Source organism: Hemiscyllium ocellatum, chromosome 16 (assembly GCF_020745735.1).
Source record: "Hemiscyllium ocellatum isolate sHemOce1 chromosome 16, sHemOce1.pat.X.cur, whole genome shotgun sequence".
Classification (NCBI taxonomy): domain Eukaryota; kingdom Metazoa; phylum Chordata; class Chondrichthyes; order Orectolobiformes; family Hemiscylliidae; genus Hemiscyllium; species Hemiscyllium ocellatum.
This window is the reverse complement of record NC_083416.1, coordinates 32,677,607-32,965,964: the sequence shown is the minus strand read 5'-3', so window position 1 is coordinate 32,965,964 and position 288,358 is coordinate 32,677,607. Positions and strand designations below refer to the sequence as shown.

The window sequence follows — 288,358 nt, the reverse complement described above, 5'->3', positions numbered from 1 at the left end:
CTTGATGGTGGAGGGAGAGAATGCATATGTCTGTGATGCCAGTCCTTGCGTTGTCCTGGATGGTGTCAAGCTTCTTGAATGTTGTTGGAGCTGCACCCATTCTGGCAAATGGGGAGTATTCCATCACATCCCTGACTTGTGTCGTTTAAATAATAGACAGGCTTTGGGGAATCAGGAAGTGAGTTACTTGTCACAGTATTCCTAGTCTCTATCCTGCTCTTGTAGCCAATGTGCTTCTGTGGTGAGTTCAGCTGAGTTTCTAGTCAATGGTAACCCTCAGGATTTTGACTGTGGGGTTTCAGTGATGGTAACACCATTGAATGTCATGGGGGAGTGGTTAGTTTGTCTCTACAGTTCACATTACAGAAGAGGACATTTGGGAAGTCTTAAAATAAATGAAGATGAAAAAATCTTCAGGAACTGATCTAATGTATCCAAGAACATTGTGGAAAGTAATGGAAGAAATTGTGAGACCCCAAGCAGAAATATTTGCATAAGTTTATAACTACGGGTGAGCTGCCTGATGTCTGCAGGTGGATAATGTTGTGCTTTTGTTAAAGAAGGGTTGTAAGGAGAAACTGGGGAACTATAGACCTGTGAGTCTGACTTCAGTTGTGGGTAAATTGTTGGAGGTGATTACAAAAGGCAGGGAGATTTAGAGAGGCAAAATGGTTAGGGATAGTCAACATGGTTTCGTGCTAGGAAAACCATGTCTCACAAACTTAAGAGTCATAGAATCATTGAGATGTACAGCACGGAAACAGACCCTTCGGTCCAACACATCCATGCCAATTAGATATCCCAACCCGAACTAGCCCCAGCTGCCAACACCTGACCCATATCCCTCCAAACTCTTCCTATTCATAAACCCATCTAGGTGTCTTTTAAATGTTGTAATTGTATCAGCCTCCATTACTTCCTCTGACAGCTCACTCCATACATGCACCACCCTCTGTGTGAAAATGTTGCTCCTTAGGTTTCTTTTATATGTTTCCCCTCTCACCCTAAACCTATCCCCACTAGTTCTGGACTCCCCCACCCCAGGGAAAAGACTTTGCCTACTTACCCTATCCATACCCCTCATGATTATATAAACCTCATTAAGGTTACCCTTCAGCTTCAGACACCCCAGGGAAAACAGCCGCAGCCTATTCAGCCTCTCCCAATACCTCAAATCCTCCAACCCTGGCAACAGCCTTGCAAATCTTTTCTGAACTCTTTCAAGTTTCACAACATCTTTCCGATAGGAAGGAGACCAGAATTGTATGCGACATTCCAACACTAGCCTAACCAATGTCCTGTACAGCCGTAACATGACCTCCCAACTCCTGTACTCAATACTCTGATCAATAGATGAAAGCATACCAAACGTCTTCTTCACTATCCTATCTACCTGCGACTCCACTTTCAAAGAGCTATGAATCCGCATTCCAAGGTCTCTTTGTTCAGCAATAATCCCTAGGACCTTACTATTAAGTGTATAAGTCCTGCTAAGATTTGCTTTCCCAAAATGCAGCAACTTGATTGAGTTTTTTGAGGAAGTTACCAAAAAGATTGATGATCGCACTGCAGTTGCTGTTGTTTATTTGGACTTTAGTGAGGCTTTTGACAAGGTAATGCATGGTAGACCAATTTATAAAGAGGGATCACATGGGATTCAGAGTTAGCTTTCCAATCGGATATGTAATTAGCTTAATGACAAGAGACAGAGAGTAATAGTGGAGGATTGTTTTTTGGACTGGAGGCCTGTAACCAGTGGTGTTCTGTAGGGATTAGTTCTGGGTCCTCTTTTGTTTGTCATTATATAAATGATTTGGATGGGAATATAGAAGGCATGAGTACTAAGTTTGTGGGTGACATCAAAATTGATGACATTGTAGACAGTGAAGAAGATTTTGTAAGAATAGAGAGGGATCTTGATGAAATGGGTCAATGGGCTGAAAAATGGCGGTTACAGTTCAATCTGGATAAATGTGAGGTATTGCATTTCAGTACAACAAACAAGGGGAGGGCTTATGCGATTATTGGTAGGGCCTTGGGTGGTATTGTAGAATAGAGGGACTTAGGGGTTCAGGTATATAATTCTTTGAAGTTTGAATCACATCTAGACAGGATGGTTAAAAAGGCACGCTTGCCTTTATTGTTTAGTCCTTTGAGTGTAGGAGTTGGGAAGTCATGTTGGGAGGTTGTACAGGAAATTGGTGAAGACTCTTCTAGATAATTTATGTCCACTTCTGGTCACCCAATTATAGGAAGGATATTATCAACCTGAAGAGGGTTCAGAAGAGATTTACCAGGGTGTTGTTGGGAATGGAAGGTTTGACTTATAAAGAAAGGCTGGTTAGGCTAGGACATTTTTCACTGGAGGGGAGGAGATTGAGAGGTGACCTGATAGAAGTTTATAAAATAATGATAGAGTTAATGGTAGTTGTCTTTTCCCTCAGATGGGGGGATTTCAACACTAGGGGACACATTTCAAGATGAGAGGAGAAACATTTAAAAAAGTCATGAGAAGCAATTTTTTTTACACAGAGTGTGGGTTGTTTGTGGAATGAATTTGCTAAGTGGTGCATGCAGATTCAATTACACATTTAAAAGACATTTGGATAGATACCTGAATAGGAAAGGTTTGGAGGAATATGGGCCAGGAGCAGGCAGGTGGGTCTAGTTTAGTTGATGATTATGTTCAGCTTGGACTGAAGGGTCTGTTTCGGAGTGTATTGGAGATGGTCATTGTCCTGCCTTTGTGGAAACTTGAATGAGGTACAAAGCAGGCTGTGGATGAGGTGAAAGCTAATGTGATAGTTGCAGGGAATTCAAAAATTAAAAGAACAGATGGCATCCTTTGCAAACTGGATTGCAATTGTAGGTCATATGTTGCCTGTGGTGTCAGTGTGAGGGACCTCTCAAACTGGCTCGAGATGGTATTTTACATTGGAGGAGTATTCAGTCAATGTGGACAATGAAGGGACTAAACCACAAGGATGATTAGGTCAGAAGTTCTGTAGAGAACTAGGAACCAGGAACTAAATTAATTACTTAAATATCAAGGGTTATCATCTCTGGATTAATACTTGAGGCATTTGCAAATTGGGTAGAGGTTAGTACATTGAGGAGGTGAACAAGTGGCTGGAGAAGTAGTGTGGGAAACAAGTTTTCCATTTCACAGAATAGTAATAACATTATTCGAACAGGAAAGATCTAAACAGTGAGATGGGATCCAGCTGTACCAGGCTGTTACCAGGGTTCTGTGGAAAGGATAATTAGGTTGCTCAGAAGGACTTTAAAAAATTCTGGAGGAGGATGTGGGTGGAAAACTTAGCATCAATAATCGTTCTAAAACAAAGGCGAATTCTGTTTAGGCATACGTAATATTAAAGATGTAAAGAGATTAAAATTTGAGTTTGATCATAAACAGCTGAAAAACTGATTAGAATGGATTGCCTAAATTAGCATTCTTTGTGCAAATAAGGAGTGCAAGTGAAACATTGATTGAATTGCTTTTACAAATTCAACATGAAAGCATGAAATGACAGCTGTCACTGAGACATGGCTGCAAGAAAGTGTGACTGGGAAGCGAATCTACCACATTAAATATCTACAGTGACAGGAAAGATTAGGAAAATTGTTGCTAAGGAAGTATCAGTTAATAAGAATTAAATCACTTCAATGAGAAAGGATATAACAAGAGCTGTAACCAGGCAATAGAGAATTTATGGGTAGAATTAAGAAATAGAGGAACAATTAAGGTCGAAGATTACAAAGAGGTCCTGATCAATTGGATCAATGGGCTGAAGAGTATCAGGTGGAATTTAATTTGGGTAAATGTGAGGTTTTGCCTTTTGATAAGGACAAACAAGGACAGGGCTTACACAAATAATGGGAGGGCCCTGGTAATTTTGTAGATTAGAGAGACCCAGAGGTCAGGTACATAATTCTTTGAAATTTGCATTACAGGTACACCGAGTGATTAAGAAGTTGCTCAGCACATTTGCCTTCATTGCTCATACCTTTGAGTAGAGGAGTTAAGACATCATTTTAAGGCTATTAAGGACTATGGTGAGGTCTCTTCTGGAGAACTGTGTGCAATTCTAGTTGCCTATTATAGGAAGTCGAGAGCGTGATGCTGAAGAAGCACAGCAGGTCAGGCAACATCCAAGGAGCAGGAGAATCAATGTTTTGGGCATAAGCCCTTCATCAGGAAGCTGCCTGACCTGCTGTGCCCTTCCAATACCATGCTCTTGACTCTGATCCCCAGCATCTGCAGTTCTCACTTTCTGCCTGTTATAGGAGGGTATTCTTAAACTAGAGATGATTCAGAAATGATTTGCCAAGATATTGATGAGAATGGAGGGATTGAGATATAAAAATAGACTGGAAAGTCACATTTTTCATTGGAGCATGGAAGTTTGATGGGTGATCACATTGAGGTTTATAAAATCATGAGAGGCATAGATAAGGTGAGTGACAAGGGTTTTTTTCCATGGAGTGGGGAAGTTCAAAATTAGGGGTCATATGTTTAAGATGGGTGGAGAAAGATGTAAAAAGGACATGAGGATCAGCATTTCTACACAGAGAGTAGTTTGTGTGTGGAATTACCTGCCAGAGAAAGTGGTGGATACAGGTTCAGTTACAACATTTAAAAGACGTTTGGATAAATTAATGAATAGGAAAGATTTGGAGGGGTATGGGCCAAGCGCAGGCAGGTTGGACTCGTTTAGTTTGGGAACATGGTCAGTGTGAACTGGTTGAACCTAAGGGTCTATTTCTATGCTGTATGACTGTATGGCTCTATGACTTCTATGACTGAGATGACTCTATAAGAAAAACAATATGGATTCATGGACTCCTTTTATGTTTGTTTCAAAGAAGTGAAGGAGGAGTGGACAGGGAAACATTTAGGGATATATTATGTATATGAAATTCAGAGGAAGTTTGATAAAACCACACATAAGACATCATTAACAAATTTGAAGTTAATGCCTTTAATACTGTATTATGTACCTGATTAGTAAACTGGCTAAGCAGGTGAAAAGCGGCAAGTGAAAATGGACAGCTACTCTAATTAGCAGATTGTGACTATGTGCTGAATCTGTAATTATTCATTTAATACCTTACTACTAATACTACAAATACTACAAATCCAAACTTTCAAATAACATATATGTGATATTATTGTGAGCCTTTGGGGCATGTGGTACTGACCCCACCTCTAGGCTACTAGACATAGGTTCAAGTCCCAACCAGCTTCAGAGGTGTGTAATAACATCTCATAATGGGTTGATTCAAAAATATCTATGTGATATTGTAAGCAGTGGAGATGGAAGTGTAAAATTACAATGAGACACCGTTAGATTAAGTGAATGGGCAAAATTGGCTGAGAGGTGAACTTATAGAGATTTATAAAATCATGAAGGGCATGGGTAGGGTAAATAGACAATGTCTTTTCCCTGGGGCGGGGGAGTCCAGAACTTGAAGACATAGGTTTAGGGTGAGAAAGGAAAAATGTAAAAGGGACCAAAGGGGCAAATTTTTCGCACAGAGGGTGATGCTTGCATGGGATGAGCTGCCAAAGGAAGTGGTGGGGGCTGGCACAATTACAACATTTAAAATGTGTCTGGATGGGTGTATGAATAGAAAGGGTTTAGAGGGATATGGGCCAAATGCTGGCAAATGGGACTAGATTAGATTAGGTTATCTGGTCAGTATGGACAAGTTGGACAAAAGGGTCTGTTTCCATGCTGTACACCTCAATGACTCTATAACTGTAAAGTAGTTTGTGGTATCATAAGCTTCTGACTGTGATAATATAAATTCAAGTCTTTTTAAGATCACAATCAAGGCGTCCTGCATCCTATTTAGAGTGATAAGCATATTGACATCCAGTTATGTTCAAGACCTTCATTGACTCATTCTGTTGCCATGGCTAATGTTTCATAAAGTTGTTCACCCCATGGAAGAAAATATCATGTAATGCTTTAAGATATCATTCCCAATGTATGTGGGCTGGGCTCTGACATTCTCCCTATTACATGTGCAAGTCTTAGCAAAGGGAAAAAATGAGTTATGACCTAGGTAAAAACGCTGCAACTGATTATGATGAAGGTTATTGTGTTTCATTCATGGCTAACATCAAATCCACATGACAGGGTGCACAGGTCACTGATGTTCACTTCTGTCTCCAGGGAGTTGAGAGGCCAGAGAAGTTGATAAGCCACTAATCTGTATTTCCATCATTGCAGATGCAAATTGAAAAATCTGTTGCGGATTGTTTCTGATTTTCTCAATTTCCCTACTGCTTTGCCCTCCTTGCTCCTGCAGCAGGAGAAAAAGCTGCGTTATTTTTTGAGTGACGACAGTGGTTTGTGTCCAACTGATAGATTCAGTGCTTTTAATGAATGGAGTGACATCAAACAAGGATGCAGGTGAGCGATGGTGTATGTAGATAGATCAGGATGAAGAGAAGTGCCCAGAAAGGAGGATGGGGAAGTGCATTTGAAAGATATGTTTAAAGAGGGGAGTGACAAGGAGCAGACTTGACAAAGTAGGGTAAGCTGGGGAAAGTAAGAACGACCTACCCTGATCTGTTTAGGGTAAAACACAAGATGCAGGGAATCCAGGATGTTAACACAATGCAACTGTCATTGATTTTCTGGTCCACCTCCAGTCATAGCTTCATTGTGGCATCAGCTACTTTCTTTCTTCTATTCTGAAGAAGAGTGAAATAGGATCTCATTCGCTAACTCAGTTCCTCTCTCCACAGATGCTTCCAGACCTACTGACATTTCTAGCTTTCTCTGAGTTGGTTTCGAATTTCTAGTATCCTCAGTATTTTGCCTTCTTTCTTCTGTTGCTGGGGAACAGTATCTCTCCCTGCCTGCTAATCCACAGGCAGCAGTACATTAAACAATACATCATTAAATCAAGACGAAGCATTGAATTCAAACACTTCCCCTCTTTGTACAAGTTCTTAATTCGTCCAAGTTCCATCATTGGTTTGATCTTTAAATATTCCACCTGAAACTGCATCAGTGTGGATTTTCACTGCAACTGAAGCAGCTCATTCAACAGTATTAAGAGACTATATTAAAATACAGGAGAGCACTGGAAGTTCTTTCAAGGCTTCCACTTATTAGAGTCCATAGCTAAAATCAAACAAGCCTCAGAATTAATATTGGAGCTTATATATGAAATACTGAAAATGTTAAAATGCATGGCAAGTCAGGAAGCATTTAAAACAAAAGAATGTGCTAATGTTTTGAGGAGATGCTTCAGTAAAAATATAATTATATGGTAATCTGCTGTTTAGCCTTAGATGTGATTCAACTTGATCAATATTGACTTATATGATTTCATCCTAGATTATTTCGGTTAGGCAACATGTGAGATTTATAACCTCCCAAACAGCTTTTGGATAAACATCTAATTGCACATAATTTGATACAATCAATGGACTAAGTAATTTCCAATTTTTTTATTCTGCACTTTTAAAGAGGTCAGTTTCAAAGTAATTGTAGATGAAACAATGTATGGTCTTTTTAATTTGACAATTTTGTTTGAACAAATAAAACAAATACAAGAACATTTTAGGATATTATAACACCAATTAATCATACAAATTGATGATATATGAACACCACAAGACCACATGCTCACAGTATAGAATTAGGAAGTCACATAGTAAACTGCAGCATTGTAAGATTCCCAATATCTGTTGCATGTTATAAATAATTATTGGGTTGCAATGTTCCACTACAGAAAATTACTTTTTCAAGATTCATCTAAAGACCAAGTGCGGAAAATTGGTTTGTTAGTAGTGCTTCTAGTGATTTGCAGACCACTCTCAAGCCAAACTGTGCTGTTTATCCACTACTATTGACGTTTCTTCAATTATATCAATGGTGAAAGTTACATATGCCACACAAGTAGTACCCTATGATACCGTCAAAGCAACAAGTTCAGATGGTGTTACTTGAAGCAGTACTACATGCACAAATTCTTCCGCCATCTATTTTGGAAGTGCAATTATTTGGATGTAGTACCATTTACGCTTTAAGGAAGCACTTTGATAGCCTGTCCCAATACTCCCAAACCTTTTGACCAATGTATCATAAATTGGCCCTCCACTGTGCACCACATAATGACCACCCAGCTTACAACAATTAACACAAGGCAAAATGTGTGTACATTTGTTGAGATTGTAATTATTATAAATCTTTTCAGATCAAGTAGAAGATGCAAGAATTCATAAGTGTCCAAAAATTGTTTACTTACTACTATTAGGAAGAAAGCAGGACTACTGAGAGCTTTTGAGAACACTTTCCTCATCCCTGTGGAGATTCATGACTTTCTCTCCATTGAAAATAATTGTCCTCCGTTCTTTCATGCTCACAGGACAATCATTTTTGTTTTCAAGATTTGGGTGCACCATACCTGCCCTCCATAAACTTCACCAACTTTGCTCCACTTACCCAGTGGCTTCTTATTCAGCTACCAATTCTCTCCTCCATCCCATTTCTGGTCAGACTCTCCATGTCTCCTGAAATATCCATCTTCCCAACATTTTTCTTCCATTTTCATCTCTAGATCTTCTCCTTTCATCTGTCTCCCTTTCATCCTTCTCTCTTTACTCCTTCCTCTCTATGGTCAATGGTAGTTTGTCACTTCCCATCACCCACCTCGCTCCTTATATGTAGCTACATTTTTTGTTAAATAGATAGAAAATAGAATCGAAAACGCATGATTGCTAAGACCAAAATTCAATGTTTCATACTGTGTGAAATAATGCAAGGTGGTGGAAATTCAATCAACTTGCATGGTCTGATACACATGACCCCTAAAGTGATTGGCATGATGAGTAATTATTGCTCTGTGGCATCTCACTCCCTACTGTGTCCTCAGTCTTCTTCGACAATGCAAGGCAATACACATAAGAACTATTCTATTCATTTTCCAGCTGCTCTCCAAATAGTAGCCAAGCCTAGGTGTGAAAGACAATGCATAGCATGATCCTTTACACTACAGAGAAGATGGCCAAACCAAAGCTGAACCATCAGCAATAAACTTTAATGACAAGACACAATATTTAGATTTGAAGTCATGTTGAGCATTTTTCAAAATCCAGTTTTATAGGTCACTGTTAACCCAAGAATGTGCTCATACTTTAAAGTTACCAACAACAAAAGGAGTAAATAAAGATTAAATGCAAAACAGCACAGACTGAAAAATAGAAACAGCTTGGTAATGTAAAAACTGAGTGATCGATAATTAATTAAAATGGATTTGTTTGAAGAAAAGGTCATATTAAAATAACTACTAATTCTCTTCCAATTGTCATCAGAGTAAATGAAATAAAACAAAGAACTGCAAATGCTGTAAATCCAAAACAAAAATTGTCGGAGAAACTCAGCAGGTCCAGCAGCATCTGTGAAGAGAGAAAACACATTTAACATTTTGAATCCAGTGACCCTTCTTCAGAACTTCCTTCAGTTCTGAAGAAAGGTTACTGGACTTGTAGCATTGAGTCTGTTTTCTTCCAATACATGCTGCCAGATATGCTGAGTTTCACCAGCAATTTCTGTTTTTTTTTCAGATCTCCAGCACCTTTGTTTTATTTGAGTTTGTGTTTGTTATGTAGAAACCAGATGAGTGAGATACTTGCTAATTATATCTATTCTTGTTCATTGCATTGATACTGAATTAAATAGATCAATTTGAATTGAATAGAACTATTGATCACAACATTTTTTAAAAAATCAGCAGAGAGTTATTACAGTGGGATAGGAAGATGTCCTTTTATAGCTAAGATAATAGAAACACATTACACAACTGACATCAAGAACCGCATTGTGTATGAACCCTTATAAAAGCTGTATATTCTATTTAAACCCCAAAAGCACTGAAAATAAAAGAAGACAGAAGATGCATGTAGACATGAAGAGTTCTAGTGAACCAAAAAGAAAGATCTTTTTTAAGATCACGCCTATATAACCAAAAGTTTGGTCACCTGAGAGGTAACTGGATGGTCCCTTTGCAGTTGTTTTGCTTAAAATTCTCAATAAAAGTGCTGGATTGTTTGTGAGATAATGTCAATCAGAATTTTCAGTCATCAAAATGAAAGAAGAAGGACATTGGTAAAGCCACTTTTGGAATATTGGGTGTAATTCTGGTCATCCTCCTATAGGAAGGATGTTGTGAACCTTGAAAGAGTTCAGAAAAGATTTACAAAGATATTGCCAGGGTTGGAGAGTTTGAGCTACAGGAGAGGCTGAATAGGATGGGGCTGTTTTCCCTGGAGTATCATGGCTGAGGGGTGACCTTATAGAGGTTTTTAAAATCATGAGGGGCATGGATAGGATAAATAGATAAGGTTTTTTCTCTGGGTGGGGGAGTCCAGAACTAGAGGGTATAGGTTTAGGGTGAAAGGGGAAAAATTTAATTTGGACCTAAGGAGCACCTTTTTCACACAGAGGGTGGTGTGTGTATGGAATGAGATGCCAGAGGAGGTGGTGAAGGCTCATACAATTACAACTTTTAAAAGGCATCTGAATGGGCACACAAATAGGAAGAGTTTAGAGGGATAAGGACCAAGTGCTGGCAAATGGGACCAGATTAATTTGGGATATCTAGTCAGCATGGATGAGTTGCACTGAAGGATCTGTTTCGTGCTGTCCATCTCTATGACTCTATGACTGAATAAACTTACCTACAATATCATTTGACTTTGACAATAGTCATTACATTTCAAAGTCTGAACAGCATCTGAAATGCAAACAAGTCCAAAATGGCAGAATTCAAATTAATCATAATGAGTCACACATGCTACGTTCTAAAATTAACCATAACTGAACTGTTAAAAAAAAGGTGTTCAATTCAATGAAAGTAACTCATGGAACACAAGTCATCTGCAGTACCTTTATGTAAATCACGATAGTGACTCAAAGTAAAAATTAATTTAAAATAGTATCTGTGACATTTGAACAGTGAAACATGAATTTGGTGACAACTTACAAAAATTAATAATTTACAATATTGCTGTATGATGAACTCAGTTAAATTTGTAGGTACTGTACCTATTGTCAGGAAATAATATTGTGGGCAGAATCTTACAGGGGTCTGAGCAATGTGGTCAATGAGGAGATGTGCAGCAGAATCAGACAAGATGTCCAGTGAGACCAATCTTAACACTGGGAGCATCTTGCTCCATCTTTTAGGCTTATGTTAAGCGGCATAGTGAGATTCTTGCTGGGCAGTAGCAAGTTGTACATTAAGAAAGTTTATTGGCTGATAAATGCCTTGTTAACAGTCCAACTCACCTCATTAATAATCAGCTTTGCATGTTATCAAATATGCCAAACAAGCTAGACTTTGACAAAACTTAACATGGAAATACAAACGGGCTAACTGGTGAATTCCACTCACCACTTGCTCTGAAGAACCTGCATGTGGTGTAGGAGCAAACAGCATTTCAACTCCATGGATACCAGCCTCATGCAGACATTGACATCCAGTATTTGCTAGCCCCCATATCTATCATGGCATTTCACTGCTACACTCATGAGATCCTTCGGTAGCAATGAGGGTGGATAGAAATGGGCTGGCAGGATGTAAAAGCGGACATGGTAATTTGGTGGGAGGGGTGGGTTACCTGCAAACCAGGTGGAGACTGCTCCTGACAGTGTCCAGCATAACCTGTGATTCCTGTCATTAGTTGCCATTCTCTACATGTGTGATGCAATTGAAAACTATTTGGACAATTCCCACTTTGGGAGAAAGTGAGGACTGCAGATGCTGGAGATCAGAGCTGAAAATGTGTTTCTGGACAATTCCCACTTTGGACAATCAAATGTCACTTTGATGAGTGAGCACATGGGATCCACATCTACTAGACATTATGACATTGAAGAAACAAATATGTGAAGCATGCATTTGCAAGCTTCAGGTACATTTCATTTGCAAAGATTTCTTCACGCATTTGCGATGTATGCAAAGTGAAACTGCTTCTGTATCAAAAGCCGATTGCATCATGCCATTTCCACCAGTCAAATTAACACTGTCATCTTGCTGATAAGAATTATAACTTAAAATGAGGTGCATGTGAAGAAAAGCACACCACCATTCAGAGAACCTCAAAGGGTGTTATGGGGCGAGGGGAACACAACCTCCACTCCCGGCACCTTCCCCTGCAACCGCAGGAAATGTAAACCTTGCGCCCACACCTCCTCCCTCACTTCCCTCCAAGGCCCCAAGGGATCCTTCCATATCTGCCACAAGTTCACCTGTACCTCCACACACATCATCTATTGCATCCGCTGCACCCAATGTGGCCTCCTCTATATTGGGGAGACGGGCCGCTTACTTGCAGAACGCTTCAGAGAACACCTCTGGGACGCCCGGACCAACCAACCCAACCACCCCGTGGCTCAACACTTTAACTCTCCCTCCCATTCCACCGAGGACATGCAGGTCCTTGGACTCCTCCACTGGCAGAACATAACAACACGACGGCTGGAGAAGGAGCGCCTCATCTTCCGCCTGGGAACCCTCCAACCACAAGGAATGAACTCTGATTTCTCCAGTTTCCTCATTTCCCCTCCCCCCACCTTGTCTCAGTCGGTTCCCTCAACTCAGCACCGCCCTCCTAACCTGCAATCTTCTTCCTGACCTCTCCACCCCCACCCCACTCCGGCCTATCACCCTCACCTTGACCTCCTTCCACCTATCACATCTCCATCGCCCCTCCCCCAAGTCCCTCCTCCCTACCTTTTATCTTAGCCTGCCTGGCACAGTCTCCTCATTCCTGATGAAGGGCTTATGCCCAAAACGTCGAATTTCCTGTTCCTTGGATGCTGCCTAACCTGCTGTGCTTTAACCAGCAACACATTTTCAGCTATTGCTGCATATTATATCATGCAAGTATGGCAATCAACTAAACCCACCTCGTTAATTACCTACCATGCCCCATGGCATCTCGAATATCCAATTTCCACCTCAACTTCCTGCCCATTGTTCCTACATCGACTCACAACTCAGTGGATCTCTTGTGTCTGGGCCATGTTTAAAAGACCATTGAGCACCCGGACAGTCAGTCAAAACTCCAATGCACAGATTTTGACATTTACCCTGGTCATGGTAGACAGGGGCAAGCTGGCACTCTACCTTATGGGCACTGTGATAGATTCATAGAGATGTACAGCACATAAACAGACCCTTCAAGTCCAACTCGTCCATGGTAACCAGATATCCTAAATTAATTGAGTCCCATTTGCCAGCACTTGGCCCAAACTGCTCCAAATCCTTCCTATTCATGTACCCATCCAGATGCTTTTTAATGCTATAATTGTGCCAGTCTCCACCACCTCCTTTGGCATCTCATTCCATACAAGCACCACCCTTTGCATGAAAACATTGCCCCTTATATCTCTTTTAAATCTTTCACCTCTCAACCTAAACCTCTAGTTTTGGACTCCTCCACTTCAGACTTTTCCACCCCAGGGAAAAGACCTTGTCGATTTACCTTATCCATGTTCCTAATGAAGAGCTCACATTCGAAATGTCGACTTTCCTGCTCCTCAGATGCCACCTGACCAGCTGTGCTTTTCCAGCACCACACCTTTTTACTCTGATCTCCAGCACCGACAGTCCTCACCTTCTCCTATCCATGTCCCTCATGATTTTATAAACCTCTACAAGGTCACCCTCAGCCTCCGATGCTCCAGGGAAAAGAGCCCCGGTTTATTTCAGTCTCTCCCGATAGCTCAAACCCTCTAACCCTGTCAACATCCTTGGCAATCTTTTCTGATCCCTTTCACATTTCACAACATCTTTCCTATAGGAGGAAGATTGTTTTAGGTGTTGGAGGCGATTTCTTCAAATTCCAGGAGCAGTAATTACTGTTTAATAAGCTGTTACATTGTTTTGGAACTTTGAGGGAAAAAAAGATCAAAACAACGGCACTTTAAAAAGGAGGAAGAGAACAAAGGCATAGATAACATGGGAGTGTGTGTGAGAAAGAGAGAGAGAAATAAACCTACACTGCTGTCTGATAAGCAGTGAATCTGCACAGCTATTACCTTTGCTGTTTGAGTTCAAGTATTAGGTCCTGCAGGTCCCAGATCATGCCAACCTGGGCACAAATTTGCCACCAAGGTTAAAACAGTCTCAGCCATTTGGAGAAATGACCAATATTGTAGAAAGTAGTTCAATGACCTTCCCAACTCTGTCAGGGTAAGTTCCGCAATCTTTTCTCTGATACCTCACATTCACTATCTGCTACTATATCCACCTCCCATCAAGGATCATGTTGTACACTCTCACTATTGCCTGCAACATCTTCCCCACTCATAGCTACCTGATGAAAGATTAGTGGTCCAAATGCTTGAACTTTCAAATATACTTGTTGGACTATAATCCGGTGTTGTATGATTTTTAACTTTGTCCACCCTAGTCCAACATCGGCACCTCCACATCACTGTCACCTATGCCAAACCCTGAAACCACTGAGCGTATATGTATGCCTAACATGCTGCTTATTCACACTCTCAGGACACCTCCCCAATTGCACCAACAGTACTATCAGTGCCACTCACTTCATCTCCAGTGATAGTACCCCCTCTCTCATTTTCTGAGGGAAAAAGCCCAAATTAATGCAGAAGACTCAAGACAGGATGTATGGTGTCTGTCATTCAGTTCCTAAACCCTTCTGCAAAGCATTTTTTGACTCTGATCACTCTGAGTAGGGATTGGGCTGGTATCTGAGACAGCCGTTGACTTATTATGCTGGGAACCCATGAGCAAAGCTAATCCTTTGTCTTGACTGAGGATTGCACAAATGAATCTGGTATCTTTGGTTGAGGGGAGGAGTGCAAAAAGGCAAGGCATGGCTTTGCAAAGTAAGGATGATGTGAACAGCCAAATAAGCTTAGAGGAAGTAAGCACTATTCTTTCAAGTGAAAGCCTGGAGATGCAATCTGGGGCATTCCATGAGCTGGGCATGATCCCTGAGAACAGTGTCCTTGCAGCAACATTACAATGATTGTTACCGGGCTAGCAATGTTAGAATGTTGAAGTGCTAAAATACCCTTAAAGTGGTTCAGAGATGTGCCACGGGGGTTCTTAGGCACAGGTACATGTTGTCTGACAATGATCACTGGCAAAGACACCATTGCCAATGAACATGAGCTGAGATATTGGTGCTTGGTACCAAACATGGAGCAAAGCAAGCCGTGAGCTGATTTCACCAGGTGGTTGCTATTGTTTCCTTGGGAGGTTGTTAAGTTGAGGAGAAAAGTATGGCACTGGAAAAGCACATCAGGTCACAATCTCCAAGAAATTTTTAAAGATATTTTTATTGAAAAAGGGATTTTTAAGATTAGATTAGATTACTTACAGTGTGGAAACAGGCATTTCGGCCCAACAAGTCCACACTGACCCGCCGAAGCGTAACCCACCCATACCCCTACATTTACCCCCTACCTAACACTACGGACAATTTAGCATGGCAAATTCACCTGACCCGCACATCTTTGGAATGTGGGAGGAAACCGGAGCACCCGGAGGAAACCCACGCAGATACGGGGAGAACGTGCAAACTTCACACAGTCAGTTGCCTGAGGCGGGAATTGAACCCAGGTCTCTGGCGCTGTGAGGCAACAGTGCTAACCACCTTGCCACTGTGCCGCCCACCAACAATTACATTAAACCAAAAACAATATAAATCTGGATAATTGGAATAGGGAATGATATGATGTGCTGGATGCTGAGTTGTGGGAGTAATGGAAACAGCTGAATTGGTCCCTATAAGGCAAACAGGATCGAATTGATACCTGGTTCCAGTGGATGCTGGCTGAGTGAATCATGGACTGTCAAGGTGAAGCTGTGAACATTGGTGCATATTGCAAGTATGAACTGTAGCCTGTATTGATTTCCTTTCCATTCCTTTTTGTTGGCTGACACTTAAAACTCATGCTTGGACTTGTCTGAATGGTTACCTGTAAGTGATGTTTTCCTACGACACAACGTCAAAATTTAGGTGATGAATGCGTATTAAGAAAAGTATACTGGGGACTCAAGGGAGGTTTTCAGATGGAATGTAGCTAAGGACAGGTAAAAAGTCTTATGTGGGTTTTAACCAGTGACTCGGATGTGGGAGTGACGTTTTATGTGTGAAGGAGTGTCAGCCATCCTGATTATGTGGTGGGACAGTACAGCTTTGTGGTTTCTGTGCTAGTATGTTGATAAGGAACAACACCAGATTGCCAACATTTGTCCAGGTGCACACCAGCTTCACAAAGATGACATGGATGCAAGGGATGCCGGAGTTTTGTTGGATATCCGTCAGTGGTGACTTGTTCTGGGAATGGCATGTGGTAAGATGGGGGTAGAATTGGTCATTTGGGTTATCATGAGGTGAGTCAGGTTAATTAAGTAAGCTTGGCAAACCACAGTGAAATAAACTCGTTAAAAATCTCATGCAACTTTCATTTAGCCAAAAAAAAATGATTGAGCATTTGAGTGCACACGGTTATAACTACCCAGAAATAGTTATTGCTCAGAGTACAGTGGATTCAGTGCATGGAAATTTATGCAAACACAACAATGTAACGTGGACAGTTTTATTTGCTGTCTGTGAACAAATATCAAAGAAGTTGTTGAAAATAGTACAAAAGTAAACCCAAATAATAAAAAAAATCCCCAACCCACCCTCCTGTACAAATGTATAAACATATATAGAGAAGTATAACATTTAAAAAAAAACCCAGACTAGCTATTTAACCAAATAAATAAATACCTAACAACAAACAAATAAATAGTAATAACCCAGCCCAGCCAAACAAAACACTCATACATTCACAGCTCCTCCTCCCTGGATATTGGACTCATGAAACACAAATGTTACGGCTATATAAAAGCCCTTGTTAGTGTGACAGATAAATTGTGTCCAGGTATTTCAAAAAGGGTTGCTATTTCTTGTAAAAATTCTCAGTTTTGGGGTGTAACATATTTGTGATAAAATCCAAGGGAATATGCTCCATAACAATCTTCCGCCAACCCAACAGGCCTGGGGGGTTTTCTGATATCCAACCGAGCAAGATATTCTTCCTTGCACAGAACGTAAGAATATTGAAAAGTTTTTTCTTATGCGAGTCTGCAGGAAATATAATGGGTAAGCCCAAAAGTAGAGAAATAGGGTCCTTCTCCACCCCTACACCTAAAATCCTCTCCAATGCACCACCACAGCGCTCCAATCTGTTTGAAGTCTGTCACAAGACCAAAGACAATGGGTAAGAGTACCCGTACAGACCTTGCACTTAGGACATGCTGAAGATACCCTGGTTTAAATTTTGACAAACGGTCTGGGGCTAAATGGACCCTATGGAGAATCTTCAACTGTAAAGCATGGGTCCTATTGCAAATTGCTGTCTTCCTTGCATTCTCCCAAATATCCTCCCATGCCTCTGAAGAAACTTCAACACCCAGCTCTCTTTCCCACATCTTGCAGAGTAGATCAGACTCATCTGAGGTGGCACCCCCCAATTGGTGATATAAAGTACTGACAGAGAGTGTACTTTTAACCCTTAGTACTCCTCTTTCTATGTCAGATTTGTAGGGATCAGTCAAAAGTGTGGTCTTTTTTTGAATAAAATCCCTAACTTGAAAAAACAAAAGAGGTCTATATTAGGTAACTCGTACTTCCGTACTAACTGATCGAAGGACATCATTATATCTCCCTTAAATAAATCACCCATGCAGAGTGCAGTGGAGGCTGGGACGCTAAATGTGTTCAAAGCAGAGATTGATAGATTCTTGTTGTCTTGAGGAATTAAGGGCTATGGGAGAATGCGGGTAAGTGGAGTTGAAATGCCCATCAGCCATGATTGAATGGCGGAGTGGACTCGATGGGCCAAATAGCCTTACTTCCACTCCTATGTCTTATGGTCTTATGGTCTTATGGTCTTATATACCCCTAGCTGCCTAACATTTAAATCCTGAATCTATCATACTCAGTTGAAAATCTGCATACCCACTAAAGTTGTAAACAAAAATGTTTTGCCAATATTACCTTCCCTCTGCCGAATTGCCCTCCATGCTTTCACAGTATTGATGACTATTGGGTTATGGCAATATTCCTTAACTGTCCTCACCTTGTCCAAAAACAGCCAACTGGTAAGGGGGCACCTTGCCTGGGAGACTTCGATATCTAGCCATATTGAAAGAGGGTCCCCACAAACCCAATCACTTACGTAGGTCAAAAGCAAGCTTAATTGGTAAGTTTTAATGTCCGGAAGGTCTACTCTCCCCAATCTGTGAGACAACTGCAGTTTGGCAAATTTAATGAGGGGCTGTTAATGGTGCCTGATAAAGGAGCTGAACCAACCATTCAGTCTTCTGAGTGTTTGTTTATTGAAAATCAGGGGAGCATCCGTATAGGGTATAGCAAATTAGGGAGAATATTCATCTTAATAAGCGCTATCCGACCCAACCATGAGACTGGAAGATCTTGTTTAATTTTTTCAAATACTTGAGTAATGAATATGCCCAAATACACAAAAACCCCCCGTGACCACCTAAATGGGAATCTATAGTCACTCTCAAGAGCCAACTCTTTCGTAAGACCACCCATAGGCATAGCCTCTGATTTAGCAAAATTAATCATATCCCCTGAAAAAGCATCAAACGCGTGAATGCATTGTATCAGGCAAGGCACTGAAACTGCTGGATTTGTCAAGAAAGTTAGAACATCGTCTGCATACAGTGAGATCTTATGTAATTTTGATCCCACTTCTGGAGCTGATATATTGAGATCCCCACGAATGGTCTCTGCCAACGGTTCAATCACCAACGTAAAAAGTAATGGTGAAAGGGGACAGCCCTGCCAGCTGCCCCTAGAAATATTAAAATACTTGATCATACCCCGTTGGTAATGACCGCCACGAGAAGTACACTGTAGAGAACCTTTACCCATCTTATGAAAACTTCGCCCAGACCAAACTGTTCTAGAGTACAGAAAAGGTACGGCCACTCAACTCGGTCAAATGCCTTCTCTGCATCTAAAGAAATCACCAATCCCTGTATTGTCTGCTTTTGGCATGCTTGAATTATGTTAAGCAGCCTCTTAACGTTGTTGGAGGATCTGTGACCCTTTATGAAGCCCGTCTGATCCTCTTTAATAATACAGGGTAACACAGTCTACACCCTTAACGCAAGAGCCTTAGAGAGGATCCTAAAGTCCACATTTTCGAGCGAGATGGGCCTGTATGAAGCACAGTCTTCCGGATCCTTCCCTTTTTTAAGGATAAGTTAAATATTGGACTCTCTCAGAGATGGTGGGAGATAATCATGATTGTATGAATCATTAAACATATTCAGAATCGGGCCTGACAGTATACTTATAAATTCTTTATAGAATTCACTGGGAAGTCCATCAGGAGCGGGCGCCTTTCCACTCTGAAGCTGCCTCACAGCTTCCTGCACTTCTTGCTCTGATAATGGGGCATTGAGAAAGGACTGTTGTTCCGCAGTCACACCCAGGAGCTTCAGATCTCTAAAAAAGGATTCCATTTTGGCCTGCCCCTCCTCACAATTCTCAGACTGATATAATTTAGAGTAGAATCTCTGGAACGCCACATTAATCTTTTTAGAATTGCATGTTAGGTTCCCAGACCCTTCCCTAATTGCTGTATTGGTTTGTGGGGCACTTCTCTTTCTGGCAAGGTATGCTAAGTATTTGCTTGGCTTGTCACCATGCTCGTATAACCTTTGCTTTGTAAAAGCCAGCTCCTTCTTTGCCGTATGTGTGAGTACGGAATTTAGTGCAGACCGCAGTGCCATAATCCTCTGTAGTTTATCCAACAAGCGTCTGTCAAAATAGGCCTTCATGGCTATCTTCAACCGTGTTTCAAGGAGACGTTGCTGCTCACCCTTCTGCTGCTTCCTGCTGGTGGAATATGAAATAACTAAACCTCTGGCATAAGCTTTGGCAGTTTCCCAGAGAACAGATGAGCTATCAACCGAGCCAATGCTGATGTCTAGGTTTGCCCAAAATTCCCTAGAGAAATACTCCACAAACTTACTGTCCATGAGAATAAAGGGGTCCATTCACCAGTACCTTGAATCCACTGTAACATTCTTAAACTTAACCATGAGGTACACTGGAGCATGATCAGAGATGGCAATATTACCAATTGTACAGGATGCCACCAGACCCAGGATTACCGCAGGGGTCAGAAAAAAATCAATCCTCGTGTGGCATCAATGAAGATTGGAGAAAAACGTGAAATCCCTACCTGTTGGGTGGAGACACCTCCAGATGTCCACCAACTCTAATTCCCCACACAAACCCAATAACTGTTTAGTTTGTGCAGAGGGTTTCAAGGGACCTTTAGGCAACCTGTCTACTGAGGGGTCCATGAGGCAGTTAAAATCTCCCCCTATAATGATGTGCCGAGACTTGAGACTTATCAGTTTAGAAAAAGCATCTACCAAGAATTTAAGAGGATGAGCCGGGGGACAATAATTATTTAAAATGCCATATTCTTCACCATTTATAAGAATTACAAACCTCCTGTATGTGTCTTTAACACATTCCAACAATTTAAATGAGAGAGATTTTTCCTAACCAATATAGCCACTCCCCTACTTCTGGTATCAAATGATGAAAAATAAACTTGGTCAAAGCCATTCATCTTAACCACTGCCAGACATAGCTTGAACCAAGTTATTATCAATAGAGGAAAAAAAGGGGGAAAATCAAAGCTCCAACCGGATTTCCTCCATTTCTTTTACAGAATGATAAACATATACCCAAGCAACAATATTTATACATACTACAATTGTTTAAATTAGGTTGGTTTGTCCACAAAGTCTCTTGCCTTCTCCAACATGTCAAAGAGATGCATAGACCCATCTAAGGTGACCCAAAGCACTGCCGGATATCTCAGGGGTTGACCCAGACCCGACCTCCGTGCTGCAACCCGGTGAGCTCTCTCTATCTTCAATCCTCTCATGCCAGTCTCCAAGTCAAGGAATTTCGGAAACCAATCTTCAACAAATGCCACAGGCCGCTCACCTTCCTTACCCTCAGGCAGACCGATGATCCGAATGTTTTTTCTCCTGCCCCTGTTTTCAAGATCATCCACTTGGTCACGCAAATTACAAACCTGCATCTTCAGGGCTTGGAGCTCTTCCTTGAATGAACAGGCACCAGCTTCCACCGCTGTGACCCTGTGCTCCACCTCATCCGTCCTCTTCTCCAGGTCTCCCAGCTGCTGCTCATGCTTCTGCAGCATGAGAGAGTCTTGAGCCAGCTTCTCTTCAATCTGTTTCCCCAACATCTCACAAGATTTCGAGAGCTGGTTCACCAGGTCCTGGAGAGTAATCGGCTCCGAGGCTGCTGCAGGCTGAGCTGCAGGCCCGGCCTCAGATGCTCCTCCTCCATTTTTAGGCATTTCTGAACAGCTGAAAATACAGGTAAGTCAGTATTTAAATGCTTCTTGGGGCTCCGCAATCTTTCCAACACCCCAAGAAATCCTGATGACCTGGGTTGGGCGGGTTAAAGGACTGTCCTGTTGCAAGGCGAAGCTCTGCAGTGTGATCTTCTCAGATCGCCGAAAATTATTATTTTAATAGATACATTTTTACCTTGACTGTGTAATAAAGTGATTGAGTTGATAGAGTTGTATTCTTTTTTTTAAATGAATACTATAGATTTATTCACAATACTGAAATGAATAACCTTTTAAATTAACCCAATTTTATTTCATTATTTAAGCAAATTATACATTGAATTTTTGCAGCAGCTCAAAAACTATAATTACCTGCTTCATAGCACTAAAGTAGATTGTTATGAACGACCGGTGTAGAATTGAGTTTTTTTCGATAATAAATACTTTTTAGTTGAATAAACAAGCAAGGAACAAAATTATATTTTGTTTGAGTATGGCTAGTTTTAAACACTTTCTGTAGGGAAAAAGACATGGAGTCTTGATAAGAGTAAAACCCTTATGACTTTATTGTTGCCTTATGGCTCAGGATAATGTAAACTCAGGTAAACATGTGAGAATGCTTTGAGGTGTAAGAGATTTTAATCAAAGGTATTAAAATGGTTTAGTTCATACAACGCATATAGCAGGTCTATAGCTGTAGATATGGCTTTGGAACTAGGTCTGCAGTTATTTTTGTCACTGTTTTAATTTCTTCAAATGGATCAGTTGGGAGATTTGGGATTCTGGATTAGTGGTGCTAGAAGAGCACAGCAGTTCAGGCAGCACCCGAGAAGCAGTAAAATCGACGTTTCGGGCAAAAGCCCTTCATCAGGAATAAAGGCAGAGAGACTGAAGCCTGGAGAGATAAGTTAGAGGAGGGTGGAGGTGGAGAGAAAATAGCATAGAAGACAATAGGTGAGTGGGGGAGGGGATGAAGGTGGTAGGTCAGAGAGGAGGGTGGAGTGGATAGGTGGAAAAGAAGATAGGCAGGTAGGACAAGTCATGGGGACAGTGCTGAGCTGGAAGTTGGAACTGCGGTGAGGTGGGGGAAGGGGAAATGAGGAAAGTGGTGAAATCCACATTGATGCCCTGGGGTTGAAGTGTTCCGAGGCGGAAGATGAGGCGTTCTTCCTCCAGGCGTCTGGTGGTGAGGCAGCGGCGGTGAATGAGGCCCAGGACCTCCATGTCCTCGGCAGAGTGGGAGGGGGAGTTGAAATGTTGGGCAACAGGGGGGTGTGGTTGTTTGATGCGGATGTCCCAGAGATATTTGCTAAAGCGCTCTGTTAGGAAGCATCCAGTCTCCGCAATGTAGAAGAGACCGCATCATAGAACATAGAACATAGAAAAATACAGCGCAGTACAGGCCCTTCGGCCCTCGATGTTGCGCCGACCAAAGCCTACCTAACCTACACTAGCCCAATAACCTCCATATACTTATTCAATGCCCGCTTGAATGACCATAAAGAGGGAGAGTCCACCACTGTTACTGGCAGGGCATTCCATGAACTCACAACTCTTTGAGTAAAGAATCTACCCCTAACATCTGTCCTATACCAACCTCCCCTTAATTTAAAGCTGTGTCCCCTAGTAACACCTGACTCCATACGTGGAAAAAGGTTCTCACTGTCAACCCTATCTAAACCCCTAATCATCTTGTACACCTCTATCAAATCTCCCCTAAACCTTCTTTTCTCCAATGAGAACAGCCCCAATTGCCTCAGCCTTTCCTTATACGATCTTCCTACCATGCCAGGCAACATCCTGGTAAACCTCCTCTGCACCCGTTCCAGTGCCTCCACATCCTTCCTATAGTATGGCGACCAAAACTGCACACAATACTCCAGATGAGGCCGCACCAGAGTCTTATACAACTGCAACATGACCTCAGGACTCCAGAACTCAATTCCTCTACCAATAAAGCCCAGTACGCCATATGCCTTTGTCACAGCACTATTTACCTGGGTGGCAACTTTCAGAGATCTGTGTACATGGACACCAAGATCCCTCTGCTCATCCACACTACCAAGTAGCCTACCGTTAGCCCAGTAATCCATCTTCTTGTTACTCCTACCAAAGTGAATGACTTCACACTTACCTACATTGAACTCCATTTGCCACCTTTCTGCCCAGCTCTGCAACTTATTTATATCCCGCTGTAACCTGCCACATCCTTCTTCGCTGTCCACCACTCCACCGAGCAACGGATACAATAAATGATATTGGTGGATGTGCAGGTAAAACTTAGATGGATGTGGAAGGCTTCTTTAGGGCCTTGGATGGAGGTGAGGGAGGAGGTGTGGGCGCAGGTTTTGCAATTCCTGCGGAGCCAGGATGGGAGGGGGGTTGTGGGGGGGTGGGGTGGACTTGACCATGTAGTCACAGAGGGAACGGTCTTTTTGGAAGGTGGAAAGGGGTGGGGAGGGACATATGTCCCTGATGGTGGGGTCTTTTTGGAGGTGGCGGAAATGTTGGCAGATGATTCGGTTTATGCGAAGGTTTGTAGGGTGGAAGGTGAGCACCAGGGGCGTTCTGTCCTTGTTACGATTGAAGGGGTGGGGTCTGAGGGAGGAGGTGCGGGATGTGGACGAGATGCGTTGGAGGGCATCTTTAACCACGTGGGAAGGGAAATTGCGGTCTCTAAAGAAGGAGGCCATCTGGTGTGTTCTGTGGTGGAACTAGTCCTCCTGGGAGCAGATATGGCGGAAGTGGAGGAATTGGGAATACGGGATGGCATTTTTGCAAGAGATAGGGTGGGAAGAGGTGTAATCCAGGTAGCTGTGGGAGTCGGTGGGTTTGTAAAAAATGTCAGTGTCAAGTCGACCGTCATTAATGGAGATGGAGAGGTCCAGGAAGGGGAGGGAGGTGTCAGAGATGGTCCAGGTAAATTTAAGGCCAGGGTGGAATGTGTTGGTGAAGTTGATGAATTGCTCAACCTCCTCGCCGGAGCATGAGTTGGCGCCAATGCAGTCACCAATGTAGCGGAGGAAGAGGTGGGGAGTGGTGCCGGTGTAATTACCGAAGATCGACTGTTCTATGTAGCCAACAAAGAGACAGGCATAGCTGAGGCCCATACGTGTGCCCATGGCTACCCCTTTGGTCTGGAGGAAGTGGGAGGATTTGAAGGAGAAATTGTTAAGGGTGAGGACCAGTTCGGCCAAACGAATGAGAGTGTTGATGGAAGGGTACTGTTTGGGACATCGGGAGAGGAAAAACGGAGGGCTTGGATGCCCTGGTCATGGCGGATGGAGGTCTAGAGGGATTGGATATCCATGGTGAAGATGAGGTATTGGGGGCCGGGGAAACGGAAGCCTTGGAGGAGGTGGAGCATGTGGGTGGTGTCTCGAACGTATGTGGGGAGTTCCTGGACTAGGGGGGATAAGACAGTGTCGAGGTAGGTAGAAATGAGTTCAGTGGGGCAGGAGCATGCTGAGACAATGGGTTGGCCAGGTTGGTCAGGCTTGTGGATCTTGGGACGGAGATAGAACCGGGCAGTGAAGGGTTCCCGGACTATGAGGTTGGAAGCTGTGGGTGGGAGATCTCCTGAGGTGATGAGGTTCTGTATGGTCTGGGAGATGATGGTTTGGTGATGGGGGGGTGGGGTCATGGTCGTGGGGGCAGTAGGAAGAGGTGTCCTTGAGTTGGCGTTTGGCTTCAGCGGTGTAGAGGTCAGTGCGCCAGACTACCACTGATCGTTAATCACTTAGAGATGACATTACATTCTCTACACAGATATATACAGAGGAACCTCAATTATCTGAAGGACACAGGCAGGGAGTAGTTTGTTCAGTTAATCAAATTCAGGATAATTGAATGCTGGATAACATAGTTTCGCGGAGCTGCGGGACCTTGTGATCTTGCCAGATAATCCAATATGCGGAGTATCTAATGCCAGATAATCACCAGTGCCACACTACCTTGGTGAAAAATCTACGTACATGGTAAACTAAGGACAAACTGTGCTAAAGTGTTTGGCATGTTAAGGAATGAATGGGGAGACAGTATTCTGATGTCACTATCCAGAAGGAAAAATTGGGAATAATTGCAAATGAGACATACTGGTCAGGCATATTTTGCATACTTTAAAATGGGGCTCAAATATCAACAGTTCACTCAAATCCAAATATTACTGGGTTTTTCACCATTTCTTCCCATTTGTGTAAAATCACCATGCAGTTAAAGAAACCAGTTCGAAATTAGACACAAATTGTTTAGCCAATCCAAGATTGACCATGAACTGTTCAGGCACAGTTTTTGCATTAATAAGCCAATTTAACTTTCGATGCCTCTGATCATGTATAGGGATTATGGCTAGTAAGGATTAATACATCCTGGGTGTTAGTGCTTTGCTGCATCAAAAGGAAGATCAAAGACAGACAAAAAAGACTGCAAGGAGCAAAACAGAACAGGAAATCCCTGCCCAGTGAACCAATGTCATGAACTGGCATCTGAAACTTGATAGGCTGAAAACTACTGCCTTCATTAAAGTGATTTCATTTGCATTTGTAATGAACTTAATTACTTCTGTAAAACTCATGAAAACATATTTGTATGTGGAATGTGTGTTCTAACTAACCAGGATTAGCCATGATGTGGAGATGCCGGTGTTGGACTGGGGTGGACAAAGTTAAAAACCACACAACGCCAGATTATAGTCCAACAGGTTTATTTGCTGCTCCTTCATCAGGTAGTTGTGGAGTAGGATCATAAAACACAGCATTTATAGCAGAAAGATCACAGTGTCATGCAACTGAAATGATATACTGAATAAATCTAGATTGCTGTTAAAGCATAGCTGGTGAGGCAACATCTGAGGAGCAGGGGAAACGATATTTCTGGCATAAGCCCTTCATCAGGAATGAGGCTTGTGGGCCAAAGGTGGGGAATGAGAGATAAAGGGGAGGGGGTGGGGCTGGGGGGAATGTAGCTGGGAATGTGATAGGTAGATGAAGGTGGGGGCGAAGGTGATAAGTTAAAGAGGAGGATGGAACGGATAAGTGGGAAGGAAGATGGACATTTGGACATTCAAGAGGGTGATGCCATATTGGAAGGTTGGGACTGGGATAAGGCGGGGGGAGGGGAAATGGGGAAACTGGTGAAATCCACATTGGTCTCATGTGGTTGGAGGGTCCCAAGGTGGAAGTTGAGGTGTTCTTCCTCCAGGAGTCGGGAGGTTAAGGTTTGGCGATGGAGGAGACCCAGGACCTGCATGAACTTGGTGGAGTGGGAGGGGAGTTGAAGTGTTTAACCACAGGGCGGTCAGTTTGGCCAGTGCAGGTGTCCCAGAGATCTTCTCTGAAATGATCTGCAAGTTGGCGTCCTGTCTCCCCAAAGTAGAATACACCACATCAGATGCAAAAGATGCAGTAGATAACGTGTGTGGAAGTAGGTAAATTTCTGTCAGATGTGGAAGGATCCTTTGGGGCTTGGACAGAGGTGAGGGGGGAGGTGTGGGTGCAGAGTTTGCACCTCTTGCGATGCCAGGGGAAGGTGTCGAGAGGGGAGGGTGAATTGGTGAGGGGGCGGGGACCTGATAAGGGAGTTGTGGAGGGAATCGTCTCTTTGAAACGCAGATAGGGGTGGGAAATATATCTCTCGGGGTGGGGTCTGTTTGTAGGTGGCAGAAATGGCGGAGGTTGATGCGATGTATCTGGAGGTTGGTGGAGTGGTAGGTGAGGAGCAGGGATGTTCTGTCCTTGTTGCGATTGGAAGGGTTGGGTTCAAGAGCAGAGGTGTGGGAAGTGGAGGGGATGCACTTGGGGCATCGTAGACCACGTGAGAGTGGAAATTTCAGTTTTAAAGAAGGATGCCATCTTGGATGTTCTTGGTGAAATTGGTCCTCCTGGGAGCAGATGCGATGGAGGTGGAGGAATTGGGCATGAGGGATAGCATTTTTACAAGAGGCAGGATGGGAGGAGGTATAGTCCAGGTAGCTGTGGGAGTCAGTGGGTTTGTAGTGGAGGTCCGTGTTAACAGCACATCATCCTCTGCTGTTTCCACCACCTACAAACAGATCCCACCACCAGAGATATTGTTCCCTCCCCACCCCTAGCTGCAATTCCAAGAGACCATTCCCTTCATGACTACCTTGTCAGGTCCACACCCCCCACCAAACCACTCTCCCCACCTGGAACTTCCCTTGCTATTGCAAGAAGTGCAAAACCTGCAGCCCTCACCTCCATCCAAGGCTCCAAAGAATTGTTCCACATTTGACAGAAATTTACTTGTACTTCCACACACATCATCTCCTGCATCTGTTGCACCCAATGTGGTTTCCTGTACATTAGGGAGACAGGACACCAACTTGCAGATCATTTCAGAGAACATCTCTGGGACACCTGCAATGACCAACTCCACTGCTCTTGGCTGAACACTTTAACTCCCCCTCCCACTCCGCCAAGGATATGCAGGTCCTGGGCCTCCTCCATCACCAAATCCTAACCACTCGACGCCTGGAGGAAAAACATCTCATCTTCCACCCTGGGACCTCCAAACACATGGAATCAATGCTGTTTCCCCATTTCCGATCCCCCACCTTATCCCAATCCCAACCTTCCAACTCAGCACCGCCCTCTTGAACTGTCCTACCTGTCCATCTTCCTTCCCACCCTTCTGCTCCACCCTCCTCTCCAACCGTCTCCCCCACCTTCATCTACCTATCACATTCCCAGCTACCATCCCCCAGCCCCACCCATCTCCCATTTATCTCTCACCCCGCCTTGGCCCACAAGCCTCATTCCTGATGAAGGGCTAATGCCTGAAATGTCGATCCTTCTGCTCTTCGGATGCTGCCTGACTGGCTGTACTTTTCCAGCACCACACTCTCAAGTCTGATCTCCAGCATCTGCAATCCTCACTTTCTCCTAAATTGCTGTTCAGTCTTTCTTCTTTTAGAATAAGTTGCAGGTTTTGATTCATTAATGTGTAAATACCAAAATTTCTTTCAAGTCACATTCTCGAGATAACTTAAGGTTTTATAAAAAAAAGGGTGACATCTCAGCTCAGACAATGCATTAAAGGTGTGAGGGTAGAGTCTGTCTGTATCCCAATCTTGAACCAGACTGGTTCCATTTCCAAAGTAGGAATTTATAAAATGTTACGTGGATTGACCGCCTCCTGCGTGTGTGCTTTTAGAACAGAATAGAATGTATCTGCAATAACAATTCTGCAAATGCAAATTCACTTCATACGTGTGTGTACGTGCCTGTGAGGGAGAGAGAGTGCGTGGTGTGAGTATGTATATGTGAGCGTGAGTGCATGTGAGAGTCTGTGTTTGCATGTGTGTGTGCTTGGTAGAGTGTGTGTGTGTGTGTGTGTGTGTGATGGGCCTGTGAAAGGGTGTGTGAATGGGTGTGAGTGTGGAGGGTGTATGTGTGTGTGACTGAGAGAGTGTCTGTGTATGACAGAGGGTCTGCATGAGTGTGTGAGTATGTAAGAGTATGTATGTGTGTGTGTGTGTGTGTGTGTGTGTGTGTGTGTGTGTGTGTGTGTGTGTATAGTCTAGTGGGGTCACTTGTAGTGTGACATGAACCCAAGGTCCAAGGTACATGTGGGGACATGTCCCACCATGGACGCAGCAGGTACTCATGTGACTTGGCCAACATTGTCTATATCATAAACTGCAGGCAAGGATGCCCTGAGGCAAGGTACATTGATACAGGGATGTATTCTTCCAGTTGGGGAACACTTCAGCAGTCAGAGACATTCAGCCTCAGATCTTCAGGTGACCACCTTTCAAGGCGGACTTCGGGATACACCACAATGCAGAGTGGCCGAGTAGAGGCTGATAGTCATGTTCGGTAGCCATGAGGATTGCCTCAACCGGGACCTTGGATTCATGTCACACTACAGGTGACCTAACTACACTCTACACTCTCTCTCCCACACACACAATAGCGCACATATACACACATACTTACATACTCATACACTCATGCAGACCCTCTCTCATAACACACACACACACACACACACACACACACACACACACACACACACACACACACACACACACACACACACACACACCCTGCACTCACACCCACGCAGACACCCTCTTACAGGCTTACAGTCTGTCACACTCACACACATACTCTACCAAGCATACACACATGCAAACACAGACTCTCACACGCACTCATGCTCTCTCACACTCACACACACACACACTCACTCACACACACACTCTCTCTCTCATATGCATGCACACACACATATAAGTCTGTGAGGTGAATTTGCATTTGCAGAACTGTAATTGCTGATATATTATATTTTTCTCAAAAAGCACACAATCTGCAGGCAGTAAATGCAGGCAATCAATCCATGTAGCATTTTATAAATTCCTACTCTGGAAATAGAACCAGCCTGACTCAACGTTGGATACAGACAGACTCTAACCTCACACCTTTAATGCATTGTCTGAACTGAGATGTCACTTTTTTTTAATAAAACCTTAAGTTATCTTGAGAATATGACTTGAACGAAGTTCTGGGATTTACATATTAATGAACCAAAACGTGTAACCTATTTTAAAAGATGAAAAATTTAACAGCAATCTAGGTCTGTTCAATATATCATTTCAGTTGCATGACACTGTGATCTTTTGCTATAACTTTGTGTCTTATTATCCTACTCCACCGCTACCTGATGAAGGAGCTGCACTCTGAAAGCTAACAGTTCCAAATAAACCTGTTGGAGTATAACCTGGCGTTGTATGATTTTTAACTTTAACCAGGATTAGTAAACTTTAGATTGGCACTTTCAAACTCAGTCTATGGTTGTATTTGATGTACGCCTTACAAACAAATTAAAGGCCACCACTAAATCATAAACTAGTGCACAGGTACAAACATTGTTCAATAAGGCTAACACTATGTTGGTCTTTATCTCAAAGGGGCTGCAATACAAAGGGAATGAGATATGCTTCCACTGTATAGTCCCCATTTTAATATTGCCAATAGTTCTTGACAGGAGAAAGTGAGGACTGCAGATGCTGGAATCAGAGCTGAAAATGTGTTGCTGGAAAAGTGCAGCAGGTCAGGCAGTATCCAAAGAGCAAGAGAATCGATGTTTCGGGCATGAGCCCTTCTTAGGATTCCTGAAGAAGGGCTCATGCCCAAAATGTCGATTCTCCTGCTCTTTGGATGCTGCCTGACCTGCTGCGCTTTTCCAGCAACACATTTTCAGAATAGTTCTTCACAGCACACTTTGAAAGGATATTGCAGTTGGAGACATTGTCCATGATTCTCTTACTAATTAGTCCTGAAACTACATAATGACCCAGCCTTAACAGCCCTTTGTGGTAAAGAATTCCATAGATTTATTACTCTCAGAAGAAATTCCTCCTCATCTCTGTTTTAAATACGTGACCCCTTATTCTCAAATTATTCCCTGTGGTCGTAGACTCCCCCACAAATGGAAATAACTTAGCTGCATCTACCCTGTCAAATTACCCAAGAATACAACATGTTTTAATAAGGCCACTTCTTATGCTTCTAAATTCCAATAAGCACAGGCCAAATCTACTCAACCTCTCCTCAGTAAACGTATCAGTCAAGTGAACCTTCTCTGGACTGCCTCCAATACAAATAATCTTTCATTAAATAAGGGGCCCAAAACTGTTCACAGTATTCCAGCTGTGGTCTGTGCCTTGTACAGTTTTAGCAAAACCTCCTGACTTTTACATTCCATTTCCTATGAATAAAGGTCAACATTCTATTTACCTTCCCTATTACCCACTGAAATTGGATATTCGTTTTTGTGATTCATGCACAAGGACTCTGAAATCCCTCTGTTCTACAGCTTTCTGCAGTCTTTCTCCATTCAAATAATATTCAACGCCTCCATTTTTCCAGCCAAAGTGCATAATCTCAAATTTTTCCACATTGCATTCCATCTTCCAAGTTTATGCCCACTCACTTAACCTCTCTATACCCCTCTACAGATTCCTTGTGCCATTCTTACCAATTGCCTTTCTACATATTTTTGTGTCATCTGCAAACTTGGTCATAGAACATTCACTTAGCTGATCCAAGTTGTTAATACATTGCAAATAATTCATAAAATTGTGTTTAATTTTCTTCAGACCAGAGGTTTGAGGGATAGGTAACTGAGGTGTTCAAAATATTAAAAATATTCAATATGGAAGCAATATTGAAGTAACATTCTCAGGTGGGGAAATTCAGAAATAACAGAGGGGCAGAGATTATGGGGAACTAGGAAGAAGTGGGATGAGAGAAGGAGGATGTGTATGCTAATTGCCTTATCATCAGTCCCTGTAGCACTGTCTGTGTCTGCAGGCTCAGTGATGCCTGCAATGGTTAACAGATTGCAGGAGGTGGATCACAGGGAATTAGCAACGAATAAGGCTAGTGGTGTAGTTGGCAAAATATATAAATATAAACACACTCACTTTGATAACTTTTGTTTGATAGTTGAACTTCATACACTGCACCCTGATTTTAGAGGTATATTCCTGCTATTAATTTTTATCTTTACTTCCTCCCATAGATTCCTGATATTACCCTTGAGGGCCTGTTGTCCCTTGAGAATGAGGCTATCCCATTTCTGTCCAGCTTGCATGAAGACCTCTGGCGTTTTATCAGAAAGCTTTACTATTCACCATGCTGAGGCTGAGCCATTCTGCAAAATATATTTTAGAAGAAATTGATATCCTAACACTACTTCCAGCAACTACAAAGTGCCTCCCCTTTGAAAGATGCAGCCTTCCTTTAAGTAGCATTAGCCAGTCGCCATATTGAACTGGTCCTCAAATCTACAATAAAATCTGAACTTTCCTTTATATTCACACATAGAAAGTTTAAGGTCCAAAAACATTTACCTCAAAACATTTTTAGGTGGACGTGGCTCTGGTGTCATTTGGAAATACAGCTGCTGCTCCAGAAGAGAGAATTTTTAATCTTAAACTTCAGTGAAATGTGGCCAGCTGGGTGGGATATTACTGGGAAGCAGGAGGGAACTGTGTGTGTGTGTCAGAGGCTTTGGATGATGTAAGTAGAGGGATCTTCTATAGGGTGCCACTATGAAAGGGATTTTACATCGAGAAGAGGGGTCTGAGTCTATGATGGTATAGAACTAATCTTTGTTCCTGGTCTCACAAAGTAACATTTTAAAAAGTTCTTAAGACTTCTTATACATTCATCCAACCCTAAAGCATTTCCCCAACACTTGGCCTGGTGGGAAATATACTACCGCCTCACATGTAAACTGCTGTCTTAAAATTTCAATTGTACCCCCATGATTTGGGTTATGGGTCTTTGCCAACGCAGTTGTATGGATTAAATTGCAAGCGATCATTTCCGAGAAGTTACAGGGCCAGAAAGCAACCTGTTGATTGAAACACACAACCTGTCCAGTGTTCGTTTGGAAGGTAGGGTGAGGCATGCTCCTAAGAAGGAAAGTTAAAGGAAAAGGACAACTCTGTATTAGTTCTTCTTTCACTTCCTCTTTCCTCTTGGCTTACTTGTCTATTTGTGGTTCATGGTACTCAATGCTAAATGGAGGATGTTTAAAATGAGAATAAATCGCTGGAGATCTGTGTAAAGTGAATGGTTAATTATATCTTAATCAATTATAGGAGAAAATAGGTCCAACTAGGTGTGGGGCGGGACGCAATGAGTCCAGGTAGTGTGAGGAGTTGGGAAATCAGATTAGGTTGAGTCTAATCCAATGGTGTGGGATTTGGGGGAGGTAAGATCATGACCCGGGGCTTTGTCAAGTTGGGGCCTGTGTGTTGGGACAGCGATCTGGGGAAGTATAGATGAGGATGCACAAAGCTAGTATGGCATCTGTTGTATAGTTATGCAGGAGTTAGACTATGTATTTAATAGTCTAATATTTCTTAAGTAGCTATTATACTTAATTTCATCAGAAGCCTCCAAAGTCTGTGATTTAAATGGACACTTTCAGAAGGTTAAAGGCATAGTGGAATTTTACAGTGAAACATTCAATTTTCCAGACAACTCCTTCTGAGTCTGCTACAATGAAGATTGAACAGGATCTCCAAGCAATTCTTATCTATGCTGGAATAACAACTGTCTGGCCCACAGAATATCTGGGCCATTATTATTACATGACAGCATTGCCTATTAGATGAGTCATTGAAAATGAAAGGTTAGCCTTTGAAAATCAAAAAGTTGTCCTTGAGAAAGTCTCAACAGGAACCCTTGAAAAATATTTTGAAGCTGAAACACATAAAATGGGAGGCAATTTATTGATTATAGGAAGGAATATTAAGAAATTGGAGCAAAACAGTATGAATGATCAGTATACACTCCAAGTGGCAGAATAGGACTGATAGTGTATCTCAAAGATCTGCATTGAAGATTCAATTATTCATGTTATTTATAAGTTACATAGATTGAGGAAGTGGACTGCCATATGCTGATGACACAATGTTAGGTGGCTGGTAAATAGAGTAGGTGGAAGCAGAAATTTGCGAAGAGGCGTACATTGATTAAGAAAATGGGATAGCTTGGTAGATGGATTTCAATGCACACCCAAGTAACATAGATTAAGATTCTGCTTCTTCTTAGCCACTCAGACTGTGGAATACTTGCTTCTAGCCTGAGTTAATATGTTCTACAGTACTGATAAGTCCAATGTGTGATCTGAGGACGTTATCATTTGTGGGTCAAGTGAATATTGAAGGTTTGATGCATGAGTTGTTTTATGTTTTGTGTACAATGTCCAACACCTTAACTTTGCTTCTACAGATTCTTGATGAAGACTCTCGAAAAGTTCAGTACCTTCCTGAATAAACTTTATTCCATTCAGGTTTATCATAGGCCATTAACTTTTATGATCCATTGACCAGCTGTATATAGATAACATTTGCATTCATGTTCATTCAGAAACTGAGGTACAGGTAATTGTTTTTGCATGTCTTTTTTTTAAAAACTAAATGTACAGAAAACAAAAGTCCTCTTTTCACCAACTCCCACAGCATAATATCTCCAAGTGTCCATTAAGATCAATGGGTGAGACCTTAGAAAACACAACTTATTGTCCAAATCTTGGGTATTTTGTCTCAACAAAGGCAGGTATGGATATTAAACTTCACAGTTGCTTCTAAAATGCCACCTGGGCTTTCAGGTGAGTGGGAAAAAGAGTATTTGAGTACCAGAACCTCAAACTTGAGATTAAGGATCTGGTTTACTAGGCCGCAGCGATTGCTGTGCTCCAATATGCTTCAGCGATTTGAAAAACTTATAGCAGACCACTCAGAGCACTGGAGAAGATTTATCAATGTACCTTTGTCAGATCTTCCAAATCCCATCGCAAAGGAAGGCAGTCCCCAACATCAGTATCTTCTCTCAAGCCGACATACCTATTATCAAGACAATGATTCCTCAAAACTAGGTATTGGTGGGACATTGATTTGTATATCTGACTCCAGAAACCCAAAGCAACTATTCTACTCAGAACCTAGTTACGACTGAAGATTCCCAGTGATCTCCTCAATGCTTTCCTGAAAAAAAATGAAGAAAAACAGATAAACTATGAAAAGCTAGGAAATATTGAAGAGTTAAGATACTTGAGGATCCAAATGCACAAATCACTAAAAATTAGCAGATGGGTACAATTTTGTTTTCCTCACTCATGAGATGTAAGTGACACTGGCCAGGCTAGCATTTGATAAACATTTATAATTGCCCTTGTTGAAGGTGGTGGTGAGCTAAATAAAATGCCTTTTTTTATTTCAATCAGCTACAATACAAAGGAGCAGAACTTATAGTTATATATGTCTCTAGTTCTATCCCATTGTGAGAACGCTGCTTAGTTCTGTGGCCTGTATCTCAGGAAGTACACATTGGTTCTAGAGATGGTGCAGCATGGATTCACCAGAATACAACTGGAGTCAAAAGGATTAAATTATAAGGCAAATTGATAAACTCAATTTGTATTTCCTTGAGAATAGAAGATTAATATTGGAAATAAACTATTCCTTTAGGTGGGGAAATCAGAACAAGTAATATTAACCATAAAATTAGAAATGGGCTATTTAGGTATAATGTTTTGTCAGCAAGAACATCTTCACATAAAGGGAAGTGAAATCATTCGTTCTTGTCCTTAGTTCATTGTCAAGGATAGAAAACCTTTGAACTCATGTTGATTTTTTTTATTTATTCATTCATGGTTATAGGTGGTTATAAAACCAAGTGATAAATGGAGTTATCACCTATGAATTAATTGAATAATGAAACAGGCTCAAAGAGCTGATTGGTACATTCCTGCTACTGTATTCCTAAACTGCATTGGTTGTGCTGGTATGATGATTATTTAGGCCAAAACAGAAGTACAATATGACACTTTTGTTAACATGTTTAACAGTCCCAATTTAAGGTTACTAATATAATTAGTCATCAGCACTTTTTTTTCTGAAACAATGAATTCACAGTTGCTAGATTAATTATCTTCATAAGACCGGCTGAAATATCAACTGTGATCAACACTGCCACCAAGCTGTAGCTATAGTAGAGCTAGTTTATATTGAAAAAATTCAGCAATGGACATAAATCTGGTTAAGGCAAGGAAATTGCATAACTCCCCTTAAAGAGAAAGAAACAATCCTTTAGAAAGCAATGGAAACAATGTATAAAAATGGAGCATTCTGAATATTATTTAAACATTTTGAATTGCTGTACAATCTCAGGTTTTGCAAATAATATTTAAGATAAATATGCTTGTCAGCCTATCACAGTATCACACAATATTAACACTCACCGACTAAATCCTCTGAATGAAGCATATCAAATTGCTGGTTACCAGATGTTGGTTTATTGTTTGTCTTTCTGGAATCACTTATGAGAACTGGGGAAAACAATGAAATTTCAGAGATAGTGCCATTCAGCATCAGTCGGTCTTAGAATTTAGTGTGACTTGGTACAGCTCCAAACCTCAGTTATTTTCTTTGATCCCTAAATCTTTTAAGAGCCAAAATTCTCTGGTTGATAAATGCTTTCCAGCTGATAAAGATCTTTCACTACCTTAACAAGATTTACTGATGCACAAATCATTCCAAAGCCAGTATGCAAGTATTTGTGTTTACAGTAAGTTTAATGCAGAGAGGAATTGTCTGTAGGAAAATAAATATGCACATTAATGATGTTGTCAGTAGTGTTTATTTTAAGAATAAGCTAAGGTAAATTGTATTTGGTTTGAACCCAGCACAGTTACCTGCTATGTTTCTAAAGAAAATGCAGTTAACCTTCCAGATGGCAAAAGGCTTGAACACTTTCGAAGTTACCAGGAAGTAGACTGGTTTAACAACTGGTTCTTCCCTTATTCTCCTCCACTGTGTGTTTGGAGACATTATGCAAAAAGAATTACAGTGATTTGAATTTTGAAATTAAACTGCATGTTGAAGTTACAAAACAGAGCAGAAGAATCCCTACTCCCATTTACTTTAAAACCTTTGCTCTGAAAAGTCACAGAATTTGTGTTCAAAGGGCACAATGAAAGGGAGTGTTTGTTCCCTGGTTGACTTCACTTAATATTAAAGAAAGTCACACTATTAACTAAGGTACAGCTGCATTACAGACAGCAGTTGCTGTATACAAACTAAGAAAGGTTTGATATTGGGAGAGGTAATGAAGAGGGGAGACAAAATTGGGCTTGGTGGCACCTGGTTTTGACTGCGAAGTGAGTCCTTAGAGTTCTCAACTGAGTTCCATCCTGCACATACACATTCCTAACATGAAATGCAGGTGGAGGGTAATTTAGATAAACATGAGGTGTCACATTTTGGTAAGACAAACCAGAGGAGGAATTAGAGTGGTGCTGGAAAAGCACAGCAGTTCAGGCAGCATCCGAGGAGCAGGAAAATCGACATTTTGGGCAAAAGCTCTTCATCAGGCAGCTATTCCTGATGAAGGGCTTTTGCCCAAAATGTCAATTTTCCTGCTCCTCAGATGCTGCCTGAACTGCTGTGCTTTTCCAGCACCACTCTAATCTAGAATCTGGTTTCCAGCATCTGCAGTCCTTGTTTTTACCTAGGGCAGGAATTATATAGTTAACAGTAGGACCCTGGGGAATGTTGTGGAACAGAGACACCTAGATTCAGGTACGTAGTTCCGTGGAAGTGGCATTGCAAGTCGATAGGGTGTTGAAAAAGGCAGTTGGCATGCTTGCCTTCATTAGAGCATTGGTTTACAAGAGATGTACAGGGATGTTACTGGGGCTAGAACGTTGGAACTATGGGGAGAAGCTGGATAAGCTGGAATATCTTTCCTTGAAGCATAGGAAATTAGGGGGTGACTTTATAGAGGTTTATAAATTCATGAGAGGCGTAGATAAACTTAATAGCAAAGGAGGCCAAGTCTCTGAATACTTTCAAGAAAGAGTTGGATAGTGGAATCAAGGGTTATGGGGATAAGGCAGGAACATGATACTGATTGAGGATGATCAGCCATGATCGTAATGAATGGTGGTGCTGGCTCAAAGGGCAAAATGGCCTACTCCTGCACCTATTGTCTATTGTCTTTTCCCAAGGGTAGGTGAGTTCAAAACTAGAGGGCATAGGTTTAAGGTGAGAGGGGAAAGATTTCAAAGGGATCTAAGGGACAACTTTTTCACACAGAAGGTGATATGTATGTGGTATGAATGACAGATGAACTGGTAGGTGCAGGAACAGTTATAACATTTGAAAGACATTTGGACAGGTACACGATGAAGGGCTCTGGCCCGAAACGTCGAATTTCCTATTCCTTGGATGCTGCCTAACCTGCTGTGCTTTAACCAGCAACACATTTTCAGCTGTGATCTCCAGCATCTGCAGACCTCATTTTTTACACGAATAGGAAAGGTTTAGAGCGATATGGGGAAATGCAGGCAAATGGGACTGGTGTAGTTTGGGAAATTTGGTCGGCATGGACAAGTTGGACCTGTTTCCAGTCTGGTCTGTATAGTCTGTTTCCATGCTGCATGACTCTATGACTCGGTATTGTTGAATGGTTTAGCATATTGTCATGGACCAGGCCAGACCCCCCTCAAACTATTTCAAGAAAGTAGCCCCGACCCTAACTTTGCTAGCTATTCTAAGCAGGTGCAAAGTGGATATTCCAGGAGTGATGAAGCTGGTCAAACCACTTAGTTTTAAACAAATTGAATTGATTTACAAGATTACTGAATGAAACACAAACAACAGGGAACAAAATATAGAATAACTTAACCCATCCAAAAACCCAACAGATTACCCTAACTTAATGGTAATGTTCCAAATATTTGCAACAATCCTCTAAACACCCCTTGGCACAAAAGATAAAATCAATGACAGGTCTTACGTGGGGAGAGAGAGAGAGAGAAAAGGCAGAGAACTTCAGCATGGAACACCTTCTTGCATGTAGCTGTTTCTTGGACCAGCAGCCTCAAACTGACTAACTGCTTTTAGTGAACAGCCAGACTGCTAAACAAAATCCCAAACCAAACCAGAGAAAAGGTGAGCTAGGACAACTGGCCACTCCCTTTTTATTGTACAAGTGATTTTTTTTCTCTCTAATTTCAATGCCTTTTGCTTGAGGTAGTATCTGTTATGTACAATCAAACTGGCTCTAGAACCCGTCCAACCTACATTTTTTGGAATCACTGCTTTTACAACTTCACTGAAAAAGAAACCAAGGACAGCATAACCCCGTTAAAGGAGTACCATCCTCAGAATGAGCACACTGCACACCTCTTGTAAGCAGGGTGAGCAAATAGATGATGTTATCAATTAGAATGCAGTAGAGTTCACCACTTCAGCTTAAGCCCTCTCTTAGCCTCACACAGCTGAGCATAGCATTAAGGTACATGACAAAAAGTTCCATCTGCTGACAAAATCACTCATGACTCTAGTTCACAGCCTACACACCTGTCTGCAGCACGCATACAAAGAGAGCTATGCTATAACAAGCAAACTGATCAAGCACACCATTGATATTCTGAAGCAATGATTTATCTGCCTGAATCACTGCAGAGAAACATATATCATGGGTGGCATGGTAGGTCAGTGGTTAGATCTGCTGCCTCACAGCACCAGGGTCCTGGGTTCGATTCCCGCCTGTCTGTATGGAGTTTGCACATTCCCCCTGTGTCAGCGTGGGTTTCCTCCAGGTGCTCCAGTTTCCTCCCACAATCCAAAGATGCGCAGATTAGGTGAATTGGCCATGCTAAATTGCCCACAATGTTAGGTGCATTAGTCAGGGGTAAATAGAGGATAGGGGAATGGGTTTGGGTGGGGCGGTGTGGACTTGTTGGGCCGAAGGGCCTGTTTCCACACTGTAGAGAATCTAATCTAATCTAATCAACATGTATGGTCAAAAGCTGCAAAGTCTTACCATCATGAAGAAACAGCCCCCTGTAAGATCTATAGAAGAGAATAAGGAGAAATAAATGTGCCAGGTGATAAGAGTAGTGGAAGTTAACAGAGGCAGTAAGAGTGTAAAGAATGACACACAAAGCAAACCTCTCACATTTTGATTAGTTAACACTGGAACTGTTAGATACAGAGTTAGAGGAACGATGATGAGAAGATCGTGCAAGACTACTTAGAAAGTATAAGGTACCTGAAGGGATACCACTAGGTGCACTATGTGTGTAATATAATCAGTATTGATAAAACCAATCCTTATCACTGAGTCCTGAAAAATGAGTTCAAGTGGGATCAGAGATTCAATACATGTGACAAAATCACTCAAATGAACATAGCCAAAGCAGTTTAAACTAATTAAGCAGGGGGATGGGAACCAGAATTGTAGTTCCAGTGTACAGGAGGTTGAAGGTAGTGAGGCCAGGGATAGATTTACAAGGTCATGAGAAGACACTGCCAATCAGGATGTTGGTTTCAAATGTGTGTAGTTCAATACCAGGAGCATCCAGAATAAGGTGGGTGAACTTACAGCATGGGTTGGTACCTTGGATTTCGATGTTGTGGCCATTTCAGAGACATGGCCAGAGGAGGGACAGGAATGGGTGTTGCAGATTCTGGGATTTAGATGTTTTAGTAAGAACAGAGAAGATGGTAAACAGGCAGGGGTGTGGCATTGTTAATCAAGTGTAGTATTATAGGAGCTGAGATAATGTTTGAGGATTCATCCACTGAGGTAGTTTGGGCTGAGGTTAGAAATTAAAAGGAGAGGTCGCCCTGTTGGGAGTTTTTTATAGGCCTCCAAATTGTTTCAAAAATATAGAGGAAAGGATAGCAAAGATGATTCTCGATAGGAGGGAGAGTAACAGGGTAGTTGTTTGGAGGACGTTAACTTCCCCAATATTGACTGGGAATACTATAGTTCAAATAGTTTAGATGGGTCCGTTTTTGTTCATTGTATGCAAGAGGGTTTTCTGACACTGCATGTAGACAGGCCAACAAGGGACGTGGCCATATTGGATTTGGTACTGGGGAATGAACCCGGCCAGGTGTTAGATTTGCAGGTAGATGAATACTTTGTGGCGATAGTGACCATAATTTAGTTATGTTTACAATAGTAATGGGCCAGGATAGATATATACCACAGGAAAAGCGGTATAACTGGGGGAAAGGCAATTATGATGTGATTAGGCAAGATTTAGGATGCATAGGATGGGGAAGGAAACTGCAGGGGATGGACACACTTGAAATATGGAGCTTATTCAGGAACAGCTACTGCTGGTCCTTGATAAGTATATACCTATCTGGCAGGGAGGTAGTTGTTGAGAGAGGGAGCTATGGTTTACTAAAGAAGTTGAAGCTCTTGTCAAGAGGAAAAAGAAGGCTTATGTGAGGATGAAGTGTGAAGGCTCAGTTAGGGGACTTGAGAGTAATAAGTTAGCCAGAAAAGACCTAAAGAGAGGGCTAAGAAGAGCCAGGAGAGAACATGAGAAGTTGTTGGCAGGTAGGATCAAGGAAAACCCTAAGGCCTTCTATAGGTACATCAGGAATAAAAGAATGACTAGGGTAAGATTAGGGCCAATCAAAGATAGTAGTGGAAAATTGTGTGTGGAATCTGAGGACATAGGGGAAGCACTTAATGAATACTTTTTGTCAGTATTCACATTGGAAAAGGGCAATGTTAGTAAGAATACAGAGATACAGGTTACAAGATTAGATGGGATTGAGGTTGACAAAGAGGAATTTTCAGCAATTTTGGAAGCTCTGAAAATAGATAAGACCCCTGGGCCGGATAGAATTTATCCTCAGATTCTCTGGGAAGCAATGGAGGAGATTGCAGAGCCTTTGGCTCTGATCTTTATGTCATCATTGTCAACAGGAGTAGTGCCATAAGACTTGAGGATAGCAAATGTTATTCCCTTGTTTAAGAAGGGGAGTCAGGACAACCCTGGTAATTATAGGCCAGTGAGCCTTACTTCGGTTGTGGGTAAGGTGTTGGTAAGGGTTATAAGAGATAGGATTTATAATAATCCGGAAAAGAATAATTTGATTAGGGATAGTCAACATGGTTTGGTGAAGGGTAGGTCATGTCCCACTAACCTTAGTGAGTTCTTCGAGAAGGTGACAAAACAGGTGATGAAGGCAAAGTGGTTGATGTAGTGTATATGGACTTCAGTAAGGCGTTTGATAATTTTCCACATGGTAGCCTATTGCACAAAATACAGAATTTCATGATTTAGTGGCTTAGATCAGAAATTGGCTAAGTGAAAGAAGACAGAGGGTAGTGGTTGATGAGAAAAGTTCATTCTGGAGCTATCACCCAGGTTGATAGTATTGTTAAGAAGGCATATGGTTTGTTGGTGTTTATTGGTAGGGGGATTGAGTTTTAGAGCCACAAGTTCATGCTTCAGCTGTACAAGACACTGGTAAGGCCACACTTGGAGTATTACATGCAGTTCTGGTCACCGTATTATAGGAAGGATGTGGAAGCTTTGGAAAGGGTTCAGAGGAGACTTACTAGGATGTTGCCTGGTATGGAAAGAAGGTCATACAAGGGAAGGCTGAGGAAACTGAGGCTGTTTCCATTGGAGAGAAGAAGGCTGAGAGGTGACTTCATCGAGACGTATAAGATAATTAAAGAGTCAGATACGCTGGACATTTTTTCCTTGGATGGTGAAGGCTAACACGGGGGGTACATAGCTTTAAATTGAGGGATAATAGATTTAGAACAGATGTCAGAGGTAGTTTCTTCACTCAGTAGGGGTGTGGAACAGCCTGCCTGCAACAGTAATAGACTCGTTGAAGTTAAAGGCATTTAAATGGACATTGGACATACATATGTATAATAATGGAACGGTGTAGGTTGGATGGGCAGCAGATTACTTTCACAGGTTGGTATAACATTGAGGGCTGAAGGGTCTGTACTGCACTGTAACGTTCTACGTTCTATGTTCAGCTGAACATCACTGCTTATATTAGTCCTGATAATGAATTGGTCAACTACATTTATGTAGACTATAGAAAGGTGAATACAGTCGTGAAGACAGATTCATACCCAATCCCCTGGGATAGGATTGGCAATGCTTTGTTCCTTTTTAAGATTCAGCTTTTGTGGGATCACTGGAAGATGCCTTTAACATCACCGACTAAAGAAATATGGCTTTTGTTACAACAAATGGTTTATATGCATGTCAAGTGATGCCATTTGAGTTAAAGAATACCCCAGCTACATTCTAGAAGCTCATAATTGTGTAGTTTATTTAGATAATGTTGTGGAATGTAGGCAAACATGGAAAACCCTACTGATTTTGAACAGGTTTGCTATACTTATTAAAAGCAATTTACCTGACACTCATTTTAAGTTCAATTTACATTGCCATTTTGTTCAATCAGTGAGGGAGGTTGTTTGTAGACATACTGCCAACAAGAGGTATGTACAACATGTGGTTTAGTCAGCATCAAGTAGCTGATTGGTTTTTGGAGTTGTGACCATCTGTGGATGATAAACACCATCAGCCTGGCAGCAACAATGCAGTTGGTTCTTATGTTGCTGAACAGCTGATGGGTGTGAATGATATTGCCAGGAGACCTTGGACATCTGAGAGGGGAAGTAGTGCGCCTTTGTATAATAAAAAATACTTGAAGCCTGAAGAAAGCCAGTTATCTTCTCCTATTAATTGCTGTCAGGGATTGGTTTAACCAGTAAGTGAGCAACTTTATAATTTGAGAAACCAGTCACTCCGTGCCTCCTACAAAGAAGTAAGAGAAATTAAAGGACAGCAAGTCCTGGCCAGCAAAAATATCATCTCAGCAAACCCTGCAGAAAGGATGCCTGAAGTCCCAGGGTTAGATTCACTTGAAGAATGATTCTCATCACTTGATTTAGCAACAACTGTCCTTCCTGACCTGACGCTTCATCTCTCTCCCTCTCTCAGGAGAAGCTATTGCAAAACCTGGGACAGCAAGAATTAACTGGAGGTGACAAGGTGAGTCCATACGTTCTCATCCTCACAGAGGAGATAGGTTCGAACTTTATGGCAAGGCTGATTTCATTAATGGTGATGGTATCCTCAAATCTAATTGTTCATGTCATGTCCCTCAGTCTTTCCACACAGGTTTTTGTTTTTGGTTAGATTTAATTAAGGCTGACTCATGCTACCATTGTACAGCACATGCAGCATTGACTGTGGAAGGAAGAAAATTATAGGAATATATCCCAAACACCTCAGGTGACATGCAGGCCATTTGCTCAATGTCCATTCACATATCAATCTTCACTAATTTCAATTCTGTTCAAAATCCCTGTACAGCATGAATATGCTAAGCAGCGCAGCAAACACTAAAGAATTAAGGAATTACATTTATCACAGAGCTTGGAGCAGTAGCAGTAACAAATAAAATCTAAATGTAAAAACCAAAATGGTTTATTTTCATATTTCAATTACTTTATTTATTTTGGCCTATGCTGACTGCCAGAATATGTTATCAATGAGTTTGAAACATTGGTTTTAAAGTGAAGAAAAATTATATGGAATTGACATGACTTTTGGTTTTGAAAGCCACTTATGTTGGCTGCTGGAAAACAAGTTTCAGTACCTGTAGCAAGGACATGAGTTCAGTGATCTCATTCATTAACACAGGAAGCAAACAACTATTGCTGAATCCTGACTCTTCATGTGCATAAGGGATAAAGATTTTAGGACACAATATATAAGCTATTTTGAAACACGATGTGGTTAAGTTTTAGCAGGTTTGAAAGATTAAATGTGATCTTGGACCATTAATTCCCAAATGCCTTTTAACACTTGTGTTTGTTCATCTCATGTCTGCTGTTGTTATTGACTCAATGAGAAATATTGGTTATTATTACTGTATCACTGGATGACTGGATTGGTAGAAGAAAAACGAGATGCATTACTTTGTTCCTGTGAATGGAGATCCAATGTTGCGATCTTCAAACTCATGGCCTTAATATGTTTGTGAATTTAGTTCATCGACCATGACATCATTTGTATTATCGCAAAGACCATTATAGTACTTTGTAAACATAACTGGTTAGAATGTCTTTTTGTTCTCTATTGCCCCTTTTTCTGCTGTCCTTTTTCACTCTTTCGCTCTCAAACCACTCTATTGTATTCCCCTTTAGTTTTATTTTAGTCAGTCAGCTAACTTACCCCATATTCTTTCTGTGTTTCAAAGTTCATTAATTTAAGTGACAACAAACATAAATCCATACAATGTCCATGAGGTCTCAATTGCAATGCTAATATCAGTCCGCCAATGCCACTCAGTGTTTCTATAAATGTTGGCACAATTATAGCGTGATCTGGAATGAATAAGAACATACTGATCATGTTGCTGTTTCATCGCTGTGAGATGTACCATTACAGCAAACTCTGGACTTTATTTAGATCCTGATTTATATCAAGATAAACATAATACTTTTGTCTGTCATCAAAACCTAAACTTCCTATAAACAAAGTCTTAACTGTGACAAGATGTGATCTCTTCTTTTGCTAAGAATTATTCATTATCTTGGAAAGTAAATGAATTATGTGATGCAGAACAATACATTGAAATTGGTTTGAAACCTACTCTGCTCAATGTTAATAAATACATTCAAAGTATGCCAGCACAAATTTCCCAATTTGTGAAATTTCTCTACAGAGTAAATCAAACCTCATCTTTCTTTCTCTACAAATGACAGAAGTAGCCATAAACGTAGCCATATTTGAACAATATAGTCGATATTTGCAGATCCTCCCTGGTGTGTTTTAAGGTGGAGGTGATCAGAAAATAAAGTGTGTGGTAGCTCACCATCTTTCCACCTCATTCCTCAATGTTGCAGGTAGAACATTATGCCTTTTGAGGCCCTTAAGACCCAATTAACTGCCACTAAAGGGCTTTGTCCCACTCCAATTTTCAGTTGTGCTAATTGGAGACACTCCACCACCCAACATCATAAACATCCCAAACTGCTCCACTGCTTTTCTACGCTGACTCCCCAGAGACCTCTACATGCAGTAGCTGCAGTCTCCCAGTAGAGGCCACCCAAAATCTGCAGCATTATCTCAAACACAGGGAGGTACCTACACTTCCTCTTTGGGAATGCTGGTGGCCAGAATTCTTTTCTGGAACTGCTAGGACTCCAGAGCTGCCAGAAAATCTGTCTGGCCAAGTTTTCTCCAGGCAGCAGTCCCACTTTGACAGTATTAAGTACTGAAACTTGTTTTCCAGCAGCCAACGTAAGTGGCTTTCAAAAGCTTGGTATTGGTGTAGAGCAGTCAGATTTCCATTTGGTGATAAGCTGACTGACATTTAGTTTGGGAGAGTCAGGGAGGACATGTAATCTGAGCTGGTAAAATACATCCCTGTGGCGCAATGTACTTTCCATGTTTTTATATGTTTTTTGGTCAACATCAAACACTTGGAAATCAGGTTTGCATAAGTCCATACGTTATGCATGAAAACTGGTATAACCAGCAAAGTAACATCTATGATAAAATGATGGCATATTTAATGAAATGTAAAATAGAATATATATTTATAAATGTTTTGTAGCAGCATTAAGGTGCAACGACTGACAACATACTTTATTCACAATTTTAAATTTATACAGAATGTCATAGCAAGTAAGGAATTGCAATTACATCTTGAGTCAATCTTCTTAAACCCCATTGTCACTGCCAATAAAGTATACGCATGTCTAAAGGGAAATAGGATTGTGAGATTTATATTTTGATTGGAGATTACTTTAAAAATATCTTTCGCCTCTCAGTGGAGTCAAATCCATTCTTATAATTCATGCGAGATTCAAATATTTATGCCAAGGAAGCAGATGATAAAGTAATCCTATTCCCATCTAAATATAGAAACAATTTGTTTCATAATATACAGCAACCTAAAATTAATTCGATGGCATTTGATGAATCATATAGCTACTTATGTTCAAGGTCAACAACAACAAACATACATCTGCAAGAACACATTCCAAAATAATTGTAAAATCCTTTTGTGCCTTTCATATATGATACAGAATAGCAGCTCAGTTTTCAGAATTGAATTCTGACAGAAGTTATTCCCTTCACCACTGAAAAGTGAACATTTGCATTGAAGAGTACCAGGGTCTAAATTCCACTTGATTACGTCAATTTTTCAAGGCTTATGACAGTAATGAAATTAGCGCTGTGATGATCTGTGCGGGATTTGCATAGGGTCACTGCTTAACTTGCCTCGAGTTTTTTTTTAAACAGCTGCTAAAGAAGCACTGTGTCAATTTAAATATTGCAATTTGTGGGGTATATCTAAATGCGCACACGCTTATTAAAATTTAAGTGTAGCTTTCTTGCTAAGTTTTAACCTTGACTATGAAAACAGTCAGGAAACATGCTTGATGAATGGGAATGGATTTTTAAACAGCTTGATTGGATGCAGGCAGACAAGCATTTTAGCATCACTACCTCTGTGCTCTTTCCCCAGCACCATACCAACCCTGAGGGCAGCTCAGGGCCATGGTGGCTGCCCATCACTTCCTGGCAGACAGCCATTTCAGGCTAATCATGGAACCGATGCAGTCCTGTTCCCAGGTCAACTCAGATTTTCAGTCAACAATGTGGGCAGGCCATTTGGTGCTGAACTGTTCTCAGCTCAAATTGAAAGGATCAAGGATGGTGTGAGATGGAGGCACAATGAATCATCGAGGGGAACTCTCAAACCACAGGATGGAATTTTGTGCTGTCCCATAAGGGTAGATTTGGTGGCAGAGAGACATTTCATCAGGCAGGAGGGTGACAACTGGAGATCCTATTGCCTTTCCATCTCTACCCAAATTAAATTTTTACAAGGAGGTCCACATCTTCCCAACCAATCAAGCATTGCAGCAGACCTGAGACAGAAATGTTGGCATGGGAACATGGTGATGCGTTGAGGTGGTGGGAACTGAAAACTTGGAGTTATTTTTATAGATAAAGCAGAAGTGTTAGACCAAGCGATCACTCAGTCTTTGTTTCATCTCCCCGGTGTAGAGGAGACTACATAGTGAGCAATGAATACAATAGTCCAGATTGAATCAGGTGTGGAAGGTGTGTCTTCTATGAGTCAGCCAATCCTTTATCCAGGCTGATATACTACCGCCCAACACAGTAGCCTCATGTGTGGTACCTTGTCACTATGAGCTGAAAAATGTGTTGCTGGAAAAGCGCAGCAGGTCAGGCAGCATCCAAGGAGCAGGAGAATCGACGTTTTGGGCTTAAGCCCTTCCTCAGTTATGTTCACTATGTTTGACAGTGTCATAAATTGAAAGTATTCATTCTTGTTGACAATACAGCATGATTTACAGTTACAAAATGCTGTTAGGATTTGAACGCAGGTCAATGACCAGAGGACACAGATATAAATTAAGTGGCAAAATAACAAGGGGCAGATGATAATCTTTCTTCTAACACAACAAGTTTTTATCTGAAACACATTGCCCAAAGGGCAGTGGAAGCAGATCCGAAAGTAAATTTCAGAGAAGAACCTGAAAACATACTTCAAGCAGCTGAGGAGAGCAGGTTCTCTTGTAGCACTCTGGTAGTGTCCCTACCCCTGAACCAGGAGCTCAAGTCCCACCTGCTTCAGAGCTGTGTAATAACATTTCTGAACAGATTGATTGGAAAGAATAGGATACAGAAAACAGGTAAATTTTATAAAGTATAAAACTAAAAGGTCTGTGTACCACTGACTTTAAAAACTAATCTGAGTGGCGAGTAAATCTTGTGGTACAGTGGTGGTGTCCCAACCAGTCCCTACCGTGGACCAGGATGCCCAGGTTCAAGTTCCATTGCTCCAGAAGTGTCCACTAACATCTCTGAACAGGTTGATTAGAAAAATAGGTTAAATTTTTTTTAAAAACTGAGAGCGTGGGTCCAGAACACATTGTATGGTGTTGAGACAGTCTTATTTATTTACAACAATATACACGTCCATGACAGTAATTTTCAGTTTGATCTTGATCAATACTGAAGAGCATTTTGGTGGCTGTTGTCAGTGCTTTTAGCCAATGAACTTGGAGAATGGATTATAGGAAATGCTGCACTGCGTTGAAGGATTGCCCTCACAACATTGCCGGAATGTAGATATTCCAACAGTTCTACAGAAGGAAAAACAGAAGAGAATTGGGATTCCCAGCTTTTAAGAAAATGACTAAGAAATTATCTTATTCTACCATCAGACATGTTCCTCATGAAAGTCCAGTTTGAACTGCTAGATCTGTCCTGAACTTCATTCCATTTAGGTGTATCGCTGATCTCCTCACTGTGAAGCCAGGGCTTTAATTTCACTGCGTGGTTGTCATCGCTGCTGTTGCTGTCATGGACAGACTGGGTGATTGGCAAGGATAAGATCAAATAATTTATTCTCTCCTATTGGTCCACTTAACATCTGCTGCAGATCATATACGATAACTATGTCCTTCAGGTCTCAGCTAGCTCAAAGATAAATGTTGTTACCTTTGGCTGTGGGCAGTACAGTGGCTCAGTGATTAGCACAGCTGCCTCACAGTGCCAAGGACCCGAGTTCGATTCCAGTCCTGGGCAACTGTCTGTGAGGAGTTTGCAGATTCTCCCCCTGTATGTGTGGGTTTCCTCCGGGTGCTCTGGTTTCCCCCTACAGTCCATATATGTGCAGGTTAGGTGAATTAACCATGCTAAATTTCCATCAGTGTACAGGGATGTGCTGACGAGGTGGAGTAGCCATGGGAAATGCAGGGTTACTGGGTTAGGATGGGGTGGGGTGGGGTTGGGTCTGGATGGGGTGCTCTTCAGGGGTCAGTGAGGACTTGATGGGCTAAAAGGCCTGCTTCCACACTGTCAAGGTTCTATGAATATTGAAAGCTCTGACCTAGAACACATATATGCACCTACTGCCCTTAATGCTTCCTCAAAATGCATTGAGGGCAATGGAGGAGCATTGTTTCACCAGCCAAGGAGGGGCAAAAGATGATAATTAAAAGGAGACTTACTGGGCCATGTTTGATTTGGTGTTATGAGACGTCTCAGGTCTGGGGATACTGGTGACAGCCCAGGACCACAGCTTTTCCTCTGGAAAGGACTGTTGTATGAAAGTGTTAATATTTAATTGAGTGCAGTAAGCATCACCCACCATGATGAGTCTTAGTCAGAATTAAGAAAGAGCTTGTAGGAGTCAAACCTGAGGCTGGTGTATTCCTTGTAGTCTCTGTAGTAATGCAGATTTAATTCATGTAACTTGTAAATAGTTGCAGAAATGCAGTAAACTTAATATTGCTTACTCAAAAAGTCTCTCTAGTTCGACCAGAAAGGTATTTATCCTGATGCATGCTTGACGCCTTCCAGTTTGAAGGACCGTACAGATGTAAGAAAACTGCAAGTTCACCCTCCTGGGTGGGACAGTCCACAACCAGTGGGCACGGTCTAAAGATACACAGTAGGCCATTTAGGACTGAGATAAGGAGAAATATCCTCACCCAGACAGCAGTGAGCCTGTGGAATTCTCTGCTACAGAAAGTGGTTGAAGCCAAAACATTGAATTTCTTTGAGAAGGAGTTATATATACCTTTTAGAGCTAAAGAGAAAAAAAGGTGTGCGGAACAGGTTATGGAGTTGGATGATCAGCTATATCATATTGAATGGCAGATCAGGCACTGCTCCTGTTTTCTCCCATCATGGGACCTTCCCAGGGAGGCTGATGGAGAAGTCTGGCAGAGTGGCTAAAAGATAGAATTCTGTAATTATGACTCTCAAAGGACATTGCTTGACTAGACTGTATGACATGTCTCACAATCTAGGCACAAGTCCCCAGAAGTAACAGAGGATTTTGAAGGCTCAATTACTTGTTAAATCAGTTCAAAGGGCAGCTAACAGACAGCCACATTGTTATGTGTCAAAAGCCACATTAGTGTCAGACAGAGCAAGTACAGTACATTCTCCTCCCTAAAGGACATGAGTGAACCAGTTAGTTTTACTGCAATTACATCATTACATTATTACCATTATTGGAACTAGCTTTTCATTTCAGATTTGTTTAATAAACAGGTTTTAATTCTCCCAGCTGCTCAGGTAGAATTTTAAATTCCATCTGTGAGTCATTATTAGCCCAGTAACAAAGCCAAGGATCCAGCATTCCTACAGATTAAGCTGTTACATATTAAGGATTGCACTGACAGAAATAGCGGTATTTTGATATGTTACAATGAGCAGCTTTGAAATGGATTCCGACATACTGACAATTGGCTAATGCTATCCATTAGAGGCAGTGACCTTTATCATCTTAGATACCTCACTTAGATGTCCAGTCTTTCTTTTAAAGTTTAGCAAGTGTAGATCTAAACTGCTCAATCTTTATTCGTAAGACATGCCTTTCATCTCTGGAATTAATCTACTCAACCCTCCCTGAATTGCCTCCAATGCAATTACATTGGACACGGTACTCCAGATGGGGCCTCACCAATGCATTGTATATTTGCAACAACATTCCCCGAATTCTATATTAAATTTCTTTCGCAATAAATGTCAAAATTCCATTTACCTTCCTTGTTACCTTCTGTATATGTATACTTTGAGCAACTCATGCATGAGGATACCCAAATCCCTCTGCATCAAGGTATTTTTCTCCATCTTGATAATGAGTGGCCTTTTTATGCATCTGACCAAAGCTATTAACAGAGCTCTGTGAAGAAATGAACTTTGTATGTTGTTTGCTTTTTAAAAAAGGCATAAGAAGTAAATCTATCCAATTCATTATTGTAACATGTATCCAATTTTAATTCTTATCTTTCAAGGTATACATTTACGACAACATTTCTGATCCAACCACGCGATTCTCATTTGCACAATACTATCTTTTTGTCATATGATTACAGAGATTGCATCTGACACTGCAATGGAATTATAAGGAAAGTGAAGCACTCATGTTTCTCTCTCTAGATCTACTACAAAGTGAAATGTTTTATTTATCCTTCAGTTAACAGCTGAGATAGTGTAGTGATGTAGATTAAGATTCAGAACTAGAACTTGAGCATTGAGTCTCTGCCTTAAAGTAGGTCGAACCACAGTGCCATGTTGTCCTGCATAGGTTGAACATGGAAGCAGATCTCAAAACCACCCCAGGCTGAATGGGCATCAAAACCAATCTGATCCACTCCAGCCATCCAGCAAACTGAGTCAAAGGATAAATTCCACCACACTATAGCCAAGACAAATGGAACCATTGCTTTTTGCACCAAGTCTGTTTTCATTTCAGACTCAGTGTTTTAGATTTTCTAATTTCTTTGTAATGTAAACTCAGCATAAATCTATACCAAATGCTTATCTGGTTATTTGTATGCTGACAGATTTATTTATAATATCCCACATACCACTGTTATACATAGACTAAACCAGACTGGAGCCAAATACATTCCACAGTCACAAGACCACTTATTATGTTTATTGGTTAATTCTATGACTTGTTAGCTGTTATACAGCGGTGTATAGTGGTATGCTCCAGATATATACAGACACTTCCTATAAGCTATTGGCTAAACACAGCCACTAGCAATCTGTTTCTCGACCTTGTAGCTGAAATAGGAAACATTACAATAATAAAGGAAGATGTGTTGCTCAAGTAAATATATTCAAGTAATTAAATAAAATCTGCAATAGAAAAGTAATATCAACAATATTGACCATGAACCAACTGTATTGTAGTAAGACACAAAAACAGAAATTGCTGGAGAAGCTCAGCAGGTCTGGCAGTATCTGTGGGTAGAAATCAGAGTGACTGTTTGGGTCAGGTGACCCTTCCTCAGAACATTAAGAGCCTTTTCTGGACCTTTGTGAAGCAGATCTCTGTGCTTATCAGTCCTAGCCTACTTGGGACTCCAGATCACCAGAAATGTGACTGATTGTAATCAGTCTTCTTAACTGGCTCAGTAAGCTACCCATTTACAGTTAAGACAATGGTTCATCATTGTCAATAGCAATAATTTGCATTATAAGCAATGTCCACTTGTTACTAATAAATAAAAATTATTAAAACAGAGAGCTAGCAAGAATTTGTTTGGTATATGCAATTGGCAAAATGTATCCACCATTGTTTATTTTCCATTGTATTTTCATTCTACAATCAAACTCTGAGAAAGGCTGAGTTATATTTATCTGAAAGAATCAAAGCTGATTTCAAAATGGAAGCTATAGCTGAAACGTTCAAAGGAAGTTTAGCACCAAGTGGAGAAGGAACCAAATGAGCCAGTGGCAATGTGAGTTTATGAAAAGAGATCCAAAAATATTTTATAAACATGTTAAGTAGTAATAGAGTAGTCAATGAAAGGCTGGAGTCAATTAAGGATCAAAAAGGAAATCTTGAGCTACTAAATGAGTGCTTATTTCACTTAAGAGGAGGGTGCTGATACAGAATGAAATAGGGAAATTGGATAGGATGAAAATAGATGAAGAATATGTAAGTTTGACAATAATAGCACATGGAGCAGATGGGTGCACCCTTGCTCGCAGAGAGAAACAAGAGTGGAAATGGTGAAAGCTCTGGCCACATTTTCCATTCACCCTCTCACATACAAGAGTTCAACCAGACGACTAGCAAATTGCAAATATAACACTTCTGTTCAAAAAATGAGATATAGATAACCCCAGAAATGTTTCAGAGACACTTATCATGGATAAAATGAATAGACACTTTAGCAAATATGGATTAATAGATGAAAGCTGACCTTGTTGACAAACGGTATGAATTTTCAAAATTGAAGTCAATGGTTTTTAAAGGGCAGTGATGATTATGCTATGAAATTTGCTTAGATGCTGGAGTAGAAAGTAAGAGAACATGGACATTTTAAATTGAGAAATGTCAAGGTCTCTCAGTTCTGCTTTGGAAGCTCATGTATAGATTAATGATTGGTTTTGGGTATAATTTTAAAGTTTTCAGATTGTATGAGACTTATGCATGTAATAAGTGTAAGTCAAGCAGATTTCATAAAGGCAGATACAGACTGCTGAGCTGGGAAGACAAATAACAGATGCATTTTAACATATGGAAGTGATTCATTTTTGAAGGGAATAATTACAAGAGGTTATATAAGCCAAATGAGACAAGTCTTTGAAGGTGGTAGGACAAGTTGAGAAGATTGTTTAAAACAGAAGATTCTTGTTTTTATGAATAGAGGCAAAGTAAAAGCATCACACTAACTTTATAAAACACTGTTTAACCTCCAAAGTGATGTCGTCAAAAATGGGGACTATACATTAGAAAATTGTCATAACCTTAGGCAGAATGTAGAGTAGCTTTATGAGAATAGTACTCATCGTGAAAGACTTTTGTTAAAAAGGGAGACAAGAGAAGCTGGCAATTGTTCCACTTATAACAGAGAGGTTAAGGGACATTTGAGAGGTATATTTCTGATGTTACAAAGTGTTCTGATATAACAAATAAGCATAAACATTTCCAATGGAAACAAAATGCAACAGATATTTATTTGGAATGCATATTTTGAAAAAGTGTTTGAAGCAAATTCAAAACAATTTTCAAAAGGGTATGAAATAAATCTGAAACAGAATAATGTATGAAGCTTTTGGGAAAGAGAAATGAAATGGGATGTATTGAACCAATATTTTAGAAGGGGTGAATGGGATCTTTCTGTGCTGTCTCATTCCATGATTGTACAAATGTTTACTTCATATTAAAATGATACACAGAAGTTCTAAAAATCTCTTGTTCAAAATTAGCAACAAGAAAACGGAAAGAAAATGAAGGACTGAATGCTAAAGCTTGAATTGTCATTCACAGGTTGAGGGTGCAGATTTGGGACATCTCCCAGCTCCACAAACCCTAGCATGGAGAAAGTGCCCCAGAAGTTGGAATTTTCATGCTGGGGAGTGTGTGGATTTCAGAGGCCACCTGGGTGAAAGGTCCACCTCATTGCTTCACCATTGTATTCAATCTTTTTGAAAAATCACACTCCCTAACCTTAGCCATGCAACTTCATGTACTCCATCCAGATCCACAGTTCATCATTCTCTCCAGATTATTCTATGCCCTCTAACCAACACCCTTCGCCGTGATATCATCTTTGACAATAGTGTATGCCCTCCATCTACACCCATGGCCTTCTGTAACACCATGCCAATTTAGTGTTAATTCTATGAAACCAAAGCCCCACTGACCACCATTTTCCTAACACTTACCATGTTAACTCACCCAGGCTCCATGAGCCAGTTTTAGGATCTAGGAAATAAATCTTCATTTAACTTTATGTGTCTATTACAGACTTCTTTTAAAAATAAGACCCTATCATTTGTAATAACTCATTCATTGCATTTACATGTCCCCTCAAATATTTAATCATTTATAGGAAGAAACATTTCAATCAGATATACAATAAATTTTTTTAAAAATGGAAATTCAATAGTCCCACTTCAAAGTGTTTTCAGCCATTTGGGCCTGTGAAACTGAGGAATGGCAGGCATTGTGATATGGAAGGTTGTGAAATCAGTCCTATAGTATTAATCCAGATGTGGTAACCATGAGGCTTATGTTAAGTGACAGTGTGAAATGACAAGCAATTTATTTAGCACTCTGAACATTTTTTATTTCCAATATCCTAATGAACAAGAGTTTTAAATGCTTTGACAATTTCCTTTGACATTTTTGATTATTGCCTTTGACAGTTCCTTTGACAGTTCCTATGAGCTGCTCAATTAATGAGTAAATGGACAATCATTTTTACACTTAATCCTAATGAGTATTGAACCTCTCTCATGGGTACTTTATTTCTTCCAGACACTGCTGAATTTGTTGTGATTCTGTTCACGGAGCTGGGAATTTGTGTTGCAGACGTTTCGTCCCCTGTCTAGGTGACATCCTCAGTGCTTGGGAACCTCCCGTGAAGCGCCTCCGTGATCTTTCCTCCGGCATTTGTATTGGTTTGAATCTGCCGCTTCCGGTTGTCAGTTCCAGCTGTCCGTTGCAGTGATCTGTTGCATAGATTCAATCAATAGGCACATCAACCTGGACCCAGTATACCGACCACTGCAACGGACAGCTGAACTGACAACCGGAAGCGGCAGATTCAAACCACTACAAATGCCGGAGGAACCATCACAGAAGCACTTTGCAGGAGGCTCCCAAGTACTGAGGATGTCACCTAGACAGGGGACGAAACGTCTGCAACACAAATTCCCAGCTCGGCGAACAGAACCACAACAACGAGCACCCAAGCTACAAATCTTCTCCCAAACTTTGAACTGCTGAATTTCTCTATGCCTGGGCCATTTCCAAATGAGTACCTACCTCTCTAAATGGTACCTCACCTCTCCAAAGGACTCTGTAAGGTTCAAACGTTTCCCCTACCAACATGTGCACATCCTTTTTCATTCATTTTGTCTTCTGAGTTTAGACATGAATGAGGGAAATTACTAATTTAAATGAGCAGTCTACAAATACAAGTGCATGAATCTTATCCCGTCCATATTCCCATTCTTGTGAAATTGTTAGATATCATGTTCAGACATGGCATATTTGATTTCTGGCTTCGTTCATGATTTTTGCAACAGTGGATAGGTTCTCTGTCATTGCAAAACCCACGCCTAATATAATGAAAAAAAAATTTCTGGGATTTTACTGGCAGAACTTTTCCTTGAATGCATCATATTGACAATGTGCAACACACCTATCTCACAGTATGATGAACATTCCTCTGCCTACAAATCCACAAATTTTACATGGGATTGTCAAAGGAGGCTGTGTGTTATTTTTGGCTAGTTTTATGGGCGGTTTCTCTCCGTGAGGCTTAGTGTGTTTTTTTACCCTATTATCCAAAATGTGCCTCATTAACTATGCATCGCAATCCTATGCAGCCCCCATTCAATGTGTTCTCCCAGTCACTAGAGGTGGAAATACTCTCCTTTGCCGGGACTGTTGGCACCAGCTCCATATTTAGAAGGCACACGTGTACCTGATCACGTGTTGGTAGTCCAAAGTTGCCCTGCATGGCTGTATTTGCCTCAGACATGACAGATAAAAAGAAATTAGCACCCCACTTTGCAGACAAGGACCTGGAGATCTTGGTGGACAGAGTGGTGTGAAGGAGGTGTGATGGTTCCTCACAAGACTGTAGAAGAGGCTGAACATCAGACCCTGGGATCCTGATCAAAAACTGATATCAGGAACAGCTCAGCATCCACAGTCCAGAGGAGCACACATCAATGCAGGAAGAAGGTCAGAGCATCATTATCTTCTCTCTCTGTTGCCTCACATCTACTCTATCTCCACTGCTGCATCACCTCCCACCAAGTCTCATGGTTTACCACACTCGCTATTGCATGCATCATCGTCCCTCACTGAATATCACCCACCCCAATTCCTTCACCCTACCAATTCTGAATGACTTTCACACTTACTCACTCACTCAGTACAGCTCACCACCTGTACAAACGCTAAAAGCTATTCATTCAAACCCTCCCTTTTCTTGCATTATATGAGAGCCAGAACAGGAGGAGGAGCATCCCACATTCAGCCCTTGTGAGGACATGGTCCTGGCACTGGTCAGCAAGAATAAGACTGCTCATTGTTGATCCATGTCCCGGCAATCAAGTAAGAATCATTGTCTGTTGCTGTCTTGCTCACCCATGACTTGATATGCCTGGAACTGGAGTTTAAAGTGGGAGATGGAGAGATGGGTTGACTGGGAATGTAGAGAAATGGAATAGTCAATGGGATTGATGGGGAGGGCTACCAAGAAAGGAATCTATAAATTTGGGGCTTCACCTAGAGGCTGGGCCTAGTCTTGCTTTGTGATGTGCAAATGCTGTTTTCCTTCATCATGATGCAAATAAAAAATCTGCAATGGAGCTGAAATAAATTGCCATCACACCTGGAGTGGTGAGCTAGGCAACAAACAAAACCAGAAACATCTGGATGCACATGTGAAAAGAGAACAAACATAATGCGTTGCCTGCTGTAGTGGTGGAAGCAGAGTCATTGGGGACATTTAAGCAACTGCTAGACATGCACATGGATAGCAGCGAGTTGAAGGGAGCATAGGTTAAGTTACTATATTTTACCTTTGGATTAAACCTCGGCACAACATCGTGGGCCAAAGGGCCTGTTCAGTGTTGTACTTTTCTATGTTCCATAATGTTTGAGTCCAGTGACCCTTTTTCAGAAAGGTTGGGTGCGATAGATGTTTCTTTCTGTAAGGGAGGGGGGCTACACTGTCGATTAGTGTGAGGCCTATCAAAGAGTAAGAGGATTACACAGATATCTTTACAGCTGAAAGACACTTGCAAATGTCTATGAATATTAAGCATTCTATTGTGCGGAGTACAAAGTATGAGCCTAAGCAATCTTGTCCACATCATACAGCATCAGGAATTAATTACTATTAAGCACAGGATATGTATAGTGGCCAGAAAAGATTCACTGTAGCAATTATCTTCCAAGTTTCAATACCCTGCACATGTTACTGAAGCTGCTCACGTCACACTTTGGACCAATGAAATCTCGTGCTGTGCTGAGGATGACTCTCTGTTTCCATGCTGTACATCTCTATGACTTGACTCTACACCTTCAATCTTGTAGTTGCAGCTGGATAGGAAAATTATCAAAAAGCTGATGATGAAAACTGGACATTTACTGTCACACTTCACTGGGATGCTGCACTGGAAATTAAGCCCTGCTATTTATAAAATTGTCACAAAAGTTAAAAACAAGCCAAAAAGTATGTAAAACTCCCCAATTTACCTGTCTTTGTAGACATAGGTTGACAGAAAACAAAGATCAAGTTTTGATATAATTAACAAGATTTACAGTTAAATAGATTTTAGCTGCAGGTAAATATTTACCCACTTCACATTTGTTAGCCCCTCTGTATCCAATAACGCTGCCTCCAATCCCTACAAATGAGACGCTAGCTCCCCTCCTCCAGCAGTGGCCACGGGATAAGTCCCGTGATTTTTGGTAGATGAACCCACAGGATTGGTTGTGGCCCACTTGCTTGACCAATTTTAATGGACAACTCTGAGGGATGACTGTCTGCTATTTTTTAAAATGTTTAAAATGTTTATGCTACATGCATGCTGCTGTTTAGCCACCAGGGGACAGTGAGCACTTACAGTAACATGTTAACAAATTCAGTGAATATTGCACATTCAGGCACAGATATACACATAACAGATGCATTCACGCCACAATTTTAAGATAGATGCTGAACTCATTATTTTAAATGTTATCCACAGCATTTTAAAATAATAACATTACAAATACAAACCCACATGGCTGTCATTGTTTCTGTTAGCAACAAAAAAAATCTGCAGATGTTGGAATCCAAAGAGGATGAGAGGGGGCTGGACACAGCATGGACCACTCGCATGGGTCCCAACTATGCCTGCCTGTTTGTCGGCTAAGTCAAACAATCCCTCTTCAGCACATATACAGGTACTGTTCCCCAACTTTTCTGCCGTTACATTGATGACTGCATCAGTGCTGCATCCTGCACCCACACTGAACTGAACTCAACACTGAGTTCTCCAATTTCAAATAGCCTCCCTTCCCATCTACCAACTTCCCTTCCAGCCCCTACTCCTCTCCTCCTTTCCACTTACCAATCCCTCCTTCCAGCCACCAACCAGATTCATTCCCCCCATTGACCAACCAGGCCGTACCCTCTATCTGTGTTCACTTTTCACTGCCTCACCAATCCACCCCAGTCCCCACCCAAAACCCTCACTCACCCCACCCTTTATCTGTAGCCCCCCCTTACACCCACCCTGAGAAGAAGTGTTATACCTGAAACATTGACTTCTCCACCACCTGATGCTGCCTGGCTTGCTGTGTTCTTCCAGCCTTCTATTTGTCAGCATTACTTCTGTTAGCAGCACTTTTGTCTCCATCTTTGTAAATTTGGCCTTACACAAGAGTTTAAGCACATAAAATAAACTGATACTTTGGGATGCGCAGCACATTTTGAGGTTTTGTTCTTTCAGATGAGTCATTAAACTGAAAATGTGTGCGATTAATCCAACATTCCAATTAAATTTTAAAATCTGGTTTGAAAAACAGAGAATTCTTCTGTTTTTTTTCTCTACTTGTCACTGAGATTAGGGTGTCACTGACTAGATCAACATTTATTGCCCATCCTAGTGGGCAATTAAGAGTCAACCACTGAGGGCAGATGATGGCCGAACAGTATTTTCACTAGACTATTAATCAAGTGACCCTGGTAGTTCTGTGGGGATCCAGATTAAAACCCTGCCGTGGCAGATGTGAATTTTTTTATCCAATAAATGTCTGGATTTAAGAGTCTAATGATGACTATGAAACCATTATCAATTGCCCGGGAACCACCCATCTGATTCACTAATGTCCTTCAAGAAAGAAAACTACTGGTATGATCTACATGTGACTTCTGACCACATAGCAACGTGGTTGATATTTAACTGCCCTCTGGGCAATTAAGGATGGGTAATAAATGTGGGCCTGGCCAGCAATGCCACATCCTGTGAAGGAATAAAAACAAACATTGTTAAGCATCAAGAACAGGTAACTTACTGTTTCCATCCCTAAAGGATAGCAGTGAACCAAATGGGTTTTTCCTGACAATGGATTTGTGGTCATCATTAGATTCTTATTGAATTCAAATTCCACCATCTGTCACAATAGGATTGAAACCTGAGTCCCCCGAACATTACCTGACTCCATGGAATGAGAGTCCAGTGACAATACCACTAGGCCATCACATCCCCTGTAAGAAATCTGTCAGTCAAATCCAATCAAGTATTTTGCTCCTGTGTGTATGAACTTGATAACAGTAAAGTTTGGCTGCTATCTTTGCCTACATATGAATTAGTGTACTTCAAGCTAATTAACCACATAATTTTATACCTTTTGGTCAATAAATAAATAAATCTTCTTAGTTTGTGCCACTCTCGCCCCTAAGTCACAAGGGTCTGAAGTAAAATCTAATTCTAATACTGGAGCATAAAACTCAAGGCTCTACCTCCAGTGCTGTATCAGAAATCAAAATAAGGCCCCATTGGGCTATTTGGGTGAATGTAAAATATCCCAATGCACTATTTCAAAAGGGGATCATGGAAGTTAACTTAGGTGTCCAAACCAATAGTTATTTCTCAGTCATAACATCATAAAAGAATAGATTATCTGGTTATCTTCACATTATGTTTGCGAGAATTTGCTAAGCACACATTGACTGCCAGGTTGTTTACTTTACAATATTGAATATACTTAAGAGGTACTTTTTGGCTATAAAATACTTTGACACTCCCAGGAATCATGAAAAGCACAATATGAATTCAAGTTTTCTTTCTTTTGTTTAAAGCATACAATTTAATTTGATAATGCATTGCAATTTTAATAGAAGATAAAACAAAATTTAATCCATAGAAGTTAAATTATCATTCGATCTGATTCAAACAAGTATGGTTCATGTTATTTAGTTCCAATTTCCTTGATTTAGATTGTAGATATGCACTCCAATGATCTGATTAATTCTCAAATTCAATATACATTTTTCCAATTTAATTCATTAACTCATTTGGAAAACCTTCTGATTTTGCATGTTTTGGTTTCTATGGTCTGAATCTATTCGACATATTCTTGTGTCAGAACCCATGAAACTCAGAAATTAAGAAAACACAACCAAGACAGGATAATTATTTGCTGAGGGCTCAGGGCAGAAATCCATAACAAGAAAATTGAAGGAGCAAATCACAGGTGAAACAATGAAAGATAATACACTTTGCTGTAGGAATAAAACAGATCTACATTATTTTTCAAGTATATGTAGTAGAGCTGTTTCTATTCTTATTAATGCCTTGCCTTGATGCTGTTATTAGTTTCAGCCAGATCTCCCAACATATGGATACTAAATATTATTTTTTATTAATTTCAGGATGTGGCTGCCATTAACAACGTGAACAGTCATTAACCATTCTTTATTCACTTATTGTTGGCAGATTTTCCAATACAAGAATATTGCACTCCTCTTTTATATTCATTTGGAAGATATGGATATTACTGGCAAAGCCTGCAATTAATGCTCATCCTATTTGCCCTTGGGAAGGTGCTGACATACTTGACAGTTGGATGATTTACTAGACCATTTCAGAGGACATTCAGGAATCACCCACAATGTTGTAGCCCAAGAGTCACATGTAGCAGAGAACAGATAAAGAACAGTCACATTTCTTCCCTAAGGAATAGTATGAACCAGATAGACTTTTACAAAAATCTATTAATTACATGGTCAATTTTGCTAAAATTAATCTTGTATCCCAGATTTAATTAAACATATTTAACTTTTGTAACTGCTGTGGTCAGATCTGAAGTCATATTCCAGATGATTTGTTCAGTCTTCTGAATTACATGTTCAGTAATATAACCAACATGCTCCTGTTCCCATTTAAACCAATGATGCACACAATTGCCATTCTGGTGTTTCTTTTGCACATTTGAAGGGCCATCCTTGCCTGACAATAATGTGCTTCTAATTTTCTACTACTACCACTGATTTGAAAATTGGGCTACTAAAAGGGTCTGCATATGTTTTGGACATTCTACTGCTGAAGGTCAAGTGCCTTTTTAATTGATCAGGGACACAATGCGATCAATTCCTGGATTTCCATTCTCACCAACTATAGTCTCATGTGTTACATATTTTCATTGACCACTCATAATTTTGTTCATGAAAACTAACATATAAAGCCAAAAAAATTTTTCTCAAGAATAAAATTAAGCCAAGGTTTCTTATCCCCTATTCCTGCCCTGCCCTGCCCCTACCACTTCCCCTCATTCCCAGCAACCTTGTAAATTTGCTGCTATTGACCATAGGGAAAAGTGCTGAACAGTCCTTCAGACTTTTAAGTTACATTGAGAATTTTCTCACCTACTTATTCAGTTGGAAAGAAAATAAACAGTTGCAGAGAGGGGTTATGAAAGATTCAGAGATTTAAGCTATTTATTTACTCAGTAACAACCTTAACTATCATCTCTATTCCTGAGCAAAATGAGATTAAGAATAAAGCAAAGCAAGAAGACATGTGAGCTGCAGTGAGCTTCAAAACTAATGACTAAAGTGGAAAAGAATGTCAATCCCTGATTTTGTGTCATTAATCATACTGCAAATAGCGATTACAAAATATTTATAATCTGGTGAATAGCTTTTGTTTATGACGTATCTGTTAAACTCTAATATGGCTATTCTAAGAGACATCACAAATCTTGTCCCATCTAGAATTCAAAAACAAAAAGATTATTAATGTTGGCCTGTAACTTTTCTAAAAACAAATTACTTTGAGAAGGTTCCTGTTGCTGATTTTCTTGAAAGTCAAGTTGTAACCCTTGTCTTCAAGTTTTAAAAGAATGTGAATTCTCAATTTCATCCACCAGAGCCAATCTTGGTCGACAGAAGGCAAGTCTCAGCTTGGAATCTCACATAGGTAAAAACAATGACTGCAGATGCTGGAAACCAGCTTCTGGATTAGTGGTGCTGGAAGAGCACAGCAGTTCAGGCAGCAGCCGAGGAGCAGTAAAATCGACGTTTCGGGCAAAAGCCCTTCATCAGGAATACAGGCAGAGAGCCTGAAGGGTGGAGAGATAAGTGAGAGGAGGGTGGGGGTGGGGAGAAAGTAGCATAGAGTACAATAAGTAAGTGGGGGAGGGGATGAAGGTGATAGGTCGTGGGGGGAAGGTGGAGTGGATAGGTGGAAAAGAAGATAGGCAGTAAGACAAGTCATGGGGACAGTGCTGAGCTGGAAGTTGGGGACTGCGGTGAGGTGGGGGAAGGGGAAATGAGGAAACTGTTGAAGTCCACATTGATGCCCTGGGTTGAAGTGTTCTGAGGCGGAAGATGAGGCGTTCTTTCTCCTGGTACCTGGTGGTGAGGGAGCGGTGGTGAAGGAGGCCCAGTACCTCTATGTCCTCAGCAGACTGGGAGGGAGAGTTGAAATATTGGGCCACAGAGCGGTGTGGTTGATTGATGCAGGTGTCTCGGAGATGTTCCCTAGAGCGCTCTGCTAGGAGGCGTCCAGTCTCCCCAATGTAGAGGAGACTGCATCAGGAGTAACAGATACAATAAATGATATTGCTGGATGTGCAGGTGAAACTTTGATGGATGCGGAAGGCTCCTTTAGGGCCTTGGATGGAGGTGAGGGAGGAGGTGTGGGTGCAGGTTTTGCAATTCCTGTGGTGGCAGGAGTAGGTGACAGGATAGAAGGGTGGATTAAAGGGGTGTGTGGACCTGATCAGGTAGTCACAGAGGGAACGGTCTTTGCAGAAGGTGGAAAGGGGTGGGGAGGGAAATCTATCCCTGGTGGTGGGGTCTGTTTGGAGGTGGCGGAAATGTCGGCGAATGATTTGGTTTATGCGAAGTGAATACCAGGGGCGTTCTGTCCTTGTTACGGTTGGAGGGGTGGGGTCTGAGGGTGGAGGTGCAGGATGTGGACGAGATGCGTTGGAGGGCATCTTTAACCACATGGGAAGGGAAATTGCGGTGTCTAAAGAAGGAGGCCATCTGGTGTGTTCTGTAGTGGAACTGGTCCTCCTGGGAGCAGATACGGCGGAGGCGGAGGACTTGGGAATATGAGATGGCATTTTTGCAGGTGGTGGTTTGGGAAGAGGTGTAATCCAGGTAGCTGTGGGAGTCGGTGGGTTTGTAAAAAATGTCGGTATCAAGTCGATCGTCATTAATGGAAATGGAGAGGTCCAGGAAGGGGAGGGAGGTGTCAGAGATGGTCCAGGTAAATTTAAGGTCAGGGCAGAATGTGTTGGTGAAGTTGATGAATTGCTCAACCTCCTTGCGAGAGCACAAGGTGGCGCCAATTCAGTCATCAATATAGCGGAGGAAGAGGTGGGGAGTGGTGCCGGTGTAATTACGGAAGATCAACTGTTCTACGTAGCCAACAAAGGGACAGGCATAGCTGGGGTGCCCATGGCTACCCCTTTGGTCTGGAGGAAATGGGAGGATTTGAAGGAGAAATTGTTTAGGGTGAGGACCAGTTCGGCCAAACGAATGAGGGTGTCAGTGGAAGGGTACTGTTGGGGACATCGGGAGAGGAAGAAACGGAGGGTTTAGAGGCCCTGGTCATGGCGGATGGAGGTGTAGAGGGATTGGATATCCATGGTGAAGATGCGGCATTGGGGGCCGGGGAAACGGAAGTCTTGGAGGAGGTGGAGGGCTTGGGTGGTGTCTCGAACGTATGTGGGGAGTTCCTGGACTAGGGGGGAATAGGACAGTGTCGAGGTAGGGAGAAATGAGTTCAGCAGGGCAGGAGCATGCTGAGACAATGGGTCGGCCAGGTTGGTCAGGCTTGTGGATCTTGGGAAGGAGGTAGAACTGGGCAATGCGGGGTTCCCGGACTATGAGGTTGGAAGCTGTTGGTGGGAGATCTCCTGAGGTGATGAGGTTCTGTGTGGTCTGGGAGATGATGGTTTGGAGATGGGGGGTGGGGTCATGGTCGAGGGGGCGGTAGGAAGAGGTGTCTTCGAGTTGGCATTTGGCTTCAGCAGTGTAGAGATCAGTGCGTCAGACTACCACTGCACCCCCTTTACCTGCTGGCTTGATGGTGAGGTTGGGATTGGAGCAGAGGGATTGGAGGGCTGCGCGTTGCGAGGGTGAGAGGTTGGAGTGGAGGAAGGGGAGTAGACAGGTTGAGGCGGTTAATGTCCCGGCGGCAGTTGGAAATTAAGAGGTCGAGGGTGGGTAATAGGCCAGCGCGGGGTGTTCAGGTGGATACAGTGTGTTGGAGGTGGGTGAAGGGGTCCTCAGAAAGTGGGCAGGAGTCCTGATTGTGAAAGTAAGCTCGAAGGCGGAGGCGGCAGAAGAAGTGTTCGACGTCACGGCGTGTATTAAATTAATTGATGCGTGGATGGAGGGGGATGAAGATGAGTCCTTTTCTGAGGACTGATCGTTCGTCCTCAGTGAGGGGAAGGTGTGGAGGGATGGTGAAAATTCAGCAGGGCTGGGAGCTGGGATCTGGTGGGAGTGTGGAGCTGGGAGTGGGGGCGGAGCCGGTAACTGGAGTGGATGTGATGGTGGGGAAATGGGGGTGGAGTCATGAGCAGGGGTAGTGTTCCCCTCAGGGTTCTGGGGGACGGGAACATCTCCGGGACACCCGCATCAATCAACCACACCACCCTGTGGCCCAACATTTTAACTCTCCCACTCTGCCAAGGACATGGAGGTCCTGGGCCTCCTTCACCGCCACTCCCTCACCACCAGACGCCTGGAGGAAGAACGCCTCATCTTCCGCCTTGAAACACTTCAACCCCAGAGCATCAATGTGGACTTCAACAGTTTCCTCATTTCCCCTTCCCCCACCTCACCGCAGTTCCCAACTTCCAGCTCAGCACTGTCCCCATGACTTGTCCTACATGCCTACCTTCTTTTCCACCTATCCACTCCACCCTCCCACCTCCCAACCTATCACCTTCATCCCCTCCCCCACTCATCTACTGTACTCTATGCTACTTTCTCCCCACCCCCACCCTCCTCTCACTTATCTCTCCACCTTTCAGACTCTCTGCATGTATTCCTGATGAAGGGCTTTTGCCCGAAATGTTGATTTTACTGCTTCTCGGATGCTGCTTGAACTGCTGTGCTTTTCCAGCACTACTAATCCAGAATTGGGACCTGACATGTCCAGTATTACCACCAGCTGGATTCATAACAAAAGTAAAAGAAATTTTTTTGTATATAGATGGGATATTTTAATTTTCAACAATTAATAGCTAAAGGAACACAACTCCATAACTGGAACAGTTAGTTTTCTGTGCCAGGAGGTTGATTGGCAATAACTAACACTTGTGTCGCCAAAAGGATGCTTCCACTTGAAATGTCATGACCTAATTCACTCTGCTGGCATGTTTACTTCATATAAAACTATGCAAATACAACAACTTCATGCTGTTCAACACAGTTCAGTGCTGAGACAGATAGCAATGTTTTCACAAAGCTAAAAACCAAATTAAGCAACTTTCAGATCTGGAATTTGACCATCCATCTGTTCTTTGCTTGAACTTACTGTATCATTTATAAATAAATAATAAAGTATGATAAACATTAGCATCATTTTCACAATAAAATGTGATTTGATTTATTTCCCAGGGATTGGATAACCTTTGCAATTTGTATTCTCCAGGCTAACCTTTGCATATCCAAGACAAACTCATTAGCATTAAAGAAGCAATTCAGTAGGTTGAAAGCAGTAATTCTGGTTGAAATCTATTCTATTGCCAAGACATTGGAATTTCCTCCTTAAATTCCTCACCTCCTTCAAGATACTCTTTAAGATGTATTGTCAAATTGAGCTTTGTAGTTTTCTTTGAAGTGCTTGAAATACTTTACTGCATTAAAGATACAATTTAAATGCAAGAACTTACTGTGCTTGTTACCCAAGTTTTTGATCAGCTGTCTAAACAGCTCCTTATATGACTAAATAAAATTTTGTTCTAGAAACAGTTGTGACAGCATATTGGAGTGTTTGCTATATTTTGGATATTGTGCAAATGCAAATACAAGTCACCTAGTCTCAAATAGAATACATTGCATAGTATAGGAATCAAAGCTGTTTTGCTAATCTATGTGGCTTAGTATCCTCCTGTCATTGAATTTACCAGTTAGCCATTGGTAAACTTTCCTCCAAGTTCTACTTAAAAAAATTGAAGACTCTGCATCACATTTGACACAACACTAAATGTCAGTAATCTGATGATTAGTTTTCAGGTAGTTTCTGACATCATGTTGCTCATATTTAAAACAATGGCAATAGTTTGCCAAATACCAGAAAGAGGTGTTTCTTTAAACTGATTGCTAAAAGGTGTCTTTGGGAATCTTGCTGGAAACCTTTCCTGACAGTGAATCAGCTAAATTAAAATATTTTGTAATTAATAGTTCAAGATCCTACAGTATATCACACATATTTCAGCAGATGCTCATTCAAACACTTGAAAACCCAAAATCAATACTTAATAACCTATACACATGAAATGGAAGTATTGTTGGTAACGTAAATTTTGAAATACAAGTTAGCTTTCCCAGAAAGAAAATTGCAAAACTATTGTCTCTATGCATACAAAAAAGCACCTGAGGTTGAGTGTTCAATGAGCTGTTGTTGAGTAAATGTTAACAGTAACAAGCAATGAGTCTTCAAAGGTTACGTGACCAGACCCAAGGCAGAGGGTAGAGTACAGTGACACATCACTATATCTGCCCTGGTATTGTAATCATAAGAATTAGGTCATGAGGAAACTTGCACAAACATGCCTTTACACACCAATGTTTAAGACAGATATTAGAAATTAGACCATCGTTAACAATAGTATATTCCTTCAACTCCAAAGCAATGTATCATCTCTAATCTTGCTAATCAAACCATGTCCAAAAAGAAAATAAGCAGAAGAATTTCACAGGCAAAAGAAATCTCAAAAAGTGTAAATAAGTGCATCTATTAATGAACATCTTTTGTGAAACTTTGTTGACAATACTATGCTACTGTAGGGAATGGAAAACTGAGGGACTCCACTTGGTGGCAGGGAATTTACCAGAGGTACAGGTTCTTTAGTGAATTACTTTTTCCCATGCCTTTGTTATCTCAACTTCATTTTACTTCAAAAACTCCAAGGTATCCAAACAAAACCGTTGCACGACAGAACTTTCTCAATTGCATTGATTACAAAGTCAGAACATTTGGCCATTTTGCCATACCTTTTGGCTGTGTATTATCACAATTTTTTGTTTAAAAATTCACATGGGATAAATGTTGCAACATGTTGAATGACTTTCATGGGAAATTGAACTGTAAATATGGGAGTGCTTTCAGGTTGGGCAGTGACGCAGACTGTAAGGAAATCTTCACAGGGATTCAAGCACCTGATCCTATCATGTTAAATCCTAACCATATTGCAAGACATTTTCCCTCCCAAAACGGTTGGGATTAATGTCAAGGCCTGCAAGTGGGAGTGCAAATTGCGTCACAAGATTTTAAGAATCCAGAAACCCAAATTCTAAAGTGGGGCCCCCAGCTAAAGGTATAACGCCATCAGGCAGGAACAACGTGACCTGAAACAGGAAAGTGAGGTGAGTCTTAACCCCTTCCACACACCATGTTTGCTGGGTGAACACGGTTAAAAGTGAGGATATTGGACTGGAAAGGTGTTTTTTCGCTGCCTTAAATCTGTTGTTTATTGCATGTTACACTTTGTGACAGTGTAAATGTAAATTTTACACTAGCAGGACGTAAGGATGTGTTTTCAAAGAAAATGCTAAACATCTGGCACTATAATTAAGTTATTAATAAAGAAGGAGGAGGTTGACGGGATAGGGATGATTAAGAAAACCACATGACAAAAAATTTACAATAAATAATGACTCATGTTCTGACACATACATTGAACAGAAATCAGAGAACATGTCAAACAAGATTATTTTACCAGGCAAAACTAATTGCATGACGAGCCAGAAAATGAAACTACCACTCAGCAAAGGTGTCTGGTTACATCAAGAACAAAATATCTGTGACAGGTGACTCACATGAGACCTGGTTTATGACGACAGTAAATGAAATCGATAACAATGACAATAATACATATGCCTTTGCAAAAGTGTGACACCTGATGAAACAAAGCATCAAGATGCTTGAATAAAAGTAAAATCAATGGGAATCAGAGAAAGACGTTCTGGTGGCTGTAGTCCTAGATGGTTGCGGTTATTTCAAATTGATCATCTCAATTCCAGGATGTCTCTTCAAGAGTTCCTCAGGGTAGTGTCCGAGACCCCATCATCTCCAACTGGCTTCATCAATGACTTTTCCTCCATCATAAAGTCAGAAGTGAAGATGTTTGCTGATGATTGCATCAAGTTCAAACCATTCATGAATCTTCAGATACTGAAGCAGCTTGTGTCCATTTGGAGCAAAAACATAGACAATAGTCAGGCTTACATTGATCATTAACAAGTAACATTCACGCCACATGAATGAGAGGAGGAGAACAGCTTGCCTTGCCACACTGCCCAACTTACCCCAACCCAACCTTCTGCTGCAACCCCATCCCTCACCCATACCTGATGCCGGACAGAAAGTCCGTGGTGAGCCAACACAAGAGAAAGAAGCCCACCCCATAGTCATGCCATAATGCGGAAAGGCTACACTACCTCACCGTGGGACGTCCACCCTTCACCAGAGTGGATGGCTCGTTCACAGGAACCGCAGCCAATTCCTTCAGCCAGCATTCCTGGCAATGCCACAAGCTCAGGAGTGGACACTGCCAATCATACAGATAGGACTTTGAAGATGACAGAATGAGTCCTGGCCTGTAGGGAGTCCAGACATTGGGTCAGGAGGGTTTGGAAAGTTTAGGGAGTTGGGGTGGTTGAGAAGGATTCCCTGATGAATAAAGACCCCCAAGGATGGTACCCCTCCTTTCTTCCTGCTACTTTATAAATGTCTTTATAAACAGATTTTGAGCAATAAACAGGCAACATGTTATCTTGTTAAATTCAGCTTTTAACAAGTTCATTGAGTCTGAACCATTTATTTCTATTTGGCTCCTGCTCACCCTCTATTATGGATGAGCTTACGGGAATGGTGGGGCTTGGTGCAGAAGTGTGATGGTACAATGCTGACAATGTGATGACATATTTGTTTAGCTATTAAAAATTAAATTCATAAAGACAGTGGTTACTCAATTGCAAAATGTTTCTCCTTTCCACCCCCATCAAGATATATTGAACAGCTGTGACATAATTATATTCCACTGTGCAGGCTTTGTGAGCTACTTTGAACTACTGGAGTCATAGTTTCCCATTTATTTATCATCATTACCAAATGTTCCTCACTGTGTTTAAACATGTACAGCTTCCAAGCCAGGAATGTGGGTCATTGACATCACTTGGCAGAAAGTGCAGTACAGAAAATAACTTGCTGGTTAGGCAAGAATATTTTAAGATATTTGATTAATTTGAAGCAATAATTCACGGTTTCCAGCACATTCTGAAAACTTGCCACATGGAGAGCAGTACCAAGGAATTTTGGGAATTCACGTAGAGTCATACAATATCCGTTCTTTAGATCTCTATACACTACATTAACCTTCAAAATCATCCGACCTCTTATCTCGCAACCAGCTGTGGTCACATTGTGGCCTGTCTTAACTCATTTAAAACACTAAATTTCATTGTCATTAGAATAGAGGAGATTAAAAGGTGAACTTAAAACACAAGAAATAGGAGCTGAAATAGACCATACATCAGTCAAATATCCTGCCAGTCAAATCTAATTGACCTTCTACGTGAACTCAATTTTCATACCCTATTGTCATATCCATTGAGCTTCTTAATGTCCATAAATCTATTAATATCAGTCTTGAATATACTCAATGACTAGGCATCCACAGGTCTCATGCGTGGACAATTTTAAAGATTTACATCACTCTGAGAGATAAAATTTGTTTTAATGGCTGTTACTTCGTGCTAACAATAAGAATCCTTAGTTTTAGATTGGCCAGCAGAGAAAACAATTGATAAGTATGAGCATTCTCAAGGTTTCACCTATTGTTTGATAAACTGTTGAGAATACAAAAGGATGGAAGAGGGAAAACAGAATTTTTACTTCCAGCTCAAGAGCACAGAGCTGGGACAAATACCAGCTTTACAAACGTTACCCAGGAAAGTAAAGAGCCAAGAAGTTTGGGTGTGCATTCTGGAGAAGAGCACTTGCAGTCTGGGGTGGGGTTTGGAAAAATCGAAATGGAAATTGTGCCCACAGCCTGTGGATGCAGTTTGGAGGCAGTCACATAGACAGGCTGAAATAGCAACAATGATTGTTATCAAATAAGGAGGTGGGCTGGGCAAAGGATCAGCTTCAGTATTCCAGCAGTATGCCGCAACTTTGATAAAAAACTATAACAATAAAAGTCATCCAGTTCTCACAGTCACTCATGCTACATCATGTCTCCCGCTCACGTCCATGGTCCTTCATACCCTACAAGCCAAGCTAAGACCTTTTACCCATACCATGGTCCTATATAGCCCTTATGCCAAAATCTTTTCCTCTGCCTCATCTACAGACTTTTGTAGCCCCATGCCAACACATGCCCCCACATACCACACTTTTCCCTTACATCAATCATGCCAACTCACTCAATATGCACCACTAGTAGATCACATAACCCATGTTAATATTGAATAATGTGTCTTTGATGAATTCATTATTTTTTAAAAAAACCTAATTGATAAAAACTTATTCGCCATATTAACTTCTTTTAATTCCTTATAAAAGTGATGATTTATATTCAGTAATACCAGCTTGAAGACTTTATAACCACTTTGAGCAATCAATCAAACTGTCAAGTGATAGGAGCTCCAGAGTGGCAATGGCACATTATGAAATCAGTCATGTAGCACATATTCTACATTGTGAAGGCGCGTTTTGGCTAATGTCAACAGACAGGGTGAACTAGCAAACAACAATCGTTTTTAAATGATGCACCATCTTTTTTTCATCTATAAAGGGTCATATCAAATGTTATGACAAATTGATTGTTCCCTTTGATAGCTTCAATTAACTTTTTAACTCACATTAATGTCTATTTTTAACAATCCCAAAGGGCATTTGACCCCTCTCAAATGACACCTGACTTCACCAAAATAATATCTGATCTCTAAAAATGTGACTCAAGGCACAATACAAGTTTTGTTCTTAAATGTCACACTATAGGAAACAATTTTCATCTTAGAAATGCCTTCATATGTTTTTAATACAAATAAATATTTATATGCATACATATACAAATTATGTACTGAATGTACACAAGTCAGAATTTTATCACTTCAATTCTTTGTGACTGGAGATTACCTTTATAAGTGTGATACCAAGTAATGTGCAATTGCTCCAGAAATACCAACAGAGGGCTATACTGTATAAATCAATCTGTAAAGCTTTGAAAATCGACTTATACATAGCATACAAAATTGGACCTCATGCCATCTTGATAGAAAACTCATCAGCTTCAGTCAGCTCCATGCCAATATTAAACTGACTACCATAAGCATACACAATCTACAAGATGCAGATGACATATCTGGTTGATGCCCACTCTACATCAGATTTGTAAGGCAGTCTCCATCTCTTCAGTTCTTTATATAGAAGATTTGACTTCAACTTGAACAACAAAACTCGTATCAGTTCAGGTCTAATCAGTTAAATATTCCACTTGGCATATATTTTTTACAAGAGAATCTGAAATATATTGACCATTTCCTGAATCTTGGCAGCCACCTCCAATGAGGAGGAGATTCAATACAGATCATCTGCACCAGTCGAGTCATAAAATCCATACAGTGTGGAAGCAGGCCCTTTGGCCCAACAAGTCCACACTGACCCTCCAAAGAGTAACCTACCAGACCCATTCTCATACATTTAACCCCAGACTAATGCACCCAACCTACACATCCCTGAACACTGTGGACTATTTTGCACAGCCAATTCACCTAACCTGCACATCTCTGGATTGTGGGAGGAAATCTGAGCACCTGGAGGAAACCCAAATAGACATGGGGAAAATGTGCAAACTCCACACAGTCACCCGAGGCTGGAATCGAACCTGGGTCCCTGGAGCCGTGATGCAGCAGTGCTAACCACTGAGCAACCGTGTCACCATCCTCTACAAAACAGCAGAAAAGTGTTTGATAACAAAGATCTCTGCTGAAGTTATTTGTGTATAAAGGTATTCTTGTCACCCCATTCCTATACAGTATTGAGACCTGGAGTGTCTATCAATGACATACCGCAGTGGAGAAAGCTCTGTTACTTGCACCACGTTCATAAGAAGATTGTCATACAAACACTACTATCCTTCTTGTAGTCAGGTCTAAAAGTATTCATGCTAAACTCTGGAAAAATCAACTATGATGGATGGAATATTTGTCCCCAGATGGCTGAAAAGCATCTCCTGAGCCAGGTCCATCTCAAATAGCCAACTTTCCCAGGAGAGGGCAAAGAAAATGTTTCAAAGTTACCCTGAAGTTCTCCTTGAATCAAAGTGACATTGATATTAATGACTGGGAGGAGGTTGCTCGTTTAAAATGGTGACACCTTATCCACCAAACTGTATTATGCTTTAAGTTCAAATATATAAATGCTGAAGCAGAGCAATAACAAAAAAGGGATGAAAAGGAAGCAAATCCTGCACTTGTAATCTCATTTCCTCATGGACAGCAATCCCTCTAATTTGCTTTCCAGGAACATGGTCCTCTGAGATCGATGCATGGCATCAACTCCCAGAACCAGAGTCAATGTCACTGATGATCATGAGCAAAATCTTGGACCACACAACTTGGAATGAACATTGCTCATGGGACATTCTCATGTGCCCAAGGACCAGCCAATGATAAACAACCAATTTGGTTATATGAAGACTCACCAGAAACATACAACTCTGAGTCCAAAGATGTGCTGATTTGGTGGATTAGCTAAGCAAAATTGCCCAGGTATATGTAGAGTAGGTGGATTAGCTATGGGAAACATAGGGTTACAGTGATAGGGTGGGTTTGGATAGATTTCAGAGGGTTGGCATGGATATGATGGGCCCAATAGCCTGCTTCCACACTGCAGAGATTCCTTGATTCTAATCTACGATTCTGACCAGCCATTCTCAAAGTGCAAGATGGCTGATGCTGGTGGTGCAAGAGGGAACCATTTCTGATCATCTGTCACCATGCAGGATCTAATTCTTATGGGCATATTATAAACTCCCATGCTTGTATTTTGCAACATGGCCCATATTGCTTGTTTGATCCTATGTTCTGACCTACAAGACAAGGGTAACCTTAAAAATCTTTCAGTGAGCTAAAAAAGTTAGGTCAGCCCCAAGCACAAATGTAGTTACAGGAACACATGTATTTTGCATCAGTGCTTACTATGGTGAAGGATATTGAAGATAGACAATCTGGGGAAATAAATATTGGAAAATGTCCACATTACAGAGGAGGTAGTGCTGGACATCTGAAAAAGCTTAAAGGTGGATAAGTCCCCAGGACCTGATCAGGTGTAACCGAGAACTCTGTGGGAAGCTAGGGAAGTGATTGTCGGGCCCTTGTTGAGATATTTGAGTCAATGACCACGGGTGAGCTGCCAGAAGACTGAACATTGGCTAACATGGTGCCACTGTTTAAGAAAGGTGGTAAGAAAAAGCCAGGGAACTATAGACTGGTGAGCCCGATGTCAGCAGTGGGCAAGTTGTTAGAGAGAATCCTGAGGGATGGGAGTTACATGTATTTACAGTATTGATTAGGGATATTCTTCATGAATTTGTGCGTGGGAAATCATGTCTCACAAATTTGACTGAGGTTTTGAAAAACAGGAATCATGAGGGCAGATTCATTAAGGCATTCAATGAGGTTCCCCATGGTAGGTGGATTAGCAAGGTTAGATCTCATGGAATATAGGGATAACTAGCTATTTGGATACAGAAGGTGGTGGTGGAGGGTTGCTTTTCAGACTGGAGGCCTGTGGCTAGTTGTGTGCCATAAGGATCATTGCTGGGTCCACTGCTTTTCATCGTTTTTTAAAATGGTTTGGATGTGAAATTAGGAGGTATACTTAGTAAATTTGCAAATAACACCAAAATTGGAGATGTAGCGGAGAGCAAAATAGTTTACCTCAGAGTATAACGGGATCTTGATCAGATGGGCAGATGGGCTAAAGAGTGACTGATAGAGTGCAAGTTAGATAAATGTGATAAAAGTGCTGCATTCTGGAAAGGCAAATGAAGGCAGGACTTATACACTTAATGGTAAAATCCTGGGGAGTGTTGCTGAACAAAGAGACCTTGGAGTGCAGGTTGATAGTTCCTTGAAAATGGAGTCGCAGGTAGATAGGATAGTGAAGAAGGTGTTTGGTATGCTTTCCTTTATTGGTCAGCGCATTGAGTATAGGAGTGGGAGGTCATTTTCAGCTGTACAGGCCACTATTCAAAAACTGCATGCAATTCTTTTCTCCCTGATCTAGGAAGGATGTTGTGAATCTTGAAAGGGTTCAGAAAAGAATTACAAGGATGTTACCAGGGTTGGAGTGTTTGAGCTATAGGGAGAGGCTGAATAGACTGGGGTTGTTTTCCCTGGAGTGTCGGTGGTTGAGGGGTGACCTTATAAAGATTTATAAAATCATGAGGGACCTGAATAGGAAAAATAGACAATGTCTTTTCCCTGTGGTGGGGGAGACCAAAACTACAGGCTATAGATTTAAGGTGGAAGGGGATCTAAGGGGCAATGTTTTCACACAGAGGGTGGTATGTGTATGGAATGAGCTGCCAGAAGATGTGGTGGAGACTGGTACAATTACAACATTTAAAAGGCACCTGGATGGGTATGTGAATTGGAAGAATTGAGAGGGATTTGGATCAAATGTTGGCAAATGGAACTAGATTTATTTCGGATATCTGCATGGTATGAACAAGCTGGACCAAAGGGTCTGTTTCCGTGCTGTATATCTGTATGACTTATATACTGATTATAGACCTAAAACTGTATATTGGCATTGAAAAGATGAGGTCGTGTTTTACATTGGATGCTATATGTTATGGTCTATGGCAGTCCCTACTTAGCATTCCCTGAACAATCCAAGATATCAAATGAATCAATTATTTGGTGTTCAATTATCTTTAAACATAAAAGCTAATGTACTCTAATGTTCACAGCTCAATGACTAATAGTTCATTTTTAGAAATTTCACACTAATGCAAAAAGTTTCAAATTTTATATTACTGAGGCATTAAGATATGAGTTGAGAGTTTGGTGCTGGAAAAGCACAGCAGGTCAGGCAGCATTCAAGGAGCAGCTGGATCAATGTTTCGGGCATAAGCCCTTAGCAGGAATGAGGCTTGTGGGCCACGGAGCAGAGAGATAAATGAGAGGGGTGGGGGTGGGGTAGCTGAGAATGCTAGATGAAGGTGAGGGAGAAGGTGATAGGTCGGAGAGGAGGGTGGAGCAGATAGACAGGAAAGGTGATGGACAGGTCATGAGGGCGGTGCTGAGTTAGATGCTTTGAACTGAGATAATGTGCGGGGGTGGGGGGTGGAATGAGGAAACTGGTGAAATTCACATTGATCCTATGTGGTTGCAGGGTCCCAAAGTGGAATATGAGACATTCTTCCTTCAGTCATAGGGTGGTAAGTGTTTGGCAATGTAGGAGGCCCAGGACCTGCATGTTGATGGTGGAGTGAGGGGAGGAGTTGGGTTGGTTGGTGTGGGTGCCCCAGAGATGTTCTCTGAAATGATCCACAACTAGGTGTCCTGTCTCCCCAATGTCGAGGAGACCACAGCAGGTGCAATGGATACCATAGGTGAGACATTGGTGGTGGTACAGGTAAATTTCTATCAGATGTGATGGAATCCTTTGGGGCATTGGACGGAGGTGAAAGGAGTGGTGTGGGTGCAGTTTTTGCACTTCCTGCGGTGCCCGGAGTGGGGTGTGGGCTGGTTGTGGGTGTGGACCTGACGAAGAAGGCACAGAGGGAATTGTCTCTCTGGAATGCTGATAGTGGGGAGAAGGGAAAAGTATATCTGGTGGTGGGCTCCATTTGTAGGTGGCAGAAGTGGTGGAGAATGATGCGATATCTGCAGAGGTTGGTGGGGTGGAATGTGAAGAACAGGGGGTTCTGTTCTGCTTGTGTTGGGAGGGGTGGGGTTCAAAGGCAGTGGTGCGGGAGGTGAAGGAGATGTACTGGTGGGAAGGGAAGTTGCGGTCTTCGAAGAAGGTGGCCATCTGGTTTTTTTCTAAGGTGGAACTGGTCATCCTGGGAACATACATTGGAGGTGGAGGAATTGAAAATATGGATGACATGTTTACAGGAGGTAGGGTGGAAGGAGGTGTAGTCCAGGTAGGATGGGAATCAGTGGGCTTGTAGTAGATGTCTGTGGTTAGTCAGTCGCCAGGGATAGAGATGGAGAGATCCAGAAAGGGGAGGGAGGTATCCGAGATGGCCCAGGTGAATTTGAGGTCGAGGTGAAAGGTGTTAGTGAAGTTGATAAACTGTTCAACCTCCTTGTGGGAGCATGCGAGAGCATCAATACAGTCATTGATGTAGCGAAAGAATAGGTATGATGATGTTTGAAATAAATTATCATTCACTCTAAAACTCTTTCAACATTTTGAATTCATTTTAAATCAAAAAAGACAGATCTGCATTTATATAGTAACTTTCAAGGTTTTTACAGCCAATGAAGCATGTCTGAAGTGAAGTGTAGTTAGTTATTATTATATTGTGGAAAACATGGCAGCCAATTCACAAACAGTCAACTCCCACAAATGAGCAATGTATTAATGACCTGATAATTTGTCTTGTGATATTGATTTAAGAATAAGTATTGGCCACAACATGAGAAAGGATAACTTTGCTTTGAAATAGCAGTACGGGATCTTTTACGTTCCTTGAGGTGGCAGCTGGGTTTTGGTCTAATGTCTCATCTGAAAGACAGCACCACTCACAGTGCTATGGACTCTCAGCACTACGACTGAATTTTACACAAGATTTTTTGTTTTGGTCCAAGAGAGGATCTTGAACCCACAGCCTTGCTATATAGCTGCAGTGAGCATACGTGCCTCAGTCTCACTGTTGATAGTTTTCTCTATTCTGCACAAGAACAGGGCATGACGTAAATTGCATTTTTGGTAAGAGGCCAACTTTTAAAGGTTTCTCACAGGAAGTGGCCAGAGAAATCAAGCAAGCATAAAGAGAATAATTAAGCCAACTGGAAAAGGCACTTAACTTCTATTTGCATATCCTTGAATCTGATTTAATGATGCATTCAGAATTTAACATGAGGCTAAGGTCATCCCAGACAATCCATTACCCAACTGATAAAAGTAGGCAGTTATCAGGTGAGGTCAGTCATTTTTCAGCTTCATTAATATCATGATTTAATCATAATCACTCTGTCATTGCTGGCCAAATCTTCAGTTGCTTAACCTCCAAGCAATTCTTGACACCTCCTTCACTGTGATTTTGACAGCATGTTTTTCCATGATAAAAATAGATACAAATTCCATACAGAGTACTCATATGCCTGGCCCCACTTTGATCCAAAATTTGTCCCATTCCTCTTTTTATAACCAATTCATATTTCCATTGAGTCATACAACACAGAAACAAACCCTTCAGTCCAAACAGTCCGTGTCAAACATAATCCCAAACTAAACTAGTCTCATCTACTTGTTCCTGGTCGTTATCCCTCCAAACCTTTCCAATTCATGTATTAATCCAAATGTCTTTTAAACATTGTAATTGTACCCACAACCACCATTTTCTCAGGAGGTTCATTCCACATGCAAACCACTCTCTGTGTAAAAAAAAAATTGCCTCTTATGTCTTTTTTAAATCTCTCTCCTCTTACCTTAAAAATGTGCCCCCTAGTCTTGAAATTCCCCATCCTAGGGAAAGACAACTACCATTAACTCTATCTATACTTATCATTATTTTATAAACTTTCAGATCACCTTTCCATCTCCTACACTCCAGTGACAAAAGTCCCAGTCTTTCATTACTCAAACCTTCGATACCCGGCAACATCCTGGTAAATCTCTTCTGAACCCTCTCCAGCTTGATAATATGCTTTCTATAATTGGGCAACCAGACCAGTATTCCAGAAAGGTCCTCATCATACTCCCAAAGACTTTTGGATTTTCTCTTACGTTATCCGCTACTCTCTTCTTTCCATCTTGTATTTTTTTTCTGATTCTCATCTGAACCTTCTAAGTTGAGCCAAATTTCCTATTGCATTATCCTCCAAACATCGTTTATACACATCCCTTTTCTGCTTCATCTTATTCTTTATCTCTCTCATCATCCAGGAAGCTCTGGATTTGCTTCCCCTGATTTGCCAGGCAGAAAACAGGGGCTAAAAGAACCAACTTTGCTTAGTATTGTGCTGTGTCGTAGAAAAGAGGCATTTAGTCTAGTTGATCACATCAAAGGCTGCATAGAAGATAACAAAGGAAAATTCAACATGATCAAAGTAGTATAGCAAAAGCAATAAAGTAGAAGAGAAAATAAGTTTGTAAATACCTTTAGATAATCCATTCCAATCACATTGAATAATTGTGTTGCATTGCATAATTGCACAAATGAAGTTTAAAATTGTTTTTCTGAAACATATCCACTTCCTTTCATTGACAAACAAGCTTACTTACTCTCAGAACAATCACAATTAATCTTTCTTGTCCCAGTTTTCAAACATATCTGAGAATAGAAAGAAAGCATGGAATCCCAATAATTGATGTAATTAATATACATTCAATCTCACAGTTTAAGTGAGAAAAATTACATTAGTAAGAGAACACATAGCTATTTCTAAAGAAGGGTCTTTGTTCAATAAACTTCATTGACAGAAAATATTTTCACTTAATTCATGCAAGAAGATAATAATGGAAAATGGCAGAATGCCAAAGATTTTTCTTTCTATTTTTCTTTCTACTGAATCCGATTTATGTACTTTTATATGTTGTCTTTACAAAAGTGACCTCATTTTAAAACATGACAAAAACAGGATGTACAATCATCCTTTCAGAGAACATTAAATGTACAGATGATTTAGTAAGATTAAAGAAGGTCAAAGCATTTCCTTTATTATATATCGACTTAGTAAGATAACATGTTATCTGTGCATAGGATCACCCCGGAAGTCATGATAATATTTTGTGGAATCATCGCTGAAAGTAAAGCAAGCAAACACTGTCACTGTGTTAAGGGGTTGGTGTAGTGTGTATGTAAAAAATGAAGTTTTAAAAGTTAAGCCTTTGACCAAAATTTCTGTATATCCTAACATTTCTTTCAATGACTTGCTAACAATTTTTTTTGGATTATATCTTTGTTATGTTAAAGATGCTTTACAAATATAAGTTTTTGTTTCCCTGAATATTAATCATAGAAGAAACATTTGTTTTTGCTGATAGTCTAGATTCACTCTCACAAACCACAGTGAAAGGATGGCTCATATTGAAAATGGTTGAATAGTTATTGATTGTACCTCGATAAAACATAATGGCCCTGAAGTTTCAGAACCAGCAGGGGACCAGTAAATCTTGTCTACTTATGGCCTTTGTAATGCGCAACGCTGCAGTCAAAATCAAGTGACCTGCAATCTACTATTCCGCTAGTGTGTCTGAGCACTAAAGCACTGCACCACCTGATGGTCAAATATATTTAATTTTGAAAACAAAATGATGTCTTGTCTTTCAACCGTAACAATAATGCCTGGCAGGCACTGAACAAAAACTTGAAGTTTTATCATTATTCCACTATAATTGGTCCAAACTTGTGGTATTTTTTGAATTCCTTTCTCATATAATAATAGCTAGAAGCTGCAGATTGCATACAGTCACATTAAATACAGCAGCTATTCACATGTCACACACAGAGCATACATTACTCGAAAATAGGTTAACCATGATGAACAATTTTTAAAGTTGAGTAAATATAAAAGATTCTCAGAAGTCTCTTTCCTTTTGGTTTCCACTTTCCTACTGGTATCGAATAGCAACACCAATAAAAGTGCCGCAGAGAAAAAGCAAAAATATGCGCCATGAAAAAATGTATATATAATCCTTTATGGAAAAAATATTAATTGAAACGTGGGATGAAGTCTTTTATTTCCAGATAATAATGATACACAAAGTGGTTTCAACAATGCCTCCAGCAAAACCAAATGTTTCTCCTTCCTTCAGAAGAACAGCTCTATTTTAGCATGTAGTGCTTCAAAAAAAAATTGAATTTTGAACTTGCATAATATTTGTGCTTCTAATTTCCTATTGTATTTAAATTGCTGGCAGCATTGGCAAGAACCACAGTTACTGTCCTCTGTTCTTGCCCTGAGAAAGTTGTCATGAACCTGTTTCATAAACCACTGAAGGTTTTATTGATATAATTCAGTAGTTTACTAAAACTATATAAAGGTAATTATTTTATAACGGGATTTATTGAATTGATGTTTGTGCATTACTTATTTAGTGAAAGCTGGAACATAATGTTAGTACACTTTGAACAAATAATGCTTTTTAAAAATAGAGGACCCTTCAAACTATATATAGGGTGATAAATCAGAACCTTGTTGAAATTGAAAAACAATGTTTAACGCAAACTTTCAATTTATATTTGAAACTAACCTAGTCTGATGTCCGGGTCCAAAGATGTGCAGGTTTTGTGAATTGACCAGGCTAAATTGCCCATAGTGTTCAGGGATGTGTAGGCTAGGTGGATTAGCCATAGGAAATGCAGGGTTACGGGGATAGGGTAGGGGGGTGGGCCTGGGTGTAATGCTCTTCAAAGGGTCGGTGTGGACTTTATGGGCTGAATGGCCTGCTTCCACACTGTAGGGATTCTATGATCCTATAATGGGATGAAAATCTCTTACCATTGACAAATTAGGAAATTCTGCAAAATGAATTGAACTATATGTACTGTGAATAAACATCATTTCTCTCATGTTCACTGAGGTTCCTGCTGAGATTGCCCATACTAATGATGGAAAGTTAGTTCAAAAGAAAGAAATGACTATAATTTGATTTAACAAGGTCTTGTGGCAGGGACTGAGCTACATTTCTGCTGAAATATAACGGAGCAGTATATTGCATCTGAGCCATAGAATGCAGCATTTCTTACTTATACAGAGATTTCTGTCAGGTAGGCAATAACAGACCTGAAGCTTTGTCTACTTTTTTGCCCAGATCTATGTCATCTGGGTGCAAACAAATTACATGACTTAAAAGACTGTAGAATGTGGGCAGAAGTGAGGTATATGCATAACTGTTATACATCCAAGTAGCCTTAATCAAATTCACAGTGCTTCAAACCTAAGATCTGCCATAAAACTGGTAAAAATTGATAGAACTCCTCCATTTCCCTGATTCCCTCCTGCCCTGTGCCACCAACAATCACAACCTCAACTTCTACTTCTTCAGTAGGACCTACCAACTTTAAAATCATTCCTCCATGAAATTCATTGCATGTAATTGAAAGGAAACATAGAAGAGATTAAAGCCTTCAGAAAAAAATGGGAGTAAGATAAATATCCAGTTAAAAGAAAGATGTGATAAAAGAAAAATGTCTCTCTTGTTTATCACACAACTATGCAATGAGTTGTTAATTCGGTAATGCTAGTTGAGAACATTCTGTTTTCAAAATGATATGAAACTCATGCATTTTAAGGAGTAATGCGTCATAATTTCCCCCAACCTCCATCTCAAGTATTTCCTTCTAAAGTTAAATGTGAATCAGTATGTTAAAATTCCTGCACTCTATAGTGAAAAAAAAACAAAACTGCATATGATCCTAATCAACTTGAAGCTGTACCTGTGCCATTTCAAAATTGCTTCAAGAAGCTGGAATCAGTCAACAGTTCCCAAGGAGCTCAGCAAGAGCATTCAAGTCCATACATGTTGTGCTGGTACATTATGTATCAGCACAACTGCTGAGGAAATGTAACCTCATGCAATAAGCATGGTTGGAATGCTGACTCCCAGTGCCTCCAATTTCTCGAGTGTAATAGCAACATAATCCAAAGTCTTCAGGGCACTGTTTTTGTTATCCCTAAACACCCAAATATATTTTCAACAAAACCAACCAATGCATGCACGCTTACACGTTCCACATTCCTAAAATGATGATACATTGAATTATGGAACTTGTTCAAGCCATAAATGTTTACATGATGACTAACCGTGAAATGTTTGCATGCCATTTTTAACATTTCATATGTAGTTAACTTCTCGTGCGAATTTAAACCGAGCAAAGATTTTTCTCAAATCCATTATTGCTTTACAACTTTGGATTCAATTCTAAATTTCTTACTTTGCAGCATTATTCAATTTATAATTACTGTTTTCAGAGAACTAGAATTGCCAAAAAGGATTATAAATATTTTTGAATGAAAAGGTTAAGAGGCAACAGCAAACTGGAAGAAGTGTTCACAAATGGACAAGATTCATGTGTTTAATAAATTTCCTTTATTGAGAAAATGCACTAAAAAGCAACGCAGAGATTGGCTAGAACTAGATAAAGAGATGTACAAGTTTATTATTTGTATTTTGAGAAATAAGATTGAGTAGTTTTAACAGATTGTTCACATTCACTCCATAGACATACTCTGGTGGGACAGTCATTTGGGCGCATGACTTGGTTTTTAAAACTGATCTTATGAACTAATGAATGATATGGGTCACTCAGGTCTCAGTTCTTGTTATCCTTAAGGAGTCAGCTTGTCTTCATTCACCATAGTCGGCTCCAATTTAACAAACCTACCATTTGGGGACTGATACAGAGATTATATAAAAAAACAAGAAAAAACATTTGTAAATAAAATGTGAAAAATAAATGGTTTGATGTGTTTGAGTCACAGCATTTTGAATGTGTAGAATTTTAGGATTTGGAAGCAAATGCACCATCTTTGAAACAAAGCACACCCTTATTTGGAGAAAGAGAAGTACTTTCATACAGACATTATCTTTGTACACAAAAGAGAAGTATAAAAAGAGGGATTCTCACACGAGTTGTGCAATGAGGAGAAAACGAAATATCCAATTTACTCAACATATGAGGAAATACCTAATGGTCACTTGGCCTGACAACTCCAAACTAACTTCATTAACTAAATTGGTTACATATTATTTCCACTTAAGTAAGTTGCTGCTTTAAGAATACTGTGCTCACTGCATTGCAGGAGCTTCATATTAGGAATTCAAGGCCATGGAATTGCACATTTTAACAAATGCTAATAGAGAGTTTGGTACAGAGTAAAGCTTGCAATGTAATAAGTACATAAGTAGAAACCATCTCTTAAAATAGCAATATGTAAGGTTGTTCAATTTTCTATGCTACAAGGCATTTTCTGATTCTGCAGAAGATCACCAATTTGGGAAAGTGCTTGCGAAACAAATACTTTAGAAATTGGACTGAATTTGAACTCATTTCATGTTCAGAGCTTAGAGCAAACACAGGACTTCTATCTGTTTGAATGGACTTGAATCCAGGATCCAGGTATAAAAGGTGGCAGTCTGCCTCACTCCTGTCTATATTCTTCATATTCCACATTTCCTCACCACCGAGCTACGACAAAAAAAGCAATCTGTATCAAGATGAAAAGAACATTTGTATATCACACATCATCAAATTGTTTAGGAAAAGGCTTGTCAGACATCATCGAGAATTCGTAAGAATCTATTCTAATTCACTATTATTCCTTTGTGTAATAAAGTGTTCTTTTGTACACTGTTGTTCCATTGTGAGATTTATCTTTCATTAGGACAACTGTAACATTTGCTTGAATACATAGTAATAAAGCAAAGTCGACTGTTGCATCACATATGAGAACATGAACTTCTCTAATCTACATATTAAGAAACACTGACATCAGGGTACAGCACATGTGACAGTTGCAGAACAATTCTAAATGGATTGGCCAATACTTAAAGCAAGCTTTTATCTATGCAAAGGTTCCAGACTCTGCTGCCAATCATCACTGACTGCCAAAAAATGATGGTGCTATAGAATTAATATATTTTGTTGCAACAATGAACATTTTTAAAGCACAGATTTCTGATGCAATTCAGTTCCCATTGAAGATCTAAGGATGCTTACCAATGGAATGCTTTCATTCAATTTACTCCTTACTCATATCCTGTGCTTATCTGAAAAACATTGCAAGAAAGGTTTTGCGTAAATGGTGTTTTCATTCATAGAGAATTTTCTATTTTACCAAGTGTAATGCTGATACAGCAGCAAACATGTCATGTCATTGATAAACAAACTGTATGGATATCTCAATTTCTCCTGATAGTAAATGATTTTAGACAGTGGCAACAAATCAGTTAAAATGTCAGTGATTACAGCGCATAATTGTCATATAGCTTTGCATACAAATTGCATATTCATGTAAAAGAAAGCTTACTTTTATGATTCAGAATGAATACACAGCATATATGATATTCCCAAGCTAAATAAAAGAGGGGGCACAAATCACAAAGAAAAATCCTGAAAAGGTGAGGATTAGACTAGGAAGGTAATTACAGAACTAATCCTTTCAGGGAGATTTGACAATATGCTCCCTGGAAGAGGACTCATATTTAATTATTAAAAAATGATTGTTTCACTTGTTTAGTTCAAAACTTGAATTTCTTCAAATGATTTTTCTTTTAAATTAATATTTTAGAAAAAAGAGTAACATTCTCACAATTCACTGTTTCCATACCAACGACAGTGTTTTGTGTAACTATTGGATCTTATTTACTCCTGATTCTGCCTGAAAAAGAATTTAATAGTTCAATTTTAGATAAATAGAAACAAACAATAGCTTCTTTATGCCACCCAGACTGAAGTAAATTAGCGTTGTGAGACCATGAGGAGTAACAAGCTGCATTAAGCATTTTAAATAAGGTGGATTTATGTAGCAAGGTTTAGATACTAATATTGATTAATCCAAATTAAGCCATGCAATTTCTTTAAGATTATTTTGTGCATTTTCTGAGCTGAATGAATTTTGTTAATGAATTTTTCACCAAGGTTGCAAACCTATCTACAACTGTGAAATTCCATATCAAAAAAATTCCCAAAAATGGTGCGTTAGATAATCCACAGATCATCGTATAATTAAAATCAAAGGAGACAACTTTAAGATAACTAGTTTTATCAATCACCTGATGAAGGAGCAGCATTCTGAAAGCTAGTGCCTCCAAGTAAACCTGTTGGACTATAACCTGGTGTCATGTGATTTTTAACTTGGTTTTATCAATGATCTTTTTTCCAAGTTTGTTAATTATTGTAAATGACAATGAGAATCATCTTTGGATGGCGGGCTGGTGAGAAATGAGGAGGGTCCAGACATTTCAGCTGCATTAAAAGCATCTAATATAATGAACAGAAAATACACAGTTTAAATTTATAAGACACCCCTAAAATAGGAAGATGTCCAATAGTGCTTCACAGAAACAGAGTCAGAGAAAAACTGACACAAAACCAAAGAATGTTAGGAAGAGTGACTAAGAGCTTGGTCAAAGAGGTACGTCGGAAGGTGATTCTTAAATGATGACAAAGAAGTAGAGAGGCTTGTAGAGATCATTTGGATTAGCCAAGTGAATTTAAATATTGCAATCCAAGGAGCAGGAAATGCTCACATTTCAATAGCCTGGTGGCAAATTCTAATCAAAATTTTAAAATATACTAATGCTTTCTTCCAATGAATCACATGGAGAAAAATATTTTAATGTCAAATCCGTAACTGAAAGGAGCCAGATACAATTTACATGTTAAAGAGTACTTTGCAAGTATATACAAAATAAATAAGAGGTGCCTTGGGGATTTATGCTATTCACTATTCATAGCAACGTTGCAAATGCATGTGTAAAGAATGAAGCTCAGATGTGGCTAGGGATATCACACAACACACATTTTCCTTAATAATTATCATTGACTGTGGAAAGAGATATGGAAGTTAATGTTTGGAGCTTATTCTATTGAAGATTGCATGGATTTTATTTAAACTCTTCTAGTCTTTTTTCCCCTTACTGTCTTAAAGGCACAGTTCATCACTCGACCAGTTCAAACAATTGTCCACTAACCCAGCCAAGTGACTGTTTTTGGGTGAGTAAGTGTGATTTAACCATGTGGGGAACTAAAGCAGATACATTCTTGCTAACATGAATCAAGTTTCAACAACTGACATCATGAATGGAAACTGTTGTGGGTAGAATTCCTCAATCGTGATTGTGCTGAGTTGGATTTTATGGTACCTGATAATAAGAACTTTCTGTGCAATCTTTTTGCTTTGAACCAACAACTCTGAAGCATTAAAGATGAAAGAATCATTCATGAGAAAATATCTTGCATAGCCTTAGAAAGCCTCAGAGAGTTTTAAAGCCACAAAGTAGTTCAGAAGTATCATCACTATTGTAAAATGGGGAAATGAGCAGCTAGTCTGTATGGTGTAATGACCAGATAATCAGCTTTTAATTATATCGATCGAGGAATAAATATTGGCCAAGACACTCGAATAACTCTTCTGTGATTAGTTTCACGGGATCTTTAATGCCTGAGATGGCAAACAGGACTTTGTTTTAACATTTCATGTGAAATGCGCCACTTCCATGGTTGGCCTGGCAGGCTGTTTAAAGTCTCTGGAGTGAGACAAGAACCTGTGACCTTCTGACTCAGAGGCAACTGAGCCTCTACTGAGCTAAGGCTGTGAGATTATGAGGTAACTCAAGAAACACAAGCAGCCAGACATTTCCCATTATGGCATTCAAAATCCTGGAGCAATTCAGCACAAGATGTTTCCTGTTAGCAGTACTTTCTTGGCAAACTAGACCAAAAAATGCTGCTTATGAAAATCATGTGATGTAATCAATTGGGAATGAATACCTTCACTCAGTTTCCCATTCCTGCTTTACAAGATCTTATGGAATGCAGGGGTGGGGTGCAAGACAAAGAAAAAAAAGACAAAGATCAAAATCCCTTGGAAAAGAACCTTCGAAGTTTTATGCTGATGATTTAAATATAGCAATACAGACTTTCTGAGTGAGGCGAAAGAAAATAGAGCAAGCTTAAAAAGTGTGATGTTAAAGTGGCCCCAATATTAATTCAAAACAGTTTCCAAGCTGAGGTAGAGTGGTTGGTGAGACTATGTACACAGAACTGAAAAATAAAGTTACTGGACTGGATTTTCTGAGTTCAAATGCAGTGAATCACCAAGTCTTGCTTCCTGGTCTGTCATTACCAAACTATACAAGCACACCCACATGATAATCCAAAGTCCACATATGAAGCACCTGTATAAAAATGGAATTTTTAACATTTCCCTTGAATTCTTGCTGACTGAAGCTAGGAACAGAAGCAACATATTTTTATCCCAACAAAGAAACCTGCTATTGCCAAGAAGGTGAGGTTGAATGAAGCTAAGAGTTGAAAAGTGTGGTGCTGGAAAAGCAGAGCAGGTCAGGGAGTCTGCTGTGCTTTTCCAGTGCCACTATTTGACTCTGACCTCCAATGTCTGCAGTCCTCACTTTCTCCTTGAATGTAGCTAAGGTGAGCAGCACAAAAAGCTGTTTTTGAATGCAATGCTGGACATGGTTTAATGACCCAACCAGGTTAGCAAAAAAAAATCAACGATTTTGTTGATTCACCTCTACGTTGGTGCAATTTCCAACCCTTCTTCTGTCTTGCCAAACGTAATCTATTAAATGATTCCTCACACCCATTTAAGTTTCAACACAACCCATTCTTCTGTTTCAGTGCACTTCCACTCCTCTGCATGTGTCCATCCATCACTGCCACTCAGCACCATTTTTATATCCGCTTGATACGTCACCTTTCACAGAATGCACTGTACCCACTGAGTGAGTACATCCTCCACAGTCTTGGTTTATTTCTATTCCTTGCAGAAATGTGTCCAAGGTGCAAGAAAAATAGAGGGACAGAAATGAAGGTGGGATGCTACAATATAGTCCAGCTCCCACATGCAAAGAAGAGTTATACCTGTAACCTCGCTTTGTTTTACATGCTGCAATGCCAACCACAACCAGCTTGTGGCTCAGGCAGTTTGCTGGCAGCACTCTCTTCCCTTGACTTAGCCTAAGGATTTCCTGAGTTTATAGTGGTAGAACAAAACTATTTGAGTGCCTTAATAAGAAATTCCTGTGTTGAACAAAACATAGTTTATTGCATGACAGCAGTCAGGTACAATTCACATCATTTGGTTGGATATGGCATGAAGCCTTTTTTGTTTGTCCAAGTGTCAGCTGAGTTTTTTTGAAGGGATGTTTGCTGTGAGGCCTAGCAGGATTTCTCACCCTCCCTAACAATCTCACTTCACTACCGACTCCACCCCAAAGGTGTCCCTTGCACCTCATTCTAGGCCCATTTTGCCATGCACTGTCCCCAGAACAAGTTGCCATTTGGCAGGTGTCCACCAAAAAACCAGTACCCCTTGTGCCCTCACTGGCAATCTGAGGGTACAGCAACAACAAAGTCATTCTGCTTGTTGCACAGAGTTAACATAACTAAAACTCCTTACAACTCCATTCTCTCACCCTAGTCATTGTTTAACCACCAGGCCACTCAGTTTACCATTCTTTAGCTATATCCCACTTGAAAACCCTCTCTAATTCACTGCTAGTCTGTTCCCAGTGCCCAATGTAGTCCAGATCTTGTCATCATCCAGTAAGTCACATACAGGCAAGCAATTGGACAATTCCAAATGTAGATTTGATTTCCACCCAGCAAAAGGGAACACAAACAAAATGAATAGAGGCTGCAATTCACCCCACAATGTAAAACAAATGTTATCGTATACAGCTGTTCTACAATCAATGACAGTGTGGTGCCCCCAGTTCCCATGTTTGGAAGGGGTCAGTCCTGCCCTGGTTTTTAACACCTAACACAATCAATCTCTGTCACACTCAAGAAAAGCTTTCTCCTTCCTCGTGCCCTCGCTTCCTCTCTGGAAGACTGCTCCATTCTCTCACTTCCTCAGCATTCAGCACTTTGTCCCATTGTGTGGAACATAACACGACAGGATGAGGTGGCACGCTCCGTCTGGAGTCCCCACAATCCCCAACTCCCTCCTCCCTCAGACTGGTCCAAACAGTGAAAGTGCATCTTCAAGAGCACTATACTCTGCTCCACCCTGGCTCTGATCAACTTGGTGGAGGTGCAGAGACAAGTGAGTTGCCTAGGCATTGCATCAAAATGATATTGCCTTCTGTGTTCCAATAACCCCTTTCCCAGACCAACATCAATCACTTAAATTTTCAATGTATTCAATAATCATTGTATCTATCGTCATAGTTACATACAAATGATTAAGCAATTTCCCCTCCTCCCTCAGCACATATTGACGTTTCACAAGTGATCAAATGATTTTGACCAGCATTCACTTCCTTTTAAGTCAAGGCCGCTAACTTCTGCATCACTGAAATGACAATGTTTGATTTACAAGCACCAATGGTGTGATGTAAATCACCTCTGATCAGCATTTAAATGCTGAACACACTCACTCTGCACGTATTGCAGATGGGCAAAGAAATGATCGCAAATGAACTGTAGTTGGAGATTTCAAGCACATGCTTCATTTACGTGCCCTTTCAAAGTCCAATTACACACCAGATGTGCATTTTTACATATTAGCACAGACCCTACCCACCTTGAGCATTGTCCCCACCAATTTCCAGTTGCATTTTACATTTACAGAATGACAAGAGCTGGCAGGATTGCCCCACTCAAAGTCAAAATGAGACATCTCTCTCAGTTATGGGTATTTCCCTTAAGCTTTAAACAAAACCCAAGTTCTGGAATACATGAGGGCCTGTTGTGGGTAAATCACCAGAAGGTACATTTAGTTCAGCTACTTACTAATAGGTCTCTCAGATAATCCAATTAATGTTGAAATCTGGCTAGGATTTCAATTAACAGTGATCTATCTCTGGAAGTTTCCAGTGTTCAGTCCTTCTGCAGTTTTGTTCTTTCGAGTTCTGTTGAGTTGTTCTCGTGTTGGATTCTTATACAGTTTTCTCTCTTTCAAGTCTGTGATATCCTATAGATTCTTTCATCCCCAACATTAATTATATTTTCGAAGACCACAAGTGTGCAGCTTGCTTTCTGATCAGAAATAGTTTCTTTGTTCTTTGTTACATTCGGGGTTAGCTGGCTGTTTAAAACACAGCTTTTTCCTGCAATTAACGCCTTTACATCAGAACATTACTTCAGAAGGCAGGTTTAATTCCTCATTTATCATTAAGCTGGAGATTATCAAATAAGTGTTATCTTCTCTCTCCTAGGAAACAGCTTGTTTATGTTGTTTCTGGAGCTTCTTCTTTCCAGGGATGGTTAATTCACATGTTGCTGCAATTCCTTTTATAACCATTTATCATTGCTCATTTCATCTCAAGAAAAACCTTGTTCCAGAGACAGAGTTATTGCTGCTTCTTTCAATCCATGAACAGTTATTATAGTTATAAAGTTTCCACTGTCACACCACATCATTTACCATACTGGTCACAAAACGATTAAAACAAACAACAGTCCATTAGTACTACTCAAAATCCATTCACTTTAAAGCGATGTTTCAAAGCTGTTTCTAAAAGAAATCACCATGGCTACAGAAATACTTGCATTTAATTAATTTCGGACATATAGAAAACCCACCAGTTACTAATTCAAAAACACAGAGATACAAACTCACAATAAACAACATTAAAAATTATACATATCATTACACCAGTTACATCACACATTGAACAGGCAACAATATCCATAATTGGCAACTTGCTGCTGAGAAACTCACGTTGGGACCTAGCAGACACATAAAACATGCTCCCTATATCAACAGAAGCATTACTGTATGCCTCATCTATTCATGCCTCAAATTTCACTATAACCCATGTCACTCTGGCCCTTTAAGGTTCTGCCCACCATCACCAAAATGATTGGGATATCAGCAGATGGATATGGGATGTTGGACAGCTGCAGTACAAAGCTATTATGATATATCAGGGAATGTGCTATACACATCGACCATCACTGATTGTAGTTGCATCTTCTTAAACACCTCCATGCCTGTGCATCTTCTGATCCCACCTCAACCTATCACCACAGCTTTGGATGGTGAATGATTTTGTCTTTCAATTGTTATGGACTAGGCCAGACCACTCAAAACATTTTTAAACAGGCGGCCCTAGACCTTACATTGCAATCGGTAAGTTTACAGTGAAAATTACCCTGCGTAAGATAGCTAGGTTGACCACTAGATTTTGAAACAGACAAAGTTTTATTCACAAAATTACACAATGAAACACAAAGACCAGAATAAAGAACCCCTACAGAACTTAGCCTATCCAACTAGACTTAATTATGCTGTTCTGAATACACAAAAGTCCCAAGAAACAAACTTGCTTTAAAACCCTGTATAAATGGAACACATGCTTACAGGTTGAAGTTGAAGGGCAGAAAAGAGAGAGAGTGTCCACACTGAACTAAAACAGCCCTGCTCAGCTCAGCTAAAGAGCTGACCACTCCCCTCTCCTTTTACAGGTCACTTCTAAAGCATGACCACTTTGGCCTGAAGTCTCATCTGTTTACATATAGACAAAAGGCCTCTCAAAATCCTTTTCATCTTTGGACCAAACCAGACTGATCGGCAAGGGCACATGGTAGGTGGGGGAGCGCGGACAGTGGGTGGGGCGGATGGGGGTTGGTGTTGGACAGGGTTAGGGGTAGGTGGGGGGGTGGGGCTCGTGCGGGGTGTGCTGCTGCCTAGTCTCCTGGGGAATGGACTTAGCAAGGGCTCACTGTGTCAATCACATTGAACTAATGGGGGGCGGTGGTGGAGGCTTCAGCAATGCCGCAGGTCTATTACACACAAGTGTGTGCCTGCTCAGAAGAACTCTGAGACAGAGAGAGGGAGCAAAGCAGGCAGAGGGAGGAAAAAGGAAACTTCAGAAAACTCCGAGCCCCAGAGGAGAGGTATTGAATCAATTAACTCAATAATCAATTATCCAAACGAAATAGTGCCCGCCCATCTTGTTGGGATAATTGAGATTCCTCTGTATAACCTTACTGAGAAGCCCCTTCCAAGGATGCCCATCTTGAAGAAGTTCTCCTTCCTCTATAATGATCTCAGTGAATCTCTCTCACTGCACCCTCAAGTCATCTCGTCTGCCCTGAAGACCTCTCCATCTTCCACCCCTCCTATCCGCTCCACCTTCCACTCCGACCTATCACCATCACCCCCATCTTCATCCACCTACCATTTTCCCAGCTACCTCCCCCCTGCCTCTAACCGCAACCCCACCCCACCCCCCCCCCCCCACCTCCCATTTATCCCTCAGTCCCTTTCGGCCCATTCCTGATGAAGAGCTTATGCTTGAAACGTCGACTCTCCTGTTCCTTGGATGCTGCCTGACCAGTTGTACTTTTCCAGGGCTGCACGCTTTGACTCTGATCCCCATCATTTGCAGTCCTCACTCTCTCCTGATCTGAATTAAGACTCAGTTCTTACAGCTTTCTTCTTCATTCTGCTATTAATTAGCTGAGGAGACTGAGTCAATAATCATGCCCCACTGTTCCACAACTGTTATAACTGATATCATCACAAATGTTTACCATCATGAGGCCATCAAAAGTGACCAATTTATTTGTCTGACTGCTTTTCAGAACAAAAGCAATTCGTACAACAGGCAACAGCAACAAAAAAATATTTTTTTTATTGTAACACACTCAACTTTAATTGATAAAATCAATGAAAAGAAAGGATTTTTAATCTATTACTAAGCAACTTAAAATACACCCCTTCAAAACCCCCAGAAACACACACTCAATGATGATTAAAGTGGACACAAGGCAAATGGTTCAAAAAAAAATTGTATGGATGGAAAACTAATATAGAGGTGGTAAACGAAACCACGGCAATCACAAGCCTAGGTATCAAGTGTGGGTTAAATTGTCTCCCTCAGACGTTTGTAATTTTTAGCACTAACGACGTGCTATTGTCTGTGGGATGATGGTCGTTCTTTGATTCAATGGTTGATCAGGTGAAGTGGGGTCTTTCTTGTTTTAGAATTCTTTCCTTTAAGCTTTCTTTATTTTTCTGCCTTTTTTTCAACACAGAGATGTAGACCGAGAGAGAGAAGAAAGACGGATGCTTTCAGCTTGAAGCTTCTGGAAGATTTTCTCTTCTTGCTCTGAATGCTTGTCAGCACACTGCAGCACAACCAATCAGAGGGCAGTTGTCAGGCAGAATTGGTGCCATTCAATCTGAAATTGTTCCTCCCCACTTCTTCAAATATTAATACGATATTGCACACTGCAACAAGATGAGTATTTGATTTTCAAATTGCAAAACTCTATAAATATTAGTAATCCAGTTTCCATTTCATTTATAGTTTCAAGAAAAGAAAATATATGGTTTTGAATACTACCCTGTGGGAAACTTTTAATGGCTTGATCTTGGCATCATAAACATTTCTGAGAAGGTTTGTAAGTTTGTGAGCGGACACCAACAAGCTAAAATGTTTTTGAGAAAACATTGTGTCACAAAGCTAGTCCCTTTTTTCCTAAAAGCTGTTCCTTGGCTCAAGGAGACTCTGTCCTTGATTTTTTTACAGAGGGACAATAAATCGGACTTAATTGATATCATCCAATTTGGTCTCTATAAGAGCCCCATGAACCAACAACACTGCCTCCTTTTAACAGGTAAGTATCCCAAGTCTTGCAAAATGCAAATTGGCGACCTTGATTTAAAACAATGCTTGAATTGATTAAAAGTCTCCTTATTATCATATAATAACATTCAATGTTATTCTCAGTGCTAAGGGCTGCACAGTGGCTCAGTGGTTAGCACTGCTGCCTCACAGTGCCAGGGACCCAGGTTCGATTCCAGCCTGGGGCAACTGTCTGTGTGGAGTCTGCACATTCTTCTCATACCTGTGTGAGTTTCCTCCCACAGTCCAAAGTCATGGAGGTTAGTTGGATTGTCTGTGCTAAGTTGCCCCATAGTGTGCAGGTTAGCTGGGTTAACAATCACAAATGTGGAGTTACAGGGATAGAATGGTATGCTCTTCACAAGGTCAGTGCATACTCAACGGGATGAATGGCCTCTATCTGCACTTTAGAGATTCTATGAAATTGCCCACTCTAAATGATTGTGCTACTCCTGTGAACATGTTACATTTACACAGCCAAAGGTGCCACAGTTCAACCCGTGGGTGGAGCCAGGTTGCAGTCAAATTCTAACTTTATCTCAACCTTTATTTTCAACCTAAACTAAACCCAACCAATCTCAGAGGTTAGCCCTCACTCATCATACTTGACAAATAGAATTTATTTGCTATTTAAAAAACAGACTGCCACACTCATTTCTATCAATTTTGTCACTTGATAGGGCTCTCAAATTAACATAAATGAAGCTTTGATTATCATGAATTTATATGAACATGACAAAGCAAACGCTTTAAAATATTCTCTGCTCAGCTCAGCCAGGGTGGGCAATGGAGTCTTTCAAATCCCAATAACCAATGAATCTATTTGTTAAAACAGCCACGTGGCAACATATGAAAAGTCATAACAAGAAAGGAAATGCAGAAGACATTCAAGACCTGGCTAAGTGAGGTTTTAACAGAAGACTACTTGAATCCCCAGGGAATGATGAACAAAGCTAATACATAGTGAAAAAACGGACCAATTTAAATCTTGTTCAAATGTTTTCAGCAATAAAATATTTTAAATCTTCACTGTTCTACCATAACCCAAAACTGATGTATATTCATTGTCATAAAGAATGAAGATGAATTGAATTGAAATGAATTTATTGTCACCTGTACCAAGGCACGGTGAAAAGCTTTGTCTTGCGAGCAATACAGGCAGATCACAGAGTTAAGTAGCATAGATAGTAAATAATACTTAAACAGCGGCAAAAACAAAAACACAGGTACAGCCGAATGTTAAGAGGTTGTGAATCCATTCAGCATTCTAACAACAGTAGGGTAGAAACTGATTCGAAACCAGCTGGTGCGTGTGCTCAAGCTTCTGTAACCTCACCCCGATGGTAGAAAAACATTGCCAGGGTGGAATGGATCTTCGATAATGCGGGCGGCCTTTCCTTGACAGCGGGCCTGGTAGATGAATTCTATAGTTGGAGGTTGGTCTTTGTGATTGTTTGGGCTAAGTTCACCACTCTCTGTAACCGCCTCTGATCTTGAATGGTACAGCTGCCATACCAGGTAGTGATACATCCAGACAGAATGCTCTCGATGGCACAACTATAAAAGTTGGCAAGGGTATTTGCCATTATGCCAAATTTTCTCAGCTTTCTGAGGAAGAAGAGACGTTGTTGGGGCTTTGTAACTAGTGTGTCCACATGAAGAGTCCAAGAAAGCTTGTTGTTGTTGACCACTCCCAGTAGCTTGACACTCTCCACTCGTTCCACTTCCATCCTGTTAATGTCTAGGGGGGCATGAGTAACATCCAACCGAAAGTCAATAATGAGTTCCTTGCTTTTGCCGGCATGGAGAGCTAAGTTGTTCTCAGTGCACCATTTTCCCCGGTCTTCCATCTCCTGGCTGTAGTCTGGTTCATCGCCACCTGAGATTCAGCCAACTATGATTGTGTCATCAGCAAACTTGTAAATGGCATTAGTCTTGTATGTGGCGACAGTCATGGGTATACAGTGAGTACAGTAGGGGCAGAGTAAGCACCCTTGGGAGCTCCAGTATTGAGTGTTAGTGAGGAATGAAATATTGTCCCCAATCTTCACTGATTGTGGTCTGTGGCTCAGGAAACTGAGGACCCAATTGCAGAGAGTGAGACTTAGTCCGAGATCACTAAGCTTAGTCATCACTTTCAAGGGGATAATAGTGTTGAAGGTTGAACTGTAGTCAATGAGTAGGATTCTTACATAACTGTTCTTGGTGTTAAGGTGTTTTCAGGAGCAGTGAAGAGCAAGTGATATGGCATCTCAGGTGGTCTGACAGGCAAATTGGAGTGGGTCAAGAGTAATGGGGAGGCTGGAGTTGATTAATGCCATGACCAGCCTTTCAAAGCACTTTATGACCACTGAAGTTAGGGCTACTGGGCGGTAGTCATTGAGACATGCTGTCTGAGCCTCCTTAGGCACAGGGATGATGTTGGCTCTCTTGAAACAGGCAGGGACAGTGGCCAGCTGCAGGGAGAGGTTGAAGATGTCTGAGAAGACCTCTGCCAATTGATCTGCACATGCTCTCGTACTCCGTCTGGTCCCATCACTTCCCTTGGATTCACTCGAAGGAAACTGATCTGACCTCTGATGCAGTGACTGTTGAGATAGACTCATCAGGACTTGTCAGAATATATGTTACTTCTCTGCTGAAATTCTGCTCAAAGTGAGCATAGAAGGCATTGAGACAATCTGGGAGGGATAGGTCATCATCTGCTATCTCACACTGTCTCTTTAGAACCTGTGATGTCATTCAGTCCTTGCCATAGTTGCCGGGTGTCTGTCTGGGTCTCTAGTTTGGACCAGTATTGATCGTTGGCTGTCTTAATGGCTCTGCAAAAGTCATACTTGGATTCCTTATATTTGAGTGGGTCTCCTGATCTGAAGGCCTTATGCCTAGTTTTTAGCAGGTTCTGTATGTCCTGATTCATCCAGGGTTTCCTGTTAGGGAACCCAGATTGACTTCCTCAGTATGCAGCCCTCCACACACTCGCTGATAAAGTCTGTGACGATGGTGGAGAACTCGTCCAAGGTACCTGCGGATTGTTTGAACATGGTCCAATCAGTTGACTCCAGACAGCACTGGAGTTGATCCTCTGCCCTCTCTGACCAGCACTGGACCTGTATCCACGAAGGGGTCTCCTGCTTGAGCTTTTGTCTGTAAGCCAGAAGAAACACGGCATTGTGGTCAGAGTTCCCGAAATGAGGACAGGGAATGGAGCTGTGGACATCTTTTACAGGGGTGTAGCAGTGGTCTAAAATGTTCAAGCTCCTAGTGGGGCAGGTAATGTTCTGGTGGTACTTGGGTAACACCATCCTTAGATTGACTTGATTGAAGTAGACAATTACTATAAACAGGACCATGGGGTGTTCTGACTCCAGGGTGTTAGTGGTGGAGTACAGCACATCCAGAGCTTCCTCAACCTTTGCTTGTGGCGGTACGTACACAGCAGTTAGTATAGCAGTGATAAATTCCTGTGGTAGATAGAAAGGGGGCATTTGATGGTGAGGAATTCAAGGTTTGGGGAGCAATGGCTGCCCAGGGCTGCAACGTCCATGCACCACAGGTTGCTGGTTAAAAAGCAAACTCCTCCATCCTTTGTCATACCCGAGGACGCTGTACGGTCCACATGATGGATAGAAAGACCGTCAGCCTGAAATGCGCAGTTGGGAATGGATGGGTTGAGTCAGGTTTCTGCGAAGCAGGGTGCGCAGCCATCCTGCAGTTCACACTTGAAGCTGAGCTGTGATCTGAGTTCATCCACCTTGTTCTTCAGAGATGAGAAAGTTACATTATACTGTGTCTCATTTTGCCAATAAATGGAATGTCAATCTTTGGTGTTTTAAAGTCTGTTGTGCCTTGCATTATTTTTTAATGCAAGAAACATTGATTGAAAGCTACTAATAAAACATTTGCTTGCATATTTTTATTCTTGCTATATTGTGAATGATGGCCAAGAGGTAATTTAATCCCACGCTTTCATTACTGTTGTTCTGACAATGCCCATTAAGGGAGAGAGAGAGAAAAGAGGCATGAATCTGCTTCTTTGAGTCCAGCAACTTCAAAATCTCCGGACTGTTTTCAATGAATAGCCAGACAGCCAAAACCAAACCAAACCAGAGAAAAGCGGAGCTGGGAACTGGCCACTCCCCTCTCATTGTACAAGTTTTTTTTAACTTAAAAGCTTTTTGTATGAGGCAGTATCTGTTAACTATAATCAAACTGGCCCTAAAGCCCATGAAACATAGGTTTTTTGGGGTCTTTGTCTTTTATGACCTCTCTGGAAAAAAACAAAAACAACATAGCCTTATTAAAGGAGCAGCATCGTCACACAGAGCCAATGTCTTTATAGTTCCAGAAATTGTCCTCTCCTACCAATTCTTGCACATAGTTATGTTCAATAAAACCTTTTAACATTCCAGAATGTAGAGCTGATCTTACTAGATGGTGGCAATGGTGACAGGTTCAGAGGTCAAGCAGGAAATAGCACAAAGCTTCTGATTTGAGGTCCAGCAGCAGTTCAGTGTAAGGGAAGAGAACAAGGTCAGCAACTTAACCCACAGGACAGGGGGAAAGTCTAGAGAGTAGCCCAAATGCAGTACGGTGCAGCTGTGAAGGTCATTTAGAGCAACCAGGTCACCAGATCAGTTTGTCCGCTAGCACAAGGGAAGACCAATTCTTGGCTCAGGTGAGCAATGTCTTCTGCACTAACCCACCTATAAAAGGAATTATTGATGATACAACAATGCAGACAAGCTGAACACAAACCTGAATCACCAAGGGTGGTGCAGAACCAACAATGCCCCATGGCAGGAACAGAAGAAAAAGCACCAACACCCAGTTTGGAAGTTTTCCGAGATGGCACATAGTTTCCCAAAGATGGGAAGAAGCGCATGGCCCACAACACATAAAGCCATGGCGGCAGCCACAGCAGTATGTCTTCATTTGGCCCATGTTAAGAAAATACAAAGTAACATTTTTGAAATGCAAACCCCATACAGCCATTTCTTCCCCTCAGGAAACTTACAGACAAGGAGAGTCAGTGTTGGAGATGGATTTCTGACTATGGACACTTCCAATTGTATAGAGGCTGGAGTCACTGTTCTATTAGACAGCAATAAATGGCTGAAGAACTAATCTTGCCACTTTCATCTGTCCAAGGAGGAACTAGCTTAATGTCAAAGATCAGCTTCAAGCAACAATAAAACACAAAGGCAAAGAAACTTTTGAAGTACCACATTATCTACAATAAACTAGGCTCACTATTCAGCAGAAGGATCTACATAGTACTTCACCTCATCCTTAAAGCAAACACATTTAACAGTCAGAAACAAGTGAATGAGTTAAAACAACAATTGCCAAAACTCTTTGAAGATCTGAAAAAAACCAAACATTCCATATCACATCACACTGAAAGCAGATGCCAAATCTATATGTTTGTACACACACAAAAAGGTAGCATGTCCACTTAGAATCAAGGTAAAAGAGGTGACTGAGCTCAAGTTCTGAAAAGGACTTGTTTCAAGAGGGCAGACCACCAGCTACCTGATTCTCTGCAATTGTGCTAGCGTTCAGACTACATGGAGCCATTAGAACAAGGTAGCACAACAAAAGATACATCTACTGGCATCTATAGGCAGAGTTTAGCCAAACTTATAAACAGCACAATCTTCAACAAGCTAAGTATGAATAATAGCTTCTGACAACTTCCCCTATATGAGCACTCCAAATCACTACCCACATTCCTCATACACATTATTGTGTTAACAGCCATGGGGCGGCATGGAGGTTCAGTAGTTAGCATAGCTGCCTCACTGCGCTGGGGACCCAGTATCGTTTCCACCCTGCAGCAACTCTGGAGTTTGCACATTCTCCCCATGTCTGCTTGGGTTTGCGCCGGGTGCTCCGGTTTCCAAAGATGTGCTGGTCGGGTGGATTGGCCATGGGAAATGCATGGTTACACCAATAGGATGGGGGTGTGGGTCTGAGCAGGATGCTCTTCAGAGGGTTGCTGTGGACTCGATGGGCTGAATTGCCTATTCTACAATGTAGGGATTCTATGATTCCAAACTGTCAAGCCTACTCTTTGGCATACCCAACAACTTCTAGCAGATGATGTCCAACATACTAGGAAGTAGGTAAGGTGTCATATGCCACATACAACACTTTCTCATCCTTGGATTAGCTAAAGCCCAATATTATGGCAGATTAAGGATCTCTTGAGCGTGTTATAGGGGATTGACACAAAATAACAAATGTGAATCGTCAAAGTCAACAAGTAAATGTTTGGGCCATGTTGTTCAAGTAACAAGAAGAGAAAGACAGAAGTTATATTTAGACAGTCAGGAATACTACAGAACGACTAAAGGTTTAAGGAAATGGTGAACCAGGTGGAAAACCTTTTACTCAACTTAATCCAATTTTCAAACAATTTTCATGAATATACATATTCGGAGCAGTAATAGGCCATTGGCTCGTATAGTCTGCATTTGACTCAATAAGTTCTGGCTGGTCTATTTCTGACCTCAAATTCACATAATCTTAATCAAGAGAGTCATACAGTCATAGAGATGTACAGCATGGAAACAGACCCTTTGGTCCAACTTGTCCATGCCAACCAATTTAGTCCCACCTGCCAGCACTCGGCCCATATCCCTCCAAACCTTCCTATTCATATATCCATCCAGATACCTTTTAAATGTTGCAATTGTACTAGCCTCCACCACTTCTTCTGGCAGCCTATTCCACACACACCACCCTCTGCATGAAAAAGTTGTCCCTTAGGTCTCTTTTATATCTTTCCCCTCTCACCCTAAACTTATATCCTCTAGTTCTGGACTCCTCCACCTCAGGGAAAATACCTTGTCTCTTTACCATATCCATACCCCTCATGATTTTTTAAACCTCTATAAGGTCACCCCTCGGTCTCCAATGCTCCAGGGAGAACAGCCACAGCCTATTCAACCTTTCCCTGTGGCTCAAATCCTCAACATCCTTATAAATCTTTTCAGAACCCTTTCAAGTTTCACAACATCCTTCCGATAGGAAGGAGGCCAGAACTGCACGCAATATTCCAGAAGTGGCCTAACTAATGTCCGGTACAGCTGCAACATGACCTCCCAACTCCTGTACTCAATACTCTGACCAATAAAGGAAAGCACACCAAATGCCTTCTTCACTATTGCACTGCAGCAATTCACCAAGTCTCTATTGATAGCACCTACCTAACCTCCAACCAAGAAGGCAGATACATAGTTAGACCAGCACCTGCACACCCCTTCAAGTTACATACCTTCCTGACTTGGAACTGTATTGTTGGTTCATCACCATTGCTGGTTGAAAATTATGGAACTCCCTTCCTAACTTTACTGTTGAAGGTGCTACACTCCAAGGACTGCAGTGGTTTAAGAAGCTGGCTCATCACCACCTTCTCAAGAGCAATTCAAGATAGTGAGTAAATGCTGGCCTAGCCATTAATGCCCATAACCTGTGAATGAATAAATTTTAAAAAGTCATCATTTGTGTTGACTTTGTGCACATTACATATTCTATGACATTGTGTACATCCAATATTGTTCGACATTATGTACATAAGCTATTGTGTGGCTTTCAGTACATCAGATATTGTGTGTGATGTTCTACACTTCAGACATTGTGTGGCATCGTATTGAATTAATCTACAATCACTATTCATACCTGGCAAGTCAATTAAAATGAGTTTGGCAAACAAGTACATTTATTCATAAAATTATTTATATTCCAATTGTGCCAAGAACATAATGTTCAACTCCAGAATAAATTATGGTCACGAAATGGATTTGCCTCACAGTTATATTAACTCCTTCATATTCTAAGATACCTTTTGGATAGCTTAAATTAGTAACTTATCTGTATGTATTTCTAAATTTTTCAACTGCTTAAAGTACCTTTGAAGCGTGGAAATGTGAAGTCTGATTTTAATTGCCCTTTCAAAGCCACTAGGAGCTGCTCAAACTGAGCTCTCGCCACAAGAGTCATTTGCAAGGATATGAAATGAAAACAAGATTTCATCCAACAATCTGTGGTCACAAAAGGAGGGTTCAAAAGTCTTATTCTCAACAAGGCAACTCCTTTTTCACTACCTGTATTTATTCTGGAAATCAATATTTTATAATTTTGCGTCAAACAGAGAAATGAAATAGTCCCAGGTCTATCCTATCAGATTATTTGCTTTTAAATTAATGCCATTACAAATCATATATTAGTTACGCTTTCCTCTCACTACTTGTAACTTCATTTATTGTAAAATATATGGCCCAAAAGTTACTCTGAAATACAAAGTTGCAGCTACTTTTCCTGGATGATGATTGGCTTCATCTAGCAAAGCACATGGAAATATTTACTAGCATTTCAGCCAAAAATGGTAATGGGACATAACTATCTCCGTTAAAGGATCTGACCCTGGGTAATTGAGATTGGAAGCTCAACACTTAAGCTTAGACACTAAAGTCATTTTCTACTTGAGATTATTAAGCACTTTTGTTAGTTTAAGTATACTTCAGTGCAATAATCAGAAGAATACAACAGAGAAACAACCACAATGAATCAACCACTTAGTGAGACAGACTGGGAGATCTCAAGTGATTTAGAAGCAGAAAAGCATTGTAAGGTTTGATGGCTTCTCTAGTTCATTAATTACCTCGGTCAGTTTTCTTCGTCAACAAGAACTGAACTGACTAAACTTCAAAACTTAATGCTGCACGATTAACTAAATTAAACATATTATCACTAACTTAGTGTACAGATATAAATATAGGAGACCAAATGAAAAAAAACTAATATTATTATCTTGTCTTTATTGAGATTTAATGAAGATTAACAAAACAACGATTGAATGTAGGGGTTGGGGGTGGGTGAAGGAAGGGACACAGTCGGTGGAGATGGAGGAAAATACAGATTAAAATATCAATTTCTCAAGTTATACTGCGGCAGTTACATTCCAGGCTACCTTATAAATATATTATTAATCACCAAGTCTAGGCTATAGAGTTTTGGTTGAAGTAAGTACTCACCAGAAGAAAGTGACAAAACGTACAACAGATGTTGTTTTTCTGATCCTGGTGGATTAGAAATGTTTACTGAGCTGCAACAATGTTTAAATAACATTGCAAATGTATTTAAAGCATGCACTGTGTCAAATACTTTAAAAGCACTGGCTTTAATGCTGAAGTCATGAAACGAGGAAATCTATTTTCCGGTAATTTTTTGTTCCTAATCAGCTTTTTACAAACCAAGTAAATTCATCCTTGTGGAGCAATTCAAGATGAAGCAGACTCCTTCCTCCAATGAATAGAGTAAGCTTCATTATACAATCTCGTGGAAATGTTAGCACTGCTTTAAAACTCTATTTTAATAGGCTCTCAAGGAATACTGATGTGATTTAAAAACTTCTATGAAGATAAACAAACCACAGAAGTGGAAAGATTTTGTACATTTGACTTCATTGAAAATATTTCTTTCATATCCCTTCTTTCCTCTCTTCCTTCACAATTCTTTTTTAGAATGTGGGCATTGCTGAGTAGGTGAGCATATATTACCCACACCTAACTGTCTTGGTGAAGGTAGTCATGACTATCTTCTTGAATTGCTGCTGTCCTTGGAGTAAACAAATACTAACAATGCTGTTACAAAGGGAGTTCCAGGATTTTGACTCAGTGACATTGAAGACATAATGGTGCGTGGCTCTCGGGGAAACTTGCAGACAATTTAAATCTATGAGTTTGTTGCCTTCAAAATGGTAGGAGTTGCAAGTTCTGAAGATGCTGTTGAAAGACCTTTGGCATGTCACTGCAGCATATCTTGTAGACATTGTTGGAAAGGTGAATAAATGTGGAAGCTGGTAAAGCTGATGTTAATGAAGTGGGATATCTTGTCCTGGGCGGTGTCAACGTCCTTGAGTGTTGCCCATTAAGGCAAGTGGAGAGTATTCCATCACACTCCAGAACTGTGCTTTGTATATTGTGGATAGGCTCTGGAGAGTCAGATGTTGAGTATTCATCACAGAATTCCTAGCCTCTGCCCTATTCTTGTAGCCACTTGTGGCTTGTGTTTTCCAATTCTGAACAATGCTAACCCTCAAGATGCAGATAGTACAGGATTCAAGGACAGTAATATCATTGATTGTCAAGGGGCAATGTTGGGATTTTCTTATTAGAAATGGTCATTCTTGTCTTTTCTGTGGCACCAGTGCTATTTGCCACTTTTCAGCTGAAATCTGTATGCTTTCCACGTTTTACTGCATTTGGGCATGAGCTTCCTCAGAATCTGAGGAGTTGCAAATGGTGCTGATTGTTGTAAAATTATCAGTAAACATCCCTGCTTGTAACAATATGGTGGAGGGAAATATTACTGATGAAGCAACTGAGGATGGTTGGGCCAAAGACCCTACCCTAAGAATTTCCTGAGGCTAAGATCATTGATCTCCAACAACCACAACCATCTTCTTTGGTGGTAGATATGACTCCAACCAAGTTTTCCCTTTGATTTCCATTTCCATCTAGTTTTGCGAGAGCTCCTTGATGTCACATTTGATCAAGGGTTGTTTTGATGTGACGGGCAGTCACTCCCACCTCACCTCTGGAGATCAACTCTTTTGCCTTGCCTGGACCAAGTGTTGAGGGGCTGATGAAGGGCTCTTGCCCAAAATGTCAATTCTTTTGCTCTTGGATGCTGCCTGACCTGCTGTGCTTTTCTAGCACCACACTCTCGACTCTGATCTCCAGCATCTGCAGTCCTCACTTGCTCCCAGGTGTTGAGGGGTGGTGGTGTCCCCCAAACTAATTGTTCGGGAAAAGGTAATTGCTGAGTAAGTGCTGCCTGAACACCTCTAATGATCCCTTCCAATACTTAGCACATGATCAAGTGTAGACTAATAGGCTGATAATTGGCCATTATGGATTTATCCTACTTCTTGTGCACAGGACATACCAGGCATTATTCCATATCGTCAGGACATATCAGTGTTGGAAATGCACTGGAATAATTTGGCTAGGCGACCAGCAAATGCAAGAGCATAGTTTCTCTGCACTATTGCAGGCATTTTGACTGGGCCTATAGTCATTGCAGTATCCAGCATCTTCAGTCTGATCTTGTTATCATGTTAGCATCAATCCAGTTAATTGAAGGCTTGCACCTGTGATGCAGTGGACCTCAGGAGGATGTGGATGATCCTCTTCTGGCTGAAGAATGTTGCAAATGATTCAGCCTCATCGTCTGCACTGATGTGCTCGGCTCCATTATCATCGAGGATGGAAATATTTGTGCAGACTCCAATTGTTCACAAATGGATTTGGCAGAATTCCAGGGCTCAGGTATGACTCATTGGTAATGGGATTGGTTTAAAATCCAACTTGCTTTAATTTACATTTATTGAGTTTTTAAAATTCTCTTTCAAAAAAATTCTCTGGCAAATGATAGCACTTGTTATCTGACTCTAATTGCCCTTTAACTGTGTAGCTTGGTCAGCCATTTCAGAGGGCAATTGAGCACCAACCCCACTGCTGTGGTTCTCAAGTTAGATATAGGCCAGATGATGTAAGGATGGCAGATTTCCATCCCTAATAGACATTAATGAACCAAGTTCAAGTTTTACAATTGATGATAGCTGTCATTGTCAGTATATCAGAGACTAGTTCATGTTCCAAAATTATTAATTGAACTTACATTCCACCAGCTGCCATATTGGAATTTAAACCCACAATCCCAGAGAATTAGCCTAACATCTAGAGTTACTAATCTAGTGACTTTACCACGAAGCCACCATCTTCCCCTAAAGGTAGAGCAAGCAGTTGAAATCCTGTGCTGTAACTTCACCAGGCTCATTTGAGGCACTCATGGTGCTGTCCCTGGGAAACTCTGCTACACTTTTCATTCAATGTGGGTTAGTGACCTGGCTTGGTGGTAATGGTAGAGTGGTAGGTAAACCAGGCCATGAGGTTACAGATTCTGAGTGAATAAATTCCTGCTTCTGATGATTACCAACATTGCCTAATGGAGGCCTAGACTTGAGTTGCTCGATCAGTTCAAAATCTGTCTCATTTAGCATTGAGGTATTGCCACACAACACAGAGGGCATCTTCAAATGTGAGGACGTGACATAATTTCCACAAATACTGTACAGTGGTCAATCTTACTGAATTGAAATAGACACATCTATACCAGGTCCATTGGTGAGGATGGTGCAAACAGATTTTTACCTCTTGCTGGTTCCCTCACTTCTTGCCACATACTCAGTCTAGCAGTTACATTCTTTAGGACTCGGCTAGCTCAGTAGTACATCTTGGAGTCACTTTTGATGATGGGCATTGAAGTCCCCCACCCAGAGTACATTCTGTGCTCCTGTCATCCTCGTTGCTTCCTCTATGGTGTTCAAAATGGAACAGCTGAGGGAGGTCCATGTTTGAACTAATGCCATGAGACCTCAAGGGCTTTGCAGTTAAATGTTGAGAAATGCAGGAGTAATTAAAAATAGCTGTGGCACCACCTCTTGAAAAAGTGATGGCTACAGATGCTGGAGATTAGAGTTGAGAGTGTGATCCTAGAAAAGCACAGCAGGTTAGGCAGCATCTAAGGAGCAGGAGAATCAATGTTTCAGGCATAAGCCCTTCAGCAGAAATGAGGCTTGTGGGCCATGGGGGCTGAGAGATAAATGGGGGGGGGGGGAGAGAGCATGGGAAGGAAGGTAGCTGGGAATGTGATATGTAGTTGAAGGTGTGATTGGAAGTGATAGGTCAGAGGGGAGAGTGGAGCGGATAGGTGGGAGGGAAGGAAGATGGACAGGCAAGACTGGTCAAAGGGGTGGTGCCAAGTTGGAGGCTTGGGACTAAGATAAGGTGGGGAAAGGGGAAATGAGGAAACTGGTGAAATCTACATTGAGGTCATGTGGTTGCAGGATCCCAAGGCAAAAAAATGGCATTCTTTCTCCAGGCATCGAGTGGTAAGGGTTTGGCAATGGAGGAGGCCCATGACCTTGCATGTCCTTGGTGGCGTGGGAAGGGGATTGAAAATGTTCAGCATCAGGGCAGTGGAGTTGGTTAGTGCAGGTGGCCCAGAGATGTTCTCTGAAACGATCCACAAGTTGGCGCCTAGTCTCCTCAATGTAGTGGAGACCTCATCAGATGCAACGGATACAGTAGGCACCACCTCTACTGGGTGTGGGTCTTTTCTGCTATTAGGAGATAGTAGTATCTCAGACATTGTAAAGCAGGGTCACTGGATTTTTTTTGCAGAAATGCCTCCAGACTTGCTGACTTTCTCCAGTAATTTGTTATGGTCAGTAAGCTTTAATTCTGCACGTATGACCAAGTCAATCTGTTGCTTTACTACACCTCATCTCCCACCTGGGCAGCCTACAGCCCAGAGGACTCAATGTTGAGTTCTCCAGTTTCAAATAACCTCTTGCTGGTACCCTTCCCTCCCCCTCCATGCCACCAACCGGATTCATTCCTCCCATTGACCAACTAGGTCGTACCCTCTGCCGGTCCTCACCTATCCCCACTTTACCACCCTGCCCCCGCAACACCCTTGATTTGCAGCTCTTGCTACAACCACCACCCAGTCCTGAAGAAGGGTTACACCCAAAACATCGACTTCTCCACCTTCTGATACTGCCTGGCTTGCCGTGTTATTTGAGGCCTCCAGCAGGTCTACTTTGGATTCTAGCATCTGCATTGTTTTTTTTTAATCTCTGACTAGTTTGTGGGAGAACCCTTCCAGTTTTTGGCTCAGGGCCTCAGATGTAGGTAAGGTAGACTTTACACAATTGATAAGGATTTGTCTGCTGTTATCATTTCTGGTATCTAGGTCAGTGACAGATGCTATCATTTAGACTTTGTCAGAGTTTGGTACAACTGCTAGGCCATTTCAGGGGGCTATTAAGAATCAACCACATTGCTATGCATCTGGAGTCACATATAGTGTCATGATGTTGTGTGTTTGAGAGATTATTTTGTCCTGGTTTCTTTTGAGAGAGAGATTGAATGAGAGGTACCCAAGCTGGCAAGACCACTGGAATAGAAAACTTGGAAGTGCTTGAGTCTTGTTTTTAAAAAAGCAGCCAGAATGAATGAGCCCAGCTCTCTCAGATCAGGATTTCTGGATTTTGGGTTTTCAGTAGCATCAGAAACTGTTGGGGTCTCTACAGAGTTGGACACTTCAGGGAATGTGTCTTGGTTGGATATCTCTTTGAATTTTCTCTTGATGTTTTCTCCTTCTGGATTGGAGAACTGCCTGTGAGAATCTGTGTCTGAATTTGCCCTTTTTGCTAAGATGGTATTTGTGGGATGTTACTATATTGGAACATTTTTTAGTAAAATTTACTGTATTTAAGTCATTCTAAATTCCTCTTTCTTTTGTTTATATTTTAACTGTAGTGTTTAAATAAATTGTGTTTTGCCTAAAGTTGAGTACTTTGACCAGTTGCATTGCATCTGGAACACGGCAGTTCACATTTGCCTTTAAAATAGGAACAAGTTATGATGGTAACCTAGACCCTAACATACTTTAAGGGATTCTGGTCTGCTCCATAACAATAGGACAGACCAAGCAAGCATGATAGATTTCCTTTGGTAAGGCAATTAGTGAACCATTAGCTTTTACAACAATTGACAATGGCTTCATTAGCCTCATTCCATGTATAACGTCTACTATTTTGGGTTTTGAACCCATATCCCTCAAGCACTGGCCTGGACTTCTGGATTACCAGTCCAGTATCATTACCACTACACTACCACCTCCACCTAAATAAATACAACACAGTCTTCAGTAAGCTCTGGCATAGTGTCGCCCAAGGAATCTCTCGGCTGCTTTGTCAGATCTGCCTGTCCCTTAAGCATTTTACTGTGCCTGGTGTTGTGTTGGATTGCTGTGAGCAAAGAACAGCCAAGTGGCTGCCTGCTTCATTAAAAGTAATGAAGAGAGAGAGACTCCAGAAAATGAAAGATTGCAAAAGCCTTTATAATATTTCTTGGCTGAAAATGATTATGATAACCAAACAGTGTGAACAACGTTCAACATATTTAAATAGACCAAGTTTTATTTTCCACATTTCAATTACATACTGAATTATTATACATTTGTAAAATTGGATTATGCAATTTTCGTGTGTTGTATTTGTCATTCTTACCACAGGTAAGTCAGGCAATCACATAGGCATAGCACAGCAGAGAGAGCCTAGTCCTTCAGCTAGGGCTTGTCCTTGCAACACATAACCTGCCCATGTAGAAGTGGCTTACCTTTTGGTATCTCTGGCTGAAGAAATTTACAACTAAAAATTCAAAGGTGCAGCTTATCTGAAAGCTTACGGTATATTTGATAGTTGCAGTGAACTAGGAATAAGAAATTTACAGCAATCCTTGCTTAATTGATATTAAATAATTGGCATTGAGATAAACTGGATTTCCTGGTATTGCCAAGGGACTATTACTTCAGATAAAATGCAGAAATAGAATGAATGATACCATTCCAGGAGGAATCCAGCTGTCTGGAGTGTTATCCTGTCAGTTGCTTAACAGAGCATCTAATTCCCATTGATCTAGAGGAGGGTAACGTTTCCTTCTGACAGGTGTACATCTTGAAGGTTCTGGGAGAAGTTAAAATGCATGAAAATGCTATGTTAAGTACACCAAAAATAATCCAAGTTAAGGCCAAAAAGTTAAATACTAACACACAGGAAAGTATCTTTGACATTTCGAAAATCTAAAAGAATAACAGGAAGTAAATTAAAATTAGAGATGTACTACCCAATGTGAACATGTCATATGCTGCAAGGACAAATCTCTCCTAAAAAGAACAGTTCTCGCTCAGTTTCTTTTTGCATATTATTGGTCAGATCAACAGTACTGTATATAAAAGACTAATGAAAATACCAGTAGTATGTTTGGCACTTGTTGTTATAATTCTGATGATATTAAAGAAAATGAAAGGTAAATCATTCCTTCAGGCTTGATGTAATGCAAAACAAGTATCCCTAATCCAGTTCTTTCCAACTTGTTTCCAATTGTGGTGCAACCTCAATGCTCGAAAATTACAATAAGGGGAGGGATGGCGTTAGGAATTGTTTAATCCACAAAATTTTTAAGTTTAAAATGCAATTTTCCCATGATGATTTGCAATACACTAGTCAGGCCTGAGGAATTAACCAGTTAGACTAAAGAACAATTCAGCACAGGAATGGGCCTTTGGCTCCCTCCCCACCAAGCTTGCGCTGCCACATTCACAACTATTGTTCGCAGTTGGTCGGAACTCTGGACCCAAATTTTTCGTTGGTGACTGCAGTGAGCATTGCACCCCACAGGTTTCAAAAGCCTGCCCTAATACATGATACACTGCAAATAGAGATGATTTGGAAAAATGCCAGGAAAACTAATTCTGGTAAAATGGCCTTTGACACTTGAATTCATTCATAGAGGAGGAGGGCCAGATTTTGTGGACACTACTATAAATGCAATAAATTTTGGAAGTTTCTGTAAACAGAAACAAAAATCTGCAGCCAGACACATTTCTGCCTGACAATGCCTTTAATTTGAAGCCTACATTAACCCCTGTACTAATTTCTAAACAGCCTACATTGCAATATCTTGAACTCTTGTGGATATAGCAACATTTTTAAACAGTCAACTAAATAATGCAAATATCAGCAGAATCAAACATAATAAAACTGGTTAAAAACAGTTAGTCTCTTACAAGTTCTTCAAGTTCCACAAAATAAAATGCCAAAGTTGCATCCTATAGAATCAGTGGTTGTTTTGTCAAAGTGATAGCCTTGATCGTCAATACTGTAAGTTTGTGCTGGTGTATTCTTTACACCTTTGCGAAGAACTCAATGCAGCAATCAAAGCTGCAGTCATAAAGTGTAGCTAAATCCACACAACTCTTTGGAGTCCCATACTAAAAGGTTGCAAGTGGATTCTATTGCTAATATTTGCACAGGAACATCAATGCTCATGTCCAAGGTTACCACAGCACTTTGAATCCTAGATTTTAACACCATTTTTTTGGGGAATTTAACATTTTAACCAGCAAACCGAAGAATTCTGTCTGGCCTCGGGAGATTAATATCCTCACCTCACGTCTGACTGCAATGATTTATATTTAACAAAACAAGGAGAAGCAATATACAAAAGTTCTTTTTAAAAAATAGAAGTACATCATCTTCCAAATTACAACCAGTTTGCATACTAATTTGCATAAAGGCAGTACTCAAACATCGCAGGTTTTAAACAAATTAACTGTCATAATGCAAAGAAATGCCTGAAACATTTGGGAAGATTGAGGTTCCCTAATTTTGTGCTTATTCTACTTTTTCCCCCCAATTTCACTATTGATTGAAAGGGAAAATGCCATATTTCAAGTAGTTTTAATTAGATAGGAGATTATATACAATTTTTTCAGCATCACAAGTTCAATGTGGAATTTCTGCAGAATTCAGCCAACATTGGGATGGTGCTTTTTTTTGTTAACTTTCGATCTCCTTCACTGTCACAAATATTGTACATGTCAACTGAAAAGAAAACAGACATGCATTCATCTCAGTTAGAACAATGACAAACACAGCACTTTTCAATCCAAATGGATGGAAAATGATGGTAGAAGTTTTAACAAGGTTGTTGTCGTCATGTGTTGTTTTTAGAAAAGACATTCTGCAAATCATACCATACGTGCTTCACACACATCCATCATTTTATAATTTGACAGGATTACTACTACAGTGCATGGTTTCAGGAAACTGCTAGCTAGTATGGTAATTGCTGCCATGCAGAATAGACATAAGTGGCACCATTGCAGCAATATTAAAAGAATTTATTTTAAAATGTGGATCTACATCATTTCCAGAATGCAACCAGACATTTCATGTAGTAACTTTCATATCATAGACAAATATAATATATTTAAAACAAATAAACTTGCCTCAAGTAAGGAACTATGTGAAACATTTTGGAAGGAGAAATTGTTTTCTCATCCTTTAGAACCGTATTACAATTAAAAGTGAAAAATACAGATTATTTTGGTAAGCCTACTTTTGACAACAAAAAATGACTGCCGTCCCTTTTTCAGAAAGGCTGGAAACCAAACATGCTCAAAGGTAAGTGAGGGGGAATAAAAAACATATTGCTGAGTATTTTGGAGAGAATCAGAAACCACAAAATACTGAACAATTTTTTTTACATGATCCTGCTTTAAATTTTTACTGCACAAATGTTTACTGAATTATATTTGCTTCTTCATAATTCTGGAGCATCAAATATTGTGTTTTAAATGACTTCATTATAAACTTTAAAAATTATTTAGATGATGGAATCATACTGCTTTTCAAGACATTTGGCACTATGCATTGGAGAAAAATATTTAAATATCACTGTTCATCTATTCCACCAGCAAGGTACAATTTTCAACAGTTTTCTCAAGCGATTTGTTTCAATTTTAGTACATTGTAACTGGTTTTCTATCAGCTAAGTATCTATGGAATTAACAATAACTGAAATAGAAGGTTTACATATCATTATTATAGCAGCACCTTGAAAGTTTGAGTGTCACTGTATTTTCACTAATCATGAGGGGAAAAAAAGCATTAATCTCTGTTTGATGATTCACTTCAGATAAATATAGCTTTTTTTAAACCCATCAAGTAATTGCTTAGAGTTATCTAAAATTCCAGCATGGAGGTTATTCGCATCCAAAGAAGTTTGAATACGTTAAAGTACACGTAAATATCTATGGACAAAATGGCATACCAGTACAAATATAGATCCTAATTTTTTAACTCTAAGCTCTGATTATAGCCCTCAAAAAGCAGTCTCAAAATTTATGTGCAAGTATTCTTTAAAACAAAACTACCAACATACCCTTCAAAATATGCATGTGTGTTATGTATACAGACAGGAAGATAAAACAATGCAAATTAAACTTCTGATCCCTTCTGGAAAATACTGCCAGGGGACGTGGTGGAAACATATGATAGCACAGTTTGAGAGACATTTAGCCAGGCACATGAACTGGCAGGGAATAGAGGGATACAGACCATGTGCAGGCAGATGGGATTAGTTTAAAATAGCATCATGGTCAGCACAGACATGTCGGGCCAAAGGAAGACACAGACGAAAGATGATGCATATAACAAAAAAAGTGATATCCAAATCGATGTGTGAAGTGGTACGTTGAACTTGGTAAAAAGAACTAAACAAATCTAACTTTAATCATGTTGCATAAAAATGTAAAACTAAACAAAAAGGTGTCTCTTCATTGTTCACTTGTCTGTAGGCTTTAAGATCAGCAAAGGCAAATTCTATTTTTCTCAACAACTTTCAGCTTTAGATTTGTTTTTTAACAATGTTACCAATTTACGTCAGAAAATAATGTAATCTTATTAAAGACAGGCGTGCAGAAGTTATTTTTGAATGACAAAAATATTTGCAATTTAGATATTCAAACTTCCTGCGCAACAGATTTCACTTCTTAATGACTACAGAATGAAACAGAATTACCCAAAATCTAGCTGTAACTTTGACTCTGGTTGGTAGTCCAGCATAAATAAAAATCTCAATTCATTTTAAATCAATTACTTGCATACTGGACTGGCTCAGTAATTGCATACATTGTTGCTAGTGTATTTTGCCCAGTTGAATCTTCTTCCAGGCTTCAGATGCTGTAAAAATGCAAGAGTCTATGATCCCAGCAACTGTAAATGTTCCTCCAATGATTGCACAGATCTGGGGGTGAAAAATGTTATCGATCAGATAATGCAATTTCAAAATACTAATACTTCTTTGCACAACATTCACAGATATGATATTTTATAAGGACAACTCAAAATTAGCATTTGCCCAAAACTGGATGCCAGAGATTAAATGGATTTGTGCATCTTGAACCAAACAATATTACTGAATCAAGAATGTACTCTAATCCAAAACTGCCATATACATCAAGTTAAAGACAAGTGAATATATTCTTTACAAAATGACCTCAGACATCACCTCTCTCTCAAAAGGTAGACTGCTCAAACACCACAGAAACAAGGCTGAATTTGAGAGTGATGATTAAATAAAGCAAGAGACAATACACCTCATGAAGAGCCAACAAAACACATTTCCACTGATCACTGTAGCTCGTTACTACCCAAGTGGTGGCCCCTGCCAGACTACAAGTAGTCCTACTAGTCTAAGTCAGAACTTTCAGGTATGGTTACAGGGAGAGTAAAGGGAGATCCAGGAGCAGGGATAATAATGCCAAGCAAGGAAGTAGCATCTGAGAAGCATCAGGGTCTGCCTGATGTGGAAAGGAGTTGGTGAACCCCCCAGTTCTCTCCTGTGACTCAAGCAAGGTGATCTGCTGGGCCACTCGTCAATCTTGGGCGGCACGGTGGCACAGTGGTTAGCACTGCTGCCTCACAGCGCCTGAGACCCGGGTTCAATTCCCGACTCAGGCGACTGACTGTGTGGAGTTTGCACGTTCTCCCCGTGTCTGCGTGGGTTTCCTCCGGGTGCTCCGGTTTCCTCCCACTGTCCAAAGATGTGCGGGTCAGGTGAATTGGCCATGCTAAATTGCCCGTAGTGTTAGGTAAGGGGTAAATGTAGTAGTATGGGTGGGTTGCGCTTCGGCGGGTCGGTGTGGACTTGTTGGGCCGAAGGGCCTGTTTCCACACTAAGTCTAATCTAATCTAATCTAATCTGCCACATCCCATAGCTCCCCTTGTCGAAAAATTGCAGAATGACAAGATAGGGTTTCAATCAAGATAAGGGCATGTGAGTCACCTAAGCCTCACCTACATTTCCTAAAGCTCTTAAAATTACAGACAGATCAGGGGAAGTAGGAAAGCAACAGGAAGACCAGTATAAATTTGAGTATTTTGCCAATACCAAATGTCTGCATACCTGCTGGTGGGTTACAATGAATTATAACATATTTTGTTACAAATATCCCAACAAAATGTTATCATCTCAGCTCATGTTGTTACTGGATAAGTCTGATCCCAGATAGAAACCTGGTTCGCTAGACCATATTTTGATGCTTTGGCTTTAACAAAGCGGTTTCTCACTGAAAAAGAAACACTCAATTCTTCAGATTTTGTTTAAACGGTAAAATAGAAGCTTATAAACAAAATAATGATAAAATATAATAAACTAAACTTGTGACACAAATTCAAAGAAAGTACAATCCCATTAAGTCCAAAAATACTGCAAACCAGAGATAACTTCCTCCTGGAGTGATTATATATTAAACATAATCAGCTTTAAGTATCTTTTTCAGAGTGTTATTCCATCACTTCTGGTCTAAGTTTGACACCAACTTTTTAATTTAAGCAATTTAGTTTGGAACCAGTTGGACCTCATTGGTTATTAGATGCTTGATTGAGATTGTTAACCTGGAACAGAGTGTGCTGGCTGACCAATATAATAAACAAGGGATTCAGAATCTCCTCACCTCAGGAACTGACACCGAGCTGGCTGGCTGCAGCCGGTGTCCTGTGTGCATGTAAATAAAGGGTGACTTGGTGATGGGATACTGGCCTCTGTGCAGCTATTTCATCTAGTTTCACATGTCCTTTTCTTCTTAGGAACACCACTATCCAAACATCTTCATCAAAAGGACTTCACAGGACTGCCTGAAAGAAAACTCTAATCTATGGGTGCTGCCCCCACCCCCCAACCAAAAAAAAGAACAAATTCAAGAAATATCTAAGAACCCTTCAGACCTTGTTGGGTCACAAAACAAAGTCCATTAGTACTGTACCAAAAAACATTAATTCTAAAACAAGGCCTTAAAAAATTATTTTAAAACAAATCATTATGGCTACAGAAATACTTAAGTAATAATTAACTTCAGACAGACAAAACCTACATGTTATTTACTCAAACACCCAAATTACAACAGATAAATCTTTATAAATTTCAGTCTACATCACCATATAGAAATAACAAAGAATACCATACTGATGAACATCAATTAATCAAATACACTCCTGACCAGTATTTTTCTTTCCCTGAAAATGGTGTGCTATAGCTTAAGAGTGAAGTCTCACTTAACATTGCTTTCATGACCCCGTCTATTTGTAGATTAGGAAAACAGAAAAGACCAAACTTGATCTCCTACAGCTCTCTGTACTGAAGGACAAACAACATAAGCAATCAAAATTTCTACTGTCTTCTAAAACAAGTGTCAGATAATAGCCATCTGTAAAAAGTGGGAATGTAACCAACTCCTCTAATGCGCAGTGGCATTACTATTGTGGAATCCCCTACCATTGACAATTTAGTGGTCAACACTGATCAAACTCTTAACTGTATCAGGCATTTAAATACAGTGGCAACAAGAACAGGTCAGAGGTGAGAAATTCTTAACTAGCCTCCCGAGCCCTCAAAACCTGCCCACCATCCACAAAACAACTCAGGAGTGTGGCTGAATATTCTCTGCTTGCCTGGAAGTCTGCATCTCCAACAACACTCAAGCAGCTCAACACCATCCTGGACACTTGAATCTGCAGCCCATCCACCATCTTGAACATCCATTCTGTCCACCACTGGCACATACTGGCAGTATATGTGCCACGTACAAGATGCCATGTCTCTTTTGGTCGAGAAGGACAAGGACAGCAGACAACCATTGGAACACCACCAGGAGCAGGTTCTTCTCCGAGCTACATACCATTTTGACTTGGAATTATGTCACTGTCCTTTCACTCTCATGATCAAAAACCTAGAAATCCCTTCCCAAAAGCACTGTGGATGCACTTATACTGCCAATACCACAGTAACTCAAGAAGATTTCCCACCACCTCAAGCGCAACAAATGTTGGTCTTGCCAGAAAAGCTCACATTGCATGAAAGAATAACAAAAAATGCCAAAACTACTGACAGAATGAAGAAAGATATTCTGTCATTCATCTTAAACTAACACAAAGCAGTGATGAAAATTGTAGGCAGCACCCCTATTATCTCAAACTGATATGCATATCAATTTTAATGGCCATTATAATTCCTTTCCAGTGAACTCAATAAAACATTTAACCTTCACCCTTCCACTTTGTCTCAGACCTGAAATGGCTTTTACCAGAAATCGGCTATATATCAATTTTGAAGTATTTTATGAAGGGCTTCTCTCCATGAGCCAAGCAAATTTCCTCATGCTATTCTCTGCAGCTTGCCTCATGTCTGCATAACATCTCTAAGGTGTACCACTTACACTATTCTTTGCTCAGTAATAACTGATCCATTCGTTGCTGTCGAGACCTCTCGGGATTTCTGGTGCCAGCTGCTATTTTTAAAGTTGTGTGTGTTGCTGGGAAAGCACAGCAGGTCAGGCAGCATGAGAGGAGTAGGAAAATCAATCTTTCCGAGCCCTTCCTCAGGAATGAGGCTGGGAGCCTCGGAGGTGAGATACAATCTGTCTCCTGCTATTTTTAAAGCCCAGCTGAGAACCAGGTCAAGTATGACCAGCCAGGAGTCACCCTGCACAGTACACATTGTTGGAGGGGACTGAGAAACAAATGCTTCTGAGGGCACATTGCAAAGACAACTGCACATTTGTAAATGTATTGTTTTTTTTTAAGAACCAACATACAAGTTACTTAACTAGAACCCTCTGGAAGGAAGTGCTACTCTTTCCCCAACACCCAAGATAGCATAACATTTTCCAGTTGCACAATGTGGGTGCATCGCATTAAAATCACTTCTTCTCATCAATAGCAAAAACAAAGCAACAAGCATCCAAACTGAAGTTGCACATGTCTCTAAAAATGACAGAGACTACTTGCCTTCCAAGCAGCAAAACATTTGCAGTCACTGAGTGATCAGTGCACCCAGCTCACATCTATTGGGACTGGGTGTCAGTTAAGTACTGTCCAACTTCATGTGCCTGACAATGTTTCGCCGCATCATGCAAGTGGCGATGCTCCTCCTGCTCAATATCCTGATCGTTCTCCTCAGAAGACACCTGTCATTCCCCCTTTCCTTCGGTCCATCACAAAAAACTTCTAAGTGCACAAACTGAGAATCAAGTGAGAATAGTTTACTCTTCATTTCTCTAGCATTTGTGTGCATTCCGCACAAATCCCATTTTTATTTTACTTTGAATAGAAAATAAATCTCATGGTAGCTATTCATGATTAATATGAAAGCCCATCAACAGAATAGGTTGTAATTTGTGCGCAAATTTAATATTCTTCAGTCAGGTAATAGTTGTACAGTAGAACATAGAACAATACAGCACAGAACAGGCCCTTCGGCCCACGATGTTGTGCCGAACATCTATCCTAGATTAAGCATCCATCCATGTACCTATCCAATTGCCGCTTAAAGGTCGCCAATGATTCTGACTCTACCACTCCCACAGACAGCGCATTCCATGCCCCCACCACTCTCTGGGTAAAGAACCCACCCCTGACATCTCCTGTATACCTTCCACACTTCACCTTAAATTTATGTCCCCTTGTAACACACTGTTGTACCCGGGGAAAAGGTTTCTGACTGTCTACTCTATCTATTCCTCTGATCATCTTATAAACCTCTATCAAGTCACCCCTCATCCTTCGCCGTTCCAACGAGAAAAGGCCGAGAACTCTCAACCTATCCTCGTATGACCTATTCTCCATTCCAGGCAACATCCTGGTAAATCTTCTCTGCACCCTCTCCAAAGCTTCCACATCTTTCCTAAAGTGAGGCGACCAGAACTGCACACAGTACTCCAAATGTGGCCTAACCAAAGTCCTGTACAGCTGCAACATCACTTCACGACTCTTGAATTCAATCCCTCTGCTAATGAACGCTAATACACCATAGGCCTTCTTACAAGCTCTATCCACCTGAGTGGCAACTTTCAAAGATCTATCTACATAGACCCCAAGATCCCTCTGTTCCTCCACCTGACTAAGAACCCTACCATTAACCCTGTATTCCGCATTCTTATTTGTTCTTCCAAAATGAACAACCTCGCACTTGGCAGGGTTGAACTCCATCTGCCACTCCTCAGCCCAGCTCTGCATCATATCTAAGTCCCTTTGCAGCCGACAACAGCCCTCCTCACTGTCCACAACTCCACCAATCTTCGTATCATCTGCAAATTTACTGACCCACCCTTCGACTCCCTCATTCAAGTCATTAATAAAAATTACAAACAGCAGAGGACCCAGAACTGATCCCTGCGGAACTCCACTTGTAACTGGGCTCCAGGCTGAATATTTACCATCTACCACCACTCTCTGACTTCGACCGGTTAGCCAGTTTTCTATCCAACTGGCCAAATTTCCCTCTATCCCATGCCTCCTGAATTTCCGCATAAGCCTACCATGGGTAATCTTATCAAATGCCTTACTAAAATCCATGTACACTACATCCACTGCTCTACCCTCATCCACATGCTGGGTCACCTCCTCAAAGAATTCAATAAGACTTGTAAGGCAAGACCTACCCTTCACAAATCCGTGCTGGCTGTCCCTAATCAAGCTGCGTCTTTCCAGATACTCATAAATCCTATCCCTCAGTACCCTTTCCATTACTTTGCCTACCACAGAAGTAAGACTAACTGACCTGTAATTCCCGGGGTTAGCCCTATTCCCTTTTTTGAACAGGGGCACAACATTCGCTACTCTCCAGTCCCCTGGTACCACCCCCGTTGACAGTGAAGATGAAAAGATCATTGCCAACGGTACTGCAATTTCCTCTCTTGCTTCCCACATAATCCTAGGATATATCCCGTCAGGCCCGGGGGACTTGTCTATCCTCAAATTGTTCAAAATGTCCAACACATCTTCCTTCCTAACAAGTATCTCTTCTAGCTTACCAGTCCGTTTCACACTCTCCTCTCCAACAATACGGTCCCTCTCGTTCGTAAATACTGAAGAAAAGTACTCATTCAAGACCTCTCCTATCTCTTCCGACTCAATACACAATCTCCCACTACTGTCCTTGATCGGACCTACCCTCGTTTTCGTCATTCTCATGTTTCTCACATACGCATAAAATGCCTTGGGGTTATCCTTGATCCTATCCGCCAAGGATTTTTCATGCCCTCTCTTAGCTCTCCTAATCCCTTTCTTCAGGTCCCTTCTGGCTATCCTGTATCCCTCCACTGCTCTGTCTGAACCCTGTTTCCTCAACCTTATGTAAGCCTCCTTCTTCCTCTTTACTAGACATTCAACCTCCCTCGTCAACCAAGGCTCCTTCACACGACCATTTCTTTCCTGCCTGATAGGTACATACATATCAAAGACACATCGTATCTGTTCCATGAAAAAGTTCCACATTTCCACCACATCCTTCCCTGACAGCCTATACTCCCAACTTATGCTCCTCAAATCCTGTCTTACAGCATCGTAATTTCCCTTCCCCCAATTGTAAAATCTACCCTGTAGTACTCCCTTAATATTTTTGACAATAACTGCCAAACTAGGATTTTATTCCACACACACACCATTTTGGGGATGAAAATAAAAAGGTTACAGCTCAGCAAGGTAGTACTAGAATATTAGAGTAGTTATTAAAATGAGCTGCAGAAGACTTTTTTGTACCCACTGAGGCAAATTTAGATTGTTTGAGATTTTTGATTATGCAAATTCCATATTCAGCAGGACTGGAAATTACATGGATTTGGGAAGTTTACAGCAGTGCATTGAGCATCAGTTATACACTCAACCCAAATCTCTTTTCCATTAAGTTTTAATGCAGAATGTAACATGTCACTGAATCTTCGACCACCAGTTTCCTGCCATTCTGAACGTGAAGGGGAGGATTTTTGTTTTAGGATTGAGATCCTGGCACAGAGATCGCGGGCAGGTCCCAACCTGTCACCAGTAGGTCCCATCTTTCACTGCTCACATTACAGACACAGCAAAGGACCTGCCCACTGACGTGAAAATTCAATTAGTATTGGGGAGAGTCCTTAAGTGTCTTTTAATTGCTTCAATTTAACTACCTGCCTGTGAAAATGACCCAGGGTGGGGGTAGCTAACTGGCCAGCTCAGTTATCATCGGATGAATGTTAATTTAGAGCTTGCATTCTCTTAAGTCACGACTGAAACTTTATTTTTATATAGAATAATTAAATCATGTTCTGCATTAGAATGCAAGCCTAAGCGTCCAAGGGATGAACTAATGAAAATGGAAACTGCATTATATATTACAATGTAATCTATTTGCATTGAAGCCTACTCGGTGATTCATGGTTTTTACACTACGACTAATCTCTATTCTATATCTGACAGAAGTTAGGGCAAGATCACATGGTTCAGATGAATATGCATTATTTTAAAATCATATCAAAGGGGGAGTTTTTCAAAGCATATGAACACTTGCAAGTTTAATTTTTAATAATTTATGAAATTAAATTTGACACCTACTGTAATTGGTGAGCATATATTTACTGCGTAGGTGTGAAAGCTCCCGCTTCATCCCAATGCTTACTCCATAAACAATACACCATCTGCTATCCAGTAGATAATCTCCCTAGAAACAACCCTGGACAGCTTTCAGTGCACTACGATGATTCACAGGCTACCATGGCAACAATGATGCAAATCCTCACGATTAGCACCATCAGCTAAATTTGTCCTATAAGAATGATGTCCTTCGACTTACAGTCTCCAAATCAGAAGTTCAGCATTCTATAGGAATCTGAATCATCAATCTATATTGTCGTCTTATTTCATACTTCCACTCTTAAATTTAGACAGAGAGCTGCATCAAATTCAGAATTATAGATGTCCTCCAGCTTCATCAGATATATATCAGAGATCCTGGTCACTTCTTCAAGTATAACCATTCTTAACAAGGGCTTGGATTCTCAGCTTTTGGAATCTCTTCCAATCCATAGATACAGTGCTCAGTTTCAATTTACATCAAAAGGTCATCTCTGTCCCTCTCCTGAAAGTTCCAGCATGATAACTGACTGGAACTCTAAGTGGAGAATCAAAATGACCAGATCAAGCACATGATCCATACATTTTTGAAACTGACCTGCTGAAAGGACAAGAATGTGACGAGGGAACTCAGAAACATTTGAGTTGAGATTACTTTGCTAAGATTTCAAAATGATCTGCAGGTTGGCAATAGACTTACACTGACACAACAGCGACAGCCAGTTACAAAGTACTTGCCAAACAACATTTAAGCTCCAAGTTACTGCAAAGTTACTGCTCCAATGAACAGAGGTCACTTAAAACACGATTTGGAGATGCCGGTGTTGGACTGGGGTGTACAAGGTTAAAAATCACACAACACTAGGTTATAGTCCAACAGGTTTAATTGGAGGAGAAAGTGAGGACTGCAGATGCTGGAGATCAGAGCTGAAAATGTGTTGCTGGAAAAGTGCAGCAGGTCAGGCAGTATCCAAGGAACAGGAGATTCGACGTTTCGGGCATAAGCCCTTCCTGAAGAAGGGCTTATGCTCGAAACGTCGAATCTCCTGTTCCTTGGATACTGCCTGACCTGCTGCGCTTTTCCAGCAACACATTTTCGGGTTTAATTGGAAGCACACTAGCTTTCAGAGTGACGCTCCACAATCAACTGATGAAAAAGCGTCGCTCCAAAAGCTAGCGCGCTTCCAATTAAACCTGTTGGACTATAACCTGTGTTGCGTGATTTTTAACACTTAAAACACGTGCGACATATGCAGGTTGCAAATCCATTTGCTTAGCATCTGCAGTATGATGCTATCCACCACCAACCACTCCAGCACACTTTCTCAGCAATATTAATAACTCCATCTGGTTTCTCAGTGAGTTTACAGTACAACAATGCAATAATAGTGCATTTGGCCACTTAAGTACAGAGAGTCAAAAAAAGGACAAAAGGAATTGCAATTGATAGCTTGAACAATTTCTAAGTCCAAAATAAATAATTTTAATTAACAGGCCTCTTTTGAAGTACTTTCTAATCCTCCGAAAGCAAGTAACAACCATACAAGGCAACTATAAAATTGAAGATTGGATCATTCATTTTCATTTTCTGGAATTGTTCAATTACATCACAATTAGAAGAAAGCTTGAGCAAAACAGAGGTACGTTGCAAAATTACTAAAACTTTTGATCAAACCATAATTCCAGTTTAAAGTGGTTATACATTTGTTGGATGATATGCATAACATACAGATTTGAAGTCAACTCGTAGATACGTCTATACAAAAAACTCAAAGAATGGATCTATTTAACATTGAGCTTAGCAATGAACAAAAATGAAATCACTGGATTAGAACCTATAATAACTAGCAGTGTATTCAGGAATTGAAGATTTCTGAACACACTGTTACAATACTCTATTCCAAATGTATTGGCCTCGATGCCACGCCAGTAGTTCTGCAAAAACTGTAAAATTTGCCACCACTATTCCTCTGAAACTGAGATCATGAACGCACAAAGAGGGATCATGCGGTGCATTGAGCTCCATGTCGAGTAAGTCCGTCAGACCAATTCTCCTGCTCTATTGCCATTGCCTTTTAAGCTGGTTTTCCCCAGATGCCCATCTAATTTCCTTTTGATATGAAATGATCATTTCCATTTCCACTTCATAAGTGAATTCCACTACAATAATACTTCATTAATAAATAATTTATTCCTCATATCCCATCTGCACCTCCTGCCAAAAACTTTAGATCTCTGGACACCCGGTCCTTCCACCACTAGCTAATAGGAATGATTTTCTTTGTTTATCTTATTGAAACAGAACATAATTTTGTACACTTTGAATATTTCTCCCCTCAATCTCCTTAGCTCCAGGAAGAACAACCCCAGCTTCCTTCTCTAACTAAACCTTGTACCACTGTAACTAGAATCTGACATCTCTGAACTCATTCTGAAAAATCTCTTCTGCACGCCATAAGGACTTACCAAGTGGTGACCAGCTCTACACGCACTATTACAGTTGTGATATAATCAGAATTTTACTTCATTGTTGTTGTATCAATATCTTTACTGCTTCCTTTTATGTCCTCTGCCTGAAAACAGGTCTAACCAATAGTGCCTCAGCCCTTAAGGTAGGGTAGGGAGGAAGGATGGAAAAAAAAACCCAATCAGACCAGAAAACAAGGCTATACTGTTGGCACTAATTTTGTTCACACTAGTTAGTCTGGTCTCACCTGAACCAACTGCCCTAGCCACTCAGAAGACAAAAGTTGCTCTGCCAGCTGTAGCTTGGAGCTAGAAACACTGCCAATAGAAGGCTCAATTTCTTTCCATCATGTGGCTGATTTTACTATCTGCCACTGGTGCATTTGAAAGGATTTAAAGTTGATATCCACCTTACTTCACTTGGCTATCAATTTGCAATTTGACCACGGTGCTTCTGTTCAGAGACACAGACACCAACCATAGCAACACAATACCACTACAAGACTTTGGTTTGGAAAGGCCAAAATTCCATATTTGATTACTGACTCTCTAAATACATCTTGTCATCTTCCAAGATCTGTGAACCAAAAGCCCAGATTCCTCTATTATGTCATAACTCTTTTGTATTGAACCATTAATTGTATGAATTAAAGCATCAATCCCTTTCGCTAAAAGGCATCATCTGACTCTTTTCGTTTTGCTAATCAATCTTTATCCTATTGTAGGAGATTAGCATCATCCTATCGTTTGCCCCACCTTACAGCTTAATAATGAGCAAAGATTGAAACATTTTATAGATCTATTATCTTCAAGTCTGAAAAGCAACAATTTAATTTAACACTCTGCTTTCTGCCCTTAAGCTTTTTTGTCCCCCAAACTGGAGTTCACACTGACCTATCTTTAATAGAGTCATAGAAATAAACCCTTCAGTCCAGTTCGTCCATTCCGACCAGATATCCTGAACTAATCTAGTTCCATTTGCCAGCACTTGGCCCATATCCCTCTAAACCCTTCCTTTTCATATATCTGTCCAAATTGTTTTTATATATTCTGATTGCACCAGCCTCCACCAGTTCCTCTGGCAACTCATTCTGTACACGCACCATGCTCTGCATGAAAATGTTGCCCCATAGATCCCTTTTAAATCTTTCCCCTCTCACCGTAAACCTATGCCCTCTAGTTCTGGACTCCTCCCAACCCAGGGAAAAGACTTTATCTATTTATCCTATCCATGCCCCACATGATTTTATAAACCTCTATAAGGTCACACCTCAGCCTCCGATGCTCCAGGGAAAACAGCCCCAGCCTATTCAGCCTCTCCCTGTAGTTCAAATCCTTCAACCCTAGCAACATCCTTGTAAATCTTTTCTGAACGCTTTCAAGTTTCACAATCTCCTTCCAATGGGAGGGAGACCAAAATTGCACACGATATTCCAATAGTGGCCGAACCAATATCCTGTACAGCTACAATATGACCTCCCAATTCCTGTACTCAATGCTCTGACCATACCAAACATCTTCACTGTATTATCTACCTGCGACTCTACTTTCAAGGAACTATGAACCTGCACTCCACAGTCTCTTTGTTCAGCAACACTCCTCAGGACCTTACCATTAAGTGTATAAGTCCTGCTAAGATTTGTTTTTCCAAAAATGCAGCACCTCACATTTATCTAAAGTCCATCTGCCACTCCTCAGCCCATTTGCCCATCTGATCAAGATCCCGTCGTGCCCTGAGATAACTTTTTCACTGTCCACTACACCTCCAATTTTGGTGTCATTTGCAAACTTGCTAACTCTGCATCCTATGTTCACATCCAAATAAGTTATATAAATGACAAAAAGCAGTGGACCCAGCACCAATCCTTGTGGTACACCATTGGTCACAGACCTCCAGTCTGAAAAACAATCCACCACCATCCCTCGGTCTTCTGCCTTCAAGCCAATTATCCAAATGGCTACTTCTCCCTGTCTAACCAGTCTACCATGACAAATCTTGTTGAATGCCTTACTGAAGTCCATGTTGATCACATGAAGGGCTTTTGCCCGAATTTTCCTGCTCCTCGGATGCTGCCTGACCTGCTGTGCTTTTCCAGCACCACTCTAATCTAGACTCCATGTAGATCACGTCCACCGCTCTGACCTCATCAATCCTCTTTGTTACTTTTTCAAATACTTCAATTAAGTTTTTGAAACATGATGACCCATGCACTATCCGTAGTCTTTTCCAAATGCATGTAAATCTTGTCTTTCAGGATTCCCTCCAACAACTTACCCACCACTGATGTCAGACTCATCGGTGTATAGTTCCCTGGTTTTTCCTTACAATTTTTCCTTAGTAATGCCACCATGTTAGCCAACCTCCAGTCTTCCAGTACCTTACTGGTGACAAATGTCTCAGCAGTGGGCCCAGCAATCACATCCCTAGCTTCCCACAGATTTCTAAGGTACATCTGGGGTTAATGTAATGAGCCTCAATTTTACTAAGCAGTCTTTAGTGCATTACTTTGTCAGAAACTCTTTAAAAAGACAACATATTTTGCACTTACATCATCAACCTTCTCCGTTACTTCATCAAAAAGATTATATTACATCCAAACAGTTTGAGTTTACAAACCAGTGCCATTAACTCAGGCATCTCTCCAATTACTGACTGATTTTTCCTAATTGTCATTTCTAAATTACTAATGATGTTAAATTAGCTGGTTAGTCTTTGCTAGGAATTTCCTTACACCTTTTCTTGAAGTAGGGTTTCACATTTGCCACTCTCCGATCCTCTGTAGTAGGGAAGATTGAAAAATTATGGCCAAACTTTTGTATCACCAGCCCACCTTTCACTTAGCAATCTGGAATCTACATCATTCAGATCAAGCAATTTATCCATTTTCTAAGCATAGTTAGATTTTCCAATATTTCCTGCATCTTAATTTTCATTCTGCCATCTCACCTACTATCAACGATTCGTCTGCAGCTTCCACTAGTAAACACTGATCAAAGTGCTTATGAAGTACTCTTGAACTACCCTTCAATTTAAGTTTTGCCTTATGCCTCCAGGACAGATAACGTATTATATGCTTGAAGAGGCTTTTCCTCTCCTTTTGCTATTTGTTCACTACAGGTCATTCTGGTATAACGCATGTTTCGTTAACATGAATTTGATATAATGCGATTGACAAACTGGGGACACTATTTCTCAAGGGCAAACTTTTAAAGTGTGTAAGAGTTATAACACGATTCTGGCCCCATTTGTTTAAGTGCTGCTGCTAACACATGATTTTCTTATAACATAGAATTACCACATTATAGCAGAACCAACTGTATTTACATGCCAGATGATGATTTTGGGGTCCTGTTCAATGTTAACTGATTTTTTTGTCAGTCTTATTTTCCTCTTCACTTCCCCTCTCAACTGACTGTGTGTATTTGGCCTGTTTCTCCTGAGGAATTCACCCAAGATGTATCCCACATTCTTTTATTTTTATTTCATTTGTATCATTTATCTCCATTATCATCCAACAAACACTGGATTTGGTCTTCCTGCTTATTCCGCTTGTTGACATACCTAGCCTGTACCAGAAAGACTTATTCCTTAAAAACCACCCATTGTTCTATTACCATTTTCCCTGTGGAACTTTGGCTCCATTTCATCCTGGTGAGATCCCTTTCATCCCACTGAAGTTAGTCCTTCACTTTATAATTTCCACATTAAACTGTTCCTCGCTCTTCACCTATGGACTGTGGGACCCCAACGTTGAGACCAAATGAGAGCTTAATCTGCAGGCCTGTGTGGATCTCATTAATCCACCAAGCAGCGTAATAATAATACACAGCCTGACAGATAAGGTTTACGGTCACTCTAGCCCTTCAGCAGAGAACAGGCAGACTGCCTCGTGACAGGAAATTAGCAGGAGAGAGCCAAGTCTCACATGATTATTGAGGTGGCATTACCAGCTGAACTTCACCAATATCAGTTCCTGAGCTCAAGTGTTGCCATTATTTGCTTTTCCTGAGGCCTGTTAATCATTCCTCATTTTCCAGCTGTCACACTTACCACATCTTTGCATCCCACCATCTCTGTATTTCTGTTACGACATGGGGTAAATACCCCTGTTTAATTTAAAGCAGCAACACAGAAAAGATTTATGCAGTAATCTGTGAAAATTCGAGAGACCAAGAACTATTTAAAGTAAAAATTAACAATTTTATTATTTAAAGTATAACAGAGAATAATTAACTAACAACTATTTACAATTCCTTCCTCTAACCTATCTTTTACCTTCCCCTCTAAAATACTAGTTTCATAAAACCCCCAATTAAGATTTACAAAACAATACTTCTTATCTAAAAACCAGGCAGTTCTTTCAGTTTTCTCTTTATTCCTGTCTTCTTTTCTTCTTCTTGGAGATTCTGCTTCATAGGTTACTGATCAATAAAGGTACCTTTAAAAGAGCCATTTTTCAGGCAGTTTTTACATGCTTGTAGCCCGGCAGTTCTCTTCTCAACTGTTCAATTTTCCGCAGTCTTATACCTCCAAAGCAACAAATTGTGTCATTGACTTTTAAGATTGTCAATATACTAAATTGAAACTGGATTGGAGTTAGCATATTTTTCGGAGTATACATTAAACTGGCCTAATTCAAACCTGTTTTGTCATTCCCAGGCAACCAGCTAATCAAGTTGTTTGACCAAATGTTACATTATTTTGTTTTCAGAACACTTGGTTCTGTTGGATAGTTGTGCTGCTTTTAGCTCTCTTAAAACGTACAGTACACCCACGTCTTCATAATTTCCCATGGCTAATCCATCTAACCTACATATCTTTGGGCAGTGGGAGGAAACGGAACACCCAGAGGAAACCAATGCAGATACAGAGAGAATTTGTAAACTCCACACAGACAGTCACCCAAGGGTGGAATCAAACCTGAGTCCCTAGCACTCCAAACCCTTCATTTCCTTTTCATTCCCCTTCCCCCATTAGCTGGTCTCATGGTCACAGTATTGATGCATGTTTGAGTGAGAGGCCAGCATTTTTTGTTACTTTGATTGACATCTTTAAGCAGTTATGATAAGTTGTCCTTTCTGTACTCGCCTTTGTCTCAATGTTTATTGGGACATGATTAAGAGGGGTGAAGTGCTGATGTTTCTGTTATTTTATTGGTTATTGAATCTTTAATGATTTGTCTAATTGACACTTTCAAAGAGTTGTGCAAAAAACAAGTTTCTTATTTAAGAATATTTCTGAATGGGTGTCTTTTCTCCCTCAGCAGTTCACCACTTGCGATTGTTATTACACAGGTCATTAGTTATTGACATAGTGCACACCGGATGAATGGGCAAGGATGGGACATGAATTGGCATTGAGCAGACATAGAAGGTGCAAGAGGACATGTGTGTGGCTGAGAGGAGGGTATAAACGTTGGCATGAAGGCCATGGGAAGTGGTTGGATGGGTCATGAGCAGCAAGTTCAGAGGGACAATTATTACAAATGGAACAAAGTCCCAGAGAATAGAAGCTGACCATTTAAACAGCCTGCCTCAGTGCTCATTTGCCCTTCTGGCCATGGTTCGGTTTCCGAGGATCAGCTGGCTAGATGACATTCCACACATATTACCAGAGCAAAAACTGTATGCACCCAGGTAGGTTAAACCACGGCATGACTACAAAGCTATTAAATTCCCAATGCTTGCAACTCATCTCAGTAGCAATATTCTAGTCTCAGGTATCAGAAATAATCGCTGAAAGATATAGTTATAGCTTAGTTAGATGAGAAGTTAGGCAACTTTTTGAATATGGTGTTCAGTTCTGGTCTCCCTCCTATAGGAAAGATGTTGTTAAACTTGGAAGGGTGCAGGAAAGATTTAGAAGAATGTTGCCAGGGTTGGAGGATTTGAGCTAAAGGGAGAGGCTGAACAAGCTGGAGCTATTTTCCCTGGAGAATTGGAGGCTCAGGGGTGACATGATGTGGGTTTAGAAAATCATGACGGGCATAGACAGGGTAAATCAACAAGGTCTTTTCCTCAGGGTGTGGAAGTCCAAAAGCAGACAGCATAGGTTTAAGGTGAGGGGGAAAATATTTAAAAGGGATCGAAGGATCAACTTGTTCACATGTGGTGAGAGTATGGAATGAGCAGCCAGAGGAAGTGGTGGAACCTGGTAAAATTACAACATTTAAAGGGCACCTGTACATGAACATGAAGGCGTTAGAAGATATGGGCCAAATGCTGGCAAATGGGTCTGGATTAATTTTGCTATCTGGCCAGCATGGACAAATTGGACCAAAGGGTGTGTTTCTGTGCTTCAAATTATTCAAGTATCAAAGTGCAAGATGCCAATTTTACAGAGTCTCTTGCTTGATTCTATTATCCACAATTCACTGTACCCAATGAGAAATCTGAAAATTTAGAATGGCTTTCTATGCAGCTTTGAAAACAAACTGGGGTAAAAGGATCCCAAAAACAATGAGTCAGTCAGTCATAAAGCTGGAGAAAAATCCATACTAAGAATCTTAAAATACCCATATTTAAGTCCTTAAATGCTGCACTGGAAAACCACCACTAATAATTAACCCACAGAATAACCATTAGCACACCGGAAAATTTTGAAATATCCATACATAGTTCATTAATTGAAAAGTGCAATTAATCTGATGTTCCCAATCAAGACCAATCAATAACAAAGTCACTGGAAGAAAAACACACACTATCAGAATGTTAACTTTAAAAACTTTGCCATAATTGCTTTTATATTATGTTACATACTTTGATACTGTATGTTGTACTAACAAGCATTCATAGCATCATAATTAACAAATGTTTACTCACTGTTGTAATAAACCTGTATAATGGCTGTTGCCGTTCAATGTATTTGACAGTGATTGGGCTAAGGTCATATCGGAACCAGATGGCAGGTATAATACGGCCCGTGTGACTATATGCCACATATTCCTGTAATGCACAACGACTAAGCATTAGTCAAATTTTGGCAAAGGCTATTGAAATTCAGTTCAATATTGCTGCATGGTAAAGATTCTCATTTTTATTTCAATTATTAGATATACAAAAGGGGCAAGGATTTTTTGAACTTTATATAGCAATTTATCACTCTGTACAAAATTCTCGATGATGTGTCTTATAAAATGAGTTAGAAATACTGTTGTTGTTTTAGTCTATGTAAAGTACAGAACTAGAGTATGGTTCTAGCCCAAGTATCAATTTTGAGGAACTTCATGGAAGGCTTCTCTTTGTGAGCACTGGCAAGTTATCTCACGCAATTATCCACTGCTCATCTCATTATGTTTGCACTGTCCTTGTGCTATTGCGTACTCCCATGGACAGAACTAGTGGCCACATTTGGAGTACTGAATGCATTTCTGGTCGCCCTACTGTCGAAAAGATATTATTATACTAGAAAAAGTGCAGAAAAGATTTACTAGAATACTATTTGGACTGGAAAGTTTGTGTTATGAGGTTTGATAGGCTGGGACTTTTTTTCTTGAAACGCAGGAGACTGAGGGATGACCTTATAGATGTGTACAAAATCATGAGGGGAGGAAAGTGAGGACTGCAGATGCTGGAGATGAGAGTGTAGTGTTGGAAAAGCACATCAGGTCAGGCAGCATCCAAGGAGCAGGAGAATGTTTTGGACTTAAGTCCTTCATCAGAAAATCATGAGAGACATAGATAAGGTAGATAGCAGACAGCTTATCCCCATTGTAGGGGAAACTAGAGGACATAGGTTTAAAGTGAGAGGAGAGAGATACAAAAGGGTCCAAAGGGACATTTTTTTAAGAGATTGGTGAGTGTCTAGAACTGGCTGTCAGAGGTAATGCAGGAAGTGAGTACAATTTTGTTATTTAAGAAACGTTTAGGCAGGTACATGGATGGGATAGGAGGGGTATAGACTAAACCCAGGCAAATGGGACTAGTTTAAATTGTGAAAACTGGGCAGCATGGACAAGTTGGGCTGAAGGGCTTGTTTTCATGCTGTAGACTTCTATGACTCTGCTAGGACCATCCATGATTTCTGCTGCCAGCACCTCATATAAAGCCCAACCGTGCAACAGGTTAATCACTGACCACAGAGTGGGATGGAATCATGATAGAACAGCTTCTGAAGGAACATAGGTGGTACGGTGGCACTTCAATGTAAACAGCAGAAACATTTGTAAATGAATAGCTACTCACATCAGCTGACTGATCAACTGATCAGTTCCAATGAACTGCAGCTACAAAAATTAAACTACACAGGCAACAAATTCTTATCACCATTCCATGTTAGAACCCAGCCTAAACGGAGTGCTCCTCTATCCCTAACACCCAACATGTCATAACATCTTGTCATTGTTGATTGTGAGAGTGTCATATGTTGAAAAACCTTCAAGCTGTTACTTTTCGTATGTTCAATAAAGGAAAAAAAAACAGAAAAAAATCTGCATTTGTTTCTGGGAATAAACAGGCACTGATTGCCTTTCTTATAGCATTGATTTTATAATCAATGAGTGATGACTACACCCAAATATTATCTACTGGAACTGGGTGTCAATTCAGTCCAGTGACATTGTATCACTATCATGCAGAGGGTGATTTTCATCCTGCTCAATGTCTTCATTTTCCTGCTCAGAAGACCACTGCTGCTGCTCTGCCAGCTCTTCAGCATCTGGTTATCCAGAATGCAACACTCAAGGATCAAGCAGCACACTCTCTCTGCAATACACTGAAAGGCTCCACCAAAGTGGTCCAAGCAGCAGCAACTCATCTTTAGGAAGCGTACCACCTGCTCCATCATGGCCTTGGTGGAAGAGTAAACTGCACTGTAACTTCCTCCAGCCTCAATCAGGGGCTTGTGAAATGGAGTCAGCCACCGTAGTCACAGAGGGCAGCTTCTGGTGTAGACTTCTGGGATGTAGTACCAATGATTGGAGATTGCGTATTGATGGAATGGAAATCTTTTCTGTTGATGAAGGCTGCTAAGTTATTTTATGGCACCCTCACCACAGTATGCATAGAGTCCATAGTGCCTGGGAGACAAAGCATTCTGCCTGGGCCAGAGCACTACCCTCATCAACAAGATGTCAATGTCAACTGGCACAAATAGCAGCAGTAACAGCCTCTGATACATCTGTAAACGGACAATTGAAAAATTCCATACAGGGCCTCGAGGATTTTGGAAGCAGCTACTCATATAAATATGTAGTGCAGCTGTCACCTTGGAAGTCACCTGGATAGCCACCCCCTTCAGGTCACAGCTTCCATTCCAGCAGATGGCACAATTCTGAGATAGCTGGCTCTTGAGGTTTCTGCTGGTTCCCAGCTTGCTGGAGAATCTGCTCCTCTATTTCTCTGCAGTTTTGTTGTATCAAAGCAACAGTAACGACAACTCATCCACATCAAGAGTAAGCTGACAGATACAGTCCAAGGCAGAGGAAATTAGTTCCACATCCTTGTGCAGTTTATGAGATCATGGAGTTTCTTTCCGCTTGTAGCCAATAGCCCACTTTTAAAATGACTGTGATTTATATCTGTTTCACAGATGTCGGTGATTAATCTGCAAAACCAATAATGTGGTCAAGACTACTTGTGGCCAGGACTTGCATCTCATACAATTGGACACTACCTGTGTTTCACATGTCACGTATTATGATTACAGGTATCTTTAATCTGTGCTGTGTAAGTGCCTAATTAATGTAATTGCCCTCAAAGGGCTGCACATTGTTCACAAGTTAATGTGCTCAGACGGATTTTAAAAGAATACTTAGTCCACCCTCTCCATGTGTGGCAGCAGCCATTTGCCATTTCCATTGCACACATCCGATTCAGATGACAACAGACGGCAACCTGGTTGTTGCAGACACAGCCTGTTAATCCAGGGGGCCTCAAACTTCACATCCCTTCCTTCCTTACAGTCCCTGTTGACCTCATCAATTCTCGGCTACCACACATCCTCACATCATTGCCTCCCCACTCCCTTCCATCAAATCATGCCCTTCAATTCACCATTTGGCTGACACACATACAGTGTACTTGCAGTATAAGCTGATGGTGTTACACCAAGAGCATGATTTCTACTCGCTTGACAACTATGACAAACTGCCTGGCTTGGTTTTAAGCATTAAAAGGCAAGAAAATGCAAAAGTGCTGTGAGCCTGTAAGTTCTGAATAAGGTATCAAAGAAAGACGAGGCAGAGATGCTGTGAGCATCCAAATCAGAGTGAATGCTAAGACAGAAAGCAGAGTCCTGAGATGCTCGGATACATGAAATTGGTCTCTGTCCTGCACACCAAGTGGCCTGGCATAACATTGCAATGTAAGTCTTAGTGCACTCCAAAGTGACATAATGAAGTGGAGAACTGTATTCCAACTGGTGCCATGGAGATGTGGTGAGGCAGGTGCATATCTGCTGGTTACTTCCATAGATGGGTGAATACAGGCACTCACAGTCCATACAGCATAACCTGAGATACTGCAGACTGCAGTCTAGGGAGGAGGCCTGGAGAAACAAATGGCAAGCTGGAACATTCAGGTACCTGCTTTGATTCTCATATGGGGATTTTTTGTCATTCTCTCCATTCATGGGACGATCAGAAACCGTATATAAACAAGGCAAGATTTGCCAATGATGAGACACAAAAGTCTTTCACTGCTAAACAAGATTCTCTTTTCGCCATTCAAACTTTATATGGAAAAAGCAAATCAGATTTTAATTTCTTGAACTCAAGAAATTATTTTTCTTAACTCACAATATTTTCCCAACTAACTCGCTGTTACTCATGTTGCTCAGTGGCCAGAAAAATTCAGCCATTGTGTCATTGCTTTACGTCTTGCTCACATCGGGATAAGTTGCAAGAAAAGCAATGCAATAGTAAAGCAACATTATTCTGCATTAGTGGAGAGTACTAATTGGTGGGCGAGTAGACTCTAATTGCTCAGTTAGTGTGAATTCGCATGAACAATTTGTAGGCACATGCAGTAACCCTCTTGTGCACACCACAGTGCTATCACATACAAAAATCTGGTTTTGTGGGAGAGTGAAGAGAATTCTCCGATAATGTTACAGAAGCTTAAATGTCAAGCTGAACCTTAGAGAGGATATTAAAGCTAAGATATAATAGGTCTTCAAGATCAGACCTCTCACTCTCAGCTCTATTATTCTGGACATAAGCCTAGTTAATTACTTTCAAATCTCAAGATGTACAAATAAACATCGCTTTGTATGAAAAACAGACTGGTCATGTAAAATGGAAATTTTAATGAGAAAAGAAAGTAGAATATGGGGGATAGAACAATAATAAAGGATGTAACTTGTTTTGACAGCCCTCTTGTGAGCAGTATTTATTCCACATCAATTTTAATTAAAGTTGAATGGGAGCACATACTTCTTTCATAAAATCACAATTATAACTTCTTCACCTTACCTTTTGTGCCACTGTGTACTGATAGGAAAAGCGTTGCTTTTCCTTTAAATCTTCATATACTGTGGGGACGATCTTCAGTACATAGTCATGTGATGCTAGAGCTGTGCAAAATAAATGAAATTCAAACAGTTACATTGCGACATATCAAAGACTTTTTGACTCGAATCCTTGTACAAGAGCTTGGCTAGGACTATGTCTGGAGTATTGGGTGAGGTTTTGTTCTCCTCATCAGAACAAAGATTTTACAGCCACAGAAGGAGTACAACCAGGTTCTCACCCAGTCTTGTTCCCAGGACGGCAAGACTGTCTTATGAAGAGAGATTCGATTCAAACTGGGCCATAATCCCTCAAATTTTGAAGAATGACTGGTGATTGCATTGAAACTTACAAAATACTCAAACTGGGTAAAAGGGAAGTAAGACATTTCTCCAGGTGTGGGGATTCAAAACCAAGAAACATAATTTTTTTTAAAAAAGGGCCATGCCCCTTAGATTGGAGATAGGGAGAAATTAATTTATTCAGAGGGTTCCCAACCTTTGGAATTCTTTACCACACTGGGACGTGGAGGCTCAATCTTTGAGTATGTTTAAGATAGGGATTGATAGATTTCAAATTACCAGTGGTGTTCAGGGTTACGGGAATGGGGGCAATAAGACATTGAAGTGTTCAATCAACCATGATCATGTTAAATAGGTCAGATTCAACAGGCTCAATTGCCTACTTCCATTCCCATTTTCCTATAGTTTAAATCATTATATGTCGATAATATACAGGCTATTCATAGTGCAAAAACAATTAACTAAACCTCTGATTCCAGACGTGAATCAAATTGTGGTCCTTATTTTGGGTTTTGCAACTTATTATTTAAAAAGGTAATTAAGAGTTTGAGTTGTTTGTTCAAGAGACGAGGAATAGCAATCTCCAAGTAAATGATCATCATTTGCACATGACATTCCAACAAATCTTGCAGTTTTGTGAAAATAACAAAATACGATTTAAGTGTACAGGTAATAGTCTATTTTCTTAGTTTACCTTCTTGTGACTGTCACACCCGAACAGTCAATGTCATTTCATCTCAATAGTATGAGTGACTCCCAGATTGATCATTATGTCATTATTGGTGTAACCAATCAGCAGACTTCATCTTCAATTATTTGTGCATAAAACTATTTGGAAAACTGAATCACTACTCTCTTAATTAGGACACAGGTCAACATGCTAATTCATTGGAAATACAATTTTGAACATCTGTACTTAGTAGCCCAGTGGCATGAACTATTCAACAACAGTATACTGACTGTTTGATTTATTTATTGTCACGCGTACAGAATTACAGTGAAAAGCTTTCTTTACAAACAGTACAGGTACATCACAGTAAGCAAGGATGTACAGAAACAAGATTTAGATGGAGGCATACAGGTAACATTGCACAGGCCATACAAGAGGGATCAGCTTCAGCAAGATCAGCATTATTTGAGGCTAGAGAGTCCATTCAATGGCTTAACAACAGCCAGGAAGAAGTGGTTTCTTGAACCCACTAGTGCGTATGTTCAGGCTTCTGTATTTGGAGTCTAACTGAAGAGGCTATAGGAGATCATTACCAGGGTGTGAAGTGTCTTTGATGATATTGGCAGCCTTGCTACGGCATGAAGTAGATGGAGACCATGGATGGAAGGTTAGGTTTCATGATGGCCTCGGCTGCGCACACCACCCTCTGTTGTTTCCTATTATCCTGGGCAGTGCAGTTGCCATACCAGGTCATTATGTACCCGGACAGTGTGCTTTCAATTGTGCATCTGTGGAGGTTGGTGAGATTCCTTATGGATGTGGCAAATTTCCTGAGCCGCCTGAGGAAGAGGAGGCATTGTTGTGCATTCTTGACCATTGCATCCACATGGGAAGTCCAGGACAGGTTGACGGTTATCATCTCTTCAAGGAACTTGACACTCTCCACCCTCTCGACCTCAGTTCCGTTGATGTAGATGGGGATGTTCTCCTCCTTTATTAATAAAGTCAAAGATCAGTTCTTTAGTTTTGCTGACATTGAAGAGAGTTTGTTCCCATTGCACCATGTCACCAAACCCTCAATCTCCCTTCTGTATTTTAAACTCGCCGTTGTTAGATATCTGTCCTTCTACGGTGGTGTCGTCAGCAGACTTGTAGCCGTATATGCAGATCATGACAGCTATGGACAATATGGGCCAGCCAGCCACATTTGGCTGATTTTCATCATCTCAAACTAACCATACCCTGCAACTTGTTAATCAGCCAGTGGGACCATCAACAAAATATTTGAAATACCTGCACAGATGGCTTAATTTCTGGTCCAACTAGACCGTTCCAAGTCTATTAAATCACAATTTGATTTACACAAACTGGCTGTCAGGTGAAATTGGAGAAGTGCATGGTTTGAATGTGCTACCTTCGGGAAACTGAACAACTCATACCAGGAGGGGGAAAAAATGCTAATGTTCTGTTTCTACCTATGGGAACAAGTTCACTGTCAGCTTATAGGAATTAGGAGTACAAATAGGCTTTTCAACCCCTCAGGCCTACTCTGGCAGTTGATAATATCATAGCTGACCCAACTGCGGCCTCAACTATGATTTTTGCACATTCCTACCTACCCCGATAGATTCTTGATGAACAAGATTATATAGCTCTGACCCAGCTTCCACGAATCTCTGAGAAAGAGAGCTCCAAAGCCTCACAGTCCTCTTAGAGAAAAATAATTCTTCCTATCATAGTCTTAAAAGTAAAAAAAGTCATGTTTCTTTTTGCTAACACAGAGAAGTCTGTGGCTCATGCAAGAATCTTCTATGAAAAAGAATGATGAGGGTAGATGTAAGCCTCGGGATCTGTTTAAAGGAAGGGAGAGGTGCAGAGGAAAAAGGAGGAATTGAAAAGGATTAAAATGAGACAAAAATAATCTGAGATATTTGTAGCGATGACTGTATTCAATCGACAGTGTTTACAGGCAGGTGCAACCATCTGAAAGCATTCATAAATATAGACAGCCTTAATTAAATGCAGCCATTTCAGAACGGCCAGGCTGGGATCAAAATAGAAAATGGCTCAGTATATATACATATATCCTCAGCAAGTCCGGTGGCATCTGTGAGAAGAGAAATAACATTAAAGCCTGAGATCAAACTGATTTCTTCCTATTATAGCTATCATATTCCTCCTGTCCAGTTAATTCTGGCCAATATCCAAGACTCTTCCAGTGTACTCCACCACAATAGCAGCCTCCAGGCCATAATCACTGCTTTTTCACCATGATCATCCCACTGGGTCAGCGCAAGAATTCTGCAATTCTTCCTTGAACAGAGATCCACCCAGTCCCCATCCCTCCTCTGGCTAAGCTGGTTTACTAGACTGATACCTGGAGTGAGTGGAGAGATGAATAGACCGTGTTTTTTCCCCCCCACTGGAATTTAGAAGAGTGAAGGGAGACTTGTTTGAATATCCTGAATGGTTTTGACAAGGCAGATGTGGAAAGGATGCTTTCTTTTGTGGATGAGAACTAGGGGCACTGCTTTAAAATGATGGATTGCCCTTTGCTGACAGAGATTAGGAGAAATGTTTTCTCTCAGGTGGATGCATGAGTTTCAAACTCTGCCTCAGAAGATAGTGGAGGCAGAATCATTAAATATTTTTAAGACAGATGTGTATAGATTCTGGTTAGACAGAGATAGATGGCAATGTGGAATTCAAAAACACAAACAGATCAGCCTTGATCTTACTGAATAGTGCAGCAGATTTCAGGGAACTGAATGATTTATCTCCTGCTCCCAATTCCTATGGTCATAGTGGACAACTTCTCCGATGATTCTTCCCACTTTGTCCAAGCAAAAAGTGGCAGCCTTGTGAACACATTTGGATACTAAGTCTGCATGCTGGTTTGAGTGACACATGGAGCATCTTTGGTCCAGACCAACTCAGGCTCTTTCTCCAGTACACTCACAACTGGATCACAATAACATCCTGCTCTCATCCTAAAATGGGAAAATCGCAGCCCTTTGATTTCAATTTCCAGCCTACCATTATATTCACATGGTCCAACTCCGACTTTTCCCTTCCCTTCCTTGATGTCTCTGTCACTATTTCTGGGTGACAGACGATCAACCAATATAAGGTGTATTAGTCAAATAACCTCCACAGCTATGTTGAATGTCCTCCCTCCTACCTCATTTTCGATAAATCACTCCATGCCATTCTCCCGTTTTCTCCATCTGCCTCATCTGCTCTGGTATCATCACTTTCCTGGGCACATGATGGTTCAGTGAACCTGGGGTCAATTCCACTGAATGTCTGTGTGGAGTTTGCACATTCTCCCAGTGTCTGCGTAGGTTTTCTCCGGGTGCTCCAGTTTCCTTCCACAGTGCAAAGATGTTCAGGCTAGGCGGATTGGCCATGCTAAGTTGCCCCACTGTGACCATGATTATGCAGTTGAGTGGATTAGCCATGGTAAATATATGGTAATGGGGATAGAATGGGGCAGCTGGGTCTGGATTCAATGTTCTTCAGAGGGCCGATGTGAAGACTCAATGGGCCAAAAGGCTTCTTTTCACAATCTACCAGATTTTAATGATTCAAAACAGTTCATCTCATGTTTTTTTACCTCAATTGAGAATTTTCCCCATCCCACAACTTAAGTCCTTCACCCTCAAACACAATGGTTAACAGAGCCTGTCAGTGTATACATCCATTGCATTTATCGCACTTCTCCTCAAACCACATCTCTTCTCTCTCTGAAATATGTCAGGGATCCCTTTATCCACACCTTCTATCTGCCAAACTTCACATTCAATGGATCTTTCCCCATCACTTCTACTACTTTTAACATGATTGCACTGAAAAAAAGCACATCTACCCCTTTCCACCTATTCAGTATTCTAAACAGATAGTTTGCTCACCACACCCCAAGCCATTCCTTAATAACACCAACATCCCTTTCCATATTTCGAGATGCAATCCCTCTGATTTCTTTCCTCTACCAGGCACCAACATGCATTCCAAATGAAAGAGCAATTTACTTGCACTTCTGTCAATGTAGTATCCTTCATTTGCTGTTTACAATGTGGCCTCCTCTGGAAAGGAGAGATCAACTCCAGATGAGGGAAATCGCTGTACAGAACACATCCACTCAATCTACAGTGTCAACTCAGTGTTCTAGTCATCACTCATTTTGTCTGCTACATTCATTCTTTAACCTCTCTGGCATCAGCCTTCAACACAGTTCCAATGAAGCTCAACACAAGGATGAGGAACAATACCACATCTATCACTTAGGCACTTTACAGACTTCCAGACTTAACACTCTCCTCAATAATTTCAATTCAAAACTTCTGCTGCCATTTTCTAAGACAACAGCTAGTAATGATTCTATCCTTCCCAAGTACATCTCCTCTTAGAAAGAAAGTTTGCCAAATGTGACCTGAGACATCAGTTCTTATTCTTGTTAAATACAGAACCAGCAACTATTTTAAATACAAATGATAACACAGCTAACCAGACTGCTTAAAATATTGTTCATCCTGTTATCACTTGTCAGTAATGGCTGGATTTTATATTTGATGGAATCAAAAATGTACAGGTATTTGCAGATTTTGTTTCAATATTCTCTCCTCTCGTGAGCAGTTGGCTACTTTCAGTTGCCTTTCCAGAATAAAATTAGATGCTGTACAGAAACAGCAAACCTAATGACTGGCCTGGAACAGAGGAATAGTTTCTCGACAATTTTTAATCCTGATTTCCAGCCTCTTTTAATGAATGACAGGCACGTAGCACTACTTATAGAAGCAAGGGACTTCAACTGAACTTTCCATACAATTCAAAACTCACATTTCAATTATATTTCAAATCATCTTGTAAACGAGACCACAACACCATTATTCTTTTACATGTAATTTCCTCATCATAGTTTCCATTCAGTAAAATGTATAAGATAAAAAAGTGATAATCAAACATTTAAACAGAATCTGTAAAAGTCAAATCATGGAGGGTACTTACCATTTGAACTAAGTTTATCTGTTCCAGCTAAGGCATTAAAAGCACCTTGAACATTTCTAACCTAAAGAAATTAAACAAGAGTAACTTTCAAATAATTTAGGCTTGGCTTCAGAAATCATTTCTTCACGATTAATATAACATCATATTTACCTTGAGTAACTGACAGTGCACAGGATATTATTCTCCTTAAATCAAGTCATAATAACAGACTGCAAATATCATGGTACAGAACAATAGAATTCCTAGTGTCAAAGCAGGCCATTCGGCCCATCACGAGCACAACAACGTGCCGAAGAGCAGCTTACTCACCCACCCCATCCCAGAAATGCTGCATTTCCTACAGCTAATCCATCTAACCTGCACATCCCTGAACACTAGGGGCAATTTAGCACAGCCAATCTATCTAATCTACACATCTTTGGACTGTGGGAGGAAATCAGAGCACCTGGAGGAAACCCAAGCAGACAGAGGGAGAATGGGTGACTATCTGTCTAGTGCCTGGTGCTGCAAGGCCGCAGTGCTAACCACTAAGCCACCATGCCACTCATAGGCGTATAGTGAAGGTGAGGAGAGCCATGGGGAGGGATGGTTCATATGGAAGAGTGGTAGGATTTGGTTGAGAGTAGGAGTCTTAAGTGGACAATTATTCCAAGCACAGCAAGAAGTCAGCTCCAATCTGCCGACTTCCAGATGTTACTGAGGTGGGGTGAAGGGCAGAGGGCCAATCCATTCGAGGAGGCCAGTTGGCATTTGAAATTTGGGAAACTGGAAAGCCTCAGATTTCAGGGTTCTCTGTGTCCAACTAGGTTCATTTGTGGGACTGATCAAACTTTCTAGGCTTCAGTATATGGAGCAACTACAGCAAGGTTGAGGGAGTCTAAGAGAGAAACAAATATCTTCTGAACACTCTGAGTATCAGAGAGGGCTGCACTGTCCTCTCCTTCCCTCCCCATCAGACACTTTGCTCCATTCACCATCCCTTGTTGGTTTGGAACTTGAACTTTCCCCATCACTGGACTTGGAGGAAAGAACCTGAACCAGGGTTCAGACTCTGCTCCAGAAATAGAGTCAAGGATCAGGCTTCCCCACTAATTATGTTACAATTAATGGCGCAGCTCCTTCCATTTCTCTCCTTTCTGGTTTAACAACTTTAAATTACGTTCCTTGTAATTTCTTCCAAATTGTAACACCTTGCACATAAATGGATTACATCCACCACAGGGAACAATATCCACCAGCAATGTCTGAAGTATTAAACATGACATAGTGTTTAACCCTATGCAAAGGAGAAATATTGAACAGACAAAATGGCAGTCACAGTAATTTTACTATGTAGTTTGTTCCTGTCCGAGATCATTTTATTTCAGCCAGAATAATTTAAAGCGAAACAAAGGTCTGTGAAGAATTGAGGTACAAAAAAATGTTGAGAAAAATATATCATAGGAAGTTTTAAAAGTTATAAATGAAGGTGGCTGACTTATTCATATTAAGAAGCCTAGCATGTCCAATTTGATAAGTTATAAAAAAGCAAGTTGTTCAGATTGAACGACAGGAATGTGATCATAACAACTGCCTTGAGAAAAGATACACAAATGATTCAAATTTATCATCTATCAGCAAAGTATGAGCGTCGAAATATTACAAAATCAGACATCTGAGTTTCAGACTTTAAAAAAAAATCAAGAGCTACTAAACATCATTTATACTGACAATTAAATATGATGAAAGAGGAACACTCTCGTTGGGCAGGGTTTTAATCAGGCTTTGAGAATTGCATTGATTTGAAGGGAGAAGAATTACTCACCTCTATTATTTCACCAAATGTCAGCTTGTTAATCACATGAGTCATGTCTGGATTATCTGGTTGTGCGGTGGCACTGTGTGTGGATACATGGAAATTGCCTGGAACCTATTAAAGATATATTTATTGGCTTAGCTAAGTACAAATTAACCCTCGACTTCCACCTAATGCCCAAATGAAAATAAATACTTGGACAGAAATACAGAATGCTTAACACAAGGGTGGAGTGGAGAGTAGAAAATGTCATATTTAAATCCAAGTAAAGTTTTTGGCTCAGATTTCATGGTTAGCACCAAAGAAACAGCACTTGCCACTGAAATATCAGACAGCTGCTCATAATAGACAGAACGATAGATTATTTTGATATGTTATAGCTTCAACATTCATTAACCTCTGAAGAATGAAACTCCAACATAAAATTAAATTTTCAAAAATCAGACAGACTCTCCAAAAATACTTGTCAATTAAAGAATTATTTGCTCCTGAATGCACACGAGCCCTAACATCTTAGTTACAGCGACTGAGCAAGTCGCCCAAAACTTATGCCATTGCTCATCTACCCCAGAACATAGCTAAGACTGGGCTTTTAAATTAAGTCAAGACAGTGTTAGATTTTTGATAGACATGAGAATCAAAAGTTGTAGGGTGCAGTCAAGAAGCTGAGTCCACAACCAGATCAGCCATGATCTGAGTGAATGGTGGACTAGGCTCAAAGGACGAATGTTCCTGTTCCTCAGATGCTGCCTGACCGTCTATGGTTTTCCAGCACCACTCTGATCTAAACTCTGGTTTCCAGCATCTGCAGTCTTCACGTTTGCCTCAAAGGACAAATGGCCTACTTCTGCTCCTAAATCCTATGTTACAGTACAAATCAAACAGCAAGAATTCCTACAATGCACTTGATAGAGACCAAGTTATCCCCAACAACAACTTCCATATGTCCATGCATGTATGCAGACATCAGAAAACCATAACACCGTATGATGTAGAAACAGTAGTAGCCATTCAGCCCATTAAATCTGTTCCACACACAATAAGGTCATGGCTGATTTGACAATCCCCATATCCATTTATTTGCCTTTTCCCTGTAAGACTTCATTTTCTTACTGATTAAAGATTTCTATCTCAACCTTTATTATATTTCCATGAGCTAGCCTCAACAGCCCTCAGTGCCAAAGAATTCCACAGATTCACTACCTTCAGAGAAGAAATCCTCTTCTCTGTATAAATATGCAAGTCTTATTCTGAAGGCCTCTGGACTTAGGCTTTCCCAGATGGAGAAACATTGCTGCATCTACCCCGTCAAGTCCCCTTAGAATCCTGTGTTTCAATGAAGTTGCCCCTCATTCTAAACTCCAACCTGTACAAGCACAGAATTACCTGATAATATCAGTGAACACTGTTGGCCCTACTGTCATCATTAACACAAAACCTGGGCTGTTGTACTTCAGACAACTTTTAATCAAACTAAATCATTTTAAATCAAAAAAGAGTATACAGTATGCTTCAACTTTCATTGAAATTTCTCTTTAATATATTAATATTCAAAATAAAATTAAGTAAAAACATAAATCAAAAATGCTGTTAGAAACACAAAATACAGAGTTTCGGGACTGAAGGTGATTTAGCAGTTTGGATCAGAAATTGGCTGGCTGAAAGAACACAGATGGAGCTCATTTACCAATGGTGTGCTGCAAGGATTGGTTTGGGGCTACTGCTGTTTGCCATTTTTATGATGGATCTGGATGTGGGCGTAGAAGGATTGGTTAGTAAATTTGCAGGTGACACTAAGGTAGGCACAGTTGTGGATAATGCAAAAGGATGTTGTGGTTACAGAGGGACATAGATAATATGCAGAGCTGGACTGAGAAATGGCAAATGGAGTTTAATGCAGAAAAGTGTGAGGTAGTTCACTTCGCAAGAAGTAAGTGTAGATGAACAAAGAGATCTTGGTGTCCAGCTGCATAAATCCCTGAAAGTTGCCACCCAGGTTGATATGTCTGTTAAGACAGCATACATATGGTGTTTTGGCATTTATTGGTAGGAGGATTGGACTTTGGAGCCACGAGGTCATGCTTCAGCTGTACAAGACACTGGTAAGGCCGCACCTGGAGTATTGCGTATAGTTTTGATCACCTCATTATAGGAAGGATGTGGAAGCATTGAAAAGGGTTCAGAGGAGACTTACTAGAATGCTGCTTGGTATGGAAGGTCGGTCTTACGAGAAAAGGCTGAGGGAACTGAGGCTGTTTTCATTGGAGAGAAGAAGATTGAGAGGCGACTTAATCAAGATGTATAAGATAAATCAGAGGATTAGATAGGGTGGACAGTGAGAGCCTTTTTCCTCAGAAGGTGAAGGCTAACACAAGGGGACAATGGACTAAGGACTTCAGTAAGACATTCAACAAGGTTTCCCATGAGAGACTGGTTAGCAAGGTTAGATCTCATGGAATACAGGGAGAACTAGCCATTTGGATACAGAACTGGCTAGAAGGTAGAAGACAGATGGTGGAGGTGGAGGGTTGCCTTTCAGACTGGAGGCCTATGACCAGCAGTGTGCCACAAGGATCAGTGCTGGATCCACTGTTTTTCGTCATTTACATAAATGATTTGGATGTAAACATAGGATGTATAGTTAGTAAGTTCGCAGATGACACCAAAATTGAAGGTGTAGTGAACAGCGAAGGTGGTTACCTCAGGGCACAATGGGATCTTGACCAGATGGGCCAATGGGCTGAGGAGTGGCAGATGCAGTTTAATTTAGATAAGTGTGAGGTGCTGCATTTTGGAAAGGCAAATCAGAGCATGACTTATAAACTTAATGGTAAGGTCCTGGGAAGTGTTCCTGAACACAGAGACCTTGGAGTGCAGGTTCATAGCTCCTTGAAAGTGGAGTCTCAGGTAGATACAATAGTGAAGAAGGCATGGGTATGCTTTCCTTTATTGGTCAAAGCATGGAGTATGGGAAGTCATATTGTGGCTGTATAGGACATTGGTTAGGCCACTTTTGGAATAGTGTGCACAGTTCTGGTCTCCCTTCTATTGGAAGAATGTTCTGAAACTTGAAAGGGTTCAGAAAAGATTTAGAAAGATGTTGCCAGGTTTGGAGGGTTTGAGCTATAGGGAGAGGCTGAACAGGCTGGGGCTGTTTTCCGTGTAGCATCAGAGGCTGAGGGGTGACCTTATAGAGGGGTTTACAAAATCATGAAGGACATGGATAGGGAAAATAGGCAAAGCCTTTTCCCTGGGATGGGGGAGTGCAGAATTAGAGGGCATAGGTTTAGGATTAGATGGGAAAAATTTAAAAGGGACCTAAGAGACAACTTTTTCTATGTGGAGGGTGGTGTGTGTTTGGAATGAGCCGCCAGAGGAAGTGGTGGAGGCTGGTACAATTACGACAGGATGGCAACCTTTAAATGGTGAGCCACAAGAATCAGTGCTAAGGCCACAATTATTTACAATATATATTACTGACTTGGATAAGGAAAGTGAATATACTATAGCTAAGCTTGCAGATGGCACAAACATAGGTGGAAAGGCAAGTGGCAGGGATGACAGAGTTTGCAGAGGTTAAGTGAGTGGGCAAAAGACATGGCAGATGGAACACACAGAGGAAACATGAGATTCTGCACTTTGGCAGGAAAAATAAAGGAACTTCATATTAATTGAATCCAGAAAGACTGCCGACAGCTGTAGAACAGAGGGATTTGGGAGTCTTGGTGCATGAAAAGCTAGCATCCACGTTCAGCAGGTAATGGGCAAGGTAAATGGAATGTTGGCCTTTATTTCAAAGGGAATGGAGTATAAAAGTTTGAAGGTTTTTCTAAAACTTTACACAAAACTAATCAGACCACCAGCTGGAATAATGTGAACAGTTTAGGCCCCTTCATTAAGGAGAGATATACTTGCATTGGAGACAGTCCAGAGAAAGTTCACTAGGCTTATACCAGGTATGGAGGAACTGTCTTTTGAGGACAGGTTGTGTGGATTGGGTCTGTTCTCATCGGAAAAGAGAAGAATAAGAGACAACCGTGTTGAAACATTCAAGACTCTTGGAGGACATGAGAGAGAGTAGAGGCAGAAAGGTTATTTCCCCTTGTGGGAGAGTCTAGGACCACAGCACATCATCACAGAATATGAGGTCACACATTTAAGACCCAGTTGAGGAAGAATTTCTCTGAAGGTTGCATATCTATGGAATTCTTTACCACAGCCTGCTGTTGAGAGACTCATACTTCGTAAGTATATTCATGGTAAGTATATTAATATACTCATTAAGTATATTCCATACAGAGAGAGACAATTTTAAAATTAAATAAAAGAATCAGGTTTATAAGAAAAAAAGCAGGAAAGTGGAGTTGAGGGTTATTAGATCGCCACGATGTTCCTGAATAGCAAAGTAGGTTAAATTACCTACTTCTACTCCTACATCTTATGGCCTTGTCTTCCAGTTTCAGATCTGTATTTACCAGCTCATATCACTTATGGAGGCTTATCATCATAAAAATCAGTGATGAGTCAGTAATTGCCACTCCCAAACAGTAAGCTATTTTGGAATCACTCATTGTTACCTGAAGGTTACATCACCTTTACCTTGAACTTCACTGACTTAATCAAGACAAAGAATAGGATTCCTACCATATGACTAAATATACACGACAAAAGTGATGCAAGTCACAAGGGCTGTACAAAAAAAAATATACTTTGTGGTAGAGCTGTACCTGAAACAGCGATTGTAAGTAAGATACGACAAAACAAAAGAATGTTGATTCACTAGTGATGAGTCAAATTTGTAAGTATATTTGTAAGTCTATCTCCGTCTGAAAGATTATACAAAATGTCATTCTGTTGAAAAAAGCTGTACAGTTCATATACATCCTTTACTTTAGTGTAACATCTTACATTGTCTGGCTTAAGAAATTATTATTTGGCCCTGAAGTAAACAAAGCTAGGTGTACATTCTTCCCAACGAAATAATCATTCCACTAAATGGAAGAATGATATAAGGTTGGTCAAAGGGAGTTATTGAAACCATGATTTTATTTGTAAATAACCTTTTAAAAAAAATTATGAAGCCCTTTGGTTCCTTTTATTTTTCCTACCTACAGGACTTAATCAATCTTTTTTTTGGCAATCTCAAATAATTTTATTATTTCCTACAAACTTAGTAAAATCTAATAATTTAGAAAGCCTTTTCGCAGGATCCATAGTTTATTTTTGATTTCATTGCAAATATTTTGCTTCTGGAACAATTTGGGATCATGTATTAAACTGAACAAACCTCCCATCCTTGCTCCCTCTCTTAAATAAAACAAAAACATCTGAGTCATCCACATGAACTTTGCTGATCTTTCTTAAAGATGAAATTTGGTAATACACTCCGGGAGTGAGATCCCATTTGGGAAGCAATCATGAAACTATAATCAAAACATGTTTAGTTCAAATACAATTTAATTCAAAGTTTCCACCCAAACTAATTTGCGTGATAACAACTTGCAATCGTCTGTGAGCCAAGGTAATTAGATTGGATTACTTACAGTGTGGAAACAGGCCCTTTGGCCCAACAAGTCCACACCAACCCTCCGAAGAGCAACCCACCCAGACCCATTCCCCTACATTTACCCCTTCACCTAATACTACGGGCAATTTAGCATGGCCAATTCACCTAATCTGCACATCTTTGGACTGTGGGAGGAAACCCATACAGACACGGGGAGAATGTGCAAACTCCATACAGACAGTTGCCAGAGGTGGGAATTGAACCCGGGTCCCTGGCACTGTGAGGCAGCAGTGCTAACCACTGTGGGATTTGGGAGTCTCCTTTCATCAAAAGTAATGCTTGATGTATTTAGGTGCGCTAACCTGGGCAGTATTATTAATACAGCTGAAACATTGGTTTATCACCAGAAATAATTATTTTTAATGTACACCCTAGCTTCTGCTAGTGAGCAACTAGACTTGTAATGAACAAATACTGCATAAAATAATGCAAGTGAGCCATTAAATTGTTTAGTTTACACAAGCCAGTCTTATTGTAAATTAATTATTTGGGAAACCTTTGAAAAAACACATCGCCTCGTGCTTTGAGCTCAAAAGTCTTTCTAAATCAAATAAAAACAAAAGAACTACAGATGTTGAAAACCAGAAACAAAAACAGAAATTGCTGGAGAGAAATCAGAGTTAACCTTCCGGGTCCAGTGAACCTGACTCAGAACTCTTCCCGAACCAGTTCTCTCAGAGGAATCTCGTAAGGTCAATCTGGGGATCAGGCCAGTTTTTAAAGAGCCTGATCCAGGCAAATTTAATCTTGAACTAGCAGAAAAGCTCATGGGTAACTCAAACATAAGTGGTTTTGTCTTTAATCTAATCAGGCTTTTAATTCCTGAATGTATTCTTCTGGCTTTGCCATTGATTTATAATATGATTGCAAAGCTCGTGGAAAAAGTAAAGAATTAACACACACTCTCCCCCTCCCATCTTCCAGCAAAGCTCCTGAAGCATTTGTAACATTATTTACCTACTATACCAGATACAGAAAATCACCATTTGTCACAAGTTCTTGTTTTTCCTTTGTTGCATCATTCAAGATTACATTGAGAGATGAACTTTACATTTCTTAAACATACATAAAAGCCTTTCAAATGTTATTTTTATATAAAAGATGTCTTGATGTCAAACTTACTTTATTAATGCTGAACTGTCCCTCAAACCTACAGCCTTGGCCATTATTTAGAGGAAGTTTCATGGAGTTATCAATATGGCCAACTTCATGTCTTCCCATTTCATCTTGGATGTCTAATCCAACAACTGAAAAAATAAGGTTTTCATATAAGTAGACATTGCAAGCTGTTCAAAAGACTTTTAAAAAAAACTTTAAAAAGAAAACTCTAAAGCAATTCAAAACAGCTTTGACCAATTTGTCTACTTGAAATTCTGAAATCTGCTTTTGGTTGCTTAGGACCACTCAACTGGTCCTAAAATAACCAGCATTTAATTAGAGAGAGATTTAAAAGAGATGCGCAGGGCAAGTTTTTCACACAAAGGGTGGGGAGTGCCTAGAATGTGCTGCCAGAGCAAGTCGTGGAAGCAAACATAACACCAGCATTCACGCAGCACCTGGACAAATACACAAATAGAAAGGGAGCAGAGTGACACAGATCCTGCAAGTGAAGACAGTTTTGGTATGGAAGGACAAAATGTGTCAGTGCAAGCTTATACGGCCGAAGGGCCTGTTCCTATGCTGTATTGTTCTTTGTTTGTTCTCAAAACCAAGACTGAATTCAGGCCTGTGGTAGGCTGACTATTGTTGACTGATTATTTTGAGAATCAAACTTTGCAATTTGACCCAAAGATCTTACCAATGACTCGCAAAAGTAATTATTTGCACAAAAGAGCCATTTTCCAGCCGTGGGATTACTTTTTTTTTGAGAATGTGAACACTAAAGTTCAAAATATGCCCTAAGGAGACTTAGATGCCTGCAACTCCTAATCCTGTCCTCAGTTCCAGAATATTATGTTATCCGTCTGTTTACAACATTTTGAAGGCTAGTAGATATATTTGATATCTACTGGTCCCCCTGGAACAACTTACATAATCAATTTCTAAAGCTCATCATTGCACCCATACAAATACTACAAATGATATCATGACAAACCAGGAAGAGACAACAATGTTGCACAACTTCCTCTGTATGTGCAAATTAAGATAAAGTTTGGATAACGAGTCAGGCAATGCAGGAACCACATTGCATGTACTTACAAGCTTTGATATCCGCATGGTTAGAAGATAATTTTGTGGCAATATCACATGTCTCCAGCCAGTAAACACTGACGTAGTTCTGACTGTCATGACAAGCACTGATATCATTCGCAACCAGCTTTGCCTGCATGAAAGATTCTAACTAACAGTGAGAAATAAGGCATTTTCCATTGAGGGTTTATGTTAACTCAGTGTCCAGTGGGATTAATAACGTTGTGTCTCTTGCAATTTGGGACCTTTTTGCAGAAATAATACAGAGGATAAATGCTGACTCAAAGGACATACTAACCATTGACCAAAAACTAAATAAGAAAAGCTGAATCAAAGTTGGTCACATCATCCTTTCTTTCTGCCACTGGTTCCTAGCAGCTGCCCTAACAGCACTTCAACCCCAAGATGATGCTTGACGCAGCACGATGTGTGTGTGTGTTTTTATTTTAAACATTTACCAAAACCCAAGCTACCTTTGGAAGCACAAAACTGCACTTGCACAAATGATGCGTAGTACATGGACACAACAGAGAATTGAAGGACACTTCTCACTGCACCAACCTTGGAAAAAGGGTCAGGCAATGTTATAAATCTGGATTTATTTTGTAACAAAACCTGACATGTTCTGTAAAAATGCACGATGAGTGCCAAGAGGAGTTGATCTGGCTTTCACTAGAAACAGGATATTAGGGAGCTAGGTGCAGCCAGGGAAGCTCATGTTTCAAGTTTATTTTAATTACAAAATTGAGTGAGTGAACTGAGAAATGGGTTTATCAGTTGCAGAAACTGAACCAAGACACAACTTTAAAGTAACAACAGAAAGTGGTGGAGAAACTCAGGTCAGGCAGCATTTGTGGAGAGAACAAAAAAAAGGTATTTTGAGTCCATTATAACTCTTGAAACTGAAGAGGGCTGGAAAGTGATGGTTTTATGCTGTCAACAAATGAGGAAGAGGGGAAGTAGAACATGGTGATGGTATCCAAAGCAAAAGGCAAAGGAAGTGCTAATGGTAGTAGAGGGAGTATATACAAGAATAGTTGTAAATGGTCTATGATAATAGCAGAAACTAGGTCAGCTCTGCTCAAACCAAACTCCTGCAACAAGACATGAGATGCGTGATGGATTGGAGAAGGGTGTGTAATCAAAACGGAGGAGAATATTCATGGTCTGACGTCATTAAACTCAATGCAGTGTCCTTGCTTCTTCTCACTCTTTGTCAATATTGTTTAAAAAAAACCAAATTTCCCAGCACCCTTCAGATATGAAGACAGATGTTAAATCCATCTTGAAACATTACCCAGTTTCTCTCTCCACAGATGCTGCCAGATTTGCTGAGTTTCTCTAGCACTTTGTTTTTAAATTCAGATCCCCAGAATGCACAGTACTTTGACTTTATACATGAAATGAGAAACTATTTCGCATTTAAAAGTAGGAGACTGAAATACATTCTATGACAATAAGAGGTAGACTTGGTTGAAACACTCAAATTAAAAAGGGCTATTTCACCAACCATATAAGGAACAGTGATATGGGCTTGAAATCAACTTGGAAGGCAAGAGAAAAATTTGGCCCTTGAGCTTTGCATATTCTGACACAAACAAAAGGGTAATCTGACTTTTACTCACCATCACACGAAAGGTTAGGTAAACTGATATTTAGATTCACTTCAATTTTTCCTCCACTATCTTTGTCAGGGTCAGCCACGTACAATTCATTCACTCTGTAATACAATGGCAACTGCTCATTTTTGAGAACATTTGGTGATGAGAAAATGTTTTAAATGCTCCAGTCAGCGTCACCAAAGATAAAAAGAAATGCAGTATTTTCCTAGCAACGAGGCATACAAGATACGTAGACAAGGTGGTATAGGAGTTACTGAAGACTCGGAGGTGAAATTTAAAACTACAAATTCTCTGAAAGGACTTCAACAAGTGGTCCTAAAATCTAACTATGAAATAGATAAAATAACAAGACAAAATTCCAAGGGGAAAATCTCTCAACAATTAGCAAATTGATATTTATATTCAAGGCATTTGTGAATAACATGCAATACAAAGGATATATAGCTTCCCGGCAAATTGATTCCTCATTTGCATGGATAAACTAAACATTTAAAAAGTATAGCCGCTAAAAATTGTGATCTTAAGTTGGAGGAACAAAATAAGATTTCTAAAGAGCTTTCCTGTTTTCTTAAGAATGTAAAAATCACCAAGGACATTTCTATTAGCCTTTGCTCCATGCTTTGGCATTTCAATGGGAATTGTCAAAATTTCAGTCATCACTCAATGCAGACAGAATTTTTAAAATCTCTTCTCACTCTGAAACCCAGTAGCCGGGCTTGACTTTTTTTTCAAAATTGACACTGAAATGTGGAGTCAGGAGCAAAAGTTGTCCTTGAAATATTAGAGGAAATAACCTACTCCCCCAGCTGCTGCTCCGTTTTCATTCCCAGTTCATACCAGTTAAATAAGGAGTAAGGAGGATAAAGAGCTTGAAAATATTTCATGCATCTAACACTTCAGGGGACAGCGATACAGAATGGGACTTCACGAACACTGCAGCAATACCCCCTGACGTTAAGCAGCACAATAATCAGAGGTAATAGCATTCTGGACCGTCACTGGTCTAGAAATCCAGAGACAGCCAATGTTCCAGACACATGGGTTCAAATCCCACCACGGTTGATAGTGAAACTTAATTCCAGATTTTCTTTTCCGTAATTTCAACATGGAATTAATCTGGCAACCACTGTCATTGTTCTTAGAGAAAGATCTATCCTTACCTGGTCCGGCTTACACATGACTCCAGACAATGTGGTTGACTTTTAGCTGTCCTCTAAAATAGACCACTCCATTTAAGGCAAGGACAAAAAATGCTAGGCCAGTCAGTGAGGCTCACAGCCTATGAACCTTTCTTTTGAAAAGCACAATACTTAGTCACATATTAAGAGGTTTATCAAATGTTCCCAACTGCTAACATGATGGATTGAATTATTTGCTCCCATAGGATGAGAGCTTGGAACTGGACAGGACACTTAATTAGGCAGGTTACTAACACACCACTACCTCCTTACCTTTTCAGAATCACATTGAGCAGGAAGATATATGGTAAACCTCACAGGCAACTGAGGCCCTGAGATGGGCAACTTATGACCACTTTAGAACCTGAGCTCACCGTCAGCATAGAAGCAGCTCCCTGCAAGCCAGTGAGTAGCTTGTCACCTTAGGGCAGAGGGCTGGCTCCTGCAGTCAAGGGAAGCAGTGTTTAATGTCCACTTCCTTCATCTGGCAGGTGTTGTTCATTAGAGGTCACCAATACCTTGCACACCCCCCTTCCTGCATTCCACAACTGGTAAACGCCATCCATACCCACTCCACCTTTACATTTGCTCTGATCTCTCTACAGATCCTAGGATTCCAAGGAGGGCACTGCCATCAGCAGCCACAGCCTCCTCACCAATACTGCTGCCAAGAACAAAAGCTGTTGGTTTCTGACCCGTCGGACTCGTTCACGATTGATGGAACTCTCACCCCAGGGATCTTGATTCCTGACAAAGGTCTGCCAGTGACCGTGTCATTGCTTCATTGGCATGTGGTTCAGCTGGCTTCCCTGGATGAGGTCAGCTAACCATGAGGCTTAATTATGGTAGCATTTTTAAGATGGCGGCCGTATGAAGAACAGTCCTGCATTGACAGATGCAGCTTCTGAAACAATTGAATGCAATCAACCCAGCCATGTCAGTCGAGATCACAAGAGTATCAAGTGGCTTCCCCTGACTCATTATTCCCCAGTTTTCTCAGTCACTACCTCATCCGTGACCACGTGGCTTGGGAGATAAAAGTCACCATGAGGGAGCCATTGTTCCACAGCAAGTGGCCTTTAGGCTCAAATTCCTCTATACGAGGAAGGGGAGAAAATGGGATCTTTTTGCCCTGTGGATTTCTAGAGCAGAGGCAACCGCATGGTTTTAAAGATTGCTGAATGCCTGTCTACCCATAATTCGAGAGACCCCAAAAGTCCACATTGAGCAACACTTGCATTTAGAGTCAGAGATGTGCAGCATGGAAACAGACCCTTCGGTCCAACCCGTCCATGCCGACCAGATATCCCAACCCAATCTAGTCTCACCTGTCATCACCCAGCTACTATCCCTCCAAACCCTTCCTATTCACATACTCATCCAAATGCCTTTTAAATGTTGCAATTGTACAAGCCTCCACCACTTCCTCTGGCAGCTCATTCCATACACACACCACCCTCTGCATGAAACAGTTGCCCATTACGTCTTTTTTATATCTTTCTCCCCCTCACCCTAAACCTATGCCCTCTAGTTCTGGACTCCCCCCATCCCAGGGAAAAGACTTTATTTATTTATCCTATCCATGATTTTACAAACCTCTGTAATGTCACCGCTCAGCCTCCGACGCTCCAGGGAAAACAGCCCTAGCCTGTTCAGCCCCTCCCTGTAGCTCACATCCTCCAACCCTGGCAACACTCTTGTAAGTTTTTTCTGAACCCTCTCAAGTTTCACAACATCTTTCCGATAGGAAGGAGACCAGAATTACACACAATATTCCAAAAGTGGCCTAACCAATGTCCTGTACAGCTGCATCATGACCTCCCAACTCCTGTACTCAATACACTGATCAATAAAGGAAAGCATACCAAACGTCTTCTTCACTATCCTATCTACCTGCAACTCTACTTTCAAGGAGCTATGAACCTGCACTCCAAGGTCTCTTTATTCAGCAACACTCCCTAGGACCTTACCATTAAGTGTATAAGTCCTACTAAGATTTGTTTTCCCAAAATGCAGCACCTCGCATTTATCTGAATTAAACTCCATCTGCCACTTCTCAGCCCATTGGCCCATCTGCTCAATTTGAGGTAACCTTCGTCACTGCCCACTACATCTGCAAACTTACTAACTATACCTCTTAGGCTCGCATCCCATCCAAATTATTTATATAAATGACAAAAAATAGAGGACCCAGCACCGATCCTTGTGGCACTCCACTGGTCACAGGCCTCCACTCTAAAAAACAACCCTCCACCACCATCCTCGGTCTTCTACCTTTGAGCCAGTTCTGTATCCAAATGGCTAGATCTCCCTGTGTTCCATGAGATCGAACCTTGCTAATTAGTCTCCCATGGGGAATCTTGTTGAACGCCTTACTGAAGTCCATATAGATCACATCTACTGCTTTGCCCTCAATCAATACTCTTTGTTACTTCTTCAAAGACCTCAATCAAGTTTGTGAGACATGATTTCCCATGCACAAAGTCATGTTGACTATCGCTAATCAGTCCTTGCCTTTCCAAATACATGTACACCCTGTCCCTCAGGATTCCCTCCAATAACGTGCCCACCACCGACTTCAGGCTATCCTTCAATTCACCACCAAAGCCTGATACAGGAGATTTCTTTTTCAAAGGACATAGCTGCATCATGCATGCATTGATGGTATCTGTGCTGGGGAAGGGTATCTGTGCTGGGGAAGGAGCACAAATGTGGTGACATTATTTTTCCATCTCTCTTCTCTTTATTTTCTGCAAATGTTTGGTGTTGCTCTGTTGTCATATTGGATTGTGGCATTACCAATGTAATTCTCTCTTTTTACTTTTGGATATGTGTCATGATTCTGCTGTAGCAAATTTGCATAAGGACAGTTTTAAAATTATTAGAGCATGACCATAGCTAACACATGGGAAAAGTGTGCGCTGTTTTACAAAGTGAACTTTTTGTAAAATGTGTGACATAGTCTGTTATCTGTTTCCTTTTGCACATCAGGGGTAGAACTTAAAATTGGAGTCAAAAAGTTATTTACATAAAGACCACCTTCCACAAAGAAAGCTGCAAGCCAAGGTCAATTTATCATTTTAAAATGAATTGATTTTTAAAAAATTTAAATATCTGAAGGGATACGGAACAAAGTCATATATAATTTAATCAGGATTCAATTAAACAGCAGAGTGAGCTCAAGGGAAAAAAAAATGGCTTCCTCGTTTTCCAAAACATATCCATCTTTTGCGAAAATACATCTGAAGCAGGGACTTGTTCATGACCTGTTGCTATAGATAGTCTAACAAAAATATGGAAAGAGGGGAAGTATGATTTATTAGCAATAAGCAAACCAATGTGAATGAAACACAATGAGCATTCTGGCACCCCCATTACATCAACAATAACGAGCAATGGTCATGCTAATTAGGCTTTATCCATTAAGCTTTCCCCTTCAAAAGAAGTGTTTTCATCAATACTATCAACAACAGAGGTCAAGGGACAGATTGTCCTACTTACATTTCAGTAGCAATGAAGCCAGTCAGTTCTGACAAGAAAAGGAACAGCATGAACACGCAGCAGCAGATGGAAACTATAAAACAAATAAACGCACTTAAACACAAACTCCAATACTCATTTTGCTCAAAGTGCAAGGCATGTTGTCAACGTAAAGTGTGAGAAAGTCTGCTGAATTATATTGGTAGAAAGTGAGGTCTGTAGATGCTGGAGATCAGAGCTGAAGAATGTGTTGCTGGAAAAGCGCAGCTGGTCAGGCAGCATCCAAGGAGCAGGAGAATCAACGTTTCGGGCATAAGCCCTTCTTCAGGAATGAGGAAGGTGTGCCAAGCAGGCCAATGTAAAAGGTAGGGAGGAAAGACTTGGGGGAGGGGTGTTGGGAATGCAATAGGTGGAAGGAGGTTAAGGTGAGGGTGATAGGCTGGAGTGGGGGTGGGGGCAGAGAGATCAGGAAGAAGATTGTAGGTCAAGAAGGCGGTGCTGAGTCCGAGGGTTGAGACTGAGATAAGGTGGGGGGGATGAAAAATGAGGAAGCTGGAGAAATCTGCATTCATCCCTTATGGTTGGAGGGTTCCTAGGAGGCCCAACCTCTCCACCCCAACCCCCTCTCCAGCCTATCACCCTCACCTTAACCTCCTTCCACCTATCGCATTCCCAACGCCCCTCCCCCAAGTCCCTCCTCCCTACCTTTTATCTTAGCCTGCTTGGCACACCTTCCTCATTCCTGAAGAAGGGCCTATGCCCGAAACATTGATTCTCCTGACCCTTGGATGCTGCCTGACCTGTTGCGCTTTTCCAGCAACACATTCTTCAGCTCTGAATTATATTGGTCCAGACCATAATTCAATTTTATCACCATTTATATAGCGTAGTAAAGAGTCATAGTACTATGGTATATTCACACAACAAAGGCTGATTAACTGATGACTTAGGTGAAGGTAAGCAAGCACCTGTAGATAAAGCCGAAAGCAAAAACATTTTTAAAAATCTTGATCAGAAAATTGAATTGTCGTCAGTGTTTTACAAATGTAATAACAAATAACAAAAGAATTGTGGATCCATAGTGTGCTATGATTAAATCATTTTTATGTTATCATTAAAGATGGAATTAAACAAGCCAATAAACAAGTCACAACTCGATAATTGGGATCACATGACAGTAATAGTGTCTCTAACTCTGATGCCAGAGGTCTAGATTCCAGTCCACCTCCTCCAAATAGTGTGTCTGAACATATCTGTCCGGGTTGATTAAAAATATCTCAGTAAATGGCAGTGTCACAGATTGTTTTGGAGAAGCAACATACCACATCATTCCATGTTTCTGGCATCAAATCAATTACCTGTATTTGTTAGAGTGATTAAACACTATACAAAATAAAAGTCAAGGGAACATGACACTGCACATCATTGTTGAGCTGCTAAAGCTCAGTTAGAATAAAAATACAGCTAACAAATAACGTATTGGGGATGTGGGTTCAAACAGTCAGTTGGCACATTGAAGACTGCTTGCTTCTTCGGCTATCAGGGCTGGTGAGTACTCCTTGTTTCCCTTCTCTGTACAACAACACTTCAAAGTACCTCATTAGCTATAAAGACATTATTTGATGTCCCAAAGTTATCAAAGTGTGATGCAAATATTGTTTCCTTCTCTTCATCAATTTCCTGATGTTTGTTGAGTTCAGAAAAGTCAAAAGATCGCTGAAGTGCAAAGTTCCCACATAATAAAAATTGAATGAGCTGCTGGAATAATTCAAAATTTTATTAATTTTCAAAACTAACATGAATTGCAGTAAGGGCAGCCAGTTTTGAAGCAAGCATTGGACATTTGAATTAAACGTCAAGGAAACCTGACCCAGAGATGCTCCTTACACAAACTTGTTCATGAGCAAATTCAACAGGAGATGATTCTGCCTGTTCCTTTGCAAGTCACGTGACAAAATAAATAAAGTTGGATCAGGACTGTGGCTAAAAGTTAAGAAACAATCTTTTCAAATGTTAGATTGGAGCCAACACCCTTGGCTCACGGAAAATAAAGACTACTGATCTATGAATTCTGGGGGAAAATTAAATAGGTAATAGTAACATCCAGGAAGAAGCACAAATGGTGGTGGCATGATGGTTCATTGGTTAGCACTACTGCCTCACAGCATCAAACACCTGGGTTCAATTCCACCCTCAGACTGTGAAGACTTTGCACATTCTCCCCACGTCTGTGATCCAGGAGCTCTGGTTCGTCCCACAGTCCGATGACATGTAGGTTAGGTGGATTAGCAATGGTAAATGCAGGGCTACAGGAACAGAGTAGAGGGGTCAGTCTAGGTGGGATGGCCTTTGGGGAGTTGGTGTGGACTCGATGGGCCAAATGGCCTGCTTCCACACTAATGATTCTAAGATAAGGGATGTAGAATGGATGGATTGGAAGGCACATATTCCATTAGTAGAAAGGTCAATAACTGGGAGTATATTTAAGTTAAGGAGGTAGAAAACTAAAAAGTTGAGGAGAATAGGTTTTCATCCAGAAGGTGGTACAAATCTGAAACTCTCTGCCTGAAAGAGTGGATGCGTCAGAAATCTTATGACATTCAAGCAATATTTAAATATTGACTTCTCTTAGTGAGTTTTGAGAAGATTTGTAGCTCAAGTTGAGGTTCTGGATGTAAGTTTGCTCAGTGAGCTGGAAGGTTCATTTTTAGACATTTTGTCACCATACTAGGTAACATCATCAGTGAACCTCCGGTGAAGCACTGATGTTATGTCCCGCTTTCGATTTGTGTGTTTAGGTTTCCTTGGATTGGTGATATCTTTTCCCATGTTGGTGATGTAACTTCCTGTTCCTTTCTCAGAGGGTTGTAGATGGTGTCCAAATCAATGAGTTTGTTGATAGGATTCCAGTTGGAATGGCATGCTTCCAGGAATTGTCATGCGTGTCTCTGTTCGGCTTGTCCTAGGATGGATGTGTTGGCCCAATCAAAGTGGTGTTCTTCCTCAACTGTGTGTAAGGATACTAGTGATAATCAGTCATGTCTTTTTGTGGCTGGTTGATGTTCATGTATCCTAGTGGCTAATTTTCTGCCTGTTTGTCCAATGTAGCGTTTGTTACAGTTCTTGCAAGGTATTTTGTAAATGACGTTTGTTTTGCTTGTTGTCTGTATAGGGTGTTTTAAGTTCATTAGCTGATGTTTTAGTGTGTTGGTGGGTTTGTGGGCTACCATGATGCCAAGAGGTCTGAGTAGTCTGGCAGTCATTTCCAGGAAATGACATCACAACAGGAAATGACATCAGCAACCTAAGGAACCCTAACCACATAAATAGAAAGCAGGCCATAACACCGGTGCTTCACCGGCGGTTCAGTGATGATGTTGGCTAGTATGGGGGACGCAAAGCCTAAAAACGAACCTTCTAGCTCAGCAAGCAAACTTACATCCATTCACTTCCTGAATGCAATACTCTCCAAGGCTACGATCAAGAGCTAGAAAGTGGGAATAGTACAATCAGATCTTTTTGACTAGTATAGATGTGATAGGCCAAACAGCCTCCTTATGTGCTGTAAACACCTATGAGTCAATGAGACATTGTCTCTACTATTTTATGTAAATCACCAAAAATAATCCAACAATGACTTAGATATCCTCAGCAATCAAATGGCATATTAAAAAAAATCTTTTGGCAGCGGAAAACAAGACCAGCATAATAATATCATAGAATGAAACAGCAGGTTATTTGGCCAATTGTGTCTGTGTCAAGTCTTTTGAATGAGCTAATCAATTAGAGTTTCAACCCTACAGTTTCCCCACAGCCTGCAATGATTTTTCTCACTTCGTCAAATATTTAATTCCCTTTTGAAATTCATTTCTGAGCACACTTCAACCACGCCTTTCAGGCAGTACTTACCAGATCATATTCACTGAAAAATACTGCTTCTTACATCATCACTGGTATTTTCGACAATTAATTTGAATACATGTCCTCATACTTCAGTTACCAATATTTTAGTTACTGGAAAATACCTTATCCTTCAGTTATTCTATCAAAACCCTTCTTGACTTTGAGCATCTCTATTAAATTTCCCTTCAACTTTCTCTGTTCTAAGAACTGCCCGCTCACAACACCCTCACTCTCCAGTATCTCCACATCAGTGTACATACGTCCCCCTCCAAAGACATTCAAGCATGAACCCAGACACAGAAAAGGCAACAGCAGTCTGGAACTCTTCTGCAGTTTTAAGGGCTAAGCTTTATGCAACTGTCAATGTGGAGTTTGCATGTTCTCCCTGTGTTTGCGTCAGTTTCTGCCGGTTGCTCCAGTTTCCGCCCACAGTCCAAAGATGTGTAGGGTAGGTGGATTGGCCATGCTGAATTGTTCCACAGTATCCAGGAGGTGCAGGCTAGGGGATTAGCCATGATTAGTACAGTGTTACAGGGATAGGATGGGGGGGGGGGGGGGGGAGGTGAGTGGTCTTCGGAGGCCGATGGCCTCTATCTGCACTGCATGGATTTGATGATTCTATGGTATTATTCAGAAACTCAATTACATATATTACTGCCTGCAAATCCCAAAGCATTCTGCAATGTGCTAGCCGGAGTAAAATTTCTTTCAGGAAAATTTCAGAGCTTGTGACACAAATGGTTATGATGGAAACTAAATTCCACTTGATTGTCAAGTGATCCACAGTGACATTGGAGGAAATCACAGAATCTCTGCCACCCCCTTGCAGCTGCTGCTGGTTTGACACAGCCTGGGAACGAATACTTACTGTGGAACTCCCCCTAGTGTGGCTTCCTGAAATTCCCCTTCAGTGACATGAGCCAAAGCGGTGAGCTGTGGGCAGCACTCACTGTTCATGAGATCACTGGGGCGGAATGTTAGAGAATGACAGGAAGAATAGTCTGGGCAGAAAATGTCAGTTCCCACTTCTCTTTTAACCCTCAGCTTTTAGAAGAATAAAAATAAAAGTCAACGAATTGTATGTCAAAGGGCTTCTCAGGAAAGAAAATGTCATATTGGAATCGAAACATTAACTAAGCTTTGCTCTTTACAGATGTTGCCAGATCTGTATTTTGTTTTATTTAAAATGTCTCATTGCTAAGTTCAAGTGGGTGCCAGTGTTGCATAATCTGATGTGACAACCATTCTAAAAGGTATGGAAGGAAATACACTCCATTAATTGCAAGCATTTAAATATTTTAATAGACACTGTGACATAGAAAACAGGCCACACAGCCCACAAATGCACGCTGGTGTTTATCACCACGAGAAGTCCCAATGATATGTGCCCGCCCCATTCCATACTCCCTTGCTCCCCTGCCCTTCAAAAATCTAAGCGAGCATATTATTACGTTAGCATGGCCACATCAATAATTCCAAACTCTCACAACTCAGTAAAGATGTTTCTTCCGTCTGCTGTCCTGAATCTTGAGTTTGTATCTGCCATCTCATTCAAACACTACAAAGTGCATTTCTATCCATTTTATTCCATCTTATACTTAAAATGGCAATCACCCACCACATTGACAATGCAAAGCTCATACTCACCAATGCTGTCACAAACAGGTACATCTACAACATATTTGGTTGGTGAGAACAGGTTCATGTCACCACACCACATGCAGAGTCTAGAATTCAACCAAGTAAATCATTGGTAGTATAACAAAGCCAATGAAAACACCCATAATTATCAGCACTTGCATATGCTGTGTCCTTCTCTCCTCAGTGCCTCCAGTTGGCATTTGGAGGATCACTGATTCATGAGCTAAGTGAGGATGGTGGGTTGTATCTAACAGATTGTTTTGCTCATGTCGGACCCGAGGCTCCAACATTTCAGGATGATTTTTAGTCAAAGCCGCTTTCACTTATTGTTTACCATTGTCTTCCCCCACCCCTGAAGAAGGGCTCATGCCCGAAATGTCGATTCTCCTGCTCTTTGGATGCTGCCTGACCTGCTGCGCTTTTCCAGCAACACATTTTCAGCTCTGTTCATGGATACAGATGTATCCAGAGCTTGTTAAAAAAAAACGCAGATACATAATTTTTGCCCAGGGATGTTGATTTTTGTTGTTACTTATTTTTTGCCATGGATAATTGATGATGTGATTTGTGCTTTTGTGTATACAGAGAATTTGCTCTAAATCCTTCTTGAAAAGGATCAATGATTTGACAATAGTGACGTTCTATGGCAAAGAATCCCACAGCCTCACCATTCTCTGGGTGAATAGATTGCTCATCTTAATCTTAAAATACCTACCCTGTTTAATTAATGTGGGTGGGGATAAAATATATTGCACATTAAAATTTTATTATTTCTTTGTTAAGAGCTGTGTTTTAAAATTCAGTAATTAAAGATAGATGCTCCTTAACACTTGTTTTCTCAAACCACATTCAACTGTACTGTTTGCACTTCCTCTTATTTCTGAGAAATTCCTGAAGGTATGACTCCTCTTCTCAGAATACTTCTGTTTTGACATCGCATTCAGATTGTAGCAACAAATAGCTCAAACAGATTTTTTTTATTAAGAAACAGAAGTTCCAAATTGTCGTCATTTTGTTATACAAATTACACCCTTACAGCAGCTAAAACATTAATTTCATTACACAAGGAAAATAGGATCATGGCTGATCATCTAACTCCGTACCCTGTTCCCACTTTCTCCCCATACCTTTGATCCCTTTAGTCCGGAGAACTATATCTTATAAGGAAAAATAATCTGTAATTTTAACTTATTTTGAGAGAAATATACATTCCAATGCCCTTTTAATAGTTATTCTTGTTACTTTAAACAAGAACTTTGGGCTTTCATATTTGAGCCACCTGTCTCTAAAGGGTATCTACCTTATCTCTCTGAAAAGTGAGAATGCCTTATTTGTGTACATAAGCACTGTCCAAACTCAGGGAACACTTATTTCTATGTTTTATTTCAGGATTTGATTTATCTCAACTTTCAAAATAAAACTTAGAATTGGAATTAGTTAGCAAATAGATTTTTGCTCTGAGACAGTAAATGCTCAATTTATATTGTCCACCACAGTTTCATAATTAACTCTAATTTTCATTTTAGAACAACATACTTCATGCTATATAGCCTTTAAGAGGGAGCGATTGATTTATGCTTGAAGTAATGTCACTGAACTACAAAAAAGATGTGGGTTATGACAAGTATCAAAACAGAGGAAATGTATTACAATATTAGGAGATGTGACCTTACAGTCACTATAAGTCAACTACTATGACTCATGATGCCAAATTGTCAAAAATGAGTAATTGTATGCATTTCCACCGTCCAGTTATATATCACGTGATTTTCTGAAATAAAGATCAGGAAAGCTTGGTTACGCCATCCAAGAGCAGTAACTAAACCATGAACTGGCGGAACTAGACCACAAGTACACAGAAATGTAAATGTTTTAAGACCAACACGAAAGTACTTTTCTACTTCTAAGCAATTGCACAAAAAAAATAGTATCATAAAGAAACATTATTTGGATTTATTTGGGGCTCTATAAATGGAAAAATAAAGTGAAGACTCAACATTTGAATTTTACATGGCGATGATTAGGGCATAGTTAGCAAACTGCGTGAAAGTTTCAGGCACCTCATTATAGGAAGGACATTAAGATTTTAGAATGTATGCAATGTAAATTCAACAGCATGAAGTCAGAAATGGAAAGCCATAGTTTCAGGTGAGATTTGAAATGCTACATCTACTCCTACAGGAACAAAGACAGTTAAGAGTTTTAAAATAGCATTATTTTTAAAAGATGTATCAATGAATATTACACTGGTTAATCAATAACCAAATGTCATCAATTTACTTTGTCAAATTACTAGGTTTAAGAAAAAGATAGCATGAATCAAATGAACTGAATGATCTTTTCTAATATTCTGTAAAATTCATATTAAATAAAATTTGACTAAAACACAATTGTTTTATCATCAGGCTATACAATACAAGACTGTATCATGACTATACATACATTAGATTTTGAATTAGCGTTTGCCCAGGAACACAAAAAAAAATTATGGGGTGAAATCTCCTATACTGTTGAGCAACCTAGGCATTTGCAAAGACGTTTGCAAAATATACCAAAATACCTGAGTTTTCCCGTAAGGTTTAAATGCCCAGTTCAGGAACATAATGATGAATAGTAACTTTTGATTTATCTGCACTTTATCTTGTTATTAGCTCATCTCATTTCTATGCAGCATGCAATTCTCCTTTCTGTCTTCAAGAAATTATAAGATATAATCTTTAACGTGAAATATGTCAGGTATAGACAGGATAGATGGAGTGAATCCTTAGAAGAGTATAAAAAGGCAGTAGGAGTATACTTAAGAGGGAAATCAGGAGGGCAAAAAGGGGACATGAGATAGCTTTGCCAAATACAGTTAAGGAGGATCCAAATGGTTTTTACAAATGCATTAAGGACAAACGGGTAAGTAGGGAGAGAATAGAGCCCCTCAAAGATCAGCAAGGCGGCCTTTGTGTGGAGCTGCGAGAGATGGGGGAAGATATTAAACAAGTGTTTTGCATCAGTATTAACTATGGGAAAGGACACGGAAGATATAGAATGTAGGGAAATAGATGGTGACATCTTGCAAAATGTCCATATTATAAAGGATGAAGTGCTGGATGTCTTGAAACGCATAAAGGTGGATAAATCCCCAGGACCTGATCAGGTGTACCCTAGAACTCCATGAGAGGCCAGGGAATCGATTGCTGGGCCTCTTACTCAAATATTTGTATCATCGATAATCACAGGCGAGATGCCGGAAGACTGGAGGTTGGCTAACGTTGTGCCACCATTTAAGAAAGGTGGCAAGGACAAGCCAGGGAACTATAGACCAGTGAGCCTGACATCAATGGTGGGCAAGTTGTTGGAGGGAATCCTGGGGAACAGGATGTACATGTATTTGGAAAGGCGAGGACTGATTAGAGATAGTCAACATGGCTTTGTGCATGTGAAATCATGTCTCTCAAACTTGATTGAGTTTTTTGAAGAAGGAACAAAGAGGATTGATAAAGGAAGAGAAGTAGATGTGATCTATATGGACTTCAATAAGGCGTTCGAGAAGGTTCCCCATGGGAGACTGGCTAGCAAGGTTAGATCTCATGGAATACAGGAAGAACTAGCCATTTGGATACAGAACTGGCTCAAAGGTAGATGACAAAGAGTGGTGGTGAAGGGTTGTTTTTCAGACTGGAGGTCTGTGACCAGTGGAGTGCCACTAGGATCGGTGCTGGGTCCTCCACTTTTCATCATTATATAAATGATTTGGATGGGACCATAAGAGGTATATTTAGTAAGTTTGCAAATGACCCCAGAATTGGAGGTGTAGTGGACAGCAAAGTTACCTCAGATTACAAAATGATCTTGATCAGATGGGCCAATGGGCTGAGGAATGGCAGATGGGAGTTTAATTCAGATAAATGCGAGGTGCTGTATTTTGGGAAAGCAAATCTTAGCAGGACTTATACACTTCATGGTAAGGTCCTAGGGAGTGTTGCTGAACAAAGAGACCTTGGAGTGCAGGTTCATAACTCCTTGAAAGTGGAGTCGCGGGTAGATAGGATAGTGAAGGCGGCATTTGGTATGCTTTCCTTTATTGATCAGAGTATGGAGTACAGGAGTTGGGAGGTCATGTTGCAGCTGTACAGGACATTGGTTAGGCCACTTTTGGAATATTGCGTGTAAGTCTGGTCTCCTTCCTATCGGAAAGATGTTGTGAAACTTGAAAGGGTTCAGAAGAGATTTACAAGGTGTTGCCAGGATTGGAGGATTTGAGCTACAGGGAGAGGCTGAACAGGCTGGGGCTGTTTTCCCTGGTGCATCGGTGGCTGAGGGGTGACCTTATAGAGGTTTATAAAATCGTGAGGGGCATGGATAGGATAAATAGATAAAGTCTTTTCCTTGGGGTAGGGGAGTCCAGAACTAGAGGGCATAGGATTAGGGTGAGATGGGAAAGATGTTAAAGAGACATAGGGGCCAATTTTTCCTGATGAAGGGTTCTGGCCTGAAACATCGAATCTCCTGCTCCTTAGATACAGCCTGACCTGCTGTGCTTTTCCAGCAACACACTCTCGACACCAATTTTTCACGCAGAAGGTGGTACGTGTATGGGATGAGCTGCCAGAGGAAGTGGTGGAGGCTGGTACAATTGCAACATTTAAAAGGCACCCGGATGGGTATATGAATAGGAAGGGTTTGGAGGGATATAGGCCGGGTGCTGGCAGGTGGGACTAGATTGGGTTGGGATATCTGGTCGGCATGGACAGGTTGGACCAAAGGGTCCGTTTCTGTGCAGTACATCTCTATGTCTATGACTCCAAGTCAGAGCAGTTATCAGGCCTTCAGGCAACTCCAACTGTACAACGATGTTCCTGAATGCTCCCTGGAAACAATCTTTTTCGCCCTTCCATCCATACATGTAGGAAACAGCAACCCTCAGCATCATTATGTTGCTTTCAGCATAATTGACACATCACTACAGCAAAGCAGTTCTTCACATTGGAACTCAGGGGCATTTATGTTTTGCTTCTCAAAGTCAATTTGCAAACACACATCAAGCACCTACCCAAGAATGCATCTTATGGCTCTTAGCTAACCTTCTTAGCACTCATTGATTTTGCATTGCCAGCCCACATGGTGTGTTTTGCTTTTCAACAGGTTGGTTCTTCAGTGCGAAGCTACAGGCTATCAGCTTCTCTGCCTTGTATTGCTGCCTTGTTCACAGACAGAAATTTGTCACAATTCACAGCACTGACAGTCCAGAGAGGGTACGTTTTGTTCTACAGCCCTGCAATACACCAGAATCACACTTGCAAATTGTGCCAGCAACTTACATTGGTAGCATTCTGTATGTGCCTTAAACAAATGGTTACATCTGAAAGTCAAAGGGACCTGTCCTGAGTGGGCTCGAGGAGGCCATTAATAAGTTGGGGATTCCCCAAAACCAAGTAAAGGGACTCATCTGATTACAATCCATTAAGTTGGCCAGGGTCATTCTGGTGCTTGGTCCTACTAGAAATGGAACTCCATGGCTTTGCAATTCAGGGATTAGGCCACAGCCCACTCCTTCAAGTCAAATATTGTGAAGACATCTGTCTGAGGGTTGGGGTATGCTCAGCTGTGGCTGCCCTGCCAAGGCAGTCCAAGGGGCGGGCAACAAGCAATCCTGAGGGTTTAGGTATTTATCATCTGGGAGCTTATCAGGGGGCAGTGGGAGAATCTTGGAGAAAATGGGAAGCTCAAGTTGGCAATGGATTGGGTAACAGAGGGAATGATTATCATGAAAAGCAGCAATTCATGAGAAAAGGATGAAATCTCAGCGTATAGGAGAGAACTGGGAAGCAATAGAATGGGCATTTTCACAAGAGACAATAAAGCGTCAATAGGAAAAGAATGTATGACTAACAAGGCCAAGGCAATTCACAAAGCCATGGACTCGGAGGGAAAAGTAGGGTCATTAAGTAATTATATAAAAGAGATGACCCTTTGGACAACCAGAAATGGAGAAAGCATGCAAAAACATCAATGACCCAGGCAGCAACACAAAAGGGAACATGATGGATTAATTCTGATGTTGGTGGTGGTGGGGGAGGGATGGCGACGGCTTGTGCATTCTGCTCCTGAAACAAATTCTGTTAAAGTGTTATCAAGAAGCAATACTTCGGTTATGAAGTAATTGTTGTGGGAGATTTAATATCGTGGCCCCAAAAAAAACCTTAACGAGATTAAAAATAAAATCATCTGAACTGGTTTTGACGAAGGTTCAAACTTAGGTTTATCTTTTGAGTTTCCATTTTTGTCAGGCACCAGCGTCTTTAGGAGTCTTCAAATTAGGCCATTGTCTCCTGAGGATTGTACTGGGAATGTTTACTTTCTCCCAAGACCTGGACAGTGACGCTAACAGGGCAGAGTCATTTTAGCCAGGCAGCAGGAAACACAGGAGCCAGACAACAGACACAGACACAGTCTCCATACACTCCTGATCGAGGGTTGTCAGTCAGGCTTGGGAACTGACCAAGACTTCATTCATAGCAATGCAGAAATAATCCAGCAGAAAAACAAGATCATTAGAGACTTGAAAATACAAATATCAACCCTACAGAGTCACGGTCTGCAAACAATAAGGCAAAGTGATACTCCATTTTAGACAAATAAAAAAAATGTTAAGACACAAGAGCCTCAAACAAATAATCTAAAACATAACTGAAGGAATTAAAGTAATGAATAGTTGGTAAACACATCTATTGGAAGGTGAAACAGTGAATATTTTATGTCATTGATCTTTCATCAGGGCAGAAAAGGTGGTAGAAAGGAGCAGTCTTCCAGCAAGGGCAGAATCAGTGGGGTAGAGAATGACAGACCAAGCCCATCCCCAAGGAAACTCTAACCACCTCTCCTTGATGCTCAATGATAGACCATCACTGAATACCCCACTATCAACACTGTTGGAGATATGGACTAGCAGGCAAGAAAACAAGTGACAAATACTAAAGCATTTAGTGCCAAACCCTAAATGCCTTTGAAGTGGTGGTGGCTGTGAGCTGCCAATTTTTTACTACTGCAGCCCATATGGAAGTTCCATGATGCCAATAGGAAGAGAGTTCCAGGATTTCAACCCAACAATAGTGAATAGGGGCAGAGTCCTCGGTCAAGATACTGTGTGGATTGGGCAGTAATCTGTAGGTAGTGTTCCCATGAACCTGCTGCCCTTATTCTTCTGGACATTAGAGGTTCAGGGTTTGAAAGGTACTGCTGAAGATGCCTAATCATGTCACTGTACTACATGTTGTAAATGGAACATGCTCATGCAACAGCACACTCTTATTAGAAAGAGAAAAAGTGAGTGGACATCCAAATGGGTTACTTTACTCAAGATGATGTTGATTTTCTTATTGTCAGAGTTGTACTCATTAATGTGAACAGAGGGAAATCGATCACACTCCTGACCTGCGTCTTGTAGAAGATAGACAAGAATTGGGCAGTCGCAAGTAGATTTACAGTACAATTCCCTACTTTCAACCTGTAACTATAGCCACAGTATAGACATGGTTGGTCCTGTTAAATATCTGGTCAATATTAACCCCAAGGATGTTGGAATGCCAATAACCATCAAGGGAACATGGTTAGAGTCTTCCTTATAGAGTCATTGAGTCATACAGGACAGAAACAGACCCTTCAATCTGATCAGTCTGTGCCGAACAAAACCTCAAACTAAACTTGTTCCACCTGCCTGCTCATGGCCCATATCTCTCCAAACCTTTCCTATTCATGTATCCCTCTTGTTGGAGATGGCCACTGTCTTGCACTTGTGTGGCATGAAATATTATTTGCCACTTATTAGCCAAAGCCTGAATATTGTCTGTGTCTTGCTTCTGCTTCAGGATCTCAGGAATCCAGAACTGTGCTAAGGACATTTGTCAGTAAGCACCGCACCTTTGGTCTTACTTATAAGCTGCTGATGGTCATTAATGAAATGACCAAACAGAATTGGTCTGGGAAAATAACCTGAATAAATCTTGGAACAATGTCCTCTGAATGGAGATAAGTGACTTTCAACAATTTCATTGTACTGATTAAGACTCCAACTAGTGGTCAGTTTTTCCTCCAATGCCTACTGACTTCAATTTTTGATATCATTCCTCGATATCAAATGCTTCTGTAACATCAAAGGTCATCAACTCTCATCTCAGTTCGGGAATCCAATTATGTTCTAAATTCGTGAGCCAGGTTGCCCTGGTGAAATCTAAACTGAAAGTGGTAAACAAGTTATTGCAAAACAAGTGCTGCTAGATAGAAAATCAACAATGCTTTCCATCACTCCCCTGAAGATCAAGAATAACCATCAATTTGTGGGCATACCTGGACAGTTTTCTACTGGCAAGTAGCTGTTAGTCTTGTAGCTGTACTGGAACAGTTTGGTTAGATTATGGGAGATGCCAAATAAGCTTTGAACCTGATGAGTCACACAGTATCAGCTGAGGCACCAGAAAAAATGAAGGCACACAGTGCCAAGTATTCGTCACCAACTTGAGTCTGGTGTCAAAATTGGCAGAGTTATCCAAAACCTAATCAAGTAGCAGCCATAGATCCTAAATGGTACTGCAATGTCACAGTTCCTTGACATTGAGCACACAACAATCACCGAGTCCTCTGTCATCAACATTCTGGGGGTTAACCATTGACTAAAAGCTCAGTAGTCCAACCACATAAACAGTGGGGCTACCTATCAAGGTGCTATATAGTTTGATTCTCAGTGATGGAGATAACAAACATGTATACAGCCAAATGTTAGTTGTCATTTATAATCACAAGCCTATTGCCCAATTTCTGGGCACAGTAAGCTTCAACTTTGGAGGAGTTACAATTGGACTGCACAGTGAAGGGTTCAAATCTGAAAGCAGATATCCCTAACAGCAAAGCTATCCCATAATATACAACAGTTCCAAGAAAACAACAGACCATAACCTCACAAGGCTAACAGAGGTTGGCAAAAAGTACTAGCTTTCACAATATCATCCATATCCCATGAACAAATAAAAAAAAACAATGATTTGCTTTTATTTGCTTTTGTTGGCACTGTGGAGTTGTTGAATTGCAGACACTTCTGAGCTGCTTTGAACAACAACTTGCATTTATACAGTACGTCTGATGTGCTGAATATAAGTACTTCATAAGTGGAATAAGATAAGAATGAGAGATTGTTTGCAGTTTGGTAGTTCTAATGTCTCAAGGACTGATCACCTTCATGCAGGGAGACCATTTTGAAGTATTCATTTTCCATAAATTCTCAGGAACACATCTGCAAATCTGACTGAGTAAGTAAAAGCAAACAGTTTTTTTCCCCTCACAATACTCACTAAAAGCTCCTGTGTATGTGGGCTGTGTAAGGTCTTTTGGTACTTTCCTGTAGATATCAAGTCTAGGATTAAAAAAAGAAAAATATTTTTAAAATGCAATTGAGATTTAATTTTAAAACATCAATAAACTTTTTTTATTAACTGTATCACAATTTACTAATACTATTTGCTCGCATTTTAAAAAAAACTGAAACTGCTCTCATTTAGCTCTTAAGTTATTAGTTAGCATAAAAATTACAATGCTTGCCACTTTCATACGCAAACAACAAATAAATTGCATTAACATAGCACCTTTAATGGAAGAAACAGCAGATAACACTTTATGGAATGAAGAAATAATGAAGGAATACACATATAAAGAAAAGACTATCATAGCTTGACCAAACAAATCAATTTTCAGATTTTTAAAGGATTTTCTTTTTAAAGACATTTTATGCTGAAGGTGCCCAGATGCTCTACCATCAATGATGGACTTGAAAGGATATATAAGAAAAGTCAACATGCAAACAGTGCAAACTGCAGGAGAAGGGTGAAAAGACATAGTGGAGCAAGACGAGGTAGAGATTTCATTTTGAGTGTAAATATATTAAACTCAACACAAAGGGCAGAAGTAATGAGAACTTGAGTAAAATTGTAACCATAAACAGTCATGGGTCCAACTTTCACTTAAATTAGAATCATGACAGGTAGAGGTCCGAGGCTTGCAACTGTGTAAATGGAGAATTGCCAACAGATAACACACACAAAATAAAAATCAAACTCTCAGCATTAGCCAATGCCAGGTGAGACAGGTAGAGAGCCAAGTGGTGGTGATGGTGGACAGAAATTAGAACACTACAGGCCCTCCGGTCTTGGATGTTGAGTCATAGAGATGTACAGTACCAAAATAGACCTTTTGGCCCAACTCCTCCATGCCAACTTGATATCCCAACCTAATCTAGTCCACATTTACCAGCACCTGGCCCATATCCCTCTAAACCCTTCCTATTCATATACCCATCCAGATACCTTTTCAACACTAATTGTACCAGCCCCTATCACTGCTTCTGACAGCTCACTCCATACACACACCACCCTCTGCGTGAAAATTTGGCCCTTAAGTCTCTTTTATATCTTTCCCCTCTAGTTCTGGACTCCTCCACCCCAGGGAAAAGACCTTGTCTGTTTATCCTCTCCATGCCCTTCATGATTTTAGAAACCTCTATAAGCTCACCCCTCAGCCTCTGACGCTCCAGGGAAAACAGCCCCAGCCTATCCAGCCTCTCCCTATAGCTCAAATCCTCCAACCCTGGCAACATCCTTGTCAATCCTTTCTGAACCCTTTCAAGTTTCACAACATCTTTCCAATAGGAAGGAGACCAGAATTGCATGCAATATTCCAACAGCAGCCTAACCAAAGTCCTGTACAGCTGCAACATGTATTACCAACTCCTATACTCAGTGGCCGAACCAATAAAGGAAACATACCAAACACCACTTTCACTATCCTATCTACTTGCGACTCCATTTTCAAGGAGCTATGAACCTGCACTCCAAGGTCTCTTTGTTAGGCAACACTCCCTAGGATCTTACCATTACGAAGGGCTTATGCTCGAAACGTCGAATTCTCTATTCCTGAGATGCTGCCTAACCTGCTGTGCTTTGACCAGCAACACATTTGCAGCTGTGATCTCCAGCATCTGCAGACCTCATTTTTTACTCTTACCATTACGTACATACGTCTTGCTGAGGTTTGTTTTCCCAAAATGCAGCACCTCACATTTATCTAAATTAAACTCTATCTGCCACTTCTCAGCTCATTGGCCCATCTAATCAAGATCTGTTGTAATCTAAGGTAACCTTCTTTGCTGTCCACAACACCTTCAATTTTGATGTTATCTGCAAACCTACGAACTGTACCTCTTATTCTCACATCCACATTATTTATGTAAATGATGAAAAACAGTGGACCCAGCACTGATCCTTGTGGCACTCCAATGGTCACAGGTTTCCCGTCTGAAAAACAACCCTCCACCACCACCCTCAGTCTTCTGTCCACATAGATAGGTATCAGACACAGATTGATAGCTTTGGGTTTCTTTTGCACTTGGTATTAGAGACAAAGATAGAGAGAACAGGCATAAAGAGTAGTAAGCAAGCAATTCATAACAGAGAAATGTTAAACTATCCTCTCTGCTAGGATTAATAGAGTGAGGCAAGATCAGATGCAGACAAGGAAAGACTTCTGCTTAACCTGATTAGACCAGATCTCTGATTGAATAACAAGACCAATCATAATCACTTGAACATGAGCTTCCAGCACTCATAGATGCAGCCAAAAATGAAGACTAGACCAGATGAACAGGCTAGACAGTGCGAGTAAGGTCAGAGTTATTTAGGACAGCAAGGATGCCAAATTTTGATGACTTATGAGGTATAATGAAATATTCGATAACATTGACTTGGGAAGGAAGAAAGACATCCTGCAGTGTGCTCTACTTATTAAAGTGAACAATCAACATTCCAATGGTACAGGGTATCACACATCACGGAAATGTGATGTAAATTATTGCAAGCAATCAAAGCCCTTTAAGTTGCTGTGTGATCAGAAAAAAAATGTTGATACTGTAGCATACTCAGGGGACACTCACAGGAAGCAACAAGCTGATTACAGTTTACAAACGCAAATGTTTTGCCAAAGAAGGAAATAAATTCCCTACAATTTTGGCGGTATTAGCACGAGAAAGGGAGGGAGCGGGAGGCAGTGGCAGGGAGGCAATGCCTCTGGATTAGCAATTCAGATGTTGTTGCTAACATTCTGGGGACATGGGGTTGAATGTCACCATTGTAAATGTTAAATTTGAATTCAATTCACAAATCTGGAGTTTAAAAACCAGTCTACTAATAACCATATTAATTGTTGTATAAACCTCTCTAGTTCAGTAATATCTTTTTCCAAAGGAAATCTGGTCTACATGTGACTCTAAATGACACAAGAACCAGAGCAATGTGATTGACATTTAAAGGTTCTCTGAGACGCACAGGCAAGTAACTTAGTCTTGGTTTGATACAGCTAAGAAATTAAACAGGACGGACATCCAACACTAGCACTGGAAACAATAAACCCTGCAGACCTTGCAAAGTCTTACTTATTAACACTGGGTGCTCTGGCAAAGCTGTACATAGGTGGGAAGGAGCTATCCTGGGAATCTTCAACATTGACACTGAACCCCATAAAGATTCATTGCAAACAAACAAAAGGAGACCCGTTCTGATTAGCATTTACTGCTCTTGCCTCTCGGCCGATGAATCAGACCTTTGCCATGTTGAACACCAAAAGAAGGAAGCACAGCGGGTGACAAGGGTACACAATGTACTTTGGGTGAAGATTCCAATGTCCATCACTAAGAGTGGCTCAGGAAAACGTCTAAGAATGAAGGTGGTGATGAGGGATCCAACAGTAGAAAAGTAATTGACTTTTTCCTCACCAACCTGCCTGACTTTGTTACATCTGTAAGTGACCATCTCAATTTTTTTGTGGTGACAAAATTCTATCTTCACATTGTAAATTCTCTGCAATTATATTGCATGGCACCACCACCAAGCTTGATTGCACAGACTTTTGAACACTATAGGGCCATCAGCATTTTACTTCTTCGTTCACTGCACTTGAGAATACTTCAATGTGTTTAGCTATTTGGCCTGACTGATGACAACATTGACTTCAGGAAAAAAAGGAGGTGGACACGCCCCCATTTACATCAATGGAGTTGAAGTGCAGAGGGTCAAGAATGTCACTTCCTAAGAGTCCTGGACTTCACACATACGTGCAACGGTCAAGACAAAACAACAATGCCTCTTCTTCCTCAGCCAGCTTTAGGAAATTCAGCATGTCCATTTGGACCCTCACCAACTTCGACAGATGTACAATAGAAAGCATACTAACCATGTGTATAACAGCTTGGTACACCAACTGCTCTGCCCAGGATTGTAAAATACGATAGAAGGTTTTGTATACAGTACAGACCATCACAGAAGCCAATGTCCCATCCATGGATTCCATTTATATTTCTAATTGACACAGAAAAGCTGCCAACATCAAAGATCCCTCTTATCCGCAAATACACTCCTACAACCTCTTCTGTCAGACAAGGTACAGAAGTTTAGACACATTCAAGAACAGGTTGAAGAACAGCTTCTTCCTTGCTGTTGGAAGGTTGATGAATGGACTTTCTAACTTCAAATAATGTTGATCTTGCTAATGTTGATCTTGCTTTCTGCACCTCCTGTGCAGTGTGACCTGTAGGCCTCCCTGTCTCAGCACCCTATAATCTGGACGTCCTTGTTTGCCATGATCTGTCTATACTGCTCCCAAAACAAAGCTTTTCACTGTACTTAGATTCATGTGACTACAATAAATCCAATCAAATCACTGCTGCTGGATGCCTGGTTGCTAGTTCAAACTATTGTCAGGAAAGAGGAAATCCACATCCTAGATATCACTAGATCTTTATGGAGCTCAGTGGCAAGAGCTACTGCTTTCTTGTTGACTGACTGCAAAATATGGGCTATTATTTTCTTACTTGCATATTAGCAAATACCAGAAAATAAAACAGCGTAAGTTAGAAATGAAATAGGCAGAAATAAGTGTGAGTGGTTTAATTTCTACACCAGTCCCAATCAGCTTGTGCTAAACCAATCTAAATAGAATTAGTGGAACAAAAAGCCAACAGGTTGACATTGACAAATTAAATGTTCTCTAAATATGTATTATTAGCTTGAAGCACAAGAGAGTATTGATGGAAATGCAAATCACCAAAGAAACAATTTGCAATAATTAATTTTTGAAGTTACATTTATGTATGACTTCATTACATTGACCAAACCTGTGTTTTGACAATAAATTCTTCTGAAATGCAATTATTTAAAATGACAGGCAGCCATTTAATAAAAAATGTGATTCCATGAGTACAATGAATGTAATGAACAGATAATGTGTCATCTCTGCAACTATTTGGGAGAGAAATGTTAGCTGTGATTCCTCAAATAATATTGTAGGAATCAATGCGAAGGACTGTAAACAGAGAGTACTTCTTTGTTTTATCATCCACTGTTGAAGAATGCACTGAAAAAAAATTCAAAATAGACTCACAGCAAGAAGCCATCACTGAACTAACTTTATTTACATCTACCGGAAAGAGAGAACAGCAGACAATCAATTTAAGAAAATAGGAGGTCCTATATTATACTGGATTCCCTCCACACATTTTTTTTAAAAAAAATCAATGAAGGTGCAAGATAGCCAGTATGCAGAAGTTCCCAGAATACCATGACAGAACCAACATCTACTATGCCTGAAGACTTACCAACTCAGATTGCAGAATTGCCTTTACTGTAATCTCAACCAACACCTTTTGGTCAGCATGGACTAGTATGAGCCAAAGGGCCTGTCTCAGAGCTGTAGCACTCTATGACATATAATACAGCTCTCAGCATATTAGTTTCCCTGATATATAAGCCAACCCCAAATTTCCTGCTTTCCGTTTGTCCAATTTCCTCTTTCAAGAACATGACCTACCTGACAGAATCTCTCTCCAATTGGTATGGTTAATCAATTCCTTTGCAGAAAGGAATGGGAGTCTGGGATTTCTTGAACTCACCTCCTGAGATTATAGATACAGCTGCAGCTGTATCGATAATGAAACTGAGCAATAAAGTTCCAAGTTTCACTGATTTCAGCCCTTTCACTCTCAACATGCACGTGCTGTTTTCTCTTGTCAGAGTAATGACTCTATGACTAGAGCTCTTGATTGTTCTACACTGTAACATTCTGTTTTCATAACTTATCATATGCACACACAAGGACTTTCAGGCTTTTGAAGGGTCTTTCAATCAACCATAACTTCAAACTGAGGCTTTACTCTAGTTTGCTATGTGATTATTTTCTCTACTCCTACATGCTGTCCTTATATGACTGACTTTCCCTCAAGTATAGCACACTTTAACAAAAAATGGGAGCACTTAAATGGTTGGCAACAGTGGCATGTAAATTTATGACTGAAACTAAACATGGTTGCCATGGCCTTGAGTCTCAGAAATCCAGCTGACCTCCCCAGCTGGTCAGGAACTATGGGTTTATTGTGAGCCCCGTTCCATGTCTGATCATTGCCTTTTCTCAAAAGCTTGGCCTGCGTTTTGTTTAGGTCTTCTAACAATGTGCCTTCAAAATTGATTTCTTAGTTTGCACCACACCCAGTGATGTAACTTGGTTTAATTCAAGAACTTAATCTGCAAATTTCACTTCACAACTGCTTCCTTTCACACAGTGTAAGCCCCACTGCAATCTCACTCACAGTCATACCACAACAGGAGCCCAAAATTTCATTAATTTCAACATATTCCATTGCTCAGGAGTCTCTTGGACAAACAAAAATAAAAATCTGGCAGCATCAGTGGAGAGACCTGGTGAATTTCTCCACCAATCTCTTTGTTTGTGCCAGGAGTTCTTCATTTTAGTTTAGTGTCTTGGACAATACTGGTTTTAAAGAAAACACGTCAAAAGTGCCTGGTCCAATCATTGTGAGGAAAGCATTTACTTTATTCTCAACTTCAAATTTATTCCCTTTCCTCTAAAAGGGCAGCTTGTCTTTATTATAACACTAGACCTTTATATTCAAGTTGAACTCCCTCAAATCTTCCTTCAATGTTAGTTTCTTTTCATTACAGACCATGATGATTCAGTGTGTACCTGAACACAATGTGCACTGCACACAGAGCCATCTTTCAAATCCCTCAAACTTCCTCAAAACGAACTTCAGAAGTTTCAAAACGTGTGTCACAATGTTCTCAATCCTTCATTTCTCAAATTAAATGTACAAAATTCCATCTTTGCCTCTTTGCTATCTTTGAGTCACGTACTGCACTGATCAATGGTTAACATTTAGGCCAAAAGCGTGGTATCCATTATTGAACTAATGTTATTTACATCCCATAACAGCAAAGCGGGCAATATAAAATAAATTCTGGGAATCTGAAATGTTCTACCCTCAGTTAGGAGATATGACCTTATAGCATGTGCTGTATTCAAGTGGCAGCCAAGATTAAGGGTTTAAAATCCTTCAATGATGACTAAGCCTCTGACTCAAGTAAGTAAACTGAAAAGGTGACATGTGAGAGCACGTAATGTTTTCTTTACCTTCCTTTTCCAAGCAGCACTGAAAGAAATGACATAAAGGGTTGAGGTAATTTTTTCTCAAAGAGTACTCTTACACAACTTAGTTATCAGTTTGTTGTAAAAATACAGCAAAATCTACTTTTTCCCATGCAATTTCCAAAAGGAAGAGTGGTAGGGAGGAAACTGTAAGATGAAAAGGGCATAGTGTCTGTGGTAATTTCAGCCTTACTCATTTTTTTAGCTAGAGGAAATTACAGCTAATTCCAGAACTGGAGGCCAAACAGTCTGATAAAACAGTGACAGTGCAGGGGCCATGAGACATGGAGGACAGGGACAGCAGTGTTGTCAATGCACATAAAGAGTCTGAAAACAAGAAGTGCTAAATCGTGAATGCAACAATCTGAGTTTGTTAGGCAGGAACGTTATGGCCACTAAATGGTCTTTGTGTCTTTGAATATGATACGAATACAGACACTGTATGTAAGCATAGCTCTGTAATAACACTCTTGTTTGAGTCAAAACATTATGAATTTAAGCATAGAATCCAACGTGAACATTTGAGTGAATTACTTTGTCTAAGCTGCCATTAAACCAAGGCTTTGCCTGCTCAGGTAGATGTGAAAGGCATCATGGCACTCCTCAAAAGAATACCAGGGAGTTTCACAATACTCAGCACAAACTCTAGAATGGCTGAGGGAATGCTCAAGTGGAAACAGTCAATTATTAATTGGCTTAAGTGCCATCAGCACAAAACCAAAATTAACATGAGAAAATAGCTGAAGCAGTGGGAGAGAGAAAAATGGAAAATGTGGCAGAAAAAGCCAAAAATACAAGAGCAGGTTGGGATGGCACAGGACCCTACGAAAATATTTCAAAATATTTCAGGTTACTGAGAGAAGCAAGAGGGGAAATACCTGGGGTTTTAACAGATATCTTTGCAGCATTCTTGAACATGGGATAGGTCCCAGGAGACTGGAGAATTGCTAATGCTGTCTCCTTATTTAAGAAGGATAGCAGGGATAATCCAGGTAATTATAGATCTGTGAGCCTGACGTCAATGGTAGGGATGCAACTGAAGATACTGAGGGATAGGATATATAGCCATTTGGAAGAAAATGGGCTTATCAGTGATAGGCAGCATGGTTTTGTGCGGGGAACGTCATGTCTTACAAACCTAATAGAATTCTTTGAAGAGGTTACAAAGTTGATTGATGAGGGAAGGGATGTAGATGTTATACATATGCACTTAATAAGGCATTTGATAAGATTCCCCATGGTAGGCTGATGAAGGTGAAGTTGCATGGGGTCCGGAGCATTCTAACGAGTATGTCTTGGAGAGGGTGCAGAGGAGGTTTGTCAGGATCTAGTCTGATAGGTAGGGTGCTAGCTATGGAGGAGAGATTGAGTAGATTAGGATTATTTTCATTGGAAAGAAGGCAGTTGAGGGGGGACCTGATTGAGGCCTACAAAATCATGAGGGGTGAAGACAGGGTGGATAGCAAGAAACTTTTTCACAGAGTGGAGGACTCAATTTCTAGGGGTCATGAGTTCAAAGTGAGAGGGGAAAGTTTAGGGGAGATATGCATGGAAATCTCTTTATGCAGAGGGTGGTGAGTACCCGGGAACACGTTGCCAATGGAGGTGGTACGGGCAGGAATGATAGCATCATTTGAGATGCATCTAGACAGATACATGAATAGGCAGGGAACAAAGGGATACAGATCCTTAGAAAACAGGTGATGGGTTTAGATAGAGGATCTGGATCACTGCAGGCTTGAAGGCCCAAAGGGCCTGTTCCCTTACTGTAATTTTTTTTGTTCTTTGTTCTCTAAAAAGTAAAAATAATAAAATCATCGGGCGGTCTAGAATGTAAAAAGGACAGATTTACATACATGCAAAATGGTCTTGCTGAGATGAGATAAAATGGGAAATTGTTCCACACAACTATGGATCAAGAGCTTTTAAGAAAAAAGTTGTAAATGTGCAAAATAATTACTGTGAAAGGGAGATATTAAGTTTCAGCATGAAGTTGACAAAGTCAAAAACAAGCTAAACCTGAAGAGAAGAATATATGGAGGTCATAGAAATGATAAAACGAGAAAAAAATAAACCTGATGAAGATAAGGAAAGATGGAGAAGATGAGGAAGTTTGAAAAGATAATTTCAGATGGGTTTCAAAAATAATGAAAAATTACATAGCATCCCACAAGGATATCACCAAAAGTAAATGCTGACCCAGTTTTGATGAAGGGTCACTCAACTGAAATGTTAATGCTGATTTCTCTCCACAGATGCTGCCAGACCTGCTGAGCTTTTCCAGCAATTCCTGTTTCGGTCACTAAAATTAGAATGGCTAATTGTGAAATCGGTCCTAGATTTAAAAAAAAGGATGAGTTAATAAACACTAACCGGACATTTACAGAGATTTTCAAATCATTTGCAACATTACTTCCAAAAGAAATGATTATTGTGGAGATAGATAATTGCAAATTGATTAAAAGTAAGATGAGAATTCCTTTTAGAATTTCAGAGTATATAATTCAGGAATATTGCAATAAACAAATATAAGTTTTTGCCATGTTAGCCAATTTAAAGAGAAACGAAATATCAGACCATTAAAGGAGATATTGAAGGATTTAGAGGGAAATGGATGAGTAGAAATAGCAGTGATCATAGAAATGGTCTCTCAGGGTTCTATTTGAGTTGACAGTGAAGTTAAGACAAGTCAAATTTTGATAATCTGAAATTGTGTGCGCGCAAGTTATCAGCAATTCCTACACAATCAGAAATCCAGTAGAAGGATGGATGTAATACACTGAAATTCTGAACTGTAATTAGAGATTAGCTGAACTCACACATACATGTCATATGACTGCACCACCAGAGTGGAGTTACTCCACGTTAGAGTAAAAGATCCCTGGCAAGTCATCAATTGACATTAAGATCACTTATAAAAAGATGTTCAAATCCTCCAAAAATAGCTACATCTATGGTAAAGTTAAAAGCACTGTAAATTTAAGACCAAGTGATGTGAATACAGCATGTAGAAAAGTGTGATGTGCATCAAAAAGCAGTCATTGCGCAGGATGTGATATTTCACCACTGAGTTGGTCAAACATTCTGAAGCAAAGGGGGAAAAGTCTTGGAACAGTTTGACAAGGAGGCATTCTCATTGCTAAAAGCAGTTCAAACAGAGAAAAATCCCTTCTCTAGTCCAGGCCTACAGGAAAGAGGAGTTGGCCTGTTAAAGGGGTTTGGCCACAAGGAGCAAACCTACAATAATAGAAGGCTGGACTGAACCCTGACAAGGCAAGGCATAGTCTCCCACACAATAAGTGGTGAGGGCAAGGAACATGTCATGACAGAGGTCCCTTCTAGCTACTTCTGCCTAACTAGGTTCAAATGTGTTTCGAAGCAAAGCGTGGTGAGGGCAACAGGCCCAACATTGAGGCTTGTTTTGCCTGACTATGGAACACTGGCACAGAAATTCCATAAGACGCAACCATGGAAACCCATACCAAGGTGGCCAATACTCTGCACTGCACCAAAAAACTGACAGATTGAGGCAATCACAGCCGTAGAAAATTCTTCAACCAAGGAGCCATTAGCAGCAATGGTTCTGAGGAGCCAGATGAAGACCATCTGCTCATCCACCTGTTTCTCTAGCTGAAACTGCAAACAACAGCTTTTCAGAGATCTCACAGTGCCACACAAAAACATGGAAAAGATGATTGGCAACACTGCAGGGTCATGTCCATGGACAGCACGCTAAGCACAACATGATTCCTGAGTCTTTCTGGACCTAACTATCAACATTTTCCAAGATTTTTTAACTCTTAAAAAGTTAGCTTATTGGAAGATTTTAAAAATAAAGTTATTTTTCATATATTAGTGGCACCATTGTATGTCAAGCAAAAATGAAAACAATGTGCTTGTAGATTAATGGGATCACATAGGGATATCATCAGGTAACTCAAAGCACTGCTGAGCACACATTTGTTGGTACATTCCCTCTTTGATTTGATTTTTTGTAATTTTACTGTAAATGTTACAGCCCGTAGTAATTCAAAATGATATAACTCCTTTTAAGAAATAAGGCAGATCAAATTCAGTTAACGGCAGGTTTGTTAGTTTAATGTTCCTGAAGGTAAACTTTCAGAATGTTTTTATCCAAGGTGATATTGCTGTCTTAAATATCTAGACAAAGAGAAAATTAGAAGCAGCCAAATTTAAAAACAGAAAGCCAATTATTCTTATGCATCCATACGATAATACTGAAAAGGGGAACTTAATTCCAACCCTATTTTAAGGAATTAAGTTGTAGGAAACAGAATTGTTAAGCAATACTAATATCCAGCATCTGCAGACCTCATTTTTTACTCGAAGATTTTAACCTACTGCGAATCCTCTTGCAAGGATGCCTTCCTTGAAGAAGCTCTCTTCCTCCCTCTACAAGGATTTCAGTGAGTCTCTCTCTCACTGCACCCCCCAGGTCATCTCCTCTGCACAGACCTCTCTGCACAGACCTCTCCGCCCCCACCCCACTTCGGCCTATCACCCTCACCTTGACCTCCTTCCACCTATCCCACCTCCATCGCCCCTCCCCCAAGTCCCTCCTCCCTACCTTTTATCTTAGCCTGCTTGGCTACTCTCTCTCATTCCTGATGAAGGGCTTATGCTCGAAACGTCGAATTCCCTATTCCTGAGATGCTGCCTGGCCTGCTGTGCTTTGACCAGCAACACATTTTCAGCTGTGATCTCCAGCATCTGCAGACCTCATTTTTTACTCGAAGCAATACTAATAGACAAACCAGGAACTTAATTCCTCAAGCACAGCAATTATATTTATGATTTATGAATATATAACCAAGTGCGTGTGTTAGTTGTTAGAAATGCTTATGCAACACACTGTGTAGAGGCAGTTAAGGATTGTTTGCTTGATGGCCTAGTGGTATTATCACCAGTCTGTTAATCTGGAGACCAGATAATGTCTTGGGACCGGGGTTCGAAGCCCGCCACAGCAGATGATGGAATTTGAATTCAATAGAAAATAAATCTGGAACTAATAGTCTAATGACATCATGAATTCATGTTGATTGTCAGAAAAACCCATTGGTTCACTAAAGTTCCTTAGGGTAGGAAGTTGCCACCCATTCCTGGTCTGCCCGCAATAATGTGATTGGGCAATTAGGAATGGGCAATAAATAAATTCAAAAAACATAATAGGTTAGTTTTTGCAATTATGTGCTTTTCCTGCATACTAACGTTTTGGATTAATACATTAGAACACCTAAATTTCTCTATGCCTCAAAATTCTACAATCATTTCCTGTTTATGTAATACTTTGCCTTTTGATGCTTCTTGCCCAAGTAATTGTGCGTTTCCCACATTCTCTTTGATCTGTCAGATATTTGCCCAGTCACTCACCCTTCCAATTTCCATCTGTACACTCCTTCTTCACGACATACTTTCCTTCTATCTTGGTGGCACCTGTGAAGTTAGCTACCATGCCATCACTTCCCTCATCTGCCATTTAATGTAAATTGTAAACAAGTTAAGGCCCTGCAGAACTCTAATCGTTACACCCTGTTGAATAAAATCCCTCTCTCTCTTCTTCTGATTTACATCTAATATCGTCTATACTGAGGACAGAAGCAAAGTATTTGTTCATTTCATATACAATTTCCTTATGTATAACTAACTCTCCATTCTCACTCTCTAGAGACCACTATCTCCTCTGTTTCATTTTTAAATAGTTATACAATCTCCCACTATATGCTTTTATACTTCCAACTAGCTTCCTCTCATACTCTAATTTCTTCCTGCTTATTAAATTTTTAGTCATTCTTTAAACTCTGAACAAACACCTGACCCACCATTCTCAACTGCACATGATTCGATGCATTCTTCTTAAGCAAAAGGATTTTTTGAACTTTCTTAGTTAACCACATATGGTGGGTCCGCCCTTTAGGAGCATTTCTTTATAATAGGAATCTGCTTATTCTGAGTATTCTGAAATATCCCCTTAAAAGTCTGCCACTGTCGATTTCCTAGCCAGTTCACTTCAGGTAGCTCAGCTTTCATGCTCACATTGCTGCCCATATTTAGAATCAAAATACTAGTCTTAGACCAAATGTTCTCCTTTTCAAACTGCATGTAAATTTCAATTATATTGTGTTTGTTGAAACCAAGTGGTGCCTTCACTCTGAGGTCATTTTTTAATCCTGTCATATTACACAATATCAAGTCTAACACATTTTGCTCTCTGGTTGGCTCTAAAATGCACTGTTCTCAGAAACTATCAAGAAAACATTCTATGAACTCTTCATCCAGGCTCCTCATGCCAAACTGATTTTTCCAGTTTATATGTAGATCAAAGTCATCCACGGTTATAGTTTTCCCTTTAACACAAACACTCAATATTTCTTCTTGCCTGCTACGTCATCAACAATTCTATTCTCACTGGAGTGTGAAAGATTCAAGTGAACTCAGCTACAGATGGTCAGTCAGTCAGTCAGGCAGATGCAACGCAATCATGGCAATCAAAAGTTTACTTCATTGATTATTTGGTTATAAATTAAACATCTGCCTACCAGAGCTGGGGTAAAGAATAACTTGTTGGACTTTTAGATTTCTTCTAGTGACCTGCTGGTACATAGCCAGCTGTTGTGCAATGACATGGAAAACGAGTTTTCCAAGAAAAATGCTGACCAAATGGCTGCAGTGGCTTGATTACGATAATCTAGTAACTTGTAACTACAAAAAGAAACGCATCTAAAATACATTCAGGACCAAAGAAGAAATACATCAATTCTGTTCAGTTTATAATATTCCAGGAATTGTACAACAGGAAATGTATAAAATCATTTACACTTGGTAAGTGAGTCAATTTGAAGGACCTGCAGTAACAAGGTTGCTGCACTGGGTTCACAGACAGGAATCTAGCATTGGCCATATTAACTACTGCAAGTACAAACATGTATCGCCACAACCATTAATCTCTCCAGGTTCCATTCAATGATCCATTAACTAATCAGAACCGCAGAGAGAGAAGATGGTCAGCACAATGTTGAGCTCCTCAGTGTTGATAAAATAAAGTTCAGACAGTAAAAATTAACTAAATGTTGGACTTCTAACAGCTTGTCATTTTTCATAAAACTTCTTATTGTTATTCTGGATTTCAGGGACATTTTCTTTCCTCCTTTTGTTTTGTTCTAGTTTCTTAATTTATCCCATCAACTATAACTGTTTTAATTTCTCTCTATCTTTGCTTCATTTATCTATCCATTGGCCTCATTTTCCATTGCTTCAAAAGACATTCAAAGGTGACCCAATGGACGATTTACAAACTTGGTTCTTTTAATACTCACCCACCCTATCACAGATGTATTAAGACAGTAATATCCACGTAATATGTTTGATAGCTTAAATATTGTTTTTAAAAGTATTTTGGAAGAGGATATTGCACAGGCCCTGGTGTAATACAATATGGAGTATGTGTCAAACTGAAGGTTTCATTTCTTATCAAGCTTAATTTTAACTCAAGGATTTTTAACTCAAAGAGAGCATTAACGGCAACATCCAATTGACCAAGTAAAGTCACCATAGTCCTACTGAACCATTGGGCACTGCTCTCTCAGAGGGGAATAACAATATTTCATCATGGAGAGGTCAATATGTACCGAATACCATATCAGCCCTTAGCAAACATTCACCATTTTAACAGAACACGAAAGCTCGGAGGCTGTTAATGAACACTTCATCTATCTAACCTGCCAGCTGCAAATCAACCTTCTTCATCTTGTTAAGATATGCTCCCTTTCCAACTTGTACATTAGTAAAGAATAACTTGCTGACTTTAACATTTCTTCTAATGACCTGCCGGTATATAGAATCAGAGTCATAGAGAATGGAAACAGATCTTTTGGTCTAACCAGTCCATGCCGACCATAATCCCTAACTAAAGTAGTCCCATTTGCCTGCAGTTATCACTCCAAACCTTTCCTATTCATGTACTTATCAAAATGCTTTTTAAACATTGTATCCATGCCTGCATCCACCACTTTTTCTAGCAGTTCATTCCACATGCAAGCTACTCGGTGTGTAAAAAAGTTGCCCCTCAATCAATCTTTAAAATCTTTCTCCTCACACTATGAAGAATATGCCCTCTAGTTTTGAACATCCCCAGCCTAGGGAAAAGAATCTGGTCATTCACCCTATCTCTGCCCCTCATGACTTTATAAACCACAATTTGATCACCCCTCAACCTCCAACACTCCAGTGAAAAAAGTCGCAGTCTTTCCAGTTTACTTTTAGATCTCAAACCCCCCCAGTCCTGGCAACATCCTAGTAAATCTTTTCTGAACCCTCTCCAGTTTAATAATATCCTTTCTATAACAGGGCAACCAGAACTGCACACAGTACTCCAGAAGAGGCCTCAATGTCCTGTACAACCTCAACATGATGTTCCAACTCCAACATGTCATCACTCATTCATACACCTCTGCTCCATCTTCATTTCTTTTTTGATTTGTTCATTGCTAAAAAGCCAGCATTTATTGCACATCGCTATTTGCCCTCAAGAAGCTGGTGCTGAGTCACCTTCTTGAACTGCTGTGGTGTCTGTAGCGTAAATACTCCCACAGTGCTGCTAGGTCAAGAGAATTCTGATCCAGTGATGAAGTGGCCAGCCTCAGCCTTTCAAACTGTCAGTATTGAGAAGAGTCAGAGAGAATTCCCAGCTGTAGCTTCGTGATAAACACAGGACTGTGCTCCATGCTTGTTACAGGGACATGTCTGAAATTACTGCTTTTTATGCAAATTTGTATGGAACACTGCTCATGTCCCATTGATTTAAAAATCACTCCTCTTTTCTCGAAAGAGATATCATTGTAATTTCAAAGTCCACAGACATCTAGTATAAATGTGGGGTTCAGTAAGTCACATTAGTTTGATAAAAGAAATGATATGATTACAAGCTAGGGGTCTAGGGGCCCTTTGGGCCAATGAACCCTTTTGCCTGAAACCTGAAAGTGCTTCAGGGCATTTTTTTTTACCTTCATATTTACTATGAAAACAGACGTTGTTCTGGCTAAACAAGTTTTCCAGCAACTTTTTATTACTTCTTAGAGATGTACAGAATGGAAACAGACCCTTCGGTCCAACCCGTCCATGCCGACCAGATATCCTAATCCAATCTAGTCCCGCCTGCCAGCACCTGGCTCAAAGCCCTCCAAACCCTTCCTATTCATATACCCATCCGGGTGCCTTATAAATGTTGCAATTGTACCAGCCTCCACCACTTCTCTGGCAGCTCATTCCATACACGTACCACCCTGTGTGTGAAAAAGTTAGCCCTTAGGTCTCTGTTATATCTTTTCCCCTCTCACCCTAAACCCATGCCCTCTAGTTCTGGACACCCTGACACTAGGGAAAATACTGTCTATTTACCTTATCCATGCCCCTCAATTTTGTAAACCACTATAAGGTCACACCTCAGCCTCCAACGCTCCAGGGAAAACAGCCCCAGCCTGTTCAGCCTCTCCCTATAGCTCAAATCCTCCAACCCTGGCAACATCCTTGTCTTCTGAACTGCACTGTAAAGGAATTGATATTGTTTCACTCTACTTTCTTTTTATTCTTGTGCAAGGCCTCTATGTAATGCACTTCCCAGGTGACTGAAAGGGCTAGATTTTCATGGTTTTGATTGGGACCAAAATGGATGCAGGAATATTAAAAAATGCCAGCTGAATCTTGGATACAGAAGTCCCATCTTCACTTCCAGCAACCAATGGCATGGGAAAGTGGGTGGGTTGTGTTTTAAAGTTGCCGGCATTGTTTAAATATGCCAAATGCTAATTTTCATGGAGGTAGCCACTATTGGTAAAGTATCCTGCTTTATGTAGAATGAACGAAGAGACCTTGGAGTGCAAGTTCATAGCTCCTTGAAAGCAGAGTCGCAGGTAGATAGGATAATGAAGGAGGTGTTTGGTATGCTTTCCTTTATTGGTCAGAGTATTGAGTACAGGAGTTGGAAGGTCATGCTGCGGCTGTACACGACATTGGTTAGGCCACCGTTGGAATATTGCATGCAATTCTGGTCTCCTTCCTATCGGAAAGATGTTGTGAAACTTGAAAGGGTTCAGAAGAGATTTACAAGGATGTTGCCAGATTTGAGGATTTGAGCTACAGGGGGAGGCTGAACAGGCTAGAACTGTATCCCTGGAGCATCGGAGGCTGAGGGATGACCTTATAGAGGTTTACAAAATCATGAGAGGCATAGATAGGATAAATAGACAATTTTTTTTTCCCTAGGATAGGGGAGTCCAGAACTAGAGGGCACAGGTTTAGGGTGAGATGGGAAAGATATAAAAGAGACCTAAGGGGCAACTTCTTCATGCAGAGGGTGGTACGTGTTTGGAATGAGCTGCCAGAGGAAGTGGTAAAGGCTGGTACAATTGCAACATTTAAAAGGCATCTGGATGGGTATATGAATAGGAAGGGTTTGGAGGGATCTAGGCCAGGTGCTGGCAGGTGGGACTAGATTGGGTTGGGATATCTGGTCAGCATGGATGAGTTGGACCGAAGGTCTGTTTCCATGCTGTACATCTCTACGACAAATGGAGAGACTTGCAATTTTGCAAGTGGGACCTGATTCATTGAATTGAGTCATTAGACAAAATAAAAGATTGCACAAAATATGAACATGGAGTATTACGTGTATCTCCCCGAGGTTTAAAATTTCCCAATCCTTTGCAGTGGTTTTACATATTTCTCACAGATTAAGTTTATTTGGGTTGGGGTTAACAGCTCATAGTCCACTCTATTATTTCTATGGAAATAGGAGGCAGTAATAAAAGATGATACATGAGTGAGGGCATAAAAAATGTTCTATGCTACAAGTTAAAGACATCACGTTACTCAATTGCTGGCATGCAAATTTAGCTAGAGATAAATAAGGCTTGTGGTTCTAAATAATTTCTTCCTGCAAATATTTGTGATTAGAGAAGTACTAAAATTAGCAAGTAAACAAAAAAAACTTCTTTATTAAGTTTTATAATATACATAAAATATGAACACCTTTGATTAAAAATATTTTCTGTACTTGCCTAGATTCATCCCACGTTTGTTTTTGAGAAAACACAATCAATTTGTATTTATGCTCAAGACACAGCACTATCCAAATTACCCCCTCACTATCATAAATATCATTACTATTTAGGCATAATTATCAAACAGGATATTGTAAACATTGACAATTTTTCATGCAGTGAGGAACCTACACAAAATGTATATGATCACAGGGCACAAGCTTCAGGCTCAACAGCTGAATCTCTCCTCCTTCAGAACTTTGTTTAAAAGCAACTGAAAAAGCCTCTCTTTTTAGTTATAATTCAGGTGGAATGAATATGCCAGAGCAATTTAAATTTACAAACCGCCAGAAGGTCATTTGATCTTTTTCACTCAAATCAAACAAAAAAGAACGATCATTAGATAGTGGAGGTTCTTCATTCATGAATGAGGCTGATGTTAGAGAATTGATCATATTTGTACTTAACTAACATCTAATGAGAAACAAAAGCCTGAATATTATTTCTCACTTTTACCCAATAGTACACTGGACTGGTCTTGGTGAACAATTGTCAGTGACAGAAATGAAATGCGGGCCATACTTGGTTTATTGCACATACTAAAAATATACGCAAAGCTTAAATGTAAATTCTACAGAAGAGTTGACTTGACCTTTATTTTCTTGCAACCAGTTTGCTACATAAGTCGACCACCTTGATCGAAATTTCCACATTAGAAGTACTATATAACATGTTCTTGATAAATGTTGGATTTGATTTGCTTTACTGTTGTCATATATATTGAGATAGTGAAAAGTATTGTTTTGCATGCTAAATACAAAAAATACATCAGGAGAATAAAACAAATTGCAGAATTTAGAGTCACAGTTACAGCGGGGAAGAAGCTGTTCTTGAATCTCTTAGCCAGTATTTTCAACGGTTGTATCTTCTGCCCAATGGAAAAGGGTGGAAGATTGTAGATTAGATTAGATTCCTTACAATGTGGAAACAGACCATTTGACCCAAAAAAGTTCACACTGACCCTCCAAAGAGTAACCTACCCAGACCCATTTCCCTGTGATTAATGCACCTCACACTATGGACAATTTAGCATGGCCAATCCACTTGACCTGCACATCTTTGGACTGTGGGGGGAAACCTGCGCAGACATGGGGAAAATGTGCAAACTCCACACAGACAGTCATCAGAGGTTGGAATCGAACCCAGGTCCCTGGCGCTGTGAGGCAGCAGTGCTAACCATTGAGCCACTGTGTCGCCCATAACTGGGATTGGAGGGATCTTGGATTATGTTGACTGCTTTCCTGAGGAGCAGGAAATGTAGAGTCAATGGATAGAAGGCTTATTTTATGATTGACTGGGCTGCATTCACAACTCTCTAATTTTCTGCAGTCTTGGGCAGAGTAGTTGCCATACCATGAGTAGGATGCTTTCTATGGTGCATCTACAAAAATTAGTAAGAGTCATTGTGGACACGTTTCCTTAACCTTTTAAGGAAGTAGAGGTGTTAGTGTTGTGGGATCATATTCAAACAATGACCAAAATCGGTGAGTGACAAAAATAGCTCCTTTATTCAGCAAGCACTGTGGCACAAGTTCGAGTCAGTAATAGAATCCTGAAATACAGTTCTTACACACATTAAATTTCCATCGTTGTGTTGTTTTATCTATAGCAGATAAAAGTTTGAGGGACTTCTGTCCTGGGAGACTGGAGTTAGGTTAAAACATAAGCTGACTGCTACTCCTGATAGGATTAAGTGTGTCTGTCCGGTCTGCTTGCATCATTAAGAGGTGGGGTAGTCCTTTTGTCTTTCATGTTAGCTAAGCATACTAGGCCTGTATATACTGAATAAGTTAAATATTGTACCTGTACTCAATAAAAGAATAAAAGGATATTAAACTGAATACCACAGCCAAGTTGAAGATTTGTTTACTATTTGCCGGTGAGTGTTTCATTCATTCATTCATTCATGGAATTCCCCATAAGCCCCATTTTGACAGTTAGTTCCTTGAAGAGATAGTACAGAAATGCAGTTTTATGAATGAGTGAAATCGTGTTATAGTAAATAACGGGTTAGTAAAGAGTTATGAACAAATGAACAGAACTCAGTAGTAATAGAGATAGTGAGCTAAATATCTCAGAGTGTGCTTTCTTCACCATAGTGTCAACATGGAGAGAGTTTGTTGTCTTCACACCACACTGTTAAGCTCTCTATCTCTTTCCTATGGGTAGTTGTCCTATAATGCCATGGTTTCACTGGAACACAACTTCGTTTCATAGAAATAATGGGGCCTACTTGAAAAATGGAGTTAGGTGTAGACCAGCAAAACAAAAAAAAATCACTCACAATCACTCAAAAAAATCACCCAAATGTCTAACACAAAGGATAACACAGCCTGAATGAAGTTTTAGATCATATTTTTTAATCAATGAAACCAAAGTAAATTTAATACATTACATTGAAAAATATTAGGCGAAAGTGAGTGCTGCAGATGCTGGAGATCCGAGTCAAGACTAGAGTGGTACTGGAAAAGCACAGCAGGCCAGGCAGCATCCGAGGAGCAGAAGAATTGACATTTTGGGCAACAGCCGTTCATCAGGAATGAAAATATTGAAAAATATTGTTGATGCAGGAATAGAGGGTCATTATCATCACCTTCAGGTGCAATTGTGGGTAGTTGCAGAAGTGGATGGTTTTGGTTTATTGTCTTCTGACTGCTTCTTGGGGGTTGGTGTAAAAAAAAAAGGACATCCAGTTTTTAATCACTTTGTCCTTTTTCTTCTGTCTTAAAGAAGCTGTTCAAAAGGATGCCAGATTGTATGTTATTGAACGAATTGCTACCCTACTCAATGTACATTACTATTCCTCTCACACATTGCGACAGCAGCAAACATTGGTACATACGCAGAACAAAGAGTGCAAACCTATCGCTGCTGGAATCACACTACTGCAAACCAAAAGTGTTCTCGAAAATACTAAATTTTTCAGCAACATTATAGCCAAATTGTGCTGCCGATAAACACGCTTTATATGACAGCCACCCATACTGTGTCTCGTCATTGTTTGAGATCCAAGCCACTTCGAAGGCATCATCAGTTTTTAAATGGAGTTAAAGCCGAATTTGGCCACCCAGACAGGAGTTTATAAGAAGGGGCAGAGTACGCAGCCTTGAGGATTATTACTGAGGAGTTGTCACCTATTCTTGCTAATTGCAGCCTGAGGGTCAGGAAATTGAGGATCCAGTTGCACTGGGAGGAGCAGAGTCCTAGATCTCTGAGTTTGGAGATAAGTTTGTTTTTTTTTTAGGTAGCATACAGCTTTGGAAGTACTTACAGTGGCATCACCGTTAAACTTCATCTCACCCTATCACATGCATTCAGTTGTGTCATCTTCATAAAAGTACAAAACTTCTCACAAGATTCAATGATCAGCTGTGGTGCAGGAACAACCACAAAGACCAAATGCTTGCACAATTTAACTTTCATCATCACAAAGCCTTTGATTAGTCACTTTTGTTTCCCAGACAACAACAATAACAATCACATAACAGAATCCAACTTAACTTCAAGTAAAATTTAAACCCAAGAAACCATTTCATACATGACGACAAATTTCATGTTTGTCTTGCCCTGTGAGAATGAATGCTTGGGGAGTGCTTGAGACTGGAATCAATGCACAACTTAATGGCAAAGCCGATGGACATATGTAAAAACAAAAAGGTGTACAGGGCTATAAAGGAGAAAGTGGTTTTATAGTTTTTCATTGTTCTAAACATGTGAGCAGTGGACAGCTAACGGGATGGATGCCCTCCCTGCGTGCTGTGGTATGTCACAAGTGGGAGAGTACAAAAGGGAAGACAAGAATTGTTGAATGTACAGTGAGAGTGAAGCAAGTTGGAGGTGGATAGAATGGAGCAGGAATGGAGACAGTGTGCATGCAGAGAAAGGGGCAAGGAGAATGAGCATGTAAATGAGGAGGCAAGTGACAGCAGCCAGTAGACAGAAAAACATAAAAAGTTTAGAGGGCGAGGTGGGAAGAGAAAAAAAAGTCATGGGTAAAGAATGAATGAAAGAGGGTGGCTCCACTTTCTGCAGTCAAGTGTGAAGAGTGACAACTTGATCAATACACCAATCCTGTTGTTTGTGAAAACGACGGTAGAAAATGGAATTATTATTAGGAGCCAAGATATTGATTGCTTTATTGGAAGCCAATGTGCACGAAACATATTGTGGCAGCCTACTGTGTTTATTGTATGTGCTATAGTGGTGAGCCAAAATAATGGGAAGATTTTCCTAACACTGGCCTATTATTGTTGTTGCTAATGATACTTCCTGTAATCTGTTTCCAATAAACAGGGGAAATTTTGGACTTGTAATAGTAACGCATTTGTAACAGCAATGCAAAATCAGCAGATTTTTTTTACCTTTGTTTCAACTTATAAAGTGGCTCCTTATTCCACTGCCTCTGGCGAATGGAACAATTTTAATAGCATGCAACAAAAACTCAATAAATTACAGGAAAAAACTGCATGTAATAAAGTTGCACCTTGCCGTGCAAGAGAAGGGGTTCTTCCTTGATCTTACTTTCACACTTTCCATTGATTAGTTTCTAGTGTTGTCTTTATGCCAAAAAGAAGTTGCTTAATGGATAACCCAACAGATGTAATCTTTAGAATATATTCTTCTGGTAACATTTAGAGATGCTCAGAATTTCAGGATACAATTTAAATTCTTCATAGACTCCAAAATATTGGTAGGTCTCTGCAGTGGGTACTGCCTCCAACAAGGTTTTCTACCTGATGCAGCAATATTTAGGTTCTGTCTCATACCAAAGAAATTAGACTTGGTCATCCACGGTATTGAAGGATGCAACAGATGCAGATGTTACATTCACAGGCACAGAATATCTGCAATAGTATTAGGCTTTTGTATTACAACAGAACAGTAATCAGCAGAAAAGCCAAAGAATTGTGGATGCTGGAAATCAGAAACAAAAACAGAAGTTGCTCGAAAAATTCAACAGGACTAGCAGCATCTGTGGAGAGAAAGCAGAGTTAACATTTTGGGTCCAGTGAGATGAGCAGCATGCTTCTAGTCAGAGCTTGTGCATCAAATAGTCCAAATTCAGATGATGCATGAGATCTTTTTACCTCAGGTTACATGGTGTAATAGAATGATAACATCAGGAGTATGTGTCTTAAATGGATACTGACATGCAGGCCACGACAGCTACGTTTGGCAGCATTCATTTATAGCAAGCCCAAACAAATCATATTTCTTTCAAATAATTTGCCAATGTTATCACAGAAAATTGACTCTGTACATAAACTTCATGACTAAGACAAAATACAATTTTTCAAAAATAGGATGGTATACAATTTCAATAGAAATTTGTACATTTTAAATGAATCTAAAAATAACTCCTATTTTCACATTTGAAGTAACAAAATACTGCAGCAGTCCTTACAAAGTCTATATCCAGTCACATAAGTGTGCTACCATCAATTATAATCCAGTCCCAAGTATATTACTTTTTAAAAAGAAATCAATAGGAGCCACTATTGCCTTTGATGGAGAAAACTGCTTTGGAGTTTAGATGTAAAGCATAGGTACTTCCAAAGATAAAAACTCATCACCACCTGAGTTGTACAGATGCATGTGTTATCAATTCAATAATTATGTGAACAGGTAAAACAGACTTTAAGAGACTAAGCATTACACTGACGTTTGAAAACTTGTCCTGATCTGATTATCATTCATTTGTCTGAAGAGCAAGTAATTTTTCCTCCACCTTACCTCAAATCAGGATTGACTCTGTGGGCAGAGGAAAAGAACTCAAAAGTAGTTTACCTGGCTGATATTAAACTGATATTACATGCTATTAAACAGGAGTTCTTGTCATCAAACTACTGTATCAGTAAATGAAGGTTGTGGTCATTTTCTGTCTCTCAGTCTTTATTTTATAGATGGCCACCAGCAGGGTATTTAACTTGAAACAGCAATGCTTAGGTTATCTCTCGTAACACATTAGAAACCGAACATGAATATTGTGTTACTGAAGAGTTTCTATACCCTTAAGACAGTGTTAGCATGTGTTTAAAAAAATCAAAAGAGCTGTGGATGCTTTAAATCAGAAACAAAAACAGAAATTGCTGGAAAAGGTCAGCAGGTTTGGCAGCATCTGTGGACAGAAGGCTCACTTGACCTGAAACATGAAATCTGATTTCTCTCCACAGATGCTGCAAGACCTGCTGACCTTTTCCAGCAATTTCTGTTTTAAATATCATGAACTTGGCTGTTAAGGTCTAACTGATAGTGTACCATAACACAACAGTATCTTATTCCCTTCTCGGGCAAACCCTTATATTGAGGATACCATGCTTCCACGCTGATTTATTAGGTTCTGAGATAGTTGCTAAGTCCAATGAGTGACATGTAGACAGTGAACAAAAACTACAGCATTGTTTCTTCCACAACAAAGGAAATGTTGGAATTCTCTGGGAACCAATGTAAGCCGATCATGAGGCAAGCCAGAATATTTAGAATTCTGACTAAGCTAGCCTCAACAAATAATGATGACGCACGCCTAATTAAAGTGAAACCAATGACCCATGAAATATTTACAAGTGATAATTAAATATGAAAAAAACATCCAAACCTGATCTTGGCTCCCAATATATTTATGCTAATAAAACTAGACACAGGAGCAGAAGTAGGCCATTCAGCCCATCAAGTCTGCTCCGCAACTCAAAGAAATTATGATTGATCCGATAATCCTCAAATAAAATTTCTAACTTGTCTTTTCCCCATAACCCTTCATTCCCTTACTGATTAAAATCTGTCTATCTGAGCTTTGAATATACATAACAATCCAGTCTCTACAACCCTTTACTTGGAGATTATGCCCTCTGATCTCCCACAAAGAAAAACAACTTTCCCATATCCATCCTGTGAAATCCTCGAAGAATTTTGTATATTCCGATATGGACACTACTCATTCTTCTGAATTCCATTGAGTACAGGCCCAACCTATTCTTTGGTAATCTCGTTAACAACTAACATCGTTTACCACTGCCAGGTTTCTGCTGGTGCCGAATCACATATCGCCCATGCAGACCATTAGCACATTAAGTATTGGGTGGCACGGTGGCACAGTGGTTAGCACTGCTGCCTCACAGCGCCAGGGACCTGGGTTCAATTCCCGCCTCAGGCGACTGACTGTGTGGAGTTTTCACATTCTCCCCATGTCTGCGTGGGTTTCCTCCGGGTGCTCCGGTTTCCTCCCACAGTCACAAAGATGTGCGGGTCAGGTGAATTGGCCATGCTAAAATTGCCCGTAGTGTTAGGTTAGGGGTATGGGTGGGTTGCGCTTCGGCGGGTCGGTGTGGACTTGTTGGGCCGAAGGGCCTGTTTCCATACTGTAAGTAATCTAATCTAATCTAATCTGGGAACATAAGAGGAGAAACAAAACACACACTTCCGGTTCAATCATTGGAAACAATAAGTCATGGATTAAATTCCAACCAGTGCCTTAAAGGCATGATCCTGAAGATAAGTTTATGCACAGTAAGCACGTTTATTTCCAGCTTCTAAAATTAAAAAGTAGACATCTACTTCCTGCTCTACTATTAAAGGTACAATGGACATCCTACATCTTTGAGAATTGGAAAATCCATTACAAAATGAGCTGCGAAGGTATCAAGTCTTATTCAGGATTCAAACCATAATTTCCTCCACTAGTGATCTTTCCTGTCTTTCTTGGACAGTCTCCTGCCAAATTTACAAGCTAGCTTTCATAAATACAAGGTCTTGATAGTAAAACAGGACAAAACAACATGCTTCTCTAAAGTGGTTAAGAAAGGGAGTTCCATAAAATTCCACATACAGTACCATTTCAAATATCAATCGTAACACATCCCATCCTTGGTGTCAACTATCATTTAAAAGTAAATTAAACAAATGCCAAATACTAATGTTTATTGCAATTAATGTGGCAAGTAAAGTTTAAAAATCTGGACTTAAACAAATAAAAAGCATCAGGACATATTTTAACGTTCAACTCTTTCTTTCAAAACAACCATTGCTTAAAAAGTCACCCATTTGCAATTCGCCAACATTAGAAACAGAAACACTGATGACTGACTTCTAAATTCAGGGGTAACCCCACACCATTTTTTTCTACATGGGAAGTGGCTTTCTGGTCACCTCAGCTGAATTTTTGCATATCTGTCAACTCATCACTGAAGCGAAAAAACACCATGATACAGCTGCAATATGATAGTGACTTCCTGCCAAACCTTTAAAGATAAATGCTTTTCAAACTCATTCCTAAAACCAAAAATAGACACACATGAGAAGGACTATCACTACAGTGAACCATAGTAGCGAGTGCATGAAATTTTTGACTCCATTCTAACCATACGGTAAAAAAAAATTGCTCATTGCTACAATGTATGACTTTATCATTGCCCATATTCTTTGGTGCTATCACATATCCTTTTGTGTATACACTGTCTTGTTGATCCACCATTCATAAAGCTTGCTTGCCTCTTGTCCCGGAGATCAATTAGCCTGTTTAATTTTTCAATTTTAAAATCTTGTTCTAATCCAACCTTTTAATTCAATTTTCAATAACCTCTCTTAACTCTCCCAATTCTGTTCAACATTGGCTCCTTCATCTGAGTTAGCTCCTCCGCCACACCACTACAACGCACCCCTCCCCCCCACCCCGAGTCCCGAATCAGCAAAACACCTTGTAATGTTTAGATTAAAAATACAAAATAATTACACAATGAGGCTGACCTCCAAAACTGGGTGATACGTGAAGGAAGCTGGAATACTGGTTTGTCAGTATTGTTGGAAATAATTTAGCTTAATGAATTCAATATCGCATGGTGGCTCAGTGGTTAGCACTGCTGCCTCACAGCACCAGGGTCCCAGGTTCAATTCCAGCCTTGGGTGACGGTCTGTGTGGAATTTGCACATTCTCCCAGTGTCTGGGTGGGTTTCCTCCGTATGCTCCAGTTTCCTCCCACAGTCCAAAGATGTGCAAGTCAGGTGAATTGGCCATGCTAAATTGCCCAGAGTGTGGTTGCATTAGGCAGACGGAAATGGGTCTGCGGGGGATACTCTTCGGAGGGTCGGTGTGGACTGGTTGGCCTAAAAGGGCCTGTTTCCACACTGTAGGGAATCTAATCTAACAAAAACTGTCAGATTGCTGAGGTCAGTTTAACAGCTTTGCCACAGAAAAATACTCTTGGTATTGGGTTTTTCTGATAAAGAGAATTTTCACAGAATTATTTAAAGAAACACTGAGGTCGAAAGAGAGAGAACAGTCATTTGCATAACACTTTGAATTCAGTCAATCCACGGCACTTCACAGGACTAGCAAATAAAACCTGACACCAGGCCACAGTCAGAGATTTTAGGACAAATGACCAAAACATGGGCAAGGAGAATAAGAGATCGTGTTGAAGTGATTTTGTTAAAGGAGTTAGAAAGGATAAAAATGCTGGAGGAAATTCGAAGGTCATGGAATGGTAGAAATGTACAAAACAAAATTTGGCCATTCAGCATCACCTGGTTAAAGATGAATAAATGGGGTAATCTGGTTTAATGTGCTCTTCATTTTGGTCTTTACATAAAAAGGTAAATTCTACAGATTTAGATAAATGTGTTTAATTATACCAAGTCTATATATTGCTTCAGATCTCACTTTGAGTTCTTATTTCATACTTAAGACTGAAAAATCATTTATGCAAAAGGCATGAATATCCAGTTGATCAGAAAACAATGCTATTGCTATGTCACCAAAATATACTTTGTTTGGGTAAATATAGCACAGTGTAAAAATGACTGCCAAAGGAAGTAGTGAGAGTAGTGCTGGAAAAGCACAGCAGGTCAGGCAGCATCCGAGCAACAGGAGAATCGACATTTCAGGCATAAGCCCTTCATTAAAGACGGAGAAGTAGGTGAAGGTGAGATTGGAAGGAGAGAAGTTGTTGAGGGTGATTCCTGGTGAAGAGCTTATGGCCGAAACATTGATTTTCCTGCTCCTCGGATGCTGCCTGACCTGCTGCTGTTCCAGCACGACACTCTCGACTCGGAGCTCCAGCATCTGCAGCCCTTACTTTCTCCCTGACAAAGCAAGTAACTGACAATGAGACAAGGTACGAGGGCAGACCTGAATTTAATTGAACACAGTCTTAAAATGGGTTTTTCTTTTCATATTGATAGCAAAGCTGTGGGAATAGTGTATAGTACATTTGCCATTGGTACAATATATTGCAACAAATTCAATAAAACATCCTTATTTGACAATGAAGCATTGCTGACGCAGAAACTTTAAAGAAGCAATGTTCCATAACACACTGAATTATAAATTGATTTTGTTTTACAAATGACAGATAGCAGATAGTGCTTCATTTACAAAATTATACAATATCGAATATGGTTAACTAACATAACCAATCTAGCAACACTTTTTGATGCAATTAAACCACCACACAAGCATTGTTGCAGCCTATTTCCTTTAAGTGACTCCACACATACTTATAGAATTTGCTTTTGAAATACTGCATGATATAGGTAAGACCACCACAATTTTAAACAATATCAAAAGAATTCTGACAGACTGATTTCATTCAAATAAAATAAACATAGACAAGAGTACAAGCTTTTGCAGCATTCATAAATTAATTTGACTTTTAACAAGACAGAAGTTATCAACTGAAATATTAAAAGGCATCAATTAACAGCCCATTCCCTCAAAGCCAGGCCCCAAGGCAGGGCAACGTCAATGTTAATGCAGCACAGTTTCAAGGCCTATCTTAGTGAATGAAAACACCAGCAATTTAAAATGATAAAGGAAGCAACACAAGTCAGATTTACAGGTTTTCATGCCCCCCCATCTTCACCAACCACAGTGACACTCGTGCTGTCTTAGCCATTTCATCCGCATCATACCGACACTCACCAAGTATTCACATTTGGCCCTATAATAAAGGTTGAAATGGTGTAAGATTCCTCACAGAACTGCCAATAAAGAAAAGCCACGTGAGCCATTCAAAAAATTACTCCACCCCCAGTCTATAGCTGGCTGGCTCTGACGTTGGTAACATTGATGCACCTCAGATTTTCACACTTCCTGATGGAAATAAACTGTAAAGTATGAATTCTATGTCCAGGTCACAGTTCATACCGTACTCATTCTACATAAAACAGGAGACCTTACCAATAGTGACTACCTCCATGAAAATCAGCACTTGGCATCTTTTAAACAATGCTGGCAACCTTAAAACACAACCCACCCACTTTCCCATGCCATTTGTTGCTGGAAGTGAAGGTGGGACTTCTGTATCCAAGATTTGGCTGGCATTTTCTTTTATCCCTTCATCCATTTTGGTCCCAATCAAAACCATGAAAATCCAGCTCATTCACTCACCTGGGAAGGGCATTACATAGAGGCCTTGCACAATAATAAAAAACTAGAATGAAACATCAATTCCATTACAGAGCATTAATACCTAATAATTAGCACTGCAAAATTATGGATCCCTGAATGCTTCCAAGAATCTACCTGCAATCCTGAAACTTTAGCTGAAGACAAAAATTTGCATTCAAATGTAACAGCATTCTGGTTTTAAACAAACCAACAATGCTGCAGCTGACTGTGAAATATGCAAAATCTCTCCTATAACAACCCATTGCTTAATAGTAACTGTAGAAGGTTTGGCATCTAGTTACTTTTGAATCTGTTGTTAGCAGCATGATGGAAAGCAATGTTTGATACAACAGAGTTTGTGAATCTACAAAAGATCTCAACTAAAAGATCTCAGCTGAGTCAATTCTTAAAATTCTGTTACATTTTCAAATCTAACTGAAGAGCGCAATGCATAAAGGATACCATCCATAATCATGAAATCAACACCTATTTAAAATTATACAGAACAAGAACCAAATAGTATAATGGCAATCCTCAGAAAATAATGATACATATTAAAAACAAAATTCATGTGTGCATAATAATGTAATTATCTGAAAGTTGAGTGGTTTCATTGTGAAATTATGAAAACTCTACAGCAGTACAGTGTGGACTGTGGATGTGAAGCACATCCTGAATACTCTATTAATAGAACATGAGATTGATAGTTCATTTCCCACTGAGTATAGAACTGTAACAACACTAATGCAGGATGACTCAATATTTGACTGGCAAACAACAAAACAAATTCTGTCCAGATCTGAAAACTTTGCATTCAAACTTGGCTAATAAACTGTGTAAAAGAATTGGTACATTTAACTGACACCTCCAATCATACTGACTCATTCATTGAACGGACATTGTTTATAAAATTATAGTACATCTTTGAAAGCAGAAGCAAAAAAAGTTCAAAAGAAATGGAAATTCCTTAACTATAAAAATGTTGACAAGATAAAATCTATAAAAACATGCTGATGGATTTTACAGGCATTGAATACAAAATGCTTATCATTCTCAGAAATACCATAACATATTGCTTGGTATTATGACATTGTCTTCATCCACAAGCTTTGGAGACATGTGCTACAACTTATTAATACTGCCACTTGGGAGGGCAGACTTTGATTACTGGTAAAAGAGACAAGATACAAGGTTCTTCATCTTTCATTTAAACGTATCCCTTTTGTTTGTCGAGTCCTGTTCTACGAACATATGTAACTTCCATAAAGTTGACATGAACCAAGAAACTCACTGATTGGTTGGTGTTGTCTAAGAAAATCAGATAGCTTGTGAGACAGCTCATTTGCTCTTGATAAAAATGACATACATATATGTGCAGGGACCAATTCTCTGTCAAAAACAAAGGGATACGCTCAGGCTTTGTGCTTTTATTGAATGACACAGGAGCTGGGGCATCCTGTAGTTCCCCACTGCTTTCTCCACATCAACACTTCAGTCCAGTTGTCAACCAATCAGCACTTTTTTTTCCCCTAAAGCGTAAATTCTTATGATTGCCAAATTCTGAATATTCTTCTGTTGGCCCTGATTACTGCAAAATGAAAAAGCTTCAGTAGTATAATATTCATTAGTATTGATGAATCCTTAATTATTTTTCTCCCCTTCAGATCATTTATCCAAGATCTATTTGATGCAAGAGCACTAAAGACTTTGAAACTGAACTGATAGTTAAATTCCCAGTATCATCACCATTGGTGCTTTTAATCTTTTAGATACTTTTGTCATCCTCCAGTAACCTCCTTCCATATCCCTTAAAATTTGATCACCATCAGATCCGAGCAACATCACACCCTGATGTTCCAGCTACAGGTATCAGCTCAGAATGGAAAGGCAGCACAGCCCAGTCAATTTTGATCTGTATTTGAACATGTTCACTTGACCATTCTGTGGCTTAGGGAGACAAAGTACAAGGGATAGGGTAGAAAAGAATAGAAGCCAGAAGGAGCGTTAGACAATATCACCAGACTACATGAATAGTTGCTACCTCACACAACACAAGGTCTCAAATTCAGCTGGAGACATTTATTGTCCAGAGTAGCAGAGAGACTACCATTAGATTAGACACTTTAGTGATGCCACTGAGAAAAGAAACATCAAAATTTCCTTTTCCCTAAAACTACTGAAATATCCAAAAACATTGTTGGATTCATATATTTTAAGATCAACACAAGTACAGTAATGGATTTAACAATGATGTCCATCACAAGCCATTGACACATCAACTGATCTTACAAAGGAAATGGAAATAAGATGAGAGAGCAATTAACTCAATACGCAATAAAGAAATCATTCAATAGAAAGAGCATCAAGAATGAAACTAAAAGGGAAGGCTACAGAAAATGAGAAAAATCTTGAATACTAATTCGGTACTTTGGTGCATCACATGCTGTATTACAGACATGGATTCTCTCTCATTTCCACCTGACTTGTATTCTTCTATCACTGTCTTCCACTCTTTACCCATATTTTCTGGCATAAACCCAGGGCAAAGTTGGCAGGAGTGACTCACAAACCACATTCCCTTAAATTCACACAGACATGAAAGCCTAAAAATTACTGTGGAGTTGTCAAAACAACACTTAAAAATAAAGATGCACTTCAGCTGTTACAGGATAAACACACCATACAGAAACTTTAAATATGAAACACGAATTTTTTTCAAACAAAACTATTCCCTCATTGTACGGATTAAGATTCATACGTTACTGTAAGATTGTAAATATATTTCTGAATGATTAGCTACAGCTTCATTTTCAGCTCTTTACACATTTATAACAACAAACCAACCTTAGTATTAAAGTTTCTATACTAGCACCTTGTGAGTAAAGAGGTTAAAATCTCAAGTACAGGCAGTGGGAAGCTAACTCTAATTATAATGTATCAACCAAGATAAAGCGCCAAATCGATACCAAATTAACTGCTAGAGGATTTTAATCAAGCCTGCAAAGTTGTTAATTGTGCGGCACATTAATCTCCTATATCCTGGTCTGAAATTCCAATACATGTAGTTTCTGAAATGCAATTTTTAAAACCAGGAGAAAAAACTTCCGGGTGGAGCTGGACTCAAGTAAGAACAAATCATTTTGCGCCACGTGTTAATACATTAGAGCTATTCCAGTTCACAATGAAAGAAAGGATATTAAATTAAATTAACCAAAGCTCAACTCACTGAGCTGCAGGTGTAAGTCACTTGAGAGCACATGGAAATTGCATTATTCTGGACATGTTTAAAAATCATTTTAATTCCAACTATAATAAAAAGACATTTGCTGATTAATTACTCCAGACCTGAGATGGGCAACATATTTCCATTTAATGCCGCTGATACATCGATTAGAAACTAACCTGAAAGGTGTATTCTTTAGCTCGGAAATGCTCTAATAAAAACCTAGACTAGATTTGCATACATATAAAAAGTGCAACTATTAACAGCTTCCTAGTATTCCTTTGCTAAGGATTTTTTTTGCAGTTTCTGAAGTGGAATCGTTTTACAAGATAAAAAGACCAGTTGGCCCTTCATGCCAAATTATACAGATTTTTTTTCCATTTAAAAAAACTCTCTACATCCTCCCAAAGCTTCGGTTTTACAAGAATCAGACATATTATTGATGCACGAACCCCGATTCAACTCACCGTCTTACATCGAAAGCCATCCCGACGGCTTTAAGCTGCAATCGAACCAACAAGACAATGAATGCAATGAAAATTATCAAAGGTAAAGTGAGCAACTTTCTCTGCAGCCCACCGGCTGTCTCCCGGATACACCGTCACTCTTGAACGCCTTGTATTTCGCTATTGGCTGTACTGAGAAACAGGTCTCTACTCTTTTTCCGGTCTGATTAATGCAGTGTGGAAAGTGTCTTGGCGGGAGATTGTTCTTTTTATTTTCTCTCCCACCTCCCTCCTATAGCATTATGAAACTGAAGCACTTCTCTACGTTAGAACAAACTGGCTCAAGAAGGAGGAAAAGATGAGGAATCTGTCCAGTCGAATTGCCCTTGCCATGGATTCTTAATGCAGCGCTGAACAAACTTACGTGTTAAACCTTAGATGCTTATTGGATTTTGGCCACTGTTTGTTACCCACTAAATCGCAGAGAACTTCACATGTGGTTTGAACTATTCTAGTGCTGTACCTTGAAGTATAGCTGCAAGAAAATGTAAAAACTTGTTTTTAAAAAAATATAATTTGGTATTTAATTACTGGTGAAAATGTCTGAGTTGAAATATATCTTAAAGACTAGTCTAAAATATTAAGGAATATTGAGTTAACAATTCAGGTTATCTTGTATGTACTTGGAAATTTATCATCTGAAATATTTAGAGGGAAAATAATACTTCAAAATAACATTTGATGAGATGATTAATTATGTAGATCACCTTGATTGTTTTAACTATTGAAGAAAGTATATGCTGAGTTTTTTTCACAACATTAATATTTGTGACATCAGGAAAACTGGAGTGGACAAATTCTGTGGTAGTTAAACACTTGGTATCCGTCTCCAGAAATAATCAGACTTTCACTAAGCTGGATGTCAGTACAATGTTGTTGAATTACCATTCTGATATTCCTCGATTGCTGGAGGTTGAATTAGACATATGATTTCAGAATAGACCATTTAGCCATTAAGTTTGCTCTGCCATTTTGATCATAGCTGAACTGATTGAAATACCATCATTACCCGGGAAAGCAGAGATCACAATCAGGGCAACCCTTTGTAAAACCCAAATTCATCCACCAAATCTGACAGACTGTCAGGAATTGCTGCCTAATATGAGAGATGGTATTAAGAAATAGCAAATGTTTTTTGTAAATGTTGTCATTGCTCTGGTTTATACCTAACGTAGCTTCCATGAGTTTTTTTTCATCTTTTTAAATCATTTTTCTTAGTTAATTTTCCCCTTTTCCTTCTCCAATTATTTCCCCCCATGCAGAATTCATTTTGTAAAGGACTACAAATTATTGAGTCATATTGCACAGAAACAGACTGTTCGGTGCAGTTCAATTCATTCACGCTGACCAGGCATTCCAATCTGACCTAGTCCTATTTGCCAGTATTTGACCCATATCCTTCTAAACCCTTCCTATTCATATACCTATCCAGATGCCTTTTAAGTGTTATAATTGTACCTGCCTCCACCACTTCCTCTGGCAGTTCATTCCATAACCTGCATGATAAAGTTGCCCTTTAGGTTCCTTTTATCTTTCCTCTCTAACCTTAAACCTAAGCCTTCTAGCTTTGGCTTCTCCCACCTTAGAAAAAAGTTATAGACATCCAGTGTTTTGGGTTTTTTTGTAAAGTTGACAGGGATTTTGGCAAGTAAAAAGTGAGGTCTGAAGATGCTGGAGATGAGAGCTGAAAATGTGTTGCTGGTTCAAGCTCAGCAGGTCAGGCAGCATCCAAGGAACAGGAAATTCGACGTTTCGGGCACAAGCCCTTCATCAGGGATTTTGGCAAGTCATCTTCATTAAACTTGAATAAATTCTTTGAAAGTGTACAAGATGGTGAGAGTGTGGTTAATGTTATGTAAGTGGGCTTTCATTTGATAAAGTTCCACAAAGTAACCTTGTTAGTAAAATTTGAAGTCTCTGGGTTTAAGGGGGAAGTGGATGAGTAAATACAAAATAAAAAAAAGGAAGCAGAGTGTATTGATGAACATTTTTACCCCACAATGAGCAAAGTATGCATCTGTGTTTCTCAGAGGTTGGTGTCGGGACTGGTTTTTTTCTTTTAATAAAATACCAGAGTTTGAGTGCTAATTTCAACACATGCAGAAGAAATTAAACTTTGGAGTGTAATAAATGAGGAAGATGGTAATAAACTTCATGAGTGCATTGACAGATTGGTAGATGAGTACATGAAATTTAATACAGATGTGAAAAAGTTAATATTGGCAGGAAAATGACACAATATAAACCAAATGCTATCATAAAATGAGTGTAGGAAACAGGTCTGAAGGAGTGCAAGTTTTGATGGTATAGGGCAAACTAAGAAGGCTGCTTAAAAAGGATATGACTCCTTGGCTTCATAAGTAGAAACATGATGTACAAAAGAGAGGCAATTTTGATAAACCTTTTATAAGACTTTGTTTTGGCTCATTTCTATGCATCACGCTTCAGCAAGGATCAAGGACTAAGACTTTCGAAAGCTTACAGAGCAGAACGGTAGCAGTGACGAAAGACTTTATTTACATTCAGATCCTGGTTGATTTCCTTTTGAACAATAAAGATTAAACTGAGGTTTCCTGGAGTGTTCAAAATCTTAAAGCATCTTGTTAGGCTAATATTACAACCAGATAAAAGGGGGTCTTTGTTCCCCTCCTTGTTTGACTACAACACCTTTTATATTGAAATGGTTATACTTGCCAATTCAGTGAGTACATAAGTTTGTGCTATGATTTATAATAAACCAAATGGACCATTCTTTTTAATCAGCATAAAAGAGGTTAACGTTATTATAATTCAATTGATTTTAAGTAAAATAAATGTCTGCATATGCATGTGTAAGTTTGCAACGAGGACAAAAACAAACACATAGGACAACTTATCCAAACTAAAAACTACAGTGAAAGTTTTAGTCAGTAGTTTAGTAGCTTAGCTGGCTTCTGGCCAAATCCTTTTTTTACTTTACATCCAGGGGTTTAAAACTAAATACTAGCAATCTATTTGTTCTTTTGAAGACAGTTATGAAGTTGAGCTCTTTCCTTCAAATCTGTCTGCTGCACTAGGAAAGAAAAGCAAACAGGGTCTAAGGTTGCAAGTTAGGTGGAGGGAAGACCTTGCTCAACTTCTTAGCTATTTGTTCCGAATTCTGCTGAGTAGACATGTGTTCAAAACACACAGAGGAGATGGCTTATCTGTGACTGCTTTCCCTGTTCCCCAACTGCCAGTTGCTTGAACACAATGGTACATTTCAATTGTAATTTTATTAGCTCATTGTCTTCAAAGCAATAATAAACCAGGCTCCTGTTCCCCAAGCAATAGCCTGAACCTGATTACATCAGGTACAAAAGATCTGCTATCTTTCATGCTCTGGGGGACAGATTGTTGTCATTGGGTTTGTATCATTCTCATGGAGATTGGAATGGGCAATGTTTCATGATGCAAATTGGGTTTGCTAATCTTGAGTGGTACATTGATGAGCCACTATAATCTTTTGAGTTTAAAAATTTGTCTTCTGGAAAATTCAATTTATAGATTAAAAATCATTAATTTGACTCATGTCTTCATGACAGTAAATAAGTCTGCTGTCCACTGGTAGAAACATTAGTAGCCACAGGACACCAGTGAAAAGGAACTGAAGTAGTGAAGGGGAGAATGCAATTTGCACCAGAATGCACAATCTGAAATAGTGATGAAAGTAGATTCAACAATAGCATTCAAAACAGAATTGGATAAATACTTTGTAGTACACAACTTTGAAGAAGTTATGAATGACTAAAGAAACACACGTGAATTTCTGAACAGAACTAGTGATTTAACTCAAATTCCATATTTATTTTTGACAGCAATTGTTACATTTTGTTTAGTTTTCAGCTCTGCCAAGTTGCTGGTTGGCTCCTCAACAATGACCTCAGGATTTCTAACAAGATTTACCAACACACCAAACTTCACTATTTTCTTAGACTGGAGTGCTTATTGGAGTCCTCTACAGCAGAACTTCTCCAACTTCAACTTCAAAGTATTCTTGTCCCTGGCATTGGTTGCAGACCAATCTTGTCCAGTGTCTGACCACATGCAGCCTTCATTTTTATGCTATGTCCTCAGTTACAAAGAGTATCAATTTTTGAGTAAGAGGCTGCCAACTCAGACATAGATATTTTCTAATCATCCTGTTCAGACATGTTATCACATATGCCTGAGCTTCATGAGGTCTTGGAGCAGTAGAAGCCAGGGAGGCCTCCAAAGGGAAGTGAGTGGGGTCAGTCATATGAAGGGAGCCTGGTCAGTGCATAAGGCAGGATAGGAGTCTTTCAGTAGGGATGTTTCTTGCTAATATTGGAGCCCTAAATAGGGCAGAGGGTCCCTGATCAGAAGCGACCTTGCACCACCACAGAGACTCAGTAGCCATTTAAGTGTAATTTATGCATTATGGCCCTTCCCCTATGACTGATAGCATTACACCCTTGTGACCTTTCATTAAACATTTCAAGGTCTTTTGGGGATGAAAGGAATGATTTCTGACATTACTGGGGAGTGGGAAAAAGAGAGAAATCAGATGATGATTGGGTTCTCCATCTTTTACCTCACCATCCAGTTTTATCACTGCTCCACCAGTGCCTCCAAGTGTAAGCCATGGATGTGGAAAGAGTAATTTTCAATCCTCTTGTGCATATGTCATGTCAATCAACTTCAAGTTGGTTGAAAGATGAAATCATTAAAATTAGCATTTAACAGGACATTGCAGTCAATAGACATAGCTTCATCGTATCACCATCCTATTATCAAACTGCAGCAAATCCCCTTCCAACTCTTATTTTTATTTAGTCTCCTACCCCTCTCCCTTCCTCTTGCTTAACATTGGTTTGCATTGCCCTTGGGCAGGCTTTGCATGTAAATTATTCCAATTGCAACCATTGGGAATTTACTCATGGTTGCTATTAGATGTGAAAAAACACTCAGGTGATTTGCTGATTGGGAAGAAAGTTCAGTTGTATGTAAAAGTACTTAGGGTCTTGGAGATGTACGGCACCGAAACAAATCCTTCGGTCCAATGCGTCCATGCTGGCCAGATATCCTAAACTAATCTAGTCCCATTTGCCAGCACTTGGCACATATATCTCTAAACCTTTCCTCTTCATATACCCACCCAGATGCCTTGCAAAAATTGTAATTGTACCAGCCTCCACCACTTCCTCTGGCAGCACCTTCCATACACACACCACCCTCTATGTGAAAACGTAGCCCCTTTGGTCCCTTCTAAATTTTTCCCTCTCACTTAAACATGCCCTTTAGGTCTAGACTCCCCTCGCCCCAGGGAAAAGATCCTGTCTATTTACCCTGCCTATGCCTCTCATGATTTTATAAATCTCTATAAGGTCACCCCTCAGCCTCTGACACTCCAGGTAAAACAGCCACAGCCTATTCAGTCTCTCCCTTTAGTTCAAACCCTTCAACTCTGGCAACATTCTTGTGAATCTTTTCTCAACTCTTTCAACATCCTTCCTGTAACAGAGAGACCAGAATCGCATACAATATTCTAAAACCAACGTCCTAACCCCTATACTGGATGCACTGACCAATAAAGGAAAGCATAGCAAGTGCTGCCTTCGTTATTCTGCACTCCACTTTCAAGGAACTATGATCCTGCACTCCAAGGTCTCTCTGTTCAGCAACAGTCCCCAGGACCTTACTGTTAAGTGTATGAGTCCTGCCCTGATTTGCCTTTCCAAAATGCAGCACCTCGCATTTATCTAAGTTAAACTCCATCTGCCACTTCTTGGCCCATTGGATCGAGATCCCATCGTATTCTGACGTAACCTTCGCTGTCAAGTACATCTCCAATTGTGGTGTCATCTGCCAAACTTACTAAATATATACCTATGTTCACATCAAATCATTTATGTAAGTGACGAAAAGCAGTGGACCCAGCACTGATCTTGTGGCACACTGCTGGTCACAGGCCTCCAGTCTGAAAGGCAACCCTCCACCAGCACCCTCTGTCTTCTCCTTTGAGCCATCACTTCTTGATATAAATTAAGAAAAAGAATCAAAGTGCAGCAAGACATGGACAACCTCCTCTGATAAGCATATATTTTCATACAACTCAAGGGTAAGGCAAATACCATTTTCAGTGAGACAGAATCTAACCTAATGTCTTCTTGACATTCAATTGTGTTTCTTAACATTCTACTGTCAGCATCCTATTGTTACCATTAATCAGAAATGGAAAATTAAATACTAGGGCTGCAACAGCAAATAAGGGACTTGAGTAGGGTTTTAGGTTGGGACCCTGACGTCAGGGTCAGTGCAGGCTTGTGGTGTTGAAGGTAGTATATAAGCATGGAAAGAAGATTGGCTAACTGCCAGAAATTGGAATGGAGGTGGTAACTTCAGGATGGCAGGCTGTACCTAGCAGAGTGCCACAGGGATCAGTGCAGATGCTACAATTATTCACAATACATATTCATGACTTGGATGATAAAAGTGAATAAACTAGAATCAAGTTTGCAGATGATATGAAAATAGGTGGAAAGGCAAGCTATGAGGATGACAGAGTCTACAGAGAGATAAAACAGGTTAAACAAGTGGTCAACAACTTTGCAGATGGAATATCATGTAGAAAAATGTGAAGTTATCACTTTGGCAGGAAGAACTGAACATTATTTTAATTGAAAAAGACAGCAGGAAACTACAGAACATTGGGATTAGGGAGACCTCATGCATGAATAAAAAAAAAGCTGGCATTTGAGTTCAGCAGGTATTAGGGACGGCAAATAGAATGTTGGCCTTTATTTCAAAAGGGAATGGAATATCAAAGTAGGGTGACTTCAGTATATAAAGTATGAATCAGACTACAGATGGAATCCTGTGAACAGATTTAGGTTCCATGCTTATGATCCACTGGCATTGGAGGCAGTCCAGATAAGGCTGTTTCCAGATATGGAGGAACTATCTTTCAAAGAGAGGTTGAGCAGTTTGTGTCAGTACCCATTGGAATTATGAAGAATGGAAGCTGACCTTATTGAAACAGACAAGATTCTTAGGGGACTTGACAGGGTAGATGCAGATTGGTTGCTTTCCCCTTATAGGAGATTCATGATGAGGGATTAATAAGAGGGCATACAATTAAGTCAGAGATGAGAAGGAATTTCTTTGAGGATAGCAAATCTATGAAATTCTTTACTGCAGAGGACTGTTGAGGATGGGTTATGGCAATACAGTGGAGCAGTCACTTGACAGTGATTTTGCCTAAGCTGATCAAAGAATGAACACCCCTCACCTCTCAATTAATGACATTAGATGGAGGAGCTATAGGAGAAACTACAACATGGAAGAAGTTTCAGTCTGTCCCCATTTTGTGACACCCTCTCTGTAGGCTGACCGGAAAATTCCAGATAACTTCTGATAATTACTTTCCATTGACCACTAAATTATCCAAACAAGTTAGTCACCCCAAATGTAGCTTTAAGCAATATTACGCTTCTGGCACTCTCTGTTCTCACTCCAATATCAGAGCAGAAATCCTGCCTTAGGTATTCTGTGGCAAGTGATTCACATCCAGACTCCTCAAAGTTCTTCTGCCAAGCAGAAGTCAAAACCAAAATGGCAGGCTTTCTACTTACCATGTTTGGTGCAGTTCCAACAACACTCAAAGCTTGACACAATTCAAGGACAATCTTGATTAGTACCCAAACTGTTACTTTAAAAATTCACTCCATCAACTATTGTTTCAGTCTGTGCCCATCTGCAAGATGCACTGCAACAAATTGCCAAGACTCCTTTGACAATACCATCAAAGTTTTGATATCTACCACATGGATAACCTACTGATTGTCAACATTAAGTAACAGTTTTTTTTCAAATATGTACTTGATATAATTTAAGATGAAAGGAAGGACAATTACCATAGTTTATAAAAGATGATCGTTATTTCTACTAAATTCTAATATGTAACAACTAAATTATTATACAGGATATTTAGGTTGAAAGGCACCACTTTGCAAACACAGGGTAAGGTAAAGAGGGTGGTCTCCATAACTATCACAGCCAGCATGGAGATTGAAACATTAAGACTGAAGCTTTAAGTTTTCAAAAAAAAATGTCCTGGGCTTCTGACCATACTTCATAATTATATTACGTATACAATGAAATAACTACCAATTATCATGTGCTATGAATGTGTTACTCAAGTATTTTTTAACAACAGTCATATAACTAAACCACATGTTCTCTGTTTTACAGTGTAAAATTTTCCATTGATGAGGAATAGCACTTAAAATATGGGATTTTAACTTGCTTGCACAATACATTTGGGGAATAAAATGTTTTATATAGCATCTATGATTATTGCTGCAAACAATTTTAATACAGACCAATATTTCATTGGCAAGTTATGGAAACACCCAAGATATTATGAGGCTTAACTGATGCAAGAGAAATCAAAGGAAAAACAACTATTCACATTAGCATTTTTTGTAGATATTTTCATAATCAACTTATTCAGAAATGTTGTTATATACCTCTGGAGAAAGTGGGACTTGAACCCAGGCCTCCAGTTCAGATGTGGGGACAATACTGCTGGGCGACAGAAGTCCCCTTAAGTACATGGTTTGATCTGTAGATATTTTGATCAACTTGTCCATGGATGTTATTACACACCTCCAAAGCAGGTGGGATTCAAACCTTCTTATCCAGCTAATTAAGACAATCATGAGTTAGGAATCAAGTGGTACCAGATACTCTGTCTAACTGCAGCTATGTTTGCACTTAATTGGTCAAGGAGAAAGAAGCCATGGTGTCTGCCAATACATTTGAGACCTTCTTTGACCAGTAGAGATTGGAGTGTAGTATTTAGTCCGAAATCCTTTATTTAATTGTCAAGTTCCCTTTTTTGGATTAATTTGACAATTTATGCTTGTGGTGCTGGAGAATGGACCTTTTCAACTTATTTGACTTGGTGATACTGGTCTTAAGGATTCAATTAAAAGAATTGGATTCTTGCTGATAACTCATGGTATCAAGTGATTTAGCTTCATTATTAAAGGTTTAATGTGTTTTTTTGCAATTGTGTAATATTCTTAAACTCTGGTAAGTCAAAAGAAAAATAAACAAGACTCAGATAGAACATTGAAAGTATTGTATAATTCAAGGAAATCAAAGTTAGCTTCTTTTACCTAAATTGAATGCAGACAAATACTAGCCACCTTAGTAAGTCAGGTCATTTGTAAAAATATACCTCAACTCTACCAATTGCTTCATTTATCGTTTTCCTGCCATACACCAGTCTGGTGACTTAATGTGTCTATTGCATCTGATTTTACAAAGGAGTAGAAGTATTTCTAGTAGTCACCGTCCATGCTAAAGTTGTCCTATTTTCGTTAATTGACACCTTTTATTTCACTGTATTCCATGAACTGACAAATGTTAAGAATTTCGTACAGGACGTAGATGTGCCAAATACCATTGATTGTAATCGAGTAAAGCGCGGAGGCATTCACGTTTTCTGACAAATGTTGTTCTTGCCGATTTGGTGCAGCAGTCTTAATAGTTCTGGGCTCCGATTTGGTTTTCTGAATTGCTAGCTACACATATTTTAGATACTTTGCTTTGTAGTTGTATCAGATATCATGAAAATATTATTCCACATGTTTTAAGATTTAACTCACTCGCCGCAGCAGTGTAACTTTGTGATTATCGGTTTGGGTTTTTTTCCGCCTGTTCGTCACTTTAAAAACAAATCGAACTATCCTCTCCGAACGATTCGTACTTTGAATTAAGCATGAAATTCCATTAGAATGAGTTTAATCTAAATTTATCAAATTAGTAGTTAAAAGGAAAATACCTTGGTTAGTTTTCACAAATTAAACCCGTGAAGTTAGTAACGATCTCATCTCCTGAGCCTCTCTTCGTGAAACACCTAATTTCTGTGAACATGCGCGCATATAGAGTCAATGACTTTGCAGGTAACTTCATACTGAGATCCTATTACGTTACCATTTTGGTATCTTTCATGGTACTGTGTAATAGAATTAAGTCGACTGGGTGGTAAGAGCTCCTACACGGCTTAATTTCAATTTCACCCCAAGTTAAAGGATGAAGTAGAGCGTTCTCCGAACCACAATAAATCAATAAACTAGTAAACGAAAATGTGATGACCTAACAACTTTATTTCTCCAAGTGATTACGTAAATCAGATAACCGCTGGTTAATCATTACACAAGTTAACAGAGAGATTTTAAACTTGCACAATCTCGAGAAATAACATGCTACTGACTGTGAAACAATGATCGGAAGGAACCCTTGAGTGTGTGCTGTGGCAGTGTCCTTTCTCAGCTGGAGCGAAGACGCCGAGAGTTGCTGCTGGTGTTTTGAGGTGACATCACGTTGTTTGTTTCCAATTGCACAGCAAACAAGCGGGATGTCTCTCCCTGGCACACGTCAAGGGCAAGGCAGCTCACTTCCACCAGGCGCCGAGTGCGTCACACAATCGCATCACGTGACAGCCGCCGCGTCATCCCCATTCATAAAAGTGCTCTATAAAAAGGCGCTCGGAGAGACAGGGGCCAGAGTAAGGGGAAAGCAAGGCATCCACACTGAGATAAAGGCAAAGCAAGCAGCCGGACTGTCACAAAACTCGAGGAAGCGGCGGAACTGGCTTCTTGAGCATCAGTTGTCTACATCAGCAATTATGGTCATGATGGAAATCTCTAGTGTTAGTAATGAAACTCTTGGACAGCTTCTGAAGGAAGATCCTTCGAAATGTTTGTTGCTGGATTGCCGATCTTTCTTCGCCTTCAACGCTTCGCATATCGTAAATTCGCTCAACGTCCGATTTAGCACCATAGTAAAACGAAGGGCGAAAGGGACAATGGGGCTTGAACACATCGTTCCGAATGAAGAGTCCCGCAAGAGTTTAGTATCTGGTCTTTATTCTGTAATTGTTGTATTTGATGAAAGGACTTTTGAGTTTGAGCTACTCAAGAAGGACAGCACTGTACTCTTGGCGGTTAATGCGCTATGCCGAGAATCCTATGGGGCAAGGATTGTTTTTCTCCGAGGTGAGTGTCAACATAAAAAATCGCTCTCCTGTAAGGATTATATACCCCACACTTACCCAAACCATTCGTTACCTCGAACGAAATCTTAAATAGCGGTTAATTGTTCAAAGTTACAACCCTAGCATATGTGATTCTGTAGTGTTTCGTATTAGAAAAGATTGTTTACATCAGTGAACGAATTATAACTTTGAATAAGTACGATGTTCCTTCCCGTGCGTATAGTTTATTAGTGTATACTACAATAAATGTGAAATTAATTGCCTAAGCTCTGTGAACTAACCAGGTCTGCATTCGGTTTGATTTCAGGTGGCTACGATGCGTTTTCCTCGGAATATCCAGAGTTTTGCACTAAACCTTCGCCTCCGTCGGGATTATCTTTACCTCTAAGCGCCAGCAGCAACCCCAACAGTGCAGAGTCGAGTTGCAGTTCCTGCGAGACTCCTCTATATGATCAGGTCAGTTCACACACAATTAGGGGAACCACTTAATGTTTGCATCACATTGTGAAACAGCAGTTGCATTACGCAACACTCCCACCTAAAGTGAATCATCTTAAGATAAACTCATTTGCATACTGCCTGGTAAAATGAAGAATTTAACCTCCATTTATATTTGACGCCTCAAAAGATAGTCTGTTACTGGAGGCATTCGCTTCCTGCAATGACGAGAATTCGGATGATCGGTTTTATCCTAAAGCTGACGGCTGATGTTTTCCCTTTTTTCTCTGTAGGGCGGGCCTGTCGAAATCCTCCCTTTCCTCTACCTCGGAAGTGCCTATCATGCGTCAAGAAAGGACATGTTGGACGCCCTGGGGATCACAGCTCTCATCAATGTCTCTGCCAACTGCCCGAACCACTTTGAGGAGCATTATCAGTACAAATGCATTCCTGTGGAGGACAGTCACAAAGCGGACATCAGCTCCTGGTTCATTGAGGCAATTGAATTTATAGGTAAATTCTTGTTCAGTTAAGCTGTAAACATTTTAGCTCCGCGAGAAGGAATTTTCAAACTTGGGTTAGACTTTCAAATTAAAGGCTATTAGAATCTTGTAACAGGTAAAATACTGAGCACCAGCATTGTTCTACCAGGTGATGGAATTTGACCTTTAGCATTATATAATTTTAGTCTTCCTGTTAAATCGGACAATTAATTCTGAAATCTTTAAAATTCCAGTCATACATTATTTATGGTAATAACAAGTAGTAAAATCCGAAACTGTGTGTGTACATATTGTCCTGTATGTTGTTTTAAATCGAGTTATGTCCTAAATCAGATCTGTTGTTCCTTCCCAGACTCTGTGAAGAATACTGGCGGCAGGGTATTTGTCCACTGCCAAGCTGGGATATCTCGATCGGCCACGATTTGCCTGGCTTATCTCATGAGGGCGAACCGGGTGAAGTTGGACGAAGCGTTTGAATTCGTGAAACAGCGCAGGAGCGTCATTTCCCCCAATTTCAGCTTCATGGGACAGCTCTTGCAGTTTGAGTCTCAAGTTTTGACCCCTTCGTGTGCTACCGAGGCGGCCAGCCCCTCAAATAACCCCCCGGGCGCTTCCACTCGATTCGTCTTCAACTTTCCTGTCTCCATGCCTGTCTGTCCAGCAGCTAATTCCCTCAACTTTCTGCAAAGTCCCATCACCACGTCCCCAACCTACTGAGATGGAATGGACTGACTTTTGAGACTAAACCAAGTAAAATAAGCTGAAAGGTTATGTTCACTTTTTTAATGTACAGAAACCGATTAACGATTTCTAGACCAGAAGCTCTTGATTTTGAAGAACGTAATACCTCAACCAGACCCTGCACTGTGTCACATTCTGAAAACTGTCTGGAGAGGGTGCAACTGGCGTTTTAGCACTTTTTTTTATACATTTCTTTTAATATTTGACGGAACTGTAAGTGGCAACAGTTTATACTGACTGTCGGTTTGATAATTTATACAATTTATTTATTTACGTATTGACTATTTTGTACGAATCCAATAAAACATTTTTTTATATATATAACGTGTTATTTTGGTATTTAACCCTAACCTAGTCTAACTTTTATTCCTACTGGAATCAGCAAGTTGTCTTTATAAGGTTCTATGATTTTTCTTTCACCTCGAAAACTTCAACTAGTAAAGCACATAGCAATTCATCCCTACTCAGTCTTCACTCTGCCATTTTATTGCTTTTTCTATGTGGTTGCACAGTACTTATTTAAAAGATTTCGCTTCAGTCAGTGTTATTGATCGCTCCAGTGCTGCATTACTATGGCATTAGGCGAATAACTAAACACAAAAGATGTATAAATGTGTGCAACAACGTATCCTAATACCGTTGATCTGTAGAGGTCAGTGAACTTCTAGGAATCTTCAATTGTATTATAACCGTCAGAGCAAGTCACGTTCAAAACAAATCTAAACCTTAATTTCCATGCTGTATAAACAATGGATGTGATTCCAAAAAAAAAGTCTACTTTGTTAATCTTTCTGACCGTTTCTTTTCTTTCCCCTCACCTCCCCTCCCTTCCTATGCAAATATTCTTTCAAATTTTAGAAGTGGGAATAATAAATTAGTGCAGATTTCTGCTGAGGTTTATCTTTCAATGAACTCAACAGAGTCGCATGTGATAATTTCTAGGGAGAGCAGTCTCTCGTTGACTAGGCTGGCCCTGTTTTTGTGTGTGTTAACATCGACAACGTCTATAGTTTCACTGGGACTATTTAGAAGCTTGGAGGATCTTTAAATATCTCAACTCTACGTAATCCAAAATCTTCAAACATGCTGGTAGGAGGAATTAGTTACAAATCATGGTCCAGACGTGCCCTTTCATTATGTCTAATGGAACTAGTTTAATTTCATAGTACCCTGTCCATTAAGTACAAAAATATATTTTTGATATTACAGTCTTGGTCTTTCCACCAATAACAGAAACAAGCGTACACAGTCCTCTTTATAAAACTAGTTCTTTTTAAAATGTTCTGTTTGAAGTCCTATTTATCCGGAACTTACATTTAAACGGTAGTGGGCAAATAATTGAGGCCGAATTTGGAACTGAATGGAGGGAAAGAGTATTCCTAGGCATAGCTTCTGAAAAAGTTATGAAGAAATGAGAATCATTCTCTTTTGCTGGTTACTACACCAATAGACCAGAGAAGGAGTTCAAGTTCTATAATGGTCATTTCAGAATTATAATAAAATTGGAGAAAACTGACCAGCCAGCATTTTTTTAATGGTTAATTCATGTCGATTAGGAAATTAATTCTACATTCTGAATAGTTTGGTCTGCATTTATCTCAAATCCAGAAGATGAATACTTTTAGAAATTACCTAGGAAGTCATTCAGTTGTAAAAGGGTAACAAAGCTGGGAGAAAAATGGTCAGATTGACAATACAACCCACACCCTAGGAAATGAATACAAAAATTTAACAATATTTCCTCATTTGGATCTGAAACAAGTGCATGCATCCTGTGTACCTTTATAAATTAAACCATGCCCAGAACACTCAGGATATATGAGTTCTAAACTTTCAACTTAGAAGACATTTCCATTGTCGTAATTAAAAACACGGCAAAAGGAAAGTACAGTTTGTCCTATTCAGCTGAAATAATGTGTGAACACATGCAACTCCTATATGCACGGTTCTACAGTTGCAAAACTCAAGCCAAGTAAACAAACATACGAAATCTCAACCAAGAACCTATCCTAAAGGTTTCATAATGACGGTGTACTTGGATCAAAAGTAAAGATTAGCGAAGTTATTTGTCTTGGCGTTAGTTTAATCGTAGATCAATAACGTTGCTAAGTAACGAGGAGGAGTTGTTCCTCCGAAGTGTATGACTGGTTGCGTCTCCATGGGAACCATAGGGAGTTTCCTGAATCGCACAAGGAAGCTGCGCGTCACTATTTGTTCTTGGCCACCAGCCCGGCTCCTGCTCAGGCAATGTTTATACTGTATGGCTCCAAGTCTCGTAACAAAATGTTGCTTTATAGGAACATATCATCAGGCAATCAGTGTATAAAAATTATCCCTCACATTTCTTTTGGACACATACTTTCATAAGTATACAAGTATAAGTATCATATACATAAAGATGCAGACCCGCTTTAACGTATGAGTAAGGAGCAGGATTAGATCAACCAGCCCTACGAGCCTGCTCCTCCGTTCAATAATATAATGGCTGGTCTGGATGTGGTCTCAACCCTACTTTATTGGAGTCTGATCCCTAATAACCTTTGACTCACTTATCTGTCAAATTTAGTCTTGAGTAAATTCAGTGACCCAGCCCCTATTGCTCTCTTCGGAGGGAATTCCACATGCTCACAACTCTCTGAAAGAGAGGGAGAAAAAAGCCCTAATCTCTTTTTCAAATTTCCCAGTTAAAAAAATATATTGTTACCCCATATCTGTATGCACATGACGAATGTACTTGGAAGTTGAGCGTGTTTATAGGAAGGAACCGATTGGAAGACATCAGCTAAATGTTCATCAGTGATTATGAGTAACTTTGACAAGGAGGTGTACTGTACAATTACGTATGTAATCCGAGCAAAGAGCTTTACAATAAGCTAGCTGCTTCTAGTTCTGAAGACGGGTCACTGAACTCGAAAGGTTAATTGTTTGTCTCTCCAAAGATGCTGCCAGACCAGCTGAGTTTCTCCAGCAATTTCTGTTTTTACTCATTTCGGATCTGTAGTTCTTTGTTTTGTGTTAGTTTAAGATAAACTGTCGTAGAAGAGCAAGAAATGCGAGTTTTTAACGCTTCGTATATTCGCATATGTATTTCGCCGAGTAAACCTCTTCTGACTTATTTAAGAGATCAAATTCCTATTGCTTACTTTAAAACAAGGATGGACGATTTCATTTCAAATAAATGTGGATGTCGGCTAAAATAGGACAACTGGTAGGACTCCACAAATACATGTCGAAAATAGATTGAGATTAATCACATCTTTTAAAAACACACATTTAATAACACATGAACTGTTAGGAGCTAGGTACTGATCAGCTGCTCAGGATCTGTTTCACTTTTCAGATGACTGGTAGGATAATTGACACCGAACCATTCTCCTGAGGGTCACCTTAGAAAAGGAACTAACTCCAGCCCCCAGTCAGGTGCTATTTTTAATTGGGCGTCTTGCTTGTTCTATTATGGAAGATCGCTGCAGCCGCTCTTGAAGCAGGCGTATGGCCAGCGGCGCTGTCACTCAGGGACTTTCCATGACAAGGGCCAGTGGGCAGCCCATCGCCTGAGAGGCGTCCACACGGCAACAACGCACTGACGTTGAAAACAGCGAAAGAACAGCGAGACCCGAGAGGCACTGCGTTCCGCTCATTCCTCAGGATGTGTCCCGCACGTTCCCACTGCAGATGTCCCGCCGGAGGTCACGCCGGATGTACTGTACTTCTATAATTAGAAACATTGATGGGTCGAATTGCAAGTGAAGCATTTCGTTTTTTTTCACAGACTGAAATAGCTGTCAACGGATGGATTTTACATCCTGTTCTCAGTATCGGGATATCTCACTCTCTACACTTTGCCTCTCTGCAGATAGAGAACTTCCGCCGGCATTTCGCTGGTAGATAACGTAACCATTCCGGCTTCAGCACCATTTTTAAACCAAATGCTGAAGCTGCACTTTTTTCCCCCCTGCCTTCTGTATTTTCCCGAAAACACTGTAATTTGCCTCTGAGCCAACACTAGGATATTACAATTCAAACAACTGGTTAGTATACAGAGTAATTTGTAAAAACATTAGTATTAATCGCATGCAAACTCACATTCCGTGGTGTTTTTAATCAGTTTAATACGGGACATGGAAACCGTACTTTTTAAAAGATTATCAGAAATAGGAAGCCGTGGTTATATTTAGCGGAAATAGTCCCACATTCTGCTCGAGTTGCTTTATTTCCGATAATGAACAACACGATTAAATGGTTGTTCCAATCCTTGGAATATGGGGATGATGTGCTGGAGTGTTACGAGCTGTTGAGATCGGCAGAATTAGAGTATTACATTAAGTTGCAGAGTAAATCAGAACATCCGTGATTGCAGATAAATAATTTCTTAGAAATGTGAGCAGTGCCGGATGAATGACAAACAATCGCTTCATTTTATCGGTCCCAAACTGTCATGGAAACTATTGTAGCGGCTTCCCAATGATCTCCGCTCGCTGTTTTGTGTCTCTCTCCGATCAAGCCCGAAATAATATTCCACATATGTTTACAGTCGCAAACTGGAATTTAAACTGGCGGGAGGGACACAAGATGTTGATGGAGCCTTGGATTGAAATTCAGACCCAGTACTTGAAATAAAATCCTAGGGCATCCATTATTAATATCTTATTAATATCCTGTTAATATTCGAAAACGCTTTGTCATACATTCAAATACCTTACTTCTAAGTCATGATTGAGAAAAAATATACAGCAGACCATTTTGTGAACTTCCAAATTCAAAACTAAAACAAAGACAATCCTTTGATCGGGGAGCTGGAACATCTGTTATGTAAGTGGCGGCTAATCACAATACAAAACGCGGGAAGAACGTTATTTTAAAGGGGACACTTATGATGTTGGGGAATGGCTCAAAATGAGAAGTTTCAGATAAGAGTCGTAGAGGTGTACATCAAGGAAACAGACCAGTCCAGCTGGTCAATGCCGACCAGATATCCCAAATTAATCTAGTTCCATTTGCCAGCAATTGGCCCATATCCTTCTAAACCTTTCCCATCCAGATGTCTTCTAAATATTGCAGTTGCCTCTACCACTTCCTCTGGCAGCTCATTCAATTAATGTACCACCTCTGCTTGAAAAAGTAGGCCTTGGGTCCCTTTTAAATGTTTCCCCTCTTACATTAAACATATGCCCTCTGATTTTAGATTCCCCTATTCTAAAAAAGACCTTGGCCATTCACTCTATCTGTGCCCCTCATGATTTTCTAAATCTCTATCAGGTCGCCCCTCAGCCTTCAATGCTCCAGAGAAAATAGCTCCGGCCTATTCAGCCCCTCCCTGTAACTCAAACCCTTTGACTCCAGCAACATCCTTGTATATCTTTTCTGCACCTTCTGAAGTTTAATAGCAACTTTCCTATTGGGGGAAATTAAAAAAAGTTTTGTGAGATCTGTGCTGGGCACTCATTCCCCATCCCTAATTGCTGAGTTCGACCAATTCAGAGGGCATGTAAGAGACAGCCACATGGCTGAGGATATGATCACAAGTAGGCTCAACTGACTAAGGAAGACAAAGTTTCTTTCCTAAAGGACAGATGAGTTTTATAACAATTGATATGATTTTCACAGTCAGCATTGCTGAGAACTGGTTTTCCCTTTCAGAATGACTAACTGAATTAAATTCCAGCATTGTAATGGTGGGATGGAGGCTGAGCATCTGATGAGAGTGGCTGGTGGGGACAGCTGAAGATCCTAAAAGGGGTAGGTGGTAGGAAACCTGAAAGTCATTGAGAGGGCGCAGACTGGAAACAAAATACAATTGGCTAAGCAGCCTACAAGATTCTAAATGAGTACATGGTAGACAACTGCCGTGAGAAATAGGTGGGTGGGGGAACAGAGTGGACAAAGCCAACATTCTTAGTCCCAAATGTCAATCAACATTGCAACCAGTGGAACCCTATGACGTAGGAGGGAGTCAAGCAAAGGGAAGTTTGGGGGAAATTATTGATTTATGGGGATTGAAAAGTGTACTTTTGGCACATGGGGTTGTGGGAAGGTAGTGGTATTTTCAGCTCAGTGATTCATTTTAATATGCATATTTTTATAAAATGTGCTGGTTATTAAGGAGAGTTATAGTGTCATGAAGTACATTGTAAATGTTAGGCACAAAACAGATTTAAAGACAATGATGTAAAATGATGAAAAGTTTGATAAAAATTCACAATGTGATTCTTTGGAAATTAAATAGTATGTTGTAATTTTTGTTGTTTAGCAGAAGCAAAGATTTATGATTCAAAAATATTTTGAAAATTAACATGAAATATTTGAAGTAATAAAATCTCTGTAGGATTTAAACTGGCTAATTTATTTAAATATTATGTTGTCATGTTGAAGTATTCTTATGAAGTTGAAGTTTAAGATGTTGTGGACAAAGATAAAAAAAGATTAGGGATTAAAGTAGTAGGGAGATATAATATAGCAGGAAAAGATGAGGGATAGAATACAGGTGAACATATTGATGGAGAGTGAATTGAAGAGAGTTTGGTACTTGGTGGTAAAGTGCAAGCTGAGTGAGTAATGGTGAAAGGATAGAGGATGGAATTTAAAGAATGAAAGAGTTTGTTTGTGGTTGCAAAAGAGATGAGGTGAATATCAAAATTAAATGTGTTAAGGAAATAGAGGTTTATAAGTATATATTATAAACTATTTATCTAGTTGGAGCAAAGTTTTGGGTATCAAGTTTGAGGTTCATTAGTGAATAGTGATGTGAATCTGAATTTGAGAAAGATGAAGTTTATAGATGTGACTGGAAATTGATTTGTGAAGCAAGTTTACAAGTGTTGGAGAAATAAGTTTTGGGAGGAATAAGTATGCCAGTAAGATAGGGGAATCCTGGAGGCAGGGAGCAGTGTGTAGTGATGGGTCATTGATGGGAAGGTGTTGCACAGTGTCAAAATATTGTGATGATGCTACTGGGATGAGGGAGAATTTGGAATGTAGCCAGGGAAATGGTTTTGGAAGTTCCACAAGAGCAATGTGTTGAATGTAGTAGCACTAAAGACTCAATGTGTGGAAATTTTCTTATTTGTTCATGTGGCATAGGCAATACTAGTGACACTATGTCTGTTGTGGATCACGAGTGCTAGGAGTGCTAAGTTGAGGTTCTGGATGTAGGTTTGCTTGCTGAGCTGGAAGGTTTATTTTCAGACGTTTCGTCACCATACTAGGTAACATCTTCAATGAGCCTCCGGATGAAGCATTGCTGACAATTCCTGCTTTCTATTTTTCGATTTGGGTTTCTTTGGGTTGCAAATCTGCATCCACTAGTGTTAGGAGTACAACAACATGTGTGTGAGGAGGAAGGAATATGGGCTGCATGAATGTTAGGGGCATTACAGCAAGAGGACAACTATGACTGGTTGTCATACTGGGAAATAATGTGTGGCCATGTCGGCATATTAGACTGTATGAAATCAGTAACTGGGCTTTTGATAGCAGGGGATGCACTGGGCAGTGACTCTGATATCAAAGATGAGTATGTGGCAGTACTTTAATGTGGACTTGATACTGAAACATTAGATATGGTGCTGCTGCTGATTTTCAGGACGTGGTACTAGGGTGAAGTGGAACTCAAGATATAGGAGAATGGTTATGCAAAAATTTGGCACGTGCAACGATTTAGGACTGGGAAAACTTAGTGAGGAGTTATCAGTATGTTATAAATTTAAAGTAGTGTGTCCGGATAAGTGCATGAACATATGAACCTCAAAATGAAAAACAAGAAGAGGCCTTGCACTCTCTCAGGCCTGCTCCACTATCCATCATTGCTGATCTGATTTCTCCCTACTCCTGATAATCTTTCAACATTTTGCTCATCAAGAATTTGGCTACTTATGCCTTACCATTTTCAAAGGCCCTGTTTCATCACCTTTGCGGGATGAATTGAAAGGATTCACATTTATCTGTGAGAATAAACCATCCTTACTTTGACCTTAAATGGATGACCTCTTATTTTTTAACTGTGATCTTTAGTTCCAGATTGTCTTATAAAAGGAAACATCTTTTCCATGTCAACCCTATCAAGGTGCCACAGGATCTTTTTATAACAATCAAGTCACCTTGAATTCTTATAAACATAGCCTGTTCAATCATTCCTTGTCAGAAAACCTTCTCATTCCAGATATATGTCACCGAATTGTGTCCAATGCATTTACATTCTTCCTTAAATAAGCCGACCCTATACAAAGTACTCCAGGCATGGTGTGTCAATACCCTTAATAACTTGAGCATAATCTTGCTACTTTATACTCAATTTCTCTACAATGCACAAGAATATTTTATTAGCATTCCTAATTTATTGCTCATAGCCACTTATTACTTTTGTGATTCACACACTGGGATATCCAATATCCCTCTGCATATCAGAGCTCTGCAATCCCTCACCATTTAGATAAATTTTTTTTATTCTTCTTCCTGAGATGGACAGTCTCACTTTATTTCCAGGTTGCATGACATTTGTAGATCTTCGCTCACTCACGTAACCAATCTATAACCCTTTGTAGCCTCCTAATGTAATCTTCATAACTTACTTTGTTACCTATCTTTGAATCATCAGCAAAATTAGCAAGCATACCTTCTATCCTTTTATCCATCCTATCCATGTTTCTCATAATTTTATATATTTCTAGCAGGTTGTTCTTCAGCTTCTGATGTTCTAGTGAAAACAATCCAAGTTTAGCCAATATCTCCTTATAGCCAATAGACTCCAATCCTGGTGAATGTCTTTCGCATCCTCTCCAAAAGCTCCAAATCTTTCCAATAATGTGGTGACCAGAACTGCACACAATACACCAAAAGAGATCTAATTAAAGTTTTATACAGTTGCAACACGACTTGCCAACTTTTGAACTCAATGATGTATGCCTTCTTTACCATCTTTTCCAATTGTGTTGTCACTTTCATGGAGTTATGGACTTGTACCCCAAGGTCTCTTCTTATATTAATGCTCCTAGGTGCTCTGCCATTTACTGCATTTGGTCTCCTAAAGTGCATCATCTCACATTTGTTTAGACTAAACTCCATCTGCCATTTCTGTGCCCACTGATTAATATTCTGTTGTATCTTTTCATAACCTTTCTCACTATCCACAATTCCACCAAATGTCGCATCATCTGCCGATTTACCCATCAGACCAGCTACATTTTCATCCGAATCATTTGTATATATTCCAAACAACAGTGGTCCCAGTACTGATCCTTGCAGAACAAATGGAAGCCTTCAAAATTAAGACAAAAGAGTTCAGAGACAGTATCTTTCTGTTAGGGTGAAAGGAAAGGCTAGTAGGTGTAGGCAAAGCTGGATGACTAGAGAAATTGAGGTTTTGGTTAAGAAAAAAGAAGGAAATATATGTCAGGTGTAGACAGTAGAGATCGAGTGAATCCTTGTAAGAGTATAAAGGCAGTAGGAGTATACTTAAGAGGGAAATTAGGAGCGCCAAGTGGAGACATGAGGTAGCTTTGGTAAATAGAGTTAATGAGAATCCAAAGGGATTTTCTAAATATATTAAGGACAAAAGAGAGAGAATAGGGCCCCTCAGAGATCAGCAAGGCAACATATGTGTGGAACCATAGGAGATGGGGAAGATACTAAATGAGTATTTTGCATCAGTGTTCACTGTGAGGAAGGACGTGGCAGATATAGAATGTGGGGACATAGATGGTGACATCTTGAAAAATGGCCATATTACAGAGGAGGAAGTGCTGAATGTCTTAAAATGCATAAAGGTTGATAAATTCCCAGGACCTGATAAAGTATACCCTAGAACTCTGTGGGAAGCTAGGGAAATGATTGTTGGGTCCCTTGTTAATATATTTGTATCATTAATAATCACAGGTGAAGTGTCGGAAGACTGAAGGTTGGCTAACGTGATGCCACTATTTAAGTAAGATGGTAAGGAAAAGCCGGGGAACTATAGACCGGAGAGCCTGACATCGCTGGGTTAGTCGTTTGAGAGAATCCTGAGGGACAGGATGGTCATGTATTTTGAAAGGCAAGGACTGTGCATGGGAGATCATGTCTCACAAACTTGATTGAGTTTTCAAGGTTTGTGCGAAGATTTGTAGCTCGGGTGCTCGTTGTTGTGGTTCTGTTCGCCGAGTTGGAAATTTTTGTTGCAAACGTTTCATCCCCTGGCTAGGCGACATCATCAGTGCTTTGGAGCCTCCTGCGAAGTGCTTCTTTGATGTTTCTTCCGGTATTTATAGTGGTCTATATAGTGACCACTATAAATACCGGAAGAAACATCAAAGAAGCGCTTCGCAGGAGGCTCCAAAGCACTGATGATGTCGCCTAGCCAGGGGAAGAAACGTTTGCAAAAAAAACTTGATTGAGTTTTTTGAAGAAGTAACAAACAGGATTGATTATTGGTCAGAGCATTGAGTATAGGAGTTGGGAGGTCATGTTACAGCTGTACAGGACATTGGTTAGGCCACTTTGGAGTATTACATGCAATTCTGGTCTCTTTCCTATCGGAAAGATGTCGTGAAACTTGAAAAGGTTCAGAAAAGATTTACAAGGATGTTGCCAGAGTTCGAGGATTTGAGCTACAGAGAGAGGCTGAATAGGCTGGGGATGTTTTCCCTGGAGTGTTGGAGGCTAACTGATGACCTTATAGAGGTTTATAAAATCATGAGGGTCTTTTCGCTGGAGTGAGGGAGTCCAGAATAAGACGGCATAGGTTTAGAGTGAGGTGAAAAATTTAAAAGGGACCTAATGGGCAACATTTTGATGCAGAGGGTGATGTGTGTATGGAATGAGCTGCCAGAGGAAGTGGTAGAGGCTGGTACAATTACAACATTTAAAAGGCATTTGGATGTGTATATATAAATAGAAAAGCTTTAGAGATATCTAGTTGGCATGGACAAGTTGGACTGAAGGATTTTTTTCTGTGCTGTACATCTCTGTGACTCTATGACTCTGTTACACTTCTGCTCACTACTGATTTTTCAAGATGTCACTACTGACTTCCAGTCAAGAAAACATCACTCCACGACTACCTTCTATCTTCTATGACCAAGCCAATTTCATATCCAATTTAACTTGGTGCCTTTGTACATAACCTTCAGGACCAGCCTAGTATGAAGGGACTTGTCAAATGCCTTAGAAAACTCCATATAAACTTCATCAACAGCCCTATCCTTATCAATGATCTTCAGCCCTTCATCAAAACAACCCAGTCAAATTTGTGAGACATCATGCAAGTATCTTAACTCTTACACCATCAGATTATATTTGCTGCGCCTTACCAAATGCCCTCTGGAAATTTAAGTAGTATATGCACCAGCTTCCCATTATCCACAACAAATGTTAACTCTTCAAAGATCTCCAATGAGTGGTGGTAGCCTGGATTTGGTGAAGTGGGATGCCATAAGGTGTTTTGGCAGAAAAGTGTGGTTAATATGGAAATATGTGAGTACTTGTTATGAATTTGATTTTTGCACTTAATCCCATACTATCTGTAAAGAACATCAGATTTTTGCTTTAGTTAAAATAAAACATTTATTATCATTCTATCATTGCTTATTATTTAAACAGTGCAAACATACATTTCTAAACTTTGATATAAAATCCTACAATAGTAACAGTCTAGAAGAAATAGATTGAGAGAAACTGACACAATGATGTAACCTTTCTATTTGTACTGTTATGAGTGAGTTGGGAGAAGTGCATTGTCTTTTTCTTCTTCCAAGGGTCCACAATATAAATTTAAATGTTTTATCTCATTCCCAAATTGGCCAATCATATGCTTTTTCTCTATGCATTATTATAAGTTCTGTCAATTTGTTCAATAAATGCATACATATTGATTTATGACAAAACAAAACCTGTTAAATGAAGGTGCAAAAATTGGTTAACACATGGAGGAAATATAGAAATATGAATGTTTACCCATAAGACACACGTTTGAACATGCTTTAAAGGATTAAAAGAAATATACCTCCCTCTTTAGAGATTTGCATTCGGAAAAAACATACTAATGGTTGGTTGGTTCCTAACGGAAACAAAGGGTAAGATGTGAAATGTTCAGTTGGCCATCTATCTTTTATTGTTGTGAAGAGAGATGGATGTCACCAAACATACATGCAGTTTTTCTAGGGATCTTTGTAGATCATTCAGGAGATATCAATACATTATTTCAGAGACTTCTCATGTAACAGCAGCTAGACCAGGTTCCGGAAATTGCACTGAACTCACAACAGGAATTCTTCTTCAGAAAAAGGAGCGCTAAACTGAAAGCTCCTTTTCTTCAGCAGGCTGGTCACCAACTATTACAAACAATCCAAAGCAGACTATACAAGTTGACAGTCATAGAAACCAAGGTAGGGTATCTCCAGTTAACACACAGTTGATACGTGTTTACCAAGAAATGTCTTTCATAAAATCAAGTTCCAATATCCTTTCATTGACCTCTTAATAAAATACCCAGCTATTTGCAATCCTGCAAACTCAAGTCTAGAAAAAGTTATTAAACCTAACACATTCACTACAATACCTCATTATAAAACAATAACTTGTTGCACCCATTAAGATGAGAGACGTCAGTACTGGCATTCAAACCTTCATCGGTTTTGGCTCTCAGTAATCATGCTAAACAGACTTAAGGCCAAGCTTGCTGTAATAAGTGTGCAGTTCCATTGCCCCTTTTACATTCATGTATAATGGATCCAAGTTTCTATCAAATCAAATGTAATGGTGAAATATTAGATGCAGATTCTGATATTGATATGGGATTCAAGAGCATTTACTATTATTTTATTTGGAATTTGCTGTTGATATTAGAAAGAGACAAATTAAGATCAGCATCATGGGAAAATTAAAAAGGAGATTGTTATATTCACAGAATAGGTGGAGACATGTGGCTGATGCAGTTCAATATAGAGAACCATAAAGTTATATATTTGGGAAATAAGAGGAGGGAAAAGCAACTTGCAATGAGGACTATTATTAAAAATTGAATACAGAGGACTTTGGCATGGTGACACAAACAGAATTACACATGATAGCAAGGTCATATAAAACGCTCATAAAAATGAAATATCTATCTTTGTAGTTGAAGGCATAGAACAAAGGTTAAAACAGTAAGTAGGTAAAATTGAATGTAAACAAGTCCTTAAGTGAAAGTTGGAATATTTGGTACTGTTTGGCATGCCATTGGATAAAGAATATGAAAATAATGGAAAGCTTGTAGTGCAGAGTTACTGGAATGAGAGATTTTATTGATGAGAAAATACCTGAAGAACTAGAACTTTCTCCCATTGAGCAAAGTTCAATACTGACCAAAGATAATCAAAATTACAAGGCTATTATGGGATAATTAATGATAGCCTGTTCCTAAAAGTAAGTGAGATAGACACACATTTACGATAATCAGAAAAATGATAAGAAAATTTAAACAAAGATAAAAAAAGTAATTGAAGGTGGTACTTTGGAATATTGCCAACTAATCTTCAAGCAGAATTAGATGCTTGAAAATGAGAACATGTCTCATGTACAAAAAGCAGAAGGATAGGATCACTGCATGCCTTGTGAATAAAGCTCTCACTGTTACTAGGGATGAATGCTGTTTCAATGATATAGCATGCTATTATTGTGTTTGTACACAAAGGTTTCAAGCTCTCTCCAAACTGTTAAAAGCCTGTTTTTCAGGACAAATTGTTAATGGCGTGCAGCCACATTGGCATTTATTAACCCATCAAAGGCTTCACGCATACTCTTCTTGATCAGTATCTGCAGAATGAGTTCCAGCCAGTAAGTGCCCAATTTGCACCATTTGTCTTCTACCTGTTTGGAACTTTCCTTTTTCTGCTGGGGTTTTTGGGAGTGTGGAGGCAGGAGGTGCATTCTCTGATCATTCTCTACAAATATTTATATCAGCTGTAAATAAATGTAAAATGTCAAAGCAATCTGTAGGCCACTTTAAAACAAGTTTTCCCATTGCCCGAATGTGCACTTCACATAGTGTCTATCCAAGGGATGAGTCTACTTTCTTCAAGAGTTATCACACTGGTTGTTCCCTAGATGTGATTTTGGATTAAATTTTATTTGTGGCTTTGCTTCCACGTGGCATTAGAATTTTGGTATTAATTCAAAGTTAGAGTGCAAATGCACCTAACATTACTTTAACATATACTAATGCCTGAGATTAACTTCAGAGATGTGCCACTTTTTTTCTCTCATTTTTTCCCCAATGCTAAATTCTATTGCATGACAAATAGTAACACAGTACTACCAATACTTTACAGTCCATACAGCACATTAGGGTGGAATGTTGTTGAAAAGATGCATGCTTACTGATCACTAACTATGGAGAGAGTTCTGCTCATTGCTAGGTACTGATAGAACAATGTTAAATTGAGACAAATTATATTAGGAGACCATTAAGTTTCTAACTTAGTAGAAAAAGAAGTGACTCCCTGATACTGCTTCAGCTGAGTAGTTGACAGAAAAGGCAAAGTAGATTCTGGGTTCAATTCTTCCATCATACTAAGATAGTAGATGTTAACATGGATGCTCACAAACTTAGGCAGTAATGTGTAGGCCAGCATTCCCATTCATAGTTATTATCTAATGATGTCTTTTGAAAGTCCATGTGTAGATGCAGGGTGGCACAGTGATTAGCACTGCTGCCTCACGGTACCTGGGTTCAATTTTACCCTCGGCAGCTGTCTGTGTGGAGTTTGCACATTCTCTTTGTGTCTGCATGGGTTTCTTCTAGGTACTCCTGTTCTCTCCAACAGGGTTAGGTGGATGGGCCATGCTTAATTACTCTTAGTGTCCAGGGATTTGTAGTTTAGGTGGATTAGCCAAGGGAAATACAGGGTTAATGAGATAGGATAAGAATGTTGGTCTGGATGGGATGCTCTTCAGAGTGTTGGTATGGACTCAGTAGGCCAAATGGCCTGTTTCTGCATGCAAGAAGATCATGTTTGAACTGTGATACTCCTTGCACCAAACAACATGTGACACTTGATATGAGGTGCCAGTGTTGGATTGGCATGGACAAAATCAGAAGTCACACACCACCAGGTTATCGTCCAACAGGTTTATTTGAAATCACAAGCTTTCGGAGCGCTCCTCCTTCATCAGGTAGAGTAGAGTTTGAAGACCGATACTGACGTTTGGCAGAATTTTACCTGATGATCTGGGATGCCATTGCCCTGGTTCAAATTACAGGCAGTCTGACAAAGGTTTGTAACATACTGTTATTATTTAGGATCTTAGATTTGAAAGTGGTGCACAAGAAACAGATTTTTGTTTTCAGTTCTGTGAAAGTCACTTTTGTTCAGCAAAGAAAAGAGAGTCATATTGAGCAGTGAACCAAAGATGACTTTACAACAAAAGCATCTGATTTCTGTTAAATTACTTGGTCAACTACCTGGAAGGTTAATTGCTATTTCCAAAGTTGGTTTTTATGATACAGGAACAGATAGTTGGGGTGGAAAGAATTCATGGGTCCTGTTCTGTTTCTGGCTCTCATCACCTGATCCAAGTGCGACATTCCTGCCTCTGACTAAAACACAGCAATCCTGTAAATCCCTCCTGGTCTACGCTACTAGTAGGTTGAGTTCAGAAGAAGCAACAAAAGTCAAAAGGCTAGGATCATAGGTGATATACAGAAAATAATAACCTTCTATTGAATAAGGCTAGTCTGACAATAGCTGATTGTGAGAAGTTAAATGTGAGACTGAATGCTGTAGTAGAACTGCAGTAGGAATTCTCAGAAAAGGTGATGTCTGGAAAGGAATGGATATTAAAAATGTTGCAGGAGTAAAAGTGTAGCATGTTCTCTCACAACCGACTAGGGACTGAGAACAGTCATGAAAATTCTGACTTTATTATTGATAAAGGTAAATCAGAACTGGAGGCTCTGAGTATTATATTTTAAGAGTAGAAATGTTTCCTCATTTTTCTAATCAATGAGGCAATCAACTGGGTGGCATGGTGGCACAGTGGTTAGCATTGCTGCCTCACAGTGTCAAAGACCCAGGTTCAATTCCCACCTCAGGTGACTGACTGTATGGAGTTTGCATATTCTCCCTGTGTCTGCGTGGGTTTCCTCCCACAGTTCAAAAATGTGCAGGTTATGTGAATTGACTGTGCTAACTTGCCCGTAGTGTTAGATGTTGGGGAATGGGTCTGAGTGGGTTGCGCTTTTGGCGGGTCGGTGTGAACTTGTTGGGCTGAAGGGCCTGTTTCCACACTGTAAGTAATGTGATCTAACGTTACAGAACGATATAGCAGCAAGGAGTCACCAATGCTGACTGATGATATAATTTGTCACCCAGAGTCGTTAATGAGGTAGAAGACATTAATTAGAAATATACATGGAATTTACAAACCAGTCCCATTACATACAGTTGGATTAATGAGTGACTTGGGAAATGTTAAAGTCATTGTTATAGTAGTATAACAAATCACTATAGGAGGAATTGATTTTATCTCGTGGAATGCTCTAACTTGTGCAAAAATATGGACATCGTTGATGGTGGTATAACAACCAATAGAAGTAAATGAAAATGAGATGGTGCAGGTGTAACATCCTGGATTGTTTCCTGTCTGTATCATGACTAGATCTCAGACCGATAGAATTATATATGAAGAACATGAGTCTATGACTCAGGATGATGATTTAGAAATTTAATTAACTGATGCGATTTTCAAAAACTTCAATAAAAATAAATGGAATGAAAGAGAACAAAGCTCATATGTTTAGCCCATTTGTTTTAGTAAGAAGGCAACAGCCAGATCCTGAACTGAGAAAACAATATCTAGCAGCCTACCAGGAAATTGAATCAGAATCAATACTTGAGTATTATTATTTAAAAGGCAAAATGGTAAAGTGAAAATGGAAACCACCTCAAATGCCAACCGATGAGGAATTGACAGCAGTTCCATATAAATATCGTGACAAAATGTTACAAGTGACTCGCAAGTTCCAATGGCAGTTAACTTAAGTGTTAAAGAAAATGCAAGCTAAAATGCTAAGCACTTTATTGGCCAGGATTACATAAAAATGTGATTACATTTTGCCAGATATGCCATACATGACAAGTAATGGAGAAACTCCAACCAGCAATTAAACCTGAGCCTTCAATTCCAATTCCAACTCTTGAAGAATCATATAAACTTTTAATAAATTAAGTAGGACCCCACTAAAACAAGGAGTGGGTATCAGCATCTTCCAGATATTTATAGATATTTTTAACAAGATTTTCTGAAACATACCTTTAGAGAAAATTGTGGCAAAAATGATAGTGGAGACATTAGTTCCATTTTTTAAAATATAAATTATGGATTGCCCAAATCAATACAACCAAATCAAAATTCAGCTTTAATTTCACAAGTATTCAAATAAATGGTTAATAGTTTGGGAGTAAAATACTTCACGCCTTTAGATTATCATCCACAATTTCAAGGAGCATTGTAATTTTGACATTAAATGCTAAATACTGTAACTAGGACTGATTGTCAGAAATGTCCAGCTGATTAGGCTAAATGAATTTAATTGTTACTCTTTGCCATTAAAGACACCTAAAATGAGCCAACACAATTCAATCTTCTCTTAGTTGATATATAGACATGAGCTGAGAGGACCCCTTCTTATGAAAGAATGAAAAACCATTCCTCAGAGATTACTGTTCCAAAATATGTGTCAAGTTTCCAAGAAAAACTCTTCAAAGCTTGTGAATTGGCCAAAAACCATTTGTAAACTGTTCAACACACAATAAAACTACAGTAGATAAAATGATCAAACCTCAGAATGATGTTGGACTAAGATAAAAAGAAACTCAATGATGTGAATTATATAATGAGTACTCCTGTCAAGGAAAAAAAATTAATATATTAAAATGTTAATATGACAGGCAGATAGAACAGATGGTGTTTAAAGTGATGAAGTACACAGTGGAGAGAAAAGATTGCAACAATTCACGAGTGAATCAGTAATTGAAAATTCAAAAGTTAACATTCCAGTAATGAAATTGGATAATGCAGAGGTGTTTAAAAAAATTAATGGCAATGTTATACTATCTCCCAGAAAATTGTTGAAGGGTTTTACAGAAACTGCCACAGGCTTATAAATTGATTTGTGTATATAGGCCAACGAAAGAACATCATTGACTACGTATGATGTTAGTGTAGGGAATGTGTTACCAACAAAATAACATAAAACAACAATAACTAAAGAGATTAGTGCAAGTGAAAGGAAAGATTAAATTCAGGATGGACAATGATATTATTGAATTGAGTCACAGTAGTTGGAAATCACCTATTGTGGAATGCTAAATCCAGATGATTAACAAAACCTCTATATTGTAAAGTCAATGTGATAACAAAGACAGATTCAAGTCCAATTCCACCATTTTTCAACAACACTCAGTTCCTGACCTCATTTCAGCGTTGGTGCAAGCTTGGACAAAACAGCTGAATTCCAGAGGTGAAGTGAGAGTGACAGCCCTTGGCAGCAAGGCTGCATTCGACCAACTGTGGCGTCAAAGAGCTCTAGCAAAATTGCAATCAATGGGTTTTGGAGGCAAGCCCTCCAAAAGTTGGAGTCAACCCTGGCACATAGGAAGATGGTTGTGGTTGTTGGAGGTCAGCCATCTCAGCTCCAGGACATTTCTGCAGGAGTTCTTCAGGGTAGTGTCCTCAGCTAAACATTTTCAGCCGCTTTATCAATGAACTTCCCTCCACCATAAGGTCTGAATTAAGGAAGTTCACCGATATTGACACAATATTCAGCACATTTGTGACTCCTCAGATACTGAAAGAGTCCATGTTCAATTGCAACCGGATCTGGACAATACCCAGGCTTGGTCTGACAAGTGGTAAGTAACATTCACACTACTCAAATGCCAGGCTATGCCATCACCAGTAAGAGACAATCTAACCACTGCTCCTTGACATTCAATGGTGCTACCACCACTGAATCCAACACTGTCAACATCCTGGGTGCTATTATTGACCAGGAACTCATTGGACACATTACACAAACACAGTGGCTACAACAGTACGTCAGAGGCAAGGAATGCTGCAGTGGGTAACTCATCTCCTGAATCCCCAAAGCCTGTCCACCATCTACAAGGCACAAGTCAGCAGTGTGATGGAATACTCCCCACGGCCTGGGTGAGTGCAGCTTCAACAATACACAAGAAGCTTGACACCATCCAGGACAAAGCAGGCTTCTTGAATGGTATTATATCCATAAGCATCTACTCCCTCCACCACAGACATTCTGTAGCAGCAATGTGTACTATCTACAAGATGCACTGCAGAAATTCTCCAAACATTCTCAGACAGCATCTTCCAAACCAACAACCACTTCCAATGCGAAGGACAAGGATAGCAGTTACCACCACCTTCAAGTTCCTCTCCAAGCCACAAACCATTATGATTGGGAAAAGTATCACCATTCCTTCACTGTCACTGGGTCAAAATCTGGAATTCCCTCCTAATGTCATTGTAGGTCAACCCTCAGCAGGTAGACTGCAGCAATTCAAGAAGGCAGCTCACTACCACCTTAAGGGCAACTAGGGATGGGCAATAAATGTTGATACTGCCAGCAACATCTACATCCCACAAATGATTTTTTAAAATTCAAATATCGTACTGAAAGGATTGAACAACAATGATTTGTTAAACAAGTTTACTTGTTAAAAGGATAATGACAAGTTCTGTTGACCAATAGAGTAGTTGAAACATCAGCTTTTTTTAATCAGTAAATGGACTTTGGCAAAGTGAAGTCATGCCATTTGGAATTAATAATTCACTGCAACTTTTCAATGATTAACTAACAAGGTAATTGAAGAATTATGTAACTATGTTGGCTGTACTGATGATCTTGTTGCAATTCAATTAAATCTGGGGAAAAAAATTGTCCAAACTGTTTGATTCATTATAAGAGCCAATTTGGTCATGAATTTGGCTAAGAATTCTCCCGTTCTCCCCGTGTCTGCATGGGTTTCCTCCGGGTGCTCTGGTTTCCTCCCACAGTCCAAAGATGTGCGGGTCCGGTGAATTGGCCATGCTAAATTGCCCGTAGTGTTAGGTAAGGGGTAAATGTAGGGGTATGGGTGGGTTGTGCTTCGGCGGGTCGGTGTGGACTTGTTGGGCCGAAGGGCCTGTTTCCACACTGTAATTAATCTAATTAATTTACCAAAGCAAAAGTGACTTATTTGGGCCATACTGTCGATACAGCTGAGTAATACCAAGAGAAGCAAAAGTGAGAGCTATGTAAGAGTTTCCCATAAAATGCAAAATTGTATGATATATTGGGATGGGTGGATTTTGTTGGATATTTGTTCCAAATTTCAGCACTGTAGTAGCTCCTTTGACAAGTTAATTGAAGAAAAGCAAGAAATTTAATTGGAAAAACAGAATATCAGTGTTGACTTTATCAACTTAAAGAATTGAACTGACTACTGTGTGGGTTTTTGCAGCAGTTAATTGTCAGAAAGCATTTAAATTGGATACCAGTGATGTTAGTGTTGGTATAATTGTTATAGGGAGACGAGCTGGGGATTAATAACTCAGTTGGTTATTTTCACAAGTAAACACTGAGCCTGGCCTTAGCTGTATGATATTTACATATCCAACAACACTGCAAAGATTGGTATTTACATGGACTATAACACTTTAAGTTTGCTGGAGAGATTTCATGATAAGAATTTAAGATGGTTCCATTGGAGTTTAATGTCCACACCCAGACAATCTTAACGTCATTCATTTCACAGAAAAACTCAATATTATAGGGAATATTTTATCAAGTGCAAATATGAAAACAAATGCCAAGATCAAAATGCACAGTAGTGTAGAATATGGTTGATAAGAAAATTATTGTGTATTAATGTGAAGGTACTATTACTGGTTCCAGATATTCACGACAACTAGTGATCAGAGGAAATTTTGATATAAAATTAAATGCTTCTTAAAGATCATTGCAGATTTATTTATGGGGGTTGGGGGGCATGGTACGAGGGGGGAGGGGAGGAGTTAAGGGGTGGGATAGATTGTTGTACATTATTATTGTTTGGAAAGTTGGATTTGCCTGTGGAGGAAAAATAGATGTTAATTTTCAGTTCTGCAACTTATTTTTTTAAAATAAATGTCAGAAAGTAATTATGAGCAAAAAAAAACTAAAAACAGCTTTGCTTAAATTCAATTGTTGTTCAGTTACCTGAGGTCAGTGCTGACTGTGTAGAAAATTGAGTTTTTTGATACAGGAACATATGATCGGGGACTACTAGTAAGTTGAATTCAGACGAAGAGAAAGAAAGTTTTCTAGTTTGTAGAAGTCTCCAGATGATGAGGGTCAGTAGAAATCTCCAGGTTGTCAAAATTGGAAAGAATGTTTCCAGCTATCAAGAGCTAAAAAGATATCGTAAGCTGCGTCAGCAGTCCAAGGAGACTGCATAACAACTTAAAGAATTAAGATAAAAGTGATATGCCACTGGAATTGTGTGACTATTAAGAATACTACAGGGAAAAGACAGAAATTTTCCCTTTTTTGAAATTGATATATTTATAGATTTTTAAAAATCTTTTGTGTATTAAATGTATATTCTTTGGTTGACAGTCTCGTGGGAAAATGTTTAGTGATTGACTATCAGCATAATCAAACTGCAAAATTAAAATTTACCATCTCTCAAGCAAAACTTTATCCCTTAGTACGCACTCATTTGCTGCTTTCTTGAAGGCCACCAGTCTTCATGGCTTGCATTAGATTTTAACCAAGAGGGAGAGGGAGGCATCTTGCTAATGTAGGAGCACCGAATATTTGCTATTATACAGTACTATACTACGTCAAGACCTTGCCAGCAACTTATATAACAAAATAATTGTATGTACTTCAACAAAATTGGCATGTTTGGAAGTTGAAGAAGAGATGTCCTCATTTGGGTCAAGTTAGAATATAATCAGTCACAGAATACTTCCTTAGTAAAGGGGCTTGGTCAATATCAGTCGATGGGGTTGGCCATGGTAAATCAGATGCATTGTCCGACCAGAGTTGGAATCTTTGTATGCTAGAGATCTGACCACAATATATTCCTGCACGTCAAGTGCAATCACTATGAGGATTACAGGCAACTGAGTCAAGCTGGCAAATGCTGGGCCAATGTTTCTACAATGAAACAATTTAGTAATGGAAATGGATGGGAGAGCTTTAGTGGTGACCAAAAGCAGGAGAGTGGGGAAGTGCCCCTACTGAGTAAGTAGGAAACACAAAAAGGATGAAGTTTTGAGGATGAGTTGAGTGAGAGCCTTTAATGGAAATAATGAATGCAGTAGTGAAAGTTGCAATCCATGAGAGGACTGTGCAGCAGCAAGGTTTGAGAGAGCCTTGTGCATACAAGATTATAGACAGAGGATTGTGGAGCACAAAAGATCATTGCCTTTGATCATGCATTGCTGGGTATTGTATTTTTCCTGGACACAGCACTGACCTCAGTCACTATTTTTGTTCAGAATGGCTGAGATTGGTGGTCTGGCCTCCTTTGGTAACAGAATGACTGTCCTCTCCACCACGTAGCCCTCCAGAACCTTTTGGTCCCTGTCAGCAAAGTGAGCAGCAAAGGCCCCCTTCCTGAGCCAATTTTCACTGAAAGTGGTTGAGTATCTCATTGCAAAGGGCAGTTCCTCAGAACAACATCAGAAGCGCTGTGCAGCAGATCTGGCAAGATAGCACCAGTGAATGCCTGAAGGTTCCAACAGAGGTTGGCACTTCTGCATCTCTTGATACACAAGATAAGTGCCATAGAGCTAAGTTTCATTATGAATGAGTTGAAGAATAAACATGTGAAAAGTCACCTTAAACTGTGGCAGAACAGACATCAAAAATCCTATTTGAATCAAATCACTTTGCTTGGAAATGAGTAAATTCAACTCAATACTATTTAAAACTCAAGGAAAACCTGTCACAGTTGCTACTTTAGGGAAGCTCAACATTTCTAATGACAATGTACATTTAGCTCTGCACTCACCTGAACTTTTACTATACATCACTGATATACTACCCTTTAAATGGCACATTATATAAGGTATGCTTGCTAAGGAATAACTTACCCACTAAATTCTGGATTGTTAAACTGAAATTGCCAGAATTTTCTTCTGATTATACTGTCCTATTTTCATATCAAAGGTGATAAAAAGATTCACTTCACTTGAATCTTTGAAAAGTATGCAAGTTATCGTTTGAATGAATATTCCAATGCTAACTTGGATGGACACAGGCTTAAATGAGAAGTGTCAGCTTAGGCTGTTCCATAATTTCACAATTCTATATCCTGTCAGATAGGATCACAAGTAATTTTTAAAAAGAAAATTTGGAATAACATTTGAGCAGTGTTAATATGATGTATCATGAACATTTTATAAGCATTGCTGAAATAAAAGATTTTGGAAAGAATGACCGAGACAATAATCCTTTCCACCAGGATTTGACTTCTGAACATAAGTGAGAGATATAGATTGCAGTGAACTTTCAGAGGCTCCCTTGCAATTTGATGCATGTAGTTGAATTCCTCTCTTAGGCAAAAGCTCCAAATTAGAATTATTAATTAGAAGTTGGAACATTAAGAAATCTATAATATCTGGATAATAAACATTTAGTTGGTATAAACTGTGACACTATAGTTCAGCATTGGTGTACATTGGTTTTGGATTTATACCAATGTTAAACTTCTGTAATTGCATTGTAAAAGTCTAAACTGTTTATAAAGTTAAGCAGAGTAAAATGATCTCCTATAGGAAATCTTATTTTGTTCTGGTATCAGATGACTTGTTTCAGTCTGCACTTACACTCTAATACCCATGTTGGTGCAAAGTAAAACTTCTTTCAAGAAGTTACACTTTAGGATACACTATGTGATTAATTTGAGACATTATGTGGTGAGTATAGCATGTTCGTGAAGAATAAATGACTTCGAACCCATGCTTCTTGAAGTTCCCAATCACTAGGGGGTTCCATGTCTCACAATTGTGTCTTTGTGGTAAGTAAGAGGGTTTGGGAAAGTTTTTAAAACCAACAATAGTTGGCCAAAAAAATAAATGAAGAGGGAGAAAGCTTGCAAGTAATATCAAGACAGACAGCAAAAAAAACTTTTACCATATAAAAAGGAAGAGAGAAGCCAAAGTGTTCTTAGGGAATGAGGCTGGAGAAATAATAATGGGGAACTAGGAAGTAGCAGAGGAGTTTTATAAATATTTTGCATCAGTTTTCATAGTAGAAGACACTACTAGCATTTCAAACTTAATAAATAACTAGGGGCAATAGGAGGAGAGGATACAAATGCAATAACTATCTTTAGAGGAAGAGTGTTAGGGAAAGTAGTGGGGCTAAAGACCAACATCTCCTGGATCTGATTGGATGCATACTAGAATGTTAAAGGAATAACTATGGAGATAATGGATGCACTGGGTAATCTTCCAGGCTTCCATTGATTCTGGAGAAATTCCTAGAGTATTTGAAAACTGCCAAAGTGACACCTTTATTTCAGAAGAAAAGGAGACAAAAAAAAACAGGCAAGTTAGCTTAACACTACTATTGGGAAAATGTTGGAGTTTGTTATAAAGGTTACAACAGCAGAGTATTTAGAAATATATAATACTATCAATCAGAGTCAGCATGACTTCATGAAGGAGAAATCATATCTGATAAATTTACTAGAATACTTTGATCAGGTAACAAGCAGGGTAGATAAATGGGAAGCAGTGATGTCATATAATTGGATTTTAAGAAGGCCTTTGACATAGTATAAAGCCAGTGGTATTGGGGTAGTTTATTAACATGGATTGGCTAACCAACAGAAAGCAGAGTTGCAATATGGGACATATTTTTAGGATGACAACATGCAACTAGTGATGTGCCACAGGGATCAGTGATGGGGCCATAATTATTTACAACATATATTCAGGATATGAATGAGGAAAATGAATATACTATAGCCAAGTTTGTGGATGACACAGAAATAGGTCTTGGTGAGTTTTGAGAAGATTTGTAGCTCAGGTTGAGGTTTTGGACATAGGTTTGCCCACTGAGCTGCAAGGTTAATTTCCAGACGTTTTGTTACCTTACTAGGTAACATCTTCAGTGGCCTCAGGCGAAGCAATGCTGAAAATTCCTGCTTTCTATTTATATGTTTGGGTTTCTTTGGGTTGGTGATGTCATTTCCTGTGGTGATGTTATTTCCTGTGGTGAAGTCACTTCCTGTTCCATTTCTCAGCGAGGGGGGGTAGATGGGGTCTAACTCGATGTGTTTGTTGATAGAGTTCCGGTTGGAATGCCGTGCTTCTAGGAATTCTCGTGCGTGTCTTTGTTTGGCTTGTCCTAGAATGGATGTGTTGTCCCAGTCAAAGTGGTGTCCTTCCTCATCCATACATGAGGATGCTAGTGAGAGAGGGTCATGTCTTTTTGTGGTTAGTTGGTGTTCATGTATCCTGGTGGCTAGTTTTCTGCCTGTTTGTCCAATGTAGTGTTTGTTACAGTCCTTGTATGGTATTTTGTAAATGACATTAGTTTTGCTCATTGTCTGTTTAGGTTCTTTAGGTGGAAAGGCAAATTATATAGATGTCAGAAAGAGTCTTTAGAGGGATATACGCAGGTTAAGAGAGTGCACAAAAATGAAATATAATGTAGGAAAATATGAGATCATGTACTTGGCAGGGAGAATAGGTGGGCTAAATAGTATTGAACTGAAGAAAGATTGTAGAAAGCTATGGAATAGAGGAATGTGGGAGTCCTCATCCGTGAATCACTAAAAGCTAGCATCTAAGTTCAGCATTTAATGAGGAAGACAAATGCAATGTTGATCTATATTTCAAAGGGAATGGAATATATGTGGGTAACTTTTGTGAAAAATATATAAGGCACCATCAGGCTACAGCTGGAATATTGCAAAGAGCGTTGGGCCCTTTACCTTAATGAGAGATATAAGGCATTGGATGTATTCCAGAGATGATTCACTGAGTTGATACCAGGTATGGAGGAACTGTCTTGTGAGCAGAAGGTTGACTATGTTGGGCTGTAAACATTGGAATATACAAGTTAGACTGGTGACCTTATTGAAGCGTACAAGACTCTTAGGAGACTTGGAAGGGTAGATGCAGAGAGGTCGTTTCCCATTGAGGGGGAGAGTGTGACTAGAGGGCACAATCTCACAATAATGTGTTGCACATTTAAGAATGATGAGGAAGAATTTCTTCTGTCAGAGGGTAGTGAATTTGAGGCAACTCACTATCACAGAGGGCTGTGCAGGCTGGGTCTTTAGTGTGTTCAAGGCTGTGATAGACAAGGAATTAGGTTTATGGGGAAAGGCAGAAAAATCGAGTTAAGGATTATCAGATCAACCATGATCTCATTCAATGATGGAACATATTCAATGGACTCTATGGATTCCTTTTGTTCTCACATCATATGGTCTTATGTTGCAGGTTAACTTGATGTAGACTGTTATAAATTCACTTGATATGTTTAACCAATAACTCCATAGTTACCATGTAAACACCAGGACATTAGAAAGTAAACTTCATGATTTTGATCTTTTGTTGCTGTTGCTGTGTTTCTATGAAACCATTTCAAACCAAAACCTCAGAACACGTGAATGCCTCTTTAGAAATTCAAAATAACCTCAATATAGAAGTGACTTATTTTTCAATTTACTTTGATGCATGTAACTACAGAAGTGCATAATCCTGAAATGGTAATATCCTATATTGGCAATTGGGAGATTTCTTGAAGGGCCTGCACAAAGGAGTCCGTAGCACCGTTTATTGTTTCTCTCTGGCTCAGTGGTTCGCACTGTTGCCTCACAGCGCGAGGGACTCAGGTTTGATTCCAGCCTCAAGTGACTGTCTGTTTGGAGTTTGCACATAATCCCTGTGTCTGCATGGGTTTGCTCTGGTTTCCTCCCACAATCCAAAGATGTGCAGGTTAGGTGAATTGGCCATGCTAAATTGCCCATATTATTCAGGGGTGTGTGGGTTAGGTGTATTAGTCAGGGATAATGTAGAGTAATAAGGTAGGGGAATGGGTCTGCCTGGGCTACTCTTTGGAGGGTCAGTGTGGACTTGTTGGTCAAATGGCCTGTTTCCACACTATAGGGTTTCTATGGTGTCTGTACTTCCCTTCATTACAACAAGAATCCTGAATACCTTCTCCTTTTTTAGGGACCCTATCTGTTTACACTTGTTTTAGCCTAATAAACATTCAATATTTTTTAAAAACTTCACCGAGTTCACAGATCTTAGGTGACTGCTAAAAAAAAAGTTTTAGAAGCATATTGGCTTTTTTTTTGCAAACACATTTTGTTGTAACAAGTGCCACCTGCAGGCCATTCTGAATGCAGATTTCTCCCCCATAGGACATCATGATCAGCTTATTTCTGCAAAGGAAATTGTCAAAAAGTATGTATTCAAATATCAATTATTCAGAGTGGGCTAATAGAAATAACTTTTCATGCACATTTCTTAACATAGTTTCGTTTAGACCGTTGCCAAAATTATAGCTCATCATGCATTGATTACTTTTTCATAGAGACAACCATCCAGATTCCATGTCAGTCAGAATTTTCAAAGTCTAAATGTTTCTGAATACTGTGGCCAGGAATTCACAATAACTTTGGATCAGTGAATGAAAGTCCTACCCATAATGTACAATGATGTTTAAATGTTGGAAATAATATTAACAGGAAAAACCCAGAGCATTGCAAATGGGTTGGAGGGATGTTGGAAGTGTATTGAGGGTGTTGAGAAGGAAAATATTATTGGTGGTGTGAGAAATAGGGATTCCAACATAAGCTGAGTGGGAAATATAGGGTAACATTAGCTGTGAGGGATGTGGGGATCTATAGAAGCAGTGAGGGATTGTAGGTAAGTCTGGACTGTAAAGTAAGAATCCTCTATCACCATGACCACTCTAATTCAATTTTAAAATTAACCAGCAATACATGTCTACAAAAGCGGACAATGTCTGCAGGAAATGATGGAAATTCAGACATTTAATGTCATAATTTGATGCAATTCAAATAATGGAATGTTGGGTATATCTGTCATTTAAATCATGAGCAGTCTGTGTGCTTTCAGTGTGACTATATGTCAGAAAGCTATATTAAAGGCTGTATTAAGCCGAGTAGTCTGCTTTTCAAAACTTACTTCTTGACGGGATATCAGCCCCGTGCAGTTATTTCAGATTTGATGACGATTCTTGTGACCCATGGGGCTTAGGACAGGATAAACGCTGGCCTTTTCAATATGCAAGCGTGAATACTGTGGATGCTAGAAATCTGAAATCAAAAAAATATTTCTGGAAATACCATTAACGAAAGAAAAAAATGAATTTTTCAGGTCATTTTTCATACTGTATCAAGAAACTCGCTAACTCTATGATAAAGGCAGCAGATACACAAGAACATTACCACCCGCAAGTCCCCCTCCAAGCTACATAACATCCTGTCTTGGACATATATTGCTGTTCCTTCACTGTCACTGGATTAAAATCTTATACTTCCCTTCCTCAGGGCACTGTGGGTCAACTGCATTGATTCAAGAGGGCAGCTCACTATCATCATCTCAAGTGCAACTAGGGAGGGGGCAATAAACGCTACCCAGCTGGTGATGCTCATGTCTGGGTGAATAAATAAAAAGGTTATAGTCTGAAATAGATAAACCCAGATGAGTTCAGAAGGCTGTTCCTCAGACTTATGTTGAGCTGTGTTGAAAGACTACAGGAGACAAGAGCAGAGAAATTAGGGTGAGCTTATGATAAAGTATTAAAATGAAAGTAGTCAAAGTTTGGGGTCATACCACCTGACTGAAAAGAGGTGCTGTGCAAAATGGTCAGTAGTGAATACAGTAGTGAATACTAGATTAAAAGTACAAGTACATTACTGTTTCAACTGGAAGGAGTTTTGTAAACACAGACAGTGAATAGAGAGGAGGTAAAGGGCAAGTGTTGCACTTCTATGCTTGCATAGATGTCTACCATGGGAAGAGGGGAGACCGAAGAATAGATGAGAGTGTTGCAGAGGGAATGATCCTTTCATAATTCTGAAATGGCCAGGGAAGGTGTGTTTGGTGAGCTTGAGGAATCTGCACTAACCCATGCTGTTTTGCTTCTCCATAGGAATTCAGTGAAACTGCTTCTGAAGGCATGGGGCTTGTCTCCTGTCTATGATGAATCTCTTCTTACATCATTCTGTCTTGGTCTTAAAATTATTCAAAATGATCAGTGCTACTAATTGTTTTTCATGGAAAATACTAGTAGAATTGCAAATGCAATGAGCAAAATACCATTAAAACATAGAATCCTAAGTGCTAAAATCTTATGTTATGTTTGCTTAAATCTTGTTAGATTTTTAAAAATTCCATTAAAAACAAACATGATCAATAACATACTACATAAAATATTTCTAGGAGAAAGTGAGGACTGCAGATGCTGGAGATCAGAGCTGAAAATGTGTTGCTGGAAAAGCACAGCAGGTCAGGCAGCATCCAAGGAGCAGGAGAATCGACGTTTCGGGCATGAACCCTTCTTCAGCAATGAGGAAAGTGTGCCAAGCGGGCTAAGATAAAAGGTAGGGAGGAGGGACTTAGGGGAGGGGGGGGGGGGGGCGTTGGAAATGCGATAGGTGGAAGGAGGTTAAGGTGAGGGTGATAGGCCAGAGTGGGGGTGGGGACGGAGAGGTCAGAAAGAAGATTGCAGGCTAGGAAGGTGGTGCTGAGTTCAAGGGTTGGGACTGAGATAAGGTGGGGGGAGGGGAAATGAGGAAACTGGAGAAATCTGAGTTCATCCCTCAGCACCACCTTCCTAACCTACAATCTTCTTCCTGACATCTCCGCCCCCACCCCCACTCCGGCCTATCACCCTCACCTTAACCTCCTTTCACCTATCGCATTTCCAACATCCTCCCCCCAAGTCCCTCCTCCCTACCTTTTATCTTAGCTGCTTGGCACACTTTCCTCATTCCTGAAGAAGGGCTCATGTCCGAAACGTCGATTCTCCTGCTCCTTGGATGCTGCCTGACCTGCTGCGCTTTTCCAGCAACACATTTTCAGCTACATAAAGTATTTGGCCACCTTTTTCCATTTGTAATTTTACAGCATTAATTGCCATTTTAATATGCGTATTTCACATTTTTTTGATGTGTGGATTGTCAAAATAAATTACTTCATGCATTTTTCCTCTATTGTGAATGGTTTTATAAGTCTTACCTTTAAGGAATTCCCAGTGATGGATATGTGCAATATTCCCTTCAGTTTGTCTTCTGTAAAATATTATTTGCTTTTTTGACTTATTCTTGGGGTGTGGCTAGAGACATTTATTGCCCATCCCCAATAGCCCTTGCCAAGGTGGTGGCTGTGAGCTACCTTCTTAAACTACTGCAGTCCATGTATTTGGGGTACATCCACAGCATTAGGAAGTAAGGTCCAGGATTTTGACTCAACAACAATGAAGGAATAGTGAACAGAGCATCTTGTAAATGGTACACAGTGAATCACAGAACTGCAGAAATGTTACAGTGCAGAAGGAGGGCAATTAGCCCATCATAGTTCATCCAAATGAGTTTTTGACTAGGTTCTATTCTCCTGCCTTTTCTATATACCCTTGTACATTTTCTATTTAAATTATCAAGCCATGATGTCTTGAATGCTCCAGTCGAACCTGCCAGTGTCACATTTCCAAACAGGACATTCTAGACCCAAACTACTCATTGTGTGAAAACGTTTTTTCTTACCTCACACTTGTTTCTTTTGCAAATTATTTTAAATTTGCTCCCTCTCATTCATAATTCTTTTAAGATCAAATATAGTTTTCCCCTATCTACTTGGTCCAGCCCCATCAAGTTTGTGAAAATTTCCATCTGTCCTGCTCTTAGTCTTATTGTCTCTGAGGAGATGAGACAAATACTGTACAATCTATCCTCATAAATGAAGATCCTTAATACTGAAAAGATTCTTGTAAATTTTGTCTGGACTCTCTCCAGTGTGTTCATATCCTTCCTATAGTGTGGTGCCCACAGCTGTACTCAATAATCTAGCTGCAGCCCAACAAGTTTATTATAGAAGTTCAGCATCACCTTCTTGCTCTTGTTCCCTATGCACCTGTTAATAAAACCCAGAATACTGACAGGACATTTACTGCCACCTTCAATGATCTGAGTGTGCTAACAAATAATGCAGGTTCCTTTGCTCCTGCACCCTTTTAGAATTGTTCCCCATATGTTATATTGCCTTATCATGTTCTTTATACCAAAATGCATCACCTCACACTTGTGCCTGGAATTTCATTGGCCACTTATCTGCCTGCCTCAACAATTTATTTACTGTATGTCCTTTTGAAGTTCTACATTGTATCCATCATGGTTTGCAATGCTTCAAGTTTTATATCATCCACAACTTTTGAAATTGACCTCTACACATCAAGGTCTAGGTCATTAATATTTATCAGGGAAAGTCAGGGGCCCAATACTATCAGCTGGGGAACTCATTTGCAAATCTTCGTTGTGCCATTAAAAAAATAGTTTCCTATTACTCTCTGTTTCCTGTAACTCAGCCAATGTTTTATTCACATTGACAGTGTTCCCCTTATTCCCCAACCTGGAACTTTCTCACAAGTCTGTTGTGTGGCATTAAATCAAATCCCTTTTGGAAGTCCATGTATATTACATGATAAGCAATATTATTGCCATATATTTTTCTATAAACTTTTCATATTTCCAAATAGCAACCTGCACCTATAACTCTCCTATCTTACTTAGTATACACAGTGCATCTCTGTACTTGGAGTTACTCTGGTTTAGCCTTCTTTACTTTCTCCATTATTCTGACATCACCAAGGAACAAACTATTGTCAGGGCTTTATGTCTCTCCAACTATTTTGTGAATGCTGGTATTCATGCCTAGTGTTCTTTCTTGGTTTCTTCACTCTGCAATGTTAGTTTAAAGCTCTCCCCAAAACACGAGCAAAACACTCACAAAGAGTTCAGTCTCAATTCTGTTCAGATACATCCCATCTGGCTTGTACAGATGCCATCTTCCCCAGAACCTGTCCCTGTATCCTAGCAATCTAAAGCCCTTCCTTCTGTTACCATCTACCCAGCCACACACTAATCTGAATAATCGTTCTATTTCTGTACTCACTTGCATGCGCATTCTGGAATAATCCAGAGATTACCAGAGTTGAGGTCCTGTTGGTTAATTTTTTTACCTGGTTCATCAAATTGTGATTGTGTGATTACATCCTCCTTCCTATCTAATTCATTGGGAACAATGGACCACATCTCCGGATGCTCACCCTTCCCCAAGAGAATGTTTTGTTGCCATTCTGCGATGTCTGGCACCCAGGCAACAACATACCATCTGGGAGTCATGCCTACAGCCACAGAAACACAGGTCTGTTCCCCTAACTAATGAATCGCTTATTACTTTTACTCTACCTTTTGTCTTCCTTCTCTCTTATACAACCAATCTATTTTTAGTGTCACAAACATAGCTCTGATATACTCCCTTGAGGAATCAGCACCCTTGTCAGCTTTCAAAAATTTGTGAGTAGGACCCAGAGAACTGCTGATACAATATAGAGCTTCAACAGGACATACATAGGTTGTTGGAGTTGGTAGATAGGTGGCAGATGAAGTTCCAGGCAGAGGTGTTTGGTGATGCATGTTGGTACAAAGAACATGCTAAGGCAATATAACATAAGGGGTGCAAGAGCAGAGGAACCTGTGTTGTTTGTTAGTATGCACAGATCATTGAAGGTGACAGTAAATGAAACATAAAGTATCCTGGATTTTATTAATTGGTGCATAGGGAACAAAGAACAAAGAAAATTACAGTACATGAACAAGCCTGCACCGATCCAAATCCTCTATCTAAACCAGCCACCTATTTTCTAAGGGTTTTTATCCCTTTGCTCCTTGTCCATTCATGTATCTGTATAGCTACATCTTAAATGACACTATCGTTTCCAGCCCTACCGCATCCGCTGGCAGCGCGTTCCAGGCACCCCCTGTGTGAAAAACTTTCCACACAAATCTCTGCTAAACTTCTCCCCTCTCACTTTGAACTAGGTGACCCTAGTAATTGAGGCCCCCAAGCTGGGAAAAAGCATCTTGCTGTCCACACTGTCTACACCTCTCATGATTTTGTAGAACTCAATCAGGACCCTCTCAATCTCTGTCTTTCCGATGAAAATAATCTTAATCTTCTCAACCTCTCCTCATAGCTAGCACCCTCCAAACCAGGCAATATTCTAGTTGACCTCCTCTGCACTCTCTCAAAAGCATCCACATCCTTTTGGTAATGTGGCGACCAGAACTGTACACAGTATTCCAAATGTAGCCAAACCAAAGTCTTATACAACTGTAACATGACCTGCCAACTCTTGTATCAATTCCCCATCCAATGAAAGAAAGCATGCTGAATGGTTTCTTGACCACTTTACTGACCTGCGTTGCCACCTTCAGGGAACAATGGACCTGTATACCCAGATCTCTCTGTACATCAATTTTCCCCAGGACTTTTCCATTTACCATATAGTTCGCTGTTGAATTGGTTCTTTCAAAATGCATCACCTCACATTTGTCCAGATTGAACTCTATCTGCCATTTCTCTGCCAAACTCTCCAATCTATCTACATTCTACTGTATTCTCTGACAGTCCACTTCACTATCTGCTACTCCGCCAATCTTAGTATCATCTGCAAATTTGCTAATGATGCAACCTACACCTTCCTCTAAATATTTATGTATGTCATAAACAACAGTGGTCCCAGCATGGACCCCTGTAGAACACCACTGGTCACAAGTCTCCATTTTGAGAAACTCCCTTCCATTACTACTCTCTATCTCCTGTTGCCCAACTAGTTCTCTTACCATCTAGCTCAAATACCCTGGACCTTGGGGAATCTTATCAAACACCTTACTAAAGTCCATGTATGTGACATCTACATCCCTTCCCTCATCAATCAACTTTGTCGCCTCTTCAAAGAATTCTATTAGGTTTTATAAGACATGACCTTCCCTGCACAAAACCATGCTGCCTGTCACTGATAAGTCAATTTCCTTCCAAATGGGAATATATTCCTCAGTATCTTCTCCAGCAGCTTCTCTACCACTGATGTCAGGCTCATAGCCTGTAATTACCTGGATTATCCCTATTACCCTTCTTAAACAAGGGGACAACATTAGCAATTTCTCAGTCCTCCTGGATCGCATCTGAGTTCAAGGATGCTGCAAAGATATCTGTTAAAGCCTCAGCTTTTTCTTCTATCGCTTCCCTCAGTAATCTGGGATAGATCCTATCTGGATCTGGAGTCTTGTCCACCTTAATGCCTGTTAGAGTACCCAACAATTCCTCCCTCCTTATGCTAACATAACCTAGAGTAATCAAAGATGTATCACTAACCTCAACATCTGCCATGTTCCTCTCCTCGGTGAATACCAATGGAATGTACTCATTAATAATCTCACCCATTTTCTCTGATTGCATGCATATCTTTCCTCCTTTGTCTTTGAGTGGATCAACCTTTCCTCTAGTTACCCTCTTGCCCCTTATATATCAATAAAAGGCTTTAGGATTTTCCTTAGCCCTGTTCACTAAGGGTATCTCATGACCCCTTTTAGCCATCTTAATTCCTCAATTCAGATTGGGCTGCATTCCCCATATTCTTCCAATGCTTCATCTGTGTTCAGTCACCTAGACCTTATGTATGCATTCTTTTTCCTCTTAGCTAGTCTCACAATTTCACCTGTCATCCATGGTTCCCTAATCTTGCCATTTCTATCCCTCATTTTTACAGGAACATATCTCTCCTGAAGTCTACTCAACCTCTCTTTAAAGGCCTCCAACATATCGACTATGGATTTCCCTTCAAACAGCTGCTCTCAATCTACATTCCCCAGTTCCTGCCGAACTTTGGTATAGTTGGCATTCCCCCAATTTAGCACTCTTCCTTTAGGACCACTTTCGTCTTTGTTCATGAGTCTCCTAAAACTAATGGAACTGTGATTACTATTCCCCAAAGTAATCCCCTACTACACTTTTCCATGATTTGTTTACATATTTATACCTGTACCTCACGTTCGCTCTAGCCCCATCAATGTTGCTGCAACCTTCCTATTTCTGAGCTCTGCCCATATGGCCTCACTGCTCGAGTCTTTCATAGTGGCCTCCTTCAGCACAGCTTTGGCTAGTAATGTATCTTCCCCATCCCTTTTACCTCCCTCTCTATCCTGCCTGAAGCATCAAAATCCTGGAATATTTAATTGCCAATCAAGCCCTTCTCTCGACCAAGTCTCAGTAATAGCAATAACATCATACTCCCAGGTACTCATCCAATTGTCACACTTGCAGCAATCAACTGAGATACTGACACCATGTAATTCAAAGGCTAACACAGAGGTAGGATCTATATATAGTTAGAAACCACAAAGCCTTCAGTCAGGGCAGGGGACAAAGATTGTGTTGATGTCAGTTTACCGCAGGTTGAGTTCTCACAAGAATAACTAGTTGACGCGTGCTTCCATGTGGTCATATGATTTATAAAAATGGCTTGGAATGCTTTTTTGTGTTGGGTTATTGTTTATACATTGTAACAAAGCACACATTATGATGCTCCGAAGCAGAAAGCGGTAAATTATGGTATTGGTGATGAATGAGAAATTAGGATTACAATTATTGATGTTGTAGTCACATGAATTGTTCCCCAACACTTGACCAGAAACGGGTTATGTCGGTTGCCTCCTTCCTTGCTCTTATTTTTCTTCCTCCTCCTCAGATGATTGTTATAAAGCTGATAGCAAGAGTTGTGCCTTGATTTGGCAAGACAGCACAGTAGGCAGGTGATCACCACTCATCTTGATACCCATGAGACTGACTATTGCAGGATTCCTAGTCTGCAGGAACGTTTAGAAGGCAGAACAGCAACAGCATGGAGTGAGTATAAAATTCACTGAGCTCACGGATTAAGGCCTAGTCTGAGGGGAGCAGTTAAAAAAGGGAGGAACAGCAGCAGCATGGAGTGAGTATAAAATTCACTGAGCTCAGGGATTGAGGCCCAGTCTGAGGGGAGCAGTCAAAGGATGGAACAGCAGCAGCATGGAGTGAGTATAAAATTTACTCAGCTCAGGGATTGAGGCCTAGTCTGAGGGGAGCAGTCAGAGGGAGGAACAGCAACAGTAACATGGAGAGAGTATAAAACTCACTGAGCTCGGAGAGCACGGCCTCCTCTGCCAGGAGTGGTCGGAAGATGGAACAGCAGTAACACAGAGTGTGTATGTTCCTGATGAAGAGCTTTTGCCCGAGGTATCGATTTTCCTGCTCCTCGGATGCTGCATGGCCTGCTGTGTTTTTCCAGCACCACTCTAATCGCGATTCTGATTTCCAGCATCTGCAGTCCTCACTTTTGCCTATAAAACTCACTGAGCTCGGGGAATGAGTATAAAACTAGGAGCACTTTGTAGCTGCAAAAAATATTGGAGTGACCTCACAGGTAAGATGTGGCCTGATTGGCTGGTAGGAAATCTGCACTAAATTTGAAAAGAAACATAGCAGAAAAGTATTAAGAAACTAATTAGTTCATAAGTTTATATAAATTAATAAAGTAACTAAGTCGAGATGACTGGGCAGATGATGTGCTGTAGCTGTATGATGTGGGAGCTGGCTGATCACATTGTGAATGGCAGTGACCACATCTGCAGCAAGTGTTGGTTGCTGGACGAACTCCGGTTCAGAGTTGATGGTCTGGAATCTGAACTTCAAACACTGCGGCACAACTGGAAGGGGGAAGAGTTGCCTGGACGCTTTGTTTCAGGAGGCAGTCACACCTGGTAGATTAAGTACTTTAAATTCACTTAGTGATCAGGGAGAGCAGGGTGTGATTGCAAGTGAGGCAGGTAGGGGGATCCTGAGTTCAGGAACAGAGGAGCCTCAGCTCTTGACCTTGTTCAACAAGTATGAGGTACTTACTCCCTGTGCAGATGAGGAAAAGGGCTTCATGGAGGATGAGCGAGCTGACCACGGCACCATGGTGCAGGAGGCCATTCAAGAGGGGAGATCAAAAGGACAAGTGGTAACTATAGAGGATTCTATAATTAGTGGGGTAGATAGCATCCTTTGTAAGCAGGATCATGACTCCCACATGGTGTTCTGCCTGCCCAGTGCCAGGGTGCAGGACATCTCTAACCAGTTTGAAAGGATTTTGGAGTGGGAGGGGAAGAATACAGTTGTTATGGTCCACATTGGGACAAACAACATAGACAAGGCCAGGATTTGGAGGATCTGTTCAGGGATTATTAAGCATTAGGAACAAAATTAAGGAACAGGTCGTCATGGTTCATAATCTCCGGATTACTGCCTGAGCCTTGTGCAAATTGTCTACAGGAAAATAAAATTAGGGAAGCAAACATGTGGTTAAATGAGTGGTGTGAGAAATAAAGGTTCCATTTCATGAGGCATGGACATCGGTTTTGGAACAGGAGGGATCTGGAACAGTAGCGACCTGAACTGATTTGGAACCAGTGTTCTGACAACAAAAATAAATAGGGTGGTCACTCGGACTTTAAACTAGTGAGTCGGGGGAAAGGGAAGGAAAGGGGAAAAAGACAGGAAGTACGATGGTAAATAAAAAGGTAAGCGGCATGCTAGCATGCGTGCAGGAGGGTTTAACTACAAGGCAGACTATGTAAAAAGTATAAAGGAACGATATCTCAGGAGATATTATTATTGGAGATGTTGGAATTCATAGAGAGGGTACAAAAATTAGCATAAGGGCACTTTGCTTGAATACTCATAGCTTTCGTAACAAGGTAGGTGAGTTAACAGCACAAATCATCATGAATGAATGATTCAGTAGCCATTGCGGAGACATGGTTGCAGGATGGTCACAACTGGGAGTTAAATATCCAGGGGTGTCAGACTATTTGGAAGGACAGACAGGAGGTAAGGGAGGTGTTGGAGCACTGATATTTAAGCACGACATCAGGGCGGTGCTGGGAATGATATAGATTCGATTGAGAATAAGGTTGAATCTATATGATTCAATGGGTGGAAATTAGAACTTCTAAGAAGAAAACATCAGTGATAGATGTAGTCTACAGACTGCAGAATAATAACACCACATTGGGGCGGGCAATAAACAAAGAATGACTAATGCCTTTAAAAATGGTACAGCAATTATCATGATGGATTTTAATCTACATATCAATTTGGGTTGTACCAGTTCAGTCAGGGTAGCCTTGAGGAGGAATGCATTGAATGTACCTGCGGTAGTTTTCTTGAACAGTATGTCCTGGAACCGATGAGAGAGCAAGCTATCCTAGATCTGGTCCAATGTAATGAGACAGGAATAATTAATGATGTCATAGTTAGGGACCCTCTTGGTAGGAGCGACCACAGTATGGTTTAGAATACAAATGGAAAGCATGAAGATAAAATCCAATACCAGGGTCCTGTACTTAATTAAGGGAGACTGCAGTTGGATGAGGGAGAAGTTGGCTAAAGTAGACTGGAAGCAAAGACGTTATAGTGGGACAGTTGACGAACAGTGGAGGACTTCCAAAGCAATTTTCAAAGTGCTCAGCAAAAAGGAAGGACTGTAGGAAAAACAGTAATCTGCCATGGATGTCCAAGGAAATAAGGGAGGTTATCAAACTGAAAGAGAAGACATACAAAGTAACCAAGAAACCAGAAGGTTGGGAAAGCTTTATTGGTCAACAGAAGCCACAAAAAGAGCAATAAAGAGAAGTAAGCTGGATTATGAGAAAAAGCTAGCTCAGAATATAAAGACAGATAGCAAGTTTCTATAAATATAAAAGACAAAAAAGAGTGGCTAAAGTAAACATTGGTCCTTTAGAGAATGAGAAGAGGGCTTTAGTAGTGGGATATGAGGAAATGGCTGAGGCATTGAACAGATATTTTGTGTTGGTCTTCACAGTGGAGCACATTAATAACATACCAGTAATTGACAAAGAGACAAAGGTAGCTGAGGACTTGGAAACAATCATTATTACAGAAGAGATAGCATTGGGCAAGGTAATGGACCTAAGGATAGGCAAGTCTCCTGAGCTTGATGGAATGCACCCCAGGGTTCTAAAAGAACTGGCTGGAGAAATAACTAATTCACTTGTTGTAACTTTCCAAAATTCACTGGACTCTGGGGCAGTTCCAGCAGATTGGAAAACAGCAAATGTGATGCCAATGTTTAAAAAGGGAGGTAGATGAAAGATGGGAAGTTAGAGCCCAGTTAACTGAACTTTTGTAGTGAGAAAAAATGCTTGAGTCTATCAAGGAAGAAACAGCAAGACATCTTGATAGAAATTGCCTCATTGGGCAGATGCAGCATGGGTTCATGAAGGGTAGCTCATGCTTAACTAATCTTTTGGAATTCTATGAAGACATTATGAACATGGTAGACAAAGGGGACCCAGTAGATTTGGTGTATCTAGATTTCCGAAAGGTATTTGACAAGATGCCACACAAAAGGCTGCTGCATAAAATAAAGATGCAAGGTATTACAGGCAATCTATTAGCATTGATAGAAGACAGGTTAACAAACTAGGAGCAAAGAATGGGAATAAATGAGTGCTATTCTGGTTGGCAACCAGTGACTCAGGGATCAGTGTTAGGACTGCAATTATTCACAATTTGCATAGATGATTTGGAATATGGGACAACGTGTAATGTGTCAAAGTTTGCAGATGACACTAAGATGAGTGGTAGAGCAAAGTATGCAGAGGACTGTGAAATTTGCGAAATGATATGGATAGTTATAGAAGATGGGCAAAGGTCTGGCAGATGGTGTACAATGTTGACAAATGTGAAGTCATCCATTACAGTAGAAATAACAGTTAAAAGAAGTGTAAATTGAATGGTAAGGAATTGCTGCACAGTGCTGTGCAGAGGGACCTGGATGTCCTTGTGCACGAATCACAGAAGGTCGGTCTGCAGGTACAACAAGTAATGATGAAGGCAAATAGAATTTTGACCTTCATTGCTAAAAGGACTGAGTTTAAAAGCAGAGAAGTTATGTTGAAGCTGTACAGGCTGCTGGTGAGGGCCCACATGGAGTTCTGCAAGCAGTTTTGGTCTCCTTACTAGAGAAAGGATATACTGGTACTAGAAGGGGTATGGAGGAGGCTCACTAGTTTGATTTCAGGGTGAAGAGATTGGCTTAAGAGGAGAGACTGAGTAGACTGCGATTATATTCATTCAAATTTAGAAGAATGAGTGGGGATCTTATAGAAACATATAAAATTATGGAGAAAATAGATAAAATCGGAGTAGAGAGGATGTTTCCACTGGCGGGTGAGACTGGGACAAGAGGGCATAGCCTCAACATCAGGGGGAGCAGATTTAGGACTGAATTGAGAAAGAACTTCTTCACCCAGAATGTTGTGAATCTATGCAATGCCATGCCGAGTGAAGTAGTTGAGGTTTCCTCAATAAATGTTTTTAAAGATAACACAGATAATTTTTTGAACAGTAAAGGAATTAAGGGTTGTGGTGAGAGGGCAGGTGCAGAGGCCATGAAAAGATCAGCCATGATCATATTGAATGGTAGAACAAGCTTGAAGGGCCAGATGGATGACTTCTGTGCCTAGTTCTTATGTTCTTATTCTAGTCAGCGTCATCAATATTGCAGTATCCAAATGGCCTGTTCCATCATAATCCATGAGTCACCATGGTTTCCATTCTATGTGTGCTTCCCACGTTTGCAGGGTTGTGCACTGGAGTCATGAGTCATGAAAGCAGTTGTTAACATTTATCAGCTTACAGTCATCCTTTGGTATGCTTTGGTGGCTCTAATGCAGATGCCACTGTGAGTCATCACAGAACAAAGGCATTGTGACTGCAGGCATGATTCTGACCAGTGACGTGCATGGTTCTCTGGCTAGTAACACATATCCACTGGGTGTTTTAGGGAGTGGAAAGTTCTGCATCTCACAGTTGGGATTCAATGCCCCCAAAGTGATGTACATGCAGTGATTGGCATCCTGTTCCATGTGAAAGCCTACAATCCCCATGATGTTTCATGCCTACATTCCTACACTGCCTGCTGCTCTCTGCTTGGAGTGGTTAACTGTCTTTGAACTGAAACCCTCAGTAACTAATGCAGTCCAATAGTGGGGATTAAACAGGGAGAGATCGCAAATAGTCTTCACTTCATCCTAGTAGGAATGACACATGGACATGTTCTTGGCAACAGTCACCTCTGCACCCAATGGTAAGGTGATCCTCACTCTGCTCTGTTTTTGCAGGTGTGGTAGCAGATTTCAGTGTGGGCATGTTTGCTGAAGCATCGATGTCTTGTATATCCTTCCTCACTGCTGTTCAAACATCAAACTTGCTCCTGTAATATCCTGAGTGAATGTTATCTCTTCCTGAAACCCTTTCTCTCTCTTTCAATTCCTCCCTATTCTGCTTTGCTCCACATGTCCTTTGCTCATTCTCCACATCACATTACGATCCATGGAAAAGGCCGACTTCTCCTCCCATGTCTGGGGTCAACTGGTTTGTGCAACGTCTTGACGTCAGAAGGAATTCTCAGCAGCTGCCCCACACCACTTTCTGTCGACTGCATTGAAGAACTGCAGAAAACACGTAACAATTATACAACCACAGTAACTCAATAGAAACTATCAGCAACTAATCTGTGGTCATTGATGAATACTTTAAATAGCACCCATCGGGCCAGGTGGAACTTCCCATTGCTGGTATTAAACCAGTTTACAATGTTGTCTGATGTTACAAGCTTTAGACTTTAAGCTGCTGTCTCTCCACATGCTAACATTCTCAGCAAGATAGACTTCCAAAAGAAGTGTAAGCATGTGCTGAATGATGCCATTTTGAATCAATAAGAAACAAAGCACCGCTGACTAAGAGGCTGTAAGGTGGACTGAAATAGAAGGATTTACATTCTAGGGTTAACTGAGCACAATTCAGCCACCAAAGAGACTGGTTTTAACATTTTCTGCTTGGCCAAAACTGTGGTATAAATGAGATTAAAGGTTGACCGAGTTAAAATATATGATATGATCACAAACTGCTGCAGAATAAAACTAAACTGTTGACTGAGTTTAAAGGGTAACTGAATCACATACCAACCAACAGGTACAGGTTTGAGTAAATGACATATAAAGAGGTCAGTGTGAACAGCCCCCACCAACAGAACTCAAAACTAACATTGCAAGAAGATCACAAACAGGAGAACCCGGAGAATCCCTGTGAACTGGAGGTTCCGTGATCCGACTGGTATTCATATTCTGGTAAAGTGTAATGATCTATGTGCATCTTATTGAATACAATCTGTAATTGAACAAACCATTCCATGAGTCAGACCAATCAATGATTGCGTCCCTGTATGGTTCTCAACTATCTGTAGTTCAAACAGAGGGTTGCAATCTGCCTTCAAGCTTTTATTGTTATCTGTCAATGGCAACTCAGGAGGTCATCCAGACAAACTCCCAGTATGCAACAGAAGCAGATGACATGCAGTCAATGCTAAAAGTCAAACCATGCAGTTCCTTGATTAGTCAAGTAGCCTTACCTGAGAGATTAAGGTGAGTGGACACACAATTAACACTCCTGCAAGCCTTACATGACAACACACAAGGTGCAGGCAATCACAGTTATTCAAACTGACAGCTAAATCACATAGTCTGCATTGATTGCACCAATGTACTTCTCTTTCTCGTGCAGAACGAAATGAGAATATTTGGAAACAGCAGAAACCAACTGGAAAGGGACAGGCATGTCATCACCTTCACAGCATAAACAGTGCTGACCATCATTGAAATAATTATGCTTTTTGCCACGTCCAACAATGGGGCCAAATCTTTAGTGGATGATGTTATCCTTTTTATCTAGTTCCCTGTCTCCCCTTCCACTTCTCTCCTCCTTCTACAATCTCTTCTGTTTGATAGTGTAATCATACATCCCTCATTTTCCCTGCTTCCCCTCACTACAGTTTTAACCTTGTGCCTGTCTCTGTTGAGATTCCCAAGAATTGCTACAGAATGAAGATATAGCAGAAGAGCAACAGGTAGATGAGCAACAAAATCATAATAATGGAGAGCATTGTCACTCAATGTCACACTTGCAGCCATGCAATTCAAAAGCTAACACAGAGGTAGGTTCTATGTAGTGAGAAACCACAAAGCCATCAGCCAGGGCAGAGGAAAAAGATTGTGCTGATGCCAGTTTACCCACAAGTTGAGTTCTCACAAGAATAACTAGTTGACGCGTGCTTCCATGTGGTCATACGATTTATAAAAATGACTTGGAATGCTTTTTTGTGTTGGGTTATTATTTTCACATTGTAGCAAAGCAAACATTATGATTCTCCGAAACCAAAAGAGGTAAATTATGGTTCTGGTGATGATTGAAAAATTAGGATTACAATTATTGATGTTGTAGTCACATGAATTGTTCCCCAACACTTGACCAGAAAGGGGTTATGTCGGTTGCCTCCTTCCTTGCTCATATTTCTCTTCCTCCTCGTCAGATGATTGTTGTAAAGCTGATATCAATAGCTGTGCCTTGATTTGGCAAGGCAGCACAGTAGGCAGGTGATCACCATTCATCTGGATACCCACGGTACTGAATATTGTAGGATTCCTTCCGAATATTCTAGACAGCGGGATCAATATTGCACTAATCAAATGGCCTGTTCCATCATAATCTATGAGTCACCATGGTTTCCATTCTATGTGTGCTTCCCACATTTGCAGGATTGTGCACTGGAGTCATGAGTCATGAAAGCAGTTGTTAACATTTATCAGCTTACAGTCATTCCTTGGAATGCTTTGGTGGCTCTAATGCAGATGTCACAGTGAATCACCACAGAACAAAGGCATTGTGACTGCAGGCAGGATTCTGACCAGTGACGTGCATGGTTCTCTGGCTAGTAACACATACCCATTGAGTGTTTTAGGGAGTGGAAAGTTCTGCTTCTCAGAGTTGGGATTCAATGCCCCCAAAGTGATGTACATGCAGTGAATGGCATCCTGTTCCATGTGAAAGCCTACAATCCCCATGATGTTTCATGCCTACATTCCTACACTGCCTGCTGCTCTCTGCTTGGAGAGGTTAGCTGTCTTTGAACTGAAAACTTCAGTAACTAATGCAGTACATTAATGTAGATTAAACAGGGAGAGATCGCAAATAGTCTCCACTTCATCCTAGTAGGAATAACACATGGACATGTTCTTGGCAAAGGTCACCTCTGCACCCAATGGTAAGGTGATCCTCACTGCTCTGTTTTTGCAGGCATGGTAGCAGATTTCAGTGTGGGCATCTTTGCTGAAGCATCGATGTCTTGCATATCCTTCCTCACTGATGCTCAAATATCAAACATACTCCTGTAATATCCTGAGTCAATATGATCTCCTCCCGAAACCCTTTCTCTCTCTTTCAATTCCTCTCTATTCTGCTTTGCTCCACATGTCCTTTGCTCATTCTCCATATCAGGTTATGGTCCAAGGAAAAAGTCGACTTCTTCAGAGGAGATTTACCAGAATGTTGCCCGGAATGGAGAATAGGTCGTACGAGGATAGGTTTAGAGTGCTAGGCCTTTTCTCATTGGAACGGCGAAGGATGAGGGGTGACTTGATAGAGGTTTATAAGATGATCGGGGAATAGATAGAGTAGACAGTCAGAGACTTTTCCCCGGGTACAACAGAGTGTTACAAGGGGACATATATTTAAGGTGAAGGGTCGAAGGTATGGGGGGATGTCAGAGGTAGGTTCTTTACCCAGAGAGTGGTGGGGGCATGGAATGCGCTGCCTATGGGAGTGGCAGAGTCAGAATCATTGGTGACTTTTAAGCTGCAATTGGATAGGTACATGATTGGTGCTTAAGCTAGGACAAATGTTCGGCACAACATCGTGGGCCGACGGGCCTGTTCTGCGCTGTATTGTTCTATGTTCCATGTTCTCCCATGTCTGGGGTCAACTGGTTTGTGCAACATCTTGAAGTCAGGAGGAATTCTCCGCAGCTGCTCCACACCATTTTCTGTCGACAGCATTGAAGAACTGCAGAAAACATGTAACAATTACGCAACCACAGTAACTCAATAGAAATTATCAGCAACTAATCTGTGGTCATTGATGAATAATTTAAATAGCACCCAGCAGGCCAGGGTGGAACTTCCCATTGCTGGTATTAAACCAGTTTACAATGTTGTCTGATGTTATAAGCTTTAGACTTTAAGCTGCTGTCTCTCCACATGCTAACGTTCTCAGCAAGATAGACTCCCAAAAGAAGTGTAAGCACATGCTGAATGATGCCATTTTGAATCAATAAGAAACATAGCACCGCTGACTAAGAGGCTGTAAGGTGGACTGACATAGAAGGGTTAACATTCTAGGGTTAACGAGCACGACTCAGCCACCAAAGAGACTGGTTTAAACAGTTTCTGCTTGGCCAAAACTATGGTATAAACAAGATAAACCGTTGACTGAGTTAAAATAAATGATATGATCACAAACTGCTGCAGAACAAAACTAAACCGTTGACTGAGTTTAAAGGGTAACTGAATCACATACCAACCAACAAGTACAGGTTTGAGTAAATGACATATAAAGAGGTCAGTGTGAACAGCCCCCATCAACAGAACTCAAAACTAACATTGCAAGAAGATCACAAACAGGAGAACCCGGAGAATCCCCTTGAACTGGAGGTTCCGTGATCCGACTGGTATTCTGGTAAAGTGTAATGATCTATGCGCAACTTATTGAATAGCATCATTAATTGATCAAACCACTCCATTAGTCAGATCATCATTCCATTGAGGCTCTCAATCTGGATAGTTAAAAAGGAGAGTTGCAATCTCTCTTCAAGAGCTGGAACCATTGGCCTGAGCAGTAAAAGAGGACATTGTCTTTTCCTTTAGTGAGCTTGGAATGAGTGCAATCGTTCCTATTCATGAAACAAATAGAGGCTTTGAATTGGTATTATGTTGTCAAAGGAGACTAGAAATTTAGCACTGTTATCTCCCAAATCATCATCGAGTAATTCAGGAACGACAATGACAATGAATGTTCCTTAGTGTGAAAAATATTTGAATAAATTAGTCTTGACAGCTTGAAAGTGACAGTCCTCCAGTCAAGGGACTGCAAAGAGCATATGGGATATAAATCATTCAAGACTGTCAAATTACTGAAGCAGTTTGCAATAGCTGGCTGCTTATAGAAAATGTGGACAGATAAGAGAGAATGGAGAATGCAAAAATAAAAGCAAAGGTGCAGGATGAAGTGGGAGATTGAACAGGACAGAGTGACACTAGGCATACGGACACACAAGATGGCCGCTGAGACATAGGTTGGCCATTTGACACACAAGATAGCCGCCAGACCACAATACGGAGAGAGACAGCAGAGCAAACACAGACACTGCCTGGGTCTACCAGAATGCTAGCACAATGCACTCACAACCTAATTGATTAGTTAAAGCAGGTGGGCAGAGAATACACATGAGTAGCATACACTGCCCACCCAAGTGTCTGGGTCCAGCCAACACCTTTGATAGAAATGCTAACAGTCCGATATGGACTCAGTATGATACAGAGTGACAGTAGCCAGGGCTACAGTAATCGCCCTTCTCAGAAAGAACGATTAGTGCCCATTACTATAGCAATGGACGTCTGCACAGACATTGAAACTGACAATGACCGCGCTGAACTTAACAAAGGCTGCGCTGGAACTGACAACGACTGCATCAAAACTATCAACGATTCTGTAATGTTTACGATAAACAAACCATGTTACAAAGACAATAATCTCATCACTGACCTATTGTATCACAAAATGTATGAAAGTATTTTGACATGTGCTCCAGGTTGAGAGAAGAATCACAGTTGACCACTGTACCGTTGGTGTCTTTCTCTCCCCAGAGCGCTGGTATTTCCTTGTGCAATAAACTCTGTCATTGAGCCCCAACTCTGACGCCAAGGCTGGTGATTTTCCCACAACAATTGGTGCTGTGAGCAGGGCTCTTATTACTGGTGCCCTGGTTGAAGGCCATGATCGGGGATCCAGAGTAAGAACCAATTTGTACCTGCAAATGGTAAGAGTCAGACCGGGCCAGGGACACAGTTTAAAAGGTATACCGATTGTAATGCCTAACTTGCTACAGGACTGAGTTTAAAAAAAAGTTAAGTGCATGTCTGTGGAGAATAAGTGTTTAACTGTATTAACTGTGTAAGAATCTGCTGTTTGTGCTGAAACAGCCAGAGGACAACGTCGTACCTGTCACAAAAACCCTCCCCAAACCGGGTTGTTAAGAAGGTTGGGATTTGAAATGGAGATTGAGGTGCCAAGGGCTCTAGGAGTTGTGAAGCACAAGTGGCAAAGTCAGGTAACATTGGACTCTATTGGTGCGAACAACACAGAGTCCAGTTAGAGCTTAAGTTAAAAGTTGGGTACTGTTTGTACTTGTAATTTTCAGTGTGGTGAGGAAGAAAAGCTGATCACTCTGACCAAAAACCAAACCTCAGTGGAGCGCATGTTACCAAGTGGGGAGCTTGGACACTGTGAGTAACCGTGATACCCTGTCAGTCCATCGTAGTACAACAGAGCGTAGTACAACAGAGCGTAGTACACTCCCAGGCCTTGACTGGGAGTGTAGAGTCTCACCAGTAGAGGGCACACCGGCTAGAGATAGGTTTCTGGGCCTGTCAGGGGGTGTTGGGCCATTAGAGGTGGCTCAGAGGGTGGAGAAGTCCCACCAATAGAGAGCATACCCTATTGAGCCAGCATTCCCAGGGTAGAGAGGGAGAGTAGAGAAGTCCCACCTGTAGAAAGTGCACCTTGTGTGCGTGTGGGTCTGTGTCTCTGTCTCTCCCTGGCCCTGGTGTGTTGAATGCAGACAGATCTTCCTCTCCCCTCTTGCCAGGAGGCTACTTTAGCTGTATGGATAGTGGTGGGACAGTATTATTGCCAGGGATGGAGAAGGCCCCACTGGTTAGGAACACTTTACTGTTGGTGGTATCTGGGTACACAGCCTGCTAAATGGCAGATCGAAGTTTTAAGGGGAATACTGCAGGTTCCCTTATTGAGAAATACAAGACAAACAGACAAGGGTTGTCAGAGCAAATGAAGAAAAGTGGCTGGGATCCACCCCAGACATTAATACAACAGAGAGAGTGTGAATAGATAAACAGAAATGAAATAAAACTAAAAAAAGGGGTAATGTTAGTGTACCAATTTGCAGGCCTGATTAAACAAGTAGGTGCCTCCACTCACAGGTGGAGAAAAGGCCAAGAACTAATTGGTGAGCTGGAGGACAGGATAAAGGAGCTAGAATACATATTAGAAAAAGTACAAGAGGAAAGAGAATTTGGCTCTCTCCCCTCCTACGAAACCATCCAACAGGGACCAACTACTCCCTCTGTTGGATGAACCATGCAAGACTATAACGTAGCACCCGTTACCAGAGGAGGAACAGACTCACAGCCCAAAGCAAATTATAAACCCTTCACCCCAGGGGAGGGGCAGCAAATTATGGCATCCATGAGCAAATTACAGCCCTGGAGCGCAAACACCAGGTTCTGGGAAGAGCTGGATAGTATATGGATAGGGCATCAACTACACCTGAGGGACATACACCAGCTGGTCCAGGCAGCTTGCCCAACGGATAAGTGGAGGCAGGTAGTTGGCGAACCCAACCCACAGCAGCCTGAGACTTTAGGGGAGGACGGACACATGCCATCACCCTCACAGCCGAGATAGATGTCCAGCAGGCCCCCTTCACCGACTTTAAAGAAGAATTCCTGAAGGTGCTCTGAAATGCTCCCATGAACTGAAACATGATCACGACCACTAAGCAACCTAAAGGGGAAGGAGCCTCTGAGTATGGGGAACAATTATTTAGGATTTATCAATAATACTCAGGGCAAGCAAACCCAAATTGGGGGGACTGGGCTTCATCCAAGCTTTTAAACATGGGCTCTCTAGCACCTACCAAGCCATCCTGAGAATGGGAGTAATAATGTCCCAGCATTATGAAGACCTAGTTGAGTGGGCTACTGGGGTGCAGGATGCAGAAGCTCCTGCAATAAAGGCAAGACCTGACAAAGCAGCCGACCGGAATGGAGGCAAGAGTAGAATAAAACTATCTTGCCACAAATGTGGCCGACAGGGACACTTTGCCAGAGGGTGTAGGGGCCCACGAGCAGGGGATAGAGTAGGAAACAATGTAAAATACAGCAGCCATTGCAAAAGAAGAGGACACACAGAAGCAGTGTGCTGGGAAAAGCATGGGGCACCCCCAAACACCACCTGGAACACCGCAGAACTGTGTGAGTCCCCAGGTCAGCAGAGCTGACAATCAATTGCCCCCATTCATGAGGGCAAGGGAGAGGGGAGCATGTAAGTACCCGCAGTAATAGGAGGGAGGAAATGTGAAATGCTGGTAAACACAGGAGCAGCTGTATCTATCATAAACTTACCCTCACCCCACACAAATAAAATGATTCACTTAACTGGGATCGGAGGGGTTAAAACACCAGCTTACCAAAGCGAAACTACCCTCGTAGAAAAATGCAATATGTATATCCCCAAGAAATTCTATGCATGCCAAAATAATGAGGGCATCATAATGGGCAATGATCTCATGAGATAATATAATGTTCTAATCGATCGTGGAAAAGGGAGAAATTGATTTGTCCGAGGCAGAACGGTCAAAATATCAAGATTGGGAACCTTACAAGCCACCTTGAAACTATCAAAGTGGTTACAGCCACCAGTAGGGACTGGAACCTCGAAAAGGGGAGATTGGGAGCCATCTGAGCCTCTGTCCCCCGAGCATGGACAAACAAAGTTAGATACAGGTCCAGTTAACATAGACCCGATAAGGGTTCCTGGACCGGAGCAAAAGCCTCACCAGCAATACCCAATAAAACCCGAAACAGAACAAGCAGTTGTGGAGATAGTGAAAGGACTAGTGAGACAGCGAATCCTGAAAGCAACTAGGAGAAAGTGAGGACTGCAGATGCTGGAGATCAGAGCTGAAAATATGTTGCTGGAAAAGTGTAGCTGAGAGGTTCCTGAAGAAGGGCTCATGCCCGAAATGTCGACTCTCCTGCTCCTTGGATGCTACTTGACCTGCTGCGCTTTTCCAGCAACACATTTTCAACCCTGAAAGCAACCACAAGTACAACTAATTCCCCGATGTGGCCTGTAATAAAGCCTGATGGGAGCTATAGGCTCACCATTGATTATACAGGGCTAAATAAGGTCACCCCAAATTGCACCCCATTGCAGCAGAACCCTCTACCATTTCAAATGGCTTGGCCCCCGAGCACAAGATTTTTACTGTTTTAGACACAGCCAATGGTTTCTGGTCTATTCCATTACACCCTGAGTCCCAGAACAAATTCTCTTTTACAGTAAGGGACAGGCAATACATGTAGACTTGCCTGCCACAAGGGTACCACAACAGCCCTGCTATTTTTCACAGGGCGATGAGTGACATTCTAAAGAGTATAGACTTACCAGAGGGTAGCACTGCCCTCCGATATGTAGATGATATTCTAATTCCCTCAGAGTCCGAGTCAGGATACCAGGAAGCCTTATGTTTAGTATTGTAGGAATTGGCAACGGCAGGGTTAAAAGTTAGCTGCACAGAGGCAGAAATTAGCAAAACACAAGTCTTATACCTGGGACACTTAACATCCCAGGAATTCAAAGAAATGCCCAATGACCACAAGAAGACAATCCAAAAGATGCCATGACCTGCCACTCTCAGGGGAGTCAGAAAGGGCTATTCAACTACAGTTGGAGCTTTATACCTAAGTTTGCAAAATTGGCTAAATAAGTCCAGAGATTAATCAAAGAAGGCAAGCCCGCCTTATAACCTGTAAGTTGGGGGCCAGAACAGGAGGAGGCATACAGTCAGCTTAAAACTGGACTCATATCATTCCCCGGTCTAGGGCTGCCAGATCCCAGCAAGGATTTTCACATCCACTGTAATAATGAGGGAGAATTTTACTCCGCAGTGATCACCCAAGACCACAGTAACAGGTGAAGGCCTGTAGGGTACTACTCAACTACAGAAGGGCAAGTAGTCACCAGGTTGCCCAGGTGTATAGCAGCCTTAGACTGTGGATGTAGGTTTGCTCGATGAGCTGAGAGGTTCATTTCCAGACGTTTCATCTTCCTATGTAACATCTTCAGTGGGCCTCCAGGCGAAGCAGTGTACATGATTCCTGCTTTCTACTGATATGTTTGGGTTTCTTTGAATCTTAGAACAAGAACATATGAATAGAAAGCAGGAAGCATGTACACTGCTTCGCCTGAGGCCCACTGAAGATATTACCTAGTAGGGTGACAAAACGTCTAGAAATGAACCTCCCAGCTCAGCGAGCAAACCTACATCCAGAATCTCAACCTGAACTACAAATCTTCTCAAAACTCGCTAAGCCTTAGACTGTGCTGCTTGGGCTGTTAGGGTTAGTGAGCCTACAGTAATGACAGGGAATGTCATCCTTCACACTAAACACACCCTAGTAGAGATGCTAAACACAGGGAAACTGAGGGCCATCTCCAATATGAGAAGGGCAAAGTGGGAGGTAGTTCTTTTACCTCCAAGTCAGTCCATGGTAATAATCAGGGATATGGGAGAAAATCCAGCTGAGGGAAATCTAGACGTGTGGAACTGCACAACTGTGGGGATATAGATGGGGATGAGGATGGAGGAGAGTAAAGGATATCTCCCTAGACACAACCGAGGATACCGTCTTTGTGGACGGGTCACAAAAATACTTAGCAGGTCGACCCGAACAGGATGTGGTGTGGTGAATGATAAGTTAGAAACAGTTATGTCCAGAAGGATTGATGGAAGTCAGTCCGCATAGATAGCAGAACTGGTAGCACCCACCAAAGCACTGGAACTAGTGAAAGGAAAAATTGTGAATATATATACGGACAGTCAATATACCTTTGATGTTATCCATGACTACATGGTGGCATGGTGTAGAAGAGGGTTCACCACCCTGGGGGGGATCCTCTATCAGACACCAATTAAGAATTCAGGCACCATTGCATGCCAGTGAACAGCCAAAAAAGGCTACAGTATTAAAAACAAAAGCACAACAAAAAAAGCCCAAATTGGCTACAATTCAAAGAAAGCCAAGCAGCAGACTGAGCAGCTCAGAGAGCCCTAGAACAAGAAGCCATTAACAAGTCTTCCATGGCCACTATTGAATTAGCGAAAGATGCTATCCAAATTCAGCAGCTACAGGAGGACACCCCGCAGGAAGAGAGAGAGGAATAGGAACTGCAAGGGTTGTTCAAAGGGGAAGATGGTGTCTGGAGGCAAGCACCAGCGTGTATACAGAACATATTGCTTGCACTGCACCACGGGCTCTCCCATACAGGTAGAGAGGCCATGATAGCAAGCCTAGGGAGAGAGGTGGTGGAAGGGAATGGGAAAAGTTGTGGCCAAGTACTGCCGCAGATGCATGGTTTGCGCACAACATAACCCAGGGAGACCCATAAAAGTTAAGATGGCACACCAGCCTGGGAACACTTTCAGATAGATTTTACAGGGCCACTACCACCCTCCTGTGGGAAAACATACTGCCTGGTCGTCATAAGCCAATTCGCCCGGTGGGTAGAATCATTCCCAACTGCAACCACTGTAGCCAGAATATTAGTGGAGGAGGTAATCCCGAGGTGGGAGGGGATACCCCTCCAGATCGACTCTGACCAAGGGATGCAGTTTACAGGCAAGGTCATGAAGACTGTATGCCAATTACTCGACATTAGACAAAAATTTCACATTCCCTATCACTCCCAGAACTCAGGAATGATAGAGAGAATGAATAGAATGCTCAAAAATACTTTAGCTAAGGTTGTGCAAACCTCAGGCAGAACGTGGGCTGAGGTGCTACCAGCCATACTAATGAGATTAAGAGCCACCACGAATCAGGCAACTGGGCTAACACCATATTTGTTAATGACCAAACGAGCAATGCAGTTGCCAGAGACAATAATCACAGGTGGCACCAATGTGGGTCCACTAAAAGACAAAATTTGGTGCTATGTGATAGAATTAAGCACCCAGTTGAAAGGGGTGTGCAAATGTCTAATTGATAAACAGGACAAAAAGGACAAGGCAGGGGAACTCAAAATCTTCCCCGGCATCCCAGCAGCAGGAAGCTGCATCTTAGTGCGAGCATTGCCTGATAAACCAGGCTTTGCCCCAAAATGGAATGGGCCGTACGACATGGTAATAAGTGGGGACACCTGTGTCTGCTTAGACATTAAAGGGAAAGGCACATGGAAGCACTGGGCCCAACTAAAACCGTTTAAAGACTCCTGTGACCAAACTAATGTCATTGACCATTCCCCAGGTGCAGACAGGAACGGCGGACAAGATGGTCATCCCAGGGGGAGTACCGAAAACATAACAGAACAAACCACTTGCAAGCATGACTGCATCTCCTGACGAAAACAAAGACTTTGTTTGCTAATCTTATTGTAACTGCGAAATATATATAGCTGTATGTATTTCACTGTGTTTAAGTGTTGCAACTGTTGGGAGCATGTCAGGATTTTAAGATAACCTCTATAAAACCCTCTTAAGTTTGCATAGGAAGCGAACTCTCTGCTACCCACTGGTGCGATCAGTAGAATCCCTATTTGTGGCCAACCCTGTGTGGACCCCTCACGACTTGTATACAGTAGACACCTCAGGAGTGCCGAGTAAGACGCAGATAGGAAAATACAAATGGGGACTCCAGGGTAGATGTGTGCAGCTGGACAAGACCACCAGCCCATGGGGCCGGACCCCCCAGCCGAGGGATGGGAAGACTCATTTAATTACTCATTACCTGGTAATTACCCACTCTGTTTCACAAGGCAGGGATGGGAACGCCTTGGTTCCCAAAAGTGACTCTTGCATCCAGATACAGTGCACATATCAGCACTGTACAGTCACCAGAGGACAGTTTACCTGCACCGGCAGCAAGCAGGCATGCTGAAATATGACCGCGGGCAGACAATTCATATGTAGTCAGTGCAACAGCACCCATGTCAGCTCTGCCACATGGATGTACCTGTTTGATGCTTACCAGCTGGTGGAGGGCACCCGGAGGATTGGGGATGACCTGGGTGGACAGACAGACAGAAGGACAGGACAATGTTTGTTACCGATTGGCAAAGGGATTTGTTTTTCTGTTTAAGGGGACTTATGCAGCAGAAGGGCTATGTTCAAATCGTCGAATCTCCTGCTCCTTTGATGCTGCCTGACCTGCTGCACTTTTCCAGCAACACATTTTTATGCAACAGACACCCCAGACCTCCCAAATTTGTTCACGGTACAGACGATTGCACCCCTTACTGTACCATGGCCTAGCGGGGGATATATTTGGAGAAGGATAGTGACCCGCTCCATCAGCCAGGAGTTCTGTGCTGACTGGCAGATCCCCACCACTTTGAGGTCATCACTGGGATATGGATTCTTGGGATCTCTATCTTTGGTGGGGGGGGGGGGTGCAGCAGGGGTCACTAAAAACCAAAATTATCTTGTACGTGGCCTGACTATCGTAGGCAATAATACCTCAAAAGCTCTGGAAGCAACTAACACAGAGCTGGCTGAACTCAGATTCTATACACAGCAGACAGGTTATGCAGTGGATTTTCAATTAGCACAACGAGGGGGAGTTCGTCCAATTATTGGTGACCATTGTATCACCCATGTTATTGATACCTCTTATAACATTACAGAAACCATCAAGAATATCTGAGACCAGCTAGAAAGTTTTCGACAGGGAGCCACAGTTATAGACAGCTGGCTAAATTGGTTGATGGGTAAATATTGGGGAGCCTATTTGACACATGGGACAGTTCTCATTGCACTCATACTCGTATTCTGTGTGGGCTATGGGTGTTTACAGCTCTGTTATAAGGCGCAACTGACCAGAACTATACCAGCAGTGAGTGTCACCATGAAAAAGCCCCCAACAAAATTGGCACCATGATACCCCTCAGGAGGAGGAGCTCCTAGAGATGACTTACCTCTACATTTAAATTGGGTGGTCTGTGGGAGATCTGTGAAGTCGCCTCTTGATCACAAAAGGGGAAGTGATGTGGGACGTGGCACAGGGCAGGGTGATACTAGGCACACAGACACACAAGATGGCTGTTGAGCCATAAGTTGGCCACTTGACACACAAGATGGCCACTGGACTACAATATGGAGAGAGACAACAGAGCAAACACAGACACAGTCTGGGGCCAGAGGAATGCCAGCACAACGCACTCACAACCTAGTTGATTAGTTTAAGGCAGGTGGGGGAGAGAATATACATGAGTAGAATACACAGCCTGCCGAAGTGTTTGGGTCCAGCCAACACCTTTGTTAGAAATGCTAACAGTTTGATACGGACTCAATATAGAGTAATAATAGCCAGGACTGCAGTAATTGTCCTTCTCAGGCAGAATGATTAGTGCCCATTAATAGAGCAATGGACTACTGTGCCACATTGAAACTGACAATGCCTGCGCTGAAATTAACAAAGGCTGAGCTGGAACTGACAGTGATGCATCCAAACTATCGACGATTCTGCAATGATTACCATAAACAAACCATGTTACAAAGACAATAATCTCATCACTGACCTATTGTATGACAAGATGTGTAAAAGTATCTTGACATGTGCTCTGGGTCGAGAGAAGACTCGCAGCTGACCACTGTGCTGTTGGTGTCTTTCTCTCCCCGGAGCTCCAGTATTTCTGAACACAATAAACTCTGTCATTGAACTCCAACTCTGACTTTGAGCCTGGTAATTGTTCCCACAACAAGGTGATAAAAAGGTTAAAAAAGGAACTCAGTCGAACAAAGACAGAAAATGAAAGACTGAGAACCGAATACCCAAGGTAAAAACAATGACTGCAGATGCTGGAAACCAGATTCTGGATTAGTGGTGCTGGAAGAGCACAGCAGTTCAGGCAACATCCGAGGAGCAGTAAAATTGACATTTCAGGCAAAAGCCCTTCATCAGGAATACAGGCTTTTTTTTTACATGGAGATGGAGAGGTCCAGGAACAGGAGGGAGGTGTCAGAGATGGTCCAGGTAAATTTAAGGTCAGGATGGAATGTGTTGGTGAAGTTGATGAATTGCTCAACCTCCTCGCGAGAGCACGAGATGGCGCCAATGCAGTCATCAATGTAGCGGAGGAAGAGGTGGGGAGTGGTGCCTCTGTAATTACGGAAGATCGACTGTTCTACGTAGCCAACAAAGAGACAGGCATAGCTGGGGCCCATACGTGTGCCCATGGCTACCCCCTTTGGTCTGGAGGAAGTGGGAGGATTCGAAGGAGAAATTGTTAAGGGTGAGGACTAGTTCGGCCAAACGAAAGAGTGTCGGTGGAAGGGTACTGTTGGGGACATCGGGAGAGAAAGAAACAGAGGGCTTGGAGGCTCTGGTCATAGCGGATGGAGTTGTAGAGGGATTGGATATTCATGGTGAAGATGAGGCGTTGGGGGCCGGGGAAACGTAAGTCTTGGAGGAGGTGGAGGGCGTTGGTAGTGTCTCGAACGTATGTGGGGAGTTCCTGGACTAGTGGGGATAGGACAGTGTCGAGGTAGGTAGAAATGAGTTCAGTGGGGCAGGAGCATGCTGAGACAATAGGTCGGCCAGGGTGGTCAGGCTTGTGGATCTTGGGAAGGAGGTAGAACCGGGCAATGCGGGGTTCCCGGACTACGAGTTTGGAAGCTGTGGGTGGGAGATCTCCTGAGGTGATGAGGTTCTGTATGGTCTGGGAGATGATGGTTTGGTGATGGGGGGGTGGGGTCATGGTCGAGGGGGCGGTAGGAAGAGGTGTCCTTGAGTTGGCGTTTGGCTTCAGCGGTGTAGAGGTCAGTGTGCCAGACTACCACTGCACCCCCTTTATCTGTTAGCTTAATGGTGAGGTCAGGATTGGAGCTGAGGGATTGGAGGGCTGCGCGTTGTGAGGGTGAGAGGTTGGAGTGGGGGAGGGAGGGAGACAGGTTGAGGCAGTTAATGTCCCGGAGGCAGTTGGAAATGAAGAGGTCGCGGGCGGATAATAGGCCAGCGCAGGGTGTCCAGGTGGATGCAGTGTGTTGGAAGTGGGCTAAGGGGTCCCCGGAAGATGGACGGAAGTCCTGATTGTGAAAATAAGCTCGGAGGCAGAGGCGGCGGAAGAATTGTTCGTCGTCACGGCGTGTATTAAATTCATTGATGCTTGGATGGAGGGGGATGAAGGTAGGTGTGGTGGTGGGGGAATGGGGGTGGAGTCATGAGCAGGGATAGTGTCCCCCTCAGGGTTCTGGGGTGCAGGAATGGTTACAGTGGGATCTGTGGGGGGTGTGTCAGCAGAATGCAGGTGAGTGGTGTTGGTGGGGGCAGAAGTGGTGGAGACCACGGCAGTGGCGAGGGCAGAAGTCAATGAGTGTGTGACATCAGCAATGATGTGAGGGATGGAAGTAATGTCAAGTGTGGTGCATGAGGAATTGTGAGGTGCGGAAGTGGCTGTGGGAGTGGCCATGATGGGGGCGGAAGTGACATCATCCATCAGCATGGGGATGGTAGCTGCAGCAGCCGCATGGCTAATGGCATCCGAGCAGTTCCAGAGGCCAGGGGAATCTACGGAAATGTTTGAGGAGTGCTGGTTATGGAGGTGAGTAATAAAAGTTTGTTGTACTTACAGTTTTTGATGTTTGAGATGGAGTTGAAATACAGTTTATTGAGAGTATGAATTCTCCTGAAGATGTAGTACAGAGTGGGTCCTTTGCAATTCTGAGAGAGTGTGGCCCTCAGCTGAGGCAGGGCTTACTGTAGAGAGGTTAGGTGCTGGCGCATTGCTGCGAGCGTGGAGCAGAGGATCTTGAAGGAGAACCATTGCTGGTGTTTTAGAATCTGTAGTCTGTACTGTTTGTCCAGTTCGCGTCTGAACTCTGCTGGTTTAAAGGTGGTCCAGAGTCCATGTGGGATGAATTGGTTACGGAGGCAAGCACTGAGGAAGCAAATGTGGCTGTGGTAGCGAGTTTGTTTCAGGACATGGTTGAAGAGCTTCAGGGCAGAGGAAATGACCTGGGAGTTGTAGTGGGAGAGGGACTCCCTGAGATTCTTGTAGAGAGAGGAGGAAAATTTCTTCAAGGCAGGCATCCTTGCAAGAGGATTCACAGTAGGGTTAAAATCAACTAGGTAAAAACAATGACTGCAGATGCTGGAAACCAGATTCTGGATTAGTGGTGCGGGAAGAGCACAGCAGTTCAGACAGCATCTGAGGAGCAGTAAAATCGACGTTTCAGGCAAAAGCCCTTCATCAGGAATACAGGCCTTATTCCTGATGAAGGGCTTTTGCCCGAAATGTCGATTTTACTGTTCCTCGGATGCTGCCTGAACTGCTGTGCTCTTCCAGCACCACTAATCCAGAACCGAATACCCAAGTGCAGGTTGTTTGTTTGAGTCAACGTGAGAAAACACAACACGAGAAGGAGATAATAGAAAAAGATAAGGTCATCAAGAAGTCCAAAACATTGGAAAACACAGGAGGACTTACAGGTAGCTGCAAAGGTTTTACAAATACACAAAGGGACAGGAAACCCATACAGAGTATCAAAGGGAGTTAGAGAAACTGAGGTGGCAATTGGTGGGAAGTGATGGGTGTCATGAGGAAGGAAAGAAGCAGAGACAATATAACCTGCGAAGATTCACACAAAGAGATTTCCTGAGATTTTCCAGCCTCCAAAGGAACATTCCTCTCACACAGCCTGTCAGAAACAACAAGAATCAGCTGCAACACCAGGGGTGGATCAGGAAGCAGAACCGGGAGTGAGTCAGGGATAGAACCAGTAGCAGGTCAGAGGGCAGGACCAGGAGTGGGTCAGGAGGCAGCACCAGGAGTGGGTAAGGCGGCAGCACCCAGAGTGGGTCAAGGGGCAGCACCTGGAGAGGGTCAGAGGGAAGACTGGGAGTGGGTCAGGGGTCACACCAAGAATGGGTCGGAGTCATCACCGGGTGTGGGGTAAGGGGCACACCAGGAATGAGTCGGGGGCAGCATTGGGAGTAGGTCAGGGGGCAGGATCTTGGAGTGGGTCAGGGGCAGCATTGGGAATGGGACAGGGGACAGCATCAGGATTGGATCATGGGGCAGGACCGGGAGTGAGTCAGGGGTCACACCAGGAGTGGAGCGGGGGCAGCACTGGGACTGAGTCAGGGGTCAGTCCCGGGAGTGGGTCAGGGGGCAATGCCCGGAGTGGGTCAGGGGCGACACAGGGAGTGGATCAATGGGCAGCATTGGGAGTGGGTCAGGGAGCAGAACCTGGAGTGGGTCAGGGGTAGAACTGAGAGTGGGTCAGGGGGCAGCATGGGGAGTGGGTTGGGGACAGCACCAGAAGTGGGTCAGGGGGCAGCACCAGGAGTGGGTCAGGGTCAGCACTGGGAGTGGGTCAGGGTCAGCATTGGCAGTGGGTCATGGGGCAGCACCGGGAGTGGGTGAGGGGGTAGCACTGAGAGTGGATCAGGGTCAACACCAGGTGTGGGTCAGGGTCAACACGGGGAGTGGGTCAGGGGGCAAGTCCATGGATGGGTCCAGGGCTGCACCAGGAGTGGATCAGGAGGCTACACTTGGAGTGGGTGAGGGGGCTCTGGCCCAAGCAGGATCACAATCTTGTACCAATCTCGTCCCAGCCACCCAGTGAAGTGAAATAGCTAAACAAGTTGGAATTGATGTTGTTTTTATTTGAAACCATAATGGGGTCCCACGGCCTCGATGATGATAAGGACGTTCGAGTCATAAAGTCATGCAGACGTAGAGCACGGAAACAGACCCTTCTGCCCAACTCGTTCATGCCAACCAGATACCCCAACCTAATTTAGTTCCATTTGCCACTTGACCCATTATCCCTCTAAACATTTCCTATTCATAAACCCATCCAGATGCCTTTTAAGTATTGTAACTGTACCAGCATCCATCTCTTCCTCTGGCAGCTTATTCCATACACGCACCACCCTCTGCATGGAAAAGTTGCCTCTTAGGTCCCTTTTAAATCTTTTCGCTCTCAAGCTAAACCTGTGCCTTCTAATTCTGGACTCGCCCACCCTAGAGAAAAGACTTTGTCCATTTACCCTTTCCATGCCCCTCATGATTTTATAAATCTCTATAAGGTCACCCCTTAGCCTCCGACACTCCAGAAAAAACAGCCCCAGCCTATTCAGCCTCTCCTGTAACTCAAACCCTTCAAACCTGGCAACATCCTTGTAAATCTTTTCTGAACCCTTTCAGGTTTCACAACATCCTTCCGATATGAAGGAGACCAGAGTTGCACAGAGACACTGAATAGCTTTTAATGTGCCAGAGCTCTGTGGTTATTCAGCTCTGCCAGGGCCTCAGATTCACAGAGGCCCTGGCAGATACAACAAGAAAAGCAGGATGTGACCCTCCAGGCTGGAAGGTGGCATGGGGTGGGGGATTGGAGTAAGCTACAATGAAGATTTGATCCAGGGATCCATGGATCCCAATTACAACAAGAAGCTTTAATTAATTGGCTTTGAACCTTAATTTCCCATCATACTGAAAATGGCAAACAGGCACGCGGTGATTTCGATGTCAGGGAAGCAGCACATCACAGTGCCTGAGTATTGGGATATCTAACCTGAGCGAGTCTGGGAGGAAGATCTACAAGAGGGAGAGAAAAAGGAAAAATGAACCTGATTAGAGGATCAGGATCGGGAAAATTTCATCCTACGTTGAAGGAATAGAACACTACCCCCTTTATAAAGGGGAACAAGCATAGTAGAGAGTTTGGGAATTTAGGGCACTCAGTCGTTACCCTTCGTAGCCCAAAAAGGGCCGCCTGACAGTCCATGACCTCTCTCCCCAGCCTGGGTATGTGACACTTAAACAGATAAGGTGTGGTAAGCCCTGTAGGAATGTAAGAGGTCAGAGGACACCTCATTCCATTCTTGTGGGACACTGGAGGATTCCAAGCCACAATTAGTAATATCTTGGTATGCCAGACACCATCAGAATTGGCAGCAAACTAACCCAGTAATTCTGAGTGGGTTAATAGGACTCGTCAGCAGGCATTGGAGACAGAACCCATACTAATAAGATTGGAAGACGTGTGAGGGTGGCTTTCAGTAACAATTGCCAAACGAGACACCAGGGACACCGAATATATCTGGGTTTTGACTTTGTGAGTAAACTGAGACTGCTTTTTGATACAAAAAAATTACATTATTTCGAAATCGCCAGAGGAGGAACAGGAAATACCCTGAGTCATATACAATGAGAGAAATTTTACGAACAAGTTGTTATGTTCCATCCTGTAGTTATGACTGGGGATTCCCTGTTATTGCAAATTTTGATAGAATATTGAGAAGGATTTGCGACACATAGGCAGGATTGTGGATGACTAGAAGGAGAAATTTGTCCAGCAGAACCCATGTATCCGTGGGTTCGATTTCCGCAGTTTCAGTTATCTGTGGTTTACTGCAGCCAGAAAATATTACATGGAACATTCCAGAAATAATTCCGGGGGGGCTGGCGGGGAGGTAAATTGCCTATTTAAATGATAGGGTTCACTACTATCTGCGGTTTTGGCTATCCACGGTAGGTCTTGGAATATATCACCTGCAGATTATGGGTCGTGATCCCAAGCCACAGAAATAATACAGTTTTCTGGCTTCTGTCAGGAATAGTGAAGAAAACTATTTTTCTTTTATTCACTCATCGGATATGTGCGTCCCTGGCTGCCCACTATTTATTGCCTGTTCCTAGTTGCCCTTCAGAAGGTGGTGGTGAATTATCTTCATGAACCATTGCAGTCCATATGCTGTAGGTTGACCCACAAATGCCCTTAGAGAGGGAATTCCAGAATTCTGACCCAGCAACAACAAAAGAATGCCCTTATATTTCCAAGTGAGGATGATGAGTGTCTTGGAGAGGAACCTGTGGGTGTTGGTGTTCCCATGTATTTGCTGCCCTTTTCCTTCTGGTGGTTGTGGGTTTGGAAGGTGATGTCTTAGGAACTTGTGGGAATTTCTGCAGTGCATCTTGTAAATGGTACACACTGAGTGTCAGTGATGGATTATTTTGAGTTTAGAAGAGCAAAGGGTAATGCAAAAGGTTGAATCAACAAATAATTCCCATATTTAGCCAGTACAAAAAACCAAGTGGATCATGGAGACTGACAGTTGATCATTGGGAGCTGAGTAAAGTTACCCCGGTAATGGCAGTCATAGTCACTACTATCCCAGAGACAATAGACAGATGGCCAAAGTAAATATTTTTACCAAAGTAGACATTAGAGACGTGTTTTTGGTGTATTCTCCTGACAGGAATGTGAATGTACATTTACCTTTATATTTGGGAACTAACAATATTACTTGGACATATTTGCAGCAAGGATTCCATAACTCACAGTTAATATTCCACCAGCGTGTGACTCAGGTATTGTTAAGTGTGTTAAGTACAGTACATGGACAATCTTCTGTTAAAAATCACACAACACCAGGTTATTGTTGAACAGGTTTACTTGGAAGTATAATCTTTCGGAGCATTGCTCCTTCATCAGATAGCTAGTGGAGCAGGATCATAGCACTCAGAATCGGAACAGAGCTATGTTACAAACAAAAACCACTCTGGGACATTACGGCCTCTTACCAGGATTGTTGCGTTAAAAGTAAATCCTTTAAAAGAAAAGCGCAGATCACCAGTAATCAGGCAAAAAAAAACTGTTAGTCAGGGAAAATGGTTAGTCTAAAATAACTGAACTGAACCTGTCACTCACTCCTCTCTAGTACTAGTCAGTCATATCAATTGCTTCACAGCGAAATTTGCCCCACCAACTCATTTGTTAACAGAGGGAATGAGTGGAACTGGGGCAAGACCAGAACCAAGCAGCGATAAAATTAAAACAAATCCTAGCAAATGTTCTCACCTTGTGGGTGTCTGTTAATACAGCGCCCTCTGTAATGGAATCACCAGCAACAGACAAGGTTTGTCTGCTATCCTCCTGCAGGAAAACCAAAGTAAACTATTTCCCATGACCTTTGCCTCTTTTCGGTGTCATGAGGTGGAGATGCCGGTGTTGGAGTAAGGTGGACAAAGTTAAAAAACACACATCAGGTTATAGTCCAACAGGTTTTTTTGGAAATACTCGCTTTCGGAGTGCTGCTCCTTCATCAGGGAGCGGAACCATAAGACACAGAATTTATAGCAAAAGGTTACAGTGTCATGCAACTGAAATGATATGTTGAACAAATCTAGATTGCAGTTAAGTCTTTCATCTTTGAGAATGGTTTGCAGGTTTTGGTTCATTAAGATGTAAATCCCAGAATGTCTTTTAAGTCACGTTCTTGAGATAACTTAAGGCTTTATAAAATAAAGGGTGACATCTCAGCTCAGACAATGCATTAAAGATGTGAGGTTAGAGTCTGTCTGTATCCCAATCTTGAGTCAGACCGGTTCTATTTCTAAAGTGGAATTTATAAAATATTACATGGATTGACTGCCTGCAGTTTGTGTAGTTTTTGAGCAAAATAGAATGTATTGCAAATATAATTCTGCAATAATTCATGTAATATTTTATAAATTCCACTTTGGAAATAGAGCCAGTCTGCCTCAAGATTGGGATACAGACAGAGTCTGACCTCACACCTTTAACGCATTGTCTGAGATGAGATGCTGCCAATTTTTAAATAAAGCCTTAAGATAGTGGGTGGCACAGTGGTTAGCACTGTTGCATCACAGTGCCAGAGACCCGGGTCAATTCCTGCCTCAAGTGACTGTGTGGAATTTGCACATTCTCCCCGTGTCTGCGTGGGTTTCCTCCAGGTGCTCTGGTTTCCTCCCACAGTCCAAAAATGTGCAGGTTAGGTGAATTGGCCATGCTAAATTGCCCATAGTGTTAGGTGAAGGGGTAAATGTAGGGGAATGGGTCTCGGTGGGTTGCGCTTCAGCAGGTCGGTGTGGACTTGCTGGGCCGAAGGGCCTGTTTCCATTCTAAGTAATCTATCTCAAGAACGTGACTTAAAAGAAGTTCTGGGATTTTCATATTAATGAACCAAAACCTGCAAACCATTCTAAAAAACGAAAGACTTAACTGCAATCTAGATTTGTTCAATATATCATATAAGTTGCATAACACTGTAATCTTTTGCTATAAATTCTGTGTCTTATGGTCCTGCTCCACAGCTACCTGACGAAGAATCAGCACTCCGAAAGCTAGTGCTTCTAAATAAACCTGTTGGACTATAACCCGGTGTTGTGTGTTTTTTATCTTTGTCCACTCCAGTCCAACACCAGCTTCCCCACATCATATTTTGAGATGGCCATATCAAGGACAGAAGTATTAGTCGGAATTGCTGGATGGGTATCATGTTCCAGGGAAAGGATATCTCCAGCGTGACTCGAAGACACTGGCCCCAGTTAACAGACAACATGCTATATTCACCTCACACATGTAAAAAATTGACAGCAAAGGATACCAAGGGACCCTTTGTGTTAAAACAGCAGGAAGTGGGTGGGAGAATGAGAAAATTTGACCCCATTTAAAACTTTTGTAGACAGATCCCCTGTGGTAGAAGAAGGAGTGAGGAAAGCAGGCGTTGGAATGTGTGTGTTGGGTTCAGAGAATATAGTAATTTAAGAAATGGCCACAAAATGATCCAACACAATGGGTGCTCAGACAGCAGAACTGGCTACAATAGTCTATAAAATGAATAACAAGGAAGAGTTTCCCAGCAAGAGTACCAACTACTCTGTATGTATGTCGGTAATAGACTTATAGAGTTCCTACGCTTGTGGAAAACCAGGGGATTTGTATCAGCAGATGGCAATGGGTAAGCGTCAGCTCTGACACTGAGTTGGATATTTGATCAGGCTGAGGGAGAGAAGTATAAGGGAGGAAAAGTGAGAACTCACTATTAGAAATGCCTTGGGGAAATAGCAGCATGGATGAATTAGCAAAACAGGAAGCAAGGGAAGGTATACGATGGGATCCTAAAAAAGTAGTGGGTAGAGAAGTGGCCATGGTGACAGTGGGGGATGGTGTAAGAAGACATGAAACAAATGCAAGAGGAAGCTGATGAATTAAAACAGATAAAGACAGGGAAAAGTTTGGGATCATATAAGCGAGACAACAAACTGGAAAGTAAGGACATTATTGGGTAAAGAAACGGAAATAGGTCAACCAAAAGGCTTGAGAAATGAAATGATAAGCTTGGGACATGATCAATGAACAGAGAACACCGACAGTGGGTTAAACAATGGGGATGGTGGCCAGAAATGATAAAGGATATTGAACATTACATAAATAAATGTGTGTATCCAAAATGACCCACATGGATATGCCAACAAAGGAGAGTTGCAATGCACGGGACTAGCCAATAGACCGTAGACAAATCTCCAACGAGAGTTATATGGGACCCTTACCTCCCGCAGACAAGGGTATACATCCATCTCAGTAGTAATGTATATCTTAACAAATAAATTGAAAATTTGGTCACTAAAAGCAATTTGACAACAATCACAGCAGAGATCTCAGTGAACCAAGTATTTATGCAATGTGGGTTACTTCAGAGCAGGTAATCCACTTCACTGGGAATATCATGGAAACAGCAATGCAATTATTTGTGCCCAACAGAGATTTAACATGTTTTACAGGCCGTAGTCCAGTGGCATCATCGAACTAATGAATATGAAGTTGAAAACAATGATGAGGAAAATGGTCCAGCAAAATAGTACAACTTGGATGAGGATACTCCCATTAGTATTGACAGCAATCAGAGACATGGCGTCGACCTCATACATATCATATACAAGGAGAAAGTGAGGATTGCAGATGCTGGACAGTCAATCCAAAAGGCTGATGCTGGAAAAGCACAGCAGGTCGGGCAACATCCGAGGAGCAGGACAGTCGACATTTCGGGCATAATCGCATTCCTGATGAAGGGCTTATGCTTGAAACATTGACTCTTCTGGTCCTCAGATGCTGCTTGACCCGCTGTGCTTTTCCAGCGCCACCCTTTTCAACTCTATATCCCACATACCTGGAAGGAAGATGAGATTAATACCCAAATACTCATTGGGATCAGTGTCAGTACCCCAAGATGATGCTTTATGCTATGAGAAAACAGTTATCCAGTTATCCAGTCTGCTTGACTGCTTGGATGAGAATGGGGAAGGAAAAGGTCAAAAGTAAGGCTTCCTTTCACAAGGCAACCCCAATCTAAATGGATACAGGTGAATAGATTTTGATAAAATCATTCCAACCGAGTACTTTCCTGGACCCAGTATTTGTAGGACCATACCCCATAGTAGAAAAGGCCAGTCTCATTGAGTAAAAAGTGAGGTCTGCAGATGCTGGAGATCAGAGCTGAAAATGTGATGCTGGTTAAAGCACAGCAGGTTAGGCAGCATCCAAGGAACAGGAAATTCGACGTTTCGGGCCAGAGCCTGAAGGCCTCCTGATGAAGGGCTCTGGCCCGAAACGTTGAATTTCCTGTTCCTTGGATGCTGCCTAACCTGCTGTGCTTTAACCAGCAACACATTTTCAGTCTCATTGAGTGTAAAGTCTTGGTGGATAACGGACTTTGGAGTGCAGGTTCCTTGAAAGCAAAGTTGCAGGTCAACAGAATAGTGAAGGTGTTTGGTATGCTTGCCATTACTGAGAACAGGAGTTGGGAGGTTGTATTGTGGCTGTATAGGACATTGGTTCGGTCAGTTTTGGAATACTACATTTAATTCTGGTCTCTTTCCTATTGGAAAGGGTTCAGAAAATATTTATAAGCATGTTGCCAGGGTTGGAGGGTTTGAGCTGTAGGTTGAGGCTAAATAGAACATAGAACAGTACAGCGCAGCCATCAATGTTGTGCTGACCTTTTATTCTATTCTAAGATCAAACTAATCTACATATTCTTCATTTTTCTGTCATCCAATGTGCCTATCCAAGACTCAGTTCAATGTCCTAGGAGAAAGTGAATACTGCAGATGCTGGAGATCAGAGCTGAAAATGTATTGCTGGAAAGGCGCAGCAGGTCAGGCAGCATCCAAGGAGCAGGAGAATCGACGTTTCGGGCATGAGCCCTTCTTCAGGAATGTCCCTAAAGTATCTGACCCTTCTCCTATTGCTGGCAGTGCATTCTACGCACCCCATCACTCTCAGTGTAAAGAATCTACCTCTGACATCTCCCCTAAACCTTCCTTCAATTACCTTAAAATGATGCCACCTCATGATAACGATTTCTGCCCTGGGAAGAATTCTCTGACTATCCACTTTATCTCTGCCTCTCATCATCTTGCACACCTTTATCAAGTCACCTCTTCTCATCCTTCTTTGCTCCAATGAGAAAATCCCTAGCTCCCTCAACCTTTATTCATAAGTCATGCCCTCCAATCCAGGCAGCATTCTGGTAAATTTCCTCTGCACCCTCTCTAAGCTTCCATGCCCCTCCTATAATGAAGCAACCAGAACTGAACACAATATTCCAAGTGTGGTCCAACCAGGGGTCTATAGAGCTGCAGCATAACCTCACAGCTCTTCAGCTCAAACCCCCTGCTAATGACAGCCAACATACCATATGTCTTCTTCACAACCCTATCAACTTGCGTGGCAACTTTGAAGGATCCATGAACATGGACCCAAGATCCCTCTGTTCTTTCCAAGAATCCTGCCTTTAAGCCTGTATTGTGCATTCAAACTCAACTCTCCAAAATGGCTCACTTCATACTTTTGTAGGTTGTTTTCCATCTGCCACTTCTCAGTCCAGCTCTGCATCCTGTCAATGTTCGATTGCAACCTACAACAGTCCTCCACATTATCCACAATTCCACCAAACTTCATGTCATCGAAAAACTTACAACTCACTCTTCCACTTCCAAGTCATTTATAATAATCACAAAGAGCAGAGGTCTCTGCAGGACACCATTGGTCATCGAGCTCCAAGCTGAATACTTTCCATCTATCACCACCGTCTGTCTTCCATGGGCCAGCCAATTCTGTATCCAGACATCCAAATTTCCCTGTATCCCATGTCCCCTTACTTTCTGAATGAGCCTATCATGGGGAACTTAATCAAATGCTTTGCTAAAATCCATACATACTGCATCCACTGCTCTAACTTCATCAATGTGTTTTGTTGCATCCTCAAAGAATTCAGGAAGGTTTGTGAGGCAATATCGGCCCCTCACAAAGCCATGCTGACTATCTCTAATCAAACTACATTTTTCCAAATAATCATAAATCCTGTCTCTCAGAAATCTCTCCAATAATTTGCTCACCACCGAAATAAAACTGACTGGTCTATAATTCCCAGGGTTATCCCTATTCCCTTTGTTGAACAATGAACTAATATTTGACAACCTTCAATCATCTGGTATTGCTCCAGTGGACAGTGAGGACACAAAGATCATCGCCAAAGGCACAGCAATCTCTTCCCTCACTTCCTGTAATAACTTTGGGTATTATGCGGTGTGGCCCAGGGGATATCCTCATGTGTTTCAAAATTTCCAGCCCATCCTCCTTCTTAACATCAAACTGTTCGAGCATATCAGCCTGTTTCATGCTGTCCTCACAAAAAACACGAACCCTCTCACTAGTAATTACAGAAGCAAAGTATTCATTGAGGACCTCCCCTACATCCTCTGACTTCAGGCACAAGTTCATTCCACTATCCCTAATCAGCTCTACCCTTATTCTGGTCATTGCCTTATTCCTCACATAAGTGAAGAACGCCTTGGAGTTTTCCTTAATCCTACCTGCCAAGGCTTTTTCATGCCCCTCTCTAGCTTTCCTAAGTCCATTCTCCAGTTCCTTCCTGGCTACCTTGTAACCCTCTAGAGTCCTGCCTGATCCTTGCCTCCTCAACCTTAAGTAACTTCCATCTTCCCCTTGTTTAGATGTTCCACTTCTCTTGTCATCCAGGTTCCTTCACCCTACCATCAGCCTCAGTGGGGCAAAGCTATCCAGCACTCCCTAAACAACCTCCACATTTCTGACATGCATTTCTCCGAGAACATCAGTTTCTAATGTATGTTCCATAGTTCCTGCCTAACAGCATTGTAATTCCCCCTCCCCCAACTAAATACTTCCCCATACTGTCTGGGGCTATTTTTTCCAGGAGCTTCCTAGGTTGAGTGGTGTTCTTTTGGAG

The 288,358-nt window shown here is 40.6% G+C and overlaps 2 protein-coding genes and 1 long non-coding RNA gene across 7 annotated transcripts; 2 read left to right on the top strand and 1 right to left on the bottom strand.

The window, feature by feature from the left end:
- The first annotated feature begins 68,743 nt into the window (after positions 1–68,743).
- LOC132823373 (uncharacterized) lies at positions 68,744–94,837 on the top strand. Its single transcript, XR_009645543.1, has 4 exons — positions 68,744–68,938; positions 87,419–87,483; positions 92,926–93,044; positions 94,501–94,837. It is a non-coding gene; the product is annotated as an uncharacterized LOC132823373 (long non-coding RNA).
- ergic1 (endoplasmic reticulum-golgi intermediate compartment 1) lies at positions 84,437–216,404 on the bottom strand. Of its 5 annotated transcripts, none has more exons than XR_009645541.1 (12): positions 206,436–206,563; positions 173,063–173,124; positions 158,208–158,280; positions 153,532–153,626; positions 150,839–150,963; positions 144,160–144,264; positions 142,356–142,416; positions 136,341–136,441; positions 131,752–131,874; positions 114,712–114,826; positions 85,486–85,535; positions 84,437–84,973 (listed from the first exon to the last, which is right to left on the bottom strand). XR_009645541.1 is itself a non-coding variant. In XM_060837111.1 (11 exons), exons 1-10 carry the CDS (start codon positions 206,453–206,455, stop codon positions 114,719–114,721), a joined length of 873 nt encoding a protein of 290 aa, XP_060693094.1. In that variant the 5' UTR covers positions 206,456–206,563; the 3' UTR covers positions 110,151–112,620; positions 114,712–114,718. The 5 variants fall into 5 exon arrangements, 3 of the variants coding, with proteins under 3 accessions (XP_060693094.1, XP_060693095.1, XP_060693093.1); XR_009645542.1 differs by having other exon boundaries at positions 84,437–84,954; XM_060837111.1 differs by lacking the exons at positions 84,437–84,973; positions 85,486–85,535 and adding an exon at positions 110,151–112,620.
- A 628-nt stretch (positions 216,405–217,032) lies between these two features.
- dusp1 (dual specificity phosphatase 1) lies at positions 217,033–219,527 on the top strand. Its single transcript, XM_060836765.1, has 4 exons — positions 217,033–217,522; positions 217,829–217,977; positions 218,253–218,472; positions 218,815–219,527. Exons 1-4 carry the CDS (start codon positions 217,153–217,155, stop codon positions 219,177–219,179), a joined length of 1,104 nt encoding a protein of 367 aa, XP_060692748.1. The 5' UTR covers positions 217,033–217,152; the 3' UTR covers positions 219,180–219,527.
- The last annotated feature ends 68,831 nt before the right edge of the window (positions 219,528–288,358 follow it).

Bases quoted from the DNA above. Each gene is read 5' to 3' on its own strand.
- ergic1 (XM_060837110.1), bottom strand. From the start codon at position 206,455: ATGGCTTTCGATGTAAGACG. The intron at 150,964-153,531 runs GTGAGTAAAAGT...TTATTTTTTCAG, and splicing joins ACCTAACCTTTCGTGTGATG to TTGTTGGATTAGACATCCAA. The intron at 142,417-144,159 runs GTGAGTAATTCT...TAATTTCTTTAG, and splicing joins CATTTGGTGAAATAATAGAG to GTTAGAAATGTTCAAGGTGC.
- dusp1 (XM_060836765.1), top strand. From the start codon at position 217,153: ATGGTCATGATGGAAATCTCTAGTGTTAGTAATGAAACTCTTGGACAG. The intron at 217,978-218,252 runs GTCAGTTCACAC...TTTTCTCTGTAG, and splicing joins AGACTCCTCTATATGATCAG to GGCGGGCCTGTCGAAATCCT. The intron at 218,473-218,814 runs GTAAATTCTTGT...GTTCCTTCCCAG, and splicing joins TGAGGCAATTGAATTTATAG to ACTCTGTGAAGAATACTGGC.